The sequence below is a fragment of the Ursus arctos genome, unplaced genomic scaffold (genome assembly GCF_023065955.2).
Source record: "Ursus arctos isolate Adak ecotype North America unplaced genomic scaffold, UrsArc2.0 scaffold_7, whole genome shotgun sequence".
Classification (NCBI taxonomy): domain Eukaryota; kingdom Metazoa; phylum Chordata; class Mammalia; order Carnivora; family Ursidae; genus Ursus; species Ursus arctos.
This window is the reverse complement of record NW_026623089.1, coordinates 1,547,389-1,835,015: the sequence shown is the minus strand read 5'-3', so window position 1 is coordinate 1,835,015 and position 287,627 is coordinate 1,547,389. Positions and strand designations below refer to the sequence as shown.

At 53.3% G+C, this 287,627-nt stretch overlaps 1 protein-coding gene across 1 annotated transcript; it reads right to left on the bottom strand.

Annotated features, from left to right (window-relative positions):
• Window positions 1–51,629: 51,629 nt before the first annotated feature.
• Window positions 51,630–229,540, bottom strand: TCERG1L (transcription elongation regulator 1 like). Its single transcript, XM_026494420.3, has 12 exons — window positions 229,202–229,540; window positions 227,010–227,156; window positions 225,874–226,054; window positions 191,667–191,849; window positions 114,104–114,198; window positions 110,681–110,769; window positions 99,808–99,962; window positions 91,698–91,767; window positions 70,980–71,115; window positions 60,222–60,311; window positions 56,298–56,416; window positions 51,630–51,786 (listed from the first exon to the last, which is right to left on the bottom strand). Exons 1-12 carry the CDS (start codon window positions 229,538–229,540, stop codon window positions 51,630–51,632), a joined length of 1,761 nt encoding a protein of 586 aa, XP_026350205.2.
• Window positions 229,541–287,627: the final 58,087 nt, after the last annotated feature.

The following is a 287,627-nucleotide window of genomic DNA, read 5'->3' as shown; positions in this document are numbered from 1 at the left end:
ACCACGGAGTGTGGCAAAGGCAACAGGGATGTGCGTGAGCGATTGGCTGTAATACCCCCTCTTCACGGCTCTCTCCCTCACTGGCTTCGGGCAGATAAGGCGTCGTGTGGTGAGCCACCTGTGAGAACTACCTGCTCAGCCAGCAAAGCCCTGGGCTCCGTGGCCACATGGGACTGAACGCTGCCGACCAGTGAGGAGCTCAGAGCATGTCCTTCCCCAGTCCAGCCGCAGATGAGACCCCAGCCCCCAGACGACCCAGCTGAGCTGCCCTCGGACTCCTGACCCACAGAAACTGGGAGATGATCATGGTACCATCTTCCGCACTGAGTGTGTGGGGACTACTCCACGGCAGCAGATCACGTGGGCTGGTCGTTCGTCACCCTGTGCTGCCAGTGGCATAACAACAGCATAGAACCAGCAGCGTCTCCTGCGTCCCCTCTCGTCTGCCATGACTGACTGCTCGGGGGCTGTCCTTGGCAGGTGGAAGTGATGGTCAGGTGAAGCCAGCGGCACGTGGCCCCCCAAACGTCCCGCCACGCCGTGTGACTGTCTGGTTGTCCGACAACTCGTGGTGTTTTTAGCCAGCCTCCTCAAGACCGGTCTGTATGGAAGGAACTTGAGTGACAGACTTAACGGCAGAAAAAACGCCCCAAGCACCCTCCAAATTATGTATTTATGTGGCCATACAGTCATGTCTATCTTCAGAGATCTGCGGATCTCTCTGGTACGCCACTGCGCGGTCGATAAACGGGTCGTGTCTGCAGCAAGGTGAGAACTGAGAACTGGCTTTGACGACCAAGCGTCGGAGCAGGAGGCTCGTCCGTGGTCCTCGGTCTGCTGCCCCACCTCCCGGGCAGGAAGCATCCTGGGACCAGGGAGGCAGATGAGGCCTCCAGGTCCAGGCCCCGAGCCTGCATGGCGTGAAGGTCGTGAAGGTCACAAAGGTCACAGTGCAGAATCCAGCTTCCTGGTTTACAGTTGGTTCTTATTCGTGTTTTTTTTTTTCCCCTGGGCTGTGAACTTTAGTGAGTTTGTAAGAAAATCCCACCAGTTAAAATGAATAAACAAGCAGGAGTTTGCAGCCAATAGGCCCCAATTCTGTGACCGTTCTACCCCGTGCTTGCTGTTCAGCAAAAGGCCCCAAATTGTTGCTTTGTCATTTCTCAAACCACAGTAGGTTCCTGTTTCTCGTACGAGAGATAATGCGTTCCCACTGTCTCCTTTGAGAGGTGTCCCCAAGAGACCGGGAACCAGGGCTCAGGAGCGAATGTTTAATTTCCACTGACAGCGACACTTAGCAAACTGGCAGCTTCTCCCACGTCCTGGGAGTGGGCGTGCGACGACGAAAGAGCAGAGCAACTGGGGGACGGGCAGGCCCCTGATGTGCTCCCCACAGCCTCCCCAGGGTGCAGGCCCATGTTTCACCCCCTCCCCCCAGCTGGGCGCTGCGTTCCCTTGGTCCCCATGCACACACGGGTCCACTGAGACCTGAGGGGCCGGCAGTCCAGCAGTCTCGGGCAGGACATTTGAAGATGTGTGGTTCGGTGCAGTCAGCTGGGGCGTGGTGGCCCCGACAGGGACCCAGGACACTCAGGAGAGGCCAAGTGTGTCTGTTCTCATTCTGAAGCTGGTCCAGGGCGGGGGTGGTGCACCTGGATGGGGCGTGGACCCAGGTCCTGAGGTGGTCGCCGAAGGAAAGGCAGCTCCCTGTCTTGCCAGGACTCGTTTACGCCTGTAGGGCTTAGGTCAGGACACACTGCACACTCAGGCCCACGTTCCCGACCCCGAGAGGCCTGAGAGGAAGTCCTTTGGGAAGGAGCCCCTGGAGCTGGGCTGGCCTCCAAGGGGACGCTGGGTTTATCTGAGTTACTAGAGGAGCACGTGGGGGTCTCTGGGGAAGAACATAGAGCCCTTGCTACGGTTTACGCTGTTCAGTGATCTTGAATTTGATGATTCTGTCCTCCTGGCTGTTGTGTTACAAAAGCAATTGACATATTGCACAATAGCCATTTTCCTCCCATCAGGAAACCAAAGCACGTCTCCCACATCAGGCTTCGCTCCCTGGCACACTGTCCACAGCCGCGGTCACGCTTCCCCACACTGCGCGCTCCCTGTTCCCTCCGCTGTTTCTCCCGGGTCAGGGCCGCTCCTTGTGCGTCTGTGGCCGAAGGATTCGAGGCCCCCGGGGTGCTGCACCCCAGTCCTCGTCTGGGTCCAGGAGCCACGTCCTGCTGTCCTGTCCTGGACCAGCTCCTCTGCTCAGAGGCCCTGCTGCCTCCACCCGTGAGCCCCTTCGTTTTGGCTGTGACTGTTCGAGGACAAACCTCGAGTCCCAGAGTGCCCTTGCTTTGCCATCACGTAACCCTGACGTTGGTCAGCAGGTCCTCGTGTGCCTGAGTCTCTCCAATTCAGTCTCCTCTCAGCCAAGGAACCCACAGGTTTCTCCCTCCCTTGCTCATTCTCAACCCCAAAGAGACATCCTGGCCATTTCCCTGACAGAGCTCCGGACAAACGTGGTGTATCTGTGTGCATGCTCTGGCTATCTGCGCCACGTGGGACAAGAAAAGAATTTTCTTCCCCCCAAGACCCCGTCACCCCCTTTGGGATTGCACAGTGGGACCAAATATGGTGTCAGCAATGGGCTGTGTTGATGTGGGCAGGACAGGACTGGTGAGGCCCAAGGAAGTCGTGAGGGCCCTGAGTCCCCTCAGCACAAAGGCACCAGAGGATGAGTCCAGGTGACACTGGCCAGGAGCGCTCAGTCTCAGGGACGTGGAGGCCGTCCCCAAACCCAGCCACGATGAGAACACCGGCTCAGCAGCCTGACCCCGGACAAACAGCGGGCTCCCTCCTCTCCTAGCCGGTCCTCTGTCTCTGTTGGACAGGCCAGCCTTCTGCGGTGGGAGCCCCATGAGGAAGATGGGGGGTGGGCAGGAACCAGGAGGAGATTCTCTGCTCTCCCATTGTCAGCCAGCTGACAAGACGGTCCCTTCTGGTTCCCCATCAGCCAGTCATTCATGCCGGTCGGTCGGGACCACCAGGCCTGTCTGTGCAGCCTCCTGCCACCTGCTCTGGACCTGCCACACCCCATTTGCTGTGAACTCGGCCCAGGGAACCCTCCTCCGCCCCGTTCCTGCTGTGCGAGCGCCCTCTCCTCCTCTGGGAATACGCCTTCCTGAAGAGCACGGCTCCGTCTGAGTCTGCCTCAGAGGCCAGTTCACAGCGAACCCACGCCACCCTGGTGCTCTGGAATGTTCTTCTTACCACCCTGCATGCGCCGGGGGCTGTGCCCGTCCTACACTCTGTGCTCTCTGCAGTGGGTTGGGAGCTGGGGGGGTACAAATGGTGAGTCTGCACCAGCCTGAGGCATGGGTGGTGGGATGAGAAGGTGGCCCCCCAGGCCTCTCTCCTGGCAGAGCCCTACTTTAGGACACAAACACAGTACCAGGGGCCCCCGACAGGAATCGCTTCAGTCTACGCATAGCACAGACGGTGTGATTTTGCTTCCTGGCAGCCCAGAGGCCTCAGAGCTGGGTCCTGACCCGGCCGGGTGTGTCCCCGGACTCCCAGGTGGTCTGTCCTCTCTGCCTGTGGTGACGGGAGGTGGGCACATCAGAGTGTTGTTTGCAGAGTGAGTGCCTGTGCCAATGCAATGATGGTGTGGAATCCCCCTGATTCTCAGCACCATCCCATTCGCTTTCTCGGACCAGGCAGCCTCCAAACTTGACTGTCTGGAGCCTGCATGGGGCAGCCTGACGGGAACACTTTTTCTGAGCTGCCCCATCAGCCGGAGCCGGCCCTTCAGGCCATCCCTGTGCTGGAGACACTTGCTTTAGGAGGGTCCTTCTGAACCAACACAAAGGGCTAGAGGGAAAGCGTCCAGTTACCAGTTCCCCGGATTGGCCCACCTCCCCACTCCTGTGAAGACAAGGAGAGTCTCTGCAGAGCACAGGACCAGTTCAAGGGGAGGAGGGCCCCTCGGATGCAGGGAGGGTGCTGGTGCCGCCGTTCACCGAGGACGAAGCTGGACATTCCTAAGAGACAGAGGGGAAGTAGATGTCCTGTAAATCAGCACATGCATTTCACACAGTGGCCCGTGTGAGAAAAGACCACCCAGGACAGCATAGCCCGGGCCCCAAGGAGCCACGTGACTCGGGGCCAGTGCTTTCTGGAACCTGCAGGGCAGAGGTGAGGAAGTTCATGGCTCCCCCAGGACAAGGCAGGATACAGCAGAGGTCCTGGGCCGATCACAGAAAGTGCAGGGGACTCTAAGGGATAGCAGAAAGCATCCCTGCAGGTGGGATCCTCGGAGGAATGCCCCAGGGCAGCTGCAGAGAGCTGCTCTGTTCTGGACCCCCAATTGCTCTCCGCCCTGGAGCTGGGGAGCGATTTGCCCAGAGAATGAGAACGTATTCTCCAGAAGGTAGTGGCCAGTAAGCAGGGACCCGGCAACACCGTCTGGAGGGTCAGAACGGTGAATGGAGCCACAAAGGGGCACCGGACAGAGAAAGCGCTGGCCATGATTTCTTCCCCCCGCATTGCTGTCCCCATGGCCCGATGAGGGTGCAGCCCCGGGGTCCTGGGCCACTCTGAGGACGAGGTTCAGCCACAGGACGGCCCCTCACCTGTGCCCAGCTTCACGCTGGGCACCTTCTCTGTGCCCTGGTGGCACAGCCGCTGCAGCTGGCTGCCCTGTGACTCAGAACACTGTATGCAGCACCTGTCAGATCCAACAATTCTTAAGGCTCATTGGATGACACTAATCCCCAAAATATCATTTTTTAAAACTTGGCACAAAACGCTGTCAATCTTTCTGCTTGCATTCCTCCCCCGCCCACGGCCGATCATTTACGAAGCATTTCGGGGGAAGGATGGGATTCAGACACCCTTACCCTGCATTAGTGTAATGTTGAAACATGAGCCTTAATAGCACATAATGGAATACAACCGCCCACGCAAGGAAACAGCAGCTGCAGGTGCGGCGTCCCCCTGGCGGTGCGCCTGCCCCCACACCCCGAGTGCGGGAGGGGGAGGTTCCTGGGGGCAGGCGGCGGTGAGGCGGGGGGGGGGGGTGGCATCTCCCACCCTGTCGCCTGGCAGCATCGGAAAGACGGTCCGGGAGACGCAGATGGGATGAGACCAGGAGCCTCTTGTCCAGGGAGGGGCTGCAATGCCCCTGAGACGGGACTGACCCCACAGCCACACGGGGAGTTTCTCCGGCGCTCACCGGCTCAGAACCTCCCCTGAGGGCTCCGGGTGCTGGGCAGGGAGCGCACCCCCGTGAAGACGGCGTGTGGGGCTCTGTCGGCTGCTCTTGGGGAACGCTGGGGCAGAGGCTGTGCCTGGCCGTTGGGCAGCCTTGGCTGGGTGGACAGAGAAATCAGCCACACTCTGAAAGTTTTCCTGCTGGAGAGACACGTCCTATAAACCGATCTGAGAGCCCAGTGCATCAGACTTGGCAGTCTGTGTAGGTAAAGAGGGCAAATTCGAGCTATCTATAGATTTCTTTTAAGGACAATGGAGTGTATGGAAAGTGATTCTGCTGGCAGAGATTCAAAGCTGCAGGGGTCCCCTCCTGCCGCAGCCCACCCCCAGGGCACACAGGTTCTATGGGCTGGCAGGCAAAGCAGGGGCCAGCCTGGCGTCCACGGCCCTTTGGGATTTTCCACACAGGCTGACTTACAGGAAGCTGAGTAGAAGCAGCCTGGGGTTTTGGATTTCTTTCTCAAACTTTACAGCTGCTCTGCCCTCCTGCCTGCCATCTGCCTTGTTTCCAGGGGCACCCCAGAGGCTGGATGGCAGGAGCCACTACGTGGGTCACCGCCCCACCCACCCCAACCCCCCAGGCGCCCCGGGGCCAGGGCGCGGGCTGGGGCTTTGTGACAGGCTGGCTTCCAGGGAGGCTCCGCGTTCACGTCCAGCGTGCCGTCTCCCCTCTGGGTAGCAGGGATGGTCGCCTGCTCCGTTGCGGTTGGGCGCCACGTTACAGCCTGGCATCAGATTGAATCGGGAGCTCGTGTGGCTAAAAAGGCGAGATGAGGCGCGGGGCAGAGGCTGCCTGTCCCCCGCCCCCCTCGCGGCTGCTGGAGGAGGGCGGTTTATTCCACGCGCCTCACCTTCCCCCCGCGCTCCCACGATCTAAAGCAGTCAGAGCCCCGACCGCTCATGGCAGCTCGCACTTCGTAAGACACCCGCTTCTCGCTCGTGGGTGCCGGCCCACCAGACATGCCGACGGGTCACAGGGGCATCTCGGCAATTCTCAGGGACATCTGCGGCCAGGCCGGGGGCGCCATGTGGCTTCTGAGGTTGGGGTTTCTCTTGGGAAACGGAAGTGACACACACGGGAGCCCCAGGATGGCCTGGGAACTCGGTGGGCCGGCCGAGGACCTGCCGCCGGCTTTTCGCCCACTGTCAGGCATGAAGAAAGCTAACGGTTGTCGAGAACAGCCTTGACTTAATATCACCTCACTGATTTCTCAAAGCAGCCCCTGGGGGTAGGTCTCCCTCTCCCCCTTCACGGAGACACAGAGGCAACAAGTGATCTCCCAAGGACACAGAGCTGGCGTGACCCAACCCACCCTGTTCCCCTTCAAGGCACAACCTTGTGACCTGAGGTCGCAGGACATGTCCGCACTCTTCCTGGGACAAGTCCAAGAGCTAGAGCGGGAGCGGACCCAGTAGGCTTCTCCGTGCCTGCCAGGCAGGTGCAGACAAGCCGGGGAGGCCCCTGACCGGGGCAGGGAGGAGGGGCTGGGCATGGGGAGCAGTTGGGCAGGAGAAACTTCCCCTGAAAGACAGTATGCCCGTGCAGCTGGGGCAGAGAAGACGGTAAAGGAGGTTTGCAGGTGACAGGTTTTCTCTGCTCCCCCAGACATACCCGAGCACAGAGGACATCGTCAGGATGGTGCAGAGCCGTCCCTCCTCCAAAGTTGCTGGTCACTGAGGTGAGAGGGAACAGGTAGAATGAGTCAGCAGCAAGCTATGGCGTCGACACTCTAGGCAGCCCCTCAGGACACGGGTGGCAGGGAGGCCAGCTCCCAGCAGACACGAGCCGGGGGCCTGGGCTGGGATCCGTTTCCATGCCCGGAGAGGCAATGCCGTGGCCCCTGTGCCCCAGGTCTCTGGGCAGGCAAGAGGCACTGACGGGGGACATCGCCCGGAGGCTCAGGTCAGGCGGAGGCCAAACCCCCGGGGGTGGGGGAGGCTGGGTCACAGTGCTTAGCCTTACATGTTTTGTTCGCCTGTGAAATATCTTTAAAATGAATGCAGGAGCATGGAGAACATCGACTGGAGACGTAGGGCCCTATTCCCCAGCTCTAACAAATCCTAACCCTTTGGCATCCTTTTTTCAGATTTTTTTTTAAAGGTGGGTATCATTGAGGCCCCTGGTCCCCTCCCTACAGCCTCCTTCCACTGTTTCCCTCCCAGGGGCTCCGCGGGTCCTGGGTGCTTCTCCACAGGTGTCATATCAGGTGTGGCCGAGGACACCGCCAGGCTGAGCAGAGGCCACACGGAGCCCGTGCCCAAGAGCCCTGCACGTCCCCCCGGGAGGAGCCGCTCCCCACACACACTTCCAGCTGAAGGGGTGCCTTGCTCTATTATCCGCGTGTGGATATAATATATATTATTGGATATAATAGAATAGAAAAAGCCTTGAGATTTGCATATAAATCCAGAAGCAACGTTTACATCGTAAAATTTTATGCAAACATCACCGTGCACCTCGGCTTTGCTCTGGAGAGTCAGATGTCTGACACTTGCGGCTCCCGGTCACATATCGAAACTGCTGCGTGGGGGGCACCCTATGAACCGACCGTGATCTATCAACCTGTTTTCTCATTCATGGAAATTCAATTGTTCTCAGTTTTTCACATCACCACACGTCCTGATGTGTGTTCCCATGTGCACGTGGAAGGGGTTCTTTGTAACAGATATTTGCTCAGAAATACAATTTCGGGCATCTCCAACTTTCCTGGTCTTTGTTAAGTTGCCCCAGGATGGGCTGCACATTTACCCACCGCCCCCCCCCCCCCAGCGCGTGACGGCTTCTGTCACAGACCGCTCCCGTCAGACGTTCATTCGGACCCGCGTGGTTGGCTTCTTAACTGAGCGCGCGTTTCCCGGGTTCCTGGGAGGCTCAGAAACTCCTCGCGGGGTTTTGGCCGCTCGCGGTTCCTCATCTGTAAGTTATCGGTTTGACTATGAGGCTTTGCCCTTTTTTCACACTGAATTGTCAAGCCTTGGGCATCGGTCATGTGTGCGACAGACACGCCTGTGGCTCCTGGCACTTGAGTTTGTTCACAGGACTGTCTGTTGTTGGAAACACTGCGATGCTACCGCGGTGACCTTCCCGTCTCTGATTTTTGTTTGGTACGTCGGGTCCAGGATACTCTCCTAAAAATTCTTCTCAAGCCTTTGCAAGTGTGTCTGTCACGTCTGTTTCTGTTCCATCTCCAACACAGGGAAACGGATTACCATCGTCTCTGGGCCTCGCTGTTTCTCCGGCTTCCTTTCTCCAGGTTGTACGTATCACTGATGTGCGCGGGAGGCTGGGGCAGCGCGAGCCCTCGGAAGCCCCTTCCTGTTCAGAATCCTTCGAGCCTCTGGAGACGGCGCGAGAGGTGGGGGTAGGGGGCCCCCGACCTCAGACAGAGAGCCTTCAACCCACAGGTAACGCTTCTGAAGTCGGCAGGAGCAGCGGGCGTCTGCCCGGGGCCTCTCCCTCGGCGGGCAGCAGGGCAGCGCCCTGAGCTTTCTCTGGTGGGGAAGTGGCCTCTGTCAGCATTCACGGTGCAATTTCTCCACGCATTCTCGGCGGCCCCGTCTTTAAAATGAAGGTCCTGGGCCTGAAGGCAGCTGGAGGGGCCCCAGGCAGACGGCCTGCGCTCCGTGCGCCTCCCCGCAGCTTCTGCCGCACGAGCCATTCCGCGGGTGATCCCCCACCTCCCAAGGTCACCCCAACACCACGCGCCACGGCCTGCATCACGGCATTCAGACACGCTCTCCTGTCTGTGCATGGGGCCCTGACTCTGTGCTTGTCCCAGGAGCGACCTGAGCTCCCTGTGTGCACCAGGCACGGCCGGGCTGTGGGCCCGGGGTCCTCCTTGGTGAGCGTTGTGCCCAGTACGTCACGGTTTCTCTAAACTGCTCTCCTCAAAGGGGACTGGCGTTATTTCTTGCCAGGAAGCCCTGTCCCTATCACACTTGAGCTCAGGCAGACGGGAATGGGGAGGGACAGCTGGCATATCTCGGAGCTCACGGTGGCCTCGTCCTCAAAGGTAAGGCAGATGCAGCCACCGTCCTGGCTCCAGACATTTCCGGGGTCACCTGCCCCAGCACTGGTCGACGCCCCTGACTTTCATGTCAGTGCCGAGCTGACTTGGGGCATATGGTGGCGGTGGCTCCTTGGGTCTAATCTGCTTCCTTTCCATCAGGGACCCCCCCCCCCTTGGTGATGTCTTTCCCAGGTGTCCCTGCCTGGTGATGCCCCCACGCCCCCACTCCTAACACGTCAGTCCCACGTCACACTCACCCCACCTTCCTGCTGTGCGGTCCTGCTCAAGCCATCTCGGTGGTTATTTATCTTGCTCACGGACTAGGAGGTGGACTTCATGAAGGCATGTCTCCTCCAAGCCTCCGTTTGTCTGTCTTGCTCGCCACAGTCGCCAACACCTAGCCCAGCGGCTGCCCGTGGAGACGACACTCAGTAAATGCTGAGTGATGCACGAATGTGGTTCCAGTGGGTCCTCACGGGCCCCAGCTCATGACTTCAGTCTGTCCAGAGGACGCAAACCTGGCCCTTCGGAGCTCGTGCTGGGCAGTGTGCGGCACTCCTCTCCCTTGTGGGTCACAATCCACAAGGATGTAGACTTCGGGCTGCCAGCAACCATCTTTCCCTCCACGTGGAGAAAGCTTGAAGACAGAAGCAGAACCGAAGATGAGTAGGGAGGAGGAAGAAAGAGACAGAGAGACAGAGACAGACTATGAGACAGACGGAGACACACAGAGAGAGAACATAGTTTGAGCCCCTGAATCCAGCTATGCCTGAAGCTGCCCTTAGAATTTTGAGTTCCCTGGTTTTCGCCTTGGCTGGGAAGTTGGCCTGGCCCCGGGCTGGCTCTAGAGAGCTAACGGAGCCCACCCCCACGGTGGACAAAGGCAGAGCTGCACACAACGACTGACTTTGTGCTGAAGGAACGAGGTCGTTTCAGGCAGAGCTCTTCCCCCCAGAAGGGCGGTTAGATGGGGGCGCTGGTCCCCAGCCTTCCCCTTCCATCCACCGGACTCTGTCTCAGGCGTCTTGCACCCACACGACGTGAAGTCCCTGGGCCCCTCTTTCTTGTCACATAACCCTGATGGGGTTCGGACAGCAACACGCCTGCTTGGAGATCAAACTGGGGTCTGTTCATGCTGACCCTGTGGTCTGCCTCCTCCAGCCCCGAGATGGCGCTGAGACAGCATATGACCCAGTTCCAGCAAATGAGAAGCCGAAGTCTGTGGAATGCTAGTTTTAAATATGCAGAATTAAACTTTGACATGGCTTCAGACTGACACGAAGTTGCCACAATCACAGGATGAGCTCCTGAATACCCCTCCCCCTCGTCCCGAGGGTGGGTCTTACACAATCTCCCTGCGTCTGTCAAAACCAGGCAGCTGGCATTGGTCTAGCACGGTGGACTCAAATACAGTTCAGACTTGGGTTTATCAGTTTTTACGTAGACCCTCCCTTTTTTTAAGTGTCTGGCATATCGTCCTCTGAAGACGTCTCACATCCCAGGTTCAAGTCACCGTCGGCGCGGCCAGGATGCGGGGCTATTTCCACCGCCCCGCAGACGCTCCCCTGAACGGCCACGCTGACCCCCAGCCGCCGCTGTCCGTTCTCCAGGCCGCACCGCGGTCACCTCTGGAATATGGTAGAAATGGAATTGTAGGGTGCGCAACCGCCTGAGGAGCGCGGGAGCCCGTCCGTGTTGTGCGCCCTAGCTCGTCCGTCTTCCTGTCGCGGGGCCGCAGTCCACTGCGCGGGTCTACCCGCTTAGTCGGCCGTTCACCTCCCGGAGAGCGTGTGGGTTGTTCCAGATTTGGGGCAACTACAAATAAAACTGCCATGAACATCTGGGAACAGGTTTTTGTATGAACATGAGCTTTCATGTTTCCAAGGTAAACGCCTAGGAGTGTGATTGCTGGGCCGCAAACCCATGTCTGTCTACCTTCATGGGAAACCACCCAACAATTTCCAGAACAGAGGCACCATTTTGCGTTCCCCCCAGCAGCATACGGGAACTCTAGCTTTCACATCCGCGTCAGCATGTGCTGTTCCCAGCAGTGGTTATTTTGTCCGTCCTAACAGGTGGGAAAGTGCGTTCGTCCTGGAGGTAAGTTGCATATTGCTCACGATTAATCATGTGAAACACCTTTCCATCTGTTTATTCAACATCCGCTCTTTAGAGAAGGGGCGTCTGTGAGTCTTTGGTCAAGTGTTTGCTCAAGTTTTTTGCCCAATTTCTGCTTGGATTGCTTGATTTCTCATTGTTGTGTTTAGAGGATTATTTATAAATTCTAGATACAGTCTTGTCAGATACGCAACTTGAAAGTGTTTCCTCCCAGGCTGTGGCTTCTGTTTCTACTCTCTTATCAATCTCTCACAGAGCCAACATTTTTGATGAAGTTCCACTTATCAGTTTTTCTACGGATTGTGCCTTCGGGGTCATGCCTAGCACTGGGTCAAGAAGAATTTCTCTTACGTTTTCTTCTAAAAAAGTTGTAGTTTTCCATTCTCCATTCAGACTTATTACCCATTTTGCTTGTATTTTTATATAAGGTGTAAGCTACTGGCTGTTTTCAGATTTGCCTCCCTGCTATATTCAAGAACTACCACTACCTGGCCGGTTCCCATTTCCCTTTCTTTACCAGATTTGGATATTACTATGAAGATCTGATGGCAGGAGATATGGCAGCTGTTTTGGGATCATGAGGGGAAATGTTTCACAGAACAATACCAAGGCAAGAATGGTGGAGAAAAGAACAGGAAAGCTACCAAACCCAAGCTGGGACCTGGTACCTCCAGATTTCTTGTTAAAGTAAATGTCCTCCTAATTTAAGACATTATTTGAGTTTTCTTCCACTTACATTTTAGTGTGTCCTGACAGGTGCCCGTGCTGGCCAGTGAGGTGCTTGGTGCACATGAATTAGTCACCACCTTTCAGTCCAAAAGTTCACATTCATAAGCCCAATAGAAAATGCTTGTCCTAAGAAAACCCAGCTGTGTGTGCCTTCCTGATGGTGAATGAAGGAAGGAAGGGCTTCAAAGGCCACAGCGATCAATTGTGAACCCGATACTACCCAACATTTCTAAATAAGAATAACAGATACTTCAAGGGATGGAGGTGAGATGCTGGAGCTGTGCTTGCAGAGGGACACACAGAGTCCCTCTAAGTGACAAAGCAGAAGACTGGGGCGGTCCCCTGGGCAGGACTTCTTCTGCCTACGGCTGAGTGTCAGTCTGCCCAGCTAGGGACCATAATAAAGTTCCAGTTCTGAATTCCTCACCAGCTCTTCTTGGGACCAGAATTGGGGCCAACCCTGGGTCACTCGGGTGTCCCCCCAGGTACAAAGCCCTCGAGTTGAGTAAATTTTGCAGAGGGGCTGCTGCTGAAATCCCCCCCCCCCATCTTTCAGGAGGGTATTTGTAATGGATTTGAAAGGATCCAGTGTGAGTGCAGTGTTTGTAAACCAGGCTGCAGCTCCAGAGACGCCGATCTGAGTTCACCGTGTGGTTAATTGTGGCTAACAGGAGAGTGGTGGACAGAGGCCAGTACTTATGCAAACAGCAAAGCTGCCGGGGGGGGGGGGGAGGGGGTGCCCTGGGGAGGTTAGCTCCACATGGCCGTCTTCCAAAGACACAGGCACTGCTTTCACAGGGCAATTTAGATTACTTTGCAGATTGGATGGAAATGCATTTTGAATATTAATGCTAATGGTGTCAAAGGTTCATAATCAGACTCCAGGGTCCTAATTTTAGACCCACTCGTGCATCCGGGTGAGAGAACAGGTTGGGAGTGTCTATAGCCGTCGTTCATCATGGTGGGGGCCTAATAGCTCAGCTGTTCACCTTTCTGGCACCAGGAGAGCTTTGTACAGAGCACTGAGATGTGAGAACCTCAAACGCTTACGATACAATCGAAGAAATCCTCTAAAGACCCAGAGCCTGTAAAATCAGCCTAGCGGCTGCCGGCCCACAAAAACAGCCCTGGAGACAAGATCCGGAGTCAGCTGGTGTATTGTGCACATCCCTCTTGAGACATGGGGGTGGGGGCAGAGGACGGGGCAGGAGGGAAGCTAAGCAAGGCTGGTCTCTGCTGGAGAACAGCTTCCTTGCAGTGAACCCTAGCAGCAACCGGGGGAGCGGGCCCCTGCCCGGAGTGACGCCTGGAGCCTGCACTGTGGTCCATGCCTCGCCCGGCCCTCCTCTCGCGCCTCCCATTCGCGCATCCCAGGCCCAGCTTCTGCAGGATTCTCGTGGGTTGCATTTCAGGGAGGCTTATTCAGAAGAGCGCTGAAAGCTGCGCTTGGACTAAGGCCATCATGGGTCCTCCTCATCACCCTCCTCTTCCCATCAGGCTCTTCTTCTTCTTGGCTAGCTCTCTTCCTGGGGTCTGCTTGGTGGGGTCACTGGTGGTCATTCCTGAGGGGTCTGAGCCTGGGGTTACCAGGCCTTTTTCAGGCCACGGATGCCGTAGTGTCCACGTAGAGTTTAAAGGGGGTATAGGGTAGATACGTGCTCCAGGGCTCACCTGCGTGCCAGCGTTTCTCTCTGTTCCCATTACAGGCTCTGGGGTGTCTCTGGGACAGACGGGAAGCAGCTGTCCATGCTGGCTGAAGCCGGCCATGCCGGGAGTGTCTCCTTATCTGAATGGATTTGCTCCAGGTAGACGCTGGAAGGGAAACCAGCTTGCAGAGTTTGAGAAATGATAGCAGGTAAGAAAGATAAACGATTATGACTCATTTTTTAATGGAAGAATGAAAAGGGGATTTGGGAGTCCTACTGTTCGATGTCCTGGGAAGGAGCTGAAACTTCACCTTCCCGCACGCCAGCCTCCCATAAGCCGCTGTGCCCCTCGGTGCCCTGGAAGCCTCTTTCAGATCAAGAAAGAGATGGAAAAGCTGTTTCCTGCCTCTCCCTGACATACAGCCAGCCGATGGTGACTCCATTCGGACGTGCTGGGAGATTTGCAGCCTCCAGCTCTTGAGGACACCCCAGAGGACAGTGGGCTATGGATGGGAAGGCACAGAGATGGGGAGCAGGGAGCAGGTGGAGGGAAGGTCAGAGTCTGAGGTACGAGGGCAGCTGGGATGGGGTCTCCCACGCAGGGCACTTGGAAGCCACCGCCCCTCACTGGGTGGGCGGGTGAACTGGAATCTCTTTGCCTTGGCAACGCTAGTCCACGAGAAGCTACGCAAGAGTGCTGGTCCTGGAACAGTCTGAAGGATGCCTTAGAAGACTAACGAGATGCTGGTACAGAAGGGACACTGGGTTCCCCAGGAAGTGACCCAGCCTCCCCTGTGGCCGCCCCCAGGGCAGCGCTGCTCACCCTGCACGTGCTGGGAGGAGTCTGGGCGGGCTTGCACCTGTCCCGGCCGCGCTGCCATCCCCAGGGAGCCACAGGCCACCCCAGCTTACGGGGACCCATAAGGCACAACAAGAAGCTCACATTGTCCCCCCTTTCCTGCAGTCGCCATGGCAACAAGAACAGATGTTTTCATCCCCCTTCTTCACCTGCCAGAGCACCTGAGTGGGGGCCGCTGAGCGTCTCCAGATCACCTACCTGGAATGGTGCACTAATTATAGTCACAGAAAGGGATCGCAGGGCAGGAGGAGGAAAGCCGACATCTGTGGAGAGAGAGTCCGGTATGAGCCAGGCCTGCCGCTGGTTCTCACGACCCATGTCCTCGGACGCACAGCAGGTGACCCGGCTCCAGGAAAGGCTTTTCCTGTAGCTCCGAGGCCCGCGATGGGTGGGTCTGTCCCCCTCCTGTGCCCTGGGGGAGCCTGTCTGGGGCCAGAGCAGGCCAGGGTGCCGGCAGGGAGACAGCAGGCGGGTCCCCTGCGAGCTGGTGAAGGCCTGTTCCAGCCCGTGTTGTGCCGGTGGCCTATGGCAAAGTCAGCCACAACCTACGGTGTAGGGAAGGGTCACCTCGTCTGTCCTTAGGTGTCTCCTTGGGATTGGGATTGGGATTGGGATTGAGAGGGAGGGAGAGAGGGAGGCGGGGAAGGGGGAGCAGGAGGAGTGGGAAAGGGAGGGATCTCTAGCTTGAAGTTTCTAGCTTTCAGCTTCCGGTGTGGCCGTCCTGGAGGCGCAGCTTGTGACCGCGGAAGACTCCGCAAGCAATCCTCAAATAAGGAAAACGGGTAAAGCTCGTACTTCACGTGTGACCAGGAACACAGAACAGATTTTCTATTTTTTAAAACAAGTATGTATTTGGAGCCTGCTCTGTGCCTGGCACGTGCAGACCGTCTCCAGGGGTGAAGGGCTACCGGAGAAAATGCGTTTCAACTCCTCCGCCTTCCGACTGTATGAACTCTGGCCGAGAGGGATGCACTTTAACCATAAAATATACGTTCAACTAATTAGTGATCGGATAAAATTATGCAAATGGCCAGTTTGGCTAGAATTCTTTTTTTTTTCTTATTTAGTTTTTTTCCTGTTAAACACCATGATCAGTCACAGATTAGATCCAAGTTTCTGTGATGCCTGAAGAAGTCTGTCTTTTTCCTGCTTGCTTTAAGGCCCATCTCAATCTGATTACATCTGAAAGAAACAAATGTGACCCCAAAAGCCTTCAAGTCCAGAATGCATATTCATGGAAGGCTTTCTTCTGGGGGCACGAAGATAAACTACGCTGTGTGTCACCAGTGAGATTTCCCCCACTTCCCTGTCATTCATCTGCCCACAGTCCCCAGCGATACGGGCCGGTGACCCAGATCCGAGTCACTAGAAACGTGCCTCTCAATAACATGTCCCCGACCGCTGCCTCCTCGTCGCCCCAGGCCTCCCGGCAGCTCCACAAACACGCAGAGCCAGAGCGCGGTCTGTTATCGTCACAGCGGGTCTGCGCTCTGATTCCTGGGGTCCCTGGGGACACGGGACATCGAGAGCCCAGCAGAACACTTCCCAGGGCTGCCAGGCTCCCGGAACGTCCCCTTGAGGGATGGACGTCCTGTGCCCGGACCCTCTGTCACCTGGGAAGGCCGCCTGGTGGGGGTGGGCGCTCTCACAGCGGCCCTGACACTGGGTCCGATGGAGGCCAGACACAGCTGCCTCGTCCATAGGGAGCCACCTCGTTCCTGGCTGACAGGAGCCATGCGGCAGAAACAATGAGGCGAATTGCGAGGACTCGCCCGCCAGAGAAGGAGAAATGAGAGAACATGGGATGATGGGCGTCGAGAAAGGGGCTGCCAGAGGAGGATGGGAAGGCATCTGTAGGACACCGTGCCGGGGCTGGGAGTGTCCCCCATCCCTGCGGAGGGGCTGACGTGTCGCAGGCGCTGGGCCCAGCCATCGTCCCCAACAACCGGAGGGGCTGCGAGAGTATATACATAATTTACGCTTAATCTGCATCCAAGAGTTAATTTGCAGTGAATTACAGGAGGGGCCCCACGCACAGAAAGGCAGGAGGAGCACAAGAACAAACAGAGCAACGAAAGCAGGAAGGAAAAACATATTAAACACCCAAGATAATTTGATTATTGTAAACAGCCCTGTATTTTGTCCTGGGTGCTGCAAGTGTTCACGGTCACCCCACTTTGAGGACGGTGTTTGGCTGGGGCTCTGTGAAGGGTCCACGGTGAACGTCAATCCTCTTGCAGGTGTCAACCTGAGGTCTGTGCAGGGACGGACTGCCTAACGCAAGAATTATCTTCCAGGAGGCTTGTTTCTGCGGGAAAGGAGAAGGGCGAGGGGAATCAGAGCCGGGCGCCGCTGCGGGAAGGAGTCTGTGGACAGAGGTGCGGGGCAGGAATGACAATGGGGAGATGCTGCCGTCCCTGGAGCACAACCGGAGCAGGCTCGGGATGGGAAGGACGAGGCTCGCCCAGAAGGAGGGGGCAGAGGGCCCGGCAGGAGGGCCTGCGGTTAGATGCCAGGACACTGAGGGTCCCCAGAAGGAGCCCCATGAAGCCACACTTGCATTCATCATCCCACAGCCTGGCGGGGGGGGACCCCAGCGGTATGCTCACATGCTCACGTCCTTTTTGTAAAATTTGTAAAAGTTCTGCCGCTTTCCCCGTGCCGTGTGTCAGTGGTGGGTCAGATGTGCAGACTGCGGGATCCAGCTAAGGAAGAGTGAAATTGGAAATCACTAGCTTAATGAGGCATATTTGTGGACTTACAGTTAGCTTCTGTCCTGGTGCCCGGATGGCTTTGAGGAAGTGGACCTTTCCATGTAACGAGTGCTCAGGTACGCGGACACCAAGGTGCAGGGCCGGGGTTCAGGGCAGCGTCAACATGGCTCATGGCACCCAGCGCTGGCAGTCTGGTTCGTGGGAGAGGGGAAGATTAGAAATGTACAGAGACAGAAGCTGGTCTGGGGGTAAATCCCCCAACCACCATATGGGTAAAACTCTTAAGGTGAGAATCAGTTTTCATAGACACCTAGTGAAGAGGGGAGTTGTGTCTTGTCAGATTATCTTCACTCATTGAGCACACACAGTAAGAGTGTGCCGTAGAGATGTGTTCTCTATGGATGGATGGATGGATGGATGGATGGATGGATGGATGGATGGATAGATGGATGCATGGATGGATGGATGGATAGATGGATGGATAGATGGATGGATGGATGGATGGATGGATGGATGGATGGATGGATGAATAGATGGATGGATGGATGGATGGATGGATGGATGGATGGATGGATGGATGAATATATGGATGGATGGATGGATAGATGGATGGATGGATAGATAGACTATATTTACTCTCTGTACGTATTCCATTTCATATAATTTCAATAAAAATAATTATGTACATAGTAGATATATACAAACCTATGTATGAATAGAAAAGTATAATTACTTTTGACTGAAATAACATGAAATATAATTTTTTTAAAGATTTTTATTTATTTATTTGACAGAGATAGAGACAGCCAGCGAGAGAGGGAACACAAGCAGGGGGAGTGGGAGAGGAAGAAGCAGGCTCATAGCAGAGGAGCCTGACGTGGGGCTCGATCCCATAACGCCGGGATCACGCCCTGAGCCGAAGGCAGAGGCTTAACCGCTGTGCCACCCAGGCGCCCCAACATGAAATATAATTTATCAAAATTCCGATTCTACAGGACATGAATTAGCAGGACTACACTCTACTTGTATAAAGCCTCATTGTCAACCTAATACGTTATATTCATGCAGTCGTATAAAACCACTGGGAAAATAGTTATGTTCTCTGCTTATTGGACAATGGAAGGTTTATATCGGTGGAGAAAACATAAGACCCCGGCCACAGGAGTCAGTGACACACCAGCCAACAGTGTCAGTGGGTACTTGAGATTAGTGGCTGCGTGGGACGTGTGAATGCCCCAAAGTACCACAGTCTGCATGTGAAAGAAGCCTAAGGAGACTCCCTAATTGAACAACGGTCCTAAAAATGTACATGGCATCCCCAAGAAGTTGAGAAGCTCAAAGTAATGTTTCTAAACTACCATAAAAAAAGAAACAACAACTTTTGATCCACTGTGCGAGAGAGAAGACAGATTCATTTTTCTATTTCCGTAGAGAATGTCTTGTAAAGGCACGTCAGCTGACACGCAGGACTACGCACCAGAAATGCAGCGAAACTAAGAAGGACCATGTAGGTGTCAGGCAGCTAACACACGCATGACGGATATTTGGGGGAGAGCGTGGTGTTTGTGTTGTTACTGTTTTTAGATTTGTGATCTGTTGCCATTTGTCATTATACATACGCACTTCGGTACACACCTTCTATTTGTAATTTATTGTCTTTCTAAAAGGCCTTTCTTTTTCCTCCCCTCCCCACTGCCTGGCAGGTGATATAGGGGCCAAGAAAGGACACAGCTTTTCCTGGGCAGTGAAAGGGCAGGACGCGTGGCTCAGACAAAGTGACGTGTTGCTGGTCCCGACTGGGTGGGGAAGGAGGTGAAGACCAGCAGAAGGATGGAGGACCGCTGGCCCCAGTGGGACCCCAAGGGCAGGGTGGGAGCAAGGGCAAGCAGACAGAGCTGCTAGGACGTGTGGGGCTCAGATTTCAGAGCTGCCAGTCCCCCCGAGACAGAAGTGGGTGCAGGTGGCTCGCGTGTGATGGATGGGACCATGGACAAGGCGCTGGGGCCAGGGTTAGGATGGCTCCCTCATAGGGACGGGGGCCCCCCGGATAAAGGTTGGAATTATGGCCAAGAAGAACAATGTCAGCCAAATTCTAAGGTCTTCAAGGTGACTGTGAGGAAGGGTGAAGCTTCTCATACGAGAACCTGAGATTCAAGCGGGCAGCAGAATTTTGTGGTTGCGTGACGTGGGAGAGCTGTCAGGAAGGAAACCAGACATTGTCTTCCCTCCTCTGAACTTGGACAAGCAGTGAAGGACTGTGGGAGATGCGCTGGTGTCGAGTCACCTGCTGGCAGCCCTACCGCGATTTTGGCCCTAGCAGTGGAGGGCAGGCGGTGCACGTGGTGAGGGAGGCTCATTCGCGCCCTGAAGCACCGGGCACAGCGGTGGCTGAGGCCCCGGCATCAAGGGGACATCACTTCCGCTCCCCCCGAAGGGCAACCCCCCTCTGCTGGGTTCTTTCAACCCATGCACAGGGCCCTGCACTGCAGAACTGACCCCAGCACAGTCCACATCTCCCCGTCACTCTGCGGCATGGGGCGGACCCTGGATATGAGGCCGGTCCTAAGGACGGCCCAGCGCCTCTTGTCGGGCTCCCTGCCTGCATTTGCGCAACAGGAAGGACACACCTGTTTTCACTTTAAGGAAAAGCAGGAACTTTAGATAAGGGTAAATTATCTTCCTGAAGAGTTTGTGTTCCATCTGCTTGTTGGAAAAGCCTGCTTCTGCTCCCTGAGCTGAGACAGAGCATTGCCAGGCCAGCCCCATGGTAATTCCGGTAATTCCATTAGCATCACACACACGGTAATGAGGCAGCTCCTGTCCCGGGTTGCGCCCCCACTGAGTTAATCTGCTCTCCTGCCAATAGAAGGACACAGCCAATGGGCCCAGCGGGGCTCAGGGGAAGGAGGGTGGGAAATAACCCTATTTCTTGATGACTTATCCCTTGTGCTTGGATGACTCCGGCTAAAGAGACCCTGTGGGTGCTGCCCTGAGCTGTGTGGGGGCCTGGTCTCCCCTTCCAGGGCTTTCCTCTGGCTCCTTTCTCAGAGCCTCTCCTGGTCTGATTTTTCGTAGCACTTCACAGAACAAAAGAAATTGGACACAATAGAAACAGCACGATATCTCGCACTTGGGATGTGATGATGTGTAGGGGCCCCGGGCGGGCGGCCCCAGCACCGGCCACTTGGGCAGGAAGACGATCCAGCAGCCGCAGGACCAGCTCTTTACCTCCCCCTCAACCGCCTAAGAAGAATTCCGATAGAGGACCTGCTCCGGGAGGAGTGTGGCTGGCGTGGGTGACCCGCACTGTGACGGGAACCAGGTCGGGGGGACGGGGTGTACCTAGGGCCTGTTGGATCCCAGTCCTCAGGGTCCCATGGCGTCTCGGCGGCCGCAGATGTCTGTGAACCAAACACTGACTTTCTCACCCTCCTGGGCATTGCGTTCCTTCCCTCTGACGTCCCAGACCTGCAGTCCCTTCTCCTGAGCTCACGATGACACAGGGACCTCCTCGTGCCCGCGTGTCTCTGGAATTTCCACGTGTGTATGGGTTCCCCACACTCATGCCATTACATTTGATTTCCTCCTGTGAATCTGTCTCATGTCAGTGTGACTCTAGTCTGGCCAGAAGGACCTAGAAGGGGACGGGGAGTCTTGCTCCCTGACAGATGCAAAACAGATACATCATTTTTTTAACATTTCTAATAGCCACTTAAAAAAAAAAGGAAAAAGAAATAGGGGAAACCAATTTCAATAATACTTAGTCCAGTTTATCTAGAATGTTCTTGTTAAAACACGTAATCAATATAAAAGTCACTAATAAAATGCTTTCCATGATTTTCATACAGAGCCTTTGGACTCTAACATGCATTCGAATTCCCTAATGCATCTCTGCCTCCCCTCCCTGCCCTGTCCCAGTGCCCCGCAGCCTCAGGTCAAGGCCTCACTCACCATGACCCTGTCCTCCGGAACCACTGACGCATCTTTCCCTCCTCAGAGTTCAGAGGGTAGATTGTGGGGTCAGAGCACCCAGGTCACACCCTCCCCTCCTCCTCATTGGCGGGTGACTTTGGGAAAGCTCCAAGGCTTGGTTTCTTCATCCATAAAAATAATGTCTCAGTAGTATTTCCTTCACGGGTACAACAGGTCATGGTACTTCTCAGAAGTGCTGAGTGAACACTCCCAGAGATCATGGTGTGTGGACACGTCTTGGGGTGGGGACTTCAGGACAGAGCCTTGTCTGGCCCCACACCCTAAACATCAGCACCACCTGCTACTTCTCTCCCTCCCACCCCACCCCCTCAGCCATCTTTCTCACCTGCTGGTCTCCTTCTCCACCAGCATGATCTTTCCGTTTCTGCCCAAACCTCTCCTGAGCTTTCTGTCACCATATTGAATTCCTACAATTTTCCTTACTACCTCCTTATTAAGGTGCTCACTATAGCACCAAAAAGATCTTCCTCTTTTCTGAATTGCTCTGAAACTTGTTGATGGGATCCCACCACCAAATATTGAATCGTCTGTGCCACATTCTCTGTGTATTTTAAACACACGCATCTATTTCCAACAAGAGTGAAGGGTTCGCTACCTTCCGTATGTTCCAAGGACTCTAGCGGGTTCCACGTTACCAATTACTGAGGGGTAGAATGGATGATGTACACAGGGCTTGGCATCATGGTTTCATAAGTGTTTATTGTTCGGGAGAGATCTGGATCCCACGCTTTAGTCACTTGGAGCACATGAATCCAGACAACTGCTTCATTGGAGACAAAAATCGTCACAGGCGGATGCACGCTGCGGTTCTGGGGCTAGCAGTCTAGGGTTAGTGCAGGTGAAGGGCACGGTGCCCTTGCTTCAGATGCCAGCTGCAAGTTTAGGGGTCCCCAAAGCCCACCTGTATGTCCAACCAACAGGCTACAAATCTGAGTGTTTCATTACCTTCTCTGTTGCAATAATTCACTAGAGTGTCTGACTTGAAGAACTCAAGCAGGTGCCACGCGGATGATCAGGTTTTGTTATAAAGGATACAGATCAGGAGCAGCGTCCTGAAGAGACACATGGACAAGGTCCGTCAAGGCCCCAAGCATGGAGCTCATCCCATGGAATCAGGACATGCCAGCTTCCTGTCTGGTGATGAGGGTGGTGAGTTCACCAACCAGGAAACTCCCCTCAGCCCAGGTATCCAGAGTTTTTATTGGGGTTTTGTCACAGAGGCATGATTGGTTGAAACACTGGGCACAGGATGGAACCCCATCTCCAGAGCCCCTCCTTCTGCCCACATGGGGCAGCTGTCACTGGGTAGGAGCCCCAACCCTATCTTCATGTACTTGGTCTTCCAGCAGGGCCAGCCCCACCCCGAGACTATCCAGGTCCCACCCCGAGTCACCTGGTTAGCAGGTGCTCAGATGTAGTCCCAGAGCCACCATGAATATCAAAGATGTCCACGCCTACCACTCAGAAACCCAAAGTGTCTGAAGCTCCCTCCCCACGCCCGGGGATAAAGAGCAGACCCATTATTTATTATGAACAGTCTCTTATTCAAAATGCATGAAAATTGATTTCTTGTTCACTGTCATTTCTACTAAATCAAGAATTATTAAGTTCTCGGTTCTCTCTAAAATTATGAAATAAGTTTTCCACAGGAACCCACACTTCGTACGTATTAACGGCGATACTCCCAGAGTCACGGGGTGAGCGCAGTCCGCACAAGGCAATGGAAGGAGAGAATGCTGCACCGCTGACGCAGGTGAAAATAAGGAAACCCACACGCACGCTTGTTTACAACAAACACAATTAATCTGATACAGAAAATCCTCTCTGTGGATATATATTTTCCAGCCTGAAAGTACTAATTTTTCCCCGAACCGTGTGTCAGCCTGGGGAGAAGACGCGTCGGGACCGAAGGTAAGTAAGACTGTTCTCGCGGATTAGCGGGTGAGGTGGTGAGTCGGGAGGTCGCGGTGCTGTCTTTTCTCACCGCGACCACATTACAAGAAACGTGAAGGAGGGAAGAATGTGTGCTGGAAGTCTGCAGCTTTCCCCCAGATCGCTGCCATTTATGGTCTTCTTGTTATTAGGATGGAAGGTTGAGTCAAAAATCCTCTGTAACCTGGAGGCTTCCTGGCAGGGCGGGAGACTTCAGACCTGATGACTGTGATTCACGTGCGGAACGTCGGACGTGCTCCACAACCGCCTTCGCTTCTGCCCGAGGCTTCTGTTGACCACGTCCGGGACACAACACGGGGTTTTCAGGTTCTGTGACACAGCCCTCTCCATTCACAACTTCTGCTTTGGGAGAAAATAAATAAGTCGCTTTCTGGAGGCTTCCATTGATTCGAGCTCTGTTTCAGGCAAGTTTATCGAGGTGTACCAGCATCACGCAAAAGAGGAAAATGGGGGTGTCTGGGGGCTCAGTTGGACAAGTGTCTGCCTTCGGCTCAAGTCGTGATCTCAGGATTCTGGGAACGAGCCCCAGGTCAGGTATCAGATGACACTCAAACCCCATCAATAAGCTGGAAAATGTCTCGTCTGCGACCGTGGAATTATCACATTCATAAGAGGTAGACGTGGAGTACCACCTTTCAAAAGAGTTTTGACGAGACGTGGAGGTAGGACATGAGATTTTCCTCCATGGAAATCCTCTGCTTCTTGGAGAATCTAGGCTTCACAGGAAGCTTCGCATCGGGGAGAAGGAGGCGCAGGCCCCAGGGGCCATGTGACAGGGAAGATGTCCCTCATGGCTCAGCTCCGCCACTGGGTCTTGCTGACATGTGGGCAAGGCGAGCCCTGTGACTAGAGGCCCTACTGTCCCTGTGTTGGGTGCAGCTGGAGAGCTTTCTGGGGAAGAGAGGCTCGTCCTGCCGTGGACACCTCGGGGCTGCCTCTCACGCATTCCTGCAGGTGGAGTCCGGTGGAAACCAGTGGAAAGAGTTCTTTCTATTTCTCTTTGAAAAGGAATCTGAGGCCTCTTCCTGCACGATGGAGTCGTCGTACTCTTCCCCGCACATCCTCCAAATACGACTAACAACCCAGACGCTATTTATGTTGCCCACAGGGAAGACTCTCCAGGAAAGAGAGGAAGGTGCCCTGGCCAGGACTCTCAGGACCTAGGAAGCAGACAGTGCTGAGCACTCTGGGGTTGCTTTCAGCCTCACACACTCCCACTTGGAGCTGAAGAAGCCGGGGTCCCACTTCTGCTTCCAGGCCAGGTGGGGAGCCTAGACGTCCATCCTCGCTTGGCTGCAGGGAGGCTCCCCAGCCCCACCAGGGGTGTTACAGAAGGCCGAGTGGGGAGCCAGACTTCCAGCTCATGGGGCTGTCCCCAAGCCTGCCCCTCCGTAAGGTGTCAGCGGAGGCCATGCCTGGTTGCACCCCTTCCCGGTCCCTCCTCACTGGAGTGGTGCGGGAGGAGGTGTGCTGGGGAGGCAGGACTTTAGCCCCCACCAAAGTGTGGTCAGTGGGGGTCATGAGGATTCATCACAAGGGATTCCTCCCCCTCCCAGCCACGGAGGAACCGTGAAGACCCAGCAGGAGCCAGAATCCCACGCCCTTCCAAGCCGTGGTAAGGACCCCACCTTGTGCATGGATGGAGCCTGATGGGAAATGGACTTCGGTCCCCACCTGGCATGAACGAGCTGGTATCGCCTCCTTCTTAGCTGCTCGGGCAATGTCGGTGGAAACCAGCCAACGCGGAATATTTAAATAGTATCCAGAATCTCAAACATAATAGCCCAGTGGCCAGGCTCCAGTAGAAAACCGTTCATCATACCAAGACCCAGGGATCTCTCAAACTGAATGAGAACACAAAATCAATAGATGCTGAGATTGAGGGGAGCGATGTTCGCGTTATCGAAGATTTTCAGTCAGTTGTCGCAAATAGGCCTCGATGAGCTATTAGGAGCACACCTCAAACAAATGAAAGAAGAGAACATTTCAGCAAAGAAATGGGTGATTTATGGAAGAAACAAAGGGAAATTCTAGGACTGAAAAATACGAGACAAAGTGAAACTCTCAGCAGCATCAGGGAGGGGACGGACGGACCATCAGGTTCTATCGTACCTAGAAGGTTCTGTGCAACGCGAAAGCAAAACAGTGCAATCATCTACAGTGAATGACAGAGAGAAAAGAGACAGGAGCCTTGCGCCTCGGGGCTCAGGACAGTAACAAAGCACCAGCTCGGGGAGGGCGAGCTGGAGAGGCGCTCAAAGGAAACAGGGCTGAAACTTCTCTAATCTGTCAAAAGACAAAACTGGAGATTTAAAACCCGAGCACATCTTGAATGGGAAAAACTGAAAGAAATACGCATCAAGACACGTCCTGGTCCAACTCAGCAAAATTGAAGGCCGTATTTTGGAAGCAGGGAAGGCCGGTGGACATTTTACACAGGAGGGCGGGGGAAGCCACTGGGATGAGCAGGGTTTTCCTCCAGAAGCACCGAGGCCACAGGACGTGGGTGTTAAGTTTTCCAAACCCGACAAGAAAGAACGGCCCACGCAGAATCCACTTCCAGCAAAAACATCCTTCGAGAATGAAAGGCAATGAGCACCTGTCCGTCCCAGGTGGTGGGACACGGAGAGTGTCACCCCAGCAGAAGGACTCAGCGGCGTCCTCTAAACAGAAAGGGGATGACAAGAGAAGAGCGTGGGGTCCGGGGAAGGAGTCAGAACACGGCAGGGAGCATATCCGCACAGATGGCGGACTGTTGGGCAGTTTCTCTGTTATAAAAAGGAAGGCGAGAACTAAGTGTGTAGCTCCCACGTGACCCAGCGATTTCGCTCGGGGATATCAATCCCAGAGGTCCCCGTGTAAGGCTGCACACGCACGTCCGTGGTTTCCCGACACGGACCCAGACAGGGGGCAGCCAGATGTGCCGGGTGGGCGAACCGCGGACACACCGTCCCCTCCGCACGCCGGGCACGTCAGCAGGGAGCTAGAATGCACTTTGCTGCACACAGCGGCCAGCGTGAATCCCCAGGAAATCCCGCTGAGTGGGAAAAGAACACCGACCCCCAAGGGCAGGTGCCAAGTGGTGCAGATTCTGGGCGGGGGGTTGCCAGGGGCTCGGGAGGGGCGTGTGGGGTTTGAAAGCCTCACGTGAGCTGGATCTTTATGGTGCAGGAACCGCTCTGCGTCTCAACTCCATCCACACTGGTGTCAATTATAATTGTGCAAGATGGGGGCTTTGGGAGAAACAGGCCCTCTGCGTATTCAATCTACCACGGCCTCGAATTAGAAAGTGGAACTGAACTCAGGGGAGTCTGCGTTATTCTGCTGAGCTCGGGCGAGGACCGTCCGCTGGCTCGCACACCCTCCCTCTGTGCGCGCTTCTGAGACGTGGGTCCCCAGCCTCGCGCCGGCCAGGGAGGTGTCCTCACTGGTGAGCTCACTGACCGGTCCCCGCACTCAACTCCAGGAGCTCCCTGGCTCCTTGACAACAATAGCCAAAATTAAATTCTGGAAATGTATCACGAGTGGAGGTTTTCGAGAATCAGCGTTTTTAGCATTTACTGCTGTAAGATGAGAGGCCACAACAGCTGGATATCCGAAATGACAGGTCACCGTGCCCACGTGCTGCCTCCTGTCCGAGCCACGGGAGCCCAGCCGGGGGCCTTCTCATCCATGCCTCCTGCCGGGCACGCTTAACGTTCGCTTTCCTCTGTGATTTGCCCAACTAAGATTTGTGTCAGTTATTTTGCGTGAATTGGAAGTCCGTCTTGGCATGAGAAAACCGAGGCTTAAGGACATTCCGTACACGATGTCACCATTTGTCTTTATCATCAGGTCCATTTCCAGTACGACCAGGCACAACCGTGTGCAGACCACTCTGGGCGTGAGTCAGGGGACCAGGCATTCAGCCCGGTCTCAGACGCCCGCGCCAAGCAGAAGTGACTGGAGGACCACTGAACTCTGGGGCTGGAATGACGTCTTTTCTCAGATTTCCAAAAAGGAATTCTCTGTAGAGGATTTTTTAGACTTGCCTGAGTGTGATGTGCTTGGAAGGGAAAGGGGGCGAAGTGCTGACGCCCTTGGAGAACAGAAGCTATGTGTCGGGTTTGGGGCAAGTTTGTGCCCGGAGGCCCAGGCATCCCCACTCACTGTGTCCCTAAGGCGCTGCCCTGGTCCCCAGCACTTCCTGGCCCACACGCGGCTCTCCGAGAAGCCCGCATTAGTCTCCCTGTAAAGTGACCCAGCTGTAAAATGACAGGAACTGGAATGGGGCATCTGGGCGGCACTGTGGGTTAAGCGCCAAATCTTGATGCTGGCTCAGGTCATGGTCTCAGGGTCGTGGAATCAAGCCCTGCGTCGGGCTCCATGCCCAGCAAGGAGTGGACTTGAGATTCCCTCTCCCTCTGCCCTCCCTCCCCCAGCCTGACCCTGGGCACTCAGGGTGCCCTCTCCTCCTCCAGCTTGGTGGCCCCTTTCTGAGATCTCTGCTTCCATGTGTGGGAACACATGGTGCAGCCCACAGCAGCCCATGTCTCTGTCCATGCTTCTTGCTCTGCCTGGGACTCTGGCCTACTTCTTGTCCACCAGGAAAACTCCTATGCATACCTCAAGACCCGCTGCAAACACAGAAAGCTTTCCTAGATTTCCTCAGTGCCTTGGTGTCCTCCTCCTCTAGTATAGGGCACGTGGCTCACACCCTCACAAAGAACATTCTTGAAGACAAATATCTCTGAGCATCCTGACTCTCCCTGTGAGAGGGCCTCTGGGGGAGGGCCCCCAGCAGCTGGCGTCTGGCCCCTCCACAGGAGGGATGTGGAGTGCTCTACAAAGGAAGGAGGAAGGAGTGGAGCGTGGCTGGAGGCCACTGTCCACATCACAGGGACCAAACACAGAACAACAGTGGCCAGCACAGGCAATGCCACTTAGGCTGGGGACAGTGACCGACGCTTCGGCAGCTGGAGGCACCCCATGCTGGAGAATGCACAACCTTGCACCCACTCCTTGGTTCCAGGAGGACCCCCACCTTCTGCCTGTCAGAGCCACGGTGCAGATCACAGCTGTGGGAGGTCCCGGCCTTGTGGCTGGCCCCTCCTGGTCATCTGCTCCCCCTGCAGACGGGGAGTGAGGGCCCTGGGGGCCCTGAGGTCGTGGGGACAGGAGGGAGTAGCATGGGCTGACGGCAGTCCAGCTGGAGGGGTCCAGAAGCAGGGTGGGCCCCTGGGAATCAGTTTCTGGCCTTCCAGAGAGGTAGCTGGCCTAGGCCCCCTCCCTGCTCCCCCCATGCCCCGGCCTCCCGGGAGAGGGCCTGCTGCAGGGTTCAGCAGGCCGGATGATCACAAGTCTCTTTCAGGAGCCAGCCCCCAGGGTCCTTGTCCTGAGAGGTGTCTCTCTCCAAAGGTCACACAGAAGCCTCCAGACCCAAAGAGCTCGTTCCCCTAGTAAGTCAGAGCGGAGTGTCCGTCATCCCTCGGCTGGACATGTGCGCTGCATGCAGGAGTCAACGGGCAGCTTCGATTTTGTTCCCCAGAACAAATCACAGTGGCCTCATTTTGGTCTCCACTGGAGCCACTGGGACACCATCTGGAATCCCAGCAGCCACACTTCAGAGATTACAAACCACGTCCCATCCATGACCTAAGTAATCTTCCTGGCCATTCTCTGCACTTCACAGGTGGAAACGGCGGCTCTCGGCCACTGTCCCAGCCCCACAATTGGCTGTCCCTTATCTGGATCCGGGCATGGCTGGCAGGTGCTGGCAGGTGCACGGAGCAGGGGGCACTCCCTCTTCTGGACGCACCCAGGCCCTGGGTTCTCAGGAAGCACAGTGCGAGCCCCCAGAGGGCCAGGATCAAAGCCCCCTCGTGGGACAGGACTGAGTCTCTCCTTCCTCCAGAATTGCCCCTCGCGAGATTCCATGGGCCCCGTCTGCCTAGTGGCTGATAACACGTCATTTCTACGGAGAAAAAAAAAAAAAATGCCCACAATTGTGTTTCGATCATAAACATAAAATAAACTTAAAGGGGGAAAACTGCCCGGAAAATTAAGATCTATAAATGTGTAATGTTGTATGATGAGAAGCTTCTATAGTCAGCAGAGAACAGGACAGAAATACTTGATTTTTGCGGGAGGCTGATGACGGCTGCTCGTCGGGGGGGCCCATTTGCAGGGTGACTTTGGGGGTTTGAAGCTCGGGCAGGCTCCCTAGCTCAGCCGTGGAGCCCTCCGCTCTCCATGGGAGGCGCTCACTGGCTTTCTCTGCCGTCCTATTATTTTTGGAAAGTGATACACACTCGTGAGAAAATATAAAGAAGAAACATGTTTCAAAGACCTGCGGTGCCGTAAGCCAGGGGCAAGCACTGTTCGGCTCATCTGCATTTTCTTCTGGTCTTATGCACATATATTTACATAATGGAGATTATACTGCATGTGCAATTTTATATCCTGATTTTTTCCACTTAATATTGCGTAGTAAAATTTTTTACGAGGCGTTGACAATTTTCAAGAATTATTTTCGTGGTTATGTAATTATCTATTGTATGATCTGGCACACTTTAATTATTCCCCTATTGTGGGACATAGGCTTTTTGCGTTTTTTCACTGTGAGGATAACATTGTGATGAGCACCTTGTGAAGAGGTGTTTGAGGGTCACGAAGTCGGCTTCCTGAGAGCAGATCCTGAGACCAGGAACCTCCGAGCCACATGGGCTAAGTCAAGGAACATGGCCAATGAGGACTCCCTGCACGCTTCCCTCAGGGTCGTGACTATTCCCACTATTTGTAAACTTTACTAATTCAGTAAGTAACAAATGTCTCGCTCTTGGGATGAACTGTCTCTCCCTATTCACCAGCAAATTTAAATAATTTTTACGTGTGTTTCTCAGCAATCTCCTTGTAAGTAATCTACTCATTTCCTCCGGCTACTTTGCGGTCGAGGAACACGAGAGACGTTTAATTTGTTAATTGCTCAGGAGTTTTTGACTCTTGGAAAAGTGACCACTGTCTGTGTTTTTGCAGATCTCCTCCCCGAGCCCTGCCCCCGGGATTGCAAATCATTTAATATGCTTTTAAAATAATGTTTTAAATATTCATTTAGTCATACCCAGAAGCAAATAATTCTCTTATGATTTTTTTTATTGTTTACATACTTCAACCAAACACACATCGAGCAACAACTTCCTACCACCCAGGTCTCAATCTCCTGGAGCTCCTTTCTTTTCCTTTCCTCTGGGCTGTGTGTCTACGTTTCACCCAGTGGAGCATTTATGTTCTATGACCACAGAGTGTAAGAACCCAAAGGACCTTTGTTTTCTTTTTTTCTTCTCTTTTTCTTTTCTTTTCCTTTCCTTTCTTTTCTTTTTTTCTCTTTTTTTCTTCTTTCTTTCTTTCTTTCTTTCTTTCTTTCTTTTTTTTTTTTTTTTTTCAGAATAAGGAATTGCTTGGTGGGGTACCTGACAAATGCATCCCTTCCCAACTGATTGGTGGTTCCCACTGCATCTGGAGCCCTGAAACAGCTGGGTCTTTTTTTTTTTTTTAAGGTTTTATTTATTTATTTGACAGAGATAGAGACAGCCAGCGAGAGAGGGAACACAGGCTGGGGGAGTGGGAGAGGAAGAAGCAGGCTCCCAGCAGAGGAGCCTGATGTGGGGCTCGATCCCAGAACGCCGGGATCACGCCCTGAGCCGAAGGCAGACGCTTAACTACTGTGCCACCCAGGTGCCCCTGAAACAGCTGGGTCTTAACCTGTTTCACTGACACACCAGTTCTTTCAAAAACATCACACTCTACGAATCATTACAAAATTATGACATCTGAAGATCTTCTCCCCAGTGGTCCCAGCTCTTTTCACTTTTTGATTGTATTCAAACTCGTATTGTCTGGCAACCAGGTCTAAGTAACTATCTGGGGTTGGGGTTGGGCGAGAACAAGAAACGAGCGTTGCCCCTCCCCTCGCCTGGATGGCACTTCACGGTGCACTCAGTCACATGGAGTGCGGTGTCGGATGTGGGCACGTCTGTCCAGCTCTTAGACCACACCCCACTCGAAGCTGCAGACTCGCCCCTGCCCTGCCTGTCTGCCCTCTGCCTGAGAAGGGCACCGTCCGTGGACACTCTCTCGGGGACCCAGGTCTGCTCTCCTCCCCTGGGGCTCCCCCATGCATCTGCCCACGAGCCCTGGAGTGACTGGGGCAAGGCAATGCCGCCTCTCTGAGGACATCTCTGAATCTAGGGAACCAGGTCTGAGAGTCACAGTTTGTGGGACAGAAGCTGTCCAGGTGTGAGATCTCTGCTGCTGGACAATCTTTTTGCTTCTTGGGCCTTCGATGTTGGGTCCCTGAGGGTGCCTTCCAAGGACCGGAATCAGACTTAGAGCACCTTTCTTAATCTAGCCAGTGCACGGCATGAGTCCGGACAGTGAGAAATGTTATTTCTGATACAGAAAGCAGTGAGAGTGAGAACACACATGCAGAAATCGTGCTAAGGATTGCTGAAGTGTGGATCTTCATCGAGAAACCTGGACACTCTGAAGAAATCAGCAGTGACGTACACCCTTCTTCTGTGCCCTGGCTTCCGGTCACGATGCGAACACGATAACGCCAAAGACTAGCAAACATGCAGATAAAAGGTGGCCAGTTTAAAAAAAATAGGAAAGAGATTGTATATTGTATGTGTGCCCTGAACTGAGTTCACAAGAGGAAACTTCAGGCTCGAGCAGTGATAACACATTGAAGAAACTTTGTTGAGAGTTTTAAAGCAAACCTTCTGAGAGGAACACAGGAGTCAGAGTGTGTTAACAACTCAGAATAAAACTGTACCGACTTCCTTCCGAGGTAGTGCATGGCTCTGGTCAGTGGGAACCCCCGATTCTACTATGCGAAGGAGCAGAAGAGATGAGCCCTTACCTAATTCAGATTGCTGTGTACAGAAGAGGCGTGTTGCTTACTTGCTGGGCTCCCCAGCAGAAAGGGGGGTGTCTGCTATTCCACACAAGTTAGGGATGGAGAAGCCAACCACATCTCCATGAACGACCCCCCAGAACCCGCAGGGCTCCCCAACCCCCAGGACCTCCCTGGGTTGTGGGAAGACACCTGGGAAAGGGGTGTCTGGGTGCCAGCGGCTGTGTGGGGTTCCCAGTACTTGGAATTCCACCTCTCAGTGTCCATAGAGCCGTGGGGCCAACCTTGAGACCCCACCGAGGCGAGCCCCTGACATGTGGCTGTCTTGTGGGTCCTGTCCCGTTCCTCTGAACCACAGTTGCTGAGGCCGTGTCAGCACAGGACAGTCTTCTCTCCAGGTTTCAGTGGATGGGGATGCTGGTCAGACGAGGAATGGTGCTTCCTGAAAGGTCCCCCGGACGCTCGCAGCCCCTAAAGGGCAGGTGCAGGTCAAGAGTGCCAGGGACACTTTCTGGGCACTCCCTAACCCACTCTTGCCACAAGCACCTGCTGTAAGAACAGTGGGTCCAGGAAGGAAGGTGAGCTTGCCGTAACACAAAACCAGTGTGCGGCACCGAACCTGGGAATTAACAACATAGCTTCTGAAGAGCTTAACCCCGACCCCCAGTGAGTGAAGCTGGAGCTTAGGCTCACCGGGCATAAGCCTGAGGGCGATGCACACCGGGGGACGTGGCACCCGAGACCTCCTCCCATCAAAAGTCTCTGTAGGACCTGTGCGTCCCTGGGACACGCTTCCATCCGAGCGTGTCCACCGGCCATGGGCAGGGCCCACGTGCATGTAGGACACAGACAAGCTGCCGTCAGTTCCTGCAATCTTGTACCGCTTTCCACCAGGTGGGCCCAGGCCCCCAGGACCAGTTCATGATCGACGCAGCAACAAAAAAAATGCTCAATTCAATAGGAATTGGTGGTAATATCCTGACATGATCAACTATCCTGCAGTCCCACAGCCACGCTCAGTCTAACGAGGGCACCTGCTAAGACAGGTGTGCCCCGCGCCCTCGCCTGGGGGGCCCGGCGCCAGCCCGAGGGTCAGGAGGGAGCCACGGAGGCATAGGAAGGAACCTCCGTCTGCAGCAACCAGACAGAATCCCTGGGAACCCCAGCAGAATCGAAAACGAAGTTGAAGTCACCAACACTAAGCTAAAGCCAAAACGTACAAAAGCAAACAAATTAAATAGTAGCGAAGTTTCAGGATATAAAATTAAAATAATAAATAGCCTTCACAGATACAATGACTACATAGAAAAGACAGTGGATACGAAATCATTTAAATAGTAATAAAAAGAGAAAAAAATACATAAAAATAAACTTAACAGAGCTGTGAACTTATAGGAGAAAAACTTTTATATGTCTCTTAAACGATAAAGTTAGACTTACCTACATAGAGAGACACCCTTGTTCTTGGGCAGGACTATTCAAAGTTATGAAGACACCTGTTTCCTCAGGTTAACATATAAATTACTGGGATACCAATAAAAATGCTAATTAGGTTTTTTTCTGAAACCAAACAAGTGGATTCTAAACTTCACACGGAACGCAAAAGATCTGAAAAAAAAAATTAAAAACAGAGCAATGAAGGGAGACTTATTAGGTATTAAAAATATGATAAAGCCTCTGTGATTTAAACAGTGTAATACTGGGACATAAATCAACAGACCAATAGAAGAAAACAGAAATCCATAAATAAACCCAATTACACGAGGAAATGGAGCGTGTACCAATGGCAGCATCTCCAAAAGCCCTGGGGAAAATATAGGTGTTTTTCGGGGTGCGAGGGACCTGAGACCCCCTTGGGGAATGGGCTGGTTCCTGCAGGACGGTCCGACAGTAAAAATGGATCCATGGAGTGTGAGGAGAGAGTGGGGTGAACTCCTTTTTAGCCTGGAGGTCAGAGAAGCTTTTGTACTTGAAACTCAAGATGCAGAGGCAGCGAAACAGAAGATTGAGAAATGCACTGGCGGACTTCTCCGTTCTGTAAAATCGCTACAAAAAAATTCAAGGTAAATAGGAAATATTCACAACTTTACTCATAATGGAGAGTAACGCCGTAAAACCACAGGCCACCCCATTCGTCACCCCACAGAGTGACCCTCCGGGTGGCAAGTTGGCGGCTGGAGCACCGACTGTGGCCTCCCCGGGGAGGGGGGCACTCACACTTTGGGCCAGAGACGCACTTGTAGGAATTCCCCTCAAAGAGCAACGTCCTCTCAGGGGAGCCGCACCTGCACGAGGTGGGGACTACGGGAGGCACCCCGGGCCCAAGGCCACGCGCAGGGACCGTGGTGCTGATTGCGGACCGTGACGAGGACCCTCTCTCCACCCCCACTGGGGATGACCCGCTTTACTTTTAAGGGAGGAAAACGACGTGCGAAAGAGCGTGCATGGTGTGCAACTGCGTCCTCGTACAGACGGACCCGCGGAAAGCATGGGGCGTGAGGAGCGTGCAAATCGGTGGCAGGTGGGGCTGAAGTGGGGCTTCTCCGCTCAATCTGTGCTGCGGTTTTGGAACTGTGTCAATAGTGCACACATGCAGGAAACGGTAATCAAGAACGAATGGGGGGGTGCTGGGCGGCTCAGTCGGGTGACGGCCTGACTCTTGAGCTCAGCTCAGGTCTTGGTCTGAGGTTGTGAGTTCGAGCCCCACATTGGGCTCCGCTTTAAAAAAAAAGAGAGAGAATGAGAGAAAAAAGCAAGCCATAAAACTGAATTCAAAGGGAACTACATGGACCCCAGTGTATATCAAATCCATGAGGAAAGTTACACAGAAAAGTCACATAATGCCTGTTAAATTGCGTGCTCTGTTTGCTCCTAGCGGGACATAGTCTGGGAACAGCAGCAACAAAGTCTTGGATTTTAACGAGATTTGTTGTTGAAGGGCCAGTGGTGTTACGTGGTATGTGTGGCATTGTGCGATGACCTGGGAAAGGGGGCGCTTGCTGGGGGGAAGGGAGATGAAACGTGGATGGTGGAGGTCTGGTGTGAACCCGCCCTCGGAACACAGGGATCAGTGTGAACCATGATTTTAAAGATACACTTTTGAATTAAAAAGATACATATGGGGCGCCTGGGTGGCACAGCGGTTAAGCGTCTGCCTTCAGCTCAGGGTGTGATCCCGGCGTTATGGGATCGAGCCCCACATCAGGCTCCTCCGCTATGAGCCTGCTTCTTCCTCTCCCACTCCCCCTGCTTGTGTTCGCTCTCTCGCTGGCTGTCTCTATCTCTGTCAAATAAATAAATAAATAAAATCTTATAAAAAAATAAAAATAAATAAAAACATACATATGAAATTCCATAATTAGCTAAAGGAATTGCATGTATGTCCACACAATCCCCTCTATCTGCACAGTAAAAGGAATCAGGGTTCCTGGCTCCCAGCCGTGAGGGCCTTGGGTGAAGCCGAGACTTCTCATTATTCCCGAAAAACCATGACACATGGCGAGAAGACACAGATGGCCACCCCGAGAGCCTCCCACTGGTCAAATCTGGGACAATCTGAACACCACAAGGAATGCTGGTGACAGTGGCCGAGGCCACAGATGGACGGGCCTGGAACTGCCCCGGGCTCCGCGGGACCTGGAGTCTCTCTGGGCACTTCGCCGAAGGCCGTGTCCTCTGCTGGTCGGTGCGGCGTCTCGTGTCCCCATCGCGCCTGCCCGCGTGCCGTCCGCTTGCCCCTCTGTCCCCGGCCATGCTTTTTCTTCAGTGCCCAGTAGGGGACTCTTCAGAAACATTCACCTCCTAAGCCCAGTCCCTTGGGAACATATGCTGGTAATATTGTTCAGCGCGGATCCACGGCTCAGGACCCCATTTACACAGCAGCTACACGATGTTCCATGTTTATGTGCTCATTACATAAAACATTATGGCAAAATAAAATTAATATTTTAAAAGGACATTATGCATTTAATAATTTCTGTGCACAAATGATCTCACACGCATTTTCCAGCATGTGTAGGTGTGCAGAAACTACGGGGGCTCTTGTTGCACGAACACATGCCCAGGCCCTGCCACGCCACTGCCTGCCGTCCGGTCTTGTAACCTGGTCCTGGACAGATCGCCTGCCCTGCGGCACCCTTGTTCCTTCCACGCACTGATCTCCGTAGCTCAGACCGTGCCGTGAGTCGCCACAGCCTCTGTGCTTTCAGATCATGAGAATTCAAAGCACCTGGACCCAGGTCCTTTGTGCCAGTGGGACAGTGGTCCCTGCACCCAGACAGCCTACACCCAGCTCGAGCTGCCTCCACCCGAATCCACCCAGCCCAGTGCCCATTGCGGCCCACTTGTCTAGGCTACACTTGTTCAATGCCGTCCAGGTAGTTGAGGAAAGCAGAGGAAGATGGCAGGGATATGGGGCTCATGGCAACAAGGCACGAGCGCCCCAGAGCAACAGGTCCTCAAGGACAGAAATGGCCCTGACCTTGTGGGACAGGTCCCGTGGGTGAAGTTCTGGGGAAGTGGGGCCTCAGAGCCCCACGGAGCAGGTGCCCTGCCTGTGGCCTCGGCCTCCAGTGACTCTCTTGGAAGGGGAAGGGTGCCCCTGCATGTGTCCCTGCAAGACAAAAGAGACCCCTGTGGCCTCCGAGGACTGGCTCCCAGGCTGTCCATACCAAAGGAGGAGGGAGCCCAGAGACAAAGATTCCACCTGGAACCAGGCTGGTCCCCTGCATGCTCTGGGAGAGGCCGGGGCAGCCTCAGAGTCCATGTCTGTCCATGCATGGGACCCCTGTCTCCAGACCACACCCTCTGGCTTTACTCTGTTCTCAGAGCATTTCCAGCTCCTTCTTTCCAAATTCCACAGCCAGCTTCTGTCCTGACGGAGAGACAACTCTGAGCACTTGCTAACAAGAGACCCTGGTCACAGGGAGTGAGGGCTGGCATTACTGCAGATATCGAAGGCTCCTCACGGCTGGCGCTGGGCACCCACCTCCGGAACCCTCCCCCAACCCCGACAACAGGCGGATGCAGCCCTGACCACAGCGCTGGCACATGCAGGCCCCGGGGTGACCTGGGAGGCAGCCTCCGCTCATGTCCAAGTGCAGCCCTGTGGGCTCTGAAGGGCCGAGCCATCACAGGGGCTCAGCAAACCCTGGATGCAGAATGATCTACCCCATAGTCCACTGGAGACGAGAGCTCTTGTGTCCAGGGGTTTCAGACTACGCTCTTCCTGCGTTCCTAACTCCGGGCTGACCGAGAGAGCTCTCGATGCATTTCTCGTGCAGAAAAAAAAAAAATCTTTCAATCAATCAATATTTTGTATGATGACTCTGCTGAGGTTATCAATAAGCATGTCTGAAGATGTGAATTCTGTCCTAATTTCATTATTGGACTTTCATCACAAATTCATATTTTGAGTATCTGATTCTAAAATGAGGAAAACCACAGGAAGGCTGGCTGACCTTGAATGGCGCAGGTCAGGACCCACATGGCCAGGCGGCGTCTGCACCTGCTGAGTCTCGTCTTCCCAGGGTCCCAGGTGGCGGTTTCCCACCAGACTTCACCTTGATGACAGCTAGTCTACACCGCACAAGAGATCTGCAGGAAGGAAGGTGAGCCAGCCCTTGCATGAGGACCCGGCCTGCCCAGCACGATGGGTTTCTGATGAGCTGTCTCAGACGCCAGCTGGGCCCAGCAACCATGTGCACGGCTTTGCACATGGTTAGCCCTGTGACTTCTCTGAGCGAAAGTGATGTCTGGGCTTTGGCACCCAGGACACGACGCCTGTCCCCAGAGCAGCTCCCAGGTCCTGCAGCTCCTCGCGGCCGGTGCAGCAGGGCGAGGCAGCAGGACCCTCCCCCTTTATGTTGGGTCCCCTGTGGACAGGCTTCTCCACTCTGAGACTCCAGCAGGCACCAGGGAGCTAGAGCCACAGCCTGAGTCACGCCCCGGACTGTGACCATGGTGCCTCTCATGAGCTCAGTGGCGTTCTTCTGTTAGCACTGACCCTAGAATCCAACGGCTGGGGGTCTGAGGTCCCGGACCGCACAGGGAGGGGAGTACTCGCGGGACCCAGCTTTAGAGTCTGGTGGCTCCTGATGGAGGCTTGGGTGTCTAGGGGTCATTATTCTCGGTCCACTCTCCCATGTGTTTGAAAAACTCCATCTGAAGGCCCTGATTCATCGTTGGCCAGAATCCCACACCCCCACCTAAGTACACCGGAGCGCTGTTGCTCTGAGGAGCAAAGGATAAAGGTCCCCGCGCCCGGGTGTCCCCGCCCCTTGCATCCCTCCCCCCAGTCTGGCTCCTGCATGAAGCCCCTCATAGGTGGGCAGAGACTACAGGAAATGCACGGTCCGGGCGGCTCCATCAATCACAGGGCTGGCCGACAGTGTCCCCTCGTCCCTTTACTGCTCTGTTTGGTGCCGGGACGGCTGGGAAGGCAATTCATGCATGAAATTCACAGAGGCTTCATCAAGCCCCAGGACTGTCGTGGGGTGGAGACCTCATCTGCTCCCCCAGAGTGTTGCTCAGGGCCCCACGGACACACGCCACAGCATGACACCCACAAGGACCTTGGGATCTTGGCCACCTGTGGAGCTCCAGGTGCAGCTGGGCTCGGCTGTGCCCAGTCCTGCCTGCGATGGTCACCTTGCCTCGCTGGGCCTCCTCTGCAGACCAGGGTAGGGACTAAATCAACACAAAACAAAACCAAATGAGGGGACAGTGAGGGAGAGGTGGGGTGGCCTCCGTGTAGGGCCCAGAGCCAGGTCGCCATCCAGGGATCTGAGTTTAGGGCCCGGCCTGGACAGAGGTGGTGCAGACAGTGGGTCCGGCTCTCCACACCCGCTCCCAGGCCCAGGGGAGCTCAGGATGGGGCCACTGCTACGTGGCTGGGAGGGATGTGGGTTGGCACCATAGACGGCCAGTCCTGGCTGGCTGTGGGGTCAGCCAGCGCTGAGGCTTCTGCGGTGCCCCTGTGACCCAGGGGAGGCCAAAGCCGGGGACATGTGTGAGTCAGGCTCAGCCAACACAGGTGGAGCCTCTGGAAGTGACAGGGGGGAGCATTTCTTACAGGAGGTTGACCCCACAGCCGGGGAGGCTAGGCAGCGGGGCAGGGAAGGTGGGCAGTGGGGCAAGCAGATGCCCGGGACAGGCCGTCTCTCCACCTCCAAGCCCCCGACCTGGACAGCAAGTGAGCGCACGGTGTGGAGGAGCTGGAGGAAGGAGCCCGTGTGAGCCGGGAGTCCTCAAGGTAAGCCAGCAGGAGCCTGAGCCCCAAGCCGCCAGGGGCCCGTGCAGGCACCTCCTTCTCTGAGGGGACCCCAGGGACGCTCTTCCAGCCCAGCCATTGGCACAGTCACTCTCCCCACATCACTGGCTTTGACCTTGGCAGAGAATTCTGGAATTCAGAGCGGGGGGCTTAGAATGATGGAATACAGACCCTCACCCACCGGTGCCCTCCAAGGAGAATGGGGTGCTGCTGGCCTGTGCGCTGGTGTGCAGGGGGCTGGAGAGGCCGAGCACGCCCGCGCTGCCCACAGCCACCAACACCCCGTGATTCGCCACGTCTAAGGAGCCCACCCTGTAACCAGCCTGCTTTCTCAGCCTGTGGCCAAAAGGGACTTTTAAATCCTAAATATTTTCATGTAAATTTGTCTTTAGACTTAAGCTAAAAATACAATGATGTTGGAAGGGAACACAAAGCTAAGAGGCTGATTTTTTTTTCCTGAAGATATTTTCATTATTTGATAAGGATTTAAATGGATTTTAACGACCTCCCCAGATAGTTCTTTTTAAATGTTTTAATTTTAAGACCTCCCCGGCTTAATACATTATATGGTGCATAATCAGGTTATATATTCTCCATCCTATCTCAGCCTGAATAATAGGAAAATGGGATTATATGAATACCTCTGCAGGGGCAATTACATGCGGCAATCACTCTGTCCCCCTCGACTCGCCGTCTCCCTGCGTCCCCCATTCCCCCTCCACCTCCATGGGCGCAGGGCACCAGCCAACCCAGGACAGCCCAGAGCTGAGAGCCCTTTCCCGGGAACAAGGGTGTCAGGAGCGAACAAACACTTTCCCGCCGTGCAGGTGGGGTGGCTCGAGCCCGTTCTGTGCAGCCGTCCACACCCGCAGCTCCTCTTGCCCTGAGGGTTCCCACAAGAGGGGAGATGCTGTTTTGCAGCAATGAGCTTCTGAGAACTTCAACAGCCGGCCCAAGCTCACCTGCTGATCCCCAGACTCTGACCCCACGGGTTCTATTTAAACAACGCTGACCATCCGTCAGCCCTGGAGGGAAACTGAGGTCAGGCGTGGGCTAGATCTGCGGCTCTGAGCAGACTTCTCCTGCCTGAGGATATCCTGAGGGTCTTATGGGTGCTGGAGAAGACATGGCAGGTAGGTGGCTGGAGCTCTTAGCTCAGAGCCTCTGCTGATGTCACCTGACATCCTTACTGCTGGGGTCCCATTGAGCAGTGGCTAGACACTGGACTTTGAGGCAGCCTGCCAGCGCCCCTGTCCCAGGCAAAGCGCTCACTGCTTCTCTGACTCAGTTTGTTCATCTATAAAATGAGGGCAATGGTCTTGCTTCTTCCATGGGTCCATGTAAGGATTACACGAGTTGGTGCCTTGAAGCAAAATGCTTGGCAAGAGTCTGCAGTGAAGACGTGGGACCTACACTGTCGCCTTGAGTGTCATCCCACCCCAGAGCTTGATGCGCTGGGCCAGCCTGGTTACCTTCCCTACTGCTGCCTGAGCGCCACCGTGAGCTCCTGAGCGGGCAGGGGCTCTGTCTGCCCGTTCCTTCCCCCGGGACATAACTTAGTAGGTACTCAGTATTTGTCATTCCACATCCCGATGTGTGACTTGCTAGTTCTACCGTCCATGGGTAGAGACAAGGGGTGCTGGTGGGGTGTTCAGCAGCCCGTGACCCCACCGAGCCAGGAGCCCAGGATTTGCTGCCCTGACCTCATGGGAGAGCCCCTCGGCCACCAGGGTTCAGGCCGGCTGAGGAAGTGTGAGTTTAATGAATCAGCACGAGAAACAATTTACTGCAAGCTGCCCGCGCCCGAGGCTGCCAAGCAGGGGCAGAGCATGTCGGTCCTGCTTCCCAGTCACTGGGCGATGTTGATGCGTTCATAGCAGAAGCGCTAGGGCCTTTATGGGCCATTTCCATTTCTAAAATATGGCTTAAGTTGCAAAGTGATAATGCATGTGGCAAAAAATATTTATTATGTGTAGGACTGTGATAAATATTTCTTTTATATCCTAAATAAAACCCCCAAATCCTGAGTGTTTAGTGGCCCTCTTTTATGTCTTCCCATTATGGCCCTGGCCCTGTGATTTAGCCAAAATTTAGTGGCGCGAACATGAGCTATGTGGAGCTCTCTCCGACCCTGGCAGTCGTCAGCCCTCCGTGCCAAGAGCCGGCTCTCCCGCCTTTGTCTGGAAGGAAGCCCGGCTCGAACGGGAAAGTGTCGGCCGCAGCACAGGGGAACAGCCTCACCAAACCCGGGGCGCTGGCCACGCCGTGTGACGCGCCGCACTGTGCACTCAGGACCTGCCCCACAGTCCGCCTCTTCTCCTGTCTTGGAAGGCAGTGTAGTAAGCTGTAGTGTATAAAACCGAGAGCAGGTGAGGGCCGTAGGTTTGCAAATCCATTTGGATCCAGAGGGCATTTCAATTCTGTTAGTCTGAGCTGCAGAAACCGGGGGCCGTGGATTTGACGCTGGTGTTCAATGTGTGTGGGGGGAGGTCGAGGACATCCCAAGGGCAGTAAAAGTGACTCATTGCTCGACACAGCTTGCCCGCAGATGCACTGAAAGCAGCACGTGGGAGCCCCCATTTGGAGACTCGTGGACAGAATCAGAGGACTGAACAGAGAGACTGTCTCGGATGGACGTGGTGTTGAATCAAGCGACATCACCACGGACGCCAACGCCACACTCTCTGAAAGAATGGGAAAGTCATCTGTCCTCTCCGGGGAATGGCCAACCTATGCTTCCGTCCCCTCGAGGTAGTGGTCACCTTCCAAATGACAGTCCACATAGGCCCAAGACCAGGTCCCACATCCAGAGAAGGGCACCATGGAGAATCAGAAATGTGGATGTTCTCCAGCGTTTTATGGAGACACTCACGGTCCCACGGCCTCCGAGGGCAAGGCCGTCTGTGTGGGGGTGAGCGGGTGACAGAAGGTGTGGACAGAGGGAGACTGTTTCAGGCCGCACTCTTCACCAGACACACGTGTGGGGACCCACGTGCTTTCACAGCACACACACGCGTGTACACACACGTGCCTCGGTGCTGGCCCCGGTGGGGCAGGACGGAGCAGCTGTGCCCACTGGCTTATCACCGTGTTCCTGAGGCCGTCGGGTTAGTTCCGAACTCCCCCATCGGGCCCTGCACACCCACACAGCTCGGTCCCAGCCCCTGTCTCAATACCCATCAAATGCCAGGGGGACGTCGTCTTGAGAATTCGGCCTGACTCTACTGAAATGGAAACATTTAGATTTCTTTGCACCGCAACTGGCCTGCTGGACCTCACTTTGCCTCCTCTTAGACGCACACCCGGCTCCCCATTCCAGGACGGGGGAAAGAACATGGAAGCAGGTGGTGAGGAAGTCTTCCCCCGGCGCCGAGCATGTCCAGCGAGCTCCCCTACTAGCGGCAACTACGTCACAGGGGAGCTGGCCGGGCAGCAGAAGCAGAGAAAACAAAAGGCCACAATGAAAAGACAAGACTCCCTTCCGAGGGAGCCCCGAACTGGCCAATCCGCACGAGGCGCGTGCGCACAGCATGAGGGGAGCAGGGGGCTCGGTGAAGGAGGGCATTTGGGGATGCCAGAAATGAGGACTGGGGCCCCACAGAGGCTCTCCCAGTGTGGCAGCTGGAACCTGACACGGAGGCCGTTGGCTTGGCCTGGCAGTGGTGTCCACGGAGGGCAAGGCTGCCAACGTAACCCCTGCCGTCCTTGTGGCATTGCCCAGCCTGGGAATAAATTCGGGATTGTAAGGACGGGGGCAAAGTGGAAAAATACCGTTGTTCTGGTTTAGGCCCAACTTGCTAATGCAGGAGCGCCCACGTGGTCCCTAGACCCTGCCTCAGCTCCCCCCACACCAGCAGTAACCTGGGCCAGTTCTAGAAGCCTGTGCTCGGGCTTCAGAGCAGCTGCCCAGACAGCCCATCCAGACGAAGCAGCACGGGGCCCCATCCCAGCTCTGCGGGGGCGGGGGTGGCACGGAGGTGGGGCTCCGTTTCTCTATTTCTGCACAACTTCTGTCTGCCGACGATTCCGGCAGCACCCGGAGCCAAATGCCTGCATCGGGCTTTGAAGGGAATGAGTTGGCAACGTCATCGGATCACAAACTTTTATGTGTGGAAGAGAGGCAGCCCCAGAGCCCGAGAGCAGCTGTTTTCACTTGTGGTTTGCAAACTGGGGTCACAACAGGCTGAAGCATTGGGGCGAGGCGACGGGGCTGGAAGGAACGTTTCATTTCAGGCTGGTCTCGGCCACGCTGCAAATTCACACACCGCCTGACACAAATCGCATCTGGAAAGTCCAGGGCCTGCGTGCGAGGCTGCAGGGAGACTGTCCCGCGAATGGGCTTCGCGTTGCGGCCCCGCTGGGGGCCCGGCTTGCTCGGACCAGGAAAGGAGTTCAGCCGCGCAGCGGGGCCCGATCCTGGGCGGTGGAGGGCAGGCAGAGGACACATGTGGCCTCACACACATGAGGGGTCAGAAATGAGATGTCGGGGTCACCGCCCGAGAGGTGATCTGGAAGGCGTGGCTCCCGCGTGCTGGAGGTGTCCCCGCTTCTCGAGAACAAGGGCTGAGGTGAAGTTCGGCAGATTTGGGCCGAAACGGAGCCCACCCAGATGTGCTCATTAACTCTGTCCAGTGGAGAGACAGAGGCCCAGGGCCCGTGGAGAGGGATGCCGTCGCAAAGGTGAGCAAGGCGGCCCAGTGTGCCCCGGGCTGACCGCGCAGCTAGAGGGGCCCTTTGCTCCAGGCCACACCTGCCAGAGAGCGCTGGGTTTGCTCTGTCTTCCCAAAACCTGCCATAGCAGGTGAACGGGCGTCCTGCCCCGCAGAGCCCTGGTCCCGGGTGGGCCCCGCCCTTCCTGCGCTGACAGCCCCACCTCCGAGGACTGTCCTCAGGGCACACATTCCTGGACCCTCTGCTCTGGCCACTGTCCCCTTGGTGACACTCCCCAGACTGACCGTGCCATTTGCACGTTTCTGCTGGTCTGCCTTCCCTGTGCCAACATCCAGCTCCCAGGGGCAAGGGCCCGTCTGTGTGGCTGCCTGTTGTGTCCTCGGAGGGGATGACCGTGCCTGGCACTTCCTGGGAGCTCAGCAATAGCCGTCAGACAAATGCCTGCAATCGTTTACAAATGTTACCTTACTCTCCACGGACACCCGCCTGACAGACTGCCCAGAAGCCCCCGGGGTCTGCATCACTGTTCCAGCCACTCAGCGTTTGTGCCTCCAAGGCAGAGCGGGGTGTGGGTCTTCTCCGGGGAACACGACCCTGGAGCAGGTCCCTGTCTGTTGGGACGTTGCTGGCCGTTCCCTGGGCACATCTCCCTCCCTGTCCTCTGAGCCTCCACGCATACTGTTCCCCCTGCCTGCACACTCCCACCCTGGGCGCCCCCAACCCGGGCCCCCCACTCCAGCTCAGCCTCCAGACCTTCCTCCTACCCTCCTTCTCTCCCCCACCACCCTCAGCCGAGCGCTCCGTGGGGGCTCCACCTGCGTTAACGGCTTGATCATGGGGCTGACCTCCCTCCCGCCTGTGAGCCGCACAGGAGGCTTCCTTCCAGCAGAGCTGGGCACGCAAGTGAGTCCCACGTGTCCTGGGGGGGGAGCTGTTTGGAGCGTAGATTCCGGAGTCAGACTGACTCTTGTACCGTCCTGGCTGCCCCAGGATCCTGGCGACTTTGAGCAGATTGCCTATGCCTCCAGACCTCAGATCCTCCGTGAACCGAGAAGTAACAAACTCCCCTCGGGGACCGCTGTGGGCACGCAGTGAGGCAAGGAACAGAAGCCGACACAGAGGGAGCACTCATTAGATGATCTGTTGTCATTAATATTTCCGTTACTTCTAGATCAAGCAGCACAGTCGCTCGGAAAGCCGGGCTGGCCCCAGTTCCCCAGACTGCCCGGCAAATTCCCAAACCCGCTGGCCTAGAACAGGGCACGTTTTGTTCTGCCCACGGGCCTGCCGTTTGGGGGGGACCAGCGTGGGGGGAGCCGGCGTCTGCTCCCCTTGGGGTCCAGCCAGGAGCTCCACGTTGGGCAGCTGATGCTGCTTGTCACCGGACACCCCAGCCGGGCCTGCCGACCAGAGCGCCTCCATCTGACCTTCCCGTGTGTCCCCGGAGCCCCGGGAGGGTGTCCCGAGCCAGGACGAGCAGAGGAGGCCCTACCGTCACTGCGGCCTGACCCCCCCGAGTCCCACCTCTTGTTTCTGCCACATCTGTGCTGGAGGCATCTCAGAGCCAGCCCAGCCCCACCCCTGTGACAGGAGTGTCAGCTCGTGGTGGGAAGGGCACGTGTGACCGTGTGATTCCGTGTGTGGTTGTTTGCGGGAGGTCCAATCTACCACAAACTTGCACCAGAGCGGAGTGGACACTGCTCAGCACTGTGTCGGGGAGGAGCCACAAAAGCCCACAGTGGCTTTGTCCACGTGGCCCCTTGCTTTCCTGCAACAAGCACACGTTACTTTGATGATCATTAAAAATCACATTTTTTAAAGTGTAATACAGTTTTTACAGACTGTTTCTTGTAAAACAGTAAGTGGGGACAGAGGGTTATATCACATGACAAACATTTCCAAAATTCCATTGAAACAGTTCTCTGTTTGCCTCAAATTCCACTCCCCTCCAGACCCGAGCAGGCATCAACCCCCCTCCCCCCCACAGGGCGCACCCCGCCGCCTGACCGCCGCTCCCCGCGTCGCCCCCGCCAGGTCCGCCCCCCTCGCCTCCACACGGCCTGGCCCACCCAGCGCGGGGTGTTTCTGGACGCTTCCTCTTCAAGCACATTCTCCCACCACTGACTCCCCCCAAAGGCATTATTACCCCAGTATCTCAACAGAATTTCTGGAGTAATCCTGAGGCTTTAAACTGGGTCACATTGCAAATACCTTACAGGGAAAATGGAAACCAGGTTTAAGTATTTGGGGAAAAAAGACAAATGAACCACTTTCTCCCACTATGGTTTCTGGATTGCTTGATGCCAATCAACCAAATGAGGCCTCAGGAAAAGAAGCCGAAGGGACGATACACGCTTAGTAAGGGAACAACCTCTAGCCAACCCGGGAGAAGGGATTCGTCACAGCCATCGATAAGGAAGCCAGCGCGAATGCATCCAGCTCGGTTTGTCCTCTTTGCTGACTCACGAGCTCCACCCGGATCACTGCTGCCGGGGCCTGGGGCCCAGCACCTTCTGAGGTCCCTCCACAGGGCAGGGCCAGATGCAGGGTTGAGTCTCAGAGGGACCTGACCCTGGGCCAGAAGTTCTCCAGGCGTGGCACCGCCAGGAAGGCGTTGAACACCGTCAGGTGCAGAGGAAGACGGGTCACTGTGGAAGGAGGGACCGGCAGACTAGGACCAGGTGCGGCCGTGCCAGGGTGGGCGGGAGAGCTGGGTGAGGGCTCGGTCCAGAGGCCGGTGATGGCTGCGTGACACTTGGGGAGATGAAGAAAGGGACAGGCTGGTCAGAGGCACGTGCCCTGGCGGTCGGGGTGAGGACTCAGGTGGGGCTCAGACTGGGAGGCTCTGGCCTCTGGGACATGGAGGTCTAATCCAGGCATCGAGGACAGACAACCCGTCGCTCCTGTGCTTGCCCTTTGATTGGAGGCAGTTACAACTGATGGACAGGCTCTGAGTTTCCTGCTGGATTTTCGCAGCTCAGAGGTCACGATGGAGTTAACCCAAGTTACCTGGTGGCATTTAAAATGAAAGGTAAACGTGCAAAAATGAAGCAAAGCTACCGTTGAAAAGACGTGTCATCTACTGTCCTATAATGTCTTCAATACACGTGGGAGAGTGAAGAAATGGACCATCTGCGCAGCCTTCCCCGTGGGCAAGCATTGGAAATACAGACACATATAAACCAGCTGGGTCTGGGGTTTCTCCTTGAGGTCTTGCTGGTTCCGCCGCAGTTCCCCTTTCATCTCCAGCAGCTTGCCCGCCGATAGCTGGATAGAGACGAACGTGATGGTGGATGTCGATGGATCATCTGTCTACGACTGTAAATAATCTAATTTTCTTAGATTCAAAATCACAGTTATGTGAACTAAAACGGAATTCCCCAAATATTTGGGTGAATGTCTAGAAATTTCCGTAGAGGCGGACGGGTGCCTGTGCATCTCTGAACACTGAGACCATGGGTGTTTTCCACCGTCCTCCGGCAGAGTTGAGGACGGTATGACCCCCTCTGTGCTCCTCCTGATATCGTTTCTGGTGTAATTCTGTGTCGTTGTGAGCTCTGCATAACCACTCTTTGAGTGGTGACGGTAATGATGATGGTGGTGATTAAGTCGCGCTGACAGCAAACAGATGGCCTGCGGTAGGAATGACTGGGCAGAGCCTCACGGAGGGGCGATTAGGATCACAGGAGCAGAGCTACGGGTTAGCACGCACGGCCAAGTGCCCGGGACAAAGCTTCACGGGGGCCGCCTCCCGTGGCCTGAAGGAGAAGGACTGGAGCCTGGGCGGAAGCTGTGGCTGCAGGAGGGGCTGTCTTCCCCTGTCCCTAAGCTGTGCCCACCCAGACTGAGCTCCAGGAAGGAAGCTTGACAGTCATGGTGTGCACGGGCTCTGGGACCACTGAGCAGGGGAGAGGGGATCAGGGAGAGAGGCCACCCTGGACCCTGCAGGGTGCTCACTGTCATGGGTAAAGACCACACTTGTGGCCCCAGCGTGGCCGACCATCCAACCAATTCCCCCATCTTTACGAGGCGAGGCTAGTTAATTCAGCCACCTGTCCAAAACCCAGAGACTATGACAGTCACTGACCGCACAAAGTAACGGGGCAAGGAAGGGAGAGGAGAATTCCTGTAAGAACATGGTGCTCCGGCCTCTGCTTCTGGGGATAGTCATGGGACCTCAGCTGGGGCTCGTGCCTTCAGCCGACCGTCCTGTGTCCTCCACCCACTCCTGGCACTGCAGACCCTGGCCTACTCCCCACAGGCCCTCGGTCTTTGGTAGCCCCAGCTGTGTGCTGAATGGCACTCCAGGTGCCTGGGGACGCCCCTGGGCTCCTGACACTGTCCCCCATCCCCATGAGATACCAGAAGCATAACTTTCCCTCCAAGAATTGGGACACGCGCCCCAGCAAGCACAGCCACCATCTCTCTCCCCGTTGTTTTAGTGCCACGGGGAGTCAAAACGGCCAGGATCCCACCTTCTATGAACCGGACCAAGATGGTGGGTTCTGCCCAGTGGCAACAGGGTCTCCAAATTCACCAAGCCTGGGGTTGTAGGGATGAGGGTTATTGGGTATGATAATGAGAGGGGCCGCTCGCACCTCCGCTTTTTGGGGACTGGAGTCAAGCACCGTGATTCCAGGGAGACAGCTGGTTTGAGGCCAACAGGTGACACCCCCACAGGACACCACCCAATGTCACAGGGCCTGGTCCCGCAGGTGCCGCATGCCTTCGACAGGCTGTTCTAGTGCTTTACCAGCCAGCTGCTTCCGGGCAATTGCGTTCATGCGAGTGCCAGTAAGTTTGGAGGGCATGAGCCCATTGTGGCAACGACTAACCCTTAAAATGAAGGTCTTGGTCGAGAAGACACTGTGGGAAGTGTGTGGTACATCAGCATTCTGTGAGAGCATGGACTGTGATGATGGGAAGGGAAGGAGAATCTGCCTCTGGGAGACTCATTTTTATGAGGATGAATTGCTCCCCGTTGACAATGAGAGGATTTCATAGGATCGACCCAGAAAGGGGGTCTGTGTAGGACACCGAGCAAGAACCAGGTGGTGAGGGAGACGCCGGCTGACATACCCAGGACTGCTCATCTGGTGACCTGGTTATCAGAGCTTCATAGGAAGTGCATGGGGCATGGGGCTCCCAGCTCTGGGCCCACCCATGCTCCCCTAACCTCTTCATCGCCCTTTTCTGTCTTGTGCCTTCCAAACCCCCGACCAGTGGGCCACCCCAGCCCAGCCCACAAATCAATGTAGGTCCGTACCCCAGGCCCTCCTTTCTCTCCCAGGAAAGTTTACAGAATCGTCATTCAGGTTAGACCCCGCTTCCCTAGAGACACCTGCTCTCACCCAGGGCCACCCCTGACTCGGGGAGGGGTGGGCTGAAGCCAGCACACCCGGACCTGCGACCCCTCCTCCAGGCCTGCGGCTTTCCCCCCAGCTGATGGGTGACCAGGAGCTCGGCGGGCAGCAGGGAGAGGCATCAACCAGGGAGGCAGGTGCCGAGGGAGCACGGGTCCATGAGCAGTTCAAGAACTGCTCGGGCCCAGTCTTGCCTGCATCGTTCCCATCTTCAGCTAAATGCTGCCGTGTGTGGGTCCAGCAACAGCTCAGGGCTAGCAGGGCAGATGCAATCATTCTGTATTCGTGGCCAGGCAGCAGCCTCCACCAGGGCAAGAGGAGAGTCAACTGCTTCTAGAGTGGACAGTCCAGATGGGCGGAGGGGCATTGACTTTGTGCGAAACCTCCCAGTCGCCAGAAGCCCCTACTCCATCTCTTTCCCGGCTTCCCATGCTGAGGTCTGGGCAGCCAGCAGCCTCCCCCGGACTGACGTCTCTTGGGGTGCTGCTGGGCAGCGTGCCTCCAGTGCGACACCGCCACACGAGGGGCTTCCCCAGCACACTGGGGGCGGGGTCCCAGCTTTCCTGGAGCCATGGCCACACCTTCTCCAGCGAGCTCCCCATCTCTGCACGGGTGGGTGGGGGCTCGTCCGTAGGTGCCTCTCTGAGCCCAGGGGTAATGGCCGTTACTCAGGTTCTCCGGACTACTATACTCACTAGCCTCATTGCTCCAATGCCCCATTGTATCTAGTAATCCTTTCCATTTAATTTCTCTGTTCTGGGAAACTCTCTCCGCTCCCCTCCCTCTTTGGGAGCTTTGTACTATCACTCGATAAACTTTGCTTCACTGTCACTCAATAAACCTTGCTTTGCTGCCCACCAAAAAAAAAAAAAAAAAAAAAAAAAAAAATCTCTATTCAATTTACAAGGCGTCTCTGCCTCCAGATTGGACTCTCATGGAGGGTCTGGCTCCTGGCGTCGGCCTCCTGCTCACGCCCTGGATGCCCAACCCCACGGGGTCCCAGCTGGCCCGGAGTGACGGCCCAGCCCCCAGAACCAGCACAGAAGCTAAGCTAACAACACTGTGCCAAGACCAGGGCGCACGCCAAAGAAGAGAGAACCCCGCTTGCCCAATTACATCCTCATACGTGGGGTGGAACTGACCAAGGACCGGGCGCGTGAAGACTGGTGTCGCCGTGCATGGGGCCACCTGCAGTCCCTCTGAAGAGAAGCTTCATAAACCACACAGTGAACACTCAACAATTTAGAGAATACGACAAATTAGCTGGGGTATTAGCAACGCAGCTCCACCCAGACCTGGCAGGTTGAAAAGCAAGAATTTTGTTTGTACTTATGCAGCCTTTGTGTGTATTCACAAACATCCTTATGAATCTTTCAAATCAGAGTGGCTAAGCTGAAACACATTTTTGCTGCCGAAGATTGTGTCAAAAGTCTTACCACAAAACCACACTGGTTTAAAATATTTATTAATTAAAAAAAATTTAAAATTCTTTTTATACAAAGATGATGAGAAAAATCTCATGCAAACTCTGGGCATACAATAAAAATAACTCAAATATTAATATGATGATTTTGTACAAAATAATTCCATTTTAAGTAGGACTTCCGACAGTGCAGCCGCCCTCTCCGGGCCCGGCGCCCCTCGGGGACGAGACGACCCCCCTCAGGCTCCTGCAGGGGGCCCAGGGCCCACGCACGGAGATGCTCATGGTCGTCACTATGACTGATAATGAATATCCTATTGCTACTACTCAGAACACGGGACCGAGACCTAGCACACTCGCGAAAGGAGCTCAGAACCGAAGGGACGCACAAAGGTTTCCAGAAAAGTTTCAGATAATCGGCTCAACTCATGAAAACGCCTGGAGATGGTTATAGATGTTTCTGCTTCGTTACAAACCTGCAGTGGATTGATAATTTGTATATATTACAAGTAATTTGCATAATTAAAACAATTAAGGGAGCGACCTACCATGGCAATTAGAAATGCATCAAACTCGGAACGTCGTACAAAAGAGAGCTTCAATATGAAACAGTAATCCTCTGAGAAGTGCGCGCAGCCCCCTCCCGGTGGCCACGCGGACGCCCGCGCCCCCTCGCCGGGCCTCCTCTGCTCTGCACCTGTCTTATTGCACTCCTTACACACTCATCTCATTTTCCGTAGCCTGAGTCTGTTTTCCTTGTCCCGTTTCTTAAGAATAAGGATGAACTGGTTGAAAAAATGCTCCTGGTCCTTCTTTTTTTGAACAAGTCGAAACCTCTGATCCCGGCCGTACTTCTCCGCAAACTCCTTAAATGTGGTCCTGAAAAACAAGAGCTTTTCTGAGACCCAGCCCCCGCCCCCGCCCCCGTCCCAGGAGCGGGTTTGACGATTCCTGAACACCGCAGGCTGTCATCAGGCTGGCATCACCTGAGGGGCGGACAGCCCCTTCCACCAGACCTGGCTGTCGTCTGGACATGGGGCAGGTCGTGGGACAGGTGCGGGACACGAGGCAGGTTGGGAAACAGGGGAGGGACATGGGGCAGGTCGGGGGATGGGACAAGATGTGAGGCAGGTCAGGGGACGGGGCGGGACGTGGGGCAGGTCGGGGACAGTAGGACATGGGGCAGGTAATGGACTGAAGGCTGTAGCCGTGGGCCTCTCACACCTGTCCCACCTGCTCCTGTGCTGGACGTCACTCCCCAGGCGGCCTGGCGGGGGCCTGATCCCACCGCTTATGGCGCCATTTCACCAGCCTCTGGAAGTGAGCCGACTCTCCTGCCTCTTCGTCCTCCATCACTCCCAGCTGGCCACCACCCACCTGCGCCCACCACTGCTTTGGCCACGCAGGTCCCCTCCTGTCCCCACCTCTCACGATCTCCTGGTCGCCATGGGCTGCTCATGCCGCCCCTTGGCCCAGCACGCCCTCCCTTGCTTCTGCACTCACGCCACTGGAGGTTGGCATGTCTTGTTTGGGGAAACTTGCCCTACGGACAGGGTCGTTCACAGCCCTTGTCACGGTCACCACCGCAGTAAGCCCTAAGTATGCCATTTAGCCACCCCACCCCTATTCCACTGGCAGCATTGTTACCCGCTTTCTTTCCCACTGAGGGTCCCGATCGTCTGGCCCAGTGGCCAGCGTGGAGACGTCCCCAAATATCAACCGAACAGATCCAGGGCTGCGGGGCCAGGGAGTCCGACACAGGGGCTGGGGCAGCTCACAGGGCAAACAGGGGACGTCCCTTGCAGGGACAGAGGGCACCTTGGTGAGCACCGGGTCCCCACCGCTCTCCCCCCTCCCAGGCCTGAGCTCACAGCAGGAACAGGCCGCGGAGGGCTGAGCGGCAGGGAGGTAACCAGGGACACTCTGATTCCCCCATTACTCCTGGCAGAGAACTTTATGTCCCATTGTGGACATTAAATTGTATTAAATGATTATAATATAACAGCTTTTTTATACACAAACAGCAAGGTTGCTCTGACAGGGCTGTTAGGACCTGGACTCCTCCCCTATGGTCGCCAGCCTCCCTCTTCCTCCTCAAGTGCTGCTGTGTCCATGGTCACGCGCTGGGGTCCTGCCTCTCATGGGCTCCTCAGAAAGAGGTCACTTCTCTCTGGTGTTCTCCTCCCTTCTTCTCTCTTTCCTCCTTGCTATGGATGGAAGGTGTGTGCCTCCCAGAACCGTATGTTGACCTCTCCTAACTGCCAGGTGCTGGTATCAGGAGGTGGGGCCTTTGGGATGAGGGTGGAGCCCCCATGATGGTCTGACTGTCCTCGTAAAAGGGACCCCAGATCACTCCCTCCTCCTTCCCCATGTGGGGACACAGAGGGAAGACGGACGTCTAGTAGCCAGGACGGGCCTCACCAGACCCCGCACCACTGGAGCCCAGATCTTGGATGCCCAGCCTCCAGAACTATGAGAAAGAATTATTGTGGCTTAAGGCCCCGGGTTTGTGGTAATTTGTTAAGCACTCCACGTGAATTAATAAGACCCTTTTCTTTTCTTCCTTCCAAGATGAGAATCACAGGGGCTTGTTACTTTCCTCATTTGTGTGGATAGCAGCCTAAGCATTTTCCAGTTAGGAGCTGGGCAGAGATCCTGTCTACAAGGTCCTACTCTGGGCACTTCCGAAAAGAGGCGTCCCTGGAAAGAAAGGGAGAGTTACAAATCTGTGGCCTCACGGCCATGCCTGAGGGGACAGCCTGGTTTCTGCTGGCCCTGGTGAACTGTCCAGTGGGCCTGGGGAGCCCTCTGAGTCATGGGCACAGCATTCCCATTTCCCTCCCGCAGCTGGGGACACAGTCCACCTATCCGTGAGAGAGGGGGCCACCAGGGCCTTCAAGAAGGAGCAGAGTGCAGATCCCGTAGCCTGGCTGGTAGCCCAAGTAGAGGTCTCCTGCGGCTCCTGGCCCCATCCCAAGACCCCAAGAGCTGGACAGGGCTGGGGGCTGGCTCTGGCTGCCCCTGGGACCGTGGTGACAGGGTCCGAGCTGTCGAGCACTGAGAGGCTGCCTCGAGGGACGCTCAGAGGGCCTGTGTTTAGCTCACCCAGCCATCCAGCGAGCAGTGATGTGAACTGCACGTATTCTACTAGGGCACCTAGGGAACTGTAGGGAGGAAGGGTCAAGAAGTCTGGAACCGTCTTGAGAATGTTGCAGAATCAGCTATTTTGACATAAAAACAGTTCAATAATCATAAAAGAACATATGCACTGTAGTCACTCATTTTCCCTGAGTGCATGTGTCAGTGTGTATGTGTGTGTGTGTATGTGTGACCTTTCTCCTAATTGCTCAATGCATTCTGAATCTTTCCTCCATTGTCTTCATAATGAGGGGGGGAATGTGTTGGCTTATTTACATTCACCAAAGGACAGACCAAGAATATTACCTAAACGCTGATGATGATGTTGGTGATGATGGTGGTGGTAATGATGGTGATGACGGTGATGATGGTAATGGTGGTGATGGTGGTGGTGGTGGTGGTGATAATGGTGATGGTGATGGTGATGGTGGTGATGGTGGTGGTGGTGGTGGTGATAATGGTGTTGGTGATGGTGATGATTGTGATGGTGATGATGGTGATGGTGGTGATGGTGATAGTGGTGTTGGTGATGATGGTGATTGTGATGGTGGTGATGATGGTGGTGGTCGTGATGGTAATGATGGTGATGATGGTAATGGTGGTGATGGTGGTGGTGATGATGATGGTCGTGATGGTGGTGGTGATAATGGTGTTGGTGATGGTGATGGTGGTGATGGTGATAGTGGTGTTGGTGATGATGGTGATTGTGATGGTGGTGATTGTGATGGTGGTGATGGTGATAGTGATGATGGTGGTGGTGATGATGGTGACGGTGGTGATGGTGGTGGTGATGATGGTGGTGGTGGTGATGGTGGTGGTGGTGATGGTGGTGGTGGTGATGGTGGTGGTGGTGATGGTGGTAATGATGGTGATGGTGATAGTGGTGTTGGTGATGGTGATGAAGGTAATGATGGTGGTGATGGTGGTGATGGTGATGGTGATGGTGATGGTGATGGTGATGGGCATCCCCTTCACAAGCTCCTTCCAGCTACCAGATGCTAGGTTTGCTTCCCTGCCTGCACCCCCCCAAAGAGCCTGCTGTAGCTGTGCTGCCTGAAGATGAGGCCAGAAGCTCAGAAAGGTGTAATGCCTCACCCTACTACAGGGCTGAGGAGGGGCTGAGCAGGCTATGCCCTGAGCAGGGGCTCCAGACCAACTCCGCTCTCCTGGGGTCACCATGTGGGAGACACAGAAAAGCCACTGTTCTTATCTCTAACAGTAGAAAATCACAATTTACAAATGTTTAGATGCACATTTGCTTTTCTAGATTAGCATTTTGTGATGGGGCCGATTCATGCTACATTTTCTCCCATTCAGAAAATATCTGCCCTTTAAATATTTGCAGTTTTATAAGGACCATGTACCCAACATCCAATTACTGACCAGGAACACTGAACAATTATCAATCAAAATACGGGAGCCTAGGTCTTCATAGAAAGCAACATCAGTTAACATCTATTTAAAAAACAATGCTGTGTTAATACATTATTATTAAAATACTAACAATAAATGTCCATTTAGACATAATATCCCAACCCCACATAAAAATAAACCAAAATCATTTCTGCATATAGAAGCCATAGTTCTGTAATTCTAAAAGTAGTCACGTTCATTACTTCTTAAATATCAGTCAGTGAAAGCTAATTTGGAAGAACAGTTAAGTCCATGTATTTTTCTACTTTCTGACGTCTAGTTTCCTGTCGGTTTATTGCGTGGGAATAATGCCGGGTTACTTTAGGTGCGTTTTGGCCGCAAGGTCACTTGGCCCATTTGCCCCAGTGTGTGTACCTTCTATCCATCCCCCGGCCGACCAGGAAGGTGTCTCGAACCAGCGGGGATGGTGGGGTTCATGTTACTGCTGTTGTTTCTGTTCTGTATGTTTAGTCTCTGACCCCTAGATCTGAAATTAGACCTCCTGAGTGCTGACCTACCCATTAGTTATTTAGACCGTGGAGTCGGGGCTGCCAGGCTGGAAAACCAGGCGGCAGGACAGCAGAACAGAGGGACCGCAGTGCAGGTGGGGGCGAAGGGCATGGGGCGCCACAGCGGTGGCGGGCAGGGCTGGAGGTCACTCACCCCAACACGGGAGGAGGCGGGCTTCCCTCCCCAGCGGGTCTTCGCTATTACACTTGTGGTGTCTAGGGCATGTTAGGGCACGCGGTTTAACGGAAACACGCTGTAAACGCCCTCTTACAAACGCGGGCAAATTTCCAGCCCTGGAGATTGCCTGGTGTTGGTTTCTGTCTCTGTACCTGGGTGACACTTTAGATTCCTCCAGAAGTTTTCTGAATTCTTCTTTGGCTAGCAGCAGTTTGCTTTTCTTTTCCTTGTATTCTTCTTTTATCCTTGTCTTGACAAACTGTTCAAATATCTTAAAACACACACACAAGAAGCGTATTACAAGGTTGCATATCAGAAATGAAATCTTGGGTCTCAAACACAACACAAAAGAACAGCGAGAGACTCTGGTTAAGCCCTTCTCTTCCGTCGTGGCTGGGGCTGAAGCCACAGCCTTTCAGCAGAGGCACTCTCAACAGCATGAGACAAGTGTCTACATAATTAGTCAGCCCTGCGCGGGGAGGCGCGGGGCGGGCGCACAGTCCTCCCCGGAGGCTGCGGGAGCCGCTGATGGTCTAGGCGCCTGGCTCCGCTGCCCCACAGTTCTGGTTTGAGAAACCACAGTCACACATTGTCTGGCTGACCGTCACATTGCCACTGGCTGACCCAGTAACACGTGAGATGGTGTCATCTGTTCCAGTCCATTCCTGTCGTGACATAATTGGCATTTGGGTCTCCAAATGTGATTTTACCTTGTGAAAAGAAACTCGACCTGGCATCTCTGGTTCCCCACCCTCTAGTCCCCAAGGAGACCACCTGTGAGTGTGGGGGTCTGCTCATCGGGGGCTCGTGCGGGGCAGGCCTCTCCTGGGCGTGTCCAGGCGCCTCCAGGTGAACACACCCAAGGCAAGGCCCGTCACTGCACTAACCAAGTCTGACCAGAAGTGGGTTTTGAAAGCTAACCCCATGGGAAAACCCCATGCCCTAGCCTAAAGGGTGTGGGTGCTGCCTGGCAGGCAGGTGTGTCCGTGACTCCGAGATGGCATTCCTTGCAAACTGGCAGCAGACACGAGCACATGACACCGTGCAGCCGTCTGCACCGTCCCTGGAAGTATCCTCCCTCACCGGGACGGAGGCGGCTCATTGCTCTAATATCAGAAGGTTGTCATTTATAAACCAGAGCCTAAAGGAGGTGGAGACAGCTGTTTCATTCCTAATGCCATCGGAGCCTCAAGAGCATTAAAAAGAAAATACTGGAGATGGTATAAATGTGTGCGCAAACATAAATAAAAAGATGAATAAAAACTGCACATGTGAACCTGGAAGGCCAGTAAACAGCACCAGCCGGGTCAGTGGCCATGGCAGGCATGAGAGCCTGACCCGAGGGCTCCGGGGGTCTCCCGCACGCCTGCCCTGGGGCGGGAGGTGGGACATGCCCCCAGGGCCACTGCAGGAGGCTGCTCTCTGGCTTGGCATAACCACTAGCTTCTAGGGTTGTAAATACCAAATGCCACTCTCCTCGGGACGACTCAGCATCGACATGAAGCACCGGGAACAGGACTTAAGCGGAAAGGGCGTGCACATACATTAAAGTAAGAATAGGGTCTGCTTCTCACCTCCACTGCATGTGGTGTGCCAACTCTCCAGTCGTCTTATAATTCAGACTCATAAAAGAGGTGAAGGAAGGGTCATTATCCAAATAAAAGCACGTGGCTCCATCATTAGTCAGAGTTTCGCTCTATTAATTTTAAATCTGGACAGAAGCAGCCCTGCCTGGCTGAGGGGTTGGAGGCTGCGGGGGGACCCGCTCCTCTGACGCCTGAACCTCTCGCCCATCGAACCCGTCCTCTCCTCTCCTCTGCTGCTCTATTTTTTACGCTGCTATAATTTAATGTAGCAGGGTTTCCTTACCTCTTTGACAAACTGCACTACTTTCATTCAAAGTGGGGCATGACTTTTTAAAAGAGATACCATTCACCATTACCTCCTTATGGCGTGATCTACAGTAAGAAAAAGGAAACACTATCTGTTACCATGGAAATGGGCGTCATGAGCGCTGCCCGCTCTCTACTCCGCTGGGGCTCGCTCACTCCTCCTTTGCAGCCCCTGGTGGTGGTATGGTGGCGACTAGCTCACCAGGAGCTTTAGCTCCCCCATGAAAACACCACCAATGCCTCTGTAAGTGGGACTGGGTGTTCGGATGGCCCAAACATTGCTTCCTTCGCCAGCACAGATCCAGTACCAGTGTTCACAGGAACCGCAACGTTGGCCCCGATCTTACAGACACAGGCATTTCATCGGAGCGCTCTCTGGTGCTGCGTGCCTGTGCTCCCAGCGAGGCCACTTCCCACTCTCCCTCCTCGGGCCTCTGGGGCCAAGCTGCAGGTGGGCGACACAGGCCTGCAGTGTCCTCTGGGCGGCTTCCCAGGGGTGTCCCAGGGAGTTCCGGGTGGCAGCTGATGTTCCAGGCTGACCTGTCTGCAGAGTGCGTGTCCAGGTGTGGGCGCGAGGTCCCAGCCCAGACAGGCTCAGCCCCGCCCGCTCGGCACCTGCTGTTCCTACCAAGGCTGGAAGTAGGGCTCTGCAGCGCCCCCTTCAGGAGCAACCTAAGCCCGTGTATTCCACTCACGCAGAGATGGAACGTAAGCGAAAGATCATACACGGGCTGCTTCCTTGGGGGGGAGCCTTACTTCCTCAGCTTCCTTCAAAGGGGCTAATGGCCTCTAAAAACACCCGTGCACTGGCGAGGACAGTGCTGACCGCGACAGTTGGCAAAGCAGTCCACAGACGTGCTGCCGTCAGCAGGTGGTAGTCAGCACGCGCATTCACCACGGAAACAAGCGAGCTTCTCACGTGCTTCCGTAGTCGAGCAGTCGGACGTTTTGGTCGTTCATATTGCAACAAAAGGGTGAGATATGACTGATGATTAACGTCTGCAGTTTTCTTTGGATTCTACGTGTATGATCTATTCTGCTCTGACTCTGTTGTAACTTTTTTTTTTTTTTTTGAGCCACTGCTAGCACATTTCGCACATTTTCAAATACTTCTTTCTAAAAATGCAGCTGAGCCGGAATGCAACAAAAGGATCGTTAATTCTAAGTTCTTGAAAAATCCAAGCTCTGTATTCTAATGTGGCCAATCTAGGACCATCCTGACCACGGGCCTGTGCTGGGGGAGGGGCTCTGCCATTGTAGGGATCGTCAGGGTCCGCAGGCCTGAGGCTCTGACCGGTTGGCGCTTCCCTGATCGCCCCGGCGAGGGCTTGAGGGAACTTCTCGCCAGGACAGAATGGGAAATAACAGCCCTTTCTGTCCTCCTGGCCCCAGGCCTTCCCAGACTCTGTGGTCCGACCCCATGCAGGCCATGGGGAACGAGCCCACCGCTCGTTCTTCCCTGCTTTCAGTGGCTGTTCTTGATGACCCACTTTCCATGTGCATCGTTTCTCACTCAAAGGGCAGAGGGAGGGACAGACAGGACTGGCACAGGGACCAGAGACACGGAAATCCGGATCTTCCGGAACTGATGTCAGGGCCCCTCTGGCCAGGCTCCAGGGACCACCCAGATCCCGGCGGGGCTGTGCAAGCTTGCACATCACGGCTTCAGCTCCTCCCCTGGCAGTCAGTACGGCCTGTCCCTCTGTCTGTCTACCTCATCGGGGAAGCAGTATTAGCTCCATGACCTGCTCTGTCAACAAGCCAGGGCAGATCCGTCAGGTGACGCTGTCCTCTGACCCACCCCTGCCCTTTCTGGGACCTGCTTTCTAGAACCTGCAACCCTTACATGTGCTCCTACTGTTCCCCGGGCCCTCTTCTCATTCACGGTGATCATGTAAGGCCTTACGTCTTCTGAACACACCCATCTGGGGTGTGGTCAGTGTTCCCAGCACGAGCACTCGCATCTTGGAATGGAGCATCTGTCCTGCAGGGTCACCACCAGATGGTTTGCTACAAGCAGGTAGGGGATAAGCTTCCTCCGCCCTGGTCACCACCCCCGGGCGCTAGCTGACGCGATTGCGTGCTCCGGCGGCAGCCTTCCCCTGCGCATCAGCACCCATCTCCGGCGGCGTCATCCTGGCGCTGTGCGTGCAGAGCCTGCCGCCACGCCTCCCACTGCGTTACCTGTTTCCGCTCCTCGGAGTTTAGCAGGAGGTAGCGTGGGTCAAACACGATTTTATGTAATTCTTTCTCCCAGGTAGAAAACGCTGACACCTGAAGAAAGATATTCAATAGAGTTGCTTTTAGCATCTAAGGCTGAGCCTGAAATCATGCTGAAATGATCAATGGTGGAAAACAGCATTAAGGTACCATGGACTCCACGATGTGGCTTGTACGGAAGCCTCAAGCACGTCAAACTCTCTAGGAAATCGATACTTAGAGCATTAGAAAATTTAATTTCTACACTCATGACACTGTTTCTTCCTTGGATTTCTTCCAGGGCCACATGCCTCTGATCTGAAGCCCTGGTTATATTCGTGGAGCTGGGGCATTCTGGAATGTCACATGTCGAAGGAAGAAATATCTGTAAGACTTTTCAGAGCACCATGGGCCGTGACAGGGGGCAACCTCTTGCAAACAGTCTGAGTTTAGCATAATTTTAGTTGATTTCTTAATCAATATTTAAACCTTTTAGGTATGACCTTTTTTTTTGAACGAACTAATTTACTTTACAATAGTTTTAGATTTACAGAAAAGTTACAAGAATATTACAAGGTGACCCCATGTCCTACCCAGTTTCCCTACTGTTAACACCTTAACTGGTATGGACGCTAGATTCGTCTACACTCGGTAACCAAGGTTGACGCTTCAGACTTCTTTTGTTTTCACCGATGTTTTTCTCCCTAGGGTCCCACCCAGGACACCACATGACAGGTAGGGTGGCCCCTCTGGGCTGTGACCACTCCCCAGACTTGCCCTGCTGTTATGACCTGGACGGTTTTGAGGAGTGCTGGTCAGGTAGGTTGTAAGACGCCGCTCTACTGGACTGATCTCAGCTTTGCTCACGATTAGTGGCGGTTCTGGGCGAGGATCCCAGAGCCAGGGGCCACGGTCGCCACATCCCCTCAAGGTGCTTACTGTCACCGCGACTGCCAGCAGGTCAGTGTTTGCTCCGACCACCTGGCTGAGCTTGCATTCTCCGGACTTGTCCTCCACAAATTCATTCTCTGCCCCCTTTCCGTGCTGCGCTGCTGGGGGGAGTCACGTTGTGCAGCCCACCCTCAGGGCTACGCTGCACCTCTTGGGGGGGGGCTACACAAATACAGGTTGTTTGGAATTCTGAATGGGTGCTCACCCACTCTCCCACATTCACTTCCTTATTCCATCGCTTACATGTATCACTACAGACTCGTGACTATTTATTTCATAACCTGGGTGATAACCCAATACGACTTTATGCTTTTGCTCCAGTGGGTCCAGCTTTGGCCACGGGAGCTTTGCTGGCCGACTCCAGTGTGCCTTCGGCTACCCCATCATGTTGGGGGTGGGGCACTTCCTTATTTCCTGGAACTTCAAGGTGTTCCAGCCTCGTCTGGTGCCGCTCCAGCCTCAGCCCTAGAATCAGACGGTTCTCCAGGAATCCTGGTTGCTCCCGTTGGAGAAGGAACCAGACACGTGATCTGGTGCTGAGTGTGCCCGAGGCTGTGGGATATGCAGCTCCTAGCTTCTCCCCGCTGACAGAGCAAGGAAATGTGTAAGTCATTGACAGAATAATGCATTCGCTTAAAAACATTGACTAAATATTGACTCTGCCTTAGGCCCCGCACTGCGTGCTGAGGACTCAGAGGAAGTCGAGGTCCCTGACACAAGAAGGCCCACGGTCTGGGCTCAGGCACATAAGTAAGCTCACGGTCTCCTGGGAGGCATTTGTGTCATAGCGGAGACGCGCCCAGGGGCCCTTCCACCAGCCCAGAGATGAGTTTCCAGAGCACGGACTATTCTGGAACATGGACACTCACCAAGCTCCTGAACGGATGGGAGCATGTCTGGGAGGGGCTGTCCGGGGTGCAAAAGCCACGGTCGTGAGCTGGGGGAACGTGGGAGCTGCAAGGTGGGGGAGCACAGTCGGGGGGGAGGGAGCCCAGCAGGAGCTGGGAAGAGGTGGGAGAGTCCCAGGCAGACTGAGGAAGCACATCTTATCTCGAGAGCCACAGTCACACGTCACGTGCATGTTAGGAAGGGCTACTCGGGGGCCTGGGTGGGGAATGAGTTCCTGGCACAGAGGAGAGGGGACCCGAACAGGCAGCTTACAGCATTCACCCTCTTACTTTCGAACACATTAAAGTACTCCCGGTAGAGATACTATTTTAATGTGCTTTACCTGGTACAGCATAACGCATGGGTTTTTTTTTTAATTGACGCCTTCTATCTTTCCTAATAAAAATAAGACTCCTTTTTAATATTCAGGATCTTCATTCCTGGGCAGGATGACCCAGGTTCCACGCAGAGACTTTCTTCCAAGGACTGAGAAGATGATAAAATGTGGACAAGCCACAGGGCCTGGGGGCGCGTGTTCCCTGGGGAAGCACCAGGCAGACTGACCCCGTGGCTCTCTGGCTCCTGACACAGCAGTGTGCAGACAGTCATGGAGAGACATTGTGGGCAACCTCAACTCAGCCCACACAAACCGGCTCCTGTCCAGATGGTCGGGACCGCAGTCGACACCCCAGTCTCGGCTCGCTAGGAAAGGCAGAGCACGGTTTAGAATCGGTTTTGAGGGTTTGAGCTCTAGAGATATAATGCAATCGTTCTTTAAAAATTAATAAGATCTGGTTGCCTCCAAAGGAACTTCCAATCTGTGTGTGAGGCATGAGACGCGTCTCTACAATGACTGTAACTTACAATGACAGAACAGGCATCGTCGTGTAACCTGAGAGCCACGCTAACAGCTGTGGCTCAAGGTCAGAGAACGGGGGCCGTGGGGGACAGAGGCGCAGCCAACCGTGGGACCCGGGGCTGGGGGTCAGAGCAGAAGGGGAGGATGGACAGCTGTGCGTGGAACAGCTTCACTGCCTGCAGGGGCACAGCCTTGTCCGGGAGACCCAGCTCTTCCCAGAGGACTCCTGACAACTGCAGTGAGGACCATGAGAATCGCTTCTGATAGAAGGCTGACCTCGTGGGGCCTGGGCCTCCCATGTCCCCAAGGTCATGGCTTGGTTGGGAAGCTCGCTGGGAGCAGGGATGGAGGCCTCCCCTCTCTTGCTGGGAGCTGGCAGGAGCCCTTCTCAGCCCCAAGGCCACCAGTGTTCCCTGCCACGGCCCCTCCACGCCCGCGTGGCCTGCTTCTCCACAGCTAGCAGGAGAGTCTGCCTGTGAGACTTATAACGCCCTGTGATGTCCTCATGGAGGGACCACCATCCTATTCTCTGGCCTGCCCATCCTCGAGGGAGGGGATTATTCCAGGGTGCACCCTGGGGGTGGGGAGCTTGGGGCTGCCTTTGGATCCCGCCCGCTCACCGGGTCCAGGCTGGCAGCATGCAGCTATTCTCTCAGTGTAGCCTGCACTTCCCGGACTCTGCTGCCCCACATCATCGGGTCCTTGTGCAGTGGAACCCCCAGCAATTTTAGATCCTTTCCTGCAGAGCACAGGGGTTCCTCTACAGCCTGGGTGGGAACTGTGCCCATTCTGACTCCCCTGCAGGGCCAGCTCTGTGATCCCGGACTCGTCTGAGCATCTCGGGGAGCTGGCCACCAGGACACTCAGAGCCACTGGGAGAGCCGGAGCTCTGCTGCCCAGGAGCGCTCCCTGGGGCGCTATCCTAGGCCTACACCACCTGCCTCTCCTCGCACTCGTGCACATTCTTTCCTTCATGCCCGAGGTGTCTCCGCCCTGCCCTGGCAGCATCGCGGGCACAGACTCGACGGGTTACTGCGCGCTGCACCCCGGCCCTGCCTTCCTGCCCCTGCAGCCTCCCGCACCTCGCGTTCCTCTGGCACACGTGCTCCCCTCGTCATCTCTAAGGCCTGAGTTGCTATCTGTTTCCTGCCGTCCACACAGCGGAGGACGTGAGGCCGGTGGTTTAAGACACACGCACAGAGAGGGCCCTGGCTGCAGGTCCCAAACTCTGGCAGATGCTGCCACTGTAACCTGTAACTGTCAGCTGGCATCAATCTCTGGGCAGGGGACAGAGGCGCCACGTGGCTGATGGCTTGGGGGTGTCCCTGTGTGCACATCTGCACCATACATGTCAGTCCTGGAGGACGACAGGAGGGGGGAGGGGAGCCCGCACCCTCTCGGGGCCGCGCGAGCCAGGCCCTCCTCTTCCAGCACTTATCAATTGGAAACCCCAACATGTTCTGCTGGAACTAGTTACAAATGGCACCTTGCCACCGCAGCATGTGTACATGGTCATCTCGTGCCTGGACAATCTCGACAGTCTCCTAACTGCGCCCCGTCCTCCAGCGCCCTCTTCCTGGGACCCCTGGCGCTTAGCTTCCCAAGTGCTCCGTTTCTCGAGCTCTCAGACTGGCAGGCCGTTCACCCAGGGCCCCCGTGGCCTCCAGCCACCCTCCCGGCTTCAGCGTGGGGGCTCCCTGGCCAGATGTGCTCGGCGGCTGCTGGGCACAGGCGAGGCTGACTATGAGAAGCCCAGTGAAGGTGACCACAGTCTTGTGCACAAAGAAGAAAAATCTCCTGAAAAAATGATTCTGCCTACAGCTCCAGCTTCTCCGAAACCTCTCTGAAAACTGCGGAAAAGGCTCTTGTATTGGGTTGTAGCTGGACCGTGAGATGACACGTGGGCTCAGGGAGGTCGTCACAACCAGAAAGGACCCCATGGGTAGGGCGTCCCGAAGGAAAGAGGCAGATGCTGCTTTTATCTTCAAAGCCAAAGGCTCCTCTGAGTATCTGTCAATCACTGGATCATAGCACAGCCAGGGACCGAAGGGCCAGGGGAAGGGAGGAAGGCAGCAGAGGATGGGTCCAGCCTGCCCTGAGTGCCGGGGGTCAGGGCAGCGTGTGCCGGGGCTCACTCAGGTAGCGCCTGGACGCAGGGCTGCAGATGTGCCTGCGGACAGGTGACCGAGTCTGTCCGTCTGCCCTCGGCACCGTCCTCATCGCCTCCTGCCGACTCTGTCGGGGTCCCACCCCAGTGGCTGCTGTCTGGGCTCAGGAACGCTGCTGGGTGATCTCGGGGTCTCTGGGGGGTCATCTCCAGCTCAAACACAAATGGACGTACTTTAGAAGCTACTGTTTTTGCCCAAATTGGACTCTCGGACACGCCGTATTTACTCTTTCCTTGCTGTGTGTGTGTCAGTGGTGACACGGAATCTGGAGTGGGGACTGCTGATCATGAGGGCGGCTTTTCCCTCCGGTTTCCACGGCTTCCCGTCCTGAGAAAGGCAGCGATCTCTCTCGAGCACGCTCACGGCTCTGCGACAAGAGCTCTGGCATCTGGAACGTGGGCACCACGGCTGTGGCCAGCACGCTCTTGTCCTCAGGCTGTGCCTGCCCCGGGGCCACAGGACGGCTCTGCGGGCCGGCTCAGCGTACAGACAGGAGCGGAGCTCTTGCAGAACACTCCCTTACATGACATTAAAAGCAAGGAAAACAGGCGAGTGAGACCGCTCACAGGCGTTTGAGGGGCGGCCTGTGCTTGCAGCTGCCCGAGGAGGGGGCTGGGCTGGGCATCGGGGACCCGTCCTCCGTCCCCGGCCACCAGCAGGGCCCCACACTCAGCTATCTCCAGTCCCCTGGCCGCAGGGAGGTTAACCAACACCTCCGTCGGGGCAGCAGGGGCCTCTGTCACCCGGAGGGAGGCGGGGAGCAGGGGCAGGGCTCTGAGGGGCACCAAGGTCACCAGGTACAGGCTGACGTGGTGCTTCACCAGCCATGCCAGAGACCCAGCGGCCCCTGAAGAAGGTTCAGGAACTTCCCTCCAGCCTGAGCCCACCCACCTCTGCCTCCAGGACCAGAGACTGGAGACGCGCCAGCCAGCTTGTCCAGCTCCCCTCCCCCTCACATGGCTCTCCCCCCACCTGAGCCCGGACGTCCCCACTCCACCCAGGACTCCGTCAGGCCCCCACAGCCGTCGCCCACAAACACTGATCGCGCCAGGTCCCTTGGACGAGCTTCAGTCCTGAGAATCTGTGTCGCTGTCCTCCGTCCGTGCTCCACACCCCCCCTCTGCCCTCCTCTCCTGCCAGCTCCTGCGGGCTCAGGCTGGTCACAGACACCGTGTTCCTTGTAATCAGCACTTACACGGGTCCCCTCTTCACCCAATCCCCTGGAACGCCTGCTGCATCTCCCGGAGTTCCTGAGTGAAGGCAGCTCGGGCAGCCGGAAGGTGAGGGGTGCTCCCCGCTCACCCTCGACGGTGATGCATGGGCATCCTATCCTCTAGGCTCCCCGTAAGCCGCCGAGATGGGGCGTGGGTGCAGACGGCGCACCTGCAAGGCGATTCCAGGCATACTGGAGACTACTGGAGACGGGCGTGTGGAAGGAGAAAAGCCAATGAGCAGGTGAGGACTGTGGCCACGGCGCCAGTCCTGCCGGGAGAGGACTCACGAGGAGCACACCTACACCTGCCCAAGGCGCCCCCAAGGACGGGGATGTGCGGCGACCTCCTGGTGCCCACCCCTCCTTCATCAAAAATCATGCACAGAGCTGTTCAATCCCTAACCTTCGAGGTGGGAGCGGTCAACGTGTGCAAGTCCTATGAGCCAGGTGAGCTGCAGGTGAGTCCAGAGGTGAGCCGGGGTCTGCCTTCGTCCGCTGAACTCTGGGACATGTTGACTCCCACCGTCCCCCCCAGCACTCATACAATTTTACCAACTTCAGCTTTTTTCTTCTATTTTGATAGATACATAGAATTGTATGCTGTCATTCCAACAACATCCTCCACTGATTTAATTTATGTTTGAGGGAGAGACAGAATCCCATTCCGGCAATGAGAGTGGGTGGTCCACTGTCCTCCCCAAGGGCATCTCCATGACGAGAACACGATCTCATCACTAATAAATATCATCCGAAGATCCGGATCGCCCAGGGCCATGGCAGCCCGTTCAAGAAAGGGGAACCACAGCACCGAAGCCGAGACAAAACATAAACCCAAGGAAACGAACAATGCGCTTCAAAAAATAATAAATATTTACAGTTCTTACTTGTCAGTGCTGGCGGGTGTGCTGGCAAAGCACACTCTCGGGAACTCTCCAACGCAGCTACGGGACAAGTACACCGCATGAAAATGACTTTTCTCAAAGCACTTTGGTAACAGAGGCCAAATGCTTACAGGCCGTAGGAAACAATCCTACCACAGTTCACACGTCAACAGGACCATCAGGGTGTTACTTAGAAGAGCACATGTGGAGAACGCGAGCAATGAATGAAAATGCCGGATTTTTGAATTGACAATGAATTGAGTATCACAACCTCATCCAAGACGTTTTCCGAAGGTTGACACTAACACTTGGAAAAAACGCTTAAAAAGAGGAAAAAGTATACAAATTTATAAATCAGGTTGAGCCTCATAAAATCGATCATGTTAAACAATGTATTTGGTCGAACCATGTTCAATGACATTCAATCCTGGTTACACTATAAGACAAAAATATTTAGTATTGATATCTTAAAATCTATTTTTAGAAACACTAGAAAGAAATGTATCTCACTGAGGAAAATAATTCTCTCTTAGGATAGGATTTGGGGTGACATTTTTCCTATTGAGACTTTTTTTTTGCACATTTTCTTTTGCTGCACGTGTGACTTACACAGCACGACTGTGTGTTATCCGTGGTCTTCCATGTGCCCTGCAAGATCTGAAGAGTTGTCATAGGAACACGGGGCCTCTCAGCTCCCTGAGGAGCACAGAGTCACCGCGTGGAACAGACTGCAGGTAGCCCTGGCCTCGCCTCCAGGGCTGAGACCGGCTGCGGGCACGTGAGGACAACCGAGCCCCTCCAGCAGGTGTCCCAGCCCAAGGGCTTGCTGCAGTTCCAGAGAGGCAAAGCTGTCTGCGTGTCTGAGGGGAGGGGGACCTCAGAAGTCGGGGAGTGAGGTGAGCCTCCTAGCTGCGGGGAGAAGGCCTCCCCCACTGCCCTGCTGGCAGGAAGACACCTAATACCGTTACTTTCTACCGACAGCCTCACGGTGGACATCTGCCTTAGCGCAGAGAGAGCCTGGTATGGCCCGGCGGGCATGCACGTGCGGCCCGTGAGTTCCTCTTTCTAACGGACTTGGATCTAAACTCCAGCAGGCTCACCTGCGTAGACAGCCACAGTGCCAGCCAGCCTCCCTGAGGCCACCCACTACAGGGAAGCTGGCCAAGGGTCCCCCGCAGAGGGACCCCAGAGGGCACAGCAGGTGCAGGGCTCTCCAAAGGTCTTCCTTTCCTGGCCCCTGGGAAATCCATTCCTACTTCTGAGGGATACTTGGCAGGAGGAAGAAATTCTCAATAAAATGTTTCTAATACATTTATCTAAATAGGCGGGATCACAGGAATAATCTGCTATTTAATTAAACCTGCCCTTCACAGGCTGAGGGTTTTTTTCTTTTAAAGCTCTATTGTGGTCTGTATAGTATAACAAAATAAAAATAAAATCTTCCTTGAGCCATCAGAGACATACTACAAAACCACAAAAGCAAAGGCCCCTTCCCAATCCGTAATCTCCATGGAACTCCCCGAACCATGCCGCACTTCAGCTCCTGGAAACCCACAGACTGGCTCCATCGTTCTGTAAGCACATGAATTTCTGGACGGAAGCTCTGAACAAATGCAATAAAAAGTCTTATTAATCACTCAGTCCATGAAAAAAGTGACCTTTCTGTGCCTCATTTTCAAGCAACTAGAAATCCTACGGGCTTAGCTATCAAATTCTCTTGAGCAGGAATGACTTATAAAATCTGCCGGCATATTTTATAAAGTCAAAAAGTCATAAACGGTGCCATTGCTTTATGACATCAGCAGTAATTCAAATTGACCCTTTCTATTCATGAACTGTGTGTGGGCTTCTTCTGAAATCCTCCTAAAATAGGGGTTCAGGCCTCCCCCCAGACTCTTTTTCCCAGGGGACACTCAGAACTCCGGGGTGGCACTCTCTATTTCTGCGTTGTTTTTGCTGATTCTCAACTACGTAAGATTCGCATGTAGAAGAATCTAAGAATCAAAGAGAATCACCCACCTCAATGAGGCACGAATGCACTGAAAATCTCATTATTAAAACTGCTCAACCAACACCATTGGGATAAATTCAAGAAGCCGTATAACCTGGCTCACCAGCAGCCTTGGGAAGGAAAAGTGGGTGCCTCGGGCAGCCCTAGGCTCCCAGGGGGTCAGTCTGACGCTGTGCTGGTGAGCTGGGCCTGGCTGGTTTCCAGAACAAGAGGTGCAATGGAGGCATTACAAAGATGAAATGAACGCATGCTTCTCTTTCTCAAAGGCTCCTGATGCCACCATGTCTCCTGCTGGCTGATTCAACTGCAACAGACTGGCCAGGGCGAGTCAAACACTCAGAATTACATGCATTTCTGCACGTGACGAAGGCAGAGAAGCACCTGTGTGTCACCAGTGCCTAACGAGGGCCAAGACAGACGTCAGGAGCAGCCATGCCAACGGCTCCGGGGCAGAAGCCGCCTGTTTGGGCGACTTTGTGGGGAGAAGACTGTGCTTTCTCGCTTCTCAGGAGCAGTGTCACGCACCTGTCCTGCCCCGCCTGCTGGCAACGCTGTGTGCAGAGGAAGAGGGGACGACGGGGGCTTTAGAGGATCGGCCCCTGCGTCGCGGGCTCTGTGGCCCCCTCCAGGGTCAGCACTGGCCCGGGCCGTGAAGCACGTCATCCGTGCATAGACTGCCCTGCGTGGGTTCCTTTGGGCAGCTCTGTGCTTCCCGGCATCAATGTTAATTCAGCCTTCATACACTGCATTGCAGTGTTAAGTTCATGAGCCTACTTCTCCTTCCAGTCCCTCACTGCCGAGGGCTGTATGTCATTTTTAAGTGAACAGCAAGATAGGGGGACGCACGCATTACCGCTCATGGGGGCCAGGAAGAGCGCTCCCCCACGGCCGCACCACCTCTGTCCTACCTGTAATACTTCAGAGCTGAGACCATCCCAGTTTCCCTGCACCCCAGGGCCTCCCGCCAGCCCGACTCCAGGGATCCCTGCTCATCCCCCTGCTCTGGGGGGAGTGGGGTCTTCCTGACCTCTGGCCTCAGCGCCCACTGCAGCCGCTGCTGGGAGCGGCCAGCCCAGAGGCCCGGGGGAGGCTGCTCACTGCAGAGGGGATTTGCTCACGTTCCCAAGGTCACTACCGTGTTCGTGGTAATCACCAATGCACACAGGCTCCCGCTACCGCCCCTGCGTTCAGCCTTATTTTGTGAAGAAATCAAACTGGGCTATTATCGCTGGCTCGTTTTATACCCAAAAGCCAAAGCTGGAAATAAAAGTCACTGGAAGGAGATTAGATTCTAACATGTTTTTCCCCCTAAATTCAAACGGAGGTTCAGAAGTCAACTATAATAAAGACATCCTAATTTAACTGAAAGTACTTGAACTGATCCATAGGCATGAACCCCCCCTCGACGCAAAGGAGCACAGGGGACGCCCCTGGGAGGTGTGGACCCCAAAAGCTGCCTGGGCTCCAGCAGGAAGCTCATCAACACAGAGGCTCTCTGTGCGCAACCCCGGGGACCGTCCCCTCCTGTCTGCCTCTCGGCGGCCTGCACGTGCAGGTGGGGAGAGCAGCCCGGCGGCACCTCCAGACCCGTGGAGACAAGTAGCAAGGGCTCCTTTTCATGCTGCTCTGGCTTCGAATGATCTGGCACCTGAATTTCACTCAGCCTGACTCTGTGAACTCAGGGAGGAAGGAAAAGTGTCCCCTGGGCTGCGGGGGACCATTACTCAGGGATTGGCTTTGGGGACAGCCATCACCGGCATGCAGGTCCTTACCCCTCGCTCCAGCAGCATGTCTCGGAAGTGGGTCACCCGCTCCTCTAGCGGCAGGAGGATCTGGGGCGGCGGCGTCCTGGTGCCCTTGTCCTGTCCTTCTGCCTCCTCTGGCCCAGGACTCACATGGCCTTCTGTCCTTTAGGGCACAAGACACAGAGAGTTAAACGCTATTATAGACCCAGCTGCCACGTCTGACAGCCCTCCAGGTAACACCCCAAGAGGCAAACACTCGGAGAACCTCGTAAAGCCGGGTGCCGGGAGCCCCGCAAAACGGGGTGATTTTTGCCCTTGGATGCAAAGCGCTTCGTTGTGTCTGGGGCGCAGCCGAGACCGAAGCCCTAACCCAACGGACACCAGCAGGGAGCGAAGGCCGTGGCGGGTGCACGCGAGGGCCGAGTGGGCCCACCGGGAAGGCAGCCCAGAGCGGCCGTTTCACTGCCTAGGCCTGGTGTCAGAGGACCTAAAGGGGTGAGCCTTTCCTCTGGAACAAACCACTGGAGCTCAGATCCGGTTCTGTTTCTGTTGTTTTGCTATGTTTTGTTTCAGCGAGGCCTTCATTTTGGACAAACGCAGGAAGACGATTACTGGAGACTGTGCCATCAACACTCTGGGTACAGAAATGCTGTCCTGGGGCCTAACCCGACAAGGAGACGTCAGTGACAGCAGCAGGGACTGGGACCCCACCCCAGGCAGTCTGCACAGGGAAAGGAGCAGAGGGAGACCCCCCCAAGCCCTGGAGCAGTTCCCTCCCCCGGCCTGGGGGTGGCCACAGCCATGGCTCAGACACAGCAGGGCCGCATCGGGAGCAGGCAGGAGCCAGGGCCCAGCGGGGCAGCCGGGATCCAAGGAGCCACCTCCAGGAGGCTGGAGGCCGGGGGAAGGAGGGAGCCCGCTCTTACTAAGCACCGGATCGGCGCCCTGCCTTCTGGTCTCTGCTGCCCGTTCGACAGCTCTCCTTCTGTTCTGCACCTTATCCCAGCAGCATTGGGGGACCTGCTTCTAAAACATCTCAGCGTTCGCTGCTGGAAGTTCAGCCACCTGCAGACACAGGTACTCACATGACGCCCTCCCCTCCCCAACCTGGCCTGCATGGGAGCAAGCCCGTCCAGCCGCCGCTCTGGTCCCCTCGTCACAGCCTGTGCTGAGCCCCCAGGCAGAGAATCCACCTACACTGGCCTGGAGAGCAGCTTGCTGTGACCCCACGGACCCGTCTGTGGGGCCTCTTCCCGGCCCAGCCCTGCCCCACACTTCCCCATAGTCAGGTCCCACAGCCAGTGACTCCAGCAACGAGGGGGGCAAATCAATTCTGTCCTCAGACCACCTGTTTTCCCTTTCTGACGGCGCTGTGGTCAAGTTAGGCTCCCAACTCCCCTTGCCGAGCAGCATACCTTGGTGCCCCCCGCACGCCCCCCAGCGCCCTAAGTTCTTGGGGATGTACGAAGAGCAGAGAACGTGCATCTGAAGAGCATGGCACGTCCCTGCTTCTTTGCAGCGTCTCACCCTGGGAATTAGCGGGTCAAAGGCACTCGCGCCACACACACCCGGGCTCCCTGACACAGGCGCAGCACAGGCCCTCGCCCAGGGCGATCGTGCCCCTGGAGACGTCTGGTGGCTCTTGGCCACGGAGAGGCAGAGACCAGAGGTGCTGCTAAGCGCCCCGCACAGATGCCCGCAGAGGGTTACCCGGCAAGTCCGCACAGTCCGTGCGTCCGGGGAGCAGGAGGCGGTCTGTGCAAGGTCACACCATCATTGAACCCAGCTGGTCCCTGCCTCCTGATGCCCGCTTTTTCCATCACTGTCCCTCCAGGACACCGTGGAAACCCGTCAGTTACCAGCTGTAGGGTGTGCTGAGAAGACGCAGTGTTCTCTAACACTCTCCAGTGGTGGGGTGTGGATTAATCCAACCTAACACAAAATGTACAAAGAAAAAAAACAACAAAAGCGTTTGCTCAGCCCATTAGGGAACCTTATTTATAGACCAACTATTTCAGGAGAACTTAAATTCTTTGCTGCTTATGTGATTATGTGGATTTTCAAAAAAAAGAAAATCACCAGTGGATTTGCAATTGTATCCTATTCCAGAGGGTATAATTAGGATTTCTTTGTAATAAATTTTCATTAGTTAAAAATAGAAGTGTGGAAACAAGACCTGTATTGTTGGAACTTGAAATAAGATGAAGAGGAACGTTACAGGCTCAGCGATGATTGCGCATAGCTCGTTCAACACACTTTTATTCCGAGCTGCTGGACGCCTTCCAGGATGGGAAGCTCTCTGTTCAATCAGACCTGGTCAAGAGTAAATGCAAACTTGCTAAATATATTTTTAATATTCTTATGGCTGAATGAGTTTGGTACCTTTAACAAAAGGCAAATTCTAATCCTTTCAAGTCCCAAATACCCCGGATGACAGGCAGCATCCGCAAGGGCACAGACACTGGTACCCACAAGTCTTGCCAGCTGGGTGGGCGGGAAAGGCCTCTCATCTGGAAATAGGTTTACTGCATGGCAGATGCCTCGCCAGGTTGGCACCCTGCTCTGGAAATTTTTCGGATCAAGTGCATAAGTTGAAAGGTGCTTGGTCTTTATTGCACTACTGGGTATTTACCCCAAAGATACAGATGTAGTGAAGAGAGGGGCCATATGCACCCCAATGTTCATAGCAGCATTGTCCACAATAGCTAAACTGTGGAAGGAGCCGAGATGCCCTTCAACAGATGACTGGATTAAGAAGATGTGGTCCATATATACAATGGATTATTACTCAGCCATCAGAAAGGATGAATACCAAACATTCGCAGCAACATGGATGGGAGTGGAGGAGATAATGCTAAGTGAAATAACTCAAGCAGAGAAAGACAGTTATCATATGGTTTCACTCATTTATGGAACATAAGAACTAGGAAGATCGGTAGAAAAAGAAAGGGATAAAGAAAGGGGGGTAATCAGAAGGGGGAATGAACCACGAGAGACTATAGACTCTGGGAAACAAACTGAGGGCTTTGGGGGGGAGGGGGGTGGGGGAATGGGATAGACCGGTGATGGGTAGTAAGGAGGGCACGTATCGCATGGTGCACTGGGTGTTATACGCAAGTAATGAATCATCAAGCCTTACATCAAAAACCAGGGATGTACTGCATGGTGACTAACATAACATAATAAAAAAATTAAAAAATAAAATACAAGAAAAAGAAAAAGAAAAGAAAGGGGCTTGGTCTTGTCCAGCCTTTACCCCAGAGCAGGGGTCCCCAAGTCTGGGCCGCAGCACTGGGGTCCCTTCAGTCTGGGGGACAGCATGCTCCCTGGCTCCGGTCTCCCATCCTCTGGGAGACATTGTGATGGCCACCCCCTACCTGGGGCGGGGGGCTCTTCTCCCCCATTCTGCCCGTCGCCTCAACCCTCGGACAGCGACTCAGCTGGTTCAGCCGAATCGCGAGTGGTGCGTGAGCACGTGCGCACACGGTGTCCATCCCTGGGTGCCAAGTCGAGCACAGAGTTGTCCCATTTTGCTCATGTGCACAGGGCAGCGGGTGATTGGTAGAATTCACTAGACTCCTACTCAGTGCAACTGGATTCTAGACACAGCACGTCTGGTTGCTAGTTTCCTTTCTTGGATGACAAACCTTATTTAGCTCATCTGAGGCTGAGAGAATTCAGGGCACCGGACTTTGCACACCTGCCCTGCCCCCACAGGTCACCTCTCAGACGCACAGACATGCCTCTTCCCAGCTCCCCAAACTTTCCACGGAGAGGAGGGGAGAGACAGATTCAGAACACCGCACTGTTTCATGGCAGGCGCATGTGAGGGGCCATATTTCTCAGCATTTCTGAGGCCTCCCCCTCCTCCCCCCCATCTTCCCCTCCTCCTCTTCCCCTCTTCACACCATCAGTTGAGAGGCTGAAATAGAAGACAGTCTCTATAACCACTGCAGAGCATGAGAGAGGAAGAGATAAGGGTGACTCAGGCTGTGATGAGTGATTCCATCTCCTGTGAAGAAACGCTGGGGTCTGAGCGAGTGCCTGGTTCCAGAGAGGAAACCACGCATGGCTTTGTGAAGCTCAACTGCTGCTGAGCCCCCTGGGGACAGCTTGCTGCACAATCTCGGGCAACTTATGGAAGCTCTCTGGACCTGGTTTTGGTAAAACACATGGTTTGGATGAGACGATCTTGAAATGCCTCAAGGACCACCATTCCGGGATGCAAACGTGATCCCCTCCATTTAGTCCTGTTGAAATATTCAAACGTCTTGATTCTGCCATCGACTCATTAGCTCTGCCTCCCAACGTTGCAGTTCTCAGAATCGGATAAGCAGGACTCCTGCAGCTTCGTCCACCTTGCTCTTAAATCATTGAGCAGGAAGAGCCAAAGGCAGTCGCCTCTGGCCTCCCCCCAGCCCCTCCCACACGTGACACCGTGCTCTGCTAGGCTGGCGACAGGTGGGGCGGCCTCGGTGTCCACGGCGGGGTGTCCTGGCAGCCCCATCCAGCTTCCCCCAGCATCTGTGTCTGCACGTGCCACGGCCACCACCAGGGGTCCCCGCCAATGGCAGGCCTGTGGCACCCCTCTCAAGGGGCTGCTGAGTGACTCTGATTTTGTTTAGACCATCGCTCTCTCCCTCCCTGCCCTCGGGTTCGCTTCCCCGGTGGTGGCAACTTGGATGGCATTTCTGTTTTACCGCCATTGTCTGCCACCAGTGAGCACTTGGGGCCACACTCTGCCCACCGCCAGGGCGGTGTGCTTGCCAGAGTGGTCCGTGGGATAACAAAGGCTGTGTCTGGCCTTTGTCCCTGATTCCTCTGTGAATATCCTGGGCCACAGGGGTGTCCTTGTTCAGAACCCTCTTTTGGCCCCTCCTGAGCTCAGGGTGGGCACTTAGTTTCCGGGGAGGGCCTGGCCCACCAGAAAACAACCACGTGGTCTGAGGGCTGGAACCCTCAGGAAGGGACAGGGGTTAACTTGAGTTCAGTCACATGGCTGGTGATTCAATCCTTCATGCCTACGTACTGACACTGATAAAAACTCCAGACAATGGTCCGGGAGGGTTTTCTGGTGGGGGGGCTTCTTGGTGCCCCAGGAGGGGGGGCACCCAAACTCTACAGCAACAGAGGCCCGGGTGCTCAGGAACCTTCCAGAACTCACCCTCGTGTCTCTTCCATTTGTCCGTTCCTGAGTTGTGCCCTTTATGATAAAACCATAACCTTAAGTAGAGTGCTCTCCGGAGTTCTGGGAGTCATTCTTGCAAATCACCAAACCTGGAGGGAGGTTATGAGAACCCCCAAATTTATAGCCAAGTCAGACGGAGGTGGGGATGGGCTGGGTACCCTACTTTCTGCTGGTGTCTGAAGTGGAGGCAGTTTTGTTTGGACCGGTCACCTCACCTGTGGGGTCTGCAACAACTCTGGGTGGTTATGGTCAGAGCCGGGCCATGGGACGCCGGGTGGCCATCAGGGCAGTGCCCTCAGAAGGCAGGGCACTGTCAGAGTCGGGCCATGGGACGCCGGGTGACCGTCAGGGCAGTGCCCTCAGAGGGCAGGGCACTGTCAGAGTCAGGCCGTGGGACACCGGGTAACCATCAGGGCAGTGCCCTCAGAGGGCAGGGCACCATCAGAGTTGGGCCGTGGGACACTGGGTGACTGTCAGGGCAGTGCCTTCAGAGGGAACGCACAATTGGGTTTTTTCCAATTCCATCAGCAGGTGTGCCCCAGGGCCTGCTGTGTAACCCCCAGCGGCCAGGGCAGACCGCGTGGCTCCCGAGCCCCTGGTTCGACCCCAGCAGACGTCCTCCCCTCCAGGTCTGCGACACTCAGCCAGGATCACCAACGGGTGCCTGTCAGAGGCTGAGAGGGAAGGTCTGTCCCCAGGCCTGCCGGCGTGGTGGCTGACCAGCCATCTCTGGCATCCCTTGGCCTGGGGGGGTATCATCCAGGTCTCTGCCCTCATCTTCCCACAGCACCCCTGTGTGTGTTCATGTCCAGATGTCCCCTTCTATAAGGACACCAGTCATTGGCTTGGGGCACATTCTAACGACCTCATCCGAACTCACTACAGCTGTGACAACCCAGTTTCCAAATAAGACCCCACTGCGAGATTCTAGGGCTCGGACTCCAGCGTCCGAATGGAGGGGAGGCAACACAAGCCTGTAACCAGGACCATCCTCGCTGGGCGAGCAAGTGCCACGTCCTCAAGGACTGTCCAGGTCTTGTCAACGAGATAAGCAATGGGCTGCAGGTGAGAAGCCAGAGTTTTCCCTGACGGTGAAGTATGGGGCCGACACGTCCAGCCCAATCCAGGAAACACTGCACCAACCTCTCCCTCCCCGCAGGGACCGACCACCTGGGTCATGGGCTTTTTTCTAGAACATTCACACTGGTTTGTACAGAGAAGTCTCCACTTCTCCAGGACATGTTTCTAGTTGCCCGCAGCCCACGCTGGGCGGTCTCCTGAGAGCCTCTCGGGCATCACCGCAGGGGGCACACCCTGCAGTCCAGGCCACGTCCCTGTGCTGGTGGCCCCACGTGGCAACCTTTCCATGTTCTGTTCTAGCTGCAGACCCAGCAGAACGAGCTGGCAGAAGGGCCACATCCTGCCTCAGGTCCTCATTCACCCACCTGGTTCACTGGCCCCGTCTTCATGGCTCCCTCACCTCTGTGCCTTCGCCATGACGCTTCCTCTTCACGCCTGCCCTTCCTGCCCCTTGTCCACTCATGGCCAGCTTGGCCTCATCTGGGCACCTGGCCATTCCCCTGCAGGACACGGCCCACCCTATGTGACTGAGCCGCTTTCTCCTCTGCACTCAGAGCGAGGGTTTCCTGCAGCAGGAGGGCCGGGCACACGACACTTGCCGGAGCCACGTCGGGATCCGCCTCTGTGACTGTTGGCTGTGGCCCTGAAGGCAGCTCCAGGCCTGTCCACGTGTTCCCCTCCAGCACGAGGCGCCGTGCTCGGGACTCAAAAGGCAGTGAACACATTATTGGCTTAGGTTCTGTGGTTGAGTTTGTTCCCTGCGATTCTCCTGGAGACACGGTAAACGGAGTGGAGCTCCAGGTCCCACCTTCTGAAGAGAGGCGTCACGGTGTTCAGACGTCTTTCTTACCGCCACACCACGGTGCCCTTCTGAGCTACTCCTCCAGAACGCGTCTGCATGTCATTAACACAAAGCCTTCCGAACGCGTGGCTGTTCTGCTGAGGAGTTGTCGAAGGAATTTATAAACCAAGGTTGTTTTCCTAAACGTGCTGTGGTTTGGAAGCCCCTGTCTGTGCCACGTAAAACTGAGAGCAACACTACAGGATCCAAGCAAACCCGGAACCCCTTCACGGCTCATAGTAGCTGTCTTCTGGATTCTCATTAACCTCTTCAAACTCCATAATTCCTATCGTCAAAATGGGAAGAAGGGGGGGGAGGAAGAGGGGAGATCTACATTGTAGGGATGATGCAGGAGGCAGAGTGTTGGGCATTAACTGTTTGATCTCAATAGACTTGTCTTTGAACTTTGACTTTCACACAAATGTACTGTATTTTCAGGAAAATCTCATCATTCCACTGATTTTTTTTATCTGTAAAGTTTAAATTATAATATTTGCCACTTAAGATTTTTTGTAAGAATTAAATGAAGTAATATGAACACCAGATATTTGTTGACATTCTGTGTAAAACCCTATCCTCCTAGTTTGCCTATACATGTCATTCAATCCTTACCACAGCCCTGTAGGGCAGCCATGCTTATCACCCTCATTCTACGTACGGGAAAACTGAGATGACGCGTGTACAGTACGCAGCACAGTCGCTGGTCTGTGAATAGTACTGATGATGATAGTGGTGGCAGCAGTGGTGATGGTGATGATGGTGATGGTGATGGTCATGGTGGTGATGATGGTGGTGGTGATGATGGTGATGATGATGGTAGTGATAACAGTGATGACGGTGACAATACAGTGATGATGATGATGGTGATGATGATGGTAGTGACGATGGTGATGATGGTGGTGATGGAGGTGATGGTGATGATGCTGATGATGGTGGTGACGATGGTGATGATGGTGATGATGGTGATGGTGATGGTCGTGGTGGTGATGATGGTGGTGGTGATGATGGTGATGATGATGGTAGTGATAACAGTGATGACGGTGACAATACAGTGATGATGGTGATGATGATGGTAGTGACGATGGTGATGACGGTGGTGATGGAGGTGATGGTGATGATGGTGATGATGGTGGTGACGATGGTGATGGTGGTTATAATGCTGGTGATGATGATGGCGATGATGGTGGTGATGATGTTGACGACGGTTATAATGTTGGTGACGACAGTGGTGATGATGGTAGTGACATGATGATGGTAATGATGATTCTTCACCTTCACTATCTCTGGCAGCCTCTGACTATCCACACCAACCCTCCCAACACCAAGATCCAGGCCTTTGTTTGGATGTATGATGTCTCCTCTTTTACTTGATTTAATGGATAGGAAGAACTTGCTCTTTCTCCTGGCAAAGAAGGCTGGGAATTTATCATCAAAATACTGCCAGCGTATAACTCCAGTGTTAGACACAATATGAAATTCTGCAGGAATCAAAGTCTCTGTGAATCTCTGCCGTGTGGGGCCTCAGACATTCTATCATGTGGTTGTAACAAATGGCCCTCAGATGAGGCCAACTTTGGAAGTTCTGTTTTCTATAGATTTTAGCCCTGACGCTGCGGTGTGGGAGCTGCCTCTGGCTGCTGTCAGAAGATGGGCACATCACTCAGGGTGGGCTCCAGGTCCCTTGGTGGGGCTGGGGCGCAGGGGCCCTGGCTCTGCCAGCCTGCCCTTCTCAGGTGGATGGTCAGGATTCAAAGCCAATGGTGCCATCGAACAGGATGCCTCCCTAGGAAGGAACCCCGCCATGGGCACGATACTGGATCCAGGAAGTAACAAGGAGCTGTGGGAGCATAGGGATATAGCTTCCCGCGCCTACAGGCAGAGGCAAGGCTCTAGGATGGACAGGGACATAAGGTCTGCCAGGAGAAGTGGGACTTGGGCTCCAGGCTGGGGCCTGGGGGGCCTGGGATCTTGGGTACCCTTGCCAGGACCTCACTGCTGCCCTGTGGTCTCACTGACCGCTGACCACCTGGCAAACCTCTGCCTGCCCTCCTTGCCCAGCTCTCCTTGCTTCTGGAGTTTGGCCCTGACCCCACCTTCTGGTCCTGATGACACCTTCCCAGAAAGGGCCTGGGGATCTTCAAAGGCACCCCAGCCTGCGGGGGCCGGGCAGACCTCTCCATGGTGGTGTGACCACATTAATCCTACCCCTTTCTGTGTACAAGGTTACGGCACATCAGTTATGACCCAGGGCCCATGACCTCCTACCACACTGATGGCCTTGCTGGCAAGAGCCTTTGGAGGGACCGAAGGGTGTTCCAGCTGCAGCTGCATTTGTCAGCTCCATGGCCGCCCCTGGGTCCAAGGGCCACGGTTCCTTCCATTCCACCTGCTACAAGGTGTTTGCTGCTAATGGCAGAGGACCTCCCTCGGGGCTGCACTGAGCTCCCCTCGGGGCTCAGACTCTCTGAGTCTCTGCACACAGGTCAGTTTTGTTATCGAAAGGGCAGGTCCTGACCCGCGTACCTGCCTCACAGCACAGCTCCGTAGGTGCCAGGCCGCCCTGTCTGCAGGGCTTGTCTTGGCTAAATCGGAGAGAATTCCAGCAGGTAGGGGACCTCAAGCACTGTGGGGGACCCTGTGCAGTCTCTTCATCTGGGAACGCACAAGGTCTCAGAGCCCAGGACGTGTTCTCACATGACGGCAGCACAAGGGACCCAGGCCCGGTCCCGCGGCATCGGGTTCTCCCTGTTCCTGGAGCAAGAGGTCCCTCCTTTCGTTCGCGGGTTTGAGGAGCTGGCCCAGGGCGCGTCCTCGGCTTGGGGGACATGGGCATGGTTCAGAGGCTGCTGGAGCACTCGTGTTGCAACAGCAACAACAAAACTTGGGGGAACACTGGAGGGGACACGTCAGCCCATTCACGTGCACCTCAGGACCCAGGACTCTCAGGCTTTCAAGGACGTATACAAAAGCAAAGCCGACACAAAATAAAGCAAAGGCAGAGGGGGGTTCTCAGTGTCCCCCAGTCCTCACGCTAAAGCAGACGGGCTGGGCTGTTAGGGTAACAGAAGAGATGCCCGCGGGCAACATCCCCACAAGCTAGAGGATGACGCGTCCCCAGGAGCTCACACCGCGAGTGGGCGCAGTCAGAGCCCAGGCACCAACGGGCCCTGGGTACCGGCGACAGCCCCAGGAGGCAGGGAGCTGGCAGGGGCACATCCCAAGACCCGTGGGCCCAGTGAGCCCCAGATGTCCTGGGCTGAGAGGCAGTCACTGGGCCGCGGCTTCAGAGTGGGCGGACGGAGGGGGTGTCTGCTGATGCTGGAGGGGCCTTCTGGGCTCCAGCCTCGGAGAACCCAACATGGCCCGGAGCTTGGAAGGGCGAGGTGGCCAGGCCTGGGAACTAAGGGCCCCTTCAGGATAAAACTCAGGAAAAATGCCAAGAGAAACTAGCGTGAGCGTATGGGAATTACACAGACATGCCAAGGAAAGGGAAGAGAAGGCGCAGGTCAAAGTGAGGGGCACCGCGGACAGGCTCCCAACACAGGGGCACATTCTTGTTTCTCGACAAGGAGAGGGAGTTCCAGAGCCTAGTGACCAGGAACGCCGTCTCGAACCACCTCCCCGTCACCACCTCATCTAAGCTCAAGCTGCAGGAAAAGGTCGTTGTCCAGTCCCATACACATGAGCAAGAGAACACTAATGCACAGAATAAATGTCCCCACGGGCAGAGGAAGGAAGGCTAAAGGACCGTCAGGACTCCGATGAAAATACAACCAGCTACTTGAAAATGAACTAACTTTCCAAAGGACATGGCAGAGGTTACAAAATCACAGTGTGTATTAGGATAGACAATTCAGGGGGAAGGACATGTTGGACCAAGTACACATCTGAAAAGACATCTGAATGATGTAAGAAATTAGAAACAAAAGGGGAAAATTTTTAGAAAGGAAGAATACACCAGAAGATACGCAAACATGAACAGAATAAACACCATGGATAACGCCTAAAGGGGAACAGCTGAGGAGAGAAAAACCCAGAAGAAACTGGGAAAGAGACAAAAAGGATGTGGAAGCAAGCGGGGCAGAAAGACAGAGCACGCGGCGTACCTGGAGTGGCCGGCGAGGAGGCTCAGAGCGTGAGAGGGCACGGATACCACGAAGTGACCCAACAGAAGGCCCCGCACAGAAAAGAGATGTTCACCCACATTTTGAAAAGCACACTTCAGACCCGGGACAGTCCAAGGACCACCACGACAGAGACACATGCGCCAACATCCGAAGGACAGAAGCAGTGATGGAAACAGACCGACGCGCATCAACTCTTTACGTCTGGGAATTCACGGCGCGTCCAGCTCCCACGCAGGATGCTGGCAAATCATCACGGTGTCGTGACAGCGAGTGAACGGGAGGGGATCGAGCCTTGTCCTGCGTCTTCCATCCGAACAACTCCAGGGAACCAAAGTAGATGAGGACATTGCTCTCGGTGAAGTGCTCGAGCTCACGGGTGCAGGTAACACGGTAGGACCGGCACACCACTATTTACGAATCCTGAAGGAAGTGACGGTCCCACGCAAGTCACCTGCTCACATCACAGGAAGACAGGTGACCGAGGTGCGAGGCCGCCTGAGGGAAGGAGCTCAGCACTCCTGCGAGGTTTTCTAGCCCAACGCTGACCAAACCCGAGCGGATGCAGCCCCTCCGTGTGGCTGAGTGCAGAGAGGCTGCAGGGGCTAGGAGCCTGGGACGCACTCCGGGGAGGGGGGAGAGCCTGCGAGGACACAGACGGCGGGGGGTGGGGGTGGGGGTTGGGGGGGGTGGCTTCAGTTAGGGGAAAAATGCTGATTTCTTACAAAGCGAACGAAGAAAACCAAACCGGGCCAGGAGAGGAGGAAAGTGCAGGTTAACAGACTCAGGAACGGGACCCGCAGGGTGTGGAGCAAACCTGATGCGGGCCCGGGTCCGAAAAATACAACAGCGAAGAAAATAAAACAGCGGCGGGAACGTGAACGTCGGGAGGCGATGTGATCAGGGAATTACTGTTTGTGGCTTGTTTTCAGGTGTGATTACGGTTCTCTTTTAAAAACCCTCTATGTTACTCATGCACCCTGAAACATGGACACTTGAAATTTATATGAGATCTGGGGTTGTTTCAAAATAGTCGGAGTGGGTGGCGGGTCTGGACGAGGGACGCGCTGCTGGCGAGAGGCAGTGGCTGAGCCAGGACGGTGCCCGAGGGGGTGGACGCCCTACTCCGTCGTCTGTATTGGACGTGGCCACATTAAAAAGCTGGAAATCAGTGACTCTGACCTCATGTGTGGGGGACGTGGGTCATTGTGACGGTGTCAGGCCTTCTCTGGTGACTGTGCTGGAGCTGGTGAACTGGGGGCCGCCTGGGGGGTCCCCCCTCACACCCTGGCCGCTCGGCTTCGCCAGAAATCACTGCCCCTGGGCCCTCTGCGTTTACCTCCCCTGCGTTTCCCCCCCACACAACCCTCGTCTTAGGCTTCGTCCTGTCCTGGCGCTTGCCTCTTATCATGGACCAGCGTCTTCAGGACGGCACGTGCTCTGTGTCCCCCACTGCCACCGCCACCATCGCTGCCGCTGCTCAGACACCCCTGCCCGCGTCTTCCAGCGGCACACTCCTCAGCATCCTGGAGCAGGGCTAACCAGTTATTTATCCTGAGTCTGAGGCAAATACGTGCTTTCTCGTGGCGACAAGACAAAAAGCTGCCTCAGTGGTCACACATTTACACTCCAAGGGGTGACGGAAGGAGCCGAACTGCTCGATCACCAGGCTTGTGCAGAGGGGGCAAGGTTGCCGTGAGATGGCCTCCAGCACTTGGCCGCATCTCTCGGCGTCCCCGCGGTGACACCATCAGAACTCTGGCGAACCGTGACCACACCGCGGATAAGGGTTAGCGTGATCAGATGGGCAGGCTGCAGAAGGCTGGCCGTGTTCTGGGGAGGAAGCAGGGGGTGCATGCTGGTGCGTGTCCACATGCAGGCCACCTTGCGCCCTTCACCTCACTCGCACGGAAGTAACTGGCGACTCAGAAAATATGTCCCCACTTCAAAGGCTGCAGTGATTTCAGAGATCGAAGTGTCGTTGCCACTGTTAGCCGGTCTCTGAGGATCGGCAGCTCACTCCCGCGGGACAAACAGCAGCCACAACACTTCCAGCCACGGTCAGCAGGACGGAGACGGGTCTGGGGCCAGGAAATTCCCTGGATTCCATTTAAAAGGGAGAGTTCTGAACTTGGAAATGTGAAGAAGAGGTGGAAACGGAACCTGGCTTCTCAAACCCAACAGCATCTCCAGCGACACTTCGGTGCTCGGCTCCCTGCGGAACAGGTAGTGGACGGCCCTGAGCGCAGAGGGCAGCGCCCCGGGGCCCTGTGCAGGACTGTCCCCTGCCTTCCCGTGGCCTGTCCTGGCCCGGGGGTCCATCGTGGTGGAGGGAGAGAAGGACACGTCTCCTCCAGCCCCTTCTTTGTGGGTTCCTCTTCCACTCCCTGGGGAAGCCTGTCGAAAGCATCTTGTTTAAGGGGCTCCTGGGCCGCTCAGTCAGTGAAGCGTCTGCCTTGGGCTCAGGTCATGATCGCAGGGTCCTGGGATCGAGTCCCATGTTGGGCTCCCTGCTTGGGCGGGGAGTCTGCTTCTCCCTCTCCCTCTCCCCTGCTTGCGCTCTCTTCTCCCACTCTCTGTCTCAAATAAATAACTAAGATCTTTTAAAAAAATCCTCTTGTTTAAGACTCAACTGACACATCGCCTCCCTGACTGCCTGATGTCCACACGGCCTCGTAGGGAATCCCCGGACTGCTTTCTCATGGAAGGCGACACAGACGGGCCTCAGCTCTGGTGTGGATGGGGCTGGGGGACGCCCAATGCCGGGCCCTCCCCTCCAGGGCAGGAACTCAGATCAAACAACACAAGGAGCCCCGGAGAGGCCAGATGCCCACAGAGGGCCTGGAACTGGTTACTGTACCCGGCCCAGGTGCAGGGGCGGCAGAAGATTCCGGTGCCAAGGGGAGGGGCCGCAGCTCAGTTGTGGCTCATCGTCGGCCTGGGAGCTCGAGCAGAGCAAGAACACAGGACTGCAAGTTCAGGGATCAAGGGCTACAGAGGGGATGGTGACACAAGGACATGGGACAGCGATGGAGACATTCCTCTCCAACAAGCTGCCCCAGGGTGTCCCAAGCCAAGGAGAAACTACGGTCTGTCCAGTGGTGCCGCATCACAGGGTCAGGATGCTGGGACCGCCTGACATGGTGTCAACACTCCCTTCTCCTGGGCTAGAGCTGCCAGAGACAGGAAATGACATGCAACGGGCTATGTGTCCCCGGGGCCCCACACAGTGGGTGGCAGTTGATGTTTGCTCAACACGTGCCCAAAGGAGAAGGTGATCCACGGGGCAGAGTCGGGGATGGGTGACAATCTGGGGACGAGGCCCCTTGTTTGTCCCTCCATCTGCTCTGTCTGCCTTCCCAGGGCCATGGCCTTTCACAGACAAGGCAGGAGATGTGGGCCTCACACTGTTCCAGAAAGTTCATCCCATCAGAGAGATGGGGCCATGGGCAGCTCCCAGAAGTGGACAGCCTGGACCACACTGTGGGGCCTGTGCACAGAGTGCACTGCATACAGCAGGTGCTTAGCATCTGATGGATTAGTGAGCCAGAACCTAGCCTATCTTTCCACTTAAGAGTGCGGCCTGCCGGCCTGCCTGTGGGTGGGTGCCACGTTGGACTTAAATGGTCACGGAAGGCTGGGAAGGCCCCAGAGCCCCTGCACACCCTGCATGTGGGCGTCCTCTTGATGGCACGAACGGGCCCCTCGTGGAAGAAGATTCTGCAACAGGCCCCTCCCCGATGCAAGGGAAGACAGACACATCGTGGACACCATGGTTTCATCTCAGAGTTCACGTGCCTGCTGCCAGCACACGTGGTCCCTGGGGACCTCCTGACCGGCCTCCTGTGCACCTGCTTCTTGAAGGTAAGCGATGATGCCAGGCTGCCAAGCGCCTTCTAGGAGCAGAGTTCCGGGAAGGAAAGGTAGGCTGAGAGGTCTGACGAAGAAACAGCGAGGGAACTTTGGGGGTGAGCGCTCCGCAACCGACTTGGACTGGCCTCCTGCAGGCCAGATTTCAGACATCCATGTCAGTGCTGCCTGCGCGGATGCTGCTAAGGGAACTCTGCCTGCCCACCCAAGGCCAGGGGCAGTGTCCACGGCATCTCACCATGAATGCTGACATCTGGTCTCCCGTTTCAGAAATATGTACGTTTATAATTGTTTTTGAACAGCAAATAAATGGCAGGAATATCTGTGTTTTGGTTGAAAAAGACCAACTGAAATCCCGTCACAACTGAGGCTTGCACGCTCAGTCCCAAAGGCGGCTGTCACCAGGTGAGCGGTGCAGGACGCCCTAACGACATGGGGCACAGACTCCGCACTGTTTCTATACACAACCCAACGATCAACCCAAATCAGGATTTGTGGACCAAGAATGACTTAGAGGGCAAGTGGGTGTGAACGACTTGTTGGCCACGCGTGACCAAGAGACGACGCACCATCCTATGCTACGAAGCCACCTGGAGAACGCGAGGCTCCCTCCCTGATGGAGCACTGCAGATCGCTCTCATCCCACAGGGTCAAAGCAAAGAGACAATTTTACAGCAAGTGTACTTTAAAGTCCACTTATTTTCTAGCATTATCTCATAGCATTTCAAAGAAGCTATTCTCTGACTTTCTCAACAGCTCATTTTTCGGGCATTTGAGAAACCCTGTATATAGAAGCGGACGGAGCCTGCTTCCACTTGTCTCGGTGGCGTGTTGCCCTCCCCGCTGCCCACACTCACTGACCATCCCTTGCCTTTGCACCAGAGATCAACAGTTCCTGACTGCAGTGAGAGTGTTTCCCTCCACCTCCTGCAGCTGGCTCTCCCTGCATGTGGGCTCAACTTGGGGACAGTCCCAGGGGCCATGTCCTCAAAACCTCCAGACTTTAAATGAGGTGCTTTTTTTTTTTTTAAAGATTTTATTTATTTATTTGATAGAGATAGAGACAGCCAGCGAGAGAGGGAACACAAGCAGGGGGAGTGGGAGAGGAAGAAGCAGGCTTATAGCGGAGGAGCCTGATGTGGGGCTCGATCCCGGAACGCTGGGATCATGCCCTGAGCCGAAGGCAGACGCTTTAACCGCTGTGCCACCCAGGCGCCCCTAAATGAGGTGCTTTTTTTTGTCTTTTGGATGGTAATGTTGTTTTTGTTCTAGATGGATTCGCCCAGCCCTCGGTTGCCCCTGGGTGGGGTACAGAACTGCAGGTGGATAGATCACAACCCTGTGACCCAGCCTTGTCCAGAGGACCTGCTAGGAGTGTGCCCTGGCCCCGCAGTTTGCCAGGAGAAGACTACTCAGGCCATGTTTGGAGAAGGGAGAACAATGACAAAGTACTTCCTGCTGATTCTGTGCTCACGTAGGACTCCAGCCCAAACTGCATCCGACCCCAAGAAAACACCCTGCTTGACCTGAAGATTTTATGGTAGAAGGTCAACTTTACCACTTACATCCAAAGCCATTGACTGGGCATCCCCCAAACTCAGAAACTACAAAATCTACAAACTTAGAAATAAACCATATTCCAAGCCAAGAGATTCTTTTGGTTGCCCAACAGAATAAGAAATCTATGCCAACAGCAAGGGTCCAGTGGTCGCCGAAGGAGCAAGGCCACCTCTCGTGCCCCAGGGCACCATTATGTGCCAGGAATCTTCCAGCCTATTCACTGGCCAAGACTGGCACCTCATGGAAGGGCTAGAGGCCACACGTGTCGTGGACAATTTCTTCTCTGATGTGTTTTGCACATAATTTCACTTTGAGTTTTAAACTAAATGCCTCACTTTTGCCAAATCCCTAAAATAGTTTTCAATTATCTGAAATAAATTCTAAGTTCTTAAAATAGACAGCACACTTGAAAAGCAGGTCCGAACTAAGAAAAGACTGCACATCAGAACGTGGCAGAACCTCTGGGCACCGCACAAACACGGGCGGAAGCAATCAGGTTTCTGGTCCCAGGGAAGACGTAGGGTCATGTATCAGGACCGCCTTCCATTAAATAGGAAGGAACAAGCTACTTGAGACGGCACTTATCAGGTCATTTAAAATATCTTAGTAATTTGAAAGGTTGTCATTGTGACATATTTCTCTTCCCAGGGAATTCCAGGAAAAGTACCATTTAGACCTGAGTTATTTGATCAATTGATTTAATTCCCTCTGTGGAAGAGTGTGCACGACATACGTGACTCGTGCGAGCGTTCGCGAGATGCAGGAGTAGAGTGACGTCCAACGTGAGCACGCGGCTCGTTCACTTTCTTCTCCGACACGGCTGATAGTAAGTCACACATTGTAGGAAGATCTTACAGGCTTCTTGATGAGGAAAAATTCTATTATTTATACAAAAAAGGTAGATCAAAAGGGACTGATTTCAGCCTGTCCTCCGGAGGCCTGTTCTCTTACTATATGTGCCAGAACCTGCTAATTAAAAACATACGAAAGCACTTAGGAGCTTGTGAAGAGCCTGAACTTACTGACAATAACCTTCTGGAAGACAGACAACGCAGAGCTGATGCTGGTGGGCTGACCGCCTGGGGCGATCAGCTCTGAGCAAGGGACATGCAGATCCGGTACGGGGGGCATTTGGAAAAATGGCACAGGAGTGAGGCTTCCAAACAGAACAGGTGGTTTGTGTAAAAGGCTCAGAGATGAATAAGCAGGACAGGTGGAACATTCTAGATCCCCAGTCCAGCTGCATCACTAACCAGAAAGCATTTCCTCCAAGGGCTCCGTGGGAGAACAGAGCCGCCCAGACAGCAGCGCCCACAGCTCGGGATGGTCTTGGCAGGTGGAAAGTAGGGTGGCTTTGCCCGAATCCTCTGTGTCTGCTCCAAAGCTGCTGTTTAATCACTGAAGTCCCTCATGTAATTAACAGTGAAATTAATGTTCTGACGTTTCTTATATGCCAACTGATCAGAATTCACGGCCAGTCCCTTGGGAAAATGAGTGAAATTGGGCCGTGTAGGCAGATGGCCCAGTGATGCGGGATCCTATCCAGCCTCTCCTCCAACATCGTTGCATGGTGGCTAGATTTCTGTACTTCTGGTGCCTCGGGAAGGGCGTCTGGTTGTCAAGATTCTATATGCATTTATCCAAAGACTGACAGAGACCCGCTCGGCCAATGCCCGTGGTCTGAACGTAAAGACACGACACTTTACTCCCTTTCCTGGAGCCCTTGGTCCCATTGAAGGCACTCAGGGTCCATCCTCTGGGCGCATGTAAGTGTCCTTTGATGCCCAAAAGTGCCTTGCTAAAGAGAAGGTGGGAGATTGGGGGGTTCGGGGGGGGGGCTCCTCACTCCTGCACCAGGGAGCCTCATGCCCGGACAACTGCAGCCTGGATCCCTGTCATCCCAGGAAGGAGACGACCCCCCCCACCAGGACAGCTCCCTGTCTTGGGGAGGACAGTGCTCACCCTTCCCTGAATTGTTTCTGGAAAGTTCTGTGTTATACGTTTGTTATCAGTTAAAATTACAGTATACCAGGGCCGTGGTCAGCGGAATGATTTTTTGAGGGTGTGCATAGTAGGGAAAGGCCCAACCTCAACCGTCTGTCCAGAGAAGAGTCCCATCCGACTGGGGCCAGGTGTCAGGGCCCACTGCCCAGCGCCTGCTCTCCCTCCCTCGCTCCCACTGTCTGCGGCCCGGAAGCCCCCAGTAAGGGCGGAAGAGGCGAGGATGGACATAGGCTCTAAAGCAAGATGGCATTTTCCTCCCTTCCTGCGGACAGGTGTCACTTCTTCTAAGAAACGATTTTTTTGGTAGAAATAATATTGAAACTGTATTTTCAAGGCTTTACATAACATAAGCTTAAAGAATGATCAGGTGACACTGGGGCGCCCGGCTGGCTCAGTCAGAGTGCACAACTCTTGATCTCGGGGTTCTGAGTTGGAGCCGCATGCTGCATGTACAGATGACTTAAAAATAAAATCCTTAAAAAAATATAAAGGTAAAAAAACAAAGAACGATCAAGGGGACGTAAAAATGGTGACAGGGTGATGGTTATGACCAGAAATCATCAATCAATGATGGGAGGTCTGTTTTTCTCAGATACACAGTGTATGATTTTTCTTTACAATGATCACACATTCCATTTGTGATGCTATTTATAAATACCCCAGTTTTTAAAGCTGGCACTGGAATCCTAGCGACGCCGTCGCCCTGGTCTTCCACGCCCGCACAGCCCGCCGACCGACCACCTGCCTCTGGCCCGTCACGGCGGTCTTCCTTGAGCCGCGTCTGCCATCCTCAGAGTCCTGTGAATTTCCGGACTTTCAGAATGACTTCCAATGTGAGTCTCTACTCCACCTGGGCAGAGTAGGGGCGGGCTCCCTCGGCACACCGTCCTCCTGAATGTGCTCTGGGTTCTAAGGCACGTTTTTTTTAAAGATCTATTTATTTAATTGACAGATAGTACACACGTGCGAGTGGGGGGAGGGGCAGAAGAAGAGAGAATCTCAGGCAGACTCTGTGCTGAGCGTGGAGCGTGACCGGGGCTCGATCTCATGACCCTGAGGTTATGACTTGAGCAGAAACCCAAGTCGGATGTCTAACTGACTGAGCCACCAGGCACCCTTAAGGCACGTAGATTAAGGAGAACATACCCACAGTGCTGACACTCTTGACACGGGCACGTGGCTCCCGGCTGCAGGCCTAGGCCATCCCGTGAGAGGACCAATATGTGGACGGCGGGTCCGCTGGGCCATGCTGAGGGCCAGGCTCTGGCCGGACACTGGGCACCCCCCGAGCTCAGGAAGTGAGCGATGATTCTCTCTTTGTGGGTGGCCTTTCAGATCCCCCATCTTCTCTGCCAGAGACGGCGGCCCAGCAATCCTAGCATGCCTTCTGCCCCCGTTCCAGGGAGCTTAGATACACAGACCCCGAATTACACCCCTCTGTGTGGACTCAGGAGAAAAGAAACCACAGGTCAGGGACTGCAGGGGGGCTAATGGCGGGTCTCCCGGCCACAGCGGGAGGGTGACGAACATGGAGAGCTGGGCACGCATGGAGTGACTGCAGTCACGCAGCCCCCACCCCTTCACTTGTCTCCTCAAGCCGCCGTCGGGGGTTCCTGCAATCTTGTGCAGCTGGGAAATCGGAGGTCAGGGGTGAATTAATTACTTTGCCCAACATCACAAAGCAAGCAGGAGGCACTCGACTCTAACCCAAGAGCCGTCGGACACGCAAACCCATACCCTCGTCAAACACACGGCACCCGTGGCACCCGGACGGCTCCCTGCATGTCTTCAGGGCTCTGGAGACCAGGCCGGGCAGACCACACGGGCCCAGGGGAGGGCTGGCACAGGCCAGATGCCGTCCAGTGTCCACAGTGTCTGTGGCCACCAAGACACCTGCCCACTGAGGAACCGGGCGCCCAGCGCAGTCACTGAGACAGGACCTGAGATCCCCCACCCTCTGCTTACTGGTTAAATCTGCTCTTCGCTCAGTAGCTAGAGTCAAAACGATCCCTTTTCTTTCCACACCGCCTAACTGTCTGCAAAGGAAAGACTCAGGAGCAAAAGGCCTTGTCACCTACCTGTTCCTCTTGGTCCTCAGGTTCTGGTCTCCCCTGCCGTCCTCTGACCGCGAGCCGTCGCTGTGGTCGGCTGGAAGAAAATCAAGTGAATAAGGTTGGAGCGCCAGCTCCTATCAGTCTGGGAAACCACCGAGAAGCACTCACTTTCCAGCAGTCATCTGGGAATTAGGGACACAGAGATCAACCTCTGGGGCCAGCTCTCTCTTGGTGCTCCTTGTACCAGCAGAAGACAAATGGGATTTTCTTCTGTGCAGAGAAGGCATTTAGAGGCTGCTGCATCGTCCCGCAAAGCCAGAGGACGCGGAATCGAAGGTGGGCCTCCCCCAACCCCTCCCCAGGCACCTGGGGACGCAGGCCCCGGAGGAGCCCTTCTGTCTTGTGCTCGCAAATGGACCAGGAGACCCTGGTTCCCTCCTCTGTCCGCCGCCGGGAAGCATCACCCCTCCCCTGCACGCGGCATGCACTTCACTCCTGACTGCGGGTCTACCTCAAAAACCCAAATTGATTTTGAAGACAGGTCCCCTATTTCCATCCTGAGGAGGCTGGCCTTGTAAATATTTGATGAGCTTTTGGAATGAAAAAGTAAAAAGGTGCTTCACTGTTTCATATCTGTCTCTAAAAGGGAGAGAGGACAAATGAGGATCAACATGGTTCCAGAGCATTATTATCTCAGTCCTGACACGTGAATGATTTCCAGGCGCTGCCGGCATCACAATGCTGTCCTGCCCTGCTTCTCGCTCTGTAGCCATCGTGCCTGGGAGACCGCGTTCTCGTGCTCCTGTGCCGTGCAGGCAGGGGTGCAGGGGGCTGGGCTCTGCGGAGCGTCCCCAGGTCCCCGCGGCCCCGGCCCACCGGGCTGCCCCCGCCCCGTCCTTCCTGAGGCGGCTTGGCCAGGGGAACACCACCTCCAAGAACGCACCGTTTGGAACCCTGCGAAGCCTCCAATCCCTGGCTATTCCTAGGTTTGCTTCAAGGCTCAGCGTGGGGCTGGCAGCAAGATGCGGAAGTCAGGTTCCGGGAGCTCCCGTCTGCCCCAGCGCACCCCGAGTCCAGGCTCTAGGGCCCCGCCCACCCACAGCCACCCACACCAGGCCATGTGCACTCCCCCACCCCGGGACCCAGGGGGACCTGAACGGGACCCAGAACCGGCCACAGCCCCGTCCGCGCCATGTGCCCTTGGCACGGCCAGCAGGACAGCACCCTCTGGAAGACGCTCACCAGGAAGGCGGCCTCACAGACATGGACCATGTCTAGATGATCACGGCGCAGAGTGGGGCTCCTTGTAGCACAGGGTGTGGGGGGGGAGGGGTGGGCACTCGGGACGTCAGCTCAGGGGACGCTGAGCGTCGGTGGCCTCAGCGGCACCATCAGGGCGCCTCACACACTAGTGACACTCGGGCCGTCCTGTGTGCTGGAGGGAGCTGCTTAGCGGGTGCCAGTGGCAGCGGGGACACCAGGTGTGACACCCAAAACTGTCTCCAAATTGCCAAACATCCCCTTGGGACAGAAGCCTCCGTGGTCACTGAGAACCAGAGGAAAGAACATTCGTGAGAAATGAGCTCACGTGGGGCAAAGTTCACCTTCTTCACACCCCACACGCTCTTCCCACACGGCCCCTCCAGCACACCAGCCATCAGTCCCTGCGACACTGCTGACCCCCACAGTCCAAGAGGCAAGCTCCCCCCTCTGCTCCTGCCCAGATCTCCCCTTCTGGCCTCCCTGCCTCGATGACCCACTGGCATCCCAGCCCTGCACATTCAGCCCGGGTCCAGCCTGACACCCACCGTTCCCCGTCCCAGCCTCCATGCCCACCAGCATCCCTGCATGGGAGACGCCAGGACTGGAGGCTGGTCCCCCTGCCCCGTGCGCACTGGCCTCTCACGTGGACCCCACCTCCGCCTCAGACCTGACTTCTCTACCAAGCACCCTGCAGACAGCTCTCGCTGCACTTTCTAAATCCGTGACTTTGCAACAGACAAGTCATTCATGTAAAAGCTGTCTGTCCTGTTGCTCTTTAAGACTGGTGTTTGTGAGACAACGGGAAGAAGAGGCATCTTGGTTCCTTCCAAGGCACAGAAGACAGAAAGACCCCCAAGACTGTGGCTGCCCTCGGCAAAAAGAGGGACAATGCAGGGGTGCTCTCCTGCCTGGACAAGAGCCCCCGGAAGGCTCTCCTCCCCTAAGCTGGGTCAGAACCGGCCCAAGGTGGGAGAGCTGGGGCAGCGGACCTGTGGTACGGTCGTGGGCATTGGGATGAGATGCCAAGCAGAAAGCCTCCCTCGTTTTTGGGGGTGCTTTCCTGCACCAACAACCATGTCTCCAAATCTCTGGACGCCGACTGGGACTGGATGTGCAACAATTCAATTAGACTCTGATACTAACCGCCTGGAGACAGCGCAGGGCCCACAAGACCTGGGCATCCCTACTTCTGACCAACCCACTAGAGATCTGACGTTTGCTAGAACTGTCCACAGAACACAGGGTCACACTTTGTTTACTGGCTCAGAACTCACTCTTACTGGGCAGCAGGTATCCTGCCACATGGCCCTCCTCCCTGCTTCTTCTCCCTTCCCCCTGCCCCCTCCTCCCTTCTCCTCCTCCCTCCCCCCTGCTCCCTCCTCCCTGCTACTCCTCCCTCCTCCCTCCCCCTGCTCCCTCCTTTGCAGGTCCAGGGCAGGTGGCAGAGATGGGTAGGGGTATCAGCCTGCACTGGGGGCCATGAGGGAACTGGAGCAGGTGGATCTGGACCCTGCACTGTGGCCCCATGGACGCCCACTAGCTGGCGGCCTCCTGACACCAGAATCGGTCTCTGCGTTCTTTGCTCGTCTGCAGGTCATATTCACTATGAAAGTAGTGCAGAATTGTAGTCCGGCAGAGACAGAGCCTGAGCAGAGCTGGGCAGTGTTGCACGTGGCCCTGGAAAGAGGGCAGAAGCCTTGGTAGAGGTTGCTGGGCCAGGGGTCCGGCGGGAACAGGGATCAGTCACCCTGAAGGATGAGGCTCCTGGCCACCTGGAAAAGCTGCACTCATGGGGCTTCCCCACCCCCCTCAGGCTCCTACCCCCTCCCCAAGCCCCCCCACAGGAGACAGGGCTTCCCAGGTGGGCCCCCTTCCTGCTTCCTGGGGTGCAATGTGAGTGGCCCCTCCTCAGGAAGCCCCCTGGCGGCTGGTCTGGGGACGCACATTGCTCTGTCCACTCACGGCCTCTCCTCCTTCCCCAGGCTCAGGACACGGCCCGTCACTGCCATCACTGCCCATGGGCCGTCTGCTGGCTGTTGGGGCCGGGGTCCAGCCCCCAAGTACACAGTGACTGGTTTGGAAGGGAACTGATGTCCTCTTCCCTCCCTTCCTCCTTCATTCCTGGGTCTGTGCGGGGGTGATAGCTTGAAGCATTAGGTTCTGGGGGAAGCCACTCTGGAAAGTGCTCTCCATGCCTCTCCTGTTCCGCAGCTTCACGCAGCCCAAAGGCAGAGATGCGACACAGCCCCGTGACCATTCGGTGCGCGTCTGAAACCTGGAGGAGCCTCTGCCTTGTCGTGCCGGCCGCCGGGCTGCAGCGGGGGGTGTGGGGGGGTGGGTGTCACGGAGCATCCTGAAGACCCCACAGTGCCCAGGAGCCTGGCCTGCTCCTTCCAACCCAGCCGCCTGGCAACTTTCACTCCAGTTCATCAGGCCCCCTGCACGCGGCTTCCTGGACGGATGGCACATCTCCATGCATCTGCCAGATCTGGGGTCCTGGATCGTTCACTGTGCAAAGAGGGGGCACAGGCTGGGGGCCACTGGGTGTTGCCAGGTGAGCCATGCAGGTCCCCTGTGAGGGTCAGGGTCCCTCCCAAATAGCCAGGACGGGGGAACTCTGCATGGGGGGGGGGGTTCTCCTCAACCCTGATCCTTGGGACAGGTGATGCCCACCCTCGGGCTGCAGAGGACAAGTCACCAGGGACATTGTCCGCTGAGCCTGGACACCTGGTCCCACTGTAGCTCTGAGACCCGTGTACTCTCCCCGGGCAAACACAGCTTGGGAAAGCCAGCCTTTCACGAGTCACAGCTGTGTTTACTCACAGGGATGGTTTTATGTCCTACTTGCAAAATGAACATTATTACCAATGTACATTTGTCTTGAATATAAATGACTAAAATGTTTACAGAGTAACTGAAGCCAAGTGACGTCTGTGCACATCTGCGGCAGGTTGGGGACAAAGCGACTGAAAGGACAAGGTCGCCTGCACCTGACCATGGTGTGTCAGGCACAGGGAGCAACACATTCTCCAGAAATGCGTTCTTAGCACAGGCTCATAGCTCATAAGAGCCTGGTAAGGCTGTCCCTCCTCAGATGGGGAGTCACACCCACCAGGTGTAAATCCTGGGCGCCCCCCCCAACTTGATAGAAATGTGACCTTGGGCAAGTTAATTCATCAATCTCCTTTAATTCCTTCTTCTGTAAAATGGGTATAAAGCCGGTGGGTTGTAGAATGGTGGTCCCCAAAGACGGCCATGCCTGCTCCCTGCACCTGTGAACCTATTAGGTTCTATGGCAAAGAGGGGTCCAGGCAGATAAGCAGCTGACCTCGGGATGGGAGAGCATCCCGGGTCATCCAGGTGAGCCCCGTCCAATCATAAGGACCCTTCCAAGGGGAGGAGGAAGGCAGGAGAGTCCCAGAAAGATTTGAGGACGCGGTCCTGCTGCCTCGGAAGGGGGAGCAAGGGGCCTGGAGCCGCAGAAACCAGGCGGCCAGGACGCACGGCTCTGCCAACCCCACTGGTTTCACGCAGCATAACAGATTGGGGTCACGTTAAGCTAGTGAGTCTGTGATCATGCGTGACAGCAGCAACAGGTGGTTCACACGGGGGGCAGCCACCTGGTGAGGCTGTGCGGAGCTAAGTGACCAGGCTCCGTACCCCACTTTCCCTGCGGAGTTCCCTTCTCTCTCCCACCTCCACGGCTCTCAGCCCAGGAGCTTTCTGCCCAGAGGCAGGGAGGGCAGGCTGCAGAGCCGCAGGGAGATGCAGGGAAAGAGCGGAGCGTCTGACAGGTTTGAGGGCCCCGAAGCCGGGGGACACACGTGAGCATCCTGTCAACCCAGGAGCCAGCCAAGGCCCCCAGACGTCAGGCCGGGGAATGAATGCCAGCCTGGGGCCCGGCTCCCTGGTTCTCTTTAGCTCAGTGGCTATTTACTCCGAGCTAACAGCAGAGCTGCCGGAGCCGTAGAAACTCTGGGTGCGGTGTGAGGTAATCAGGAAATAATTCCGGCCTCCGGGTCTCTCACCAACACGAAAAAGAGCGGAAAAGGGGACTTTTCCCTTATCTGCTGAGTGACGAGGGGCTTTGCCCTTCTGCTCGATCTGTGTCCCGTACCATGAAGCTGCCTAGCAGCGTGAGCCCCCGCCCACACCCTCCGTCCCTTGCACACGAGCACATCGAGGACCGAGAGCCCCGACAGGCGGCAGCTACTTTATGAAATGCACTTCTTTCATTTCCTCTTGGAAAATAATTGGTATCAATTGGAAAGCTTAATTGTTCTATCTCAGACTAAAAACAGGTATTAATGTATTCAAATCCATAATGACTCGCAGTTGAACAAAATGTGAAAAACAGAATTCTCCACCAAGAACAATCTCCCCTAGAGCCGGTTCTCCTAGTAATTAGGGTCAAATCATTTGGCGAGCCGTGACGGATGCCGAGCCAGGGGAAAGAGTCGCTGGCCGATGGCGGGAGGTCATCAGCTCTGCCTGCTAATTGCTAGTTAATCCTCCAGAAACACCTTCTGCCCTAATTGTTTTGCTGCAAACAAAACAATTTGGGTGGGTGGCTCTCTGAAAATTAGAAATTATTCACTGAAATGTCAATTCTACCCTGCAACAAGAAGTTGAGAGTTAAGGTCATTTGCATATCTTTCAGATTCTGGTTAAAAAAAACCCACTCATTTTAAGAAAATCTCTTCCTCTTTCTACAAGAAGAAGCAAGGTTAAAAGTCGTTTTGTAGCTGCATGTAACGTTACTGGTAACATCTCTATCTAGGTAGAGCAGTGAGGGCCAGCCTAATAAGTTAATGGAAGACAAGTATCCTGATAGAGCAAATCTAAATTAATCAGATATTTCTGGTTGTGTTTGTGTTTGTTAGACTCAAGGCTCAATTCTCTACTTTTTTTAAGTATAAAGTGAAATAGAACGCTGATCTGCGACCCAGGTAATTCAGATCCTGCCGTTCAATTAATTAAACAACGAGGCCATTAGGCTGGCAGGGCTCTGCTGCCTTGGAGGCCTACTTATGCAAACCGAAACCTAAGCCCATAAATGTCTCAGGTTGTGCAATCAAACAAAACGCTAAGGAAGGCCAATCACAAACAGCCAAGCAGGCTCAAAGCTACAGCCAAGCCCACCTTCTCTGTATCTCTCTCCCCGGCTCACATCAGCCGCCAGGAGCTGCTTCCGATGTGGCGATGCCCGACCAGAGCCCGGTTTCTGCGCAAATAAACTCTGCCAAGTTTCATATACCTCAGTTTATCCTCCACCCTGTCCTCCACCTGCAGTCCTCACAAGCCCTGAAATGGCAGGTGACTCTGGGGAGCTCTGTGGACGCCTCTCTGTCTCTCCCAGACCTGGCTTCATTAGGTCCAAAGGAGAGAAGCCACAGGGTAACCATGCAGACTGTTAATGAGTTCCCTTCTCGTGCCTGCCAAGGCTTTGGGGAAAAAGAGGGAGGGAGGGAGGAGGAACAGCACCCAATTATGTATGAAGATGCAAGCTAAGGAAACTGCCTGCATTATTTCTTTTACCAGTCCAATCAAATCACAGCTACGATAACTGCACCCTGATCTGTCTCAAGGGACTGGGGGTCTCATGAAGCCCCGAGATGTGCAATGTCCTATTGTCCGTGAGTCGGGACCTTGGGAGATTGTTTTCTCCGAGGATTTGTTTTCAAACCTTTCAACAAAACATCCATTTTAAAAATGGACACCACTCAGTCAAAGGTGGAAACAAAATCACCAACCCAACGCTTACTGTCCCTGCACGCAGCTAAGTTCTTACAGATTCAACTGAATATGCACCGAAAGCATTTCTCGTCCCACCACGGGCTAACTCAGGCTCTCTGGAGAATGAAATAAGCATATGAAACCTGCCTCTCTCGATCTCGACAGACCACCACCAGCTTTGGAAAAGCAGCATTTTCCAGGCTCTTGGCACCGTTAAAAGTTAAGAAAACTTTCATAACACCGTTTTCTGAAGTTCCAGTTAAATGCCTCTGCCTTTGACTAAAAATGTGTGTGGATGCTGTCTTGCGTTGGCCCTCTATAATGGGAATAAAAAACAGCACTGCAAACTCAATAAAACACCCCATAAACGTAAAACAAAGCCCTGTTTTAAGGGGTCAAGATCCAGTGTCCTGGCCTCTCAGCCACGTGTGTGCATCTCGGGCAGGGAGGGCGCTCCCGACTTTTTAAGTGTCTGTGGCGGAGCCGATGCTCTTTTAACCCATGTGCTCAGGGAATGGGGCTTTCCCAACACCGCAGCTAATAAAAAATATATTACATCTAATCGGAGAGGATCCTGCTGGAAATGCTAACCGTTCTTCTCTGATTTCTTTGGGATTTCCACGGGTGTCTTCAAACACGGCTACCTTTCGGGCAAGTGCTCGTCCCCTGCAGCAGGAACGCGTCCTTCCCCCCACGCCTGCCCTTCCCTTGAAGTCAAGCACCCTCTGAATAAACAGTGGATGGGCCCCATCCACGTGTGTGTGAGGTAGGAGGACATACGCTCTGTTTGTGTTCACGTGGTCTCCCAAGTGGAGTTCATGAAACATTTGGAATAAAAATTAAATGTTGGCTAATGACCATGCGGGAAGCTTCCAGAAGCTGAGAGAATGCAAAGGCCTTCTCTGAGTTAACGACTTTATGACATGAGAAAAGAGAGCCCTAGCCAGCCCCGTGGAAGAAGTGTCTTTGGCAGAAAGTGCCATAAAAACTTACTAAATTCTCAAAGAGCGAACACAATTCTTAAAAATCAGTTTCCGGCATAACCAGGAAAAGCATGCTTTCCCTCCGCGTTCGTTAGGAACACACGGTGCAAACACTGAGGAGAGTGGAAGCAAACAGCCCCGTTGTTAATTACGTGTTGGCGCCTCCAGCTTGCGCTTGTGGGGTGGGTCCTCGATGATCCTGTTGAGGTCCCCGCGGTTTTTCAGGTCCATGGGCTTCTCCCACACGGACAACTGCATCGTCGGGTTGAAGAAGAAAACCCGGTCATCGCCCGTCCAGACCACACACCTGTTTGAGTGGAAAACTCACCTCAGTCCCCCATGAAGACATTTAGTTAAGAGATCATGGGCATGGGACCTAACCCCAAAACCCCTGGTGCCTGAAATCCACACGTTTGCAAAGGTTACTTACGTAACAGATAAATCATAATGGCCGTGTCTGGCTTTTTAGGGGACCTTACAGAGCTTTTCCTATTTTCCCATTGGATTAACAAGTAGATATTCTCCTGACTGTCCTTTTACTAGGTAAGGACACGAAGTTAAGCAAAGCAAGCAGCTCGACAAGGTCCCTGGAGGTCCAGGCTCTTCCTGGCACGCCAGCCGCCTCTGCTTTGACCCTGCGCTCTGGGACACCTCTGACCGCCCACCCAGGGACCACATCATTTGGAAGGGGCTTCCTGGTAAACATTCCCGATTCACAGGGTTTTCGAGGCATATCCTGCATCCGAGATCTTAAACAGGCCGCTGTGATGAGCAACTCTGGCCCTCATTCTCTGGTTTGTTTCTAGAAGAACAAAGAATTAAGCTGTGTGTTTTCATAAATAGGAATCTAAAATCTCCAAGCAGAATAATATGCTACTTTAAGACCCCGTCTCTGTGGAAGGTCATCAGAGAGGAGAAAAGATTAAAAAGAAGTGAAGAAAAACAAAAGAAAGGCCATGATCTGTTCCTAAGAAGTGTGAGTGGGTCTGTAAGGGTCTGCGTATAGACACCTGGATCCGGCTGCACATTGTCCCAGACAACGCAGCCACTAAGGCCACCAGCCTGGCCTCTGGCTCTGTCCCGAGGGTGGGCCCAGGATGGGGCAGAGAAGCAGCCCTGTGCTGGCACCAAGGCCCGCTTCTGCTCTGGGCTCCTGGAGTTGCCCCTTGGGCAAGTCCTCCCCGTCCCTGGGCCCCAGCATCCCACAGCAGCCTCCCAGAGCCCTGAAGCCCCAGGGTTCCCGGACTCCAGGCCCTGTGGGACTGAGCGGGAAAGCCCGCATGTGCTGAGACCCTCTGGCTATTAACTGTCCTCTGAGGGGGGCCCTCTGACCGACGGGGAGCCGCCTGCCAGGCCCTGCCTTCGTCCCTGATGACCGGCTGCTCCTTTGACCAGCCAGCCGTGCACGGCCATCTGCCATCAGGACGGAGCCAACCACCACCAGCCACTCCGCTCTCACAGAGGCTATCCCTCTAACCTGAATCGGCATACTCGCCCAGCCAGACACTTCCCACAGGCCGTGCAGAGGGCTCGGGGGCTGAACCCCATGTTCGGGGACTCTGAACAGAACAGGCTCCTTCCCAGAAGTGATGCTGAGATGGTCTGTCGGATTTAGTACGCCGGCCTGGCCAGGTTCGTGGGTGTGGTAGAAAGAATAAGGGTCCCATAACTGTCCATGTCTTAATCCTTGGAAGCTGGGAATGTGACTCCCATGGCAAGGGGGGCTCTGCAGATGTGGTAAGTTAATATCTTGAGAAGGGAAATGATCCTGGATTGTCTGGGTGGAAGAGGGAGGCAGGAGGGAGTCATGGAGGAGACGTCATGGAAGCAGAGGTCAGACACACACGGGGGTGGGAGAGGGAGGCGGGAGGAACCCACACTGTGGGTCTCAGGGATGGAGGACTGGCTAAGGAAGGCAAGAGGCTCCAGAAGCTGGAAAAGGCAAGGAAGAGACTCCCCTGTGGAGCCTCCAGAAGGAACACGGTCCTGCCTGCACCTGGATTTCAGTCCCATGAGACCCAGGTGGGACTTTGGACCTCCAGAATTATGAGATGCTAAATTTGTGGAGTTGAAGCCTCTGGGTTTGTGGCAGACTGGTCAGTGGGGCTCACCTGTGGCCCCTCTCTGTCCTGGGAACCAGCACGAGGACCCGCCTCCAGCCAGCAGTGACCCAAACCCCACGCACTGGGCCGTAGCGCACTGGCCACCGCTGGCCTTGGCATTGAAGGTGGAAGAAGACAGTGACCCGCCCTCTGGCTGACATCTCCTTCAGCTCTAGGCTTGTCCTTGACCTTCGGGTGACCTTGGGAGCTTCCCCTTGTCCAGGTAGCCTCAGATCAGGGGAACTGGCCTCAGATCACCTCTGGGCCCTCCCACCTGGCTCTGGGAGGCTGTCCTGCCCACGGAGCAGCTGGCCTTCTGAGTGGTCGACTGAAAGTCACTGGTTTTCCTAAGACCCATGCAGGGTGCTGGGTCCTGAGAACATTCTGGTCAGCAGCGAGAAGGGGACAGGAGAATAAGCAGCTGAAGACGAGTGAAGATATCCACTGCCCCCGGTTTGGACAAGCCCACGTCCTGTCACGCAGTGTCATGGGGCTTAAGAGAGATGGGGTTCCAACTCTGGGCCCCAGCTGCCACTTACAGATCTTATGTTGACCTGACACTACGCTGCAGGGAGGCCGGTGGGGCTGGGCGGGTGGGTCCCTCAGGTGAGTCTGGGCAGTAAGTCTGGACAGGTGGTCGAAGCAGATGGGTGTGGGCACCTGAGTCTGGATGAGAAGCCCAGGCAGCGGGGTGCAAGCAGGGGTCTGGACAGGAGGCCTGGACAGAAGGGTCTGGCGGGTGGGTCTGGGCAGCCGTGCAGCAGGGAATTCGGGACTCTGAGGATGCAACCCCCGGTGTTGGGATGCCTGGTGTGAGAGGGATCCCTGGGTTCCTGGCCTCCTCTAGTGGAGAAAGGGAGGCAGGGGCTGCCCAGGTGGGACCGACTGACCTCCAGAAAGGCCTGTGGGACCCACCTGAATTCCTCCCAGTGTCTTGGTTTCCAAAGAAAACCAGGGATCACGTCAGCAGGGGAAGTCGGCTCTCTCGAGCGCCAGATGCCGCCGCTGAGGGCTGCCCACCTGCTGACCGGGGTCCTCCCTGCTGCCGCCTCTCCTGTCCCCAGTGAAACCCTCGCCCTCGACACTTGAAAACACGTCGCCCCACGGCAAGCCCCCAGGTCTTCTCCCTCAGGCAGACACGGTTCATTCTGTCACTAACTTTCCGAGGGACTTTCCCCCTGGCTCCAAGCGCTGCTGTTAACTTAAGGAAGAGACTTCACACCTGGGGACATATTTGGCACCCTTCTCCCCAGATCCTGGATCAGTCTCCTGTTTCGGGGATGCACTAACTCTGTCAGCTCCTGGTGCTGAGGCCAGGGACACTCCTCTAGCATCCGAATCACCAGAAAAGCCAGCACCCGAACCACCCTGAGTATAGGCGGTAATCCTCGCCCCCTGCCTCCATCACTGAGCTTCCAGAGAAGGGAAGAGAGGAGCTAATTAGGCACTTAATCGGGGATTATTACCAGGGAGAGAGCCCAGCGACAACAACTAATGTGGCACACATTCCTATCCAGGCTACGAAGGACCCAGTTCCAGTGCCATAGGGACACGTGTGGATTTGAACCAAAGAGCTGGTGGCATGGTAAATAAACGTGATCCCCACGAGAAATCTGCCCACCCGCTTGTTACGGTTGGTTTCAACGAGATGGAGCCAGCTGTAACATGCAAGATTAATTTTATGCATCATTTCATGCACATTTTAAGTAATACGTATACGCTCGCCTTCTTTAATCATGCTGCATAATATCTGGAGAGCTGCCATGTTCCCTCTTCTCTAACTGTCCCCGTGTCCCAGAGGATGTAATTAGCACCTCAGAGTTATTTAAGTCTGGGACAGAACATCCACACTCACACATGAAGATCTGGACCCCGTCGAGTAAAGCTGAGCTGGCAGCTACGGGGCACTCCAGGGGTCCCAGGGGCACCTGCGGCAGCGGATCCCCAGGGCTACACTGTCGTTCCAGGAGTAGGGGACGTGAAGACTCACACTGGGCCCCTCGCTCTCTCCACCTGATCTGTTCCCCCTGCATGCCCGTCCCAGGAGGACTGTCCTGAGGGGACAGAGCCTGACGTCCTCTGGGTCTCCCCCCATGGCTGAAGGCTCTGGACTCATAAGCAGGGTCTGGGTGCCCTTTACTCTTCCCCCCCGTCCTCACCCTTCCTCCATCTCAGGAAGGGCTGGCCCGGCAGCACGCAGGAGCTCTGGCTGGTGCGCAGGGCGGGCTGGGCAAGGAGGCACAGATTCATGGAGGAGAGGGTAAAAACCTCCCTCCCATCTTCCCTCCTGGGATGGTGCAATTTGCAGTAAGAAATACGTATTTGGTTGTGTCACTGTTTCTGACACAGTGCTCCTAAAATCCCTGGGCTCTCCTAAGACATGAGAGCAGAGAAAGAAAGGCGGGATGGGTCTCTTGCTACGCGCATCACAAGCCCTTTATGCCTATGAGGTGACTTAGGGCAGCACCCAAAGATGGGGGCAGGTGGCCAGGAGAACCAGCCATGTGACTAGAGGGTTGGAACTTTCAACCCCCTCCACCCCCCCCCCCCCACCTCAAGGGACGGGACTGGGGGCTGGGGGTTGAATCCATCACCAAAGGCCAATGCCTTAGTCACTCCTACCTACATAACGAAGCCTCCGTGAAAACTCAAAGGTGGGGGAATCAGAGAGCTTCTGGGCTGGTGATCCCATGGAACTGGGGGAGAGTGGTCCCCAGGAGAGGGCGTGGAAACTCCTCACCCACTTCCCACGCCTCACCCATGCATTTCTTCCATCTGGATGTTCCCAAGTTGTATCCTTTTATAATAAACTGGTAATCTAGTCTTCCGAATTCCATGAGCCGCTCTAGCAAATTAATCCAGCCAGAGGGGGTCGTGGGAACCCCTGATCTATAGCCGGTCGGACACAAGCAGAGGGGACAGCCTGGACTTGAGACTGGAGTCTCCAGTGGGGAGGGGGCGGTCTCGGGGACCGAGCCCTTGACCTGCGTGCGGGGTCTGAGCCGTCTCCAGGTAGACAGGGTCAGACTGAGTGAACCAGTAGGGCATCCAGCTGGTGTCGCAGAAGGCTTGGTGTGGGAGGACCCACAACAGGTGGTGGTGGAAGTGAGGTCGTGCATGGAGGCTTGAGAGCCCAGGAGACTTGGGAGGTGCTTCTGTTAGCACCTCCTCAGCCGTTCTGTACCCCCCACCCCGGCTGCAGCGCCCACCCCCACGACACTTATTCAGGGAAGAGCTCGGGGATGGCCAGCCACACCTGCTCCTCCAGATGAGGACACGGCCGCCCGCAGCAGCGACCTGTCGTTGTGGGGACATGCTCGTGTTGGTGCGCGTGTGCTCAGCTCTAGGACTGGTGGCCTTGCTATCTCTTGTGAAGATCGGTCAGGCTGGTGACCTCACAGTGTCACTCCAGACAGAAGATGGTCCAGATGCTGGGATGCATGGGTGCCACCTGGGCAAAGGCCAGGATGCTGAGGGCGCACGGCCCGGACAACTGACAGGGGCGGCTCAGCGCCCTGTGTCCACGTTCCTGGGAGAAACGGGGCCCCTGCCCCTCCCTCGGAGGGAAGGCTGCTCTCGTGGGGATGAAAAGACAGAAGCCGGTGGGAAAGGCGGGGATGGCGGCTTCTGGGCCCTGTCCTCCCCCTGCCGAGGTGGGGCAACGAGCCGCGTGTGCACCGGTCTCTGCCCCTGAACGCAGCCACGTTAACACCGCTGCGCAACTCCTGAGAGCAGCTACCTCTCTGTCTTTGGTGACCGTGTGTAAATGTATTTCCCATTTTCCAACGAGCAGCAGAAAGGCGCTGGGCAGCCATCCGCAGAGCTGGACTCCCGCTCCGGAGTCCTGGTCCGCTGTCCGTCCAGCCTCTCGGAGAGGAGACGCGGGCCCTCAGGAGGCTTGCTCTCAGCGCCCACCGAGGCCCGGGACCGGCCCGCTTTGTCATCCCAGAGCAGCGGCCGCGACGGCTCTGGGCTTCGGGGGACTCTGGCTTTCTGGAGAGTCACGGTGTCACCTCCGCCCCGTGGAGTCCACCGGAGTCTGGCACGGGCGACCGCAGGGCCTGCTCCCCGCGCCGGGTCCCGGCCATCGTGTCCCTGCCTGGTCAGACGACGCGGGCGAGGGGCTCCCCACACCCATCTGTGCCGCGGCAGGAACGCGAGGCCGCCTGCAGACTCATCAAAGTGGGCGGAGAGCAGAGCAGGGACGGCACAGCTCAGCCCCGTCCCAGGGGCTGCTTGCTGGGGAGCCTCTCAAATGGTAGCCTCCCACCGCACCCCCTCTGTCGGCAGTAACTAAGCCACTCTGACATTTTGCTGAACATTAGAATCCCCTCCCCAACAAGTAACGTCTCACCTGTCCCTTCCCTGACATAATGAGAGACTCGATTATGCTAAGGGGACAGAGTGACATTTGGCTTCTCTTCAGAGATGACGTGCGTGGGCTCCAGGCTCGGCCACCTGCCTGCACAGAGGACTGCGCGTGTCCTGCCACGTGACCTGCCCAGCATCCTCTTAACTGCACTGTCCAATTACTTTGCTCCTGTCAAACATCAGCCACACCTAGTATGCTTTGGGGAATTTTCCTTTCTTTCTGGAAAAGTTCTACCAACCTCACACAAGAATATATTTTTTACATTAGTTATTTTAAAGTCAAATGTGTCCACCACCCATATTCAGAGAAGTACAGAGAACCTACTTTTAAAACTTCACATTCAGTGGATTAATCGTTATAAGTGAATAGGACGATGCCCTTGGTGGGTGGTAAGATGGCGAATAAAGTCAGAATAAAAACCATGCTCTTAACATAAAGTCGGGAGGAGCGGAGGGTGCACTTGGGGCATTGTGCCTCTAGGCACCTGTTCAAAGGATGCCCTCCCGCACAAGGCACGAGGCTACGCCTGCTGCCGGCTTCTCCGTGGTCATGCTGGGCCCCCGGCGCCAGCCCCCACCGCAGCCACGCTGGCAGCTCCCCACATGCTCCTGCCAAACTGCCTCCTTCCTCACGGCAACCTCACGAGCGGGCCTCGCCGCGAGGCGGCACCTGCTGGCTGGCGGGGTCAGCTCGAGCTCTTGCGGGTCCCGAGCACGTGCTCATCTCCTCCTGAGCCGCTGCGAAAAGGACTCCAGGTTTGGCTATGGAGGCATCACGGACACAAACTTGTACTGCATCAGTCTTGACTTTTTGGAAAATGGTCTTATTTCAAAACTAATGTTTGTTTCTTTAATTTTACAAAAAATAGTAAATTACTGGCAAATCCATAATCTTTAAAGAATTCTAAAATGTTAATTAATGACTGGCACTGGCATTGATGGTCAATTGAGCCAAAGGCTCATGATCTTTACACTTTTCAGTCTTTACTTTTTTCGTGTCTTCAGCGCCTCCAAGGAACACATTTTAATGACCTTCCAATTAACAGAGTGGCTGAGTTGTCCCAGAATGGCCATGTGGGTCAAAAGCCAGATTATAAAGAAGGAGGAGGAGGACGAGCCAGAGAAATGGAGAAACAAATCCATAAGAGACTGAACAACCCTCTTCTAGAATGACCACGCCGAAGACAGGAGCAGATTTGGAAGAAGAGCTCAGATTACATCACGTCTCTCCCCGGCTCCCTCTTCCATTTTGAGTCAGAAAGGACGTCCCTTTCTATGAAACTTCATACGTAGTCTTCATTTTCCTGCTTCTCCTTAAACCCTCCTGACGGCATGAGGCTCCATGAGCGTCTGAGTAGCAGAGCTGGCCCAAGACATCTTTCTGGGCTCCGAAGCCATGTCCATGGTTCAGCCAGCACAGGCAGGAAGAACGAGGGGTCGGCACCTCCCCCACGTCCGCCAGGTGTCCCGGCACTGACCTGGCATTTCTGAAGGGCTTTGTGTGATGCTAGTATCTTTAAGAAGGCTGTATGTCCAGCCACGTCTCATCAGCCTGAAACCTCTAGAATCTTCTAGAAATCCCGAGTTTTCTCTGGAGAATGTTGGTCTGAGGTCAAGGCTCGGGTCTGTGGGTGATGTCTCATTCTTGGATCTGACCTGAGCTGGCAGTCTGAGCCCTCACCCTTCCCTCTGGAGGGGGTCTTCTCCTGAAGGCAGGAGTGGGGTCTGTCTGACCGACGGGACCACCGTGGAGAGGGCTGCCTTCAGCGGAAGAACAAGAACCAGATTCCCCCAGACTTGAGCGGAGAGCCCTGGTGTTTGACGGTGAGAAGGAAAGAGACTCAGGAAAGCACAGAGCTCCTGGGAGGTGCTGCCCGCCCGCGGCCACCCACCAGCACCTGCAGGACCTGCCAGCATCCCCAGCTCACCTCCAAGGGACCCAGTCACATCCCATCATTCCCCCACCCCACTTCCACATGGACGCCTCACCATCAAGCCCTCCTGATCGGAGAGGAAAGCCATGTTCCTGGACTACCCCCATCTGTGACAGTACCTCGACACGCCACGGGCAGATTCAGATGCCCCAACGCACTGGTGGCCAGTGAGGGCGACACGGGACGGAGCCAGGGCCCTGCACCTCCCGTGGGTCCCCTGCCCTCCCACTGCCCGAGAACTGACCGACCAGAAGAAAGGCCGACCAGCAGCAAATGCAGAACAAGGCTGTCAGGACTGGTTGAAGGAAGGGAAGCAGCAGAGCTGCCCAGGCAGGAGAGCCCTTCCCGGAGGCAGAACACGGTGTCAGGCGGTGCGCTGGGACTAGGCTCCCACACGTGGGAAGCCAAGATTACTGAGGATGTCAGACCACGTCGCACGCGAAGCCACCTCCCAAGTGGAGAACGAGGGCGTGGGACCCTCCCTCCGTGAGGTCGAGGGTTCGTCCTCCGTGCTCAGGGGACGAGCAAACCCAGGCTCGAAGGTGTGCTGGGTGGGCCTGTCGATAGTCCCGTCCTTAACCCAACTGGCTCAACAAGGCCAAGACGCTCTCCTTCAAGGGGCGCTGAGTCAGAAAAGCGCAAACGGAGGAGTGGAGAGCGGGCACTGGCAGCTTCTCTGTAACCTCGGGGAAGAACCGCACAGGTTCAGCCAGCAGGCCTGACTCCCACCCAGAAAGTGCATCCTTGGGGCTTGGAAGCCATCCGTGCATGTGCGGGCATGCCGTGTCCTGCCCAACGGTGACCCTGCCACCGCCTGGCCAGCACGCTCAGGGCTGCCGTCCCATCCTGCTGGTGAGTCAGCGAGAGGACGCCGGAGTTCAGGCTCCCGGCTGGCTGCCGCTGGGGCTGCAGGCCCAGTAAGGGCACACCCTGATTCACAATTTATGGGTGACAACAAGGGTCAGTAGGATTTCTCTGATCTCACTTAGCATTTTGGATTCTAACATGGCATCACTGAGGAAGGCAAACCGTGGCTTCACAGTTAGAAAGTACCCTGCTCAAGGTCACATTTTCTACCGAATTATAATCCTCCGAGGGCCACTCACCTGTGCTGAATTTCCCCCCACCCCCTAAGCAGGACTTGGACAGTGTGTCTACCTTAGAGACACACTGGAGAGAGTTCGGTTATAGAAGAGCCCAAGCACTGTTTGCGGCATAATAAAAATACGCATGTGGTCTTCACCCCTCATTCGATTCCTGGCAAATCACCTGGCCAGTGATCCAGTCAGTCACGCCTTTGTAATGCAACGTCCACAAACAACGGGGTTGCGAACACTCGTGTCCTCGGGTGCTGCTCTCAGGGGCACAGAAGCTCCTGGACCTCCCCACACAGCTCAACCACTGGTCTCCTCCACCTGGCTGTTCCAGGGTTACAGCCTTCCTAATACAACTATAACCACAAGGAAACCTTTCTCCTGAGCTCTGTGAGTCACCCTAGCAAATTATCACACCCGAGGGGAAGTTGTAGGAACCCCCGCATTTGTGATCGGCGAGGCCAACGTGCAGGTGGCCCGGGACCCCATCTGCATCTGGGTCTGAAGCCAGGGCAACATTGAGCGACAGAGCTCTTGGCCCCTGGGTCTGGGCAACTCCATGTCAGTGTCACAACTGAACTGAATTGTAGGACGGTCCCTAAGTGTGGGGATGACTGGAGAACTGGGTGTGAACTGTGGGTTAGCAGAAGAAGGTTCATCCCTAACAGCGTGTTCAGGGTGCAGGATGGCTTCTGTCTTCGGCTCAAGACAGAGGGAGGGGCCACCAGGGCTGTCGTGCAAAGAAGGAGCATAGCCCAGTCTCTGGTGAAGAACGTGGTTTACCAGAATAAGCAGGTGCTCGGGGTGGAGCCGCAGGGCCCAGCAGATGTCCAGGGTGTTCTTCCAGCATTGCTGGCCAGCGGCACGATGCCAGGCTGATGGCGCGCCGGGACCAGCAGCAGGTGGCTGTCCCTACGCAGAGGGCACCTGACGCAAGGGTGCGGTCTATTGTCTGAATTCACTGTTCCTTCCAGCTCTGTCCTACCCTCTCATCTTCAGATTTTAAAGCTAATTTTTATTATAATAACCTTTTCCTTCTGCTTCCAAATTACTCTATTATAAAAGGACATTTTTAAAAACCAAAGACAGTGGCCCCCTCGTGGAGGGTACTTTGAGTACGGCATACTCAAAGATCAGGGATCCTCACAGGGCAGCTGGGGAGCCAGACATGTCTTTAATTAACAGCCACTCAGGGACTATGTTCTTGGAGTAGAGGGAAAAAAGCTCTTTGAAGTGTAATGCCTGCTACATTTTCTTCAGACACCGTCGTTCACGGATATATATATGCAACAGTTTATTATTTCAACACAGACTCGCAAGTGTATGGGAACAGGACAGCTCATCGTTTAAATGCTATTTTTCTTTCTGCAACATGTCACAACAGTGTGGAGCCGCCCTGAGCCGCACATTAATTGTCCAAAGCACAGCGTTACCTAAGGAACGTGCGCTTTCTCCCCGGTGCCAACAGGCAAGCGCTGGGTGTAGACAAGGCTGTCCCTGCTCTCGGGTCTCGGGGCATCTTACCAGGGGGATCCGGGCACCGGGGTGGAGGCCACGGGTCTGTTTCCCTCGGCCACGCTGTCCTCTCTGGTCATGAGCATCGACGGAGGCTCCTTTCAACAGAAATAGAAGGACAGCACTGGTTTTTTTTAATTTTAAACACTCATCTTCAATTAGGCAACCAAGTGAAGAATAACAAGTCTCCTGCAGACAGACCTGCCTATAGCACCCACTCGATAACGACCCGCTCAGCACAGCAAAGCAAATGGGACTGAGCAATTATGCTGAGAATACGGAATTTAAGGCACAGCAGACCGTGCTGAGTAACTCAGACAAAGGCATCTCCCTAATTACCCCAGATTGGCTAAACTATCTGCTTTTGCAGACACGGAGACAGGCAGCCGCGGCCAACAGAGTGTTTCTGGATGCCTTAACATCTCGTGGGTAAAAAATCACGCAGATTCATCTCCAGAAATAGGCTGACCCAGAGGCTGGGGTCCAGGGCTTCCTAAACTTTGCACTGTGGCAGGGACCCTGGAAGCGGCAAGGGGTCCTGGGTGCAGCTGGGGCTTGCTCACCCCAGGCCCTTGAAGGCAGGGGGAAGGGAGGAAGACACAAGCCTGCTTCCTTGCAGCCCCCCAGTGAGGCTGGCCTCCCCTTTCTGAGCGTCTAGCTGGGGGCAGCATTCAGGGGGTATGACATGGTGCAGGGGATTGTGGGGCAGAGTTGGGTTTGAAATCCACTCTGTCTCTGTTTAGAAAATAAGGAATGTCTGAACATGACACCACCTAGAAGAAAATGAAGATTTATTCTCTAATATTAAAAAGAAAAAAAAAAAACATGGCTGGGACACTCGCTCATCATTCATTATGGATACAATTTGGAGAGAAATGAAAGTTGCTTGCGGACAGAAACTACAGGGAGGTTATAACAGCAACATAAATGCAGACCGAAGGTTCGGACTAACTTCTTCAGCTGCCTTCCTGTGGGAGGAACGCTGGCTCATCGTCAGACCTCCGGAGGGAAAACAGAACCGAGTTCCTGCAGGTAGAACTGCAAAGCCACGATGAGGAATCTTTAAGAAAATGTCACCTCCACTCTGGAGCAGCTGAAGGAGAGAAAGGGAGTTGCAGGGAGCACAGTAAACTATCGTAGTGGGGGGAGGACGGTGTTTTCCTTTCCAGCTGTTTCCATAGTTTTAATCTCAAGCTTGGAATATATGATACTGGGTTCTCTTTCTCTTAAAAAATCAGGTGAGTTTAAAAACCAACAGGATGTTATTCAAAGCAACGACCAGGCTCTCAGCTGAGAATGTCAGGTGCAATTAAAGCTCTAGATTCCTTGAATAAAAGGGGGGGAAAAAACACGGTGCCATCTCAATTTCCAGCATGGCTTGTGTCAGGACCTTAAGGGACACTGTAGGTGAGGAGGTGGGTAACCATGTGTATGAATGGTCTGGACTAACAGGCTCCACGGGGCCACGCCGCCGTGCGAGCACCTGCCGCAGAGCCCGCCAGCGAGGAGGGCGTGTACACGGAAGGCCGCGCACACCCACACGCACCTCGGCCAGAACTGTAAACTGTGCCAGCCTCCGTGCAAACCGACGAGCTGCAAAGGCAAATGCTAAACTATGGAAGCACTGAAACACGAGATTCAGACAAAACGCTCAGGGCCCCGAGTGTCTGGGAGACCAGGGTGAAGGAGGTCCCACGCAAGGAAACGTGGCGCTCTGTGGGGCCGCCCCCGTTGCCACCTGCCCACCCACAAGACGAGGACTTGGAAGGGCATGAGTGGCCAGTGTGAGCAGAGCCGGCCGAGAGGAAGGACAGGAGTCCTGAGCTGACAACATTCCTCCGGAAAAGTCCCCGTGGGGCCTCAGGTTGAGGGCAAAGAGGGCAGGGCACCTTTCCACCATCAGACAGACGATGCCCGGGAAGTGAGGGACCGTCTCCCTCCTGCATGACCATCTTGGGCTTTCACGGGGATCCTCCTGTGACTCTCCATTCGCGGGCACAGATAATGTCACGGAATAAATGATTTTTAATTTACATAATTATCCCTGAGTTAAATTTAAGAATAATTTCTTTTAGAATTTTTGGGTAGCAGAAGACATCTTTCCTTCCTATGAGGAAAAAACTCAGGATAAATAATGAACATAAAGGGGAGAACTCAGAAAGTGGTGTTAAAAAAATATATTGAGACCAGAGTTTATACTACTAATCCAATTAGAACGAGGGGAGATTTTCATTATGAAGCTAATTGAACGCTAGAAACCCAACGAGGGCTCTGCGCAGTGGATTACCCCGGGTAATTACGCATGCAGGTTTGGCGGGGCATGATTTGTGGCAGGGATACCGTTTAAATTTGGCAAGGCTGGGATTCTCTCCGCTAATTACCAAGGTCGTCTCCGTGTGGCACACGCTGCTCACGATTTCCTGTTGGTGATAAAAATGGCATAAAACTCCCTTTCCACACTAAAGTGATAAAAGTGAATTAGAGGCGCGGAGCCCAGGGATAAAGAAAGTAGTTAAGGCACTAGAAAGGATATTTGCTGAATAAATATGTAATTCTGGCGTGGGTGTTCATCTCTTACAGAGAAATCCTACGTCCGGGAGCAAAAGTTCAATGTGCGTGAACATTCGTGACCCACTTATGCCACCGAACATTGGCGCTAAGGACAGGAGGGTGCCCAGGACTGTCCATCGCGGGGGCACTGGTAGGAAAGCCGGCGGGAACGGGCATGTTCACAGCACCTGCGGCAGAGATGGACCCAACGGAAGCAAGTTCGAGAGAAGGTGAGCAAGGCTCTGAGGCGGACCGCGGGCCTCCAGGATACTTCACAGATCAGAGCAAATTAAGTGCCATTTGTGATTTTCAAATGTAGCAATAAAAGCTAATCCCTTGGGTCGTTCATTGGAAGGTAAACTCGCCAAACGCACTCATGGTCAATCCTTAAAATGCCATTTGGCAGAAAGGAAAAGAGAAGCCTCAGATTAGAATGGGTGGAAAAAAACCAAACGTGTGTGGGGGGAGGAGGTGCACACACACCTAAAAAAATCCAAACACAGGCTCCGGCCTTGCCCCGGTGGTGTCTGTGGACCTGTGGCCAGGCGCCCCGCACGCACCCCTGTGGGAAACACACGCTTCGGGAAGCCAGGTCCCCACCCAAGCTCCTCCAGACAGAGCTGGACCGGCGAGCCCTGGAACCGGGACCCACCGGGCAGGCCAGGCAGCTGTTCCCCAAGCCCTCGGACCCCCGCCCCCCCTGCTGTGTCCTGGAAGGTGCCCCCCAGATTTGGCCCCATTTCACAGAGCAGACCGCAACGCAGCACCGCACGAGAGCCAGGTGGGAAACCAGGTGCAGGGACGGGGGAGGGTTAGTGCCCTGAGCCCCCCTCCACCCTAGGTTTCACATCTCTAAAACACAAGCAGCGTCCACAGACCCACCTTCTCTTCCCCGTCCCCGGCTGGGCTCTTCCTCTCGGCGGCGTGCAGCATGAGGCCCGGAGGGCAGGGCGCTCGGCTGTGCTCCCTGCTTTTATCTGTCGGACCAAAACAACTGTCGTTAGCATCCCATTCGTCACATCACTTTGGAAAACTAAACAAGGACAGAGAGTGGCCTTGAAATTCAACTTGGCAGCCCACATGGCGCATCCCACAGAAAGGTCGTGTTGACCCAGGCCTTGATGGTGGTCTTGTGACTGAGTCCCTCCCAGGACACGGAGCTCCCCTGGCAACGCCTGCTAAGCCCGGGCACCAGCCACAATGCTGCGGCCACAGCCGGTGGACCAGGCCACGGGGGTCATGGATGGACGGCCACAGGCTCACACACTGAAGGGCCTTGACAAGGGATAAGGGCCAACGTGGAACAGAAGAACCAGGCTTTCTTGGCCTCGGTGGCTGGTGGCCAAGACGGGCCACCCTTGGTCCCCATCCTGATAGGGGGGTGGGCGGGGTCCACGCTGGTCAGACTGTGCACCTATCACTAACGTGGGCGCTGGCTTTGCCATGGGCCGACCCACATGGCATTTTGAAAAGCAGTTGTTTGGGGTAAAGGAGGGGGGAAATGGCAAAAATGTGGTTTCTGCATACAAAAACAAAGATGAGGCTTCCTCCTATTCTAACCTGTCCACCCAGCCCTCAGATGTTTGCGATCCATAAACAGGGGCAGTGAAACACAGCACGATTAACCATTGTTTTCATACTAAGAATTAAAACAAAAAATCCCAAGCCATCTAACCACACAGCAACCTAACAAATAGATATGTTCCCTCTGGAAGAGGCTTGAAGGTCAGGACCCTGGAAACGGGAGGACTGCCTGACCTGGAGCTGTTGTCTATCCTGCACAGCCGGGAAGGCCCTGGGTGGATCCTTCCCTGGGGACAGCGGGAGGGGAACAAGACTGCTTGACACACGTGCGTGTGCACACACACACACACACACAGACACACAAGGCAGGGGAGGGAAGGTGCCTTGAGGCCTGTGCTCACAGGGTGGAGCCAGGAAGGGCGGACTTGGGGTCCAAATGATCCCCCTGCACCCCTATCCTACCTTCCTTAACCTGCTGCAAACCTGGCTTCCTCTGCCATGTATCCTGGCAAGGAGGCTGTGGGCAGGGGCCACACAGGCCAGGATCCCACGTGGGGCCCCGTCATCTGTCCACAGTGGTATCTGCACCTGGAACTCTCAGGGCTGCAGAGCTGGGTTCAGCCGGCAGGGCAGCCTGTCCTGGAGCCCAGAGGTGGGTTAGTGCTGACCTCCGGGCCCCAGGGCAGCCGTGCCCACCCCCAGGAGACATGGCTTGGGGCCTGGCAACACCAAATCCAGGTCCATGTCCAGATGAGCCCCGGGGAACGGTCAAGCCTCACTGAACTGTCTAACCAAACCTGAGTCATGAAAATTCTAGCCTCGGGGCAGTAGGGATATTTTATTATCACTCCTAGGGATAAGCAGAGCCCCAGCACGGCACTAACCTCTCCGGAACCTGGAGGGATTCCTCCCCAAAGTCCACCTCCCGTCCAGGTGTGAGGAGCAGTGAGAAGCCTGGGTGCCCAGACCTCTGTGGGTTCCACAGAGGGCCGTGCCTCCCACCAGCAGCCCCAGCCCCACAGCACGGGCCACACGTCCACATGGAGGGAGGAGCTAAAGGTACAAGACACGGCAGAAAGTGAGGCACGGCCTGGGAAAGCCGAGGGGAAGACAAGTGTGACTCAGTTTACCAGCTGTCTCAGGAGAGCAGGTTTTCACTTTGACGCCCCAGGACCACTGCGTCAGTGTCTTAGGCTGTATGTGGGGACACCACAACCTCACGTTAACGATGCCTGATGACCAGCGTCAATGTCAAAGCCACATCTGTCCACGCTTCCCCCCGGGGCTGCCCGCTCCCCCGCTTTACTCCGTGGACACCATCCGTGCCGTGAAGACTCATGACCTAAACATCCAGCAGCTTCAACAACATCGTCTTCTGCTTCTGGTGGAAGCTACCATACAGCAAGTGTGGGCGACTCTACCCAGTCACAACAGACTTCCTGGAAGCTCCGCTCCACCCTTCCGAGGGGCCCGGGCCGGTAACAAGACGCCAGACCTGGGATCCCGTCTCGGCTCTAGCCCGTGGACCGTCGATCCCGCCACGAGGGAGAGAGCGTGTGGGTGGAAGGCTGTCCAGACCGGCCAGAGACATGCATGGGCCGGTGTCAGGGGACCACAGAGGACAGAGCCACAGAGGGTGGGTGGCTGTGGAACCCGCCAGAGCAGCTTCTGTGACAAAGGAGGCTGGCCACCGGGAGCCCTGCCGAGCCCTTGGACAGCAGCGTTGAAGGAGCTCCCAGAGCCGTCAGGCAGGACCCCAGACCCATGCTCTCTGCTGCACTGGGGAGGCCCGAGAACAGAGATGAGCTGAGCCCACCCTCCTGCCTCCTGGCCGAGACCCAGCCCAAAGCAGGCCGAAGGCGCGGAAATGCTCGGGCTTTGGCCAGAGTCCCACTCTTCCCGCATGGCCCTGGACTGGGACCTGCGTTGTCGCTAGAAATGAGCGGATGGCGCTTTACTTCCTGCCGAAGCCCAAGCCAGAGCCACTGGTCTGCATTTTCCGCAAACCTCAAGGGGCCGTGCTAGAGCCCAGGAGGGTGTGCTGTCCTTCTCCACGACGGACTCCACGTTGGCCAGTGGTGGCCCCACGGAAGATCCCAGCCCCGTGAACCAGCACGCGTGTCGGGATCTTCCCTGCATGTGAGGGACTCACTCCAAAGAACCGCGTTCGGAGACCAGACAGCAAGGCCACAGGCTCACCGGGCTCATCTCAAACGAGAATTGCCTTACTCAAGTATGTTCTCGCATTATCTTGAGGAAACATATTACAACCTTCCTCTTACTGAAAATGGTTGATCCTGGTAAACATCAGCTGTTCGAATCTGGCTTTTGAGGTCGAAGCATTTGCACTGCCGGTGAAGATTATCTCGAAGCCCTGAATCACATGCTGCGGGCTGCCGGGCTCCCTGGGACAGGTGCTGGTGCCGAGCACTGCGAGGCCTCTCCAGGAGCCCGTCCACCTCTGCTAACAGACTCACAGGCACGGGGTCGCAGCCGCCGCTGTGCCTCGGGCTCTCAGGCGGAATGGGGTTGGCGTCTGGGCCGTTCCACTGCGGGTGTGCTCACTGCACGGCTCCCTGTGGGCACTTCGGGGGCCGCTCTGACACCCCACGTACTCCTTGCTCTGGGCCTCTCCACAGAGCCCGACGATGTTGTCAGGAAAGGCTCCCTCGAGTGTCTAAGAGAGCATGTTGATGGAGGACAGTCTGCAAGTCGCGATGCCCTGGGCGCAGGCAGCTAGGGCTGCACGAAGTGTTTTGGGGTGGAGCGGGGCCAGGGGGCCAGAGCTTTCAGCGCCGTCCACCTATCGATCACACCCGGCGCTGCGATCTGAAGTGCTCTCAAATGGCTTGTGCTTCGATTTTGCTCCTGGCAGGGCTGAGAGGCCAGGGGCTCAGGAAAGGCCCCGTGGAGGTCTGGAAGGAGGGCAGGCCACTCTGCTGAAAATCACCACATCCGTCACCCGACAAGCACTGATGTGCGGCTCACATGGAACCAGCCCAGCCCCGGTTAGGGGACACGCAAGGAAAGCGATGTGAGCAATTAGCCAGCTCTTCCCTCGAGTCCGTCAGGGTGACCTGAGGCCAGGACACAGCGACAGCCCTGGGAAGGCACACAGGGGCCGTAACTCAACCCCTTGAAAAAAATCAGAACATCAGGCCACCGATCAAAGACGGCTCCGGGGCACACGACAGGGCAGCAGGTCTGGAGGGAGCTGGACCCTCCACTCAGCAAAGGCTGCTTCTACTGGACAAAGAGCAGGGTTTTGTTTTTTTTAAACATTCAAAAATTTATTTATTTTAATTATTAAAACAAACTGCAGACAAAAGTACCTAATGTATCAAAAAGATGAGGGAAATATATCAGTATCTCTTAATTCAAGGGAAAATTCTACGTTCCATCTAATTCCAACTCAGTCAGTGCTGACCTCCCCTGGTCTCAGTCTCCCCATCCATAAAATGAGACGATCTGTCAGGTTTCTCCCAATTTGGGGATCTTAAATTCATCTCGGTACTGGGAACTCTGTGGGGTATATCCCAAAGAAAGAGAAGCGACGCTGGGGGGCTGTTGAGACAGTCTTCAGGGTTCCTGCGGGGTAGAAGGGTCAACTCTGGAAAATGGATCAATCCCAAGGAAGAGGGCAGGAGAGAGAACTCACTGTTTCCATCCTGAAAGCCAGCAGCACCTCAGACGACTGCCCCTTTGGAACCAACCTCCACTGATGGATTTGGAACTAGGCGGGAAATCTGTTCGGAGGCTAAGAACGCCTGACCCACCCGTGTCTCCCGCACGTGACCCCGACGGTGATTTACCAGGGTGGCACGAGGTTGGAGGGGACCATGGGACAACCTGAGTCCTCCAGCTGGTGCAGACCACTAGCCGTATACAAAGGGTTTACAAACAAAATCCACACCACGAACCCCAGTGTGCACGCTGGCCTCAGCCTGCAGCGTGCTGGACGTTAACAAGGAGACGGGCTCCGTGGACGGCCCGTTGCAGGGACACCGAGCCTGGGAACAGGTGTCTGCCCCAGTGACGTCCACTCGCGACAGGCCTGCATAGACAGCTGAGTGTTAGCGGACAAGCCGGGAGTCCCAGGGGCTCCGTTTTCTGGGTTTGCCAGTCTGGCGACCCCATTTCCATATTTGAATGTTCTCACCTCCAGGAACAGAGAATTTATTGTGCATGAACAGAAGTGTCTTAGGGGAATAATGAACAGTATTTCAACCTTGCACCCCCCCCCCCAAGCACCACCCTGACATCCTTTCCCCTACGCTTGGGCAAAGCAGGAACCATCATCTCATTTTACACGTAAGAAAAACAGACCAGGTGAGTCATTTTCCAGGTTACAAAATAAACCATTAGGGAGGGCAGAAGTTGTTTGTCAATTTAAGTGGCATCAAGCTCCCCTGAAAATGTGACAATAAAATAAGGAGAAAAATGCAATTTATGTCTCAGGTAATAAAAATGACACAGTCTGGCCTGTTGTACACGGTTCTAAATGAGGCCTGGAGAACACACTGGTTTTCGGAGTGTACCTCCTGGGGACTAGGGCGTCCAAGGGTGACCCCGTCCCTGGGAAAGCCGGGATGTTCCAGCTCTAATACTGCCCAGTGCTGAATTGGCAGGAGCTGACGGTCCGGGGCACCGATGGACAGACGGACAGAAGCAGAAAGCACAGACTTCAGGGCTGAGAACAGGCGAAGCTGAGAGAACCGGGGTGCTAGGGAGCCACGGCTCCTTCAATCCCTTTTCCGTGCGGGCCCGTCACCCCAAGGAGACCCACGCATCCTGTCCCTGTGTCCCTGTGACGTCACCGTGAACGGCCAAGCCCTGCTGGTGAGGAGTTTCCCAAAGGGCAGGACCCAGCAGACGGCCTCCTGCCACTGGAAGGAGGCGGGGAGTCGTGAGCTCCTAGGGAGTCGGCTCAGGGGCGGCAGGGAAGCCGGCTGTCAGCGTGGCCGGGCACAGAGGTGGCAAAGGCAGGTAATCATGGGGGTCCTGTGATCTGTCCCCTCCCCCACCAGGGGACTTGTGGGCTGGGTCTCCCACCTCCTCGAGGCCACACAGAGGCCGACGCAGCCGGGACTGGGAGGCCACGAGTCAAAGTAGCCAGACACCCAGGAGTGCGGCTCCCTGCAGTGAAGATGGGGCTCCGAACGTCCACACGGACACAGTTACTGGGATAGAAGAGCCATGTCATCAGCTCACTGAGAAGCGCCGCACGGGAGCCCACAGCCCGCGCGCCAGCAACAGAGGCAAAATGCTGATGTTGGCTGCGCTTCAGCCCCCTTCCCAGAAGCCTCTGCAGGACAAAGACAGGACCTCTGCCTGGTGGCGAGACTCAAGCCTGCTCAGGGCGGGGAGCGCAGGGCGGTCAGGACAGCAGGTGTCGGAGGGAGTCTGGGGTCCAAGGGGTGACATGCGGAGGCCAGGGACATCAGCACCCGCTTGTCCTGGCCCACCTCCCCGCTACCCCGGCAGAGGCTGGCCAATGAGGTCCCAGGGCTCCGCTGGGGCTCTGCTATAACTGAAGACTGTTTTCATATCAATGGCAAATCAATTCTGAGTCCTTCCAAACTTCCCATGGACAGCGATTCCCAGAGTTGAGAAGCTGCCAAGAGAACTCACTTTCTACCAGTTTGTAACAACCTGGATTTCACTCTGCTGGAACACAGGGTTTTAAAACCCTGAGATTGGAGGGTGTGAGCTTGGCATCCTCCGCCAGAAAGCATCAGGTCCTGTAACGTGACTCCACCCCCAGGACAGGGTTCTGCCCCCTCCATCCCCAGCCAAGATCCCAGGCCAGCCCTTCCACAATCTGCTGCTGGTCCGTGTGCATTCGGGAGGAGCGCATGTCACCGCTGGACAGAATGGGCCATCCTCAGTGGACTGTTCTAGAACCCGAACCACTCCAGTTCTCTGATGAAGGCAGGCTTCCGACGGGGAGCGCCCACCTTACAACGGGGCCACGGGAAGTCTGCGTGGAGCAGGGCAGGCTGAGGGACACTGGCGGTGACAGCGCCACTCCTCATTTCCAGCAGGAGGCGGAGCACAGTGGGCAGTGCCCCCCACGCCCAGCCCCGGGGGAGGGCAGGGCTGCAAGGGAAACTGGCTCCAATGCTGTGCCACGTCTGGAGAGCTGGTCCACGCGGCCGTGAGCAGAAGGAGTGGGCAGCCAGGCACAGCGTCTATGTAGGGAGGGACCAGTAGGGCCAGCATCCCAGTCCACCCCACTGACCCCATCAACATGTGTTCAGTGAATGACTGAATGAACTACAGGTGAGTCCCGTGCGATTTCAAAAGAAATGTTCAACGTTAAAATTATCATCCACGAGTAGGGATGTGAAAGGCAACAGAGACATCATCGTGAATGAGAATTTCCTTAAGAAAGTTCTGAACACTCCGTCAGGTGTATGGTGGGCCCTGGCACAAACGTGGACCAGGAAGAGGGGAGGAGTGGGGCAGGGGGAGGCCGGAAGGCAGAGGGGCCTGGAAGTGTAAACAGGGAGGGGGGGCAGGAAGGGCAGGGGAGAGGGAGGGAGACGGAGCCGCATAAACTTGAAAACCATCATCAACACGTATCCCTCCGGCTCCGGTAGAATGTGTGGCAAAAGTACAGCATTCAAGCTTTTCCAGAAAGCACGGATCCATTTCTCGGTAGCAGCAGTTACCTAAGCAAAACCCGCCCCGAGAGCGGTGAGGGAGTGAGCACCTGGAAAGCCGGGAACCACCGCCTCTCTCCCTGGACCTGGGGAGGCTCTGGAGAGCACCTGGCACCACGTGCTCCAGCGGCCTGGCCTTTGCGAAGTCACAGCCGGGCTGGTCGCTGTGCTCACTCTGGGGACGTGAGCTGGCTCCGGGGGCTCAGGGGCCCATTGGGAGGTGGACACGCGCCCCTCCACTCACACGTGCCCATGCGCACACAGAAAACACTAGTAACAGTACCGTGATGGGCTCTTAGCCATCACGGAGGATGAGCGCCTTGGCCGGGACCTGCTGCTTCGCTAGGTGAGTCTCAGGCCTACACGCGCCAGAGAGGAAAGGAAGGAAACCTGACTGAGGTTGCGACAAATGAACAAACACAATGTCAGTGCTGACTTGCCCTGAAGGGACATCAAAAATAAGTTCCCTGTGGTAAAAACTATAAATGTGATGCTCGGCTTTCGAAACAGACAGCATCTCTGGAAATTGCCCGAGAGTGTTATCATTCCCCCTCCTACAGGGGAAGCCCCTCTTCTGAGTCCAAGGGCACTGGATCCTCTCCTCTGGCTGGGGCGTTCCCGCTTGCTGGCTGGGTCTGGGGGGGGGGGCAGTGCGGGCCCTCTCGGAGCTGCACACCTTCCAAGGTCCAAGCAAACACCTGCTTCTGGGGCGCTGAACAGGTGAACAGGCGAACAGGTGAAGAGGTGAACAAATGAAGGGCTCAGGGGAAGGCTCAGGGACATGTTTCCACGAGGATTCCAGCTGACACCTCCCCTTTTGCACCAAAGGCTGAATGCTCAAGACCCACACCTGTTTCTCTCATTCTTTCATGATGCTCGCACCCCAAAGCCACCCAGCCCCTCGGGCCACTGGGGTCAATCACTTTCACCTGTCTCCTCCGGGAACAGACTCGGGCCTGTGGCCACCTCTCACCTGACCGGCCTGTCCATTGAGAACAGCCACGCCTCCCCTCCCTCTCCTTCAACCTGAGCCGTTTCCGCATCCTCATGGTCTCCTTGGAGCCTTAACAAAACAGCTGCTTCCAGGGCCTGAGGCCACGGTGGAGGGACGCACCTGGCCCCTGGGACTCCACCTTGAAGCTGACCTCTCTCAGGGAAGCCTCCTTGGGAAGCTGCTCGGAGCCTCTGCACTCCGAGCCCACCTGGGTCCCTTTAACAGGATGATGAATCTAGAGCAGGTCTATGGCACGAGTGACGTCCCAGGAGGTCGGTGGAGGTTTCAGGGTTGGCCCCGTAGGAATGGGAAAGCTCACTGGCAGGAGCGCCTCGAAGTGGTTTTGGAAAAGGACGGTGTGGGTCTGGAGTCTACACGTGTCTCTTTCCCACCCGCTGGGCCTCTATGAATGTGATAAGGAGCCTCTCAGGGCTCTGGAGTGGTCCCTGAAAGGCTGGGAAGAGCCCCCGACGGCTGAGCGTGCTTCCCAGGCCTCACGACACAGTGGGGCCCCTTAACCTCAGGGTAGGACACCCTGCCCCATAGGCTCTCACCTGATTTGGAAATGGGCGGTGGAAACCTCCATCCTCCCCGGGCCTGGGAGACCCTGGTCACTCCGTGGGGAAGCCCCCTGAGGGAGCTCCCCCCCCACCCCATCCCCGCGCCGGCCTCCCCCCAGGCCCCCACACCCCCTGCCAGGCACCTGCCTCAGCACAAATGTTCCCAGGGTGACTGTCTGGTTTTCCACACTCGATGGCTCTCTTTCATCAAGTCAAACAACAGAATCAACAGATGGGACCCCACTGCACACTCCAAGGAGCCGCAAACTAATTGTTTAATGAGAAAACAAAGCAATTCTGATAGAGCCGTGCAAATACCGCATCGGACTCCGGCATTGCAGAGCTCAGATGTGCTCCTGAGAGCGTGTCTACACCCCGCAGGGACACGCCCTCCTCGTGGGGCCGCAGCCCGCCAGCAGGTGGATGTCACGCACACGTGGCGGCCGGGGATCCCGTGAACACACTCCCCCTGGCTCCGTGCACAGGGGAACAACGCAGGTCTGTGCAAGGCAGGAGGTGAGCGGGGCGCCTGGCACAGCAGGCTGGCTGCCACGCCCCCGTGGCCTCCTGGCCGTGGAGCAGCACCTGCGGGGTGAGGACGCGTTGTCTCCTCTGGGTCACGGCGAGAGACCAAGCCATGCTTACAGGCAGGACTGGCTTGAGTGAGAAATGTGGAAACGTTAAAATGCGTATCATTTAAAACGGTTTTTGAACTTTTCTTTTAATTCGAGAATGCGCTAAACAGAGGCCTGAGAAGCTGTCCCCTCCAAGCGCCGTGGGTCCTGAAGAGCACGCCCCCCCCCCCAGCCTGCAGTCCACCCTGGGGTGGCTCCTCCAACCTCTTGAGCCTGGAAAGTTCAGACAAAGCCCCACCCACCTACGGGACCACCAGGGACAGCTGGGGGCGAAGGTGCCCAGCGAGCTCACCCGATCCCAGGTTCCTGAGCACGGACCACAGACCTTCCTGATTTTGGCTTTGAGGTCGGTAACAACTGTGCTAACCCAGAATCCATAGCAAGTGGGCAGAACCTTAACCAACACTGGTGATGGTTTTGTCACGCGGCTGACTATGGGATGGTCTTTCCCTGAGGGCACAGCCCACACACCCCTTCTGGTCCTGCTGCCGACAGGTGACCACTTCCATCTCTGAGCCCCGGGACAGCAGTCCTCCGCAAAGACAAAGGGTTCACAACCGTTTCTTCCTCTTCTGCTCAGAAGTATGTGCTGAGTACTGCCCTGCTCTAAGCTCAGCATGAGACGTGAGGGGTTTGAGACACAGAAAGGCAAAGTCTGAGGCCAGCGCGAGCTTTGGCAGCCGGCAGCAAGCCAGTGGCCAACGAACGCTGCAGCGGGGGCACGCGGATCAGGCCAGGCCAGGCCCCTCTGCAGTGGGGCGGGCGACCCGCACGCACGAGGAGCATGGAGAGGGTCTCCGGGACATGACACTGAGACACTGAGACCCCAAAGACGGGAAGGGATGGGGGCAAGGGGCCAGGAGCGTCAGCAGGTACAAAGTCCCAGAGCTGAGTTAGCCCTGACCCAGCTCCAACCCCAGGGGCCTGGGGCTGGGGAGGGAAGCAGGGGCAGCAGGGAGCCAAGCAGCCAAGCAGCAGCCCCCTTCCCTGATTTGGACGTTCACGGGGCAGCCAAGATGGAAAATGTGCGGACGACGACATGGGGCCTTGCCAATATAAACGATGCCATTCCTGATGCATTACACGCAGTATGTTGAAGTTTTATACATGTGATAAAGTGGCTGAGCTTTACTTTCACAGGCCCCTAATTACTGTTACTAGGATTTCATAGAGGAAGGAATCTCAAGAGGGGCCTATAACATCCTTAGGTGCGTTGCGACAAAGCCGAAATTAAGTCTTGCAGCCTCAGATTCAAATACTGTCTTAGCACTCCAGCTACGTTAGCGTGAGTACCCACGGCTTCAGACTTTAAAACATCTCCAAAGTACCTTTTCATAAGCTTTAGTTACATATGGAAGAGAAATGCACGATTAAATATATTCATACTTTAAATTACATCATTAAATTTTATCAAATAGGAACATTTTTGTAAAAGAATGGGATTCAATATTATGCAAGCGTAATATAAGAGGGAGGCTGTGAGACCTGTATTTCTGGAGCAGGAATTATGGCCCCTGAGTCTGTTGGCTTCGAGGGGAGTTGTGTAGCTCAGACTCTGGGTTCGAGAGCACCCCAAGAGCACCTCGCTGGCTGCATTCCCGTGAGGGCAACATTAGGGCTCCGGCCAGGAAGGGCACAGTGCCCTGCCACACACACACAGTCACTGCCCCATGGAACTGAGCCAGTCTGGGGGCTCCCCACTGCTGCTCCCCTCTGCTCAGTTGAGATATGTTCTCCTGTCCTCCAGCCCCCACCATGGAGCCCAGGCCTGGGAGGAGGGAGCTGCAGGGGGGTTCAGGGAGGGACCCCGTTCCCTCCACCTGGTCTGGGAGGACCAGGAATCAGGGAGGACGGGGCAGCAGCACTGCACCCTCGGGGACCAGGCTGGAGAAGGGCTCAGAAGGGGGGCCTGGGAATCCAAGCGCTGCTGGGCCGCTTACTACCCCGAAGTATGGGGACGACAGGTCTGGGGCAGGCCACAGAGAATGTTGGTTATTTCTAGCTAAAGACCATTAGGGCCCAGCCGACAAGAAGAGCGTTTCACCTCCCCCTTAACTGCCTTCTCCTTCCTTGGAGTTTAAATAGGGGGCCTGTACCAGGAAGAGAGCTCTTTCCAGAGATAAAAGTTTTTGTTTTGTTTTTTTTTTACATAAGAAAGACTTCTCCTAGAACTTCTGCTGCTCCTGCCTCCTGTGAATTGTTTTCCCTCCTTGGGAGCCAGACCCTTACCCCTTTCTACTTAGCTCAGGAGGGCAGGTAAGCCTCACTGCCTGACAGTCCAGGGGCCCCTTATTTCTTTGTGGGGATCCAGTACGAACATAATTAAATTTGTTTTCCTCCTGTTAATCTATCTTATGCGAATCGAATTATCATTTTAGCCAAAGAACGTAGAAGGGAAGAAGGGACGAGTCTTCGTACCCTACAGGGACAACGGCTTCCTTCTCTGAGTTTCAGTTGTCCCAACGGAACGGGACAAATGACGTCTGTAACACACACCACAGGTGTGAGGCATGTCTTCCTGACAGGTCCAGAGGCTAGGAGCCCCAGAACACGTTGCTGGCCCTGTGGGATTCTGGTGAGAGCCTCGGCCTGGCCTGCAGTGTGGCCTCCTCACTGCGTCTTCATGGAGAGGAAGAGCATGCTGGGTTCTCTTTTTACAAGGGCGCTAATCCCATCATGAGGGCCCCTCCCATGTCCACATCTAAACCTCACGACCTCCCCACGGCTCCACCTCCAAATACCATCACCCTGGCGGCTAGGGCTTCAACATATGACTTCGGGGAACACAGGCATTCTGTCCATAACAAAACCACATGGAAGATTCCGGCTACGGGCGGTACTGTGCACAGTATCTATCATAGCAGGTGCGCACGCAATGGGATTCTAGCAGTTCTGGGCCAAAATCATCCGAAACCAGCTTTATCCACCAGGCAGACTCTGCCTGGGGGTGAGCAAGCACAGAGGACCCCTGTGGGTCAGGAGCAGAGGGGCTCTCGGGCTCCCTACTCCCCCCAAGTGCAAATTCAGGCCCCGGGTCCAGTCACCTTTGACAAATGCAGGCTGGTCGTCTAGACGGGCCTTCCAGAACATTGTGCTAGCAATGATTCTAGCACAAGAAGTTTAAGAGAAACATTGACTGTTTCCCAATGTATGGGGAAAGACGATTTGTTCCTCCCAAAGCCTCATGGCTGTACTAACGTGTAGCTGTAACCAGGACGTGGAAACGGGCACGGCTGGGATGCAGTGGCGTGTCTGAGCACTTCTGTGTGACTGGTGCCTGCATTCCCCGGCCCTGAGTCAAGCCACCTGCTGAATACTCCAGACCCTTCTGCTGGTCTTGGACCCCCGTGAGCAGACATCAGAGACAAAATCCTGAAGAATTTCCTCCTGTGTCCTTAGAAATGCGTCCGGCACTGTCGTCATATGGCGGAGATGAAACAGGTTATCAAGGGTCTATCACATCATAACGATGGTGAGGGGCTGCCTACCTCGCCCAGCGTCGTTCTGGCCCCTGCAACTGCCTGGGGGCTCGGCACCCGCTGGACCTCATTGCAAACGTAAGTTGAAAGGAACAGCATCTATTTTAAAAATCCTCTTAGCTGTAAATCATGATTTGTCATAAATTCATCCTAACCCAACTCACCTGCATTATTTAAATGAACACATACTCACGAGGGCTTATGCCCAGGGCACAAAAGTGTACTTGTGTTTCCTGTAACTCTGTGTGATTTAAACAAGAGGTGATGCTCAATGGAGCCATCGTCTGCGGACGCACATCGGGCTGCGGTGGCCTCTTGATTCCTGTGCCTGCATCCTGGCACGTGTGCTCTGCCTGCTCTCTGAAGAGCTCACACTGAGTCAGCGCTGACTTTCTGCAGACTAATCTATATGAAAATGCAGTCCTCACCTAGCTGATTTATTTTCACATTTAGATGTAATAAAATTAATAGTGCAGTTCTCATTTCAGTTGATGAAATTAACTCAGACTTTTTAAAAAAAATCCAACTTCCTTCAGTTATTTTCTTTATTTTCAAAAGGAAAGTTATTCCAGTCATTTGATACAAATGGCTTTAATTAGTTTAAGGCAAACATAACCTTTAAAGAATACAGGCTTGGGATCGCTAGTCTGTGTGCTAAGGGGTACGAAACAGTGCTGTTTCCACACGTTGATTTGTGACGTCGGCCTGCACAATCTGATTTGGTTTGGCTGCAGAGTAAACCACCCGTCACCCGAAAGAATAATCCCCCTGCAGAGGCCATCAAGAAGCCAGCCCATCTCCATGTACACAAACCCATCTCTATGACAAGGGCAAGCACATTCTGCAGATGCCACAGAGCACGAGACCCGACCCGGCCACGTGCCATGGACTGTGCTGGGTACAGCCCAAGATGGGGGCTTGCTCCGGCGTGCAGGATGGCAGACGTGTTCTAAGGAACGTGCATTTTTAATGACTACTTCTTATAAAGGTATTAAAAATGAAAAACAATTAATCCTACACGTACCATGAAGCACCTAGTAACAAGAAACGCTTGTTTCAGAAATACTCAAATGCAGGTTCTCGTCCTGAGTTCACCTTCCACCAGGTCTGCTGGGCTGGTTACCACCTCGTCAGCTCTGTGTCACCTAGAGTCAGAGTCTCTGTCCACCAACCACACGACTACTGCAGATCTGACCCAATGCCCGGCAGTGGCACCTTGAATCCCATTCCTTCCCCATCAGTATCTTGTTCCCCGGGAGCCCCCCACCGCCCGAACCCCCTCCCCAGAATGAGCATGGCATGCTGCTTTAGAACCTGCTCAGTCCAGAACCCCTTCTCCACCCCTCCTGGACACAGCTCAGGGCTCGTCCCCCCGCGACCGTCCATGACTCCCCACGGCAAGCACAACATCCTTGCCCCGCCCTCCGCTCTGTCTACTTCTCGTGTCTTTACAGACTGTGCTAAACTGTTGGCTGATGAATCTCTCCTTCTTGGAAGATAAACTCTTTCAAGGTGGAAACCATGTCTCCAGCATTTCTGTCCATCACACACCTGCACAGACACGGGGTTCAGTGGGGATCCCCTAGCCCTTTGGCCAAAGTCACGCTTCCACCTCGGAGACCATTCCTCCTCTCTGCCTCTGGGCAGGCAGAGCCGTGGGCTTCTCCAGCTCACCGCACTGTCTGTATCTGTCCCGGAAGCTACTATTTCCTGGGATTTGTCTGCCTTCCTGGCTGACAGTCCTTCCTCTCTGTGCAACAGAGAATGCCACCCTCAGTAAAGCCTTCACATCAGGGTAAACACCTCATTGTTCTGCGTTTTCAAATATATATATTTCTATTCTGGCATATCGCATTCAAACGACTCGTTTCAGGTCTCTGAGCTCCTGGAACACAGAAGCCATGTCTTTTAATCTTTAAATCTATTTTAAATCAACTGTGTGATCGACACAAAATAGATGCTTAATGAACATTGGATGGCTGATTAAATGTATATTTGCTCAAATGAATGAACGACCACCCCCTGGAAGAGGTAAGTGGGCTTATCAGTCTGCCCCCTCCCATGTGCAGAGCAGTCGGACAAAAGAGCAACAAATCAGCCAATAAACAGGAAGGCGGACACACTATCTGGCAGAAGCCAAGGCAGCTAGCGTGGGGGTTTTCCATTCCGGAGCAAAACCCTCACCCCAAACCTCGAAGGCCCCACCACCAAGTGGCCAGCTCCCAGCGCACGCGACCTCGAGGAAGATCTGCGTCCGGAGGCTCTGTGGTTACGGAAGTCACAGCCAGCTTTCTACTGGCTGATCCTGAAGCTGGGCTGCCAGACACCTGAGCACACCTACGGCATGAAAGAACAAGGTCAACTGGAGGACACAGGTCCGTGAATGGCAGTGGACCTCATGCAATGGAGACGAATGTGTAAAACCATCAGGAAGCACAGCTAGTTTCTAGGAAAAAATACATAAAATATATAATACACATTATGTTTAATATAGACATGTGGAACATACGTGTACATATACCTGTGCTCTCGTCTATCTCCATGCACTCTGTCTTACTCTGGAGCTTACACCTACACATGTCAATCCACATTAACATGCGTACATATACATTTGAAAGACACCATCAGGGCTGCTGCGTGGCTTGGTTAGTTAAGGGTCCAGCTCTTGGATTTGGTTCAGATCGTGTTCTCAGGGTTGTGAGATCGACCCCACGTCAGGCTCCACACTCAGCAGGGAGTCTGCCTGAGATTTTCTCTCCTTCTGCCCCTCCCCACCCCCACTCACATACTCTCTCTCTGTCCCTCTCTAAGGAAAAAAAAAAGAAAGGAAGGAAAACAACTTCAAATATCTTGAAATAGAGAAGAATGTGATAAAGATTTTCAAAAGACAGAGATGTGACCTTGGGCTTGGCAGTGGATTTTTGGCTATGACACCAAAAACATGAGCAGCAAAAGAAAAAAACAGATAAATTGTACCTTTTCCAAAATGAAAAACTTTTACGCATCAAAGGACAACATTAAGAAAGTGAAAAGACCCACAAAATGGCAGAAAATATTTCCAAATCATTTATCTGAAAAGGGTTTAGCATTCAGAATACATAAAAACCTGTAACAACTTAATAAGAAGACAAACAACCCAATTAAAACACGATTTGCTCAGAAGGCTCTAGCCCCGCCTGCCACTCGGCACTGAGTGCCCCACAAGGGTCCTTCCCCTGGCAGCCCCCTCCCTCCCTCCACTCCAACACACGGCTCGGCCTGAGGACCAGGGAAGGCCACCAGAGACACACTCCAAGGGTAACCGTGGACCGCGGGCCAAAGTGCCGTGGACGGAGGACACAGGACTGTCCCGACACAGGGACCTCAGTGATGGCACGTGCCAGTCAAGGGCGCCATCAGCCCCACCCCAGTTCCCTGTGCAGGAGGCTCTGAGGAACGGGCAGGGGCAGTGATGAAATGAGCAGCAGATACTCGCAATGGGGCCGCATGACCTCAGAGTCCAGGGCCGAGCTCATCCAGAGCTGTCCTGGACACTCCCTCTGTCTGGGACTCACGATGGATGTCCAGGTGGCCCAGCGGGAGCATGGGTCTGGCGCTATGCTCTGCTGAGATTCCACCCGATGGCCTCGTGAAGGACTGGCCCCGTCCCCACGCCACACTACTGCTGCCCTGGGCGGGACGCTTGCACAGGGACATCTCTCCTGCCCTTTGTCCACTCCACGCAAGAAAACCAAGGCTGAGATCATCTGCCCCTTGCAGCAGCAGAGCCTCCTTGGTTCTCCCTTCAGCCTGGAAATTTCTCAACTTCCTGCCGGCCCCCTTCACTACCTGCCAACGACGAAACCGCTCCGTGTGCGATGCCTGAGCCACTCGGTTCTGCCCGGGGAGCTCCCCTGTGGGCCCACGCAGCACCCCTACACCGCGCTTGGTCCCGCCACTTTGGGGCACGTAGGGGGAGCAGGCAGAAGGAAGAGGGGAGCACCCCCATGTCCCGCACAACCACTGCTCCTTCCCTGGCTAGTCTCCGGCCTGGAGGAAGGGGATCAATTTGGAAGTGAGTAAACACACAATCTGTATCCTGAGGTGCTCCTCTCCTCCCAAAAGGCAGCCTCTCCTCCGCTCTGTCCCCAGCACACACCGCCACCACCCACCCCTGGTGCAATTAGAGGCATGAGCACCCGGCTTTTGACAAGAAGATGGAGGGCTCCGCCGTCCTGGCGGTTAATTGGCGGTGTTATTTATGTGTGTTGAATGCTCCTGAAGTTCCCTGGCTGTTTCTGATGCAATTAGTTTCATTGATGGCAAGGTTTATGAGTTGAAATAGTGGGAATCAAAGGACCGCCTGATACAACGGAACACAATAAAAATGAGCGTGCTCGGCTAGTTTCCATGCAGAACACCTAGAAAATGGGTTTCGAAGTTTTTACAGGGAGATAAAAGATCCCTCCGGCTTGCTCAATTACTTTATCCACACTGGAAATATATAGGCCACAGTCAGAGGGCAATGAGCTTCTGAAATAAAAGGCAAATTTTGCTTGTAGGCTGCCCCAACATCTAAGTACTGCAAAAACAAATCCGAATTTCTATATTTCAGTGACTCCTACACTCAGTAATGGGCACATAATTAACATTAATTCAGGATAATTATTACAGAAAATTCAAAAGAGGCTTCACACAAATGCTTCAACACACGTGACTTTGGATTTTTTTTTTTTAAAGATTTTTTATTTATTTATGTGACAGAGAGACAGCCAGCGAGAGAGGGAACACAAGCAGGGGGAGTGGGAGAGGAAGAAGCAGGCTCCCAGCGGAGGAGCCTGATGTGGGACTCAATCCCAGAACGCCGGGATCACGCCCTGAGCCGAAGGCAGACGCTTAACGACTGCGCCACCCAGGCGCCCCGTGACTTTGGATGTTTGCCTGCGACAGTTGTGCACGTACGTGGGACTGACTCTGCACCTTACTTTCTAAATCAACTTAAATGTTAATAGATAATATGCCCAATGAATAATTACTCAAATTCCAAAAAAATACAGAAGGATATAACGTGAAATATCTCCCTCCAGTCCTAAACCCACACGCAGAACCCTCTTTGGAATTAATGAACGTGAGCCCCGCCTCTGTGAGCCTCTCAGACATTCTGCACATTTACACAAATATGAAGATACAGGGTTTTTTTTCTGGACACAGATGTTCCATAATATAGGTTTACATTGTGCCTTTTCTCCTAAATCTAACCACGTATCTTTGAGACCCAGGTAAAGAAAGTGGGCATTGTCTTTTTAACAGCTCTGAATATCCACTGTGCCAACGACCCGAGTGTGCAGAACCCTCTCCCCCCGTTTCGAGGAGTCCTGCGTGGGAAGGAGCAGAGCACGCTCACTTTTACTGTGTTCTCATACACGGACATGACGACTCTTCCAGCCTTTTGCTCGTACAAGCTGGTACTGCCACGAGCAGCCCTGCGTCCTTGTCTCCTGCCCCCCAGCAGTTCAGGTGAAGGTACAGCCCCTAGCAGAGTGGCTGGGTAGGAGCCTACAGTCTCTGTGATTTTGATTTTGACGTTGACAAACTGGCCATGCCATTTCTGATTTTAATGAGTGAGCACCCACCCCCCCGGGGGCGTGTGCGGCTGCCGGCATCCACCCTACCGGTGTCAGGTGTTGCCTGGGGCCAATCTGAGAGGCCGTGCTTGTCTTAAGAGAGATCCCTTTACTTCGGGCTCCTCCACTGAACACGTGCTTACTGAGAACCTACTATGTGCCAGGCACTGTTCTTGGCCCAGGGGAGTACACGGGGAACCAGACAGAGAACATTTCCTGTGCCCCGGAATGTCCATTCCGATGAAGACAGACCCGGTATCGTAATGACTGCGAGAGGCACCTTCCCACAGCTGAAAAGGTCCCTCTGCTGTACGTCCTCTTCCGTGAACTATATGCCCGTGACATCGGCCTCTTTTCCCTTTGGACTGTGGACCTTTGTCTTATAGATTCACGGAGCCCTTGTGGCTGGGAAAGGAATGGCAAAATGCTTCTTCCCATCACTCTCATTCTGATCAGGCTTTCTTTTCTCTTCTTTTTTCTTTTTAAGATTTTATTTATTTATTTGACAGAGAGGCAGGGAGAGAGGGAACACAAGCAGGGAGAGTGGGAGAGGGAGAAGTAGGCCCCCTGCCGCACAGGGAGCCCGATGCGGGGCTCGATCCCACAACCCTGAGATCATGACCTGAGTCGAAGGCAGACGCTTAACAGCTGAGCCCCCCAGGGGCCCCGATCATGGTTTCTGTGGCCCACGTTTTTATTTCTACGGGGTCAGATTTGCAAGTCATTTCATTCAGGGCTTCCGGGGTTTTGCTGTTCCGGGAAAGAGCTCCTCACTCCAACAGCACGTCACAGACTCTTGCCGGGCATCGTTGGCTCCCTCTGAACGTCTGGTGTGAGGTACGGATGCGCCTTCGCAATCCGCCTGGTGGCTTCTGTGTTCTCTGCACCATCATCCTGATGACCCACGTCACCCTTGATCTGAGATGCCTCCTTCATCACACACCAAGTGCCGGCCGGGAGCAGAGTCCATTCGTACATTTTTGCATGAATACACACACACACACACACACACACACACACACACACACTATCTTAAGATCAAAGAGCAAAGAAAGTTGATGATAGAATTGGGCAGGCGATGCACCTGTGTTACTAAATCCAAACCCCCCACCCCATGTTTTGGCTGCTCCTCTTCCTGAGGTCCCGGAGCAGCACAGACCCTGGGAGCCAGGCCCTCCTGCTGTCTGCAGACCCCGCCTCCACCCGCTGGTCCCGTCGCACTGGTCCAGGCCATGTTTCAGGGTTAGCACACTTGGGACTCACTGCGAAGAGCATGGGGACAGTGGTGAAATGGGGAACAGGTGAATACTCTTGTCACATAGCAAACCTCCCTGGAGCCTGGAATCACGAACAGAAAGCCTGAATCACAGCCTGCCCGTCCTCACTTGGCCAGTGTGTGTGGCTGTCTTCCTTATGTGGGTGCATCTCTGCTCAGAAACCAGACCGGGAAGCTGACAGAAAGGCCTATCATCCGAAAGGCTTAGAACCCTGTGAGGACAGCCAGAACCCGGCTTATGAAATCAAGCTCAACCCGATTGTCAAGGTTGAGTCATGTTGGGAATCCCTTCCTGAAATGGGCCATGGGAATGCTTCTTTCTCACAATGTTCTCCTGGACGGTCTTCCCACCTCTGCTCTTCCAAGAGCTTCCATGGGGGGTGAGGGGGCACAGGACCATGATGGAACCCCCTGCCTGGGTCCAGAGCACCTGCCCATGCCCCCAAAGCTGTACGCAGGCAGACGGGCTTGCTGGGTGCAACGCTGCCGTGGGCTCTGCCCAGGGGCACAGGCAGCCCGTAACTTCGGTGCTGTGGTTGTGTGGGGTTACCATGGGAAGTCATGGCCACGTAGGGTGTGTGTGTCACATATATGCTGCCTTACGGAATAGGTGCAGACAAGAGCAGTTGTTAGAAATGAATCCTCACTTTCCAGTTGGACACATCGACGACTGAAAGAAGATCTCACCCACGTGCTTCCAACCTGGTCCCACGTCCTGGGCACCCACACGCTCCCCCAGTGCCAGCTGTGGCCGGACAGAGGTGAGAGCAGAGCCGGTGGCTGCACCTGCCCTGGGAGCTGTGCCCACCTGGCACGGCCGGCCCTGCCCTGCCAGACAGGAGCCGTGGGCCACGGAAAGGTATTCCCCCTGCGCCTGCCCAGCTAAAGGAACTCGCCCTTCCCTTCCCCACGCTGCAGCCCGAGAGTCCATGAGCACTCCAGCCCAGCAGAAGCAGCCGAGACCAGGTGGCAGGGAGACTGCTCACAGCGGTCGTAATGGGTCACAGCCCAGCATCTCTGCAGACTTGACGCGAATACTCGGTCATGCAGACACAAGTGTCAGCAGCTCCTTCCTGGAGCATTGGCTTCACTCTCGTGTCTGCAAGCCCCTCATGGAAGCCCTGGGATCGTTTGCCTTACTTGATATTTTAACAGACCATCTCCATGCCTCCAAAGCTCTTCGCGAGCACAATTTTAATAGCTGTCTCATCTCTCAACAGAAGCATAGATTGCAATTTGCTCAGTCCCTGCTGTTGGGCACTTAGACCCTTATTATTTTTGATTGCTCTATTTTAAACTATATTCTGTGGCATGTCCTTACGCCCCCCTCCCCCCCCCCCCCCCCGTGGGCCTGTAATCCTGTTCTAAGCTTTCAGCTGCTATTTCAAGCTTGAGATCGACCGGTCACTTTGCTACGGAGCCTGACCCCTACCTCACCCCACATCCGGGCGTACCCTGTGCTGGGAGAACTCCCATCAGCCCCTCGTGTGAGGGGAGGAAAGAACGGGTCACAGAAGCGAAGGAGATGCCCCCACCCCGGGGCCACGCGGGAGTGGCAGGCTCAACCAGGTCCTGTGGGCTGCAGCCCTACACGGGATTTCCGATGAAGGGGTTTCTTACGATTGAATCCCTTGATTGGAACTGTTGGACTCAATTATATGTAAAATTAAGCATCTTGATTTCTACTGATCCATTTCTTTCCAGAAACATTGTGCCAAGTTACAAATTGTCAGCAGCTACACGTGATGTTTTCCACCTGCTTGACGAAACGTGTAGAAAAAACTCACCAGGACTGTTGGTGATGGCCCCACGCTGGCAACGCCGTGTCCAACCACCAAGTATGTCTGTGTCCATGCCATGGAATGTGTCTGCAGCAGTTATGGCTGGACGTTCTTCACTGCGTTCTGGACTTCAAGGTACATGGCTAAGTACGGCCCTGGACAACCCCGTGCACGTTAAAACGAACATGAATACACGTGTATATTCCACACGTGTGTGCACGTCAGGCACTGGAAATAGTCCGGTTATCACAAGACCCTGCTAAGAGACGTTCCCTCTGTGAGAAGAACAGGGCTGAGAGGAGGCAGAGTCTATACTCTTCTAAATTGTTCCCATTTCTTCAATAGACTATAGTCACATTTTACAGGTTAATTAGGAAAAAGCAAACATTTAACTAATAAAACCTCTAGTCTAGGGAGACACACACCTCCACCGGAGACTGGCTGACGGGGCAGGTGAACCAGCTGCCGTCCCGAGTGCAGGTCTGGGGTGAGAGGCTCCTACGGGCCCCAGATGATGGGAGAGGGCCAGAGGCCACGCTCACATGCGTATGCTTGCTTCACGGCAGAGCCGCCACGAATGCCACTTATGAATTCAAGAACCGTTGTGACAACAGCCCTAGAAGAGTCTGGAATGGCTGGGAGAGGACTCTGCGAGGACCTGCCGTAGCAGCCCCCCGACTCCGCGCCTCCCTGACCGAGTCTGCGCGGGAGGGGGCGCTCCTTCACGGCCGCCCTCTGTCCCCATGCGCCCCGCGGCACTCGAGACCCGCTGGCACGGGGAAGGACGGCTGTTAAACGAGGCTGATGACAGAGAAGTGCCAGACTGCCCTTTTGTCATCAGACAAACCGCTTCTGGTAGAATATCTAAACGGGCCCCACACACGTACTTGTGTCTACTCTACGGAAATGCCGAAGGGGACTCGCCGACCCTCCCTGCCAAGCGAAGCCACTCAAGTTTGGAGATGATTCATCACTGTGTCAGAGCCGGTGAGTGTCGGCAACGATGATTCAGGAAGCGATCCCTCCCCTTCGGGGGCCGCATCCCCAGAGCCTCGGCGGGGCCAGGGCCACAAGGAAGGCAGGGGACGCAACACATCCTCTCCCTAGCCACCGTGCAGGGAGCTGACACTCGTCACTTCTGCTCACGTTCGGCGGTCGGCCTGGCCGAGTGGGCTGCCCTGACTCAGGGTGTCCAGGACAGGGCAGGCTGGTCCCAGCAGCCACTTTCCAGCTACAACCCCACAACTCAGAAAGGGTGGCAGGTCCTGAGCGGGCAGCTGGTGTCTCCAGCGCAGCACAGCTGAGATAGGGGGGCGAGGGGGCGGGGGCGCAGGACCTTAAGCCACAAACCAAGAAGGGGGCTGGAGTGACCGGCTCCACCTGCCGGGTGGCCACAGCTCCTCCAACGGCCTTTGGAATCCCTCATCTGAGTCCTGGTGTGGGTCTCCTAGAGACCAGGAGGAGGGTCCTGGGCGCCAACCTGGTCCTCTCTCGACTCTCACTGTGGCTTGAAGGGGGACAGAGTTTCACTGCCCTGGAGAGCTGGCTCGCCCAGGGATAAAGTGAATGTTTTTACAGCAGAGAATTAATTACAATGTTTGCTCTTAATTACAGACATTTTAATTGGGTCGTTTGGCCTTAGGTGTGCTGCCACCACCACGAGTGGACTCCAAGACATCATAGGTAAGTGGAAAAGGGGAAGGTTTGGATGAAATACGCCCTTGCATGCAGCCAAGGATGTTTAACCAACGGGGCTTCTCTACTGGGCTTCATCCATTCTGGCCGCCCCGCACCGTCACGCTCTGCCCATGCTGCTGTCCGGCCCCCAGCAGTAAGAAGCACTGGGGCCGCAGAGAGTGCACCAGGCCTCTGGGCGGTGGGAAGGGTCCTGGTGGGGCCCTGGCTGGGAGGCACAGCGTCAGCCTGCCTGGAGGGGTGTGCTCCCTTGGATTCTACAACAGGCTCTTTCTCTCCCGTGGCCTGTGCAAACTGGGTGTGGTCTGGGTGGAAGGAAGTAAAGGGCAGCGGGGGGCCGGGGGTGTTCGAGGAGAAAGCACGGATCTCGACCCACCGCTGGCAGGCTCCAAAAACCAGCAAGTTACTTATCCTCGTAACCTCCACACACATGGCTTAGAAATGGGAGTGAACATGGTTAGATCCCCCCCAGGGGCCAGGAAGCACCTGTTAAGCTCTTTCCCAAGGAAGGAGCTCTCTCGCATCCCAGCTGACCCACACTCCAGCTAAGCGAGCAGCTCACCAGCCATCAGCTTCTATGCAGGACGTAGGGGAAACCAAATGCATGTGTCCTTGAATGGAAGGCATTTGTCTACCCTTCCTCCTCTGCTGGCTAAAATGAATCAAGGAAGCTACAGTCTGACAAGGGGAAATTTGTCTTCAGAGCAGAAGACTTCCCTTAAGGGAGAAGCCCCCTTGGTAGGGGACTTTTTTCCATCAGTGCCTTCGCTGCCCAGCCCCCAGGGTCAGTGGGTTGGCTGTGGATCAGAGCCGTGACAGCCTGGACAGCGATGAGTGCCAGCAGGAGGGGGAGAGGAAAGCCCCACAGAAGAGGGGATGCCGCAGGACAGAGCCGGATCTGGATGTCTGGGGGCCGGGACGTCCTGGGCTGTCAGGTGCACCACACATCCCCCCAACAGTCCCACAAAATTTCACTTTGCTCATTGTACTACTGCCCCGGGGCTGCCCGAATAAATGACCACAAACTGGCTTAAAGCAGTAGGAATGTATTCCCACAGCGCTCCAGAACCCAGAAATCCTAAGTGCAGGTGTCAGCGGGCTGTGCTCCCCCACCCCTGGGGGCTCCAGGGAAGGATGGCTTCTGCCTCCTCCTGCTCCTGGGGGCTCAAGGTGTCCCTGGGCTGGTGGCCACATCCCCCTTCCCCCATCCCTGCCTCTGTGGTCATGTGGCTTTGTTCCCTGTGTGTCTGTGTCCTTCTCCTCTTCCTGTAAGGACATTAATCCTTGGATTCAGGGCCAGCTTAAATTCATCCCAGTGTACTTCTGAAATAGATTCTTTTTAGAAGATGCTGCAAAGTATGCTTCCCGCTTCCAAGTGGCTACAAACTGAAGCCACCGAGGGGTTTGCATAGACGTCACAAATAGATACGCTGAGACATCCGAAGGCTTAAATGTCGCTTGGTCCTTCATACCAGGAAGAATCCAGGGAATAATCTCATCCATCTCCCGGCTCTACCAGCGAATGGAGGGAGAGGTTTGCAGGCAGGCTGGGCAGCACCACGTGGGGGGGCCGAGGGCCCGGCGGGTCCGTGTCCGGGGTCTGGCCCGGGGCCTGTCCTGCCTCGGCCTGGCCCGGCACTCTCTCGGGGACTGCCGTGGGAAGCCAGCCGCGTCACATTCAATGGCTCATTTCATACCCAGACCCATTTTCCCTCAACGCAATCTCATCAGACCTGATTTCTTCGCCTTTTGTGCCTGATAAGTGGTTCCCTTAAAAAGGGAAAGAAAATGTTCATCTTAGCACGTTATCCTTCGTCCCGGCAGACCTCTTTGGGGAGCGCCGCATAACCAAACAGGGACGCCAGGCCTCGCTGCGCTGCACGAGTCACCTGTGTCCTGCTACCGGCCTCGTCACTTACCTCTGAAATGTGAGGCTATAAGCCCTGAAAAGGTTCTCAATTCCTCCTAACGTCACAAGAATAGCAATAAAATCAAAAAGTGAGAAAAGGAAAAAGGAGCTGGGCTCTGGGAGCGGCACCCTCAGGCAACCACGTTAGAAGTGAATTATTCCCGCGATGATTTCTCAGCGGAGCGGCTCCGCACAGGCCTGTCTCTCACATGGACGCTCTTCAACGGCCCGAACGTCTATTTGGACAAAAATAAAAATAAAAATGTCCTCCTAAAGAGCTCCAGCCACAGTGGGCCCCACTTTCCGTGGCCTCGCTGTGTGGACCGGATGAGGGCCACGTCCCGGAGCACAGCATGTCCCCCAGAGCCACCTGGCTGAGGCCCAGGGCCCGCAGGCCCAGCGCTGCACACACCTGTCCCCGACGTGCTGTGCTCAAACCACCGGAGGCGGGGGGCCCGAGACACAGAGCCCGGGACGTAGCCGAGTCGTGGGGCCAAGGGGATCCCGACTCCCCCCACCCGGCCACCCCCAGGACCTGCAGAGCTGGCCCTCCAGACCCCCCAGTCCAGAGAACTGGCAGGTGGCTCTGCATTCTAAAATAACACGTACAGCCGACACTGAAAGGACAACCGGGCATCAGCGAACCCATCTGCTGGGTGTTCCCCAAGGTCAGCAGAGAATCCTCACAAGGAAGGCTGGGGAGCCCCCATCAGAACGAGCGAGTCCGGCAATGGGAGTGACGGTCCCAGAGCCGTCAGCCCAGGAGTAGACTGTGCAGTGGGGCATAGCCCAGGGTCCTCCGGGCAGACACTGAGGTAGTGCGCTGTGCACAGGGCACAGGGCATAGGGATATGCTGGGGGGTCGTCACTGCCTCCAAGGCCCTCAGACATCCAGGAAGGACAGAACTCGGGGCGGGACACAGGGGAGCAACAAGCCATGAGAGAGAAGGGCAGTTCCAGGCGCGGGAGGCCACCAGGGAAGGTGGAGGGGTGGGCCTTCCGCATGTGCAGGCAGCATCTCATTGTGAGCCCAGGCAGGGGTGCCAAGTCCATGCCAAAGGGACCTCCATCGCGGAGCTCACTGTTTGTAGCAGATGCGGGGAGGGGTGGGGGCAACCACGTCCTGTGTCCAGAGCACTACTGAGAACCAGACCATCACGGAGGGCTCACGTTGCTCTCGGAGCTGGAGGAGACAGCAGAGCACAGCCAGGGCTGGAAGGAGGCCTGGCACATGCTGGGATGTCTACATGTGGGCCCCGGTTCACACTGCAGAGACTCAGGAACACAGGGGTGGGAGAAGGGGTAGGTGCACAGCCTCTGCTTGCATGCAGTCATGTCCGTAAATTAAATTCCCAGTATAATTTTAACCCAGGAACCCTGCAGACCAGCCCCAACCACTGAGGGGCCAGCCCCACCCAGTCCCCCAGGGACTCCAGGGGACAGGACCCTGAGGTTGAGAGGAAACAGACTGATCTTCATAAGCCACCTCTGATCTCTTTGGAGGCTCAATCCAGCACCTTCCACTGAGGGATCCCCCAATCCAGCACCTTCCTCTGAAGGATCCCCCAATCCAGCACCTTCCTCTGAAGGATCCCCCCAATCCAGCACCTTCCTCTGAGGGATCCCCCAAATCCAGCACCTACCTCTGAAGGATCCCCTAATCCAGCACCTTCCTCTGAGGGATCCCCCAATCCAGCACCTTCCTCTGAGGGATCCCCCAATCCAGCACCTTCCTCTGAGGGATCCCCCAATCCAGCACCTTCCTCTGAGGGATCCCCCAATCCAGCACTTTCCACTGAGGGATCCCCCAATCCAGCACCTTCCTCTGAGGGATCCCCCAATCCAGCACCTTCCTCTGAGGGATCCCCCAATCCAGCACTTTCCACTGAGGGATCCCCCAATCCAGCACCTTCCTCTGAGGGATCCCCCAATCCAGCACCTTCCACTGAGGGATCCCCCAATCCAGCACCTTCCTCTGAGGGATCCCCCAATCCAGCACCTTCCACTGAAGGATCCCCCAATCCAGCACCTTCTTCTGAAGGATCCCCCAATCCAGCACCTTCCTCTGAGGGATCCCCCAAATCCAGCACCTTCCTCTGAGGGATCCCCCAATTCAGCACCTTCCTCTGAGGGATCCCCCAAATCCAGCACCCCCTCTGAGGGATCCCTAGACTGCTCCAGCCGAGAAAGCTGTGAAGCTCTGTGGTCTGAGTCACCCTGACCGCCAGGCCTAGGAGGGGCCGTGAGCCTGGCCTTCCTCAGCTTCCCCCATGGCCCCCAAGAGTCCCAGTCTCCCAACAGCTCCTGTTTCCTGAGCACCTTCTTCTCACTGGTGTTAGAGCAGATAAACATGCACAGTCGGAGTGAACATGCACAGAGCGCTGACACACAGGCCCTGTGGGATCGTCCCCTGCCCGACCGTGCCGGGGCGACTGTGCCAGGAGACCGTGCCCGGAGGGGAAAGGCCGCTGTCTGCCTTCAGGCAGACTCTCTCTCCGCCTTCAAGCACCTGGAAACATGAACGAAACAGGAAGGGGAACGTGGATCCTCGCGTACTGTAGTTATGATAAAAACGAGATCTGTTTCAAGAGCATTAGGGAATCGTTCTTAGAACTTTGAGGAACAGATCTTTTTATACGCACATGGCATGACTTGTAAAATAATTCTATTATCACAAGTGTGAATGTTCTAGATAAATGTACTCATAAATACACGACGGATCCTGCTCCCCACTCGTGTGGCCACCACGCTTCGCGGAGAAATGGCTCCGGTCGCGCACATTCTGGCCACTCGTCACGCATCTGTCTTCCCGCCGCCCTGACCAGCCCCGCCGAGCAGCGACCCCGCGACGATTACGTTTTATAATCATTTAAATACTTACCACAATCAATCATTAAGTAAGCCTTCTGACAATTATCTAAATAAATATAAGTAAATACCTTTAAGCTGAAAGAAGACTTTCTGGTTTTAATATTAATTTTCAAAGATAAATGCTTTCTAAATGTTATTGTCGAATAAATGAGAACCGGGCCACTGCGGCACTGACAGAGCGGGATCACAAACTGATGCCCGCCTCCACATGCAGCATTCGCGGACCAGAGCACACGGGGGAGCTACCGTCATCTCACTGCGCCGGTCATAGCAACACAAGTGGGAATTCAAAATCTAGAGGAGAGTTCCCCTGTCCTAGTTTTCAAACAGGTGTTTTCGGCTAAGCAAGGAACGTCCATGAGATACGACTGGCTAGAGGAACAACGAGGACCTGACCTGTACTTCAGTGTAAGCCTCAGTTTTCAAGCATTCAGGCATCCTCCCCTTGCTGTCACTGCCCCAATTTCAGGAACATTGGGAGCTGCGGGAGCCCATTCTGCAGATGGGGACACTGATGGCTGGAGCATGAGGCTCTCCCAGCCTCCAGCTCTGCGGCAGTGTCAGCTCACAGACAGCACCTCCAGGTCCCTTGCTGCTCTCAGCCTTCTACCACCTGCGGCAGAGCTGAGAACCTGCCCAGCTTCTCGCCTGAGTCCCTGCGGGGACCATGGTCCCCCACGACCCCCTCTAGTAGGGAGACTCCCAAATGACTGGGACTCCCTAGGCAACATCAACAGGAAGACAGGAGAAACCCGATCATCTGGAGAAAACAAAGCTCTGGGTGGGGCCAAGCTCTGCCACCTAGAAGCGGTGTAGCTTTGCCCAGCGGATGGTAGCAAAACTAAAGCAGAGCCTGGCAGGATGGGATTGCACGTCAGGAGGGTCCCAGCAGGTCTGTCTGGAGGGCACGCTCTCCTCTTCCTCACCCTCCTGTGGGATCCCTCCCCGCCCCTCTTCTTATTATTCCTTCTTCCAGCTATGCTAACTGCTCCATCAGGCCCAGGTTGCAAGCATATTTTCCTTATTAATAATAAATTATATCTGCAGTCAATAACTCATTTTCCAAAAATTAATTTGGGAGCTACAGTACACAGTTTCCCATGTAAAATCAAGAGGCATTGCAAACCACTGAAACCCCAAGTCATCATTTCATGTCCTTCCCATTTGCTCATTTTCCTCCGAGGAAGATTTACAATTTCCACGAGGAGCTGCCATGCACTTTAATGATTTAATCAAAATAAAACATCTAGAGACATTTCGTTCAATCTGCACTTCTGACTCAGACCCACCTGGGGACATTCTAAATGCTTGTTTTTCAGATGCTGCCCACGGCATATGCACCTGTGCTCTGGGGACGGCTAGAGAGGATGGTGGTGTGGACGGGCAGACAGGGGGACGCGGTCTGGGTGGCGGGGCAGGAAGGCCCACCTGTTGCAGGCACCACAGCCCCCTTCCCACAAATACAGGAACCAGGCCAGCCTGGAGGAGCAGGGGCCACCCTGGGCCCTCAAGCCCCATATAGGTAGAACTATAATTAGACTAGAATCCCCAAATCAGGACAGTGTCTGGTGAGCCTAGAGTATGACTGGGTCTTGAACATGCAGCCAACCACAGCTCTATTGTACTGACCCCTGTGGCTGGTGGGGGTGGGCTTCCTACTGTAATTCCCTTCCTGGTGTTGTGGGTCCATCCTGTGCTGAGAACTCTGCTTTTCACAATATTCCTACTCCACTGACACATGTCACCTACCACTGCACCATCACACCAACTCCACAACCATCACCACCATCATCACCACCATCATCATCACCATCATCACCACCACCACTACCATCATCACCACCATCACCACCACCACTACCATCACCACCACCACTACCATCATCACCACAGACACTACCATTATCACCACCATCACCACCACTACTATCATCACCACCACCATCACCATCATCATCACCACCATCATCACCACCACCACTACCATCATTACCACCATCACCACCACCACTACCATTGTCACCACCATCACCACCACTACCATCATCACCACCATCATCACCATCATCACCACCATCACCACCACTACCATCATCACCACCATCACCATCACCACCACCATCATTACCATCCCGACCACCATCACCACCACTATTACCACCACTGTCACCACCACCAGCATTATCACCACCATCACCACCATCATCACCATCCCCAACCACCATCACCATCATCATCCCCACCACCATCATCATCATCACCATCACCACCACCATCACCATCATCATCATCACCATCACCATCCCCACCACCATCACCACCACTATCACCACCACCACCATCACCACCATCCTCACCACCATCACCACCACCATCATCACCATCACCACCACCATCACTGCAGCCACCATTACCACCCTCATTATAGCTACTAATGCTTTTGGAGCCTTCCTCTGAGCAAGGCCCTATATTAAGCATCCTTAGATGCAGTGTTTCACTTAATTCTTCCATCTACCTTCACAATCCATATTTTATAGTGAAGAAACTGAGGCACAGAGGAGTGGTTTCCCTAAGATTAGACAGCTCTTACAGGATACAGCTACGTTTTGAACCACAGATACTTCAAGACCACACGGACTTCGAGACCATGGCTTCCAACCCCTGAACCACGTGTTAGGGACCTATGCTGTCCAATACCAACCTCCTCATCTCTGGGCAGACATCTCTTCTCTAGCATCAGCCCTGACTACAGAAAGGTGAGGCTGCCATCTCCAAACCCCTTTAGCCTACAGCCTGGACTCCCACTCAGGTCCCATTCCTGGGCCTCCCCTCAACTCTTGCTCCATTTTGCTGCATCCTAACCAAGCTGGGGGCATCATGGTCCGTTGGACAGCGGCTGGCTTTCCTAGAGAGAGTAAGCCAAATATACAGCCAGCTCTAGATGCCCGCCCCACCTCACGTGGCTTTTCCTCTGAGCTTCCCCAAGGCTCCCTGAGCTGGGCCTTAAACTCTTGCCTGTCACACTCCATGCGGTTCCCAGGGGGAAACCCCAGACCAGGGACTGAGCGGGAGCCACAGGGTCAGGGAGGGTTCAAGAGCCAGGGAAGGGAATGTAACTGGAAGCAGACACAAGCAGGCCCCAGGTCTAGGAAGTTAGAAGTTAGATACTAAAGAGCAGAGGCTCTCAAAGAGAGGAAGCAGAGTCCCCCCCGCCCAGGTCATGGGGCAGGGAGAAGTCCGTGGATGGCCTCCCGTGTTTCAGAGCCCAGCCCTTACCCATAAGGAGCCACTGACATGGAAGAGCTCGGAGCAGTGATGGTGACGCTCTGGTTCACATCAGACCGGCAGGGGCCTGGTCCAACTATGTCGTGGATGCCGCATAGTCTGCCACAAAACCTTCAGAAGAAGGATCCAGGGTGTGGGAGGTGTAGAACGACGGGGCCTCGGGTGGTAAAAGGCTGGAGAGGCCAGAATGTGTGCTGGATCTGCCAGAAGCTCTCACGTCTGACAAATGGCATGGCAGGAATGCCCTGGTGCAGGGCGATGTCTTCACTTCCTCCACGGTGGTGAGCGCAGAGCCGGGCCCTGTGTTCCAGCCTCAGGAGGCCCTTTGCCAGAAAGATTATGAATGGCTTCTCTCACACATGCGATGGACGTTGTTAACATTTAGAGCTTCGAATCACACAGCCAGAGAAGGGGCATTGCCAGGAGGTGGCCTCGGGCTGCACCCCAAGAAGGACTAGAGAGCTGGCTGCCCCCCACTTGCCCCCATCACCTCTTGAACACACAGCGGCTGGCAGCATCCCTTACTCTGGTTGGGGGGGATTATGCAAGGACTATAAAATAGCAAAGTAATCAAAGTAGCAGAAACTTCCACAGCATTAGTCCTAAGTGAGATTCTCTTTTTGCCTTTGCTGGGAAGATAATCGACCCTCCATAGGTCTTCTTAATTTTTCCCCAGGTCAGGAAGCAATGACAGATGATAAAACATGGTGACTCCAAGAATTTTGTACAGACGAACACCCACATATGTTCATGGACCGGCATTTTCTCTGAGAGCTGATGCCATCTGCAGAAGCACAGGGAGGGGCCATCGGAGAGAAACCACTCTGCCCCTCTGGCTGTGTGGCCACAGGAGAAAGGCACAACATCTCTGTGCCACAACTCCCTCATCTGGGGAGGGAATCAATAATACCTCGCAGCGCCTTCTCCATGACATTGCAAGGAGAACAAGATGAGTATCTAGAACCCTGCCAGCCCAAGGCAGGTGTTAGTGATAGCTGCTTAGTTATTAGTCTGTGATGGGATTATTAAGAAGTCGAGGGGAACAGTGTCGCACTGACTTGGCTCAAAGAGAAGAATTCTATTTCTAGACTAGAAAGGTAAAGTTGCTCCCACCACTAAAATCTCCCAGCTGAATTTAAATCTGGGTGTTGCCCTCGGTCTAGCAAAGCTCATAGACACAAAGCACCAACATCTTGTGGCTCAAGTGTACACCGGACCATGTCACCCGAATTTCTCAGATGGATGAGAGATGGTCTCATCCCTTGTGAGATCATGAACCTGTGGTCAGGTCAGCTAATTGTGGGTCTGCCTCCTTGTCCCCTCTCTCCACTTGCTGACACCATCTTAACACAGACTCAGGGGCCAGGCAAGAAGGCCGTCCTCTCACCCCCAGTGCTCTTATACTCACAGCACCATTTCTTCTGTAAGGTCTTAATGAAAAGATCCTGAAGGTCCTTCTCAATGTTTTAAGGGCCCAGGGCAGGTTGTCCCCAAATGTGCCATTTGGGCATATTAATTATTTTATTTTATTTTAAAGATTCTATTTATTTATTTGAGAGAGAGAGAGAGAACAAGCAGTGGGGAAGGGCAGGGGGAGAGAGAGAGAAGCAGACTTCCTGCTTGAGCAAAGAGCCCGATGAGGGGAATCCATCCCAGGACCTGAAGATCATGACCTGAGCCCAAGGCAGACAGCTAACCAAATGAGCCACCCAGATGCCCCACATATTGATTATTTTAAATGAAAGTTTACTAAGGAGACAGCATGTAGAAGGACACTTGGACTCCCCTGTGTCCCCTGAAAGCAAGGAATAAATCTCCCACAGGCGAGGTACCCTCCCTGCACCAAGAGGTTACAGGACTTCCTTATCACTAGAGGTGGGAAATTCAGGGCTGGGAGGGCTGTGTAAACACCCTCGTTACCCGTTTCTCATTTACTAGCCCGGCCCAAATTCTGTCCGGCATTCTTTTCTAACCAAAGCTCCCAAACAGAAGTGTTCTTTGTCCTGCCAATTCCCCACAGATTTGTTACCTCTTTGTCTAAGAAAATATAAAAACTCTCTGTCTTGGTTATCTCTCTGGGTCTCAGTTTCATTATTGGGCCTCTGTGTGCATATGACAAAACTTTGGTTTTTTTCTCCTGTTGATATTTCTCATGTAAATTTAATTCTTCGTCCAGATGGAAGATCTTGAAGGGTAGAGGAAGAATTTCTCCTTCCCCACCATGTCCACAGCCATGGCCCCAAAGTTAAGAGTACCCCAAATGCATGATGGTAAGCTTTACTCGCTCATCTTGGCTTCTGCAGATCAAAACTATGAGACCTCACCTACTGAGCTCATAATTAAAGTTAGCCTCCAAAGTGGAATGGCAAAGAAAAGAGGTGAAGTTCCAGGTGATACACCAAATGCGTGTAGACAGTTCTTTGAGGGGTCTCAGGTACCCAATAGTTTACACATACATATGGCTGTTATGCCAAGATTCTTAATTACACCTGGAACTACCAAATTAGGTCTATGAACCAGTGGCTAATAAAACCACTAATTAACTTGTGAATGCTGTAAGCAGCCACAGATGCAGATGCAAATAAAAGCTCATTTTTCCAGAAGATGAAGGAAGCGAAGGCATGGGTAGTTCGGATGGTTGGTGACACGTGCTGAGGCAGGTGACGAAGGCGTCCTGCGTGGGGCCACACTCCTAGAGTTCTCTTCACAGAAGACCTCCAAACCCACTCTCCTCTCAGCCACTCGACCTTCAGTTCCATGTTGGTGCTGAAGACTTTAATTACTGATCAGCCTAAAAATGCCCCTTTCTGTCCCTGTGAGGCAGGTGGCCCAGAAAGCTGTTCCCTAATCAGCCTCAACCAAAGGCTGCACAGGCAGGGAGGGGTGTGTGCAGGACTGAGGACCGTCCACAGCCTGGGACACTAGGAGGAGGCCCTTCCTGGGGTCAGCATGGACCTGGCCCCCCGGAAGAGGACACATTTCAGACTCAAGATCTGCACATCGATCCTCCATGACCTTGAGAGGGCTTCGCATCCAGGCGGCCCACTTGTTCGACATTTCTAAAGACACACAAACACACAAAATAGATAGAATTGGGACAACAGTTCCTATTATAAAATTTCTCCAGTGGACCAGGTGTTTGTAAACTCCCATAGGTGTTGAAACATGATTCTGTTCTTCGAATGCCTAGGGACGATCAGACAGCAGCTAGGAGCTCAGCCTGCTCCGGACTCCAGCTCTGCCTCTCTGGCCTGGCCCTGCATGGGTCCTCATCTATGGAATGGGGACAGCAAAGGAGCCACCTCCAAAGTCTCTGGCCCAGAAGGTTCGATGAGCTGATTAATGCAAAGCACCTAGCACTGCACCTGGCTCCAGGTGAGCCCTGAACGAATGTGATTCTGTGTCTCCTGCTCTCTGCTCCACTTGCTGAATGAAAGCCTAATTGAAATAGCAATTTACACATAGAGGTGAGAATTCAATTCTGCATGAGCCTGGGGCTACTCATGTGCAGGCTCTGCTCCCGCCCTGGGCACTTTCCCAGGGAAACCAGAGCACTGTCCTCGGGAGGGAAGACTATGGGCCCAGGTCCCCAGAGGCACTCCCAGTGCCAGCCTGCCCTGTGGTGAGGAGGGCTCTGGACGGTGGAAGTGAATGGAGGGAACCCAGCAGAGGTTCTCTTCGTATCAGGATGAGGACACACTTTCAATGTAAAACAAGCAAAATAAAACACAGTAAGGCTGTGACTGCAGATCTGGGCACTCGCTTGTGAATTCCCGGCTCCTTGAGAAACATACAGGCTTCCTGATGTCCCAAGGGGGGCTGGTCCTGGAGACGGCTCGACGCGCCCGCCCCCTGTAGCCTCTGCCCTGGTTTGGAAGTGCCTCCTCCTCCTTCTAGAAAATCAATCTTTATATTTGCTATTTAATAAAGGCCTTACCGTCCTCGACACTCCTGTTCCCACTAGCAGTGTGCAGCAGGAGGGAAAGGAGCTGCGTCCCTCGGGGAAGTGTTTCCTGCAAAGCACATCATCGCCCCGGCTCCTGGGCCAAATCTAATGGGGCAGTGGGAGCAGGCTTCAGTTCAGCCTAAGGAAGGAAATCAAAGACTCGAGACGGTCGGAGGAGGGCGCGGGTGCCCACGCTGCCCTGCACGCCTCCAGCCCCCGACACATGTCTCGTCAATTCTCACACCAGCCCTCGTGGTGGGCACTGGGGGCGTCCCCGCTCACAGACGGGAAGCCGGTGCTCAGGGCCGGGCTGAGCAGCCTACCAGCCTACCACCCTTGGGGGTCGCACAGAGCCAGCGGAGGGCGGGCTCAGTCAGGCCCTCGAAGCAACACTCAGGCTCAGAAGTGTGAGGCTTCCCCACACAGGCACTTCCCCGTCGTCGCACTGTGTGTACAATATCTGGTCTTGACCCACTGAGGATTTCGGACCCTGTGGAAACCTCCAGGCTGTGTGTCCCCCGCCCTGCACGCCCAGGATCTCCCACTGAATCGACGGCACCCCACGGGGAGCTAGAATGCATGCTAATCATGGAAGACTGTTTCTAAATCATGGTAGCGTTTTAAATGCGGAACTCACCACTAGACAAACATACCAGCTGCTGAGAGAAAATGACCTTAAATGTATATTTAAACACAAATGGAAATTGTAGCTCCAATCCAGCGTGATTAAAATGGAACACACGTAATCGGTGAAAGCAGACGCCTGTAGGTCTCTGGAGGTCCCCGTGTGTGGACGAGATCACGGGGTCTAACCAGTGAGGACACTGGGCCCGAACGGTGCCCAGCAGGGTAGAGCAGGCCCCACGGAGGTGAGAGCCGCTGGAAGGAACGCGGTGGGAAGTGTGGGCTCTGAGTGTGCGGGTCCCACACGGGAGAGCTGGCGACAGTCGGAGGGCGGGCTGGAGAGAGGCAAGATCAGGACCGTGAGGCCCCGGGTTAGAGAAAATGGCTGCAGAGCAGGTTAGAACGTGGTCCTGGGCCAAGGGTTTACACTCCTAGATCAGAAACCCAGAAACCAGGCACAGGAAAGGACAAATTAGAGTATGTGCAAACACAGCAGTATCTTCAAAGGCAAAACTGCATGACCAAGGAAAACAGTGAGCACACTGGAGTGCAAAGGGCAGGGCCCGTCCACCCCCGCAGGGGCCTGGGACTGAGCGGGGCTCGGCCCGGCTTGAGATGGAGAACTAGGAAAGCAGCCCCAACAAACAGTCAGAACTCAGAAGCGGGTCGGTGACCATGGGAAGGAGGGGTGCGGCCTGGGGCCAGGCTGCTTGCCGAGCTGCAGACACCGCTCCAGAAGCGCTGAGCCCCCGGATCCGCACCATCTGCCGTCACAGACAGCCGTTCGCTCTTTCCCATGGCAAGGCCTTCAGTGTGGACACGATTTTGCCTCTTCCAAGACTTGTTTTGGGAATCTTGGATAAAACGGGCATGCACCCACTTTGGAAACTAAAGTAGGTTTCATAGTGTTCTCGCGGATTACGGAGGAGGAAACTGAGTCTCCTCCAGCTGGAGTCAGGACAAGAACCGATTTTTCCAAACACTCAACTTTCTCTTCCACGTTATGGGAACAGGGGTGGCAGGAAGGTAACAGGAAGCAGAGCTCAGAAAACAGCCAGATGATCAGCCCAGGATGTGGGATTTCACCCGCGGACCAAGGTTGGCGGACGGACATTGACGGCATTTATAGAAGGACGTATTGTGCCGACCACGGGCCAGCCACTGGGGTGCATCGCAGGCATCTCCAGCCACTCCCCACAGCCACAGGACGGATGTGCCCCCCGGCCCGGCTGCAGGAGGAGGACGCTGCTGCCCAGAGACGGCAGCTGGCAGGCCAAGGAGATAGGGCAGGGCTGTGGTCTGCCGACGTCTGGCTCCCACACACGGGGAGGGGGCCGCACCCTGCAGAGAATCCTACTGCATGCGGAGAGCAGGGCTGCAGCCACGCAGCAACGCCACATGAAAAGTGGGAAAAGCACCCCCAGCCAAGTGTGGCTGCAATGTGGTCCCAAGCGATGCTGGCTTTTTAATGACAGGAAGAAACAGTGCAAGACCCGTAGACATGAGCCTCAGGCACAGTGGGGTCAGAGAGTGTCCCCCCCCACCCCGCCGCCTTTCCTTCCTGCAGACACTTCCCTCCCCAGCGCCTCGATTTCCATTGTTTAACCGGTGCACAAGTCTGGCTCATATTTCTACGTGAAGTTGTGAGTGCTATCCTGCAAAGTGCCAACACAGCTGACAGATAAATGAAATGTCTAGAAAGGCCGTTTGTCAAACCCAGAAACAGTCCAACGCCCCACGGAAACACCATACCCCTATCAGCTGTCCACCCTCACCCTGGAGAGCGACGAGCCCAAGTGCTCCGTCCCCTGCAAGGACCCAGCGCCCTTTCTGGCTAGCGAGGCCCGCGTCGTTGCGCGTCCAGTTACAGCTTATGTAGGAAAACTAAGTTCGGATCTAGAGAAACTTCAATTCACTTTTGTAATTGCTTTCCGCTGAGAAACCACCCCTTCTCAAACTGTAGATTTCAGGTCCCCGGTGCAGAACGTCAAGGCGTCAGTGGTTTAAGCCAGGCAACATGTCATCTAGAACCCTCTTCTCACCCAGCAGCCGAACGTCCACGCACAAGGAAGGCACGCTGTCATCAAAAAGGGAAGCAGAGGACGGTGTGGAGTGGAGACTGCAGGGCTGATTCTCCAGCCATGTCAGCCCACGGGCAGACAGCCGCACCCACGCAGCGCAGGCACCTGCCCCTGGAGGGCTCTTGGCAGGAGGGTCCACCGCCAGGAAATAAGACCCCATTGGCGGGAAAACTCCTCCTTCTTGTATTTTTTCATAAGCACTCGACTTGAGGAGAAGCACCCTCAGCCCAGATTGGACAGTCATATGACAATTTCTATGAATTTTGATTCATGGGAAGAAAGTATGTGATTCCATCTAGTTATCAATATTGGCCTATCTTCCATTAGAGTTGATTCTGTTGGCCTGCACTGCTTTATAAATGCCAATGAATTTTGTAGGGTGATTCTGAGAACATGTCTCTCTTTATCATCACATACATGTCTAGGAGTTCTCCTCTTATAAAATTTTCAAATCTGAATCCTATAAAACCTGGAGTCCACTAGTTCTCTGCCCCTAACATTGCCACCTGCAATGTCTTTGTCCAGCATGAGCCCGCGTGCCCGTGTGTGAAGCAAGGTGCAGACACGCATCACACCAGCTCTTGGGGGTGGGCGTTCTTACTGCCCCGTTTATCCATGAGGACCGAGTAGCATCGGAAATATGTGGAACTCCCCTCGGAATCCCAGAGCTGGCAAACTGCTCACATCAGGGGACTCTGCGGCAAGGCAGGCAAGTTTATTGGTGTGTTCTTCCTTCCAGATTCACCAAATTACTTTTAAATGCACTTGTGCTGTGTATGCAAAGACAGGAGCATGTCCCCTGTGGCCTGATGTATTCCAGTTACGCAGAAAATTAACAGAGTGACCAGATAAGTAAGTCTGGTGCTAAATAATAAAATAATTGTATTTTATACAATTGTGTATAAATATGGAAAAATATTTAGGTGTGGTCATAATGAGTTTTCAGTGTACATTTTCACAGGCCTTGTGCCCCAGACGCAGTGGGAGACTCCTGAGGGGTGGGGGCCAGCTGGGAAAGCTTTCCTGGGGGACCTGGGGACAAGGGAGCAGTGAGGAAGGCAGCATGGGGGCCTGAGCGCAGATGGTCCCCACAGAGCTTAGGATCCAAGCCACAGGCTCCAGAGAGGACCAAGCGTTGCTCAGTCCACCAACAAATATTTATTGAGCACCTACTATGCTCCAGGCTCCTAGCCAAGCACAGGAATCACCTAGAAGACAGCCAAGTGTGGACACAGTCTGACATCTGTGCAGCCAGCGGCTGGCGAGGGGGCAGCTCAGGTGAGAAGCCAGGCACCAAGCTTGCGCACGCGGGCGTCTGCCAGCCGTGGGGTGTGGTGAGAGTGGCTGCTCCAGCCCAGCGTGTGGCTGGGGCTCATGCCCGGGGCAGCAAGCAGGCCTTCCTCTCCCTTGCACACTGACTGGTGAGTGATTAAAGAATGCAACAGACCCACGTCTGCCCGGTTGGAGTTCTGCTCCTGGTTCTGGTTCAGACATGAAATAAAAAGAGAGATGAGCTCGGCTGGCTCTCTGATTCCTGCGGCGTCTGTGGGATGGGGACAGAAGGGGGAGCATGAGGGACCGCCCTGCGTCCCTGGGGCCCTTCCTCAGCTGTAGGTAAGGGGCTTGCCTGACCCCCTGGCTCCTCTGACCGTGATAAACTGCCCAAACCCTTGGCAGTCCTTAAAGGCCAGGGGTAGGAAAGGAGGTGGGTGAGAGGGGAGCAGGGCCCTGGGGGGCAGACCCCAGCCTTTGACAACTGCTCTGCTGGATGAATGTGTGTGTATAACATTTTCGCCTCTGCCCTGGGGCCGGGGCCAGCACGGTCTAGGGTTACAGAGCCCTGTGCCTTCGAGCAGCCCTGTGTCCCGCTTGCCCAGAGGCAGCTGGGAAAGATCTGCCACCTGATCCGACGAGAGGTGTAGCCCCCTCCCGGCCTGCTGTGGGGCAGGGGGGGTCTCCGGACAGGAAAGGTGATGCCGAGGAACAAGAGCAGGCGAGCACGGAGGCCCGTGGTTACAACACACAGCTGTCCCAACCAGTGGGGCCTCTTCTGAAGGACGGGGCCCCTCAGCCTCCCTTCCTCCCACCAGCCCTAGCCAAAACACACTCTGCTCCCCACCGTGTGCCACTGGATCATGCCCACGCATTAATCACAAACAGTTCTTAGGAGCCCAGGTTGAACAAGATGCTGAAGTAGGGCTTAGGGACACAGTGACGAGAAACGTGCCTGTCACACCCAGCGCAGCTGCCCCGAGAGCCCCCGTTCTGGGGGTCACAGCAGTAAGCATGTCGACAAGGGCTAAGAAGAGCCCTGAGAAGTGCTCCGGGGAGAAGGCAGACCCAGAAAGGGGGGTCTTCTAACCACAGGACCTGTCTCCAAATGGGAAATTTCCCAAAGACCTACAGCAGGGATGCAGCATTCAGAAGGAAGACATTCTAAAAAATATGCCAGACATAAGTTAAAAGTTACCTCCGCTGCGATTCTTCATTAAAAACAGAAATACAGGGGCACCTGGGGGGCTCAGTCAGTGAAGCGTCTGCCTTCGGCTCAGATCATGATCTTGGAGTCCTGGGATCGAGCCCCGCATCAGGCTCCCTGCTCGGGGCGGGGCGGGGGGGGGAAGCCTGCTTCTCCCTCTGCCTCTCCCCCTGCTTGTGCTCTCTCTCTAGCTATCTCTGTCTAATAAACAAAATCTTAAAAAAACAAAAACAAAAAAACAAAAAACCAGAATCATGGGTACCAGTGTTTACAGCTGGCCAGGTCCCTGTGCTGTGACCCGGGTCACCGAAGGCAGACACCAGAACATGTCACCCCCAGACAGGAGGGCAGTCGGCACTCGCTGTCCTGCTGCCCTGAAGCATCCAGGACGGACAGAAGGTGTGTGTGCTCAGTGCTCAGTCCGTCCCGTCTGCATTAGCGCACGGGGAGCTGCGTGGCCGCCCCCCCCGAGAGCCTTCCCCTCCTGCAGCTAGCGGACGAGGCTGCCTGTGGTTGGGATGTTTTGACTTTCGCCCACCTCCTACAGCACGCCGAGGACTAACGCCCCATTCCTCACTCCTCAACAACCCCAGACGGCAAGCGGACAGCCTTGCTCGGTCTGGACCAAAACTGCGTAACATATTATGCAGTAAATATGAAATGGCCTTACAGGTTCCAGGCCATTAAGACAGCCGCTTGCAGTGTTAGTATGGCAAATGTGACGATTTATCAAAAAAATGAATTACTGACGCACACTCAGGCATCCCGAGTGTCCAAATCTGACAAATGCTTCAGAATGATCACAAATGGTGTTCTTGTCTGGACAGCGACGGCTGCCTTCTGAACCGCGCTCTGCTTCCGATTCATGGACGAATCAGGGCCCTTCGGATGGGCCATGAGTCTGAGAAATGTGCTGGCTTCTTCACGCGGAGTTCAGCACTCTGAGCAAGGCACAGGCCTCGGCCGGCACCTAGGGCACTCACTACAGTTTCTCCATTGAAATTGGAAGCCCCCGCCCAGCGTGGGGGTGAGCTCCGGTGCGGAGACTCCCTGACGAGAGAAGAGAAAGCTCTAGATTTTCAGGTGGTGTGCTCAGCACAGTGGATCTCTGCAAAGGCCTCCTGCACAACTCCAAAGTGGGGCTCCGTGAGGCAGATGTGGCCTGCCTGTGTGGGACTGTCCACGTGGGGAGTGCGGTGCTCACGCCGCGGAGCACACGCGTGTCTCGGGGGCTTCTAGCCTGGTCCCCCCCCACACACACGGATTGGAGGCTGGACAAGGCCCCTTCCCGACTCAGAGCCTCCAGGCAGGTCACGGGAGACGCAGTGCGGATGCTCCATGCGTCTCACCATTTCCTCGGGGCAGGTGCCTGGTCAGCCGCTGGCCTCAGCAGTCTGGACGCCCCCAGAGCACGGAGACCGAGGGCCCGGCTCAGCACAGGGAAGCCCCAGGCGAGGCCTCAGGGGCAGGGACCATCTCCCCACGAAGGGCCCTGCCAGCATGGCAGCTGGGCCACGCTTCGCTCCGGGCGGGCTGGAGCTATGCCCACCGTGATTTATTCAAATATTCTTTGAAGTCCATTCTTTTCTAGGCACTAGAAAATTTTTATCTGTTGGCTCTTTTTTCTTAGAAAATAAACATATCCCAGTGTTTTTTTACCTTAAAAACCAACAGCTACAAAAAAGAGACAAAGCAAAGTACGTGTGTACACACTCACACACGGACACACACACGTATACGGACACACTGGGTAGCCAGCTGGAGCCTAGTTACCACCCGATTAAGTATTTTTCCAGCGAACCTTCCCGAAAGGTCAGACTCCGTGTTCAGAGTCTGTGTCCTGCCTCCTTTGGCTCCAGGGATCTGCTCACCAGAGAAACCTGCTCTCCCGGGTGATTTCCGGGCACCCTGCCAGAGCTCTCGGGGCTCCGGCCACGTGGCCATCTGCTCGGACGCTGGCGGCCAGCCTGCCTTGGAGCATCGTCCGGGACCCATCGGCCCGCGGGTCTGCTTTGAGCTCTGGGGCAGCTCCTCGCAGCCCCCTGGGTGATCTCTGAGCCCCCTGCTCCCCGAGCCCCGCTGTGACCGGCTCCATGAAGACCCAGACACCACGTGCTGAGTACCAGCTGTCCCCCAGGCACCACACTGGCCGAGTCCTGGCTGTCTCCCTTGTCCTCCCCCTCCTCGCTCTGTTACCCGCTGTGCTCAGGGCAGCCCGAGCCCGCCACGGGTTTACAGAGGACACGTGGTGGTCCTTCCCACTGTCTGCGGGTCCTGCAATGTCCCCAGCTCCTGATAATGCCACCCAGAGTTTCCCAAAAAAGCTGGTGTGCGAGCTCCAGGGAAGCCCCTTCCTCCTGCCCTCCTGGGGGCAGCTGAGTACCTCTGGCTGGGTTATCAGAGCCTTCCGACCTCAGGCTTCTCTCTGAGACACAGGTCATGCCCATCTCAGTGGGCCAGCGGAGTGGAGACACGGCGGAGAGCACGTGATGTCTCTCTGTCCCCGCGTCCCCTCCCCCAGGTCGCCCAGACGGGACAGAGGGAACACTGCACTGTGTGGAAGTCACGAGAAGAAGTTCTGCAAACCTTGATAAAACACAGTTCCTCCTCTAACCAGAGCATCCGAACTGTGGACATTCTGAATGCAGTGAGAAGGAGCACTGGTTACGGTCACTGGAGGTGAAGCGGGTTAGTAAGCAGTTCATCACAGTAACGAACACCGCTCTGTGTGGCGTGTCTGCTACGCGCCAAGCGCTCCGACCCAGGAGTGCCGTCCGTGTGTCACCCGGGAGCCATGTGCGTACCATCCCATTTCACAGATGGCACAGTGAGGCTCCGAAACCCGGGACAGCAGCCGGCGGCACTGAGACCCCGGACGCTACAGCTTCTTCTACCTCACACACCTCACTAGCTTCTGGAGGAAAAAGCCCGACAGAGGTTGCTCTGGGACAGGCCCTACGCCCCGGGCACACACGCCGGACGGGAAAGCCAGAGAGCAGAGCCTGGCCGGGCCGGGCAGGCCGTAAACGCTGCGCAACCACCCGGGTCTTCAGGAAGGGCCTTCCAGGACGGGCTCCGAGGAGCTACTGCCTGTTTACAGAGCACCGTCTTCTCCCCACAGGCAGGAAGGGGAAAACAGAGGCGCTCCTCACGGTTTTCTGTAGTGACCCCAAGACACCAGCTCAGAGCGTTAACCTCTGCCCTTCCAGCCGCCTTCAGGCACCCAGCGCGTCTCCTTCAGACCCGGCGTGCACTTTGATGCTGACAACCAAAGCAGCACGTCGGAAGGGAAACCCCGCATCCCACAGCCAGTATGGAAGGGCTCCGCCCAAAGTCCAGGAGTAGGGCCTCCCCGAGAAGCAGAGGGAGAACATTTCCATACTGATGCACACCGGACACCACCCAGGAGCCCCTCACAGGGCCCAGCTCTGACCCCTGCGTGCAAGAGTCCCGAGGTGAGCACTGGGCCAAAACTGAGTGCAGTCAGCCTCATGAATGCAGACTCAACATTAATGACTTTGTTTCCAAATCATCCCGCGAGATGAAATGACTTACAGATACGCACCCCAGAGGAACACGCTCTGGGCCCCGGATATTAATTCTCCTTAAGCATGTAGCTGGCCTGATGTTTCCTCACTCCAAAGAACCCCAGTCAGTCCCCATTGCAGGTGACTACCTTTCCAGAAGAGTGGGGAATCCAGAAAATGTTTGGGTTTTCAACATCTCCTTCAGAACCATAAGAATTCGGATTATCCCCGTGAAAATCAGCATTCAGCAGAAGTAGGTTTTCTGCTCGGCAGCCAGGGAACTGAAGCGTGGTCTGATTAAGCAGACAAGCAAAGGAAGTGGGAAATAATCAATGGGACAGCTGGCGTGAGAGAGAGAAAAACATCCCACAAATTCAATTTCAAGGCATTCAAGGTAAATTAGCCACATAGTAAATACATGTAATCAAAAATAATTATGGTTTATAAGTTTTAAAGCCCAGGCAGCAAAATCTAGGCTCATTTTGAACAAAGAGGAATCCTGCTCCTGCCTGAGGGCAGATGGACAGATAAAATGCTGTATTTTACTGTTCCTGTAAAAGTTGGAGGGGACTCAGGTTTCCTGCCTCAAAGTAAAAGCACCGAAACCAAACAAAGACCCTAATGTGGGGGTCCTTACGCCTGTGGGCTCTGTCGCTCCCTGCAGCTAGAGGTCACTGCCCCAGGCCAGGTAGTCTCCGGGCAGGAAGGACTCGCCCTTCCCTCTCCCCCAGGTGCTCACCTGCTCTCCAGCTGTGTCCTCGGCCTCTGGCTTCCTCACAACAGCAATGTTGAAAACTAGCCCGGCCCTCTGCCCTCACAGGCCCCAGGAGACAGCTACTCTCCACTCAGAGGTCTGCTCCCCAGAGCCTTCTGTAGGTGTGGCCATTGCCCACAGGAAGGGAGCTCTCCTTTCCTGTGGAGCTTTCCGCCAGGGTTGGAGATGCCATGGCCGCTCTGAGCCCAAACCAGCACGTGTCCCCACGGAGGGCTGCCCTCTCTATGCCTGGGCGTGGTGGTCTCGAGAAAGACCACCCAGCTGGGCTCAGAGCTAGCAAATGGGAAGAGCAGAATACACTTAGGCAGGCCAGGATGTGTGGCCAGAGGTGGACCGGCCTCAGGCTTTGCCTCGTCCCAGGCCGGCCTCGGTCTCCCTGCTGTCGGGTCTTGGACGGGGTAGGGGGCAGGGGCAGCCCTTCCCCCACCCTCAGGCAGGAGGGGGGAGCCCCTTGTCCACCCCGCACAGGCAGGCCTGATGCACACCTGAATCAGCCAACACCCCCACGGACCACCTGGACCACCGGGCTCGGGCTCAGAGGAGAAGCCGGGCCACGTGCTGTCATGAAGCTCTTCACGGGGCTGACCGCTCAGCTCAGCCACACGACCAGACCAGCCCAAGAGCGTGAATGGGTCAAGCTCGCTGTGTCGCTGGCCGGTTGGGACAGGAGCGCACCTCTCACCTCTGTGATCTTTCAAAACAGATGAGTCAGACCCATTAAAATATTGATCACTTACAACGTTCTTATGTCTCAGTTTTTCAGCAGAAGCAGGAACTCTTCTCAGGGGCATCTGTGGAGCATTTTATGTTGACTTGAGTGCCGCTGTCTTTAAGGTCAATGCTCCACGGCAGTGGGGACAGGCTGGAGACCCTGCTCGCTCATGGACAGTCCCATCGGCTGGCTGCCAGCAGACCCTCCTGATGCCTGGTCTTCCCGCGTCCCCGCACCCTGACACCCATTCTCTCCTCCCCAGCGAGGCTGCCCCCTCTCCGGCCCAGCCAACCCGCTTGTGCTCCTCGGGGGCCTCCCAGCAGCAGGAACCTGGACGGCCTCCACGTGCCTCGGAGCCCGGGGAAGGGACTCTCACTCCCTTGTGGGTCTCTGTTCCTGGTTTGCTCTGTCACCACGGAGCCCAGCCTGGAGCCCTGCTCCTTCAGCATGACCTTGGCCGAAGCTCAGAGACTGTGGGACTAATGCTTCCTTCAGAATTCCCTTTCTCATTTCTTATTTCCTTCTGAAGGGATGGACAGGGGAAGTTAAATGCCTTCACATACCACATCGAGATCTCTAAGAAGAGCAAGTCTTGCTGGCCAACGACATACACATGCGTTATGGTTCCCACCCTCGGCGCCGATTGCCAAGTTGCCTACTCGAACATTCGTGCCACAGCACTAAGGCTGTTCAGCCTCACTACTCATGAGTGAAGGTCGCCGTCACAGTAAAGGTTAAGAAATGTTAGGTACAAATGCCAACTACTCATCAGCACTCTCACCAACTTCTGATTCTGGGAGCAGAAGGAAACCCCCAAATAACCCCAGATACATAGGGCTCTTCTACAGTGGGAAAGCTGATGGTGAAAAATCAAGGAATGGTAGGAGAACCCTTCCGAGTCTCAGAGCAGCCCGGCTTTGGGAAGTCGTGACTGTAGCTTCCTGTCCCTGCATTTTATGAGGACAGGGCAGTGGCCTCTGTCTTTCCCACAGAGGCTGGTCCTGAGCCCCTGAGTGTCTCTGAAGTGGAGGGGAGGACAGTCCCGGGTAGCCCACCAACTCAGCCCTCAGCTGCTCGGCACAACGAACTGATGGCCAACACATTCTTGTGGGAGCACCGTATAGCAGGTGGACGACCACCATCCCGGGGAGCCCTCATCCCTGCCACCACTGGCCGTCCTGCAGCCCAGGAGAGCAGAGTGAACAGGACACTCCCCAAGGCACGAAGCAAACACCTGCTGTGCATCCCCGTGCCTGCTTCTGTGCTGGGGACACACCTGCACGCTCTGCGGACTGCGACCCGTCCTGGTTCTCACTCCGGACACGTGCCGGCTGTGGGCAAAGCCCGCATGGAAGGCGGCACCGAGGTTTGGGAGGGGCGGGCAGAAGGCCCGACTCCTGCGGGTCAGGCCCACCGCTCCGTCCGAGCACGTGGTCCTGAAGGCACCTTCAGACACTGACACAGCCTGTGACAATCCCCTGGGAGCTTGGCTACTTGAAGACACTGTCATAGAACATTCTGCAAAGAGCGTAAGACCTTCCGTACATAATGAAGTTTCTACTTCAGCAGTTTCACGTCTACACAAGTGATGGTCAGTTTTCTGTGCCAACTTGCCTGGGCCGTGGGTGCCCAGGTGCCTGACTGCACGCCGTCTGGGTGTGCCTGCCAGAGTGCTCCGGACGCCGGTAGCCTTGCCGAGTGAAGATGCCTCTCCCAGTCGGGATGGACACTATCCAGTTGGCTGAGGGCCCGGACAGAACAAAAAATGGAACAAGTATGACTTCGCTCTGCCAGACTAATGAGCCAGGAATCCATCCTTCGCCCTGTGTGTTGCCGGTTTTCAGGCCTTCAGACCAGGCCTCTGGCCTGCCCGAGTCTGAGCCTGCAGCCTCCTGTGAGCCGGTGCCTTCTAATAAATCCCATTATCATCCTATAAGCTCAGGATATGTCTATATAGTTACACAGATACACAGATGTGCGCGTATATCCTGTTGGTTCCGTTTCCCCAGAGGACCTGAGTACGATATGCAGACATGTGCACTGGTGTGCATGTGGACACGTGTATATGGTGAGTGCACACGCATGTATCTATATATATGATACATACACCTTTAAAGACGGACCTTTGCTTCCACAATTTTGAAATTCTAATCGTTAATATTAAAATCTGTGTTGAAGGAAAACCTCACCCATTCCTAGGGGGCACTGAACGGACCATCCTCCCTAAACCCAATGCAAACGGGGGCACCGTGGCTGGGTGGTCCCCGCACCTCCCGACAGCGGGTCTGGAATGCTGACTCTCGGCCACACTAAACCCAACGCGAACTGGGGCGCCGTGGCTGGGTGGTCCCTGGGCCTCCCGACAGCAGGTCAGGAACACTGACTCTCGGCCGTGCGCACCAGAATCAGAAGCTGCGGTTTAACCAAGTCCCAGGGGATCCCCAAGGGCAGGGACGTGAGGCGTGCGGACCTAGAACACACTCTGACCCGGAGAAAACTCGGTCCCCACACGCCCAGCCCACGGGCGTGCGGAGCTTCAGAGCCCCCTCCTGCCTGCACCCCACCTCAGGCTCCCGGCTGGACGGAGCAGCTCCCACCTGCAGCCGTCAGGGCCTGAACATGCAGCCCAGCGCAGCCCCCAATCTGCCTGCACACCAGCGAGCACCTCCTCCTGCCTCCGTGAGATCTCCTTCCCAAGCTCGCCCGGGCCTTGCCTGCCTCTGAGCTGAGGCCACGGGGCAGCTTGCACTCAAGGGGGGTGGCTGCGCCATAACCAGGAACCGCCGCGTGTGACCGACGGTGAGCTCAGCAGCAGCCTTCAATCACGACAATGATAGAAGTATTCCCGCTGAACTCCTGCTCAATTAAAGACCAGGACATCAACACACCTAAACCCAGTGCAACCTTCCGGACGGGTCTGACCCTACACTTTGTTGTCAGGGCGGCCGCTGAGGCCTGCAGGATCCCACCGCAGCGCGGGCCACCTGAGGTCTGTTCACACCCTGGCCTTGGGCTATCCTCGGGCGCTCAGCCATCTCAGGGGCCTGCTCACAGGCAGCTCACGGCCGCAGGGCCCAGAAGTAGTTAAAGGACAGAGCTCCACGTGCTGCTGGGAGAGACACAGGCCTCTGCGGGTCCGGGGAAGGCGGCTCCAGACAGGCGTGTGGTGGCCACTCACGAGGGGAGCAGTGTGCCCAGAGACGGCGCAGGGCGGCCGCTGCCAGGAGCTGGGTGCAGGGCCAGAAGAGAGCTCCTCCATGGTGGGGGGAAGCCCTGAAGGTACAGAAGATTGGGATCAGGCCTGAGAACCATAGAAGCCAGTGTGGTCAATCGGCGGTCAGGCCCAGAGGACCTCAGGCAGCGTGACCAACAGGACGGGAGGAGGGCTGCCAGGCCCGGGTGAATCCACTGACCAGCGCTCAGGGAGTGGGAGGGAACGGCCCTCTGCTGGGGTCACGCACCGATCCGGGGCAGGCCTGTGGGAGGCCACGTTGATGCTAAGCACGGACGCCTGGCGCTTCTGACGGTAGTGAGCCACCAGTGCGTCCCTCCTTGGGGAGGCCGCCGTGCCGTGATCCGTGCTATGTCAAGAGAATTCGGTCAACAGTGTCTACTGATTGCTTTCTAATCACCTACTGTGTGGCCGACACACATGCACCCGGTCCAGCCACGCCCTCCAGAGGCCAATGTCACTGGTCTCACTTTAGAGGTCAGCAGCTGGGGCTCGGAGAGCTTGCACCCCTGGAGCTGGGCAGGCCTCAGCCACACGTGGATCTGCTGGGACCCCACTGCAGAACTTGACCCCAAGTCGCCGTGGCTATGCTGCTTCTGGTCGAGGCGGTCCCTCTCAGGCCTCTGCCCTGCCCATGCAGCCGAAATGGCTGGCAGGCGGGCGAGGGAGGAGGGGCGTGCAGAGCCCAGGTGGATCGGCCATCACTCCATGTGGGGCCATCCAGGTCCTACGACCACCCCCCCCCAAGACCAGGACCTGGGAGAAGCCTGGTCAAAGTGAGCCGCTCCCCAGCTGACCCGAGATGGACGGCCTTGGACACTCGTCACTCCCGCCACCAAGGTTTTGTCTGTCCACGGCAGTGCAGGGAGAAAGGATCAGCGACACGGCCACACACCTGGTGCTCGTGTGAGCACACCTGTGCCTCCCGGGAGAGGCTCGGGGCAGTCTGCACACCGCAGTGACCGCGTGTGCTTTGTCTGCAGCCTGGGTTTGTTCACAAAAAAATGAGTTAGACAGGTTGATGAATCCTGAAACAAGTTTAAACATAGTTTTTGTTCTTTCTCTTTAAAATTGCAGCGTATAGAAACATTGTCCAGAGTGAAGCGCTAGGTGCCTGGAAACCCTCTGGCAGGAGCTGCTGTGGCGGGCGCAGCCCAAGTCCCCGTCCTCTCGCGCTGTCGCGCTGACGTCCTCGCTTCAGCTCACCAAGGACAGCGGCCGGGGAGCGAGACTCGCCTCCGGAAGACATCCCCGCCAGTCTCTGCATCTGAAAACGCCACGTGTGAGCAGCACCTGTGCGACCCTGTAGTCTTCGTAAACAGCTCTCAGAAAAGGCAGAGAAGAGTTACTGCAGAGAAGCGTTTACAGACGGCACTCCGGGAGATGCAAGCTGCTGACCAGTCTGAATATCACAAATAGCTCTGCCTGGAGTCAATTTCCTGTCTCCGGAGACTGAACTCCCCGAGGAAAATGGTCGGTCAGGGGCTGTCAGCACGCGCAAGGCGAATGACAGCAGGCCCCACGGTGTTTCCTAAAAGATACTTCACTCTGATCAAAGCAGTGTGTGAGCCTCTGTTCACTTCCTCTGGAGCAGAGGGTCAGACCTCGCGGAAGGCGGGAGCCCGGGACGGCAGGAGGGAGAAATTAGGTAGTAAAACACTGAGATCTCAGTGCTACAAGCTGTATTGTCTTATTATTAACAAAGTTACCCTGATTTTGTATTTTTATTAACTCATGTATTTTCTGCTGTCTTGATCCCCTTATTCATAGCACTATGTTCTTATACGTAATAGCTACAATTAATACACCTGTGCGTATAATACCTGTATCTACATATTTGTACTCACATACTTAGAAAAGTGGGCATTTCCCATTTCTTTTTGTAACTTTTTTTTTCATTTGTACAGTTTACTAGTCCTGTTTTGTCCACATAGTTTCTCTCATCAGTGCTGGTTTTTGTATGTAACTTCATGATCCATTTTTAATGCTACATGAAAACATACGGTTTGAAACTATGAAATACATATTGCAGTGGAGAGAGAATCTATCATTTTAATTCTCATTAAACATCTAAGAAAGTACCTAATTCCTTAAAAATTTTTGAAGGCAGACCATCAGGTGTTTTTGTTTTCATCACTTCCCACTCCAACCAACCCCGATCCGTTGCTCCTAAGAGACTCAAAGCACCTTCCAAGGACACTGTGGGAAAAGTACTCCATCGTAGGATAAGATAATTTTACACACGTCATTTCATGAATGGTTGCTATGACCAATGGTATTTTTCGCAGTCTATCACCGGCTGTTAGCAACACCAAACTGTTAAAAGAGTGCATGAAATACGAAGACCATGGAGCAAATTACAAAAATCTCTTTTGGGAAAGTTCTGAGAAATGTAGGATGACTCCAGGGGTCCACAGAGCCATCTGGAGGTCAGCTGAAGGCCCGCATCCACAGCGTGAGGACAGCTCTGGAAGGAGAGGGCAGGCTGCCCTGAGAGCTGTCCACTTCCTGTTGGTGGTGGGTCCGTGAGCAGCAGGAGTGTGAGCGCGGTGCTGCCAGAGGGCTCCCACCCCTGCAACGTGGTTCCTACCGGGGTCGGTTCCTACCACCAGCACTAGAACAACCCCCATGCCTAGACCAGCTCCCGGACCAAGTGTCCAAGCAGAGTTGTTGTCCAAAACAATTTCAGTGATGATGGTGATGATGACCCTCCTGAAGGGGGACGGTGGGGCCTTCTGGACAGCCGATGGGCAGCACTAAAACGTACTTAACACTGGCCCAGCAACTCCATCTCTAGGAGTCTGTCCTACAGGCAGTGCACGCAGCACAGAGACACGTGCCCATTGTTTGCAATGAGCAAAACCTAAAACAATGCTGATAGGCCAGTGAATCACAGCAGGTCCAAGTTAGGGAGGGAGTGCTCCAGTGAACTTCAACAGAACGAGGGAGGCCGGTGAGGGCCAAGATGGGAGCCATTCCAATAAAATGATGATGGTAAGAAATAGGTTTTCCTGGAACCACAGTGGAAGACGCTCTCCGTTCCCCACTGTGTTTTCCGGGCACCAGGTTGCAGATCGGCTGACTGGGTGTGGGCTTACTTCTCCATCCTTCTGCATCCGCCTCTGTGTCTGTCCTCAGGCCAGGACCACGCCATGTCGATTATGTCACTTTGTGATGCGTTCTGCAGCCAGGAAGCTGATGCCCCCAGCTTTGCTCTTTCTCAGGATGGCTTTGGCTATTCTGGGCCTTTTGTGGCTCCATCTACATTTTAGAATTTGCTTCTACTTCTGTAAGAGGTATCACTGGGATTTTGATAAATACAGCACTGAATCTACCAATCCTTTGGGGTATGTGGAAATTTCAACAATAAAAGTCTTCCAGTCCACGGACATGGATGTCTGTCCATTCATTTATGTCTTTATTGTCTTTCATTGACTTTTATGGTTTCCAGTGTGGTCCCTTCAACAGGGTCAGAAAACCTGCCCACACGTGAAAGAATGAATCAGACGCTCGTCTCACACCATACACAAAAGTCAACTGGAAATGGACGAAAAGACTGAAATATGAGACCCAAAACCATAAAACTACTTTAAGAAATCAGAGAAAGAGCTTCCTGACATTGGTCTTGGCTATGATTTTTTGGACCTGACACCAAAAACACAAGCAAGGAAGCATAAAGAGATTAAAACCGTTCTGCAGAGGAAACAGTCAACAAGAGGGACTGAATTGTATTAAATTAAATTAAATTTATTTATTTCTATCAACTGATTGAATTAATTGAAAAGACAATCCACGGAGTGTGAGAAAGTATTTGCAAACCACATATGTTATAAGAGATTAACGTCCAAGGTCTATAAGGAAGTCCTACAACTCAACAGCTGAACAAACAACCGGGTTAATTAAAAAGTGGGCAAAGGACTCAAACAGACATTTCTCCAAAGCAGCTCCACACAGGGCCCCCAGGCGTGTGAGAATGTACATGTGTCACTGGCCGTCCTCGAAGTCAAGACCATGAGCTGGCATCTCGCCCCCGTTAGGGTGGCTGTTAGCAGACAGTGCTGGTGAGGACATGGAAACATCAAACCCTCGCATGCTGTTGGCGGGAACATGAAATGATATGGTGACTACAGGAAAAATTGCAGAGGTTTCTCAGAAATGAGAGACAGAAGTTCCCATATTATGCGGCGGTCCTTCCTGGGGGCATATGTGTGCCCCGAGGGATCTTGGAGAGCTGTCTGCTCTCCTGGGTGACTTCCAGCTCAACTCACAGGAGCCAAGACACAGAAACAACCTAAACGTGCATTCCCGACAAAGGGACTAAGAAAACCCGGTACCCATACGACGGAACGTCACTCGGCCTTAAAAAAGAAGGGAGTCCTGGCATTCGTGACGACAGGGATGAATGTGGGGGACGCTGAGAGAAGCCAGTCACAGAAGGACAAAGCCGCGTGACCCCTCCGACAGGACTCATCTACGATCGTTGCATCCTGGAAGCAGAGAGAAGGGTGGTTTCCGGGGCCTCGGGTCCGGGGACACAGAGAGATGCTCACCGGAGCTGAAGGTCTGGTTACGGAGGATGAACGCACTCCAGAGCCCTGCTGTACAACGTGACACTGTAACGGACAACACTGCGCCGCACACGTAACAACACGGTAAGCGCGTAGCCCTCACGTTACCTGTTCTAGCCCGAAGTAAAAACAACCAAGTACTTGTGGAACAGCACTTACAGTGTCCAGTCTGCGCAGGCGGGTGCGCGTTTGTGGCACAGAAGGGGGTCTGGAAGCTCTGGGGGGGCCACCGAAGGCAGACATGAGGCCAGGGCTGTGAGTTCTGGCTGGGAACCTTTGCTCTGTATGAATCTTGTAACGGGAGAAGGCACTGGTCTGCTACTTTAAAACAACAGATACGTCTCTAGGAAATAATTTCTGAATTAAAGAACTACACCGAAGGTACACGCAAACAGCGCCCCTCACTGTGAACAAACGAGAGGCCTGTCATCGCTGGAGGGGACCCAGATGCTCGCGCCAGGCAGTGAGTCTCCCGGCGAGGCCTAACTCAGCCCCAAACGCCGGGATGATTCTTCCACGCTCCATCTCCCAAGACACCGTGGACCTCGCTTACGTCCAAACCCGGGTTTCTGTCCTGTTGCCCCTGCCGTGGTCCCTGGTCCTCAATGTCGACATGTACAAGGTCACGCACCTCAATCCGGGCTTCAACCATAAAGACTGTGGAAAAAAAGGTTCCCAGAAAATGAGCCATTACTGCTATTTATTCAAACTATTTAATTAAAGCAGCCATTTGGTAAAGGGCCACGGAAGCCAGCATCACGGTGAGAACGGAACACACGATGTCACGCCTCCAGGGGGTTACCACTGCCCACGCACCCCTCTCACAGCATCCAGCCCGTTTGTCGCTAAACGTGACAAGTATCCATCGCGTCCAGCCCCACTGGGTGGAGGGCACTACAGCTTTTTATCAGCTGTCGGCCCACCCTGTATCGCAGCTGCAGACTCCCCGGGGTGAGGTCCCCGAACAGAGGGCGCGGAGTCTGTAACGGGAGCGTGCAGGGAGCTGGGGCTCTGCGGAGAGCGAGCTGAGGCAGGTACTGCGGCCAACCACAGCCCTACAGGCTGGTGCCAACGAAGGGCTCAACCAACACGTTAGTTTGGTATGAATCCGCGAACTGCTGTTTCTACATTCCATGATGGGGACGTCTGCTCTCCCCTTTGCCCCTGCTGGCTGGTTCTCAGCAGCCCTGGTGCCCGCGGGACAGAGAGGAGGGCTTGCTTTCTTGTATGGCCACCATGAAACACGGCAGGAAGTCTCCTCTAAGACAGCGGCTTTCTGGAAGTTACATGGGTTCCTAGTTGGAGCTTTTCTGGATATTCATGATCTCCGGTGTTCGTCCGAGTGTTGTGACGGTCTATGAAATAGAAATCACGCTTCCGTTGGCAACCTTGCAGCCTTAGCCAACAAGGAGAGTAAGGACTTGACCAGAAGCACACATGGGGGAGGCTTGTAGAGACTGCTCCAGAAAGGTAGCTGCCCCCACATGGGCCACCCTCTCCTCGTCAGGAAGGCTGGGCAGGAGGGCAGCAGGGTGGGGGGCCGGCTGCAGCCTCGGCTCAGCCTGGCAGTGCCAGGAGCCCCTCTGCCTGGCGACACTGGCCCCTCTGCGTACTGGCCCCTGAATCCCCTCGCCTGCCACATCCTTGAACTCTGAGCACATAAATAGCACGTATGCTTTTTCATCTGCTGTAAACCAAACAGAGCTCTGTCCCCAAAGGGCCGTCCACAGGGGGCTGCCAGCCACCAGGAAGCCGGGATATAAAGAAGCACAGAGCTGAGCCCCTTCACTCCCACCCAGACACAGCAGTCCTGTCTGCAGCTGCCTTTTTGAAGGTCTAATTCCACGCTTTCACTTGAATGCAGCCTTTATCAGGCATTAAAAAAAAATAATAACAGTCCAAAAATTGTTTGCTGATATGGGAACCAAAGATATGCAGATAGAAAGAGACCTGCCGCATAAGACATTTATGTAACGCCCAGATTAAAAATGAGAATTAAATGTCAACATACATCTTATCGCCTAAAAATAAAGGCATGTCAAACAAAGAATACATTCCCTTGTTATCTTCTTATTTATTTATTACCTCCAAAGAAAGCTGTTTGCAGATTTCACAGTGGTCGAATAAGGGAAACAAGTTTGGCAATAATCAGACATCTTTCCCAAACAGCACACTCCGTGATTTGTATCGGCAGGACTGCCGAGCGCTCCGGCGTGTCCCAACCCCACACGCCGAGAGGAAAAGTAACTGGTGGTCCACGGGCAGTGCAGCCAGAAGCTTCTTACAGGACTGACCTTGAAGACCTCAGTGCCAGGCACACAGGGGAAACTGCTTTCAGGGCGAAGGAAATCTTACAGAAAGCTTGCTTTTATGCCCAGGCTCCAATCTGCAGAGACCCTGCCCCAACCTGGGTCAGAGTCAGGACCCTTTCGGGGCTCCTCATGGCCCCCCAGAATGGGTGGTCTTCGTAAAACTTCCCAGGACCTGGAGGACGGAAACCCCATCCAGACAGACACAGGTCAGGTGGTGTGAGGAATGGGGTACCTGGGGTCGGGGGAAAGGGTCCCTCCGCAGACATCCTTGCTGCCCTGTCCCTGTGAAGGGACATGACCCTAGACCTTAGAACGCCTGTCCCTGGGAGCCCAGCAGCACCACGTCAACCCTGTCTTTAATTCCATGCGGAGATACACGTCCTATCCTGGGAGCACATCCCCAGCCTGATGCAGTCCCTCGCGACGTCCGGTGCTGAGCACGGACCATGCACGGGGCAGGCAGGCCTCAGACCACCAGCAGCGTCCGTGGGACGTGGCGGATGTCTGTTCCCGCCTCTCATACCAGGCACACAGGAATCAAGCAATGTTCCTCCTCCTCCATTCACTTATGGAACACATTTATGGAGCGGAGTCCTTGTCCTCTGGCTAACCTGCTGGCTTCCGGAGAGCGGGGCTCTTCCCTCTTCTAGAGACGGACGGTCTCAGGAACTTGGCCCAATGCCTGGCCCACAGTAAGGGCGCAGTACATTGTGGATGAAGGAAAGGATAGGCGAATGACCGAATGAGCGAATGAATGCATGAATGAGCACCTATCCCGGAGGCCAGGCCCGAGGTGTGGCGATGTGACGGAGAGGACAGCACGATCCCAGCTGGACAGACTTCAGTCTCGGGGGGAGGCGCCTGTGCTTCGGGGCCTCCTGATGCAAACGTGAAGGAGCCAGAAAGGAGACAGGACCGGGGGAGGGGGGCAAAGGGGTCCCTCGCTGGCGAGAGACTCCCACAGGTTTCGGGAAGGAGACGCAGACAGGAGCCGGCAGTGAAGCGGCCGGGGCAGAAGGAGCCGGGGTCCCTCGGGGGGTGCGGGGCGGCGGGTCACTGGGCTGAACCCCGGGAGGCTCTGCCCCGCTGCTCCCTCAGAGGCGAGACCTACACGTCTGCCCCGGATTTCTCCTCAACTCCGGAGGAAGAGCCGCGCAGACGAGGCAGAGGCGAGGAGGCCACAGGAAAGAGAGACTGAGATGATCCGAGAGAAAGTCGCCGGGGGTCTGGACAGGGCAGGAAGTGACAGCGAGCACCGCACCGATGCCGCGTGCGCCCGGGGAGAACGGAGAAGCACGCGGAGCCAGACCTGCTCAGAGAAGGCAGAAGCGCTCCAGAGGGCACACACCCGCTTTCAAAGTGCGCTAGATTTGGAAAACAAAGATAAGGAGGTCTCCCGGAATGGGGATGAGGTCAAACAGGCAGAAAATAAGAGAGACAAGAAGAGACGAGGAAGGACAGTCCGGGACCGCTGGCAGCCCGCGGGCAGGCGCCCCGGGAACAAAGCACACACTGGGGCGGGGGTGTATACAGCACGTGATCCCACCACACTGTAAATGATGTGTACTCACATAATGTCACGTAATGTAATGTATTTAATACAGGGTGTGACACAGAATATGTAACACGTAATATGCGATGTGAGGTAGAATGATATAAAAACGTATGTATAACATGTACTGTCAGCATATACGTGAATGCGTGTGTGTGTGTATAAACAGGAGAGAATTATCCAGAAGAACATGAATCCTGCTATCGAAATGCTCATAGAATGTTCCACAGAATATTTAAGAATGTGTAGATAGCATTAGAAAATCACTGAATGTCAAAGATAAGCACAATGTTATCACCATAGTATTTTTCCAAAAAACCCACCAATAGAAGCCGCCTGGGCGGCCACACAAACTGGATCAAGCCCCTTGGTGAGTTCAGATTTCAGAAGGTGACAGAGCAGCTGCCCTACAACTGAGGGAAAATCAGTCCCCGCAACTGTTGCACCACCCGACGACCTATCAATCCCGTGCGAAGGTACCTGAGACAGGTGAACGTCAAAGAAACGAGGACCACTCCCATCGGTAGGTCACGCTCGGACCCGCCGCGAGGACCACTCCCGTCGGTAGGTCACGCTCGGACCCGCCGCGAGGACCACTCCCGTCGGTAGGTCACGCTCGGACCCGCCGCGAGGACCACTCCCGTCGGTAGGTCATGCTCGGACCCGCCGCGGAGATGGCGGCTGTGACCAGGCTGAATTCGGGGCAGAGGCTCCAGGCCAGGGAGCAGGGACTCAGCGCTCAGCCACGGGGTGGGGGCTCTGCCAAGAGTGGATGAACCAGGAAGACGGAAGGAAGCGGAAGAGAACAGAAGGCACAGGGAGGGACGGGAGGCCACGCTGGTGGTATGGCTGAGCGAAGGCAAGAGGGATGGCAGGACAGCCAGGCTCCCCGACCGCGTGTGATCGGAGCGACTTGAGGTGATGAGCGGTATCTACCGGCTGGACTTCGACGCTGAAGCGTCTTCCCAGGGTGGGCGTTCTCCGGGGAACAGCATCGCGTCCATCACAACCCTGGAAATGTGTTCACTGTTTTCCTAATGACGAAGGTGAGGAACCAGGCTGTGAACGAGGCCCGGAAACGTGGCTGCAGTCTGCGGACGGGATCGAAGCAGCCACACCCCTGGCGATGGAAAAGCAGAGCGTAGGGCTCAGAAAGCTGGCGGGAGAGGGGGTGTCGATATCCTCCTGCTACTAAAAAGAGAATTGCCATTTTAGGGAAAAACTCACCCTTTTATGGAAGAAGAATTAGAGATTTAAGTACTCTGTTTACATACAGATTCATTTAAAGAGTCCTTGGTTTGAACTATCTATCTGACACACACACCTGCCCACTGCTCGCACCCTGATTCTTACCTTCTCTCCCTCCTCCTAGAATTGCAATCGGCACATGAAAAATGTGGTCTCACTCAGGAGAAGCAGGTGGCCAGGCCCCCTTTCTCCCAGGCAGAAGGCCGCCAACTGACTGGCATGTGATCTTTGAAAAAGATTTTATTAATTTATTTGAGAGATAGAGAGAGCACAAGCAGGGGGAGGGGCAGGGGGAGAAGCAGACCCCCCGGTGAGCAGAGCCTGGTGTGGGACTCGATCCCAGGACCCAGGATCATGACCTGAGCTGAAGGCAGACCCTTCACTGACTGAGCCTTCCAGGCGCCCCTGGCATGTGATTAATACCATCCTAGGTCATCCAGCCTCGGGGCAGAGGGACAGCTGACTGACACCGAGGGACACAGCCAGGAGCAATGGAAGAGCTGGCCAGTGGGGCCCAGCCTCAGTGCTGATGACGAGCTAAATCCACCCTGGCTGCTGTAAGCCCCCGGATTTCGGGCAGTGGACGACACGGCTGCATAGGACTGCCAGGTGCACAGGCACAGCAGAGCCCGTGTGTAAGGACAAGTCAGAAAGTGGGCGCCGTGCCATCACGTGGCATGAACACCCTGCCACGCCACCGCCTATAGAACACGGCACTGACCTGTGGGCCCCGGGGGACGATTTTCGAGAAAAAGACCCTAAGTGTCAGTGGGCCTGTGGTCTGCTTGTGATGAGACACAGGGAGCAAAGCAGCTGAAGAACCGAGCGTTTGGTCTGCAAGAAGCACTGAGAGGGGTGAGACGTGCTGAGCTGGGGGGAACCGCTCACTCCCTGTCCCCCAGTCGGTAAGAGATTCTCCGTGTGCAGCGAAGGCTGAGCCAGAGACAGAGAAGGAAATTCCTGGGAAACACTGGCAGACCTCGGGGAGGCGGGGGCCTGTCTGGAGCGAGACAGCAAGTCTCGTAAGACCAGATGCCTGTGGCTCAGTCGGCCGTGCGTCCAGCTCCTGGTTTCCGCTCAGGTCATGATCTCAGGATCGTGAGATCCGGCCCCGCCTCCAGGCTCTGTGCTGGGGGTGGAACCTGCTTGGGATTTTCTCTCTCTCAGCCCTCCCCCAACTCGTGCTCTCTCTAAAAAAAAAAAAAGAAAAGAAAAGGTGTCTTTCAAAACACCTTGCAGGGATAATCCTGCAGAGGCCTAATCGCACAGGGGCTGTAGCTCTGAAGGAGAGATCTTCCGTTCAATCTAATGCATAGGAAACCCACACACTTTTTAAGAGCCCTGGATCCACAGAAGAACCTTCTGCCTGAACCCAGCCCAAACCGCTGGCCCAAAACGTCGTGAGTGAAATAAGGGGTCACTCGTTGAAGCTCCCATCCATTGGGATAGTTGGCTAGTCAGCACCAGCTCACTTTTCCATTACGGAAAACAGATAACAAGCAACAATCTTCATCTGTCATATGAGGTCACAGACACTGTCTGAAAGTGACAAATCAAGAAGTAAAGACATGACTGGTCTAGTTACAGTGGAAAACGTAAGTGACAGAAATGCAAGACAGAGGGAAAAGTAGCAGCCCCTGGGAGAAGCCGCCTCTGGGGTGGGGCTGTGAGGTCCCCGGGGCAGGAGACCCTCACTCCTCGTCTCGGTCTCCTGTCCCCACGAACACAGGTGTGTGAATAAAAATAAATGTGAAAAGGTCTGAAATCAGAGCCATGGGAACAGAGGTGCCAGGTGAACCCCATGCTATAGAGGCATGTGCTCTACCTGGGGGTTCGGTGCCAGCAGGCAGCCCCCCGGGAGGAAGCTGTGCAAGGGGGGGGTGGCTGGGGTGCGTGAGGGACGGCACTCTTGGCAAGGTCATCTGAAGTGTGGTGGGTGGAGGGATAGAGGAAGCATCATGTCACCAAGATTCACTAAGTGGGGGGACGGGGGACGACTCAGTCAGGCTCTGGAGTGGGCGGCGGCCAGCTAGCACACGGCGCTGCGTTCCCTACCAACCACAGCCTGTACTTCAGCCTCAGGGATGCGGGGGCACGTCCCGGATGCGCTCTGCTCAAGACGAGCAGCGGGAGGGCTTCTCCAGCTCATGATCCCCAGCTCATGGCGCAGTGTGAACGCGCCTTCCCTCTGCACGAGTCATCTGTGTGGCTTCGACGGCACCGTGGGCCGCAGGGTGCTGGGTCCCAGCCCTGCTCAGTCCCTGTGCAGACTCTCAGGGCCATTCCCCTGGGCAGAGGGGGACCTGGCACATCTCCCTTCTCGTGACCATCTCCCTTCTCGTGACCACGGGTGGGGTCAGCTGTCTGTCTTCCTGCCCAAGACACTCCGGGGCAGCAGCACAGGGAGCAGGAGGGGCCGTGGCAACTGAGGAAAGAAGGTCCTGGAGGGGCCCCCGGGGGACACAGGGTGAAGAGAAGCCCCATCCTGGGTGGCTGTGGTGGCGCCCCAATCACACCCAGGTCCCAGGGACGCTGTGCGGGGTGAGCCTGACTCCGGCTCCTCCTCCCCATCAGAGATGGGGGCCGGCAGGACCCAGCACCCTCTCCCAGGGTCTCCCTGACACGCCGGCCACAGCGCGTGGAGGGGGCACCGTGCCCCACCTCACGCGGGAGGAAGGGTGGGCAGAACGTAACCACGGCGTCCAGTTTTCGGAGGCTGCGGGAGCACATTAATTACAGCATTTAATCCATTAGGCGGAGCTGCCAGCTTAACCTCTTTGGAATTCTTACGGTTCGTCTATGATTAATTATTTCTGGAAATAACAGCCGGCATCATAGCTTGTTAATAGGCTTAAAATAATAAGTTTTAAAAACGCTGTGAGAGGTTTACACGGGCTTTAGCTTCCAGAGGGCCGCCAGTAATTTCACGTGTGACGCGCATCAGCCAGCGCCCCCCGCCCGCCCCGTGTGGGAGCCCCAGACACAGCCAAGTCAGCAGCCCCGGACGCCCCCCAGAGCCTCGGACACACGGTGCCTCCCACTGCCTGGCACGGTGACAGCGCAGACCTGGGGGGGGGGCTTCCCAGAGCAGCTACTGTGGTTCATCCCGACAGTTAAATACGAGGTCCTAACAAGGAGCCAGCCCACGGTCTGCGTGGGTGGGAGGGACGCGGGCTGTCACACAGATTCAGGGAACGCTCGCAGCCCTTGGCGTCTGAGAAGGGAGCTGTGTGAGGGGGACCTGTGGAAGGCTGCACTAGAAATCCGGCAGGAGGGCTGGGTGGCGCATGGGTGTTGGGGCAGAGGGGTGGGGCTGGCAACAAAACTGCTGCTTTTGTCTGTCCCCGAGCCTCAGGCACCTCCAGGCTCGGATGCTCCTGACCCCGAGAACCACTGCGGGGAGGAGGTGCTGGTAGCCTCAGAAAGGGTTCCCATCCCGGCCACAGTGTGGACTGGGCGCCTCCCGGGGCTGGGCTGTGCGCGGCAGGGGCGGGGGTGACACTCCAGCCAGGCCCTCCGCGACTCCCCATCCAGCGGGGGAGCAGCGCTACGTGATTCAGTGACAGCAGCGCTGCCCGGGGCGCACGGGGCACATAACCAGCTCGGGGCACATGCACTCAGGAAGGCTTTCTGGCGGTGATGCCAGCGCGAAGTTTGACGGTGCGCAAGAGCTGGCCAGGACCACCGTGGAGAGAGGCACAGGGGTCCTGAGAGATGTCATGGATGCGGAGCATGGAGAGTGAGGGCGGCAGACAGGCTGGTGAGGGCAGCAGGGGCTGGGCCGGGAGAGGTCCGCACACCAGGCCAGGGCCTGACTCTGGAGACCGAGGGGATGTAGGTTGGGAACCAAGTGGTTTGGGCGGTGCACTACAGTTTGCGTGTGGCCCTGGAAATTATGGGCAAGCCAAGGCAGGGAGAGCTAAGGGGTGTTTGCCAGTTGGAGAAGGGATGGTGGGAAGCAAAGACAAAGTTGGGGGCCCATGAAACCCCTCATCTCCATCCTCCATGCTCTTCCTGCAGAGAGCTCCTCCATGGGGCCCTCTATGCCTACGTATGCTGGAACTCAGGGCCACCCCAGGGACGCTGCACACGTCCCAGCAATGGCAAGGGGCTTGTTCCAGAGGGGAAACTGAGGACCTACCTCCTGCCCTTCAGGCGGGACCATCCGTGGGTGGGACTCCCTCCCAACTGCAGGCCCCCCGTCCTTCCCGGGGCACTGCTGGCAGGTGGTTACGCACTCCAGGAACAGGGTGGCGAGCAGCCTGTACGCGAACATGACTCACAAACAGCCCCTCCCGATACCCTCTCCTCCCAGCCTCTGGAGCCGTGGCTCAAGGAATTCCCAAGCAGAGAGAAGTGTGGGGAGGCAGACAGGCAAGTTCGACAACACGAAGTATGGATAACGTCGCAGCCCCTCTCAGATGAGATGCAAACATGAATTATGCAGGTGGGGGGAGGCGGGCGTCCCCCACCACACACGGCGCCCCCACATTTCCATTACAAGTAGCAGATGATGTCGCCATGCTCAGACCTACCCGGTGTCAGGCAGGCCCAGGGTCTTGTCTGTAAATTCACTTCCATTAATTACTGTAAATTAAGTATTTATATACTTAAGTATTATCATGTATGAGCTATAGCAAATTCTATCTGTGCATTCTTGCTCACCATTATCAAATTTTGCAAATTTTGCATATAAATCAGTGTGGTCTACCAGGCCTGGCCTGACCTCATTCTCCTCTTCCTGCCCCGGGGACTTGTCCCTGAAATGACCTTGAGCACCCACAGGACCCCACTGGACAAGCCCCTGGGGCACAGAACCAGCCGTGGGGAGGGCCACTTCATCCCCTGAAGACAGGTGGGACAAAAATGCTGGTAGGAAGCACAAGGGAGCACAGGTCCTCAGGGACGAGGACACATCACAAAGGGTTGTCAGCCTGGGTCACTTGTGACACCTTTCCCCACAGTGTGTCCTGGGCCGGCCACGTCTGTCCCTCTACTGTCTCCCAGGCCCTCAGATTTGCTTCCCAGAGCTATTCCCTTCTGTCCCCCGCCCCAGCCCCAGCGTCACTAAGGTCACCCGGCCCCCCATGTGGCCAAAATCACGCCCACATGCACATGTGACTCACATATACCCTCACACCCGCACACACACCTTACAGCTCACACTTACTGGCACACGTACCCTGGCCAGTCTGTGGGGGCTGCTGAGCAAACCAGGGAACATTATGAATTCTGGGCACAAACACCAGGGCTTCTGATCCCCGTGTTCTTTCAAGGGAGGATTAAGAAAGTTCCTCGCTCAGGCTCACATGAGGAAGTGCGCACGCGTGTGTGTGTGTGTGTGTGTGTGTGTGTGTGGCTTCCCACGTGAGCAGCTGTGATCCACAGCTCTGGGAGGCCAGCAACTGGAAAACTTGCCAGAAAGCACCACAGTAAGGCCCCAGGGCCTGGCAAGCACCTTGGGTCACGTGTCACCCGAGCCACGGGGAGATGGTGAACGCGGCGGGCCACGGGGTCCGGAGCCGGGGAGGACCGTCCGCAGGAGGAGCCTGGAACCACAGAGCCCATGTGTCAGTGAGGGCTGGGGGCAGGGACCCCTCGCTCTGGACCCAGGACACCCTGACCCCCTGGGTGGAGACTCATTCTCCCTCCAACTTCCCTGCGAAGGTGTTTGCTTTCTGGGGAACAGTGTAGCTGGCGAGTGTCCCCACCCGGCCCTCGCTCATCTCTGGGAGCGCCCGGCCCCCCGTGAGGACAGGACCTGACAGACACAGGACCAAGCAGCCCTTTGGGCTGAAGAAGAGGAAGTAAATAAAAACCCCGATACACGCGGGCCCCGCTCTTAAGGCAAAGAGTCCACTCCTTCTGGAAGATGGTGGAGGCCCTTCCGAGGGGTTAGCCGAGACCGCTCCTCTGCAAACAGGGCTAGAATACAGGTCACCTTCCTGCGTTATCGCTACGAGAAAAGGATTTCGAAAATGTTCCATAAACATGAGTAAAGTAACTCAAATAATTTTATGTGCATTTGGGAAAATAATGAAATCACTTTCGAAACCACGGATTTACCAGTTACTAAAATGTGTCTGAGGACGTGCGCGTGATCACGCAGGGGTGTGCATGGCTCAGGCACCACATTCTCCTTCTGCAGGACCCCCTCACCTTGTACCAGGCGATGACTCATGCTGAGTGGGCAGGAAAGGAAGGGCCAGTCATAATCCCTTCCCCATGTTAACTGTGTAAGAACCGCCACCTGAACCAGACCCAGCATCTTCCTCCTCACCCCAATCTCAGGGGCCTTCCAGTCCTCCCTCCTGCCCTCCCCTTCCCTCCAGCCCCCAGACCCACAGACCCCCACCTGCACTCCCATCCCTCCAGCCCTGAGACCCACAAACCCTCACTTGTACCCCCATCCCTCCAGCCCCCAGACCCCCAGACCCTCACCTGTACCCCATCCCTCCATCCCTGAGACCCACACCCTCATGTGTACCCCCATCTCCCATCCGTCAGATCCACCCCCACCTGCACTCCATCCCTCAAGCCCCGAAACCCACAGACCCTCACCAGTACCCCCATCCCTCCAGCCCCCAGACCCCCACCTATACCCCATCTCCCATCCATCAGACCCACAGACCCTCACCTGTACCCCATCCCTCCAGCCCCAGACTCCCACCTATACCCCATCTCCCATCCATCAGACCCACAGACCCTCACCTGTACCCCATCCCTCCAGCCCCCAGACCCACAGACCCTCATCTGTACCCCCATCCCTCCAGCCCCCAGACCCTCACCTGTACCCCCATCTCCCATCCGTCAGACCCACAGACCCTCACCTGTACCCCCATCTCCCATCCATCAGACCCACAGACCCTCACCTGTACCCCCATCCCTCCAGCCCCCAGACCCACAGACCCTCACCTGTACCCCATCCCTCCAGCCCCCAGACCCACAGACCCTCACCTGTACCCCCATCTTCCATCCGTCAGACCCACAGACCCTCACCTGTACCCCATCCCTCCATCCCCCAAACCCACAGACCCTCACCTGCACTCCCATCTCCCATCCGTCAGACCCACAGACCCTCACCTGTACCCCATCCCTGCATCCCAGATGCCCAGGGACCCCTTTGCCCGATCTTAGGGAGGAAGCTGGAACCTCAAGGTGGCCAGACAAACGCAGAAGGGCAGTGAAGGGTCTGAGACCTGAGACCTCCCCTTGCAGGCCCAGGGTCCCTTTACGAGCAGCCCGGGCCTCTGACAGGATGATGCCCATGGTCATGCAGATCTGCAAAGCCACCAGGAAAGAGCTGAAAATTACTTGAAAACACTCAAATAGAAAATCACTGAAATTAGTCGACTTGACGGACCAGCCTTGCTCTCTCCCCAGGAGGGGTGTTTCACTGCTGGGCTCTGGAGTGTGTCTCACTGCCACTTTACTCCAGAGCAAGTCTGGCACCTGAAGGTGCGAGGCTGCGCCCGCCCCCCAACAAAGCTGCCTGCGGGGCTGGAAACGAAGTGGGTGCTCTGCACGTATTTGTTTTCCTGTAACAGCTTTATTACGATATAATTCACCCGTCTGAATACAGCTGGTGGTTTTTACTAGATTCCCAGAGTTGTGACTCCATCACCACTGATAGCACACTGTCGCCCCAAAAAGAAACCCTGTGCCCATTAGCAGCCCCTCCCTTTCCCCCGAGCCTCCGCCGGCCCTGTACCCTTCGCAGCCTCTAAGATTCTCCTTTCTGTCTCCCTGGATTTGCCTGTTCTGACGTTTCGTATAAACAAAATCACATACTGCGCGGTTTCTGTGACGGGCTTGGCTCCCCGAGCGTCACGTGTCCCAGGTCCCTCCGTGCGGTAGCAGGTGTCAGACTTCCCGGACATCTGGGCTGTGTCCACTCCTGACTGCCGTAAGTGATGCCGCGACAAAGGCTCGTGTACACGCTTCTGTGCGGACAGATGTCTTCCTCTCTTGAGTATATTCTGGAAGTGGAGCTGCGGGGCCTGTGGTCTGAGCATCCGAGGAGCTGCCAGACCGTCTCCCACCGTTCCGCACTCACCAGCCCGTAAGGGGGTCCAGGCTCTTCACACCGTCGCCTGCACTGGTCACGACCCTCCCCTTTCATTTTAGCCACCCAGTGGGTGCAAAGTGCATTTCACCGTGGTTTTGATTTGCATTTCTGGATGGCTCAGGGGTACTGAGCATCTCTTCACGTGCTCGTCGGCCACCCGTGTGTCTTCCTGGGAGAAACGTCTACTCCAAGTCTCTGCTCATTTATTCATCGGGTTCTTTCTCTTGCACGTAAACTTTTCCAAGTCCAAACTTTCTCATTCTAGAGCATGGGGAACATGACAGCTACGCCTGCGTAACAGATGCAGACTGGACGGCTTGTGTGGTAAGCACGAGTCCCTCGCTGTTCGACCACAAGCTTCTTAGCGAAGTCTCCAGATCCCCACCAGGAATGAGGGCACAGCCTCAATGACCATGAAACTCTGACACACAGACCCCACACGCGTCCGTGCTGCCTGCCCCTCAGCCGCTGTCCACGGCATACCCTCCACCTTTTATACCGTCGATCCTCTTTCCATAAGTGTTCCTCCCCCCGCGTCAATGACCGAACCACTTACATCCCCGGTGAAAACTTCAAAGCACTGACTCATGCTCACCTGCCGGCCGTCACAGCAGCCAGCAGCACCCGCGCTCGCTCACACATGCTGCGCACGGGCTTAGAGAGGCCCCACGAGCAGTGTCCTCCTTCCCTTCCAAACTGGTCCAGGAACATACGAGCTGTCTGCCGGCACAGGAGAACCTAGGGACAGGGCACAGTCCTCTACCCTTGCTCTTGGAATGATTCAGACACGGGTCTTCATCCCGTAAGAGAGCTGCCCTTGCAGGAAGCAGTGAGCACCTGCACAAACGCCCAGCATGAAGGCCGCACCCAAGCTCGGCTCCGGGGCTGGCAGAGCCGCCAGGAGAGATCAAAGCAGCAAGGTTTTATGACGTGCTTAACCATGGGAGTGGGTGGACTGGAGTGGGGTCCCGCTGAGTCGACGGAAGACGCAGTAGTGCATTCCGCCTGCACGCCCCACAGCAAGCCACCAGAGCCCACGTGGCCCCCGCGTGATCCCCCGAGAGACAGCCCACCGAGAACCACCAACCCTGGCCGTGTGCGGGGGCTTCCTCCAGCGGCTGTGCCGTGCCTGACTGTAAAGTGGGAGGGAACAGCAGGTGCTAAGCAGTGGGCCTGACTCTGCACGCACAGCCTAATCCCACTTGCACTACTTCTGTTACAAAGAAATGTCTCGACGGTTTGTAGAGGCCAAGGGACTATGGGCAATTTTAATTTTCTCATTTATGCTTCTTGATTATTTTCTAAGTGTTCTAAACGACCATTAATCACTTTAATAATTGGGGAAATCTATGAAGGATATAATGAAAAGGAAAACAACAGCCAAGAAAGATGCTTTCGGTTCCCCAAGAGCTAAATGGAGGCCACTACCACCAGGTCTCTGCCACGGCGTGAAGGGACACATGATGCTAGTTGCCCCCAGAGCTGTTCTGGTGCATGGGCTGCGCAGACACAAAGGGGAAGATGAGCTGCAGGTGGAGGTGCTGACAGGTGTCTCCTCATGGGCTCAGCAGGGACAGGGCGTGGTGGCTACAGGCACGTCCAGTGCGCATCTGGGTGCCCTGACCACACACAGCAGACTGGCCAGGGCACGCAGAAGGTGTTAACAGTCATTCTACCAAAAACCCTTCTTATGCGAGCACAGCTATGCAGGCATGACAGAAATTTAAAACTCATGAGAAGCCTAGGAATACCTTTACCTCTGTGAATCTGAAAGTTCAGAAGCAAAGGACAAATTCCAGGGGAGGAGAAATTTGCCAAAACTGACTCAGGAAAATAAAGAAAACTTAAATAGTCATGTGGTTCAAAAAATATTAAGTTATTACTTAAAACTCTTCAGACAAAGAAAAAACTTAGAGCCGAATAGACTCATAGGAGAGTTCTGGCAGTCCTCCCAGAAGCAAACCCTTCCTGACTCACAGAGATTTTCCAGAAGAAAGAGACACCCCCGGAGGCCAGGACGAGCCATCACATGGGGTCCCACACCGTCTGTGCACATGTGGAACCCACGGGACAGGTGACCCGTAAGGGCAGCAGCTCAGAGCTGCCCAGGGACTGGCAGGGGGCGGGGGCCGGGAGAGGAAGGGCTAGTCAATAGGTTCAGGGATTTCTGGGGTGATGAAGACGTCCTGGACTAGAAGGTGGTGGTGGGGACCCAGCATTCGGTGGACGAATGTCACTGAAGTGCACGCTGCCAAACAGCTGAAGGGTCACTTTACACTTTGTGAACCTGAACTCAGTGAAAACTGCACATCAGCCTCACTCAGGAGCTGAGAAGAAAACCTGCGGAAGTTGTCCATGGGACATGCTTCTGAGCAGGGACCAGGGGGGTCTTCGCTCCAGCACCAAGGTCAGGGGGCTGGGCCAGCAGGAGCCCCCTCCTGCCGAGCACGCAGCAGACCAGTGTGCAGACACAGCCCCGAGTGTGCAGACCCCGCCCTGAGTGTGCAGACCTCCCCGAGTGTGCAGACGCCACCCCGTGTGCAGACACAGCCTCGAGTGTGCAGACCCCGCCCCGAGTGTGCAGACACCGCCCTGAGTGTGCAGACCTCCCCAAGTGTGCAGACCCCGCCCCAGTGTGCAGACCCCGCCCCGAGTGTGCAGACACAGCCCCGAGTATGCAGACCTCCCCAAGTGTGCAGACACCACCCTGAGTGTGCAGACCTATCCAAGTGTGCAGACCCCGCCCAGAGTGTGCAGACACTGGCTCGAGTGTGCAGACCTCCCCAAGTGTGCAGACATCACCCCGACCCAGCACGGCCTCCCCAGCTGCAGCATCTCAGGGTCAACGTGAGCACCCCCCCCCCAGCTGCTCATGCCTCGGAGGGCTGAGGACGGGCCGGAATTCTCCGGCGTGTTACGTCAGCGTGCTGACAGTCCGTGGGTCCACGTGAGGGATCCCACTCATCATTACTGCATAGTGCACGGGGCCCTGGGAGTTCCAGGAGAACATGGACAGCAGCCCTCACCCTCGTGGGGATCTCCCACTGTCCACACTGACACACTCTCAGTCCTCTGTGCCTTGGCCTGGGTCCCCAACCACCCTCTGCCCTGGCCCCGAAGTCCAGCATTGGGGGTTTGCCTGTCCACACTGACAGCAAACCTCGACTTTTCTACCCCATTCTCCCCTCGCCTGCCCTTCCTTCCCTCTCATGCCCGGTCCACCTCAGGACGACCTGGTCCTTCCACCCTCTGCTGCTCCAGTGACCACAATCCCACCGGTGGAGACCACTCGGACCAGCCCTGGGTCTCGACCACCCCCTGCTCTCTTCCGGTCCCACCCAAGGTCTGCCTGGCCACCTCCGGAGCCAGGAGAGTGCGTGCACTTTGCAACAGCTGTCCACCCGCGTGCTCGGAGGACTCCCGTCCTCTGCATGCCTCGGTTTCTGCAGTGTACCAGAAATCTGGCTAACGGAAAAGCTGTTGTGCGGGTTTAATCAGGGGAGATGTGCAAGCCATACTGTCAGAGATACGACTTACGAACAAGGGCACAGCAGTAAGATGCCGTCTCTGCAGCTTACTTAATGCAATTCCCCTGGCACTTTCTGAATCCCTAAAATAAATTAGACTTGGGGCATCTACACTGTGTGCACAATGTTTGTGTGGCCTTGATCTTACTTCCTCACCAAACAGGTCTGTTTGAGAGTTCAGACCAAAGCAGCTTAGCCCAGAGATCCTTCTGGGTGTGCCCCTAGACGGGCTGCCTCCAGCGAGTGCGTATCAGGGTCCCCATCCGGTACTCGAGGCCGGCCACCGGCCACGGATGCTGTTTCCAACGTCACAGACGGAACGAAGCGGCCCAGCCCAGGAAGGATCGGGTCCCCAGCGACAGCGAGCACGCTAAGACAATGCCCAGGCCCGTGGCTATAGCAACCGAGCCTCCTTGGAGCACGTTTTCCATTAAAGCCGCCACCACGTGGCTCTCGGCTCGCTCCTGCATCTCAGACCAGCCTATTTTTCTCACAGCCTTTCCAGGCTCTCCCGTAACGATGGCTCCTAGAAGATCACCAGGCCTGCCACAGGGCTCCTACTGCGTGCGATGGTGCGTGTGAGCATGAGTGTGGCTTTCCACCCTCCTCTGTCAGGGCTGGCCACAGACTGTGCATTAAGGCCCTCGGTGCAGCCAGACCTGGCCACCGGGCTGGATTTGGTCAACGTCCCCACAGTGCCGGTGGCCCCACCTCCAGAGTCCCGATCACTGATTTTAGCGCAATGGCTGTATGGCTGAGTGTGACTGGCTGGCGGGGGAAGGGACGGAGGGCGGGCAGTACACAAGAAAAACAGGCGAGGCTCTTGGACGGGGGGCTGGGTCCCCGCCGGCCCTACCCTTCCAGGCACCAGCACTCAGGAAAGGTGGACCTCCCCAGCCTCCCACCCTGGCTCCCAGCTTTAAGGAATGGGATCAGTTTCATGGGGTCCAGGAGCCTTTTCAGGGTGAAAGTTTGGGGTACCGGGAAGTTCCAATCTTGCAAGAATGTAGCAGACGGGGCGTGACCACTCCTGCGACGTCCTTCACCATCAACGCTGAGTGGATGGACAATGTCAGGAGCCACTTCTGGGGCCCCAACTCGGCCCAGAAAGCCTGGGGCGGGTGGAAGGTTCCCTGTGCCGCGAGCCTGTGGGGGAGGCCGGGCGGGGTGGGCTGTGGGACGGACACCTCCAGAGCCGCCTGTCACCACTCCTCAGCAGCACCGCTGGTACTGGCTGGGCCCCCCCCCAGCAGAGAGGTTCCGGGAGACAGCCGTGCCCCAGGGGCCCGCCTCGGCACTAGACTCAGCAAATGAGACCCAGAAAGCCGCGGCTCTCCTAGAGCTAACATTCAGGGTGGGGAGGGTGAAGACAGTAAGCCCGAAACAGACACTGAAGAGAATTCTGGACAATGAGCAATGCTACCAAGTAAATAAGCAGGTGAGGTGGGGTTCACTCCAGAGATGCTGCAGAACGGGAGACCCGGGTCTCAGAGCCGAGGCCTGAATGACGGAGGAGAAACCGGCACGTGAAGCGCCAGGAGAAGAGCTGAAGGCAGAGGGATCGGCCTGTGCAAAGGCCCTGAGGCAGGGTGGGAAAGCAGGGAGTGGTGCAAGCAGCAGCGGAAGCCGACTGGGGTCATAAATGGTGGCTCCCAGGGACCCTGGGCAGAAGTCTGGGGTTTGCTCCCAGCTCCCGGAGACAACCCCAGGAGTCCTAAGCAGGGGAAGGCTTGGTGTGGTTTACATTTTTGAGGAGTGACCCGTGGCTCCTGCGTGGAAAACGGCTTATACGAAAGGGCGCGGTGGGAGCAGAGAGACGGCGTGCGGCAGCCAATGTCCGCCAGGGGTGCTGGCCTGCACGAGGAAGGCGGACTCGGGTGTGGGTGTCAGGAGGGTGACAGCTGACAGGCTGGATGTGAGGGGTCAGGCAAAGCCAGGAGCCAAGGATGCCCCCCGATCAGGCAGACCGGGGGGTCCTCAGGAAGAAGGGGGATTAGCTGGAAGGCTGCAGGAGCAACAGGTTCTCATGTTCTGCTTTTTGAGCAGGACCATGGGCTGGGAATCGACACTCCCCTTACAGGAAAGTGCAGTGTGAGGCGTCCATCAGAAAGAGCAGGTGCCCCGTGGGAGACCGGATCCATCACCATAGCGCTCAGGGGAGAAACGGGCCCCGGAGATGAGGCTGGCCAAGAGGGTTTGGGATGCCAGAGAGAGGCCGTCTGGGACACTGCAGAGTCCTGTGCACGTGCCCCCCACCCCAGAATGCCAGCAGGAGGGGCCCACCATGCTTGGCATTTCAGGAAACAGCCCAGATGCCCGCCAACAGCAGAACACAGGACGCGTGGATTCCCGCTAATGAACGAAGGCTTCACCAAGGGCACGCGATCGCATGACAACTCCAAGCATCAGTGGGATGGCTTAAAGAAACAAACAACAACAAAGCCATCATTTTGAGCAAAAAAAAAAAAGCAATCAGAGAAGAATGTGTGGATTATGATATTTACGTAAAATTCAAAAAAGCCTAGATTACGTTGTACTGGAGACACTGTCTGGAGATAATACATATATGGTAACGTGTTTCTAAGACACAGCAGGGACTCACACACACTCAGGAGAGCAACTACCCCCCGGGTTATCAGGAGTCGAGGCTCCCAGGAGCACGGGGGGCGTGGAAACATCCACCCTCTCAGGCTCCGATGGAGGTGTCTGGGGGTTCTGTTGTATGGGCGTTCTTTATACCTGGCATAGACGCATACGTGCTTTTGCGTGCGTGATGGATTTCCAGTGTTTCTTTTCAGAGGAAGAGAGAAGTGGAGCCAACAGTGCAGACGGCTACCGGAGCTGAAGAGCCAGGCACTTCTCAGGGAAGGGAGCGGGGAGGGAGCAGGCCAGGGGGAAGACAGGTCAGAGGAGGACCTTTGCTACATGGACACTCGAGAGCACATGCGCTCGCTCCCAAGGAGGACTCCCAGCGGGAGCAAATCCCGGCAGCCGCTCGGGATCCCCAGACTGGGATCTCCATTTAGGGAAACCTGCACTTCGCATGCCTAGAGGTAGGGATGCCCACCTGACTGTTCGCAGCTTCCCCTTAACATGAGCTCACGTTAAGGACAGACTACACACAAAGCCTTTTTGTTTAAATCCAACAATCTTTCTAAGAAAAGCAGCGCTATCCCTGTGTTAGAGACACGTATGCCTCCTCACAGAGCCAGCTGAGGCCCAGGCCCTCCGGACGGTCAGAAATTTCATTGTTGGGGCGCCTGGGTAGCGCAGTCGTTAAAGCGTCTGCCTTCGCTCAGGGCGTGATCCTGGCGTGCCGGGATTGAGTCCCACATCGGGCTCCTCCGCTGGGAGCCTGCTTCTTTCTCTCCCACTCCCCCTGCTGTGTTCCCTCTCTCGCTGGCTGTCTCTGTCAAATAAATAAATAAAATCTTAAAAAAAAAAGAAAAGAAAAGAAATTTCATTGTTATAAGCTTTTTTGTCTCCGAAAATCTCTAAAATGTGAATACGTATGATGACGTTTTTGATTACAGTGGAGGAGGAAATAATTCCTGGATAAAAAGAGAAAAGCCTTCCTCCCCCGCGGCCGCGGCCGGGTGACTGTCGTTATGAACCGTGCTGGCATCTGCGGACGTTGCTAACGAGGGCAGCCGTGGCCCACGGAAGGCCGCGTGGCAGGGTGCTGGCGTGCGGGCTTCCCTGGCTTGTTACGGAGCTCGGATGCTACCTCCCCAGAGAAACAAGAGTAGTCACTTCCCAGCTGTTCTGTGGCAGGACACAATGCGGAATTTAAACCATTAAATAGTTCTGGAAGCCAAAGAACAGGTGGTAAATGGTTTCCGAGGCAGATGGTACTTTTTAATAGTTGTATTTGACCGTCGGCCGCTCCATGAGCGGCTGTAACCATCACTCCTATTTTACCTTTTTCACTTGAATGCTTGCAAAATGGGGGCCAAGGTTTAAAACTAACTACCATCAGTCTTAAAAAAGGAAGGAAAGGAGGGAGGGAGGGAGGGAGGGAGGGAGGCAGGCGAATAACTTCATTTATTTCCTCAACGCGGGGCAGCACCCCCGGGGGTCGGGGACAGCAGCGCCGGCGGCAGGTACAAGCCCAGGCAGCCGGCGGAGCCGCCCTCGGCTGCACACTGCAGTCTCCCCCAGAAACCTCGGGGTCTCCTTAAAAACCAGGAAATAAATACGACACACGATCCATCTTCCTCCGAACGCTGCCTTCTTTAACCTGAGGCCTGGCACTTAAAGCAGCGGCTGGAACCAGCTGCGAGCCCGCGGACCGAGCGGACAGGAGGTCGCACGCTCGGCCAGCCCTCAGGCTGTGGCCGTGCTGGCAGCACGGTGACAGGCACTCCGCCTCCCTCCCGTCCAGGACACCCTGACTCAGGAGCGAGGGTTTGGGAAACAGTGGCAGAGACCGTGGCAATGCCAGCACCGGCCGCGTGGGGGAGGCTGCTGAAGGTCGCAGACGTGAGCACCCGGCCTGGTGCCTGCCGCAGGCCGGGCCAGGACAGGCAGACTCGGCCCCGCCACACCCGACGTACGGGCCACGAAGGGGACAGACACGTGAACAGAAGGGAGCCCGCAGCCTGCGCGGTCCCGGGGAAGAGGACGGCGAGGACCTGCGTCACGTGTGCCCGCAGCGCTCTGCGGGACCCAGGTCACAACTGAGGTGGACCAGCTTGTGGGGCTCTTCAATACGGCGCCTTATTCCAAATGTTAACTCATGTTAAAGGCATACAGTTAAGTGTAAGTCCTCCCCTGATGTTGGCAGCGATAAGCCAATCTCCTTCTGGGTCCTTCCGTTACTGCACCACTCACGCTCCCCAGTGAGCGTATCCACACACCAGCGCGAGTTTCCACACCTCCTTAAGGGGCGTCTAGACTATAAACCAGGGCCTCTCGACACAAGCACTACTATCTTGGGCCACGTAATTCCTCATCGTGGGGGCCGTCCCGGCCGTTGTGGGGGTGTGGAGGTCTCCCTGGCCTCTACCCGCTGGATCCCAATAGAACCCCCAAACTGTGGTGACCAAAAAAATGTCTTCAGTGTCGCCAACCATCTGCCCCCAGTGAGAAGCGTAGAGCTACACCCCAGAGGGCTTCTAAGCTTATCGGGCTTTCCTGACCAAGCCAAGGGTATAAATAAAATAGTCCAGCTCCTTTACCTAATATGTGAATTCTCTGAATAAACACAAAATTATCCATTTGCAGATAAATTAAAATTCACATGCTTTTATAAAAGCAATTTCACCATCGAGCACACTTCGCAGACAGATGCGTTTTTCTCGGTGAGTGAAATCTGCTTCGCAGGGGACGCCATTCCGTCTTGGCCCCACCTAGCCCTTCTGCCATCCCCGTCCCCCTCCAGGCACCTGTTCTGAGGGGTGGCAGGAATGTCCTAGCACCGAGAACGCTCATCGGCCTTGGCAACTCCTCGACCTCACTGAATCTCATTCTATGGAGCTCCTGACGGGGCTTAAAACGAGCTCTGAGGGACAAACTGTCTGCTCAAGTGCCTCTGAGCCACGGTTCTCAGAAAGTACTCCAGGAAATTCTGGAAAGGGCTAATCACAGGCATGGCCAGTCTCACCCAGATGCCTTCTGCTGACGTCAGGGGGACACTGCCAGGGACAGACTGCTAGGTGGTCTGATCTCCCAAAGGACCCCCGTAGCAGGGGCCACAGGTAGGACCACAGCCACCACTGGTGCTGGAAGTGGGCACAGAACTCAGAGGCCGCACCCCGGGCTGGGGTCGTGCATCTGGACCAGTCCCCCCACCCCACCGCCTTTATTTCAAGTCCCAGCCGGTCCCTCTGCCACAGTGCACAGTTTTCAGGTCTTCAGATCAATACCAGAGGGGCCGTTTTAGAGGCTGCATCTGGAGTGCCCCCCCATTCCTTCTTCCTGAAGGCACATTTCGGTGGTTACCTACAAGACAGATCATGTTGACGCAGTCGTCCTCTAACTGAATGCACATTATGGCAGATTTGATTATAGCACCTTATAAAATGCAAACACAGAAAGACACCTAATTATTATGGCACTTTATAAATCATACGAGGCATGGAAAGTGAAGCCACCCCTGGGGTACATGGGTTTGGGTTCCTTCTAAGATTAATTTTCTCAGAAAACAGTAAGTCATCCTTAATAAATGCCAATGGACTGATGGATTTTAACTGAAATCTTGACACAGCTGTAAATTATGTTCCACACGGGATTATTTATGTGTTTTATTTATTTCCCCATCACACCCTAAATGCATGTTCACTAACAGCTTGAAATAAGATTTTGTTCTTGAGAATACAATGTTCTACTGACCAACTAATTTATCAAGCCAATAGAGAAACACGGACACCAAAGACCACATCTGACTTTCCAGAAACAATGTCAGCAAACCGAAACAAGGAAAGGACGAAACTGGGTTATTCCTCATTCTCCCACGAACTTGGATGTGCGCGTGCACGTGTCTCACAACGTAGCGATGTTTCCTATTACTGATAACCTAGCCATCGATGATATTAATGCTAACATGAGAATTTTAGTATCTAATACTAGAACTCACAGAATTTGTATTCGGGTCTTACCACATCACAAGCAAACCTAACACGGAAGCGGTAGTACCAGCTCTCAAGACTTGAGTACTTACTGAAAGTCATTCCAAATTCATGTCGCTCTTGCTACACTTAAGGGAGGGACCTAAGCTCGCGCTCACCAGTGGCTTGGACATAGAGTGTGCCGGTCACCATTAACAGACATGCACCTACAGCTCTGAACACACACATGGACCACGGAGTTGCAACCCATCCAGGACCTGGGGCCCTTCGTCTCCCTGCTGAGCCCCCAGACACGCATCACGGCTCCACTCGGGTACCAGAGTGTCCACCAGCCCCATGTCCACCTGAAGACTCCCCAGAGGAAGCGCAGGCCCACGCACAAAGGAAGCCGAGGACCTCTGTGGCCATCCACGCCCCTCAGTCAGCCACGCGCGTCAGGGACTCCCTGCGGTCCCCGTCCCCGTGTTCAGAACAAGCCAGCTGGCGAGCCCAGGGGGGTGACTTGGTGAGCCCCAGCACTGCACTTTGTGTTTTACTCACTTAGATACTTAGCTGTTTTCTGGCATGTTGTCTTTGCTTCCTTCTGAGCCCGTGGAAGGAACCACAAACCTCTGGGTACCTTGACACTCTCAGTGACTACATTACTCCCCCTAAAAACTTAGTAAAGGGAAGTCTCACTTCTCTGAGTAGAAACTTCCAACTTGGCCTCATGGCAGAAATCACCCAGGTCAGCTTAGCAGGGCCTTCTTCCATGGAGTTGAGGTCCATTGGTGTAGTGTGAAGATGAGCAGAACCTGGGCAAGCCCTGCAGCACATCCCTCCCTGGGTGCCCCTCGGCACACGAATCCAGGGAACCCCAAAGCCAGAGGCCGGCTGGTTCCCGCCTTGTTCCCCGCACTGTGAGCTCCGAACCAGCTCTGGGCTTTGAGAGACATGCTCTGTGCTTACCGGAGAAGGGGGCGGTCCTCAGGGGTATCTTGATGGGTGCCAACGTCAGGAAGTGGCAGGGCTGCACGCTGGAGGGGGATGGGCCCCCAAGTCCCTCGGGGTCCACAGACACCATGGCGGCCGCGGCGGTGATGGCAATGCTGGGGCCGCTGCCAACGGGCTTCAAGCTGTTGTGACAACCACCTGCAGAAGACAGACAGGGAGGTCAGCACAGGGATGCCCGGTTTCCCCCAGGGGGATGTGCCACTTCCTGATGCAGCATATGATCGCCCAGAAAACAAGGAAACCCATGCCATGTGCCGATATCCTAGAACAAATGGCATGAGTTCTCAATCTGTCCAGGTGTTGACTGTGCAGAGCACAGGCACACCGCTGCGTGATGTTTGGTGAGTCACATCGGGGACACGCGGGCCGTCGGGAGCGGCTCCTTGGCTGTGGTGCACACGCGTTACGTGCATAACCAGGGACGGTGGTGACAAGCACGCAGCTTCTTGGAGCAGCGGGGGATGAGGGCCAAGACAGGAGCGCATAAGGCAGGAAATGGGCTGCTGTGGGTCAGGGTGGAGAGGGTTCTCCGGAGCCCGGGAGGCTCAGCTGATCCTTGAGGATGTGGCTGCCCCCTGCCCGGCCTCCGCAGAGGAGAAACTCGATACCCCTATCAACTTGGGCAGCCCCTTGTGAGGAGTCAGGCTCCAAACTTGCAATTCAGCTCGTCTTTCCTGGCGAAAACATGAAAGTTTGCTTCTGTCTCTGCCTTTTCTGTAAAGGTTTTTTGGGTTCTTTTGGGGGTTTTTTGCTGTTTTTTCTTTTTTTTAAGGAATCTTCAGTCCCTAAAATAACTGTGGTTTCTGAGAAATATTCTGTAGGTACCAGCTTATATTGATAGTGCAAGTTCTGGAAAGCAATTTGGAAATATGTCTTTAAAATGTTAATATAGCTTACAAGTTTTGATCTAATGTTTCCCTTCCTAGAATTGACCCACGTGCTCAATGCCTAAGATTTAGAGGGAGAAAACTAGAAAAACCAGCAAAGGGCAGATGCTTGTATTAACAATGGTGTGTCCGCTCGAGCCACCGAACAGCCGACAGAATCATACAAGAAAGAGCACTGGGTACCATAGGGATGGCTCACAATTGTTCAGTAAATAAAGCGAATTACAAAATCATTCCTATTTCTACACTATATAGTCATCCAGTCAACAACTCCTAATTTGGTTGACTAGATGCCAACCATGTTCCGGCTCTTAGGGACAGAGCGGTGAACCGAACAGGTGGAGGGCCTGCCCTCAGGGACCACAGCTCCCAAGGAGGGAGACACACGGTATACACTTCCCTTCTCTATTTGCTTTGTGTTGTAGGTATGGACACAATGCAGAAAAGTAAAACAGGGAAGAAAAAGGATTGGGAATTGACATGTGGGTTTCATCTTCACACACGTTGTTAGAAAGGTCTGCCCTGGGAAGAGAGTTTACAGGTCACAGCCTGCAGGAGGCGAGACAGGAAGAGCTGGCCAGGGAGAGGCGAGGAAGTGCAAAGGCCCTGAGGCAGGCACCTATCCAGTGGGTTCCAGAAGCTGCAAGGAGATCAGGGAGATGGCGTGGAGGGGCAGAGATGAGGAAATTTGAGCATGGGGTCGGGAGGAGACTACACTTTGCAGGCACACAGAGGCATGTAGATGAGAGGAGGGTGCGGTGCAGAGGAGGGCCATGCTCTGACTTTCATTTCAATGTATCACCCTGGCTGCTTTGTTGGCAACAGACAGGAAGGGGGCCAGCTGAGCCCTGGCTACACTCTGCCAGATCCTATTGAGTCTGTCTTTGATTCTATCTTTCCATAGTGTTCAAATTCCCTTTGACGGGCATATACAAATTTTAAAAACGTAACTTAACTTTTATAGAGTAGCTTCTAAGTTTCCAGAAAAATGGAGCAGAAAGTACAGGGTTCACATATTCCGACACACCCAGCTTGCCCCCATGCTTACGGTCTTGCATCAGCGTGGTGCACTTGTTAACGACGGGGGAGCCAAAACTGATACACTGTTGTCAACTAAAGCCCAGAGTTGACAGCAAGGTTCGGGTTTGCTTTGCGCATTCTCTGAGCTTTGCCGAAGACGGACTGTCATGCATTCCCACCACAGAATACAGAAGAACTTCACTGTCCTGAAATCCTGTGTCCCGCCTGTTGGTCCCCCTCCCGAGCCCACCCCCACAACCAGATCCTTTTACTGTCTCTACAGTTTGGCCTCTTCCAGGATTCGTATAATTGGAACCACACATTGTGTACCCTTTTCAGACCGGCTTCTCCCACTCAGCAACATGTGATTGAAGTCTCTCAGTCTTTTCATGGCAAGATAGGACCTTTCCTTTTATCACTGAAAAATATTCCGTTGTCTGGAGGGACCACGGTTCACTCAGCTACTGAAGGGCATTGTGGTTGCATCCAAGTTTTTGCAATTATGAATAAAACAGCTACAAACATGTGCGTGCCGTTTTTGTTTGGACGCGAGTTCTTTATCTGGGTAAACACCGCGGAATGTGCCTGCTGGATCCTGGATCGTGCGGGAAGACGACACTGCGCTTCGTAAGAAACGGGCAGCCTGTCTCTCAAAGTGGCCGCACCGCGTCACCTCCCCCGCAGCCAGGAATGAGCCCTCCCGCTGCACCTCCCCCTCGAGGCCTCTAGGGTCGGCATCCAGATGCCGGCCACTCTGACAGGTGTGCGGGAGCACGTCCTTGTTGTCACACACACGTCTGCAGTCAGAAAACATCTCGCTATTCGAAATACATTCTCTTACTTGATAATAAAAACCCATCATAGAACATTTATAAAATGGAATAAGTGTGTAAAAAGGTCCCCGCAGACTCCCCGGCTGAACACGGCTGATCATCTGTCGTGCGGCAAGCCAGCAGTTTCCTGGGGGCGCTGGCTGCACTGGTGTCCCCATCAGGCTGCAGGGGCAGCTTTTTCAGGAGATGTTACAAAATAAACACTTCCCTTATCATTAAATGGCTTACCCAGTCCAATTACTAATCGGAGCCTAGCATTCCAGGCAATACAGCTGACACACAAATTTGCCACATTGACTACAATCCCCATCATAACAGGTGTCGCCTCCTATTATAAATAAACATGACATAAACAACCGTTTGCAAAAACATTCATTTCTGCATGTACTGCGCTGGGATAGATGCTCAGGGTTGACGCAGTGTGAGTATTTTGGGTGTGCACGTGTCAGTTTAATGAGGTAAATCTGTGAAAGCCAGCACACCATAACAGCCCTCTACAAAGGTTTCTTATTAAATTCGGCTGCTGTCCCTCAGGACCCACAGTTATAGGATCTCACCCTGGGTGTGTTCACTGGGGTTTAGCCACCAGTCTGCACTGTTTAGGGACTGGCTGGTGAGACACACCGCCAAGTTCCATGACCTCGATGACATGCTGCCTGCTGGATTTGTCTAATAATCCCGACCTGCCGTTCAAAATAAGCATGACCTTTTAGCAATAAATGACAAAGTAATTACTGGTGTTTTAAAAGAAGCAGACGCTAAGACAAGAGTGTTTTGTAGATGGACATACACGGACATGTTTATTACCATGTGATTTTGTTGTCAAAAATAATATCTCACTTCCTGATTTCAACTCTACTATGAAGCTATAATCACCAAAACAGTGTGGTAGTGGCCTAAAAACAGACAAACTGGGCAAGAGAACAGAATCGAGAGCCCAGAAATAAACCCAAGCATATATGGCTGAGCTAAGAACACTCAGTGGAGAAAGACTGTCTTCAACGGCTCTGGGATAATGGGATAAATGGAACTGGACCCTCGTCTTACACCACTCACAGAAATCAACTCATAATGGATTAAAGACTGAAATGCAAGACCCAAAACTATGAAACTAGAAGGAAACATGGGAACAAAGCTCCCTGACGTGGGTCTTGCCGACGATATTTTTTGGAATTACACCTGAAGCACAAGCAGTGAAAACAAAACAGACAAGTGGGGCCGCATCAAACCAAACAGCTCTGCACAGCGAAGGAAACTGTCCACAAGGTGCAAAGGCAACCCGCAGAATGGGAAAAATATATATTTGCAAACCATACATCCGATAAAGGTTAATATCCAAAATATACACAGAACCCCTACAGCTCAACAGAAAACACACAAATAATCCAATTTAAAAATGGGCAAAGGACCTCAACAGAAGTTTCTCCAAGGAAAATGTATGAAAAGCCAACAGGTGGGTACACCAGTGCTCCACTTCACTCCTCATCAGGGAAATGCAAATCAAAACCACAATGAGGGATCGCCCCATGCCTGTGAGAATGGCCATCCCCCCAAGGATGAGACGACAGATGTTGGCGAGGATGTGGAGGAAACGGAGCCCTCGTACGCTGCTGGTGAGAGTGCAGACGGGTACAGCCGCGGTGGACGGCACGGAAGGTCCACCAGCACATTAGATACAGGGCGACCATGTGACCCAGCAATTCCACTCCTGGGAAATATATCCACAGGTAATGAAAACACTAACTCAAAAACCTACACTCCCAGGCGCACAGCCTGATTCACAGCAGCCAAGGTGTGGAGAGCACCGTGTCCATCGATGGGTGAATGGATGAAGAACGTGTGTGTATAAATATATGGACTGCTAGTCAGTCATCAAACTCAGGAAATCTTACCATCTGTGACAACACAGATGGCCTCTGAAGGCATTATTCTAAGTGAGATAAGTCAGAGAAAGACACATGCCACGTGATTTCACCGATATGTGGAATCTCTAAGAAAAACACACAATAAAAACAAAAACCCAAACTCACAGAAAAAGATCAGCCCTGGGGTTCCCAGAGGGTGGGGGGGGGAGGTGTCAAAGGGAAAACTTGCAGGTGTGGAGACAGTGCTGAGAATGTCACCTAGAGCAGGACGCCCCAGCCGACACCGCCCAGGATTCACAGGAACGTGGTTAAAAGAATAAATCCTGAGAGTTCTCACCACACGGAGAAAAATGTTTTCCCTTCTTTCTTTTCTCTGTGTCATCTCTATACAAGCAGATGGCCGTCAGCCGGGCCTACTGTAGTGACCATTTCACAATGGACGTAAATCTGGCCAGCGTGCCCTACGCCTTACGCTTACACAGTGATGTATGTCAATGACTTCTCAATAAAACCGGAAAAAAAAGAGTCAGCTGAAAAGGAAAATAGATAAGTATACCTTATCTACCTCTTAAAAAAAAAGCCTGGAAAGATAGTTTTTAAACTGCTTTGAAATCATCTGGTTACATATAAAAATGCAGCCTCTCCAGGGAGTTCACAAAATCGACTGAACCGCATCAGTGAAGTCAGGACGTTCATAACCAACGGCCACAAAATGAGGCTCATAACTGGTGGGCGAGATGGAAGGTGCCCTGCTCTTCTTGCTGCCAGGGTTCCACCAGCTCCAGGCCGCAGCAGGGCACACTGTGCTGACATCCCAGCCAGGCGCCCGGTGTGCAAGCAGAACCTCGCACCCCGCACCCCGCACGCCAAGAGCACACGTGAGCCCAGGCGCACCTGTGCGTGTGTGTGAATGAGCAGAACACACGTCGGGACCTGGTGCTTCAGGTGAGCACACGGTAATAAAATTCAGGGAGCCCAGCTTGGGCAGGAAGTTGCTGGCCGCCTCGTGTTTTCCTCTCTCCTTCCTTCCCCGCACACCTGGGCCAGGCATGTACCGAGCATCTCCACCTGCCAGACTGCACCCAGCTTGGGACTGGGACATGACAGGAAAGGGGACACCCATGCAAACAGATAAGTGCTGCCCATGGACAGCAGCCAGCAGGTGCACAGAACCCGTGAGAGTCCGGGACGCCAGCTGCTCCCCCGAGGGGGCCTCTGGAGCCCAGTCTTGGAAGATGAGCAGGCACTCAGTAAATTGTGTCGACTGATAATAATTATCATCACTTCCCTTCCCCAAAGGACTGCAGAGAATCCCTTAGTTGAGTAAATAAGCAGAGAGATAAAAGGTGCAGCCAAAAAACCTGCTAAGCCAGCTAAGAGATAAGCCAGAAATGCTAGCCCATAAGGATTACTTATAAAAAAAATCAATGTTTTAAGCAAAACCGTAATGAACCCTGAGCTTCCCTTGAAGACCAGCTGAGGAGACAGTGCAGGCCAGCAGCGGGGGGAGTGCGTGTGGCCCGAGCCTCGCCCCGGGCTCCTGTTTTATCACTGCTCCCATCGTCTGCCTCCTTCTCCGATTCTGAACTTGCACAAGCGCTGTTTGCATGTTTCATTCTGAGTAATCGCTCTGGCAGCCCTGCGAAGGAGAACTTCTACTGTCCTCCGTAGCCAGAGAGTGGGGCTCGGGGAGGCTTCAGGCACCACACAAAGGCCCCGGAGCAGGACGGCCGGAACTCCGGAGCAGGACGTCTGACGCGAATCCCCGCCGGCCTGGCGCTGGCGCCCCACGGGCTGGCCATGTGCCGCCTCCAGTCTGAGACAGCTGGGGGGACTGCCCGGCGGGAGGCCTTCCCCCTTCGCTCGCCGAGCCCATGGGAAGCCTGTGGCCACAGCCCCCACGCGGGCTTGTTTCACCTCCCTTGGCCTCCGTGACCCCGGAGGGCAGGCAGGCTCTGGCGGTGAGAGCCTGCCGCCCGAACGGGCACCCAGCCAGCAGCTGGATTTTGCTTTTCTCAGGATACAGTGAGGAAACAAGAGAAAGGCTGGTGGCCATGGGAACGGGAACAGTGGGACAGTTGGGGACTCCAGAACTGCCCAGCAGCAGCGCGGCTTCCAGGTTTGGACTGTGCTGTCTCTCCTGCCCCCCTCCAGGTGTGCTCTCCACCCGGAGGGGGCCCTCAGCCACCGCGGGGCACAGGCGGTGCTGGAGAGGACGCACCCCTGGTCCAGGCCACTGTCCCCGCGGAGGACGCTCAGCCTCCCAGGGCTGCTCCGGCGTCAGGGCATCACCAAACCCTAAGCTGGGGATTCGAATCGGCAGCGGATTGCGGAGCAAACTCCCGCTAAAGGGTTAGCTCCTGCATCTTCCCCGAAGAGCAGGAGGAAGGCCGCACACACCTGGTCTACGTGAGAACCCCCCCCCCCCCAGCCTGGGGGAGCCAAAGACCCGCAGGTGTCCAGGACGGCAGAGGGGGACGCGTGAACCACGGGACTTCTGACGAGTCTTCTGCCGGGAGGGAACCTCCACTGACAACCCCAGCTGCTCCCTTCTCTGCGCTGAGGCACATATCCAAAAAAATAAACAATCATTAGTTTATTATGTCTATTTAGCAAATGATTTCAGCTCCGGTGGAAATCCTTCAGGCAATATATCTACCAACTGGTAATTATTTCTGCAAAAACGACTGTTTGATCAGAGCAGTGACTTCAGGCACGCGGTGCATGTGGGCGCCGTTCTTGGAGGCGAGTCTGGGGTCTGCAGCGGGCAGATGGGAGGGCTGCGGGGCTCGGCATCAAGAGTCCAGATGCCATCTCCCTTCCTGGCCCGAGAGCCCAGACCTCCGCTCCCAGGAACGAGGACATCCTTTCAGCAAGATGGGGACGGTGTTGTGTCTTCATGCGATGAGCCTGCTTTTCCCAAGGAGCTACTTTAGAAACGGTGGTGTTCTGTGTCCTTGTGTGGACACTTACCAGCTGTGGTGAGCGTGGAAATGACAGAGTGTCCATCCCCATCCCTAGACCCCCCTCCTGAATTGTTACCTTGGGTGAGGCTGGGTGGACTCAGGGTCTCGGAGTCAAGCCCACAGCTGTGGGGGCAGACCCTGAAGATCCCATGGTGCAGGTCTGAGCCCCGTACCCCCTGACTGATGATCCCTCCAGGTCACTGACCATAAAATGAAAGGGGTCCACGCTTCCTGGCTCTCGGCACTGAAGGGGCCTCCAGCTAGGATTAATTCAGCTCCTTCTCCTCACAGCCATGGGCACCTCTGGGGCTCCTCCCAAGGAGCTGAGAGCAAAAGATACAGCTTTGACTCACACGTGTGTGTCTCGAGCAAGGACACCTGATGATGCGAGCTCAGAATGTTCCCTGGATGCCACCAGGCCAATATGAATGAGCACCCCAGCCCCCAACTGGACAGAAGCCCAAATACCTAATCACAAGTCACCTTCTGGAGGCAGTGCGCACAGAACAGGAGCATGGAGTTCGCTCTCCCTGCGCGGCCCCGTAGACCCCGCACGAGACGAGGACGCATGAGTTATTCAATGCCAAGACGGTGGCAAATTCACTTAGCTCCGTGCATCAGTTTAGAAATACTAATTTGTTTTAATTTTATGACTTCATGTAACTTGGTACACAATAATTTGAATATTGATTTTATTAAAACTAGAGATTAATTATACTACCCCAAAGAACAAATTGCCACTAATACTAGGTAATCTAAATGTCCTGACTGCTGTAATAAACTGAGTCAGGGAAGGAAAGGGGAAGAGAGAACAGGGGAGCAATTTTCTTCATTAAGAAACAATGGACCGTTTGACAGTAGCTTCCTCTGAGCGCCGTGAGCCCAGTCTTCCGCTCTGGGCCAGCACCCTTCCATGGCAGCCGGCTCTCTAGAATCCCAGCGCCCCCACAGGAAGGAGAGGGGTGTGAGCAGACCAGGCTGAGGTGCCCCAGGTGGGAAGCAGATGGTGACAGCTGGCCAAGCTGAGCCCAAGCACTGGCTCGGCATTGTCCCTTGTCTCCTCTGGACTCACTTTCCATCAGAACATCCAAGACCTGGCCACTTTCCTCACACACACTTATAAGCTCCTTGGGGGCAGGACTGTATCCACAGGACATGTCTAGGTATTGGGTATGCAGTTGGTGCTTCACAGATGCATGCCAATCGAATGGCTCCTAGACAACATTCACCTTCTGAAGGACTCACTACATAAGTGGCTTAGTGGGTTCCGTGGGTCCCTACGGACTTCAGAGTTCACTCCTGAGTGGGGCTCGCTCCTGGGGGGTCTAGCGATGCCTGTCCTACAGGTCCCCCGGGGGGTGCATGTCTTTCCCTAAAGGAAGTGCCTTTTTCTACAGAATGCAGTGGCACCTGTGAAAGATTAACCTTTTGCCTTAAAATAAGTGTATTTACACTCCCGACAGGAAGCCCGACGTTTTGCTGACCTTGAAGCAGGACAAAAGCTTATCTGTTTGCACGACAACAAAAGTTGTGTGGAGGGTTCCTTAATGCGTGAAGCAAAACTATGCTGTTTATCATCGCACAGCTGTTTCCAAACCACTTCATTATGCTCTGAGCACACATGATTTACACTCACCTCTTACCTGACTCATAATATCCCCTGGCAGTAATAAAGCACAGGAAATTATTCTCAGCCTGTGTCTTTCTCTTCAGAGACACATTTAGACAGCGATGCCATCAACCAGCTGACGATTTTTAGGAATTTTCCTGCTTTGCCGTGCCTATCTTCATTATGAAATTAAGATGATTGAATGTCTCATAATGGAGACACCAAATATGCCTTTCCCTTCACCACCTGCCGGAGTGGTTCTGTCCCCTGAACCTCTCCAGGAAAATGCGCGCGGCTGTTCCCTGGCTAGAAGGTTCAGGGCGGTGGGCGGGGCTTTCACGGATGACGTCAGGGCAACCATGTCTGCACCGAGGACCTTCCTCCTCAGAACCCAAGCGCTGCCCCCCACAAGAGCCTCTGGAACAGGGTTCCGTACGTGTCCCTGATGACGACGCACAGCACTTGGGAATAAACAATTTAAGACAGAAATGTTCATAAAAACGTTCTCATCATCAGTAGCTGCTGCTCAAAGATGCAGCACCGAATTCGCGCTGGGTTATGGCTAAGGATGGAGCCACTGTGTCTGTCCTTGTGGAACCGATGCCCTCCACGAGACCGGAGTCTGAGTGCTCCGAATGCAGACGCCGGTAGAAGCAAGGATCATGACGGCCCGGCTCACACTGGAGAATTCTCCTGGGCAGACCGGGCCCAGCAGGCCCGCGCCGGGCTCAGAACCTCAGCTCCTACCCCACAGGCTGATCGCCAAGGACAAGGGGACCTAAAATCAGCAGCCCCATTACAGAGACCGCGAAAGATACAAGGCAGGTTTTGGAGCATTTTTGAGCTCCGGCCCCTGAATCGTGCGGATTCTCTCCCGGGCGAAGCCAGCCTGCCCCAGAGCCTCAACAAGAGGCCGGCCAGGGAGCCGCCGCAGCTACGCGGACGCGCCGCCAGAGTCTCCCAGGGGCCCTGAAGGGTGGCCTGTGCCAGGCCGCAGCCCCTTACAGGGGCCGCTCTCTGCGCCTGCCAGCAGGGCGGGTCCCCGCGGCCAGGGCACGCACTCAGCGCTCAGTGCGCACGCATGGAGCACTCCCGCACGCAGGCACGCTCAGAACCCGCAGCCCGGCCTCGGGAGCCTCGGCCTGGTGTGCGGATGGCCGCCAGCAGGACAGCGATGGGTTCGTGGCCACGCCAGCTGCTGGGTGGCAAAGACGTCCGGAGAAGGACACCCGCCAAGGCAGGGTTCTCTCCCACGCAGGGGGCAGGGAGGCTAGCCCCTGAGGTCACGTCTCAGCAGAGACCTTAAGGGAGCAGGGCGTGAGCCGCGGGGATTTCTGGAGGAACGATCCAGGAGGAGAACAGGCAGGTCAAAGGCCGCAGGCTGGTGCTTGGGAAGTGGAAGGAGCCGGAGGGGTGGGGCCACCCGGGCTGTGCGTTTCCTTCCCCCTGCGGGGGCTTTGGTCACTCACCCAGGCTCTGGCTGAAGGAACGGCCGCGAGGCTTTGCAGGCCCTCCTGGGGAGGGGCCGGGAGAACCTGGATGCTCCCTAGGAAGCCGCGCGGCTGCCGGCCCCACCCGGCCCCCAGGGCCTCCATCCGGGACTCTGACCCCACAACGCCGAGCCTGGGGCCATGGGAAGGGCCTGAACTCCCAGCGCCTGCGCAGTCGGCTATCCTATCCGCCAGGCGGGCCACCTCCTCCGGGCAGCATGTGTGCTGCGCAGGCGCGGCGGCCCCCACCGGCCAATTAATCTACACACCTGAGCCACTGCGGTCTTCTCCACACTCAAAACCGACCCCGTCAGTTCGGTAGGCATCCTTACCCGACTGACCTCCTGCATCCGGGCCGCCTGCCCCGCGAGTGGCTTTCTGAAGGCTCAGGCTGCGTCCGTCCTGCCGCCCGAGCTCTGCCAGTCACCCCGACGCTTTCCCGTCTCCCCCCTCCACGACCACAGCCCTGCCTACGCTGCCAGGACACCTGCAGCTGCCCCTGCGCTTAGGAGTTCATCCCGGGAAAGTCTGTGCCCCTCGCAGCCCCAGAGCCAAGACAGCCGGGAGACCTCTCGCGGCAGCTGCAACAACCCCCTTCTGGAACCCGTCCAGCCTCGGGGCAGGACCCAGTGTCCCCTGCGGGAGCCTGTGTGAGAAGTCGGTGCTAATCCCCCTGCACGGGGAAGGCCCTCACAGAGTCCCTGCACACCGTGCACGCTCGGGTAAAAACCGCTCATTATCCTTGCAACTCCGAGGCAGCGTGAACCGGTGCTGACTTCACAAAGGGACAGAAGGGGGGAAGGGAAGGGAGCCGCAGGCAGGTAAGCAGGAGCCTAAGATGCTTGGGGCAACATATTCACCATAATCGCCATTCCTGCCCGTAAACCCCAGGCCTCTCCGCGTGCCTCGACTTCTTACCACCGAAAGCATTCCCAGGAGGGGCCAAAGAAACTCAGTACCATCAGCGTCAAAAGCAGAGGGCAGAAGCCCTGGAGGAAGTGACATTTGGGGAGACAGATGCAAGTCGCACATTGAAGGGTGCCCAAAGCCGAGAGGCCCATAGTCACATTAGTCTGGCATCCATGAACACGCCCAACAGAGGAGATGGGAAACCAAGAGGGACCCAGGAGGAACACAGGCCACCCAGTGTGCCCATGAGGGCAGTCACCCTTCAACAGACCCACCTCAATTTTTGGAGTCCCAGAATCATCCGAAGGAATGGAAAATGGAAGAGTTCAGAGTTTTAATGGGTCTCAGATGGCCCTAGCCCAAGGCAACCTGTCTAAACTCATGTCCCACTTCCAGCACCTGGGTCTGCCTGTCCCTGCACTGGGTAAGCCACACCCTCAAGCAGTACATCCTGTCCCCACGGGACCTCCCACTGGGACTCACTGGGTGGGAGTTTCTCCCGTGTAGGAGCTAGCCTGCATCCTTAAATGTGGAGCCACACGTGGCGTCTGTGTCTGCACAGGAACACACCTGTTCTGTCTACGGTGGCAACGTGTGGAATCGGGTGTCCTTGGAGAGGCACCTGTGACAGGCTGAGGGCAGGCAGTGGCAAGCCTTGTCACCAGAGGCTCTGCAGGCAGAGGCCCCCTGAGGCGGGCTATCCTGGGCCTTATCTTTTCCTTTCCCCAATATAAAGGAAAGAAGTTTTGCCATCCATCGAATCCAAACAAACCTTGGGGGCCTGTCCTTCCTCTTCCATCTCAATGCTCTTTTCTTGACCTTTAGAGTCAGTCACAACAGTTCATTTATAAAATTTGCCGTGTGGTCGGTGAGAGCTGCTTAAGTCTCACCCAAGCAGGCATGAATGTCCCTGCTGCTCTTCCTCATGGTCTCAAAAGCAAAAATCTACCGCCAACAGTCACTAACCTCCTTCCTTCTCTTGCAATCGTAAAACTCCGTTCTCTGCATTCCAAATTGCGTCCAATCTTCCTTTTACTGAATCAGCAGACATCTTTTTGGGTGTCCATTATGTGCAAGGTCTTGCAAAAACGCATCTGAAGGATACCCTGCATTCCCCACACTGCATAAGTAAATCTGCTATGCAGGCTTGTCTCTCTAGCATGAAGAATGAATGTAAATAGGCTAATTAGAACAGAAGAGATTCAAGGTTCATTTCCAATTAAAAAAAATCCACTATATTGAAGATAATGTTACCTGAAATGAATACTTATTTTCCTTAAATGAGTGAATTATGTATTGCTTATGTAAAAGGCATTTACATTGATGTAAGGAGGAACCAGGAAGTTGCAAGTAAAACTCAGGACCAGCAGGTCATTATCGCGAGAAGAAATACAAGGACTGGTCATGGGAAAATATTCACATATTTATTCTTTCCAAAGGCAAATCTGACTTGAAGCTCTTGAGGCTTAACCTCCAGGGAGCTCATTCACGCAAACTCTCTCAAGCCTCCATCCTTAATTCCTATTAGTGACTTTGTCTTCTTTTCTGAAACACCTGGTCTGCCCCTTCTTACCACCTTCAGTATCTAAAAGTAAATATTGTCCAAGACAAATGAAAACCCATGCTTCTGCAAAGCCATTTGGAAAGAACTGACCCAATTCCCACGTCCCAGAGTACACATAAGAGCTGGATAGTCAGGTCTAAATGCTTGCAAATTTCTCAGAATTCTAACAAATCACATTCACATGAATTCAACAAATTTAACAATGATTGCAGGAAATTTTAGACACAAGCAGCATTTTTTTAGGATTCCTGGTGCAGTTTTTCTGTTGTTTTAATTTGCAGTGTTGGTAATACATGGTAAGCAGAAGGGAACTAATTCTTCCTTATAGAAACCAGTGAAAGTAGCCTGGGGAGTCATACCAGAAAGACTGGGTCTCCCTATCTGAAAACTTTCTGCCAAAGGTATTTTAATCTGTTCCTACAACAAGTGAGACACTAAAATGTTAACAAAATCAGCTAGGATACGAGACCTATGGAAGCCGACTTTTTAATCTGTTTGGTTTACCATCTATCCCCCAGAGCATGGTATGTGGTAGGTCCTCAATCCATACTTGTGGTATTGATCATTGTTTAACATTTCCAAGCACATTTTAGAGGCAGGACATGTTGCCAGGCCCTAGAGATCCAGCAGTAAACAGCACAGGGATTTTGCTCTTGAAGAACTCACTTCTCACGTGCATGATGCTAATACTGACTACTTAAAGGAAGAAAATTATGGTTGGACAAGCTGAATATTTAACTTTTATCAAAAACATTGTTTCTCATAAGTTAATTCCTTATAAGTCTTGAAACTAACTTTTGATTGAAATACAGTGCAGGTGATATTCCTATTTCAAGAGAAATCTAGGATACTCTGCTTGGCTGTCTGACCATAAGGGTATATAATGTGAGAAAAAAATGTATACTCTATTGGAGGAATATTTATTACACAATTGTCGGAGTAAGTGGATATGGGCCACTGAGTTGGCTGGTCTTCTCAGTCAAAAGAGTTGAGCTGACTTACGTTTCCAGCCGTGTGATGAGTTAGGTATTCTAACTAACGGACTCTCCAGTCACTGAAAAGAACAGCCCCAGATAGACTCCACTTTGGGATGCTTTGCTAAGCTTGCCAGTAGTAGAAGTGGTCTCCGAAGACTGCATCTCTTCTCACGTATGAGCAAGTATTTGGTCTCAGGTCTACAGGTAGCAGACAGGAGGGCAGGATGCAGCAGAGGCACTCTTGGGGGCTGACCTGCAGTGAGATGGGAGAGCTGCGTCTAGGGTTTTAGAATTGGGCAGGAGTTGTATATTCATGGGGGACTTGTCTCATCCTGGGTAAGTGGTACCCCTTATTTCTGCAGAAGTAAGTATAAAACCTCTTCAGAGGAAAGCACAACCAACTCAGGCCCACTGACGTTCCACATATTACGATAAAGCGATAACTTCATCACTGAAGTACCCCAGGTCACAGCAGAAGCAAGCCACTGGGGTGACACTCAACCAAATAACAAACAAATCTGGATCCTCAAAGACCAGCAGTGTTGGAATCCGGATCCTCAAAGACCAGCAACGCTGGAATCCAGATCCTCAAAGACCAGCAGTGTTGGAATCCGGGTCCTCAAAGACCAGCAGTGCTGGAATCCGGGTCCTCAAAGACCAGCAGCGCTGGAATCCGGGTCCTCAAAGACCAGCAGTGTTGGAATCCGGATCCTCAAAGACCAGCACTATTGGAATTTCATACACAGAATGTAAGTAATCGCGTGTGCCACGTTCTCTAGAGAAGCAAGAGTACGGACACTGTATGCCATGAAGGCGCAGATTTGAAAAAAGAAGCCAATGGGATTTCTAGAGATTAAAATTATAATTGTGGAGGTAAAACACTTCTTGGAAAGCTGAAACAGAATATTAGAGACCGATGAAGAGAGACTTAGCAACTGGAAAATACACCTGAAGAAATTGCCCAGAGCACAGCATAGAGAACAAAGAGATAAATAGCATGAAAGGAAAGGTGGGAAATTTTAAATAAAACTGAAAATATTTCTTATCGACATCTCAGCAGCAGAGGAAGGGCAGCATTTGAAGGATGTCCCAGAAACGAGGAAAGACACAAAGCCTCGGAAGCATACCATTCAACAAGTCATGAATTTTTAAAAGAACCACAACTAGACATGTTGTGATGAAATTATAAATCCTAAAGTCAGAGAAAAATCTTAAAAACCTCCAGAGACAAAAGACAGATGACCTACACAGGAACGTCATCAAGAATAATGGAAAACTTGGCAGAAATAAATAGATCCCATAAATCTCTCGATTAATATTAGTAAAGATTTGAGAAAAAATTACCATCAACCAGAAAACCCGTCCTTCAAAAACGAAGGGAAATTAGTAATTTTTTCAGGTGAGCAAAAATGGAGAGATTTTACTACTTGCTGACCTTCACTTTAAAAAGATTCTGAAAGATTTAACAAAAAAGAAAAAAATGATCCTGGAAGGACTGACTTAGGAAAATCAAATAGTTAATGAGTAGCAAGAGCAATAAGAATGATAAATGTCCTTTAAAAAACTGAGTAATGAACAATGTAAGCACCTCACTTAGAAAAAGTAGGTAGAAAAGATGGTCAGTATTAGATTATTTACAATGTCCTTGTGCTATTTAAGAGAGTAGTGGCAAGACAGTATTCAACTTTAGACTTTTTAAGTTAACCACTTATGGCATAAGTTTAAGAGGTTTTTTTTTTAATAAGAGAGGGGTGCCTGGGTGGCTCAGTTGAGCATCCAACTCTTGATTTCAGCTCAGGTCATGATCTCAGGGTCCTGAGATTGAGCCCCACCTTGGGCTCTGTGCTCAGTGGGGGGTCTGCTTAAGATTCTCTCTCCCTTTGCTCCTCCCCCGCTCTCTCTTTCTCCCTAAATAAATAAATAAAATCTTTTTTTTAAAGAGTACTTTTAAATTAGAAATACAGTGTACAAATTCTAAACAATAGCAGAAAATAGAATTTTTAAATGAACAAAAAATTTAGTTAATAGCAAATAAAGATAAGCTATGAGGCCAGAAGAATTAGGAAAACAGGAATGCACACCCGAGGGTAGAGCAAAGTCCAGATAGACAAATACTTACAACAAAGGTAACCCGACCCACTGACCAGTTAGAAATAGACTGCTAATTGGAAAAGAATCCGCCTATTTAATGTTTGAAAAAGGTACACTTAAATTGAAAGGACGCACAGAAAAGTGGACAGCAAAGATATGGAAAAAGACAGGCGAGCAGAAGAAAAGAGTGCACGTGTATTACACTACTATGAAATAGGTAACGAGCAAAAGTGCTATGAGAACAAAGCACTGAGTGTGGAGGAAGTGACCGCGTATTGGTAAAAAGGTAAAACTCACCATAAAAATAGAAAAACTCAAAATATGAATGAACCTAATGAAATCGTGTCAAAATTTATAAGAGCAGCAGAATTGGAGAAATCCACCACCACAGTACAAGATTTAACCATATGTTTCTCAAATATTTCAAAAGGAAAAAGTGTAATTAAACAATGTAATTATCAAGCCTATTCTAATGCCCACGTATGGACCCTTGCATCCACCATTAACCAATGCACATTCTTAACCAACATGACAAATGTATCAGCCACAAAATAAATCTCAACAAATTTCAAAAGAATTGTTGTTATATAGGCCACGTATCCAACCACAACTTATTTAAATTATAAATGAATAACGAAAAGGAAATTACAAAACTTATAAATGATATAATTAATCAGATATATCCTAAAAATCCATGAGACATAAAATTACAAAAATGTAAAATCTATAGAACTGAATGATGAAAATGCATTTACAAATTTGTGGGAAGCAGTGAAAATGATATGTAGAGAGAAATGTGTAGCTTTAAATCTTTTACTAGAAAAAAAGACAAAAAAATTAATGTACAAATACATAACTTAAGGATTTAACAAAAGAAAAAATCTGAATGAATCCAAAGAAAATGGAAGAAACTAGAGGCAAAATCAGAAATAAATAAGGATGAAAATATCTATAGAAAATATTTTTAAAGGGCAATAGTTGTTTCTTTGAAGCTCTAATAAAACGGGCAAATTTCTGGTGAAGTTGAACAAGTAAATTGTTTTTTTTAAATAAAGAGGTATAAATAGCAATATTATGTGTTTAAAAAAGACAAAACTATTAGTATGGTATCTTAAAACAATAAGTAAATATCATAAACAATTGTATACCACCAACAAGTTGAAAATGTTATTGCAAGTATGAATTCCAGGAAAACCGTCTATAACGTGTTGATCCTTGCAGGAATAAGAAACAGAAAGCATGAATAGTCATATGGCAAATAAATACATTAAATCAGGTGTTTAAAATCATTCCACAAATGAAAAAATAGGATCTTCTATTTTAAGAGGAAAGTCCCCAAAATTGTTTTCTAAAGGAGTATCCCATTCTAATATAAAACCCTTCCAAAGAATTAAAAAAGAGGGTCCGCCTCTCAATTTATTTATGAAGCCAATATAACTTCCACACTAAAAGCAGGTGAGCAGAGCAGAAGGAAAGACCCCACAGAGCAGGAGCACAGACCCACCGGCCCAAATGAGGGAATAACAGTAATGCAGCACTGCATATAGAAAAGGCAATTTGCAACAAAGAACTCGGGTTTATCCAAGGCATGCAAGTGAGTGAACGTTATTAATCTTTTTAATAACATATACTACAAAAACAAATTAAAATGAGAAACGTGTGGTTATCTTAATAGGAAAAAATATGGAAAAAATTTTACCTCTAAATTATGATAACAAGGAATAACAACTAACAGACTAGGAACAGCAGGAACTTTCCGAAGCTCCCTGACAGGGAATTAATAAAACCTGCAACACACATCCGGGTTGACGGAAAGGATTAAAAGCCTCCTTTCAAAGTGGGGCCAGCCCAGAGTGCCCACCGTCATCCGTACGTTACTTACTGCACTAAAGGCCTAGACAGCAAAGGCGAAAATAAAAATCTTTTAAGTAGAATTAAAAAGCATGAGAATGGAAAGGAAGAAACAAACCCTTTTCCTGATCATCAACACTGGCGTGGTTCTTGCAAAGCAGTCTCGTGTCCTCTAAAGCAGGGGAAAGACTGTGACAACTTGGCTTGAGAGGTCTTTAAGGCGTCTGGGGACTTAGGAAGAAGGGATGCTAAATGCCTAGAAAATACGTAGGCGCAGTGAAAATGTGGAAATAGTGTCCTCTGGTGCATTGATGTTAAGTAAGCTCTGATTTGTCCGCTAGATTTTGAAAAAATTATTAGAGGTGACATTTACTAATGTATTCGATCATGGCAAAATACATATTAAAATACCAAGTCAGAGCAGAATGCCACACGGTAGCTATGGCATTGCAGCAACATAACAGCACTGCGTGAAAACCCATCCATCCTGGAGCCTTGGGTGACTTTTTTCCCTAACTTCTACATTTTGATAGTTTCCAAATTCTGCATACCTAACAGATACGGGTAATTCTTCAATTGGGAAAAGTGAAATGTGTTAAAATGCAAGGCAAACCATTTGTGCGTATAAATCACACACGCGTATTACCTTGTAAGTATTCTAGATGTTGGATAAAATTGGTGCTTTAACTATTTTTATAAGATCATGGACATAGAAAGGTCACGTTTGAATTCAAGTTGTTTGCAGAACGGGCATTGGGTCAATTTCTTTGCAATGCTGTCTTCACACCTTATTGACTAGCTATTCTATAAAATATCCTGACAAAAAGATCTCTACGGTCTCCACCCACACACTTGGTTCTTATCTTCCTTTGCTGCCCTGTCCCACACGGGGGATGTTAGCCACACAAGGCCATCAAGCACTGGCTGGTCTGCACTGAGGCGTGCTGTGCTGTGCAAAACAAAAAATACCAAGATGATACAAAAAAAAAAGAAGAAGAAAAAGATCCCATTAATATTTTATACCAATTACATGTTGAAAAGACAATGTTCTGCATAGGTTAAGCTAAATAAAATTAATTTTTAAAATTAATTTCACCTGTTTCATTATACTTTTTTAAACATGAGTACCAGAACATTTAAAATTCTGTAAGTGATTCACAGTACATTTCCAAAAGAGAAGAGTGCTTTAGAATAGGTACGAGCATCTGGAAAGTTCCCTTGAGAAGAAAGTAGGGAATAATCATGTCTAATGTAGATTTTAAGTGCACACTTAGGAAATTCTGACATTTCCCTCGTTATTTTCTGGATAGGCCCAGCACGAATACAATGACTCAGGATCCAATCTGTAACCTACGACTCTCATCTTTCAACAGAGTGTTTCACTGTTTTGTGGAATGTCCCCAAACACTCAAGGACAAAAAGATCACGGGATGCAAACCCCCAGTTCTGTAAAAAGGTATGAGTTATGTTGGATATTTGTTCATTATCTAGGCAACCTCTCGATTGTTGTTGACGTCTGAATAATATACCAGTGGTTCTGGGGGCACAACCAATTTTCCTAGAAGTGGAGCCTTGAAGTACAGTCTAGACACAGAGAAAATACAAAGTGATCAAAAGGGATAGTGGGTTCACTCAATGATCTCCAAGAAGGCACTGCATCCACTGTGTCTGGAGAAACATCAGGTGGGAACATCTCTGCAAAGCAGCTGGGATATGCCAGCATCCAAGGTGCGATGGGGATGTTAGCATGTGTATTGATTACTGATGTTGTCATAATAATGTATTGAACTCTGGAAATAGCCCCACTTTACAGATGAGAGATACTGCCCCCAAGGTCACACCGCTAGCCAGTGGCAAGGTCATTTTGAACCCAGACCGCCTGCCATCTGTGATCCATTTCTCCAAAACAAACTTTTAAGCCACTTATTAAAAGATGATGTTGGATGCATGTCTTTCCCATGCCAGCGTTTTTCTGACTTCCTGCAGAGGGCACAATTCAGAGTGCTTCTTGGACCCCCTCCCCCCGCCCCCCGCCACACACACACACACACAGTCTCTGGGGCTGGAGGGAAGTGTGAACGTACTCGCTGGGTGCAGGCAGACCCTACACTGGTCGCTGCAAGTCTGTAGTCCCCTGAGGGCTTTCCGTGTTCTGAGTCAAACACATTAGCATCTTCTACTAAAAAAATACCTGGATTCCTATCATATAAAAGCAGCATGTTTCCCCCAACCCTCTCAATGAAGTGTGGGGTCCTCGAAATCTATCTGCTTATGCTCTCTCTGCAGAAATCACTGGGCCCTGGGTGGCCAGTTGAAGAGCTGAGGCCAAGGGACAGCCGGCTGGGAGGTCATGGTTTTGTTTCCTAGGAAGCTGGGCCGAGTCCTGGCGAGCAGTGATGAGCTCTGCACATATTCTGCTCTCCCGCCCTGGCCCATCCCCAGCACCTGGACGTCCAGTCCTGGGGGGGCCCATCAGACCGCTCGGGGGGGTGTCCATGGGGACACCACTGATGGGAAGGTGGTGCCGCCACCTGTGTGGGCCCCCAAGGATCCACAAGGTTATGTTTCCAAGGAGGAAATAAGAGAGACACCTGTCTCAGGCTGGGGCCCCAAAATGGGACGCCGCTCCTTCCCCAGACAGGATGAGGGCTAGAGGAAGCGGAGCGGCACCCACGGCCGTCTCTCTGTGGCGCAGGCGGACACAGCTCCAGGGTCGCTCTGCCAGGGGTACGCGGCTGAGGAGAGGCTCCAGCAGCAGGAAACATTCTCTTCAATGGCATGAAGGCGAAAGAAGCATTTTCATGTCTTTCATGGCCTTTTTTCTGATTATAGAAGTAATACGTGTTCATTAAAAACGGAAAATAAAAGATACTCTATAGTGGGACGTATGGTGCCTCCCCATTCCAGGCTCCAGAAACAGGGACCATCATTCCGGTGCGCGTCCTTGTCTTCAGCAGCGTGCGTGTGGACGGTGCTCTCGAGACTGGGATCACCCCGTCCGTACACTGTGCAAGCTGCTTTTCAAACTCACCAAAACAAAACAAGAGCACTCCTTTTGTCTAAATAACCTTCCAAGTGTTATTTTATTAATGGTTGAAGACTATTTTAATACTGACATAGCCTAACTCGCTTAACCAACTATCTAATCATGGATATTTGAGATTTTATTTTTTCTTTTTGGCATTCTAACTAATGATGTGCTGAATCACTGTACATACACATTTGTTCTTTCTCCAAGAAGTAGAATCACTGAGTGAAATTATATTAACTTTTTTAAAAGATCAGAAAGTCAGATGCATGACCCATTACACACTACATTTAATAGCGTTAAGAATGAGTGCACACCCTACTGCACTCTTGCAAACACGAGCAGCGCCAAGGTTTTGGAAAGTCTGTGCTAATTTAATGGGAATATTATATTTGGTGGTTTAAATTTGCATTCCTTGAATTGCTTATGAGTAAACCACAAACTGCATAATGATCACTGATACTTATTCTGTGAGTCATCTGTTTATGTCTATTTTTTATGATGGTATTAGAATATCATCCTATATAACAGTTCTTTTAACACTCATTGCATTAATCTATATGTAGATTAGTATATCAGCACATCTTTAAAAACTGATGCAACTTCAGAGTAAGAAACTAAATCCATAAAAGTATATATTTGCCGATCTCATGTGTGTGTTCCCTGATCAACACTTTAAAATGATTTGCTCACATTTCAAAAAAGTAACATAACTAGCATTATATTATATCCATAAACTAATGTGAGAAGAATTGATACCCTCACGATGCCCCATTGTCCTATCCAAACCTATAGTGAGTCTCTTCAGTTGAAAAGTACCATTTTCAGCAAATTCTTAGTTTCCTTTGTTTGGATTCAAACACAGGTGAAGGTCTGACGCACCTGCCTGTGTCGATGGCTGTGTGCATGTACTTTATGCATTTTCCATGTGGAAGAAAGTATCTCCCCCACTACAATCTCTAACTATTAACACATAGGAAACATACTGTCTTTTGTATGCTTATATTTTATCAACCCATTTTGCTGGACTGCCTTTCTAATTCTGAGAATTTTTAAGCTGAATGTCATGAGTTTTCAAAATACAAAGGTACGGCAAACTTCAAGCAGAATTTCATATTTGTGTTTCATTTCTTATTGCAATGGCTGGAACTTCCAGGAAACAGCCAAGTAAAAGATACATAGTGATTGGTTTTCATGGGAATGACAGTGACGTCTGCTGTGTGATGTGGCAAGTTTAGATAAATATGTATCCTGTTGAGGGATTACACTTCAGTTTTTAGTTTCCTCATTTTTTAAATGGCGGTTGAATTTTATCAAACAATACATCTTCCTAAAATCCAATTAAAGAGTATTTTTTTCTTATTAAACCTACTGACGTGATGTTGTTGCCAATCCCTTTCTTATTATTATACAATTTCTGCTGCCATGAAATGTACCCCACTGGATCCTGGCAGATGTTATCGCTACCATACTGTCACATTTTCATTAATACTTTCAGGATTTTTGCAGCCACTTTTACAACTGAGATCTTGTAGTAATTTATTTGCTTGTCCAAGTAATTTATTTGCTTCTCTTTTTTTCCTGTTTTTGAGAAACATTGGTAAAATGGGTAGCCGACTTTATAATCTACACCAGCATATTACCATTTTCTATGTTCCGAAACAAGCTCCGTGTCAGGAGAAGATTCTCCTTGGAGTCTGGAGACCTGACGGGTGTCACCCGCAGAGCCCCCCGCAAGGGACGCAGGTGGAGGGGCCGTGGCAGTGAGGTCCATGAGCTCGCGGCCGTCACAGGAGGCAGGAGACTGTGGGCTGTGACCAGGCTGCCCCACCTTGATCCAAGTTGAATAGCTCATTATGTCCCCAAAACAGTTCAACTAATCATAAAAAAAAAAAAATTACTGATATTGACCAGGAGTGTTTCCACCTGATATGTTTATTTTTTTCTGACTATGGGTGGGGTGTTTTTTCTTTTAAATCAATTTATTTGTTTCTAAAACTATGAATGTCTGTCTTTATTTTTTATCAATTTCCTTAGTTTTCTCTAACTCCCTAATGCCTTGATTTGAAAGCGGTTTATGCTGTGCCCGTAGAGACACCATCGTCATTTTGGGGCTTAGGTTTGCCAAGCGGTACCACGGGCCGCAACCTTTCCCTTCTAATATGCGCACATCGTGTTCGGTTATTTCATAAAAGGTTTATTTTTGTCGTGCTGATTTCTGTCTCATTCATTTATTTTTCAGTGGTCTTTCAATTTCATGGGGGCTGGGTGCCTCTTTACAGTTGACCTTGAATCGCCGAGTTCGCTGCACTGGGGCCTGCAGGTGGACTGTGCTCCATCACTCTGCGGTTTCTTGAATGTGCTCCTGGTCCTATTGCTTACCCTGTTTCCTTCAATTTTCATTATGAAAACTTCCAACAGTAATATCATAGAGAACAGTGTGATGACCCCCACATCGCCAGCACCCCTTCCACAAGCAGTGGCTGCTGGCCGGGCGTGCTCGGGCTCACACTCCCACCCCCAGTTCCCCACTCCAGCTCCGCTCACGAGCTGCAGTAGGTTCTTTCTCCCCTAGGAGGGTTCTTTCCAAAGCATAAGCATGGAACTCTTGTTACACCTACCAATGAACCAAATTAACGATAACTCCTTAGAACTGTTGAATACCTGGTCAGTGCTCAGATTCTCCAGTTGTCTCACAATTGTTTGGTTTGGTTTGTTCAAACCAGGATCACGTGAAGTTTGCATGTGTTACTGGGAATGTCTCTTACGACTCTTCTTTAAGAAAAAAAAATAAGGTTGGGTGCATTCAGATACAATTCACATACAGTGGAATTCACTCTTCTCCACAACTGCCGCCGTGTAACCACGCCCATAGTCAGACAACTGACCACAACCCCACAAGGTGCCGTCTGTCCCTCTGTAGTCAGTACTCCTCTCCCACCCCCAATCCCTGGAAATGGCTGATGTGGTTTGGGTCTCACAGTTCCACTTTCCCTAGAATGTCCTGAAAAGGGAGTCATATCCAACACAAATGTTTGATTCCGCACTCTCCCTTAGCATAATGTTTTTGGGATTAGGTCACGTTGCTGCCATGCACCAGAGGCCCGTTCCTGTCACAGTCCATTGTTGGGACGTGCCCAAGTTTGTTGATCCATTCAACAGGTAATGGGTATCTGGCCTGTCCCCAAGTTTGCTGCTCATCAAGAAAGCCAGTATAAGCACTTGTGTATAGGTTTTTGTGTGGACGTGCCTCTGTTTTTCTTGGATAAATACCCAGCAATGAGATCTCGATAATATGACGTGGGTGTGTTTACAAGAATCTGCCAAACTGATTTCCAAAGAGATCCTATCATGTTGCATTCCCACCAGCAAGTTATGAACGTTTCAGCTGCCCCACATCTTCACGGGTACGTGGCCCTGCCGGTGTAGGGTTTAATCCACAGCTGTTCTAATATGAAGGGGGGAGTCTCATTATGGATTTCCCCTGCATCTAATGGTAGAGAACACTGAGCGTATTGTCACGTGCTCAACTGCCATCCATGTATCTTTGCTGGTGATGGGTCTGGTCACATATTTCGCCCATTTTCTCATTCTTGACTGTTAAGAGATGTTTGTATATTCTAGATATCAATTCTTTATCAGATATATGTTTTGCGAACATATTGTGGGCTGTGACCGGACTGCCCCACCTTGTGACTTTTCTTTTCATTTTATTAAAAGTCCTTTCGAAAAACAACATTTAATTTTGATGAAGTACAATGTATCAAATACATTTTCTTTTATGGTTCAGGCTTTTGGTGTCATATCTAAGAAATCTTTCCCTAATTTAAGGTTAAAATTTTTTCTTTTATGTATTCTTTCAGAAGTTCTAGGGTTTTTTGTTTTATAATAAGGTCTATAATCTATTTTCAGTTAATTTTTCTATATGATGCAAGGTATTGGTTAGGGTCTACTTGTTTATTTTAAAGATGAATTGTTCCTAAACCATTTATTGGAAAGGCAAGTTTTCTCTATTAACTGCCTTTGCAGCTTTGTCAAAAACAAATTAACCATATATGTGCGTGTCTCTTTCTGGAAGGTCTATTACTATGTTCTATTGATCTTTGTTCCTATGGGTTTGCCAATTATATATCTCCTCCATTCCTGGAGATTTATCATAGGCATTCAAATCAGTTATGTATGATTCCTCCGCATCTTTTTTCAGAACTACTATGGCTATTCTCTTTTCTTCAGCTTTCCAGATAGATTCAGCTTGTCAATTTCAATAAACTGGCATTTTGTTTAGAATTACATAGATTATAAGATCAATTTGGAGAGAACCAATATCTTAACATTATGGAGTCTTCCCACCCATTAATACAAAATATTGCTCCATTTATTAATGTCCTTGATTTCTCCAATCAATGTTTTGTAGTTTTCAGGACATATGCTTTGTTAGGTTAACCTGTAAATGTTTCATGGTTTGAGTGCTTTAATGATACTGCTATTTTATTTTAATTTCCAGTTGTTCATCACCAGTAATATAGGAATACAATGGAATTTTCACACTGAGCTTGTGTCCTGCAACTTGCTAACCTCACTTACGAGAACTAGTGGCTTGTAGTAGACTCTTTGAGATAGTCCCTATGGTAATCTTTTTGTCTGTATATTGTCTGCACTTTGTATGCTTTCCAAAGTTTTCTTTTTGCCTTATTGAGTTGGTTAGGACTTCTGGTAAAATTTCACGTAGGAATGGGGAGAGCACAGACTCTTGCCTGTTCTCCATCCCAGAGAAAAAACATCAGGCATTCACTGCTAAATACAACATTAGTTGGGCCTCTTTAAAAGACGTCCTTTCTTAGTTGAGGACATGCCCTTTAATTCCTAGTTGTCTTTGGGCTCCTGGGGGGCTCAGTCGGTGAAGTGTCTGCCTTCAGCTCAGGTCATGATCCCAGGGTCCTGGGAGGGAGTCCTGTGTCCTGCTCCCTGCTCAGCGGGGAGCCTGCTTCTCCCTCTGCCTCTGCCGCTCCCCCTGCTTGTGCTCTCTTTCTCTCTCTCAAATAAATAAATCTTTAAAAAATAATTCCTAGTTGACTTAGAGCTTCATTTGTTGTTATTTTTTTTAAATCTGAATAGATGGTGAGTTCGACAAATGCCTTTTCTGCATCTATTGAAATGATCATGTTGCTTTTCTTCTTTATCCTTTTGATAAAGTAAATAACATTGATTTGCTAACGTGGAACCAGCACTGATTTCCTAGAAAAAGCCTTGCTTGGTCATGATGTATTATCAGTTTCATGTATTGCTAATACCACGTTGAGGACATCTGCATCTCTGCTTATGAAGTATGTTGGTCTGTAGTTGTCTCTCTTCGCACTATTTGGTGTCCGAATCAGGGGAGTGCTGAATAAACAAACAAACATGGGCCAGTGTTATTCCTGCTTTTATTTTCAAACAAGTTTGCTTAAATTTGGTATCATTTCTTCCTTAAACATGTGGTAGAACTCCACGGAAGCTGTCTGGGTCTGGCGTGTTCTCTCTGGGAAGGACTGAAATTATGAATTTAATGTTTTTAATACGTAGAGTGCTCTCGTGTTTTCTACTTCTCGAGTGAGCACAGGTAGCTGCGACTCAGGAAGAATTTGTCTCTTTCATCGAAGCCATTGAGTTTATTGTCATGAAGTAGCTTATAATATTTTCCTGTTTGATTTTTACGGTAAGATCCGTAGTGACGTTCCTCTTCTGATTCCTGATGTTAATAATTGGTGTTGTCCCTCTTTTTTTCTTTTTTATTCTTTTTTTCTAGGTAAGCTCTACGCCCTGCGTGGAGCCCAATGCAGGGTTTGAACTCACAACCCTGAGATCAAGACCTGAGCAGAGATCAAGAGTCACGCTGAACCGACTGAGCCACCCAGGTGCCCCTCTCTTTTTCTCTTATTCTCTATAACCAGGGGTTTGTCAGTCGTCCTAACCATTCAATCAAATCAAGCAAGCAAGCAAGCAAGCAATTGGTTTCACTGATTTTCTTTATATTTTTCTGTTTTTTATTTCTGCTCTTGTCAATACTATTTCCTTCCTCTGCTAGTTTCAGGTTAATTAACTTTCACTCTTTTCTAGATTTTTAAGGTGGAAGCTTAGATCATTGATTTCAGACCTTTCTTCTTATTTTCTTGATTTTTCTTTTTCTTTTTTTTTTTTTTTTGATGAGAATATTTAAGATCTGGTCTCTTAGCAACTTTAAAGCATTTAATGCAGTGTTCTTGACTATAGTCACCAGGCGGTACATCAGATCCCCAGAAGGTATTCGTCTTCTCACTGCAAGCTTGTACACTTTGACCAACATCCGCCCAAGCCCCCACGCCTAACTCTGGTGACCCCCAGTTTACTCTGCTTCTCTGAGTCCAGCTTGTTTAGATTCCACATGGAAGTGAGATCATACAGTATTTGTCTTTCTCCATCCGACTCCTCTCAACATAATGCCCTCAAGGTCCACCGTGTGGTCAGAAATGACAGAATCTCTTTCTTTCTCATGGCTGAGCATATGTCCCACAGGCTTATCCATTAGTCCCTGGGATTAAAAGACAGACACGTAGGTTGCTTCCACATCTTGGCTACTGTGAATAATACTGCAATAAACACGGGAGCGCAGGTATCCCCTCACGATCCTGATTTCAATTCATTTGAATACATACCCAGAAGTGGGATGGCCGGATCGTAGGGCCGTGCTACCTTTAATTTTAGGGTTAACCTCTGTACTGTTTTCCTCCGTGGGTGCACCAATTGACATGCCCACCAAGAGTGCGAAAGTGTTTCCTTTCCTCCACACCCTCACCAATACGTAGATCTTGTCTTTCCGATAATAGTCATTCTGGCAGGTGTGAGGTGACGTCTCATTGTGGTTTTGGTTTGCATGTCCATGATGACCAGTGACACTGAGCATCTTTTCATGTGTCTGTTGGCCATCTGGATGTCTTCTTTGGAAAAAAATGTCTATTTAGTTCCTCTGCACACTTTTTTAAAGATTTTATTTATTGGACAGAGAGAGGCACAGCAAGAGAGGGAACACAAGCAGGGGGAGTGGGAGAGGGAGAAGCAGGCTTCCCGCCAAGCAGGGAGCCCAACGCGGGGCTCGATCCCAGGACCCTGGGATCATGACCTGACCTGAAGTCAGACGCTTAACGACTGAGCCACCGAGGTGCCCCCTCTGCACATTTTTTAAATGGATTGCTTGTTGTCACTGAGTTGTAGGCGTTCTTTGTATATTTTGGACCTTAACCCCTTAACAGAGGTATGATTTTCAAATATTTGCTCCCATTCCATAGGTTGCTTTTTCATTTTCTTCATTGTTTCTTTTGCTGTGCAGAATCTTTTAAGTTTGATGTAGTCTCACTTTTTAATTTTTGATTTTGTTGCTTGTGCTTTTGGTGTCATATCCAACCTTGTTGTCAAGACCAATATCAAGGAGTTTTTTCTTTGTTTTCTTTAAGGGGTCTTACAGTGTCAGGTCTCATGCTTAAGTCTTCCTAATTTTGGTATGTATTGTGAGATAGGGATCTAATTTTACCTTTTTTATTGAAGTATTGTTGACACACATTAGAATAGTTTCAGATGTATGACATAGTAATTCAACATTTATATATTAGGAAATTTCATTTTTCTGCATGTGGTTATCCAATTTTCCCAGCACTATTTATTGAAGAGACTATCCTTTCCTCACTGAATATTCTTGGCTCCCTTTTCAAATATTGGCTTACCATATATGCAGGAGTTCATTTTTGGGCTCTCTAGTCTGTTTCATTGGTCTATGTGTCTGTTTTTATGCCAGTACCATGCTGTTTTGATTACTGTAGTTTTGTATTATAGTTTGAAGTCAGGACATGTGATGCCTCTGGCTTTGATCTTTTCTTTCTCAGGATTGCTTTGGCTATTCAGGGTCTTCTGTGGTTCCATAAATATTTTAGGATTTTTTCTATTTCTGTGGAAAATGCCATTGTAATTTTGATAGGGATGGCATTCAGTCTATATATGGCTTTGGGTAGTATGGATATTTTAACAGTATTAATTCTTCTGATCCATGAACACAGACAAATGTTTTTCCATGCCTTTCAATAGTTAACCTGAGCTTTAAACAAAAGACAAGGCAAAACTGACAGGCAAGATAACAGGGGGCTGGGGCATGGGTGCAGAGGCAGAAGAGAAGCAACGTTCACTGTAGACAAAGTGGAATTTGAGTTGAAAACTTGGGTGTGACAAAGCCGATCCGTTGCTGATCTGAGAACATCTTTTCCTTGCTTATGCATGTGTATGACTTCCCTGTTGGCATACGTTTCTTCGATCACAGACTTTTGTCCTCATAATTCTCTAAAGCTTCCCCACCAACTAATGACATCTGGTGCTGAGGAATGATGTGAAACGACACCCATTCTGTTCAAGCCGTGCCTCTCCCTCTCCTGCAATTTATCAGGACATAGTGAGCAAGATACACGGTGTGGCCACATGTCACGCTCCTGCCTCACTAAGTCTTCCACGGAGGTCCGATACAAATAGATGCCTTGTTTGCTTTCTACTTCGCATATTACCTCCTCTCATTATTCTCGTCCCTCGTTGTCCCAGACACGCATGCTTGAGACTTTTCCTATGCTGTCTTCCGTCATTACCTCCAGAATCAGCTCTCGTCTTTAATGACTTTAATTGCCAGTGTTCAAAAGTTCCCTTGCATTCTTTTCTCATGTCCGACTATCTTTCTGCACGACTTTGCAACTTGGCACTTTTGATCTTATCTTTTGCTGCTTTTCTATAACATACTTTTTTTTTTTCCTACTAAGACCAGAAGTTGATTTATCCAACATATTGACAAGTTCCTGTGCAAGAACCTGTTTCTAAGTTTGTTTTTCTTGCACACCTTGTGAGGAAATGAATCTTTCATGAAGCAGAGTATGTTCGGTCTCCCCACCTCATCTTCCACTGGCATGCTTGCTCTCTCTCTCTCTCTCTCTCTCACTGGTCATCTTTGAATGAGGTGGGTTTGTTTTTTCTCCCAAAAAGATGTTGGTAGAATCAGGTTCTTTGATCTTAAGCTGAAGGGCAATGTTATACAGACAACTTTTAGGCCAATCTCCATGTTCCACTAAACTCTTATTTCATGCATCTTTACTGGACAGAGGCTGAATTAATTATCTTCCCCTTCCCACTGCGTGATACTCTGAATCTAAGTCATTTTATTTCTGAGCAGCTGCAGGGGCTCTGAGTTCTCATTTTTACAAGTACAGTACAGAGCCTCCTTAGGAAGCATGATTTCCATGCAGCCCTGTCTCCTCTTCCACTCGCTATTATCCCCATGTTCTAAGATGTGGTGCCACGCCTCTCCTCCCTGGGAAGACGGGCTCCCAGTGCTGCATGGGAGAAAGGGGATGTCAGTGGAGGAGATCAAGCAAAGAGGCTGCCCTAAGTGTGGAGGAGCTCCTCAGGAGGACAGCTTCCGTGCTGGTGGCACGCTGCCTCTCCTCCCCAGCAGTCTTGCCTTGAATCAGTTTCCGAGGTCTGGAAATGAGTGAGTCCTGGCTTATTTCTCAATTCAACCCATTCATACTGTAATTAGGGATAATTCCTTAAAAAGCCGCTAAATTATTCATTAGAGACTTAAGTTTCTAGTACAGCTGTAACTTTGCATATTTTTAAATGCTTGGATTTACTTCTCAATGAGAAAAGGCTCTGTATTCTCTGTGTCTGCTCTGCTTCTCTTCACTGAAGGAACCATGGATCCTGAGCCAAGGAAGGACGGAAAATTCCGCAACACTCTTTAAAGAGCTTGGGGCGTACCCACCACACAGTTCCAGTGGGGTAATGGGGCTCATCTTGCAGAGCCTGGTCCACTTGCTGCCCCATCCCTGCCCCTCCCCGTCTACTTCTGCGGTGCGGCCACACTCAACCATGTGTTATGACCCGACACCACATTTCTCATGTGTTTGTGTCTTGGGCCATTCCACTCCCTTCATTTGGAATTCCATTCCCCTCTTCCTGCCCTGTTAAAGTTCTGCTAAATCTTGGAGATGTGTTTCAGGTGGTATCACCCCCCCTCCCCTGGGGAGGATCCATGTTGTGTGATTTTATCTGCTGACTTGCCTGTTCCCCACTGGAGCATGACCTCCTTGCATGGCTGGCGGGGGGGAGGGGTCCAGTGAATGAAGGCAAGAATATGATATTAACCATCTGCTTCCACGATTAAAGGTGGCCAATGAGCTTTTCTCAGATGCACATATGATGGCAGATCATCACTATTACTGTCAACATGAGTCTAGTATAGACCAAAATGAAGTTAAGTCCTTTATAATACCTCCTAGACTTTAGATGACTTATCCAAATTCACAGCTGTGCTAATATTACAGGAGACCCTGTTGCTGTGCAGTCAGTTAACCAACAATGTATCGGGTTGTGCGATATTAACATGAGTCTCAGAGGTCACCAAGGCCGGCATCTCTACCTGTTACAACCTCTAATTCAGTTCAACAAACAACATGCTTATTCAAACAAAGCTGCTATCTAGTGTCGTTTCAGTGGAGCTCATGGTGTATATTGACATTGCACTGCAGACAAAACAACTCTGCGTATAAAACATTACTTCAAAAATGATTATTACACTAAACTACTATCTATCCAGGAAAGGAAAATGAGCTTCGCTCACTAAGACCTATTTAAAATGAGGGTCTTTGACTCATTCTTCTGGTTCTTTTGGAGTTCTAATAGTGTGTCTTTGACGAATTGAAAACAGATCAATAAAATATATCTATGATATGAGGCTATTTACTTATGAATATAACAATTTGTAACAAGTTTGATCAACTTAAAATACAACTCTATAACATATTTATACATGATATATTAATAGAAGATATGCAATATGTTTTACATTTAAAATGTATAACTATATAATGAAAATTAAATATAATATCTAAATTTATTGATTTATAATAGGATGTAAAATTTAATAGCAATTTTAGAGAGAGAGAGAGAGAGAGAGAAAGCATGTGTGGGTGAGTAGGGTGGGAGGGTGGGAGAGGGGCAGAGAGAGAGGGAGAATCTTATACAGTTTCCATGTCCAGCATGGAGGCTGACATGGGGCTCGACCTTATGACCCTGAGATCATTAACTGAGCTGAAATCAAGAGTTGGGTGCTCAAGCATGTGGGCTGCCCAGGCACCCCTTAATAATTACTTTTAACAATACTCTGAAAACTGACATATAGAATGTTTCATTGCATTTTCATTTTCTTGTTAACTATGCTGAAACTGCAATGATGTTATCTTCTTTTTTAGCTGACCTGGAGCTGACCTCACCTCCTGCAGTTGCCAGCTCCCCTCCCCGCTTCTCTGCTAAGCAGTCAGTAACATACAGACAACCCCCTGCATATGTTCTTTGCACACAGGATATTTAACACATGCTTTCCAGAATAGGAATTCCTAAAACTTCTGAAATTTATCAAAAAATCAAAATCTTCACAAAGAGTTTGGAAACTCCCATCTTGAACACATGCATTTAACTGTTATTAAATTACCTCTGGGGGCAGACACATTTCTCCCCAAAAGATAAGTAAAACTATAAGTGTTATTTTCTTATGGGTTATAAAAAAAAAAAAAAAAAACTCAGGGAAAAATAAAAGCAGAGATTTAACAGAGGGTAGACCAGGTCAGAATGGTTATTCTATTATCAACCATGTTAGTAAGAAATACTTTGTCCCTTAAAATGGAGTAGTCAAAAGTCAAAGGTAAAACAAACATAAATATGCTTTGAATAAAGTATGAGATGTTTGCCACACAAAAAACAATATCCATCTGAGAGAAAAGCTGTAAGTTGCCATAAGCTTCTTCAACTAGGTATTCAGCACATTCATAGTATGGGTTTTCTAAGAAGAGGAGTAGCTATACTGAGAAATGTCTCTATGATACTCAAGGGTGGTACGCAAGCCAGCTAAAGCCATGGAATTCTTACATAATACATGCAATCTGGTCATCTTTCATGGTCATTAAATAGGCAACACGATCATCTTAGTGTAAAAAGTTCATAAATGTATGTATGATACGCATTCAGATTTTAATAACTCAGTAATGCACAATTACAGGGACAGAAGGCAAGTTTCAGTCAAGAATCATGAAAGCCTGTGAAAAACACAATAGTTGAGTTGTTCTTCCTGACTTATTACTAAACAAGATCTGTAGCAGATTAAAAATGCGTAAGGTAGGCAAAGAGAGAAGAAAATAAATGTATCTCCTAAACCAGCACTGCACTATCCACAGGAACATGTCCTTATTACAAAATTTTAGAGACACACATTGAGAAAAGCTTGATAGGTAGGAAATTACAGGAAGATAATGTAATTCTGAAGTCATAAAATATTCCATAATGGAAGGCGTTGCAAGATAATCTTGGCATGGACAATGCTTGCTTTTATAATATGATCTATGTTAAGGTGATTTTAAAAATCAATTTAAAAATTCATAAGATGATTTTATTCTCCTGTTGCTATATAGGTTTATTATACAATCTTTCATCCAGAGATAATTTCATGGGACTCTGTTCCAGGACAAATGTTCTTTCAGGCCACTAGGCTCCAAAGATAGAACAAAATCCATCTTCCAAACGGTACATTTTTATAGGCCCTTCCCAATATCACCCCCAGCATGCAGGCAAAACTCACAAACATCTTACAAGTGCCCCTGTCCTGCAGACCAGGGAGCTCTGCTACAGGCACCTTGCCCCACACGAGTAACGTGGGCAGTGACTTGCCTCGTCAGTTAGTGCTCCCGTTAAGAGCTGTCAGCAGAAGATTTAGTCCAATTCTAAAAATGGAGCACCGAAAAATAGGATTCTATCAAAATCCCCTAACCATACCTTCATCTGAAAAACAGATCCCACAGTCTAAAAACACAATGAATGAGCTATTCAACATCCAATTTCTTTATAAAAAGGAATCACGCTCATGAAAAAAATTAGAACTTGAAATAATCATTTCGTTAAAACGACAAATACAGTTTCCATACCTAAACTAACCGATGAACTAAAGCAGAAACAAAAAATAATATATATTTGGGGCACCAACCTGGTATTGGCTGAGGTGCTAACAGCACAGTGGGAAGAGGCCGGGAGGCAGGAGCTGGTCTGGACAGAGACAGAGCGACTTGATTTGCCAACAAATGAGGCTTTTCATGGCCATGGAACAACCTTGACTCTTCAGGATATATCCACGTTGAGTCCAGAGAAAAGGAATTATTAAAAAAGATCTGTCCAAAAATAAAGCAAGCATCACATTTAAGACAAGGCACATGGTAAAAGCTAAACACTGCTGTAACATATTTTTCTTTCTTACATTGATCAAATATTGGGGATTCTACAAGTGAGGACTCTGTAGAAGCATCATTCTAAAACCTAAAGATCCACGGTGCTCTGACATCAATCCCCTTCGAGATAAAGTCTCCAAGGCTGGTCTTCCACCATCAACTTGGTTAATTCAGCCTAGCAGCCACTTCACAGATTGAAGAATAACCCCAGTGAGGTAAATAGTGTGTTGTAGAAAAGTTACCGTACCACTCGCCTTTAGTTTCCAAGCAAACACAGTGTGGCCTTTAAATTTGAATTCAAAAGCTAAGATAAACCATCAGAAAGATGAAAGCAATAACAGCAAGAAAAACCTGCTCATAAAATTTATACTTAAATCATGTAATGTTTAAGACTAGAGTTTGATAGGGGCGCCTGGGTGGCACAGCGGTTAAGCGTCTGCCTTCAGCTCAGGGCGTGATCCCGGCGTTCTGGGATCGAGCCCCACATCAGGCTCCTCCGCTATGAGCCTGCTTCTTCCTCTCCCACTCCCCCTGCTTGTGTTCCCTCTCTCGCTGGCTGTCTCTATCTCTGTCAAATAAATAAATAAAATCTTAAAAAAAAAAGACTAGAGTTTAATCAATGCTTACAGATCTAAAAACTAAAAAAATTTTAAAGTGGATTCTGATTCAGAAGTAGAAATTTTATATTATTCTACGGAATCCAAATTTTCCAGTTGAAACAAAATGACTCCCCACCTCGGCTGGTGTTTTTGAACAGATTGATCTTATTCTGACAAGGTTTATCTCTAGATCTAGATATTACAGTTAGAACACACACAATGTTTTCTGCTGGTATGGAAATACCCAGCAAATTCATAATTAAAGGTCCATTTATCTAATTAAACTATTTGCATTTTACCTTACAATTAGGTATCCTTTTGTCTATCCAACTTTTCCCAACAGGAGGTGGAAGAGCAGATGGACAGACGTGTGGGAAAATGGGCACCAACTCCACAGTGGAAGAGGGGGACAGTCCTATGGATGGAGAATGGCCACCGCACAGCCACTGAAACCCAAGAAAAGATAAAGGAGTGCTCATTAGCCTAAACAGATCAACTACTTTGTACCACAAGATCCCATGATAGCTGCTTTGAGAAAATAATTTAAAAATGTATGTATTCAATTAAGAGAGAAATTCCTCCTTTCAACAGTGAAAAAAACATGAATATTCACAAATTTTAAAAATGTATAAAAGTTTTCATATTTGAATCATCACAAAGCATCACCAACATTGCATTCTTCAATACTTCAAAAGAATTTCTAAGCACAAAGCCATGAGAATATAGTAAGAAATTGGTTTCTGCCCTGAGATAATGAGAAACCACAATGGAAAGATGAAATGCTGGGTATTCCTTTTATAATTTTGGAATTATTTTCACAAGCAAGCAGGCAGCTATATTTTATGATAATCCTTTCAATACAACATTTTGTATTAATTACACTTACCATTTAAAAACCAACACAACTAATATTTTCAAAATAAAATTAGCTCAGGGGCTAGGATTCAAAGTTTCCCGAGGTTCACAAAGGCAAATACATTCCAAGGCAAAGAAATTGTAAGTGAGCTTATCACACAACTGAAGATCCCAATGCACAGAATAAAATTGCAAACACTGCAAGGGGACAGACAATTTAGGATACAGTCTCCCTAATTCAAATAACTGAGTCTTCATCAGTGAAGAACTAATAAAATCATTGTTCAATGGTATGGAACACTTTGATATCTATTTGTTTTAAAATCATAAAAGCATCTTTGATTTTCCTGTTAATGTGAAAATATTCTTCTGCTTCTAAATATTGTCATTTAACTGAAAATATGTAGCACGAAAATATTTAAGAGATAAGTTTTTTTTATTTTTCTTTTTAAATTACACACACACACACACACACACACACACACACTAATGCAGTGTTCTCTACAGAAAAAAAATGTAGTTCCTTGACATTATATACCTCTAGTGGTAGGACTCTGATATAACAACCCTTTCAAAACATCGAAAAAGCTACCAACGTTTATTCAATAAAACCCAATATGAACTGCATCACACACCGAAATGTGATATCCAGTACCGCATATGTGATGTATCATTAAGTCTAAAGATCAATTTAGGAGGAGTTTAATAACATCTTTTAGAAAAGCTCACAAGATAATATTGGAATTAAATTAATTAAATGATGTATTCTAACACACCACTCATTTGAATATGCTAATGAGGACAATCTTTGGAATAAAATACATGTTATTCCCTGATTTAAATGCATCTGCATAGTTAGATAGCAAACAATGGATCTTGTCAAAACCAGCCTGCCCTGCTCTGTTGCACCATTAATCAAAGGTACAATCACTTTTTCTTTTTAATTCCACGTTTTAAACCCCAAACTCTTCTAGAGTGCAATATGGCATTAGCTAATTTGGTGGACTCAGGCTGACCTAGGGTGGGAGGGGAAATCACCGGCAATATTTCTCAATATTAAAGGCAGGATTTCCTTGCCGGCTTCCATTGGTTTGAATTCTTTTAAGCATTGTCCTGAGTCTATTTTCAAAAAAAAAAAAAAAAAAACCAGATCAGAATCAGAAATAGCTATTGATTCCCAGCTTGCTTTTCAAGTCTGGCAGAGACTGTAAAAGTATTAACTTCTCTGCGATAAGTCAGCCACGGTACGCCGCTGCAACGCTGGGCTCCAGCGGCCGCTACTTCAGCACCGCTCTCTGGACAGCGACCCCGGCCCAGGCGAAAGTTGTGGCCGGGGCGGTCCCAACTCTGGCCTTGGGGCGAGGGCTCCCCAGCGCCGGGCCGAGGGACCGCGAGGACGTGCCGCGAAAACTGCCGAGAGGCAGAACGGGACGTCGAAGCATGAACTTTGTTGCCGATGCATGGCTGCCAGGCTGCACCCTGATGGCTTGGGGAGCCGAGGACCACCGCGGGGAGGGAAGGGCGCGAGCCGCAGGGCCAGGGCCGCCCCGGGGCCAGGCGAGGGCCGCGCCCAGGGTGCGGAGGGGAGCAGCCGGCGACCCCCGGATTCCGGGGTCGGGGGCCGGGGACACGTTACCTGCCCGTGGAGCAAGGGATAGTGGTGCACGGCGGCGGCGGCGTGGTCTGGCGCAGAGGGCAGCGGCAGCAGCGGCAGCAGGGGCTCTCCGGGGGCTTGCCAGCCGGGCAGCCCCGGGAGCAGCGGGCCGGCGGGGGGCTGCGCAGAGGCGAGCAGCACGGGCGGGGGCGCGACCCCGGCGCCCAGCCGGAGCAGCCCGGCCGAGCCGGGAACCATCCAAACCCAGGGCGGCGGCGGCGGCGGCGGGTCTGCATTCATCGGCCAGAGGAGAGGCTGCCGCCGCCGGGGCTGCTGCTGCAGCTGCCGCCGCCGCCGCTGGAGCCTGGCGCCCACCAGCATCCTGCATCCCCGCGCGGGCGGCGGCGGCGGGGGCGGCGGGGGCGGCGGGCGCCCGAGGTGCGGGCCGGCGGCGGCGCGGGCTCCGGAGCCAACTCACTTGGTTCCGCGGCGCGGCCGCTCGCTCCGCCCCTGCCCCGCGCGGGGAGCCCCTCCTCCCGCCCGCCGCCCGCCCCTCCGAGCGCGGCCGCCCGCGCCGCCGCCGCCCCCCGGGCCCGATCGGGCCCGCGCGCCCCCCGACTCCCGGCGGCGGCAGTCAGCGCCACCCCCTCTCCCGCGGCCGCCGGGCGCCCGCCGCCCCCCCAGACCCCCGCGGCGGCGCGGGCAGGAGGGCCGGGGGCGCGGGCGCGCGGGCCGGGATCCCGCGGATCGCGCCCCCGGCTCCGGTGCGGCGCGAGAGGCCGCCAGCTCGCGCGGACGGAGCGCACGGAGGGGCCGCGAGCTCGGTCGGACTCGGGAGAGGAATGCAAGCGCCGCGGCTAGCGGAGGCCAAGGCGGCGGCGCCGGAGCCGGGCACGTCCTGCCGCCGGGCGGGGCTGGGGGAGCGGGCTGGCACTACGCCAGCCGCCCTCTGCCTGGCTTAAGCAGGGCCAGGGTCTCAGGGCCCCGAAGGGATGCTGGTTCCAGACCCGACGCCAGGCGGGCATCCATAGCCACTGGGGCGGGTAGATTTCTCTCTTGAGAAAATCTGCCCAGCACTTCCCTGAGCCGCCAGCAGGTCGTCTGCCACGGCAGCCCCTCTCCCAGGCCCCACTAGCTCCGTTGCAAGGCAGCAGGCAGGTCGCCTCTGGGCCTTTGCACAGGATGGCCCCATGATGGGACTGTGAGCTGGTCCTAGACTCTCTCAGGCTCAGGACTGTGCTCATCCTTTACCCACCTAAAGCGGCTTCTGCTGTGCACCCTTAGCTGCCTGCGACCGAGGACGGACCCCTTCTCCCAGGACCCTCACTCAGCCCAGAGCACAGCCCATGCCTGCGGAGCGAGCAGGTATAGCGCCGGTCACACGCAGTCACCGCCAGGCGGCGCGTCCCAGCCGCTCGGGCCCACCTCCTGCCGCAGACCCAAGTCCCTTGGAGCGCCTTCAGCTTCACCTCCGCGTGATCCTGGCCCCGCAACAGCAGCTCTGAGACCCAGCCCAGCCCTGAGCGATTCGTATGCCAATACGTTGCTTAGGTCGCTAAGCCGGAGAAGCCCAGCGGCAGTTAGCAGAGTCCGTGCTTCTTCTCAGCATTTAATGAAGGGGCTTCTTGACACCGAAAGCAGAAAAGTGGGGGGCGGAATTAGGGTGCATGCATTCAAGAGCATGTATGAAAAGCTCCCCCTGACCTGGAGGGACAGCATGCACCCACCCACCAACACCCACAGACACAGCTGGGACTCCCTAAACGAGTTTTCTCATCACCTCTGAGCTGGTGTGCTGACCACCCCCCTGAGATCAGTTATAGCACCAGGGTGCTTTCAATTTGCTTCCAGCCTTGTGTGCTCATCCTAATTTGCTTAATTTCCTCCTGGCCTGGCATGATTTCTTGTAGATCCGGGCATATGCTAATTTACATAGCTGGCATCCCCTTACTTTCCTCCATGCAAACCAGTTTTCAATTAGCAAGTTTAGCTTTCTCTCTGATGCAAAAGTACTGGCAAGATTTTGTTTTTTCTCACCTAAAATCAGATAGCTCTGCAGATTAGAGGAGGCTGTTACTATTCAGCTTAAGCCCTGAATTCATGTGCATATATTTGTATGTGCATACACGGGGGATACCAGCCTCTTGATCTTGATGGTCACAGCCAGACTAGGGTTTCGGGGCAGGCATCCTCAGGCAGGCTAATGAGGACTTCTTAAAGGGTCCTGTTTGAATCAGAGTTTTTGCCCCTCCTTCATCACTTGGAGGCTGGCGATGGGAACGTTGGTGGCAGTGCACGGTTTGCATGTGCCTTTGGCGTAAACAGACGGCCACATGCACTGACTCCTAGCTCCTGCGAAGGCAGGTTTAGCCATCATCTGTGGGTGCTTCAGCGGGCACCCCAATCGTACACAGCACTGTCCTTGGAGTGGTTCTTCTAAAGTCAGCGTTTGCCACCTGGTGATATTTATTCCCTCCCTGGGCATTCCAGCGTCCTGAGTGCACAGTGCCTTGGGCAACTGCTCGACTCTGAATGAGAGCTGGAAAATCACAACTGTTCACTCCAATAACTTCAAAGTAGCCCGAACTCCTTTGCCATCTCCCGCCATGGGCTCCACTGTATTCGTTTATTATGGTGCTTTGAATTTTTTCCTGTACTGTGCTACATTCTAGTGACATGGCTTAGGACAACACAGATGCAGAATGATTTCCACTAATGAATTAATTGATATGATGGGGGACACAGGAGATGGGCTCATCTCCTACTTCTGGCTCTTACTTCAATCAGATTCATCTCAAGGTTCCCCCCACACTCTCCACTCAACCCTTAGACACTAATCCCAGTGGGGATTTAAAGGACTCTCTTGAAGCAGGAAGCCCTGCTCTTCTTGAGGACCAGAAATCAGGGCACCGCCCATCTGAGAGGGGAGGCTCTGGGCCAGGTAGACCAGCAGTACTGGGGTGCGAGTCTACTTACCTAGCAGTGCCCCTCCGGCAGGTCAGCCCTGGGCAGCACACATGGCTAGCCACCCCACAAATCAGGCCTGTTTTCTCGGTAAGAAGTTTTCTTTATAAAGGGTTTTATGCACAATTAAGGTCAAGTTCTTCTAACCAATAAAAACAGCCTTAAGTTTGTGTTGATCAGGGGGAAAACCAGCAGAAATTTCCAGTTAAGGTGAGACGGACAAGCAAGAGGAGATTCACACCACGAAAAAACATGTGAATTATTGACGTATGCTAATGAGTTCTGAATTGTTTATTACCTTTCAGGAAAAAATAATGTTGGGTGTTAGGGAGAGATCAATGAAATAAGATTTTGCAGGCTGTAAAAGGTTTTTCTTTTTCTTCCAAGTTATTTTACTCTGTTTTTCTAAGTAAAAGCTAATAGAATCCAAAAAAAATGAGACAGATGAGAGTACTCCCTTCCAGGCCCGCAGAGTTAAAATTAACAACCCCCAACAGGAGGGAGGTGGAGGGATGTCACCTCTGGCGGCGCCCGGCCCGCCCACCCACCCACACTGCCGCAACATCCTCCCAAACAGGCCCGGTGCCACCTCGTCCTTCCCTCCTGAACACTCAGCAGCTGTGACAGGACGAGGCCCTGGACGGAGGCCAGGAAAGCCGCCGCCACAGCGGGAGCCAGCGGCTCCGGGAGTAGCGGCTGGCAACGTGCTGCCTGACTCAGTGTGGGGTCAGAAGGAGAGGCTGCAGGAGTGGCTCCCAAGCTCTGGCGAACTGAAGAGTCTGTGCCGCTGAGCTCGCCTCTGGAGGCGAGGACTTCAGGGGCGACCGGCCGTGAGGACAGGGTGGCCCCAAGCACGATGACTCTGAGGTCTCGGTGGGACACCCGGAAAGATGCGCTCTGTCTCAGCTGGAAACTCGGCTGGGAGCTCGGGAGCGGAGTCGTGGGGTGCAGTACTGGAATGGAAGGTGACGCTGTCTACAGTCCCTGGGGTCAGGGATGGGCGTGAGGTCACCACAGGGGAGCACAGAGTGGGGAGGGAGAGGCTGCTCCCGGGGTCTCCTGTTGGGGAATGAAACTCCTAAAAGACGCAGAGAGGTAAACCAAAGCAGGCGGTGGCCTCGAGCCATCGCGGACGGGCAGGGGGGTGCGTGCTTGATAAAGGGTGCTGTTGCCAGCTTTACTGTAAATGTGTCATTCTAGAACACCCAGAAAACAGGAAAGCATAACGGATCAAACCCACTCAGAGAAAAAGAATGTGAACTTTTCCGTGACCGCACTTCCGAGCATTTTGTCCTACTCATTTCTCTCTCTATAATGCGATCATGTATCTTGTATGGATATCACATAAAGTGCATCCTATAATATCGCATTTGTTTAAGATTTTTATTTATTTGTGAGAGTGCATGCATGAGAGAGAGAGAGCGAGCGCACGTGCACAGGCAGGGAGGGAGGGACAGAGGGAGAGGGAGAAGCAGACTCCCCGCTGAGCCAGGAGCCCAGAACCCCAGGATCATGACCTGAGCAGAAGGCAGACGCTTCATCAACTGAGCCACCCAGGTGCCCCTATAATATTGCATTTTATATTAAATTGTATCTTATAACAAAAGTTTTAATTCAGCTTGAGCTATATATAACTTTAAATCTTATTTTTCACTCAACTTTATAGCATGAGCATTTCTCCACATTATTAAAAATTCTTAGAGGAGCCCACTTATCAGCAGCAGAGCAAATCCCTCACTGAAGATGTTTAGGGGTCCAGGTGCCTGTGCCCTAATGAGAATTCAGTAGCCAATCGTGGGACAACAGGGGCATCCCCCTCGCCCTGTCACTCATTTTGTAGTTACAAAAATCTACTTACCTATCCATCCATCCATCCATCCATCCATCCATCCTTCCGTTTATTCGTTCATCCTTGACATGTGTAATCCCAAATAATGGAGTGGGTAGAGGTGTGAGGAACAGAGGGAGACTGCTGTGAAACCAGAGCCCCAAGTTGCTGGAGGCTTGCTCCCTGGATTCTCAGGATAAGGTGAGAACCAGGCCCCTCTCCCGTGCCCACGGCCTCTGGGGATGCGTCCCCAGGTCCACACCAATACTGGATCATGACAGATGTGCGTCTGCGGGGTCAGCTCAGTTGAGGGGCCAAGGATGGCAGGACCCAATGCTCTTCTTTATTCCCTCTCTCGGCACCTTGGGAGACACTAGCAAGTGCCCAGTAAACAGAAGACCTGGGTTGGATACCCCATTCCTGAGCCCCACTGGACACCAAGATCTGTGGCATGACCATGGGACACAGCCAGGGCTTTGAAGGTCGTGTGCAAGCGGGGGCGGGGGGGGGGGGGCGCTGGCAGCCAGCCACATGCCAGATTAGTCTACCCAGAGGGGCAACTTCCTGCGATTCACACCAAGGCAGCCTGGGCATTGAGCTCTGCAGAATGACGGGGAGAGAGACAGCTGTCGCTCATAAGGTGACAGCACCGAACACGTGATTCTACAAAGCAGTAGGTCCAGGTCAGGGGGTGAAGGAGCTCCTACGCACTCCGGCTCTGCAGAGCAAAGGTGGGAGCAGGGGCTGGCCGTGCATTCTGAGGGCACACCACCCTCTCCCCTCCTTCTGCTCTTTAGGCAAGGATGACCTGAGATGGCAGGGAGGTCAGAGACAGTGGGACTGGCGGGGCATTCCCATGATGGCTCCCAGCAGTGTTTGGGGGTCTCTCCTGCCCCCTGGGACTCCCAGCCCCTTCCTGTGCCCTCTGCCGCCCCACTGCCATCTGGCAGCCCCAGCTGCTGCGGGAGGGGCTGGGGGTCTTCAATCTTAGACTATGATTTACCAGCCACTTATGATGAGGAGGGAGGAAAAGACACAGGATGAGGCATTCTCACAAGCCATACAATTTATTGGCCTTATTCTTGGCACACATCTGGTGGCATGATTTGTGGGTTTTGGAGACACAGAATTGTTTGCACTTTCACGAGGAAGCCCGACCAAACAGCGAGAGAGCTGCCTGATGCGTGCTCAGCAGACCCACGTTCCCGATTCTGACACAGACACCCGTACATAGGTATTGTTTTATTTTGTCCTGTCAAAGCATGTTGACCTCATACCAGGTGAAGCCCCTGGGTTAAGCCCGCTCTAATCTGTCCGACATGAAGTGCTCTTTGTCCGGAGTTCTTAATGAGGGAGGAAAAGGGGGTGGGAATTCCCAGAACCCACGTCCCTGCGGAGAGGCACGTTTGGCCGTCACTCAGCCTAATTGCGCTGTGGCCTTGCCGCATGCTGACTCGTAAGAGGGGCCGCGGTTGGGAAACATGTTACAACATTTCTGCTAATTGGAAATAACTCAGGAGGAGAAGCGGCGTGGTCTGACCTGGGAAGAACGTACAGTATCGAGTGCGTTTTTAACACAGTCTGACTGTTTGGGGGCATAACCGGGAGCACAAAGTAACGGGAGGTCAAGGGGAAGCCCCGCCGCGCCCCCTCCAAGCAGGTGAGAAGCTGGGGCAATTAGCGCGCCCGAGGCATCAGTCTCTCCCGGCAGGGTAATCAGCCTCCTCGGTGCCCGGCTTCCACTCGGCGGACTCCAGCCAGCTTCGAATTAGCACAGACTCCAAAGCACAGGGTCTGAATTCACAGCATAGCCCGAGCACGTTTCTTTAGAGGCCCCAGAACAGCGAGATTCCCGGGGAGCGGAGGGTCAGGCTGTTCCTGGTAGCTCAGCATCGGCCCACGAGGGCCCGACCTGACCAGAATTCTAAAGAGCAGCCGTGTGGGCTCCCTGCCGGCAGCGCCCAGCTTGCCCGGATGCCGGGCCCCGCGCAGGCCAGCGCTGCGGAGTGAGTGGAAGTGTGTACACAGGGCCCAGAGCACAGAAACGCAGCGTGGCGGTGGGTGTCTAGCGAACCCAGCAGTGCTGCAGCCACTCAGGTCGGATGCCGGGCCCCGCGCAGGCCGGCGCTGCGGAGTGAGTGGAAGTGTGTACACAGGGCCCAGAGCACAGAAACGCAGCGTGGCGGTGGGTGTCTAGCGGACCCAGCAGTGCTGCAGCCACTCAGGTCGGGCTGTCGCGTCCATCCTTGGCCTCCGCCGTGACCCCGCTCTTCCTCGTCTTCGGGAGAGTCTGGGCCCAGCAGCCTTTCTGCACAGTTTGGTTTCATCAAGCAGCTCCCATTCCCAAGAGGTGACAACTCTGAATTCAGAGACCATAATCCTTCAAATCCAAATTCTCTGTTCTCGATAATAAATTATATTTCAACAGGAAAAAAAAAACAACTGAGGAAAAGACTAAATGTGCTGTCTGCACCATTGCTTGTCTTAATATTTTTCACCTTGATAAAATATTCTTAGGGCAAGAAAAAGAATAGAATTTCATAGAAGATAATTTGAGTTTTTTATTATTTTTTTTGCCCTGAACCGTTAACTTAAATAATTCTGTGCATTCAGCAAATTCTGCCACTTAACCTTTTCTCTGACTCTTCCAACTCATTAATAAATATATTGAAATATACTTGCTTTGGGACCAGTCTCTAGGGCATCCGACTTCTGACCCTTTTTCCAAGTTCAGGATTAGACAGGGCCGATATTTGGATTATTTAAAGAGGTGAGTGGTAAAATGGAGGCTCACACACGAACCCCCTGACCCTGAGAGACAGGCTTCCATAGGGGTGCTGGTAGAGGGACAGCTGGGCCATCGGGCTGCTAAGAGGCTGCTCCGGGAGCTTCTGGGGCTGCCCCAAGGTCAGGCGGGTGGGAGCGACTTAGCGGAGCGGCAGTCTTGCTGCCGAGCCGGCCCTCCCATAAGCTGTCCAGGGGGGCTGCAAGCCGGCGGCCCAAGGTCCCACCTCCAGTGCCCTGAGTAGGTCACAAAGATTCTGTTCCTCTGGGGTGTCCCCCTGGCCAACCTCTGACATCACCAGACCTCAGGCTTCTACGTGTGAGAGGGGTTTGGATGGAGTTGACAGCCTCCCACCGAGCGTGGCATCCCCCGAGCTCAGTCTGGGCCCCATGTGTCTAGGGGACTCTGGGACTTTGGACAGGTCCTGCCACCTCCCAGGGTCAGGCTCCCAAATGGAAGCCAGGGGCAAGTCACTCAACTTAGCAGGGCTCCTACGGAAGCAAAATGAGGAAGAGCTTATGGGGATGTTTGCCAGTGGCTGACAAAGCAGTCGGGCTCCCTTTCGCCGTCTGTCTGGGTCCAGCAGCACGGACACGGCTCCTCCCCTCCTTTGTCACGGCTGCGTCCCCACGGCCCAGAACAGCACCTGGAACAGCGGCTCCGTGAGAAAAGATGCACGTCTTTGTCCATCCCAGCTGCTGCAACAACGCCAGAGCCAGGGGCTTATCAATAAAACTTTATTCCTTCCAGTTCTGGGAGGCAGAAAACAGAAGAAGGCAAACTACCTTCGAACTCTTACAAGGGCATCAACCCCATCTTGGGCCCCACCCTCACGACCTCAGCCCCTCCCAAATGCCTCATCCTCAAATGCTATCGCGCTGGGGGAAGGATTTCAGCATATAACTTTGGGAGGCCTGGGGACAGACGTTCAGACCGGAACAGCAGGTGCAAAACCCCCTACGCTCCACTCCAAAATCGAACGAAATGATCAAGGACTGCAAGCAGCTGCTGTCGTCAGAAGGACCTTCCCGCATGAGGGGGCGGTTGGGCAGCGGCCTCTCTGAACGCCCACCAGCAAAGCTGGCTCAGACATTCACCCGGCCTGAGTCCCTGGACTCAGGGGGCCCTGCCGCTGCACAGAGAAAAAGGCAAAATAGCAACAGTATCATAGAATAAAAAATAAAATAACCCTGAAGGAGGGAAGAGAGTGACGTGTCCTGGTCCCCCCGGCCCTTCATTTCAAGAGGAGAGCTCTTTACACGTGACCAGACACGGCTCCATGCATTCCAGAACCAAGCCCAGCCTGGGACCCAGGACCCTTGTAGACGCTGCTGCAGCCTCGGCTTTGGGGGAGAGCAGGCCCCGCACACACGGGGCTCCCAAGCCCAGCCTCGGATCATGGAGCTGCAGGAGCCCGGGTCCATCCCACCGAGTTCCTGCCGCTGCCCCCAAGGCAGGCCCTGCGCACCTGAGGCCCTGCCGACAGCCGAGTCGGGGCCAGGGTCCTGGTCCCTTGGCCCCCAGTCCAATGCTCTTTCTTCCATCAGCAAGATGAAGACCGATTACAGATGGACAGACCGGTCTGGGGAAGGAGAGCGCTATCCCACAGGAAACGTCCCAGTCCTGCCAGAGCCGGCCAAAGCCTGAGCGAGGGCAGGCCCCAGGGGCCCAGCTGCACAGGCTCGGGTATCTATTGAGGGGCTCCCTCCCTCCCTCGGCCTCTCACCCACTTGTTCTCTCTCTGACCAGTGTGACTGTTTGCATTTGCGGAAGGGAAGTATTCACATGATGTGACAGCCGCTGCATCAGCAATGCCGGCCATGAATGGTGAGGTCAAAGGCTCTTGTAGCCCTTGCAACTTCTGCCCAGCGCCACCTGTGCAAACCCTCAGAGTTCCACAGGCCTCCTGGCGGGGGCACAGGGGCTGGAGGTTCTCAGCCCGCCCCGAAGCAGCCCAGCAGCCCGCAGCAGAGTGAAGCAACGTGGCTTTCCTATTTTAATAATAGAACTGTGGGGGGCCAGGGTCCCTGCCCCCCACTTGATGTCTTGCTTAGCTCACCTCTGACACCTAGAGCACCTGTCCCGGGGTGAGGACAGTGGGGCGCGGTAGGTCAGGTAAGTTGCCTGAACCCCACTGTGGCCTTGCATCTCCCTAACCGTGCAAGTCCCCTGCTCCTAATTTCTCAGGACAGTAGAGAGGATTCCCTGCCCCCCAACTTGCACAGCCTCCAAAGGCAGCTCTCCCAGCCCTGTCCCAGCTCCACTTGCCGGCTGCTGCCGAGGACTCCTGCACAGCTCTGTCCCTGCCCATGGGCTCTGTCCAAGGGCCACCTGTCACCCCTCATGCTTCCCTGTGATGGATGGAAACACTGACCTCCTCATCCCTGGCTCCCAGCTCGTGGTCCTCACCCAGCAGCCCATGCGGGGCACTCACTGTGGGGGTGGGGCAGGTGCTGGTCGGTCCTGAGTCTCTGCACCTTCTTCCTGTTGTGGCCAGATTCTCTAGACTATAAGCTGCATACATCACCTTCTCAGAACCAGAACACAATCGGCACTCACATATGCACCTGCTGAATGAGGCTCTTAGAAACTCTATGCCATGAACAAAGTTTCTAGTATAAAACACTGAAAAAAAGCATGATTGAAACTTTTGAAAAATACAAGGCCGAATTGCTTAAAAAAAAAGAACAAGTAGAGGAAATCCCGAGAGGCCCAAAATGACAAGAAAACCCAAAATGGAGACGAGACAAAGCTGCAGCTGTCATCTAACCAGACGTTCACTGCTCGTTGGGACATCTGTGCCCCTTGTGCTGTGTCTGCAAAGGCCAGGTGGGGGAGGCGGGGACCCCAGGAGAGCGACATCCTCCGAGTGAACCACGAAGGGCATCCCGCAAGAGGAGGCAGAAACGTGCCCGCCATGCACCTGAAGCCCGCTGTTGGGAGGAAACGCGTCCCCTGGAAATTCATAACCACAGACTGTCCTCCTGCAGGCGTGGAGTCAGAATTCATACCACCCACGTGACAAAAGAACATCTGAAGTGGTCCGTGAAGGGCGGTGGCCGCAGGCACTGGCTGCGAGGACTGCAGACTCTGGAGGAAGGCCTTGCAAGTGCAGCCGGCGGAGATGAGCCCCAGAAGGAGAGCAGAGGCGCAGACCCGGAGCAGGAGGCAGGCGACCAAAGAAGTCATCACGACTGCGGTTCGGGGGAAAGAAACTGAAACGGAAAGATCAGCCCCAAGACGAAATATATGCATATATATTTAAATATTTTAGCTCATTAACTCATTCTGTAAACACTGTTTTAAAATAGCTGAAAGTACTATCCTAAAGTTGCCGCTAAAGAAAGAAAGATTATAAAAACAACTAGGTGAATTTGTAAATTGATTTATCGAATCTTTTCGAGAAAAGCCCACTGTCCACGGCATGTGGATTAAAAAGCAGTGTAGACCCCGCAAGGAGAGAAACGACCGGAGAGAGGAGGATCCCGGGGTCCTACCCTCCGCCCGGGGAGTTAGGAGGGCATGGGGAAAAGGACCAGTGTGTCTCTCCTAAGAGTTCTGGAAAGTGATGGAAGGAATAGAAGGGGGGGAGGCGGTAATCGACAGATCATGAGCAGACACTGTCCGGAACTCACGGGAGTCACGAGTCCCAGCTGCTGGAAGTGCGAGGGATCCGAGCGCATTTCCTGCATGTGTGGCCATCACCGAGGGGGCCCCGGGACGCCTTCTGACCCACAGCAGGACTGACCGACGTCTTGCAGAGTAAGGACATAGCCGCATCTCCTGCGCACGCAGGAGGGGAAATGTGTAGGGCGCCGGGCACATGCTCCAATCGGCCCTGCTCCGTGAGTCCCACCAGCACGGCTGTCTTCTTCTCCTGTTGGGGATATGATATTGGCCAGGAATGATGCTTGTGGCAATAAATCACATGAAGGGGACATTCCTGCTCCTGACCAGGAAGAGATGGTGTCTCGAAATGACCGAGCATCTTCACGTGTGCTGGTTGGACAATAAACTGACACGTGGGTCCCTCTTGCTCACAAACAACTAGTCTAAATCTCCACGGGCAAATCACAAGACCTCAAAGCGACCTGCAGACTTGCTCACGCATTTTTAAAATCAAGTTATTTCCATAGACAAGACCTCAAATGAAGTATTTGCCCACGGTCTCGCAGATACCAGGAGCAGGCCTGCATGCGAGCGCCAGCCAGAAGAAAGCTGGTTTAGGCATGTGGATGTCAAAGAATACTGTGAGACAAGAAGCTGTATCGCGGAGGTGCAGATAGTGAATAGTAAGATAGAACAGTTCCAAATGTACGCGTGCCTAGTAACAGAAACTCAGAATACATAAAGTAAATATTAGATCTTTAAATAGACAACTTAGTAGCCATCGTGCGAAAGTCTAACACATCTCTCTTAGCAGCTGGCACAACAGCCAGATGAGTATGGAAATCAGCAGGTGCCCAAGAAATGAACAAGGTCATGAAGTTCACCTCTTTGATAAATATGGGACCCAGGACCCAATATCGGTGGAAAACAAAAGCAAGGGCAAAATAAAGCTTTGTGGAAACGAATAAAAACTGACCGCATTTACTCCAACAGACCCTCGGTATCAGAGCTACGGTGAGGTTCTGGAGAGAGAAAGCAAGTGGTCCCTGAAGGAAGGTCGGAGACACCAGCAGACACAGGGAGCAGAGGAAGCTGCAGACATGTGAGCAAGGTAGACACCTGTACCGACCTGACGATCAGCAATAAGTGAGTACTAGGCGGAGCGAAAAATTAGGTTAGGAGTAACAGACTGGACAAAAAACAACATGTAAATCTGGAAAGAAAGAAAGACACTTACTAAATTTTAACTTTGTTAAATTAAATATGCATGTTAGACTTTCTAGAGCAAATACTGAAAGAATAAAAAGAGAGTTTGGCAAGTTTTTGAAAATCAATATCTAAAAACATTGTTTGCATTTCCATAATACAGGCAAGTGGAACATAAAACTTAAAAATGTGTAGTATTTAAAGTAGTAATAAACATGATGAAGTTCCTGAGAGTAATCTAACAGAAAACGTGTAATTTCTTTATGGATAAAATCATACAACTTTGTTGAGACATTGAGAAAAATCTTAAAAAGCAGACAAACCATATATACGGATAGGAAGACTTAATATTTTAAAGCTGTCAGTTTCCCAAATTGATGTATAATGTTAATGCAATCAAAATCATCAAAAGTTGTTTTGGTGTTTTTTAAAGATTTTATTTATGTATTTGACAGAGAGAGAGAGACAGCCAGTGAGAGAGGGAACACAAGCAGGGGGAGTGGGAGAGGAAGAAGCAGGCTCCCAGTGGAGGAGCCCGATGCAGGGCTCGATCCCAGAATGCTCGGATCACGCCCTGAGCCGAAGGCAGACGCTTAACAACTGAGCCACCCAGGCGCCCCAAAAGTTGTTTTTTGAATAGAACTTATGATGTGAATCCTCAGACGTCTACCCGTGCAAAGGGCAAGGACGGCGGGGACGTATGGAGCCATTCAGTGGGGAAACTATTCAAGTCTTTTCAACAAATGGTGTTGGAACTTCTGGACAAAAGTATGAAACACAACAAAACAAATTTAAACTTTGGCTCTTCAGAAGACACCACTAGGAAAATTTAAAAAGTAGTTTCGAGCTGAGATACTTGCAGACATGCCTGTAGGGGCGCCTGCGTGGTTCAGCCTGTGGAGCCGCTGCCTGCCGCTCAGGTCCTGATCCCAGTGTGCTGGGATGGAGCCCACACCCGGCTCCCTGCTCAGCCTGGACTCTGCTTCTCTCTCTGCCCCTCCCTTGCTCCTGCTCTCTCTCTCTTTCTGTCAAATAAATAAATAAAATCTCTAAAAAACCATGTCTGTAATAAGACTTGTACGAAACACCTTATCAGAGTTAGTCATAACAGCCCCAAATTGGAGACATCCTAAATGTCCACCAACAGTGGACATCAAATTTTGGCATATTCAAAAAATTAATTACTACTCAACAATAAAATAGTGTAATGGCCTGATACCTGCAACATTGATTGGTATTGAAAACATTATGTTGACCGAAAGAAGCCAGAAATAAGAGAATGCATACTTAATTCCGTTTTTTGGGTTTTTTTCTTTTTTACAAAATCCAAGAACAGGCAAAAAATAATCTGCAGTGATAGAAATTAGGGCAGTGGTTGCCATAGGGATGGGGCTTGACTTGAAGGGGACCAAAGAAACTGTCTTGGGGGAAGAACAGATTCTAGACCTCCAGTGGATGGGGTTACATGGGTGCAAACATTTATCAAAGCTCATCAAATTTTACCCTCAAGATATGTGTGTTTTACTCTCTGCAAATTTATCTCATAGAAACGTAGGTAAATGACTCAGAAGGTAAATAACTCTATCTATTAGATAGAACCACTTGTTTCATGCTTTTAAAAGTTAAACTTTGTGTTTGAGGTCATTGTTGCTTCACACTCAGTTGTAAGAAATAACACAGAGGGATTCTGTGTACCCTTATCCGGTCTCCTCTGATGGTAACATCTTGCAAAACTGTGGCACAGTGTCACAGCCAGCATTTGACACAGATGCGGTCAAGAAACAGAACGCTTCCGTCATCCCAAGGACCCCGCACGCTGTCCTGCGGCCACGTCCACTTCGATGCCATTCCCACCACGGTCCTTAACTCCTGGTGGACACTAATCTCTTCATTTCTACAACTGTGTCATTTCAGGGTTGGGCACCCGTAGACTCACACGGCAGGTGATCTTTGTGGTGGCTAGTTGTCATTCGGTGTAATTGTCTGCAGACTGACCCAGGTTGTTGTGCGTGTTAATCGTTCATTCTTTCAACCACTGTAGTGGTTCGTGGTAGGAGCACACCACAGTGTAACAGTGTCTCCGTTGCAGGCCACCCGGATGATTTCACGGTTTTGGCTACGTTGAACAAAGCATCCGTCAACACTAATGAACGGGTTGTCCCATAAACACGTTGGTGTTTCCCTGAGATGAAAGTCCAGAAATGCAATTTCTGGGTCATATGATAGTTTAGCTTTAAAGAAACTGTCAAATTGTTTGCCAGAATGGCTTTACTATTTTACATTCCTGTAGGAAAAATCCAGTTTCTCCTCATCCTCACCAGCATTTGGTGTTGTCACTTAAAAACAAGAGCCATTCTGACAGATGTGAAGTCGGTGGGTTGAATTTGCATTTCCCTAATTGGTAGTAACATTGAACTCCTTTTCATGGGTTCTTGCCATCTGTATATCCTCTTCAGTCAAATACCTCTTCATATCTTTGCCCGTTTTAATGGGATTGTTTTTATAACATTGAGTTTCAAGTCTTCTTTATATATTTGAGACAATCCTTTGCTGGACTGGTGATTTGCAAACAACTTTTCCCAGTGTTTACCTTGTCTTGTCATCCTACTAATAAGATCTTCATAGTACAAAATATTTTCATTTTTATAAGTCTATGTTTTCAATTTTTTCCCCTGTTGTAGGTCATAGTTTTGGTGTCAAGTCTAGGAACTCTTAGCCTGGTCCTAGATATTAGATATTTAGTCCCATGTTCTTTTGCTCCTTCCTAAACGTTTCACGGTTTATATTTTACATTAAGTCCATAATTCATTTTGAATTAATTTTTAAATAACATGTGAGAATTAGGTCATCTCAGTTTTGTTTGTTTTGCCTATAGATTCCAGTTGCTCCAGCACCACCTGTTGAAAGGATATCTTTCCTCCCTTGAATCGTTTTTGCCTCTCTGCCAAAAATTAGTTAGGCAGGCAAAAACAACCCGAATGCCCATCAGTCGTTGATGAATGGACACACAAAGCGTGGCGTATCCATACAATGGAATGTTGGCCGTAAACAGGAATGAAACCCTGACACCTGTCACAACAGAGGTGAACCGCGAAACCATATGCTGAGATAAAGAAGCCAGATATGAGAGATCACACATTATACGATTCAATTTTTATGACTTGTCCAGAATAGGCAAACATGTAGAGACAGAAAATAGATTGGTGGTTTCTTAAGGCTGGAGGGGATGTGGGATAGGGGAATAGTAGCTAAATATTGAGGGGTTCTTTCTAAGGTGATGAGAATGTTCTGAAATTTTTGGAAGTGGTGGACGCACGAGGAGCACTGAAGTATACACTTCCGACGGGCATGTATGCACCAGGGAGCTGTTACGGGTGTGAAGAAGTCCTTTGGGCTGGGTCATTCTCTGCAGTGGGGGCTGTCCTGAGCCTTTGTCCATAGGCACCAGTAGCAAAACTCCAAGTCATGGTCATCAAAAAATGTCTCCAAACATTGGCAGATATCCCATGAGAGGAATCCTGTCAACACTGAGACCCAATGTCATAGAAGAAGAAAACAGCAAAACAAAGCAAACCTTGGAGCTGAATCAATAGACCCCTCGTCAAGACCGGCAACGCAGAACCTTCCCGGGATTAAGGATCAGTTGTTACCACGCACACCTGCATACCAGCCCAGCACTTACATGACTGGGAGCAACGTGGACCACGTTGGGAGCCTTCTCCTTAAAAGAGGGCTTCCTCGCTCTCTGGGGCTCCATCTCTCTGTCCTGTGCTTGACAAGGAACTAAGCAGAGGTTAACAAACAGATCCCTCAAACTCCCCATTGCTAATGCAATGAAAAGGTGGGCATGGCTTTGCACAAAGACATACGCCTTCACTACTCCACTGGTCGTCTCCCTTTTCCAATTCATTTTAACCAAGACTACTCAAGCCAAGGGGCTTCTCTTTGCCGTGGGGAAGACCCCTCCCCCATGGCTGACGAAAGCATCACACTGGGAAGGAGGGCCCAGCTTTGGTGGATGCCACCGAATGTCTCCACTCTCAGGGAAGCTCGGGCTGCGTTCTTGCTACTGCCAGAATGATTTCTCCTGGGTGACACCCTTAAAAGGAGAATTCCTTATTCATATTCCTTAAGGAAGAGCGTTAAGCAAAGCGGCCACCAGCCAGCAAGGATGCCACTCCTGCGATTTCATTCGAACTTGACCTTCCGTAGGTCGTATTTTGAGATTGATGGGTTGTACCAGAATAATAACCCCACTTGTACTATCAAGTGGCAAAGATGCTTTTAAATAACATCACTCAGGCTGTTGTGGAAGTCCCCTGGGGGCCTGCTTCATGAAGAGTCTATGAATAAAAGACGCAGAAACAGCCTCGTCCTCCCGGGCTCAGCAGAGGCTGGGGGGCGGGCGAGGGCCGAGGTGAGCTCTTGAGCACAAAGCTTGGGTGCCTTCCTGGGCGCGAGGAATGCAACGGGCATCCACACCATCAACCCTCGAGCTGTGTCTGCTGGCCTGAAGACTGCCAAAGCAGCCCCTCACCATGCTGGGATGGTTGCCTTAGGACCAAGTCACCCTGACTCGAAGGGTGTGCCATCCCAGGCTCCTCCTCAGACCGAGTCCACACCCCATGGGAAAGCCGCACAGCCTCCTCAGGAAGGATGGGGAAATTCTCACTAAGGAGAAGCATGCTATGTGTCACCCGTGTGTGCAAACCTGCCTTAGAAGTCACAGAGAAGAAGAATGGGTTCAAAATCAGTAGGGTTTCAAGTGCATTTCAAGCCACTTAATTTTGTGTGGCTGGAGTTGTGTCCTCTGCTACCCTCCAAAGCCTTCTCCCCGGGACACGTCTCCACAAAAAACACCACCGGCTAAGGAAGGACAGGAAACACATCAAGGCCAGCGGAGTCCTGCTGAGGGGGCTGTCCAGCCTCATGGGTGAGAAATCAGAGGAGGAAAAGAAGGGCCACATTGCCCCCTGCAGGGAGGAGCAGGCAGAGCCTGGGCAAGGTCACCAGGGACACCCTATGGGGCGATGTCTCCATCCAGCTGACCTGGGCCCTGGCCACTCCCCACACATGAGGACGTTTGCATTGCTTCTGGCCTTTGCCGTCCTCTCCTAGAAGCTGCTCTTCCATCCATGCACACCCTCCCGTCTCTCCAATGGCCACCACTTTTGTGTGGACCCGGCACTTCCGGGCGGGTGGTCACTATCTCTCCCATGTTCACGTGGCATTGGCACTGGCGGCCATGACACATCGGTGTTGGTCCCTCCTCCCCAAACTGGAAGCCCTTCGATTTCTCCAGGACCCAGTGCGGGGCTCAGCATACAACAGGCATCAAGTATGACAGAGTAATGGACAAGTGAAAGAAAGAATGAGTGAGTGAGTGAATGAACAAAATGATCTTATGCTGCCAGCAAAAGCATGTAGTACGTGGCTGGTAATGCAGTCGGTTCCACGCACACCCTTGCCACCCCAGATGTGATTACATATGATCAAACAAACAAGCAAGCAAGAAGATGCAAATACCAAAAAAAATATTTTCAACGAATAAAATAAATGGCCCGGCTCCTCTTTCAACTTGTCAGTCTCTACACAAAATCCTTCCCAGCAAACATGCGTTGGCACAGATACGACAGTAATACGGTGTAGCCGGGCAGGCGATTTTAGAGCCAAGAAGTATCCCAGGCCTGCTCTGGGTGTCAGGTAGGCAGTTTCAAAGGCTGGGAGACCCACTCCGCCAGCCACACCACCGCCCGGAGCAGACCTACACTCCTTCCGTGGATGGGGAGAGAATCCTATTTCATGCCAAGGACAGACTTTTCCTGAGGCATTAATTACCATCAACCCACACACTGCTTCATCGTTTCTCACAAATTGCCAAGAAGGGGTTGCCGTGTGAAGCCTCAGCATCAGAGGACAGTTGGTACGCAGATCGCTAGAAGTTATTTAGAATATTTTATGGGGGCGGATGGTGGGATGCAAAGACAAGGAAAAATGTTATGTGTACCTATATTGCATACCATTTTTAGTCACTTCTGTCCACTCAGTGACCAACTCCACCTTAGCAAAATGCAGACGAGCTTCGATACTTGCACAGCGTGCTAAAACGCCCATCAGATGTTCTCCAAGTTGTGGATCTTTCCATGGGAAGGTGCCTGGTCCAAGGCTTCCATTTACCTACCTGTATGCTTTCTTTTTTATTGAAATTCAAATTTTCAAAACACTGTGGCAAAATGCACAGCACCTAACATCTATCACCCAAGCATTGTGACGTGTACCCGTCAGTGGAACGGGACGCGCTCTCCTGGGGCACCCCCACCATCCCTCTCCAGAACTCTGTCAATCTCAAAAAAACGAAACTCTCAGCTGTTGTTCCTTTCTCCCAGCCCCGGTACCCACCATCCACTCTCTGTCTCTATGGCTGTGACGACTCCAGGGACCTCATATGAGCAGAGCTGTACAGCACTCGTCCTTCTGTGCCTGGCTTATTCCACTGAGCGTAATGTCCGCAAGGTCCATCCCTGCTGTAGACGGTGTCAGGACTTCTTTCCTTTTCCTGCTGAATAACATTCTGTCGTATGGATGAACCACATTTTGTTTGTCCATTCTTCCACGGTGACACTCGGATTGTTTCCACTGTGTGACTAATTGTGAATAAGCCTGCTGTGAACATGGGTGTACAAGTATCTTCAAGACCTTGCTTTCAATTTCTTTAGGTATACACCCAGCAGTAGAATTGCTGGGACATACGGTGATTCTATTTCTGATTTTTTGAAGAACCAGCGTATTGTTTTCCATAGAAGAGGCACCATCTTGCATTCCCACCAAGAGTGTATAGGGTTCCAATTTTTTCACATCATCTCCAACAATTGTTATTTTTTAATAATAGTGCACGTGGTTTTAATTTGCATTTCCCAAATGACTAGGGAAGTTCAGCATCTTTTCATGGGCTTATTGGCCATTTTTATGTCTTCCTTGGAGAAACATTCATTCAGGCCCTTCTGCCCATTTTATAATCAGGTTGTTTGTTCTGTTGTTGTTGAATGTAGAAGTTCCTTATATATTCTGGATACTAACCCCTTCTCAGACACATCATTTCCAGGTATTTTCTCCTATTCTGTGGGCTGCCTCTTCACCCTGATTCTGTCCTTTGATGCACAAAACTTTCCCATCTTGATGTGGTCCCATTCATCGGTTCCTTTTGCTGCTGCCTCCATTCCTTTCCGCTTCCTTCTTAGCTCTCTGCTCTGCCACCCTCACCCGTCCTCAGTGAGCTGCTGGGTTCCCACAGCCGCTGTGCTTTCTGGGAACCACGGGCCGCGGAGTCTGACTGCCGGGGCTGTAATCCTAGTTGAACCACTTTCTGAGTGACACCCAGAGAGGCATTTTACACCTGCTGTTCAGGCTTCTCTGGGAAATGGGGTGGACATCCTAACATTTACCTTACGGTGCTGTCATGACATGTGCAAAGCCAGGGTAAATATTCCCTCTCTGTAGAGTTCTCTGTACCCTGCTTTTCAGGAGCACGTGGGCTGGGGCTTCACGGTCGCTGAAGCCCTGTGGACATGGTATATATTCCCTAAACATTGGGTAAACAGAGAGTCTCATCCCCCATCCCATTTCACATTCTATCCTGATGGCTTAGGCTCCTCTTTCTTTCCCCCCTCTGACCCCACTCTATTTGTACCTAAGATAGATGATTTTCTCTGTAAGTGCACGTGGTATAAATATTTCATAGTTAAGATTATCCTAAGAAATAAAATTATATGTACTTTTTACCAATCACTGAAATTAGGTTCCGTTAAAAATTAGCACAAGTAAATATCTGTTTGCTTTGTCTATTTTATTTAAGCGCTAATGTGTGGGGTTTTCTGTCTCACACATGGAGGCGCTGCAGACGACTTCGGGCAGGAGCCTTCCTGGAGCGTCCCAGACAGTCCCAGACAGAGCTCCAGGTACAGGATAAGCAGGGTGGGCAAAGGGGGACAAAAAGTCAACAGCTTCATGCCAGCTGATCTTTCAGGAAGTTTCTGAAGACTGCAACATCCACTGAGGGCCCACCGGCCACTATTTTATCCCATAGCTGTACCTATCCGCAAGAGATTCTGGGAAATGCAGTATTTAGACTTATGGGGGCAGGTGTCTCAGCTAGAAAAACCTCTATCACTCTGTAAGAAGGAATAAGGCTTTTAGATGACAACTAGCAGTCTCAACCATGGAGAATATCTCATGAGAATTTACACTTGGAAAAAAAAATGCAAATTCCCAGTGAGCTGTGTCAATGGTTTCAGAGCAGACTTGCGGACTGTCTCACAAACGTGGCGGCCCTACGAGATGGGAGAATGCCCTTCTGGGAGATACTGCAGCCTACACTTCATGGTCACGTGCCTTAGTCTGTATCCGGACTCCGACGGTCGTTACTCTGGGACCTTGAGTGATATCCTTGAATGCTCTGCACCTGGCCCGTTGCAGGCATTCACATTAAATCTACACAACTTGCAACCGCGGTACTGTTTTTGTCCCGTACACTAAACGCAGCTGAAGACCACCGCTCTGGTCAAGCACCTGGGCCGAGAGAGGAGCAGATGGCTTTGCGGCTGCCAGCAGTAGGGAGAAGCCACCTTCAAGGCTCAGGCCCCTGGTGCTTCGGTTGGCCGGTTGTCTCAAGATCGCCGCCTTTCCAGCCGTGCCTTTTTGGAAGTGACCTTCCGTCTGGGGGCTTCTCTGTTCTGCGTGTGCCTCCACTTCTTCACACGGGGCTCCCAGAGCCTGCCGCATACTCACCCATGCAGGGCCATCGGCAGGGTGCGCGTTATGCTCGAGACCGGTAGGTTCTCCTAAGATCCGGGGAAATACGTGGTATTTCTCCCACTGAAGTTTTCGAATAGGTGCATTTGCTGTAGGGAAACACTCATCATTTTCATTTTTGCCCTTTATAGTTTTTTTTTTTTTTTTTTGCTCCTTAAATAAACTTTACTGAGATGTATGTTATAGGGAATAAAATGCATCCATTTCAAATGTCTTTACAATTCAATGTAACCACCTCCACGATCAAGATAAAGGACATGTTCATCGCCCCCAAAAGTGCCCTTTGAATATCACCTCACAAGCCACCACCCTACCCCAAGCTCCAGGCAACCTCTGGCCTGCTTTGGGTCTTATGAATTAGTTTTATTTGTCCCAGAATTTCATATAAAAGCTTTTTTGCAAATTTCACCAATTTATATCATGTTTCTTTTGCTCAGCATGGTGTCTTTGGGATTCATGCATATTTTCACGAATAAGTACTATTCTGCTGTGTAGGTACGCCCAGACCTGGTTATCAGTCCATCTGTTGACAGATTTCTTTAGTTGTTTCTAGCTTAAGGCACAATGAGTAAAACTGATATAAACATTTGTGTACAAGACGTTATGTGGACATATGTTTTCATTTCCTTTCGGTAAATATATGAATGGAATTTCCGGGCGATGTGAAAGGATGTATTCAGCTTTATACTAAATTGCCAAACTATTGTCCAAAGTGGTTGTACCACATTTAATCTGCCCAGAAATGTGTAAGGGTTCCAAACGCCTCTCACACTCACTTAAAGTTTAAAATTTAAAATTAAATTTTCAAGCATAGTCCTTGCTGGTGAACCTGTGGTCCTCCATCCCTGGGCTTTAATTGGCCTTTTGATGATTACGGACGACACTGAGCATCTGTTCATGCGCTTGTCTGTCATTTGTATGTATTGCTTGGTCAAGCGTCTCCTCGAAATGTTTGTAATATTCACATTTTAAGTCAATTCCACTGAGATTTAACTTAGCTAGAGTAAAACACACTCACTTGAAGTGCATAATTCAATATGTATAACATAATGCTTTCTTTGTTGAAGTGTCCGTCCAAATCTTTGTCCCATTTTCTATCAGAGTGTTCGTCTTCTTCTTATCAGGTGATGTGAGCTAGTTATGTTTTAGCTACAGTTCCAAGATTCAGCCCTTTTTCTTGAAGAAATGCTCCTCAGATTGTTGCAAGCCTATGGTTAATTTACAGAATCCTGAAAAAATAGGTGTTGATAATTCTTTCTGTTGTTTTCATCGCTTTCATGGAGTAGTGGGTTTCCAGAGGTCCCAGCCGTTGTGGAAGTGGCTTCTGAAAAGACTGCTCCCCGCTGAATGAACTTGACATTATATGCTGATCATCTGACCTATCCACCTGTCCTGAAAGCAAATCGCACATTTTCTTGATTAAGGTAGCTTCACCGTGAGTCTTGAAATCAGATAGTATGATCATTATGAAAATTAAAAATAACTACAAGAGCTAAAATAATTTCAAAAAAGAACAAAATCAAGGAACTTCTACATGAATTTAGCAAGGTCAGAAAACACAAGGGCAACGGTTTATTTCAGATGCCCTTAAGCAGGTGCAGCCATGCCCTTCTAGTCGTGGCTTGCTGGTATTATTCCTCAGGGATGGATGTTGGGTTCTGTCAAATGCATTTCCACATATATCGAGGCCACTTATTTTTTACTCTTTTAATATGGTAAGTGACATCGGTTGATTTCTTAATGTAAAATCACTCTTGCATTCTGAGAATAATCACCACTTGATAATAATATATTATTCTTTTATATATTGCTTGATTTGAATTGCTAATATTTAGCTAAGGATTTTTACATCTATATTCATGAGGAATATTGGTCTGTAGCTTCCTTTTCTTGTAATTCTCTTTTCATAAATGAACTGGACAGCCTTCCCCCTCTTCTGGTTCTGAGGGAGCTTATGTAATATAAGCATGACGTCTTTCTAAACATTTGATAAAATTCACCATGAAAGCCATCTGGGTCTGCAGTTTCTTTCGTGAGTGGGTTTTAGGTCTAACTTCAATTATACTACTGGATAAGAGATATTTATTTTTGGATCATTTGTGTTACAGTACTGTTTTTTCAAGGAAGTTTCCAACTTCACTTCTTTCATGTTTATTGGAATATTGTTGCTTATACCAATCTTATTATCTTATTGATTTCTGTACGGTCTATAGTGATATCACCTATTTCAGTGCTAAAACCAGCAACTTGCAATTTTTCTGTTTTTAAAAATAAGTCTAGCTACAGACTTATTGATTTTATTGATTTTTAAAATATCACTTTGCATTTACTTCCTCTGTTTTTTGTTCATTTTTTTACCTCATTTTCTTCTCTTACAGTTATTATTCCTTTCTTCTACATTCTTTGGGTTTATATTATTCCTTTTTCTGCTAGCTTCTTAATGTACAGGTTTTGATGATTAATTTTAAAACTTTCTTCTTTTCTGATGCATTTCAAGCTCTCAATGCCTTTCTATGTCAGCTTTATCTGTATACCACAGGCTTGGGTATATTGTGCTTCCTATTACTGGGTTCAAACTATTTCTGCTTGGGACGGCTGCGTGGCTCAATCGGTTAAGCCTGCCTTTGGCTCAGGTCATGACCCCAAGGTTCTGGGATCGAGTCCCACATCGGGCTTCTTGCTCAGCAGTGAACCCGTTTCTCCCCCCGCCTGCCGCTCCCTCTTGCTCTTTCTCTCTCTGACAAATAAATAAATAAAAGTCTTTTGAAAAAAAAGAAACCAAGATATTTTTGCTTGATTTTCAAATATTTACAGATTTTCCAGATACTTTTCTTCTTGATTTGTAATTGAATTCCAGTTGGCTCAGAGAAGATAAACTACGTGATTTCAATCCTTCTAAGTTTCTGTGGATTGTTTCAGGGGACATACTGTCTATCCTGGTGACGTTTCACGTGTACCTGAGGCATGTGTGTTACTGCTGTGGAGTGGCTCATTCAGTGGACACTGGATTGGTACCCGGCTGATGGCGCTGTCCAGTCCCCGGTCCCCTTACTGATCCCATGCGTACTTGTTCTGAGATAACTGGGAGGAACCAAGAAATCTCTTAACTATAATTGGGTTTTTTTTGTTTTGTTTTTTCCCTTACTGCAATAATATATTTTATTTTTTTGAATTTTTTTTCTTATAATAATTTTTTATTATATTATGTTAGTCACTATACAGTACATCCCTGGTTTCTGATGTAAAGTTCGATGATTCATTAGTTGCGTATAACACCCAGTGCACCATGCAATACGTGCCCTCCTTACTACCCATCACCGGTCTATCCCATTCCCCCACCCCCCTCCCCTCTGAAGCCCTCAGTTTGTTGATTCCTATTTCTCTTTTGAATTCTGAGCTTTAGTCTTCCAGTATTTGAGGCTTTAATATTGGGTGCATGCACATTTAGGGCTCTGGGTCTTCTTGGTGAATTGATCCATTTATCATTACAAACATTTGTTATTTTTATCTCATGATATTCTCTCTTTCTCAAGTATGCTTTCATCGAGCAACTGTAGAACCACTCCCTATGCCACAGTCTAAAAAATACCTCCAGGGGACCGAAGGGGAAAGGCAATCATAGGGCTCACCCACTTTGCTCACCTTCTCTCAGGGACTGCAGTCTTGAGCTGCCAGTTAATGAAAGACTCCAAAATCATCTTTACATATTTTGTCCAGTTTTCTAGTTAATGGAGTAAAGGTAAGTCCGTATAAGCTAATCTGTCATAAACGGTGGTGGAATAAGAATCATAGATTATCTTATTTCTTTACCACATTCTAGTTTTATTTAAATACTTTTTGTTTGAAATTATTATTGTTTCTAATCATTATATATTTCATCTTTAAAGACTATGGCCCTCTTTTTACTGTCTTTTTACTGTCTTTTACCAAGTTTTATTTATATATTCTTGCTTTTATATGCTATGAGAGCATTCATTATGCAATTTTGTAACAGATTTCACCTACACTGTCATTATTTTCCATATCACTAAATGTTTCTGACAAACATGATTTTTTTTTTAAAGAGGGAGAGAGGAGGGGAAGGGCAAAGGGAGAGAGACTCTTAGGCAGGCCCCTCACCCAGTGCAGAGCCCAACACGGGACTCCGTCTCATCACCCTGACGTCATGACCTGAACAGAAGTCAAGAGTCAGACACTCAACCGACTGAGCCATCCAGGCGCCCCCGACAAACATGAGTTTAAACAGCCGCGTAACAGTCCATATGTGAGTGTCCCATGTCCCTATGTTGAATATTTAGGACTTCCCGATTTTGCTAATAGGCACAATACTGTATGTCTGCCTTTGAGTATAAATCTTTGTCTTAGATTACAGAAGGCCAAAGGGCACAGGAATCCTAAGATTCCTGACACATATTGTGAAGTCGGTGGTGTGGGAGGAAGTCAGTCCATCTCCTGCTGTCACAGAGCTTTCATTGTTTTTGAAATTCTCAGAGTCTGGCAGGCAACAGGTAGCCCTTTTCTGTAGTTGTAATGTACATATATTGGACTCTCACTGAGCTTGAATCATTTTTAAAAACACGTTCATTAACTAGTGTCCACGCGTATGCCTTCTTTTGGGAATTACTGGCTGTTGTTCCCTGCTTGTTATTCCATGGTACAGTGTCTTTTATGCAAACTCGGCCAAGAAAGGTACCCACCTTTTTTTCTCTCCTCATCCTTCAAGGCCCGAATCAATTATCTTCCCCTATGAAAAGCATCTTCTCACCTCTGTGGCATGTCTAATCCCACTCCCTGCTCTACTCCCAGAGCTCATTGCATGTCTTGATTGTACGATTACATCCTTTTATGTGATTTTCTTGAGGACTAGAATTCTATCTCATCCGGCCATGTACAGCGAGCCCTCACCTGGATGAAGGAATGAATGAATGAATGAATTTGTGCTCTGATGCTGCCGAGGCTCCCCCCTCACTGCTCACACATCTGACAGCAGGGTTACTTGGTTCTTCGTCCAAGGAGGAGCTGAGGAAAGTGGCCAATGTTCTTGTGTAGCAAATTTGAAGCAAAATGAGGAGACAGGTCTTTGGCAGGGACAGAGGCAGGGATGAGAAGAGAACAGATTCTCTGAGTGAACAACATGGTGGGCAGCTGATACCAGCAGCTTGGCCAGTTCAGCCCGAGCAGACAGCCTGCTGGTCAGGACTCCACCACCGTCGCTGAGCAAAGCCGCAGTTGGGGAACTTAGAGATTAGGTGTGGGGACACAGGTAAGAAGTTCGGTCCCCCCCCACCTCCAGGCGTCCTGTCCTCGCGGAGGCAGACCTGTGCAGCCAAGGGCTGGCCAACCTTGTTCATGGGTGTGCTTGAAAACATTGGAGGGGGGGCGCCTGGGTGGCACAGCGGTTAAGCGTCTGCCTTTGGCTCAGGGCGTGATCCCGGCGATCTGGGATCGAGCCCCACATCGGGCTCCTCCACTATGGGCCTGCTTCTTCCTCTCCCACTCCCCCTGCTTGTGTTCCCTCTCTCGCTGGCTGTCTCTCTCTCTGTCGAATAAATAAATAAAAAAATCTTTAAAAAAAAAAAAAAAAAAGAAAACATTGGAGGGAACAGGGGTACCCGTTCTCCATGAGAATCCATCTGGTCTCAGTGGGGCCCCCCTTCCCTGCCGCAGTGGCTGAAGCAGCCCCGCTTTCTGGGATCCCGGAGCCGTGGGAACTCTGGCGACGTGCCCCCTTGCCAATGAAAAATGTTCATTTGCTCTTTCTTCCCCTCCTTTCTCTAGATTATGGAAAAGCAAGTTTAATGTGATATTTTTTCTTGAGTCTAAGAAGTACGTTTAAATGTCAACTGTCTGAAAGGAAAAATGCATTTCAGATGATATGGTATACAGTATATTTCATATAATGCGAGGTTTCACACAAGGTCAATAGTATATGTAAATTTTACTCATTAAAATAAAGTCATTTTTATATTTTCCTTTGGCACTGAATAGTTAAAAGAAAGCTGTTTTAAATTGCCAGCTTGTCTCATTTTCAAGAGTAATTGAGATCCTGAAATAACTGGATGAAACCTTTTAAAAAAATGTTTACAGAAATGAATTTTCCTTTAGTTCAAATAATGGGAAGTCAGTGTCTGTTCTGTTTCAGATTTTTGTTTAATTGAATTCCACCAATCCTCTTCTTCTATTGTTCATCACTGTCCAAATGCATCATTTTATCTTTTTAGTATTGATTATTATATCACCATGCAGTAAAAGGATGTCAAATCCTGCAGCGGCATTTATGGTGAGATTACACACTCCGTTTCAGAAAGAAAAATCAGACTCTGCCTTCCTGAGATTCATGACCATGATTCACTCTTTCCCTGGATGTACGGTTTGCTCCCAGGAAGGTGCCACTCTCATTTCTTAGAAGGGAACCCATCCGCTCCTTTGGTTATTTCCCCATAAAGTACTTGGTGTGATCATTCAAGCCACAACACAGGAAAAGAGGAGTTCCCTAAGGGCGCAAGGGAGTCTGTGGCAGAAAGACTTGGCAGGTGGCTTCCTGTCCCTCTCTGCAATGAGCAGTGCCCTCTGAGCTTGGTCCCAGGCAAGGATTGATGGCGTTGACAGCTCCAGGGTGCCCAAAGGCAGGTCCCTCTCATCCCAGCCGTCAGGCTGGCCTCAGTGGGGGCAGCCCGGGGGCCTCTCTTTGCACCTGTCAGTTCAGATAGTGCAGGCGTATTAGTTATCCTTTGCCACAGTGTCCTCTGCATAACAAATGACCCCCACACTCAATGGCCTGAAACACAAGCATTTGTCTAGCTCATGAATCATGGGTTTCTGGTGGTTCTTTGGTCTTGGCTGGACTCACATGTCTGGAGGTTGGGTGCCTGTCCATGGTTTCCTTCCAGCCGTCCTATCCTCCAGTGTGCAGTGGGAACAGACAGACGGAGAAGCCCCACCCAGCAGGAGCTCTTCAGGCGTCTGCCTGCATCGTGTTTGCTCACAGCTCCTTACAGACCATGTCCCCGGTTGAGTTTGGAGTCCGTGTTGGGGGACACTGCAAGGGAGAGACTGCGAGTCATCGCAATGTTGGAAGTCTATCACAGCAGAAGTCTCTTCTGGACTCAGCCTGTCAATGTCCTTCCCCACCACAGGGGAGCTTCGTCTGACGCAGTCGGGCTTGGGGGAGGGAGACCACCTGTACAGCACAGTCTTATCTGATGTATCCATGGTCCAGAGGAGCAACCCCTTAGCCTCTGTGTCCCTGTCGCATGGACCAAAGGACCCATCCTTGGCACATTGTCACCACACATCAATTATCCCCTGAAGTGGCCATGGGTGAAGCGGACCCTTGGGGGCAGGGTAGGGAGAGGATAAGATGACAGCACATGGCAGGATGGATGGTCCATGACCAGGAAAGGGGTCTGAGTGGGGCAGCCAAGCCTAGGTGCCCACGGTTGTGGCTGGAGACTGACCCTCTGCAGGGCAGCCATTCCTATTGACCCCACGGCCACCCTTTGTTCTGCCAGGAAAGATGGAGCCAGCCATTCTCTGTGAGAAGGGCCTTTGCGTCTGTTCTCAAACGTGACCCCCAGCCCCTACATTCACAGCTTTCCCAGGGGACACGACCTCTGTCAGCTTTCCCAGGGGACACGACCTCTGTCATTGTGGGAAAACATCCCTTTAGATTCAACTGTGGCTGAGCCTTCATTCTGGCTCTTTCCACGCCAGTCATGCGGTCTTGAGTTACTTACGTGAGATCTGTGGCCTCCTCCGCCTGTCTCCCAAATGGCAGTTATAAGTCTGACTTTTCAGGATCATTTTGAGAAACAGAGATTTTGCACATGTGCTTGCACGTGTATGTCTCTGTAGATATGGACATGTATGTGTTTGGCATGTAGCATGTAATCTATCAGTGACGCGTTCTGACTTTCAAGATCACGGTGTCCTCAAGGCACATGGAGGAACATTTGCCTATGTTTTGGGTTGTGTCCTTGGTTTTCCCCTATTATTGTTTAACAACAAGGTGGAGTCCAGAGATGTTCCCATGGAGACAACAGGCTCAGGACAATGTCATCTGTGTACTAAGATTGGTCTCTGTGTGGACACCAGCTCCTCCCAAGATCAGCTGGCTTGGGCCCCAAGGACTCTGAGGGAGCATCGCCAGGCCCCTCCATAGTCATCCTGAGCTGACAGAAGCCCGCCCACAAAGTGGGCAGTTCCTTGTGTTCAAGGGAGCCTGGGATCGATGGCGGGGGCATCAGGACCCAGGGATGATGTCAATGGCTCAGAGTCACATGCCAACAGCGGGCACAGAACTAAGCAAAATCAATTAATAAATGTTTGCTGAACAATGCAACTTTTCCATTTAACAAAGCTACGTATTAACTGTTGGTAAATACATAACGTAACGGGGCCCAGGGTGGCTGTAGGTTAGGTTCTCAGAGCGTGGAGACAGACAAGACAGCTTTGAAGAGCTTGCTGGGAAATCAGGAAATCGTGAGTGGAGTTGTAAGCCGCCGGCGTTTAAGGGGCAGGTGCTAAGCCTGGCGGCTGGATCGGTGTTTAGTGCGATCTTCCCGTAACTCTTGCCCAGGTCCCCCAGCAGGATGTCCGAGCAGCAGGGCAAGCAGGGTGGTCTTCAAAGATCAGCCTCTGCAGAGCTGGGGACCCGTGCCATGAAGCTGGGGACCCGCACCTCGGAGCTGGGGGCCCATGCCGCAGGCCTGGGCAGAGCTCATTCCTCCACCTGTTTCCCCCTCGCTGCCCTCCCTCCAGAAAACACCCCATTGTTTCAGGTGGACAGAAACCTAGACGGTCGTTCTCAACATGCGTTCCTGGACCCAGCGTCATCAGCTTCACCTGGGAGCTAGTTAGAAATGCAGATTCTCAGGTCCGCCCCCAGACCACTGACTCCCACACTCCAGCTGCGTCCCTTGAGGGCAGTCTGATGCATCTAGGGTCTGAGACCCATTGTTCCCTGATTTCTGGTCACAACCCAGGGACCTAGAGTGTGAAGTCTGCCTCGGACACTGGATCCTGGGTCTGCTTTCTTGAGGACAGAGGGCATTTTATTTCTTGATTGTTTCCTGCAGACTCGAGACCTGCTAAGGGAAATCCTTCCTCCCAGGACTAAGGGACTCCTCTACCCCAGTCGCAGTGCAGAATCGGGGGTCCCACACTGGCAGGGATGGAGGCTGATGTGGGAAGTTGGGAGACGATGATCGACCATCACCGCTGCCCCCGTTCCAGGTGGGGACAAGAGTGGTGCCGCCTCCCCAGGCCTCAGGAAACCTGCAGGAGAACAAACAGGCTGGCTAATGTTTAGACAGGCCAGCGAGGGCTTTCTCACCCCCCAGGGTGTGAAGCTTCACCAAAAATTATTTTCAATTCTGCTGAGAGAAAATCATATAAATATAGGGAAGCCGTACTTCAGTGCTCAGGGTCTGGTGGTAAAACTGTTTGGAGATAATTGTATATATTTACCGAGCCCTGAATACGTGCCAGGCTTACTTTAATGCTTTCCTAAGTACAGCCCGGCGTGCAGGGCTTGGAGCTGGCTCGGCGACAGCTCACTTGCAGGGGAAGGGACGAGACCAAAGCACTGCAGAGCCCGGCCCCGCTCACGAGATCGGGAGAGGGACAGGGCAGGATTTCAGGGAAGCGGTGGGACATCGGGGCGCGCACAGTGCCCGTGACGCTGAGCTGCTGGGGCAGAGAGGCGATGACGGCTCTTCAGAAATCTCGGAGCGCACCTGTGCAGGGCGCTCACTTGGGATCCCGCACAGGGCAGCCCTGCGCTTGGAGGGTGCGACTCTGGCTGTGCGCCGTGGTCTGGGCCGGCTCACCTCCAGAGCGCGCCTGGGGAGCACCACGATGCTGACACGATGGTCACAGGGAGCCCGCTCTGGCCTCCTCTGCAGAGAGATCTTCCTAAAGCGACGTTAGGAAAGTCCCACCAGGTCTCAGGTAAATGATGCTTGGGTTCCCTCAATGTCAGATCGGATGCAGTTATCACAGGGACCATGAGCCGCCTGGCAGGGCCCTCGTGTGACAGCCCCCCCTCCCCAACCAGGGCCCTGGAGCTTCCAAGAAAAGCAAGCAGCAGCTGGAAGCAGGGCCCAGGAGGGCTGACCTGCCTGGTGGAGGCCCTCGCCGGTTGTAGCCCCTTCCTCAAGAGTGAGCAAACCTCTGGGAGGGGCCTGGAGTCGGGGGCCCGGGCTGTGTGTCTCTGCTGCCATCGACCTCATGCCTGGCCTTGCTTGGGCACCTGCTGTGGCCCGTGGCCTTTCCCCTCAGAGGGGCCTGCAGGTGACACTCAGGGAAATCCCAGACTCCCCTCCGTTGCCCCAAGCTGTGCTCACACTCAGAAAAGTCTTACCAGCAATCTGTCTACACTGCTTCTAAGGGGGCCTTTGTGGGGAGTGGGGTATCCCAAGGCCAGTGTCTGTCACGTCCCCACCCCCAGCCTCCACAGCCTGACCCCCCATCAGCCACCTCCATGCTGGCCTCCGCCGTCCCCTCCAGCTCGAGGCAGCAGACCCCCTCCAGTCCTTGACCTCAGGGCCTTCTTCTCCTTTGAGGACGCTGCACGTAGACTCTGGGAGTCTGTCCTGTGTCCATGGCTCCTCCACTGTGCGTCCGTGGCTCCTGCATCAGATCCACCCCCCCCCCCCCAGGTGTTCATGAGGCCCCACCCACGCTTGGGGACGTGGCCTGTTCTTGAACTCCCCAGATGGCTGCCATGTCTGTCAGCACCCAATGCTGAGCGCTCCAACTTCCCAACTCCCCGTTCAGCGTCCACTGCTCAGCAGTGGGGGCGAGGCCATGCGCTCAGCACTCGTGGGGGTGCGCCTTAGCCTGCAGCCACCGGCCTTGGCACACCCGCCCCGCGGCGCCCAGCTGCACGGGGCCAGAAGGCGCCAACGCAGCCGCACCGGCGAGACCCTCATTTCGCAGTGGTTTTGCAGCGGAGAATTAGTCTAAATTCCCGGGTAAGTGATGCAGGTCTCCTCTGAGGGAAACCTCTGTGCTCAGTCTTCATTACCCCAATGGCACTCCCGAGGCTTGCTGTTTGGCGTGACATTTATCCACGGACTCTGGGCTAGTGTGTCAAGCCCGTTTCTCTGCGGAGCCCTCTGCTTGTCCTCCAGCGACCGCGATCGGCTGAATTAAGGTGCCTTTACATTCCTCACCATTGATGCAGACAATACACCCAGAGGTTAAAAGGTAGCGGGGAAACAGAATGACATCTCCCGCGCTGCGATCCGCGGCTGGACACGTCATGTGCCTGTCGTGAGCATTTCTCTCTGCGTGTGAGACTTTTTATTGTCCATAAATCTTGAAGAGCCAAACCACAGTTGCCCTTGCTGGGAGGAAATCCTCTCCTGATAAAATCTCGTAGTCTCTGACGGCACGCCCTATTCCCTGAAGTGGGAAAGTAAACTGCGGGCAGGATGGGGGGTGCCTGGGGGCTGCAGGGTGTGGGGGCCACCTTCTCTTGGGGCGACTCCTCTGAGCCCCTGTGCATCACACAGGAGCCACTGGGAGCACGTGCGCCTGCTGTGGGGGGAGCCTGGGGCTTGCAGAGCGGGCAGTGGGGAGGGGCTCAGTCCTTCTCCCGTCCCTGCAGAGAGGGGAGCGCGGAGCTCGCGGCACTGGGTCAGCGCGAACCCCACCAAGACGAGTCAGCCTTGTTTCCAGAGAGTCGGTAGCGCTCCGGCAAGGCCAGCAGGAGCTAAGCGGAGGCCGGGAAGCAATCCCCATCTCTCCCGCTGAGCCCCGCAGACCAGGTATCGCACTGGCGCCTAAACTGGCCCTGCATTTGAGGCCCTTCTCGTCGAAACTTGTTTCTCCTCTCAGAACCTGAGGAGCACAGTCGAGGACTGACACACGGATGGACGGAGGCACCGATGGGCACAGGGCGTGTTTGTAGGTGTGCATTCAGCGGGGGGCAGATGGGGCCGAGTGCTCAGCACACAGGGAGCACATGTGATCTCGGCGCCCTCTCCCCCCATGAGCCTGTCCCCATCTTCTAGGGAGGAAAGCTTCTCAAACATCAGGATTTCCTGCTGTTGTGACTTTGACCTACTTTGGTCCTGTTTCTGTGATGTTATTGAGACACGCGGAACCCCGTGGCTTTTTTAGGTTGTTTGGGGGAGGCAGGGGGTTGATACCTGTATCACAGCCTGAGACGGAGCTCCCAGCTCTACCTGGGATTCAAATCGTTGCCTGAGACCTGAGCCACGGTGCATTTCACTCTAATTTCCAGATACTTAGAACAGCGCTGGGAAGAGCAAAGCTAATCAGAACCTGGGCCACGACAGATCTCAAACGACAACGGCAAGCCCCCACCAGTGCTCAGTCGTGCCAAGCACTGCACAGCCGCATTCAAACACAGCTCCCCCCGATCCTCGCAGCAGACCCGGGAGGTAGCTGCTTCCCTTACCGTCACCCTCGTTTTACAGTTGAGGAGCCTGGAGCACAGAGAGGTTAAGCAGTTTGCAGAAGGTCACACAGCTAGGAGGGGAGAGCAAGGATTTAAACTCAGGCTTAGCACCTGTGTGCTTACCTTCACTCTCCAGTCTCCAAACACATCACGAAAACCGCATGAGGTCAACACCACAGATCTGGGCTCAGCACTGCCCAGGGCCCGTGCAGCAGAGACGGAAGCAAACCTCTGTGGAGCTCTGCGAGCAACCAACCAAGGACTATCTAAAGTCATTCCTGTACCAGCCGCACACAGAGTGGCAGGTCTAATCCAGCCTCGTGGAGTCCTTCTCACTGAGCAGAGGGCAAGTTCGGTGACCGACGAGAACGGTCTGACTCAAGACCACTTGCTTGTGCCGTCAGGGAGACCCCTGAGCACGGACTCCTGCCTGGGACTTGGAGTCCGGCTGGGGTAGGACCCCACAGGCTCCCTGCATCAGGAGCTGGAGACCGCGGGGAGCACGGTGCCGGGCTCAGGGGAACAGCTTGAGGGCAGCTGGGGGGGCCTGGCGTGAGACCTGGGCAGTGTCTCAGAGTGGATGGGTGCAAAGCCCCATAGATCCTTTCACTGGCATCCTTGGCTTTGATCGACTCCTGAATATAAAAGAAAACCAATTCTTGTGATGAATAGCACAAGAATTAGATGATTCCTATCACTGTTTCATCTTTTCTTCCTTTTTGGGTAATTTATCAGAGGTGGGGTGCATCAACGCGCTAGATACTTGGTCTTAAATTTCTGAAACTCACACTCGACATGAGACCCCTGACCTTAGCATGCTTCCAGCAACTGTTCACAGGAGAACTGCTTTTTTTTTTTTTTGCTCTCTCTAAAAAAAGAAATTCCATAAGTAAATTAGTAGTGGGACCATCCAATAAAAATTAAATAAATGTTTACTTTATTGTGAAATTTGAATTTTCAACTGCAAAAATAGCCTGGTAAAAAATTAAGTGATTCGAGTCCCAGCTCAATAAAATCCCCCAGGGGCAGCTTCTGGGAAATAAAACAAGTAGTGAGTGAATTGGACTCAACAACGTTCACACAATCTATTTATTTATAAATTTGCTCTCAGAATTAATAATTTCACCTAAAATAATTCTCCCATATGAGGAAGTCCCTCAGGTACATGGCCCTTTCTGAAGCAGATGACAGATGTCTCAGGCTCCCTTTGCCCCCAGTCCCTGATTAGATTCATTCTGTATGACTTCCAGGCAGATGGGAGTTTAAGGTTCCCCTGAATATTTGCCAAGAGAAAGAAAGAGAAAGCCAATTTGTACTTACATGTTTTGTTGTGACTATTGTATCAGTTAGGTGTTCTCGAGAAACACCACCAGAAGTATATGTGTGTGTGTTTGTATGTGCCTGTGCCTCCACCTGCACCTGCACCCGCGTCTGTACCTGCCCCTACACCTGCACCTGCACCCGCACCTGCACCCACACCTGTACCCGCACCTGCACCTGCAGCAGCACCTGTACCTCCACCTCCACCTGCACCCGCACCTGCTCCCACACCTGCACCTATGTCCATTAGCTCTCTGTCCTTCTCTAGACAGAGGGGTTTAAGGAACTAAAAGTCTGTAGAGCTGTCAAGTCCTAATCTGTACAGCAGGCTGGAGGCTCAGGCAGGATCAGATGCTGCAGTCTTGAGGCAGAATTCCTACTCTGGGAAACCGCAGTTCTTGGTCTTAAGGCCCTCACCTGATTGGATGAGGCCCACCCACATCATGGAGGGTGACCAACTGTGTGTAGTCACAAACCACAGTTACAGAAACCTCCATAGTGACACCTAGACAGGGAACCAACTGCGGGTTCCACTGCACGGGGGGGGTCATAGTGTCTGATGATCGCTTTCCTTCCTCACTGCCCACCATCTCCCAACCCTGGCTGCCCACTTGCCTCGCTCCCCACCCCACCCCTGCCAGGTGGGGCAGCAGGTGTACAGGTGGCAGACGTGAGGAGGGGTGCAGGGCAGACTCCATGATGCCATCTGAAGCCTTATCTGCACGGCTGTCCACTCACCATCAACGCTGGCCCTGGGTGAATCTGTCATGTGGGCAGCGTCAGCCCCAGCCCTCATCCACAGGACCCCGCAGGTGACCAGCTAACCCACCTTCATCACCCACTTCTCCCTGAGGTTCACTGAGGACTCAGCGTCACTCTCTGGTGTCACCGTACAGATCCGAGATTATTTCAATCTCTGCCCAGTGATCCACTCAACACTCAAGTCCCCTGGGCCCCTCCCCGCAGCACCTCCTCTCGGTCCCCCTGGGCCACTCTCTGCCGTGCTCGTTCGCGGGGCCTCATCATCAGCAGAACTGCCGCCCACCCACGCTCACAACGCCCAGTGCAGCCGTCCCTGAACGCACCTCCTGTCTTTGCCGCCCACTCCTGTGACACCCTCCCGTGCCAACCCTCCCGTCCTGGAGATGGACCAACTCTGCTGGGTCCTTCACACCTGCCGCACTCACCTCTCCTATCAATCCCTCCCTTCATGGACCACCGCTGTGGCCTCTCCCCTGCCGGCACCCTCCCTCCTTCGCCCTCCTTTTGTCCAGACCTCAGCCTGAGTCGGCCCAGCCCGTGCCCAGTGTCACTGCACCTGCTCGGCTGAGTGTGGCTGCAGGACACTGAGCAGGACAGAACATTCTCCCTGTGGCTCCAGGGCCAGCCCGCACGGGGGCCGAGGGCCGCCTACAACCCTCCCACACTCACGGCCTCATTCTCCCTGCCCTTCCGAGCGCAGCCATAGCCTCAGTGCCCTTGCGCCCCTCTGTGGCCTCGCACCCGTGCGCACTTCATCCGCACACCCCGTGCTCCCCCAGATGTCTGCAGGCCCCAGCTCCGCTCACTGGCACCTGCAGCCCTTACCTCGTTCCTGCACTGGAAGCCCCCTTCCCCTCGCCCCCCCCCCCGCGCCACTGCCTGCCTGTGCACGCTGGCGGACCGTCCTGGTGCTGCTCAGGCCACAGCCCCCCAGCAACGCCCGTCTCGTTGGGAGGGTTGGCCCGCTCTCGTCCCCCACCCTTACCCAAGTGCCCTCTTTCCGAAGGGGCAGGCTCACGCTCTCCTGGGCCGCGGCTCGTCCACCTCCACACCTGCCACCTTCCCCACAGCGCCTCTGATCCGAGGTGCCGCAACTTCCAGCCCCTTTCCGCTGTGTCTGTGTCTGCACTGGAGCGCACGCTGGAAAGTCCAGAAGGACAGGGACTGTGCTGGTGGTGCTGCTGGTGTTGACGTCACGCATTTCTTGTTGCTCACGGGCCTACAGGTCACCACGTGGCTCTGTGACCTGGGCCAGCCTCTGCTGACTTGGATTGGATTCATTCATGCGCCTCTTGGAAAGCAGGGGTTTTATACATCCCTCCTTCCTGTACCTTCTGCTCCTGGAACACTGCCAGGCACGTGATGGCTGCTCCCTGGATGACTGTGAACGAGGAAGCCTGGTTCAGGTCCGAAACCACAGGGTCTGCTTCCTCTTCCTCGCAGCCCCACATCGCGGCACCCCTGAAGTTTGGACCAGATGCTTTGTCATCTCGCCACTTAATGATACAGAAATCAAGGCGATCGCCGGCACTCGGGACTCCCTCCTCCGCTCCTCCCTCCGTGCTCGGGGGAAGATAGTGATCAGGCTCGCGGCACCGGTTCGGGGCTCGGGGTCGCAGGGCAGCCGCGAAGCATCTAGTTTATAATTTAGAACCCTTCACCTAACATTTGGACTTATTTTTATGGTAGAGAATATCTGAGGATATTTTTCATTTTCTGAGTTTAAAAAGAAATTTGGGGTTGTTTTCAATGTCACCTTATTAAAATAGAAGCTGAAAATGCTTTGAAGCCATGCCAGATGTAGTCGTGTCCCATTTACTGAGGCTTTCTCCCAGCGTGAGCCAAGAGCTTCCTTCACCCCTTTGCCACATAGTGGGGTAATAGCCCTCCTTCCAAATTGGTTTATCTCCGTCCGCGGCAGCTTATGGCTCAGTGTCAGGGAAAGGAGCCCTCCCTCGGAAGCGTGTCAGCGTCAACTCGAGGATGACAGTTGGCGTGGAAAATGGTCTCCAACAACACGCAGCCCTGATGGGCCTGTCCTCATCTCCTCACCGACGGCCCTGCGGGGATGCGGGGGGCACCACGCCACAGGAGACATCCACCCTAGACTCAGGCTTCCTGCGACGCACCCACCTCTGTGCTCCCAGGACCCTGGTCCAGCCCCTTCGCTCCACGGTGCTGTGGCCTCCCCTCGAAACGACGGGCTCGGGACAGAACGTGGGCCCGAGAGTCTGATGAGCCCTCCCATCCCTTAAATGCACTCTCTTTTGCCCAGTGGCCCTCTGGTGATAGACGTCCCGAGAGGAGATGCCCCGGGGCCTGTGGGTCCTAGGAACACTGATCGGGCAGATCCCCAAGACTAGAAGCCCACCTCACGCATCCTGCCAGTGTTCCAGTGACCTGGCGCCATTAAATGCTACAGCAAGCATGAGTTAAGACAACAGGGGTTATGTGCCTTCAGAAGCGATGCTTTCTAGAAACGGGTGAGCTCAGCTGTCATGCAAGGCTAACATCTGCCACTGGTGAAAACGCTGCTCTCTGGGTTTTCATTTCTGTGCTCATAAAATCGGTGGTTTGCACCCTGACTCATCACTGATGTTCATCCAAATGGGAGCTCTGTGCGAGGGAGGCAGACGTCCTCCACGCACCATGCGGGCCTCAGTCACCCCGGGCACGACCCTGGCCCTCAGCTTGACGCTAGGCCCTGAACAGATGATGATCAAAGATCCAAGATGCCAGCCGTCCCACTGCTGTCACATGCACGCTCTGAGGGATGCTGCAGCTGCCCACATCTGAGCCAGGGGACGCCCCGGTCACCACGAACCACACGTGTAGCTCGTTATAACCACAAGGTTCAGCGTGGAATCCTGATACTTTGAGACCAGCCAGATCCTTCCAGATTTGGGTTCCCAGATGCCTATTCCATGTTCAGAAGATGCAACATATTTTATTTTGTAAGAGATTTTGGGTAAACAGAGCTGTCCTCTTTACTAATTGTTTGTCAGGCATTTGAAAGTCAGGCAACCATTCACGTTGTTTCTCTGTCCTTTTGCAAAGACAGTGTCTGACTTTCCCCTTGCAGTTCTGCTCAGGCAGGCCCGCTGCTCGCAAAGGAAGGTTTAGGTAAAGAAATACGAGGGCATATCCTGGCAAGAGAATCTGACACGATTATTAGTTATTGCATGGAGATAGAAGGGGATAGCATCAGAAATGTGCTCACACGAAGCAGTATTTTGACAACAAAGAAACAAATGGGAGAGACAGCATTTTCTACGGGAGCTTTAAAAATCAGTTACTGCAGATTTTCAGTGGGGAAATATGTGTGCTCAGCATAACTGCGTTCATCCCCCACATCCACAAGGATTTCCTGGCTCTGGGGCTCACAGTCAAGCGTGCCCCAGCTCTGAGGGGTCTCTTGCTGGCCCTGAAAGGGAGAGGGTGGTGGGCTCTGTCCCCTCGTGCCCCTCGTGCCTAGAGTTCAGGGTGTGAATCTGCAGACCACAGGCTTCCCAGCCAGCCTATCACTTGGTTTCTACAGCATAAAACGGCGAAGTGCCACAGGTGTCTGTGGGACATGAGACGAGGCGGGCCCGTAGGAGGACCTGGTTAGCTGTTGGACGCCCCTCCTGAGTGCGGCTTCCCTTCCTCGTCATCAATTATCTGTGTCTGCGGAGAGGGATAGAGAATGTTCCCATTAGGACAGAGTCCCTCACTAGCCCAGCCTCGCACACTCATGCCCGCGTGGCCCCAGCCGGGGGCGTGCGCATCCCACCGCGGCCAAGAGCTCCTGCCCCAACGCAGAGTCAAGCACCTGGTAGACACGGCGTGTGCCACAAGGGGGCTCCGAGTTTGAGGGTTCCCTTCCTTTTCCTTGTTCCTGATCGTGGACCTATGACTTGATGAGTCGCGATAGAGACATTTGAGTCAGTTCTCCCTGGAACATTTCAAGCAAATAAAATGACAGATGCCACCCCTTCATTTCAGAAGGACGCTATCTGAGTCACCTGAATAGGCATCCACTCCATTTTTCACTGTCTGTGAATTAACTCTGCTCACGGCAGCGCGGCGCCCAGGGGTGTCCGCTGAGCTCACGGCTGTCGCCTGAGCTTGGAGGAACCCCCGCGCTCCCCTCGGCTGTTCGCCGCGTGTCGGCCGTCCTGCGGCCGGAAGGCAGCTGCTTATCTCCTCACACGGTCCGCGGGCTGACCGGGTCTTCCTCTGAAGTTGAGAAAGAACTGCACTTGACGAAATCCCCCAAAGCAGATAATGTCCCTCCAATTAAGTAATGACTGTGATCTCAGTGCCCATGTTAACACGGCATGGAGACCAGAGTGCCACTGCGTCCACTTAAAATACTTCGTGGTCATACGGGGCTCCTGGAAGGTTTTGTGGACAAGGTGTCGGGCTTCGGGGTCCAGAGCAGTGCGTGTCCCCATGGCGCCTCGGCTGCAGGAACCCGGGACCTGGCCGGCCACTCCCACCCGTTAGAGGAGTGTCGGCCCACGTCTGCGCTGGCTGTGCTTCGAGGCAAACACAGAGGTCTGTTCATTCAAGTCAGGCTGTGGTCCACACTGCTGAAGAGACAGTAACAGGCAGGATGGTTCAGGAACAATGGGAGACATTAAAAGATTAAACCAAGAACAACTTCGGCAAAAGTGTCTGCTTAATTAAAATTAAATCCTAGCCACAGTATAACATGTGTGTCCCATTTAAAACAAACCCAACATAAAACATCCCTAATTCACATAAACAATAAATTAGCAAGCCGTTATTTGCATTATACACTTTTTTTCTCTTGGCTTTCATTCATTCATTTGTTGGACAAACATTCCCAACACACACTGGGGCCATAACAATAAATAAGAGAGACGCATGCCTGTCCTTAAGGAGCTCATGCTGCCGGGGGGAGGCCGACGTGCAAACAGGCAGCTGTTAATAGAGCGTGACTGAGTGCCTAATGAGAGCTGTGTTCGCGGGATAGCAGGAGCCGCAAGGAGCAGGCGGGTGGGGAGCACGGGGCCCCGGGCTCGGGGCGGTGCTCAGAAGAGGGGGATGCAAGTGGTGTGTTTGTCAGCCCAGGTGAAGTCCCACATCGCCCGTACCTCCGGACTCTGCAGGCAAAGTTGGATTTCTTGTTGGTGGAAGATGTGCTGTGGCTCTGGGAACACATCAGGGAAACTGCCCTTCACGCAGTGACTCAGGGGCCAGAGATACAGGTCAGACCCAGAGGCTGCATCATCTGAGCTCCGAGACTCCTCTGTCGGCTGGAGGGTCTCGCCTTAACGATTAAAATCTTGGCCTGGTGGTGACTCATAGCCATTCTGCCCCAACTGGTCGTGTGCTCCCCTCACCCTGAGACGTCACAGGAAAGCGCTCCTTCCGCTTGTTGGAAGGAGCAGAGGGCTGGGCACTGGGGCAGACAGGAAGGCCCACTCCCATCAGGAGACGTGGAGGGGCAAACCGCCCTGCAGAGCCTGGACTGGTGAGCACACACGGTCATCTGGAGAGTCCTGCATGGGGACACGTGGCTGGCCGTGAGGCTGACGGGGACTCAGCGCTTTCTGGGTGCTCCAGCCCGCCATACTGCCCTGCCAAGGACCCCATCCCGTTACTGGTGCGGGACCAGCCCAAACAGTCCATGGTGCCCAGTGAGATCAGGCCAGTACTCAGTCCTGGAGGCAGGAGGGGCGACAGCACCTGCCCAAAGTAACCCTCACCAGCATTTGAAGGGGAAAGAAACAAGCTAGTATTGTATAGAAAATATTCTGCCTCCTTCCATCTCAATTGTATCTGTTCAGTCTTATTTGGACAAGATGTGATTCATGGACACTCGGCTCAACTGCAGAGAAGTTCCTGCGGTGAGAAAGGGAACACTTGAAGGAGGGTCTGGTTGCCAAGTGGCACTTACGCGTTCAGGGAAGAGACTTTAGAGACCGTTGGCTTCTCCCAGTCTCGCCTCCAGGGCTCCTGTGCATTTGTTCCCCAGCGCTGCTCGAGGGCTAGATCAAGACAGCCTGCAAACACGGAGTCCGCCCGGAGGTGGTGTAACGGGAGCCAAGCACCATTGTGGTCCAGTCCCTACTTCCCAGGGGAGAAGGCGCTGTCCTGTCTGTAGGGTCATAGCATCCTTGTGGATGAAGAGGGGGTCCATCCACCGGGAAGCATGGCTGCAGCCTTGGGGACCTGGAAGGGAATGATGGCGGTGACATTACAGGGCATGGACCCAAGATCAACGGGCCCCTTGATGTTCGCTGGCTGGGCACATCTTGTTGGGAATCCTCGGCACTGCTGATTCCCGAACCATGAACGCCCTGGGGCAGTGATCTTGAGAGTGTTAATGGCAATATTTGCTCTCAGTTAATTTTCGCCAAGTGAACCAACGGAGCCTCATCAGGGCTCACCGAGGACTTAACTGGTGTGAGTCTGTACCCGGCATCCTTCTTAGCCCATGGACACGTTCTGTGGTTTATACCTCAGTCCTACATGGAAGAGAGATTCATTCCCATAATCATTCACTCGAAATAGTTTTTTGAGTGGCAGGACTTGGAAGACATGGCAGAACGTTGCACACTTCATACCGCTGACATCAGCCCCGTCTGACGGATCCCGGCCTGAAATTTATCCCGAGCGTGATGATGGGCGATGGCTTTTCTCCATTCACTTTGCCTCTCCTTCCACCTCGCTGAGCCCCCTCCTTGACCTTGTTCTCTCCCAGGGCCCGTGATCCGGTTCCTTCTCTGACACACCCCACATGGGACACCCCACATGGTTTCTCACAGCCTGAGCTCTACCCTTTGATCTTTCTCAAGTTCACCTGCCCTTGGCCATCTCTTCTCTCTTGAAATATCTTCCCTGAGTGACGTCAGCTACATGCCATGGAATCGCAGGAGAGCATCCCGACCTCCGGCACCTGGACTCCAGGCTCTGCTGAGCCCCAGCCGCAGAGCAGACCCCTCCAGGTCATGCCCGGAGCTCATTATCTTTTCCCTAGACCCTACCATCGGCCCCCTTCTGAACTGTTACTCAGAGGAGGATGCCCCAACCTCTCAAAAACTCACTGGACATTATTCGTCATCTTTGACACATGCCTGCCCCTCGCTGCCCATCTGTGCTCAGTACTCAATCTGCCCTGTCCTCCCAAGGCTCTCCCATCCTGTCCACCTTGCTGGCCCTGAGTCCCAGTGGGACGAGAGCCCCATTCTCTCCGGTTTCCCTGCTTTGGGGTTTGCACCCTCCCTCTGCATATACCATTGTTCACACAACTTCCGAACTACACTGACTTCCACCTAACACCTGACCTGTCCCATCACAGCTGCACCGCGTCTGATGCCTGTCTAGCCCCTGACACTGCACACGAGTGTCTTCACTGTCCTGAATCCCCCACCCGCTGGTCCTTCCCCACCACCTGCTCTGTACCCAGCAACCTAGCGTCTGTCCTGCGAGCCCAGTCCTTGCTCCTCTGTCCACTGGTCTGGCTCCTTCAAGATTGAGGACAGATGCACCTTTCTGGTGATGTCTGCCTGAACACCCCAAACACAGCGGGCCAATCCTCCTTGATGCTTCTCGAAATAACAGGAACGTTCCTCTGATATGCATGTGTCACACCATGCTCTGTCCTTTCCTATGGCCTGCTGCTCTCACGGAGCTGGGACGTAGTTGGGGCAGGGCATGGGTCTTTGAGGGACTGCACTTGGCGCCCGGCTGAACTTGGCATGCATAGGGAAAGGAGTATGTAACACATGGGACATCGAGGGCATCTGGAAGGGAGAAAAATATGCCCAAACTTCTATTTCCGGCACAAACTTGCCATGTGCTGTGTTCCTCTGCCATTGACACCTCCTGCCCCTTCTGTTTCTCAGCCACATGAATCACTGAAAGCAGTGTTACTCTCTTCCAGGTGTTGCATTACAACCACATCAGAGGCTTTGGTGCCAGGCACAAGCAGACCCCGCTTCCTGCTGCGGCTCTGCCTCAACGTGGGAGTGAGACCTGCACCAGGTTTCTGAACCACTAGGAACCCCAGACTCCCCGTCTGTTGTGAGGATGCACGGGTCCTAGCACAGTGCCTGGGACCCAGGAGTATGGAAAGCAGCGCACCAGCGTTTGCCTCTGCTGTGATCAGCATTATTACTAACGCACTGAGCACCTATGAAGTTCCAAGCGCGGTGCGTCATTCAGGGACAGGGGGGCAAACCATGGCCCCGCTCTTGAAGACTCACCGCAGGCTCATGTCCGCACAGCGGGTGCTGTCGAATCTGACTTTTCTAGACCCCGAGTCTGTCGACTGGCACCTGCCTTCCGAGGCCGGGTGTGGTGGTCATTCGTCCGTCCTCCTGGATGGCGAGGAGAAGTTCTCCTGCAGCTCAGGACTGCAGGTGGCCCGCGACTCAACCACAGGGCGCGGTTCTAAGCGGCTCCCACCCACGGCGCCCTCTCAGCTCCCTGGGCAGGTCCCAGCCCATACTGCCACTTCTGCCACTTCCCCGGGGAGACGGCCGCCTCGTGCTGCCTGCCACCACCGCCACCTGGACGGCGGGCTCCCGGGACGCCTCCTTCTGCGCTCTGCAGAAGTGGGAGGAGAAATATTTTCTTTACAAAGTTGAGATGAGTTTTTAAGCTGTGCTACTCGGCACCACCACGTTCTCAAGCTGTTCTGTGTTTTCTTGGCTGCTTTTCTGACATGTAAATTAAATTATCATTTCTGCCCCCGCTAATTTTTTTCTTATGGTTCACAAAGCGAGTGCTGTATGAAAGTGAGTTTTACACAAGAATTTAAAATGTCTTAAACATTTTACTCCTTCATTATCAGAAATATAATTTTTGCAAAGTAAGCCACCTCATTGTGCAAAAAGCATTCCTTCCTCCCCTTAGCAATCAGCCGTGTGCTGCGGTTAGGTCCCTTAACACAGGGCATGAGGGCAGTTTGTCACTGTGCCGCGGTGGCGGGGGGTGTGGGAAGACGCTGGGTGTGAGGAGCACCTCACTTACATCCGGGACGAGGGGTCTGCAGCCCGTTCCAGGTGCGGAATGGGAGGGCTGCACGTGAGGCCACCATCGAGCACTTAGTGTCTCTGAAAACAGCCACGTGCCTGATGAAGTGGATGAATCACGTCTTCCGCTTTGCTGGGTAATTGTGATACTTGAAATACAAAGACCAAAAATCCTTAAAAAAAAAAAACCAAAACAGCACGATATAGAGGCAGGAAGGTGGAGTTTGAAATTGTGGATTGAGCTCTCCTGGTGTCCAAATCCACGGCTTAGCCCGATGGTGTGGCTCGTGTCCCCTGTGCCCCAAGTTCTTCAGTGACGACCTTGCTGGAGGATTAAGTTACCCTGCTGTCGAGGAATTCCTGGGACGAGTCAGGAGTTCCTTCTCTTCTCTAATTAGAAGTGTAATCACTGTCAATGAAAGCTGAGCTCGAGGAACAACGAGGAGCGCAGCCGGGCCTCCCTGCCCGTCTGCTCCCCATGCGCCCCTGTGGACCCGCCCAGCACGCTCGTACACCCCCGCCGACGCTGTCCCCCTGCGCCATCTCCCCGCAGCATCGGGGCTTCCGTCTGGGTTTGTTTCTGCCCCACCACGGAGAGCGCGATGGGTCTGTAGCGAGGGGCACTCGGCCTCGCTCGTTCTGAGCCAGCAGTGCGCTTCTGCAAAAAGAGGTGATTGACGTCTGTTTTCTTCACGGGCTAGCTACTTTTGAGTGCTTCTCGGACAGATAACTCATCGCTTCCTGAAGCACAGGTTAAGTCTTGGGAGCACATTCCATAAAGTAACAGGAGACACTGCAGGGCCAGAGGATGAGCAGAGCTAGCGGGGCTGCTGTAGGACGCAGGTGCCTCAGGCAGCCAGGCAGCCGCCTCCTCTTGCAGGGCTCTCCCCACTTCCATCCACGGTGTCCCTGCAGCACCGCCAAGCACAGGCTGTGTAGACTGACCCCGACTGCATGCAGGCTCTGTGTTTCCGTCTCATTCTCTCACTGACATGAAGGGGAGCTACTGATGTGGATAATGATGTTGTGTCCGTTCCCTTCCCTGAATTTATTTAGTTTGTTATAAATGGATCGTTAAAACAGCCTGCAAGCACTCCATGTGCTAGTGAAAGACCCATAAGGTGGGGGTCGGCCGGGCGGCAGCTGTGCTCTTTGAGAGCGGTCCCCGCTGAAGCTCTCAGCATCGGTCATGAAATAGTTCTGCACACACACGAGCAGATGCCACCCGTCCTATAAGATTCCGTGATCAATCCGCCAAGCGTCCATCAGGATAGAGGGACATGTGCCCGTGTCCTGCCACATGGGAGAGCCCACTGTCCCCCTCGCTCGAGCCCCAGCACTCCCCACAGCCCACTCAGCTTCATACATTCTCAGTCCCACTTGTATTCCTTGAGTTCTACTAAAATATTTTGCCCATTATTCTATTGGGACATTTGTATTTTTCTTCCTTTTTGACGCTCTCTGTAAACTCTTTATGAAGTACGTCAAGCTTTTGGAACAGTGCACAGACCATGGAGATACAGCACGGAAATCCATGTGGCTGCAGCGAGGTCAGGAAGCAGCCACGGGTACAGAAGCCCCCCGTCACCACCTGCACCTGCAGCTGGGGGCCCCGATCCTCACCGGCGGCAGGCGTGGGGGTCTGAATAACCGGGTCACATAGGGCCGGAGCGTGGGAGGGTGTGGTCTTACGATCAGATCTGGGTTTGTGATATCAGCGGTGTCGTTGCAGGCGGCCATGGTTCTCCTGCTGATGGGTAATAGCTGTGCGGGATTCTGTGGTAACCCCTCCCACCGTCGACGGGATCTGGGCTGCTCTGGGTTTGCGCTGCAGCCGATGATGCCACAAGGAACGTTCTAGGGTCTGCGTTTTGTTGGACATGTGCATGCATTTCTGGGAGTGGAGTGGCTCGTTATAGGCTAATTCAGTTCGGTAGAACTGCCACATAGTTTTCTAAAAGAGTTGAACCAATCTGCATTCCTGCCAGAGTGTATAAGGGTTCCGGTTGCTCTGGGTTTCCTCAAAGAGGCAGTATTATCTACGGCTGTAATTCTAACCATTTTGTAAAGCGGGTAGTGGTACAACATGGCACTTTAAATCAAGTTTATTGAGGAACAATTTACATATTATAAAAGGCACTTATTTTAAGTGAGTGGTTGGATGAATTTTGACAAATATATACATTTTCGTCATCTAAGATAGGCCCTGGTGTCCCTGCTGGCCAGGCCCCCGCCCCAGCGCCCAGGCGGCCGCTGACTCGCCTGCTTCTGTGGACTGGCCTCAGGCTTGCAGAATTCCAAAGACAGGTGGGAGTGTGCGGTGCGCTCTGCTTCGTGTCTGGTCTCCTTTGGCTGAGAATCCCGGTTTTGAGGTTCATCCTGTGGTCGTGTAAATCAGTATTTCATTCGTATTTGTTGCTGAATAGTATTCAAAAACTTGCTTATGCATTCTCTTATTGAAACACATCACCATCTCGAGCAAGGCGGACGCGGACCGACAGGCCCGAGCCTTGACCGGACATCGGCTTGTTCTCGGGTGAGCGCAGAGGACGGGGACGCGGGGCCGGCAGGCAGGTGCGTGTCTATCTCTGGAGGAAACCGCCCTCCTGCTGTCCAAGCCCCTTGTGCAGGCTTAGGCCCCAGCCTGGGAAGTTTGCGTTCCAGCTGGTCCACGCTCTCACTTTACGTGCTATGTCACTGAAAGAATTTTTTAGCCTTTTGCGTAGATGGATAATGGCAACTCTGCTTTGCCCTCGTAGCCTTCGAGTTTTAGAGCAGTTGAAGGCTCACTTCAACCGTGGCCGCAAAGTGCTCGTCGTGCTTTTACCTCCCGCGTCCTGAGGGCTCACGATGGGGATCTTTCAACGTGTTGATCAATCATCTGAAGACCGTGCTTTTGAGAAGTGTCTGCGTTTTGCCTATTTTTCCCTAGGCTGCTATGGATAGAACGTCTGTGTCTCCCCATCCCCAAATTTACATGAGGAGCCCTGAGTCCCCAGTGACAGTGTTTGGAGGTGAAGCCTATGGGAGGTGAGTAGGTGGTGAGGGGGTCCCCCAGGGATCGGACTCGTGCCCTTATAAGGGGATGAGGAGAGCAGAGATCTCTGTCTGCCACAGGAGCACAGACGAGGAGACAGCCGTGGGTGAGCCTGGGAGGGGGCTGTCCCCAAGAGCCAGACGCTGAGGCCCCCAGATCTCTGTCTCGGAGCCTCCAGAGCCATGTCAGCCCGTGTACGGTGTTCCGTTGGAGCGGCCCAGGATGGCGCACACACGGGCCATCGTCTGCACGGTCTGCTGCACGGGTGCTCCCTACGAGCTCGGTGCCGGTGGGTCGTCAGGGACACACGCGGGGACTACGTCCTCCCCGGCCCAGGGGAAATTTCTTCATGTTCTAATGATATTGGACAAAGAACGGAAGCTTTCATTTTGATGAGCCCGACTTGCTAATTCTTCTCATTTATGATCAAGAGTGATTCAGAAATCTTTGCCTCATGTAAGGTTTTCTCCTACGTTTTCTTCCAGAAATATATTTTAAGCTTTTACACTTTGGTCTATTTCTGCTTGAAGCTAAGTTTTGTGTATGCGGTGAGGTGAGATCAGCGATCTATCTGCCTGGTTCCATCCTGGCTGGACTTCATCCTGTTTCAGAGCAAGCCTGGAGGAGCCACTTCCAAGGTGTGAGCCCCTCACAGTGTCCGGGGAACCCGGCGAGCGCTCGGCGTGGTCTCGGGTCTGACTGCTGGGAGCGTGGACGCCCCCGTGGGCTCGGCACGTGCCCCCCGCATGCAGGGCCCTTTCCCTGGAAGCCCCCTCCTTGAGGACTCCGCCCTGCGGGCTCCCGCCACCCCGACTCCCTGCACCGCCCGTCCTGTTTCAGAAAGGTCTTGTTCGTTTCGCATTGAATTCTGCTTTTTCCTTCGATCTTTCCTTCCCCTCCTGGGGCTGCAGGTAGGTTAGCACTTCCCAGCACGCCCAGCGTTGCTTCTGAGCTCCGCCGTCTCACGTTCCCTCTGTCAGGGTGCCTGGGTTTGGGTCCGCTCGGTCCCCCCGCCCCAGTCCCCCCGCAGGTTGTGCTGCTGGGGGTCTGCAGCCAGCGGCTTCCTGTCGGTCAGAAGCTTCTCCATCCCAGGACCTTCATCGGATTCATCTTGATGAATTCCCGTTCCTTGCTGACAGTCCCCATCGCGTCCTGAATTGACATTTGATGTCTGTCTTCTCTAAGGCACTAACACGGTTACCACCAAGTCCTCATGGGCCACCGCCAGGCTCGGCTCGGGCCCGGATCCGTTCTGTGGCCCGCTTTCCCTCGCGGATCTGCGCCCCGTGGCACCGGCTTCTGGAGACACTGTCCATGGCACATCCCAGCATCTAATGATGTCACCCCAGCCCCAGCTTCCAGAGAGGCTCACGACTCCCTTCTGAGCCCATCCAGGGCGTCTGGTCGCCTCATTCCCACCTGGAGCTGCTCTGGTCTGTGCGGGGTCTCCCGCTGCCCAGCCCGTGACCTCCACACTTCCTCTCCGCGGCCGCCAGCGCTCTCCTGCAAGCCCCTCCGCTGGGTCAGCCTTTCTAGCCTTTGGCTCACGACAGCGACAGGAAGGAAGGCCTCCTGCATAGGTCTCCAGCTCGGGACCGTTCTGGAATTTTCCAGCTTTCTGGTGGGAAACCCAGCCCTCCCTGAGGCTTCTCAGGGCTCACACGGGCCCCTCTGGCACTCACCCACCACCTGCAGACCCCACGGTGCGCGGCGGCCTCGGCTCGGCCGAGGCCCACGGACCGGCCAGCACGCCCGGGAGAAAGCCGCTGCCCAGGCCGCTGGGCCGCAAGTACTCCTCAGCCTGCTGCCGTCCGCATGCGGCTTCCCCACTGGATTTCTACGCGGTCTCTGCGGGAACAACCATGTCCCGCCAGCTCCTCTGCCTCACCGAGAAACCGATTCGGTTTCCCTTATGGTTGGGGGTGAGGCTCAGCGTCTGGGAGGCCGCCTTCTGTGCCTCCACATGTCCAATGGCCTTTACAGCCTTCACCTCCTCCTGGCGCCCTGCCTCGTTTTATTCCTTACACACAGGCATGTCATCCGTGTAGATGACGTGAAGTCCGCGTGTCCTGCCCTTCCACCCCACGTTACGTTTCTTTTTCCCTGAGCGGAGGTCGCGGGGCTCGGCTGCAGGCCCGGCGTTACCCCCCCCGTTACACGCCCACCTCCCGCCGGGGTGTCTGTTCTGCATCCCGACGGTTTGTTGTTGGGCTTGTTTGTCCAGCACGAGCTGTAACTTCCATCAGCGTGAAAGCTCGGAGTCGCTTCCCGACATCCTGAAGATGGACTTCTCTCTTCCATCTTCCTACATGTTTCAGAATCAGTTATTTCTCAGAAAAAGTGCTGTGAGTTTGATAGAAAGTGGCTTGTAGAGTGATTACAGGAGAACTGACATCTTTACAATATTACATTTTAAGTAGTCATCCTAAAAATAAAAATGTGTATTCCGAGTTGCCAAGTGATAACCTGAGCGTGGACCACTCGATGTTTACCTGTGATTACTGAAATTCAGCGCTTCAGCCTGTGCTGTTGAGGGAACGTGACGTCCTACCCCTTCTTCCCTGAATCTGCATTTCAGTCTGTTAGAAGCAGGCAGGTGCCCTGTGGGGTCACGGGGGTGGACGCTGAATGCCCCACCCCAATCCTCTCGTTTCAGGACGAAGCGCTTTGCAGGCCTCAGCCAGTGCGGCCAGGGCTCTCAGCCTGGTCCCTCACCAGGGCGCCTCCTGGCCCATGGTCCTGCGTCTCCTCCGGGGACGCCCGGTCCCTGGGCAGACACCAGCCCCCTCTCAGCCTGTCCCTCCTCCCTGCCTAGTGCCGTGGCCAAGGATACCCCGCAGTCAGCTTCCTGTCTCAGGGAAACACTTGCCAGGAAGGAAGAAGGCTCTGACACGAGATTTGGGGGCTGGAGTCGGGGGCAAGCCTTGCTCTGCTCGAATGCTCCACACCACCCACGTCCTCCGCCTGGTGCCCTGTGCCCCCTTCAGGCCCCAGTTCCACTGTGGCCTCCGAGAGCCAGTTCAGTCCGAGCTGACACCTGAGTTCCTTCCCCGGATTCTGACCCACCTGTTCAAAGCTTCCGGGCTGATTCTGTTGTGTGGACAAGGTCCAGGCCTCTGTCCCGTGGGAAATCTTCCTGCTGCTCCCTCGGCCCCAGTGGGGGCCCTGAGACCCACGTGTGCCCCTGTGATGGTGACCAGTCAGCCTTGAAGACATGAGGGTCAGCCCTCCCCACGCGGCCCCACCCCAGACCTCACAGGGGCTGGCATCCCGGGAGCCAGTGTCTGGGAAATGGCAGGGGGCTCGGGCTTTCTGGGTCCTGGCCTCAGGCCATCCCCCTCGAACAAGGTTTAGAACCCACATCTCTAAAGCCTTAAAAGTGGAAAGAAATGCCACTTATAAACTTTATTTTTCCTTGACCAGTTTATTCACCAGGTTCAGACGATGGTGAGGTGTTTTCTCTTCTGTGTGGAACTCCCTGGGAGTCAAACCTCACTCAGCTCCCTGTCTTGAAGGGCGTCCCCCGGCGCTCAGGTCACAAGGAGCCCCCCACTCCCCGTCTCTGGAAAGGTGATCTTCTGACTCATTGACCAATGAGCCTTGGTCTGGGGCCCCTGACAGTCCGGAGGTGAGAAGAAACGTCTTTTTCACAGCCTCTGACAAGCGGCTCCCCAGAGCATAATGAATGGAGAAAATGTTTCATCACAATAAAATTTAAAAATACACTAAACCAGTTGCTAAATATGATTTTTGTAATTACTGGAATAGTCTTTTTTTATATTATTAAAGTTGGAAATTTTAAATGAGATTTTCTATCCCCTTGAGCAGCCCAAAATGCAGGGTTTTTAAAAAATAATTGAATTCCTCTACATTTTGATTAAACCCTTCACCAAGATTACCATATATGAATGGTGAAATGGAATTACTTTTAAAACTATAGCTGACGTCAAAATTTCTATCGATGACCCGATTTTAAATACAATCTATTTATTTAAAAACTCAGATGGAGGGGCGCCTGGGTGGCGCAGTCGTTAAGCGTCTGCCTTTGGCTCAGGGCGTGATCTACATCAGGCTCCTCCGCTAGGAGCCTGCTTCTTCCTCTCCCACTCCCTCTGCTTGTGTTCCCTCTCTCGCTGCCTGTCCCTCTGTGTCAAATAAATAAATAAAATCTTAAAAAAAAAAACTCAGATGGAGAGCTATAATTGTCCAGAAAGACCCCACCCCAGCCTCATCACACACCCACTGCAGCTCCAACCTGCTGGCCTTCCCACCACAGGCCCTTTGCACATGCTGTTCTGCCTGCATTTCTGCTCCCCCAACAAACCATCCTTTCTATCATTGCCTGCTCATCCGAGGGGCCTCATCCCGGATGCCACTCAAAAGAGAAGACTTCCTGACCCCAGCCCCCCAGCCTAGATTCGTCCCCTCCTGCGTCCTCCCCCACAGCCCTGGGAACCTTCCCCTCTCAGCACTTGTAACAGAGACATCCACAGTCAGTTGTGTGATGACGGGAATTGTGTCTGTCTCCCCGCTGGACTGTAGCCCCCTGAGGCCAGGGCTGACTGTTCCCTGAGGGCTTGTCCCCTCGAGGTGCCCGACCCCGGGCCTGGCAGCCATGCTGTGGGAGGAGCAGCCCCAGCAGGCAGGAGCCCTGTGGACACCTGTCAGCAGTGTAATTTCACTGACTCAGAAAGCCTGAGCGGGAGCTTCTTCTCATGGCAATAGTCTGGAATGATGACATTTTGTCTAAAGGTCTTTTGGACCTTGAGGATCTAGACTGGAGTATTTATGGCTCCTGCTGCGCACGGCAGATCCTTGTTTCTCTAGGCTCTGAAAATAGCTACGTGACATTCTAATTAAGACAATTTTTTCTGGTGACAGAATTGTTCATGCTCTCATTCAGTGGGAAGCGTCTCTGTGCCTTCAGCATGGTTTTATCTGAATGGCTCTGGAGCCTTCCCTCTGCCTACAGGGGGTCCCTTCCTGCTCAGTGCCATGACCCCACGGTCCTCGAGAGCCCCGCAGCCCCTCCGTCCGCCCAGCCTCCGCGGCTGCGGCCGTCCCCTTCTTCCCCCAAACCAGGCTGCAGGAACACGCTGTCCCCGTGTAAGCAGAAGGAGCAGCCCAGCGCCAGCGAAACCCACGTGGCGCACAGCCTGCTCCGAGGAGATCGGGTGGGTGGACGGTGGGACGGGGAAAGCCTGTTCCCGAGCTCACTCACCGGGCTTCAGGGCTGAGGAGCGGAGGGATCCTCGACGGGCGGGGAGCGCTGGCTAGCTTGACTGACAAGGCGCCGGATTCTCTCTTTGTGGTTCTACCTGCCTCATTGTGAAGTGTCCTGGTAGCTGCTAAGGGATCTGTTCTCGGGCGGCGGCCACAGTATCCGTGCCTGGGACGGGTTGAAAACAAGTCCGGGTCAGCAGTCTGTGCCGTGTCCCCCAGAACCCCAACACCTACTTTCACCTCCTGCAGGAGTCCTGAGATCAGAGCCTTCCAGGTCCTCCCTCCAGTGAAGGGCCCCTGGACATTGTCCTCACACACGTCTCCTACTGGCCTGACCTGTGCTTCGGGGTCCGTGTGACCGACGGTCCTGGAAGAAAGCACACTGTCGATGCGGCCAGCAGGGCTATGCCCGGGTCTTCCCTCTGGAGCGCTGGCCGACAGACGTGCCACAGCGGAGCCGCCCGAGGGCCCTGACTTCCGGTGGCACAGGAGTGAGAACGTGGACACAGTGCTGTAGGTGTGGCTGCGTCCCAGATCCAAACGTCCAGGGCCGAGGGAAGGGTTGCTTCCCTGCGGTGCACCTGCAAGCTGCTCTGAGCTGGAGGGTCTCCTGCTGCGTGTCCCCTGCCTGACCTGGGGAGGCGTCGAGAAGGTGGAGGTCAGGGAAGGCCATGGCCTCGAGGTCGTTTTACCGCCCTGGCCTGCGGCGGACAGCAGCAACAGGGACATCATCTCCCCTCTCCCCTCCTCCCTGCTCCTAGCATTCCCTGAGTGCCTGGGCCTCAGCCCTGGTCGGGGCTCCTGCCCCAGGTGGGATGGTCAGAGAAGAGAAGGGGGCAGGTGGGGGAAGGGAGGCTAAGTGGGCCTGGGACAGGCCTGAAGCTGGAGCTGAACAGGGCAGAGGCCTCAAGACTGGCTCACCAGTCCTGCCTGCAGCAGACTCAGCCCACCCCTTCTGGACCCCACCTGGGCCGAGCTTAGCTACATATAGAGATAGATGGATGGATGGACAGACAAATGGACGGATATACATAGAGATAGAGATAGATGGATGGATGGATGGACAAATGGATGGGTGGATGGACGGATGGATGGACGGATGGAGGGACAGTTGGTTGCATGGACAGATGGATGGACAGATGGACAGACGGGTGGATGGAAGGATGGACAGATGTATGGACTGATGGACCGACTGAAAGATACCTAAAAAGAAAGAAAATTTTAGAAGGAAATAGAAAAGTGAAATGTTGTGCAGGCAGGAAGACAAAAACAATACAAGCAAATGCTTTATGTTTCAAACTGCCAGGAAGAGCTTGCTACACAGTCAACTCTCATGACCCGGGTCTGGGCTCAGTCGGGCAGAGGAGGGTCCTTCTGGGTAGGATGTAAATGTTGGACAGTCCCTCGAGGTCCTACTGAGAGCCAGGACACCTGCTGCAGGCAGGCCCCATGCCCACCGCCTCCCAGAGACCCTCCTCAGCTTTCCTCCGGGTCGGAGAGTGCCTGCTGTCTGAAGCTGATGCCCCCAGGCCCGGGTGGGGGGAGAACACCCGCTGCTGACTGGTCAGGCCCTGAACCTCAGTCCCGGGAGCCCGAGCCCACGGCTTGTCCCACACCGCCTGCCCCCCACCCCCTGAAGGGAACTCGTCAACAGGACACTGCTGGGAAAGGATGCTGGAGGGAGGGGGCAGCCCGGGAGCTCCGGACCCTGCGGAGCATAGAGGGGAGCAAGTGTTCCGAAGAACACAGTGCAAGCCGCTCAGCCCTGGTTCTCGGGGGAACCTGGCCGACAGCAGGCACAGAGAATGGCAGGTGAAGGGGAGGACCCAGGCCCCTGCACCGATCGACCCCAGCCCAGGGCTAGGCCCTCTGCGGGGACGGGCTGGTCCTGGGAGCAGGAAGGACCTCAGAAGGCCAGGTCTTTGGGGAAGGCAGGTCCTGCCAAGTGTGAGATTCAGCTCTGACCCCCAAACCCAACCTCGACGTACCCCGAGGCCAGTCCTGAACATGGACAGCACCCCACCCGAGGCTCCCACGGAGGCAGAGCCGGCCCTGAGCCCTCGCTGGGGCAGGTGGTGAGATGACCGGTGTGTTTGCAGCCATGTTCCACACGGTCCGCTCACGGACAGTGCTGTTACCATGCGATATTTATGCATTATCCTAAAATGGTCATATTTTTGGAATAAGGCTTTCTACTGTATTCTCTCATTTTCCATGTAAAGATTCAAAAGAAGTATTTTAAACCTTAACATGCCCAATTTTATTTTACAAACACAGGAAGCTGACACCAAGAAAAGCAAAGCTATCAGAAATTGTAAAATTTTCGAAAAAGGAGGTGAAATGGGTTGTGCTGACCTCGGTTCCCAGCCCCCCACATGGCCCGTATGTGGCCCCTAATCCCCGTCCTGACGTACCAGATCAGCGGGGAAACGTCGCCCTCCGTATGCCCCTCCCAGACTGCGGAAGCACTTTCCACAGGGCTTCTTTTAATCACCCGATTTTCAGAAAGATCCGCAGCATGGCTGCTCAGGAGAATCGCCCCGCTCACAGGACGGGCTTGCGGGACAGCGCTCCAATGGACGATCCAGGCGTCCCTGCTCCCAGCTCCCCTCCCGGGACATGGGTGCTCCCACCAATCCTCACTCTGATTTCCTGGGTGCCCGGCGACCAAGCGGCATCCCCGCGTGGCAGGCCTGCTGTCCCCTCCCCCAGGGTCCAGTGGACACGGCCGTGCACACCCTCTGGCCGGAGGGAGGTCTGTGCTCTGCGCGGGGTCAATCCTCGTCCACCTGGTCCTCAGGGCAGGATCCCAGGGTCCCGAGACCCCCAGCCCACAGGTCACGTCTTACCACGGGAAGGGCTACCCCACTTACATTCAACTCTCAGCTCAAGCAGGTACGCTCCTGTGTGGCGGCTCCTGGAGTCCCGGGCTCGGGAATACTCTTGTGTTTTACTCCAAGGGCCTCTGAAGCCCGGACATCCCCGTGTGACTCAGCGGAAACCCTCGCGGAAGGTGTTCAGAGGCACCTTTCAAGGGTTCCACGCAGGAAACATGTCCTGTTCTATTTCCTCGTGGGGCCGGTGCCCCTCCCCGGAGCTGGAAGTCCGGCTGGGAGGATTGTTCTCGCCCCCGGCAGCAAGAATGCAGAGCATACACCATCCCTCCTTCACGCACCGCCAAGCCAGGCAGGAATGTTCCTGATTTTCTATGAGAAACAGTTATTTTTGTTTAGTGAGTTCAGAGTAGCTGCTTGGAGGAGAGTGATCATCGTGGTTTATGGCTTTGACTCTCAGGTTGGGCAAATGACACCCACGGGCATCTCAAATGAACTTAAAACGTTTTGTGAATATCTCGAATGTTTTCAAGTGTGTGTGTGCATATGTGCGCGTGCGTGCATGCGTGTGAATGAAATCAAAATCGATACTCACACCTTCAGCTATCTGTGTGCCTCATCAGTTCTGTACGATTTTGTTCTGTAGGGAAGGGAGTGAGGGCAAAGGACAAGGGGAAAGATGCCTTTCCCTAAAATCAAGCTCACAGAACATCCCAAAGCCACAAGCCTTAAGCGTCCCTTGCAGGAGCCATTCGGCCATAACGTGATAGGGAATGACCTATTGCTATCTGGACCACGACACCAGCTCTGACCTTGACCCATGGCCACTGGTGAGCACACGGAAGGAAAGGGGTCCTGATATGACGGCAGGCGCCAGTGCAGGGACTCCAGCCGGCAGGAACTTTCGCAGAAAAGCGCCTTGGCTCTACTCTACGTTTCAAGCCAACGTTTAACATTTTATGTTTCACTTAAAAAATTTAAGCTATGTAATATTGAGTATAATTTCCCTTTTTTACTGACTTTTTCCAGTTAACCAACCAGCCAGCAGCCCATCAGACAAGAGCTGCCTCTTGTAGCTGGGCTGGGGGAGGCATGTCCCAGGCAGCAGCCGCTCTGGGCAGCGCAGGGGCCCCAATTCCAGGAGGAGGAGCGTCCTGAGCGGCAGCCGGGGTCCCCCTGCAGATCCGGAGGCTCCACCCATAAGTGACCTGCAGGGGGAGTGCTGGGAGGGCTGGGGGCCCAGAGGCTGGAGCGAGAAAAGGTGTCCTGGAAGCAGGAGCTTCCCTGCGAACGTGCTGGGAGTGTGGATGGCAGTCCAGTGGGAGAGGCCACGAGGTGGAACCTGAGGGCGGGACAGTGCCCCAGACTTAGGAGGGAGCCGTGTGGACTGTCCTCCGTTCACAGGTCTGGGTGGCCAGGTCGGGGAGGAGAGCAGGGTCAGGGATCCAGACGTTTGAACCACACAGTGGATGTGCTAAGTCCTTCCTGGAGGGGTTGTAAGCCCCTGAGTCGATGAAGCATTCCCCATTCCTGACACAGCCTGGAGGCTGCAGTGGGAGCAGGGGCGGTCCTCACTCTCCCAGTAGAATGTCCAGCCCAGGAGGGGTCAGCAGGACCCACCCTTGTCTCTGTCCAGGCCCTTGGCTTCCCGTCCCACCCTGGCTCTGTCCACATGGTCCTCTCGCTCACTTATCCGCCTCAGCTCTGACCTGTCCTGACCCATGTCCTGTGCAGGTCTGGAGGCCACCAGCCTACCCTTGGCCGTGAACTTCCCCCATCCCTACACTGAGCAGCCCCCAGGCCCCCAGTGTCCCCTCCACACCCTCCCTTGTCCCTCCCTGGACTGGAAACCAGGCACACAGGTGACATACGTGCTGGTCAGTGTCACTGGGGACTCTCCAGCAGCAGGCGGCTCAGGTGTGCCACCTGCACGGCTCCGGTGCACAGGCGGGCGCCCAGGTCCACCGGCACCTGCTTCAGAGGACGTTAAAACGCGTCTCTTGGGCTAGAACTGAGGCTCCAGGGGAGATCCAGGTCCCTGCCTTCTCCAGTTTCCAGAAACGCCCTCCTTCCGTGGCCAGCAAGCGTGTCTGCCTGTGACCCATCTTCTTCTTTCAAGGCCCCTGTGATGACTCTGAGCCCGTCTGATGGTCCAGGACCATCTCCCGATTTAAGGTTGGTTCATTCGTGACCTTAACTCAGTCTGCAGCGTTAACTCTCCCTTGTTGCAGAGCCTAAGTGATTCACAGGTTCTGGGGTCTGGACGCGGGCATCACTGTGTGTGTGTGTGTGTGTGTGTGTGTGTGTGTGTGGACACCGTTCTGCCCCCCCCAACTGTTGACTAGTATAAAGCAGTAACAGAGTAATTCATGTGTGATGGTGGAATTCTTAATATACACTTTGTAATCTTTTGGAACAGAAGAATCTAAATAGAAATATTTAGACAATCATTCTCACTACAGATATAAAGAAGAAAGAAAGAAAGAAAGAAAGAAAGAAAGAAAGAAAGAAAGAAAGAAAGAAAGAACTCCATCTAAGCAGGGAAAGTCATCTGTCAAGATCTTTTGGTGTCAATAAATCAGTTCTTTGTTGACTTAGACTCTAAAGGATTTGAAACAGTCATGAACGATTAATAAGGGAAGTCCCATCGCCTTCCTGGTATTAAGCTAATC

Coding starts and splice junctions, on each gene's coding strand:
- TCERG1L (XM_026494420.3), bottom strand. CDS start 229,540: ATGCTGGTGGGCGCCAGGCTCCAGCGGCGGCGGCGGCAGCTGCAGCAG. Junction 110,770..114,103: donor CCGGGGACGGGGAAGAGAAG/GTGGGTCTGTGG, acceptor TTCTGTTGAAAG/GAGCCTCCGTCGATGCTCAT. Junction 51,787..56,297: donor GAATCTAAAGTGTCACCCAG/GTACAGAGACAG, acceptor CTTGTTTTTCAG/GACCACATTTAAGGAGTTTG.